Source organism: Capricornis sumatraensis, chromosome 2 (assembly GCF_032405125.1).
Source record: "Capricornis sumatraensis isolate serow.1 chromosome 2, serow.2, whole genome shotgun sequence".
In the NCBI taxonomy this organism is placed as follows: Eukaryota; Metazoa; Chordata; class Mammalia; order Artiodactyla; family Bovidae; genus Capricornis; species Capricornis sumatraensis.
Genome location: NC_091070.1, coordinates 144,136,048 through 144,381,444, shown reverse-complemented (window position 1 = coordinate 144,381,444; position 245,397 = coordinate 144,136,048). Strand labels below are relative to the sequence as shown.

At 38.2% G+C, this 245,397-nt stretch overlaps 5 protein-coding genes, 1 non-coding gene and 1 pseudogene across 12 annotated transcripts; 4 read left to right on the top strand and 3 right to left on the bottom strand.

Annotated features, from left to right (window-relative positions):
- The first annotated feature begins 44,625 nt into the window (after nucleotides 1–44,625).
- Nucleotides 44,626–86,578, top strand: SLC35A3 (solute carrier family 35 member A3). 2 transcript variants are annotated; one of them, XM_068963604.1, is made up of 8 exons: nucleotides 44,626–44,687; nucleotides 69,614–69,818; nucleotides 71,915–72,069; nucleotides 72,143–72,265; nucleotides 74,570–74,741; nucleotides 75,684–75,802; nucleotides 77,453–77,586; nucleotides 82,931–86,578. In XM_068963604.1, exons 2-8 carry the CDS (start codon nucleotides 69,632–69,634, stop codon nucleotides 83,019–83,021), a joined length of 981 nt encoding a protein of 326 aa, XP_068819705.1. In that variant the 5' UTR covers nucleotides 44,626–44,687; nucleotides 69,614–69,631; the 3' UTR covers nucleotides 83,022–86,578. The 2 variants fall into 2 exon arrangements, with proteins under 2 accessions (XP_068819705.1, XP_068819706.1); XM_068963605.1 differs by lacking the exon at nucleotides 77,453–77,586.
- Nucleotides 60,632–60,742, bottom strand: LOC138074621 (U5 spliceosomal RNA). The gene has a single exon (XR_011144454.1). It is a non-coding gene; the product is annotated as a U5 spliceosomal RNA (small nuclear RNA).
- Nucleotides 86,579–99,166: 12,588 nt separating the features above from the next.
- On the top strand, nucleotides 99,167–146,118 carry MFSD14A (major facilitator superfamily domain containing 14A). The gene is made up of 12 exons (XM_068964258.1): nucleotides 99,167–99,358; nucleotides 115,285–115,380; nucleotides 125,471–125,533; nucleotides 126,257–126,384; nucleotides 128,237–128,351; nucleotides 130,992–131,210; nucleotides 131,479–131,592; nucleotides 132,314–132,385; nucleotides 140,736–140,848; nucleotides 142,033–142,130; nucleotides 143,624–143,787; nucleotides 144,863–146,118. The coding sequence occupies exons 1-12, from the start codon at nucleotides 99,275–99,277 to the stop codon at nucleotides 145,067–145,069; spliced, it is 1,473 nt and encodes a 490-aa protein (XP_068820359.1). The 5' UTR covers nucleotides 99,167–99,274; the 3' UTR covers nucleotides 145,070–146,118.
- Nucleotides 146,119–147,634: 1,516 nt separating this feature from the next.
- SASS6 (SAS-6 centriolar assembly protein) lies at nucleotides 147,635–187,483 on the bottom strand. Its single transcript, XM_068965657.1, has 17 exons — nucleotides 187,419–187,483; nucleotides 182,302–182,362; nucleotides 180,327–180,406; nucleotides 179,803–179,907; nucleotides 175,448–175,619; nucleotides 174,725–174,790; nucleotides 173,542–173,661; nucleotides 163,577–163,768; nucleotides 160,332–160,526; nucleotides 160,133–160,222; nucleotides 159,853–160,032; nucleotides 159,402–159,483; nucleotides 155,582–155,718; nucleotides 153,798–153,926; nucleotides 150,458–150,555; nucleotides 148,375–148,469; nucleotides 147,635–148,266 (listed from the first exon to the last, which is right to left on the bottom strand). The coding sequence occupies exons 1-17, from the start codon at nucleotides 187,481–187,483 to the stop codon at nucleotides 148,160–148,162; spliced, it is 1,974 nt and encodes a 657-aa protein (XP_068821758.1). The 3' UTR covers nucleotides 147,635–148,159.
- A 355-nt stretch (nucleotides 187,484–187,838) lies between these two features.
- Nucleotides 187,839–207,211, top strand: TRMT13 (tRNA methyltransferase 13 homolog). 6 transcript variants are annotated; one of them, XM_068964010.1, is made up of 11 exons: nucleotides 187,839–187,985; nucleotides 192,350–192,396; nucleotides 192,484–192,550; nucleotides 195,634–195,696; nucleotides 195,876–195,945; nucleotides 196,235–196,299; nucleotides 196,652–196,819; nucleotides 199,162–199,234; nucleotides 203,353–203,427; nucleotides 204,700–205,132; nucleotides 205,444–207,211. In XM_068964010.1, the coding sequence occupies exons 1-11, from the start codon at nucleotides 187,839–187,841 to the stop codon at nucleotides 205,637–205,639; spliced, it is 1,404 nt and encodes a 467-aa protein (XP_068820111.1). In that variant the 3' UTR covers nucleotides 205,640–207,211. The 6 variants fall into 6 exon arrangements, with proteins under 6 accessions (XP_068820111.1, XP_068820110.1, XP_068820116.1 ...); XM_068964009.1 differs by having other exon boundaries at nucleotides 196,193–196,299; XM_068964015.1 differs by lacking the exon at nucleotides 204,700–205,132 and having other exon boundaries at nucleotides 205,444–205,584.
- Nucleotides 205,774–223,225, bottom strand: LRRC39 (leucine rich repeat containing 39). Its single transcript, XM_068964016.1, has 8 exons — nucleotides 223,113–223,225; nucleotides 216,020–216,125; nucleotides 214,488–214,644; nucleotides 213,776–213,912; nucleotides 210,988–211,133; nucleotides 209,853–210,005; nucleotides 208,814–208,950; nucleotides 205,774–205,924 (listed from the first exon to the last, which is right to left on the bottom strand). Exons 1-8 carry the CDS (start codon nucleotides 223,223–223,225, stop codon nucleotides 205,869–205,871), a joined length of 1,005 nt encoding a protein of 334 aa, XP_068820117.1. The 3' UTR covers nucleotides 205,774–205,868.
- Nucleotides 223,226–235,367: 12,142 nt separating this feature from the next.
- LOC138069543 (AT-rich interactive domain-containing protein 3A pseudogene) lies at nucleotides 235,368–236,829 on the top strand (annotated as a pseudogene).
- Nucleotides 236,830–245,397: the final 8,568 nt, after the last annotated feature.

Here is a 245,397-nt window from a genome sequence, read left to right as displayed (position 1 = left end):
ATGGGGTCACAATGAGTCAGATACAACTGAGCAACTTTCACTTTCAGATATACCCCCTTATTCTAGTTAGGTGATACATTTGACGCCCTGGTCAAAATGTGTTTGCAACAGTTTGCACTGATAGGATAACTAATATGTTAGTGTCGGGACCAGCCCAACAACGAACCCACCTGAGGGAGCGGTGCCACAGAAGAATAAAGAAGAGGAAGACTCAGAAACAAAGTGAGGATCAGGGGGCTGATGCCATTCGCAGGCAAAAGCCCAGACCCTAATCCTTGCATACGTTTTATTGTTAACTTCTACTTCCTTATTCCTGCTCTCAGTTCAGTTCAGTTCAGTCGCTCAGTCGTGTCCGACTCTTTGTGACCCCATGAATCGCAGCATGCCAGGCCTCCCTGTCCATCACCAACTCCCGGAGTTCACCCAAACCCATGTCCATTGAGTCAGTGATAAAAAATGATTTGGTTGGCTCAATTTTCTACCCTTGCTTTCTTTTAGCAGTTAGTATAGTTCTTGACCTATTGTTGATTCATCTTCCAGTAAATGGTTGCTCCTAATGATGATTATCTGAGAAATAATATGAGATATTCTCTTGTACACAAAGGCTTTTAAGAAAGAAGGTAATGATGAGCTTTAACGAGTGAGAGGGTAGGTGGGTAAGTGACCTTTGAGTTACTTAAGTGAAGCAAATTGAGGTAAGCTGTTCTACATGGTTCTATTTTTCAGGTCCTAATGAATACCCAACAAACAGGTAAAACATTTCTCTCACCAGTATTTATCATCATGCAGTTGTCAAAGATCATGTCATCTATTTCAGTAAAAACTGAAAATTTCCAAGTCAATGTCAGATATTAACTGGTCATATTTTAACTGGTTATTTGAAAATTTTAACTGCTATAAAGGAGCAGAAACCAAGTTCTGTGCTATTTATAAAAAGAAAGGTGCTTTGAAAACCACTAATTCATTTTATATGCTAGTTACAAGTTCAGACTCTGCTTTAAAAACTCATAGCCTCATTTAATACAACAGGTATGTACTTTAGTTTTTTTTTTTATTATTATTATTCTGTATTCTTTTTCAGTATTAAATGGGCCTTCCTTGATCCTATAGACCAGATTTCCTTACTATACTCTCCCATGGGACTCTGTGAAATTTCTTTGCACCATTTAAATAATTATAATTCTACACTGCTGCTGCTGCTGCTAAGTCTCTTCAGTCGTGTCCAACTCTGTGCGACCCCATAGACGGCAGCCTACCAGGCTCCACTGTTCCTGGGATTCTCCAGGCAAGAGTACTGGAGTGGGGTGCCGTTGCCTTCTCCGAATAGTCATTGTTTAATTAAAGTAGGTCCCCTGCTAGATTGACATTTCTGCCTGAAAACAGGATGGAGCATGGAGTCCAGTGCCTAGAACATTGTAATGGGGTTCAGGACAAGCTACCCCAAAATATGGCACCTTAACATATTGGATATTTTTAATTTTTTGTTTCTAAATGTATAGCCTTTATTTCATAAAAACCTTTCGAGAATTATTGTGGGGATTTTGAGGTTTCCCCTACAAGAAGAAAGTTCCATGAGCCTTGTTCACCCATGTATATTCCAGCCTTAAACACACTGTGTACTCAGTAAATTAATGACTATATTTCATTTTCTCTGGACTGACAAATGAAGAGCACAGTAACAGAAATATCCACAACTGAACTGAAATGTGATTTCACAGCTAAACAAATTTTTTTCTCTTTTCTAAGATGTATACCTCGCAATCTGATATACGTATGTGTGAAGCAGGTAAGCTTTTTAGCTCACATTGACCTTGTAGGAGTTCTTTATTGAAAAGGTGCACTAAAAATTGAGATTTGGAAAACCGTGGGGCCTAGACAAGCTTAGAAAGGCTTCTATACCAAGCAGAGGGAGGGAGGTAAGAGTGAATGTGAGGTGCCTGTGGAATGTGAGCAACATGATTTGTATTAAGTTAAATTATGATAAGTCACAGGATAAAGCCTTGAAAATCAAACTAGAATAAATACAAATTAGCTGCACCCATAAAAATGGCTAAAACAAAAAGAGAAAATACTAAATACTGGCATGAACACGGATTGATAAGAACTCTCATACACTGCCTGCTGTTACTGCTGCTGCTAAGTCGCTTCAGTCATGTCCGACTCTGTGCGACCCCGTAGACAGCAGTCCACCAGGCTCCCCCATGCCTGGGATTCTCAAGGCAAGAATACTGGAGTGGGTTGCCTTTTCCTTCTCCAATGCATGAAAGTGAAGTCGCTCAAGTCATGTCCAACTCTTAGCGACCCCATGGACGGCAGCCCCCCAGGCTCCTGCGTCCATGGGATTTTCCAGGCAAGACTACATACACTGCCTATAGGAGTACTCGTAAATTGGCCTGACTACTTTGGAAAACTATTTGGCAGCACCTAATAAGCTTAAGGGGCTTCCTAGGTAACACTAGAGGTAAAGAACCCACCTGCCATTGCAGGAGGCATATGAGACTTGAGTTCAGTCCCTGGGTCAAGAAGATTCCCTGGAGGAGGGCATGGCAACCCACTCCAGTATTCTTTCCTGCAGAATTCCATGGACAGAGGAGCCTGGCAGGCTACAGTCCATAGGGTCGCACAGAGTCAGACACAATGGAAGCAATTTATCATGCATGTTGCAATAAGCCTAAACATACCCAAGTTCCATTTGGGATATATATATCTAAGAGAAACATGTTCATATGTTCAACAGGATACATACACAAGAATGTTCAAAGAAACATAATTTATGGTAGACCAAACTTGAAACTTCTCAAATGCTCATCAACAGAAAAATAGATAAATTCTGGTATGTTTGCACAGTGGGGTACATAGCAATGAGAAGTATCAAATACATCTAGAGCAACTATGAAGATAAATCTCACAGGTTCACAAGTAGTGTTGAGTCAGATGCAATAGAGTAATACTAGATAATTATATTTACATAAAAAATACAAATGAACAAAAATAATCTTTGCTATGGAAAGTCAGGACAGTGAATATGTGCAGAGCTTAAAGAAAGACATGAGAAAGGCTTCTGGGCACTGTGTCCTGATGGCTGTCATTTTATTTATTTACTTATTTTGGCTGCATAGCATGCCTTGCAAGACCTCTGCTCCCCAACCAAGCATCAAACCCGGGCCTGTGGAAGCATGGAGTCCTAACCACTGGACCATTAGGGAATGCCCACTAATCAGTTGCTATTTATATGTAGAAGCCAAGTTTAAGCTACACACTTATAATTTGTGCACTATTCTGTCTGTAGGTTTGAGTACAATAAAATGGCCCCCTTGTCCCACCATTAAAACCTGTTATAGAGCCCTTGTACTATTTCAATAGTAATTAAACTAGGTTTTATGATTTATCACTTCAGATTTTAAAAGTTCACTATCTGCTAGTGAAGTAGTCCATTTTTCAAAAAGTTAGCTAAGTATGAAAGTGAAGTGCTAGTCACTCAATCGTGTCCAACTCTTTGCAACCCCATGGAATTCTCCAGGCAAGAATACTGGAGTGGGTTGTCACTTCCTTCTCAACCCAGGGATCGAGCCTTCGTCTCCTATGTTGCAGGTGGCAATTCTTTACTGTCTGAGCCATCAGGGATCCTTTCAGAATTTTTACTCAGCTTGTTCAGTAAACCTGTGTTTATCCTAATTAGATATCTATAATGGGCTTGATTATTTTATAGGCTTCTAGCATATCTCACCGGAGAAGGCAATGGCACCCCACTCCAGTACTCTTGCCTGGAAAATCCTATGGACAGAGGAGCCTGGTAGGCTGCAGTCCATGGGGTCGCTAAGAGTCAGATACCACTGAGTGACTTCACTTTCACTTTTCACTTTCATGCACTGGGGAAGGAAATGGCAACCCACTCCAGTGTTCTTGCCTGGAGAATCCCAGGGACGGGGGAGCCTAGTGGGCTGCTGTCTATGTGGTTGCACAGAATCAGACACGACTGAAGTGACTTAGCAGCAGCATATCTCACAGAGAAGATAATGGCACCCCACTCCAGTACTCTTGCCTGGAAAATCCCATGAATGGAGGAGCCTGGTAGGCTGCAGTCCATGGGGTTGCAAAGAGTCAGACACGACTGAGCGACTTCACTTTCACTTTTCGCTTTCATGCATTGGAGAAGGAAATGGCAACCCACTCCAGTGTACTTGCCCGGAGAATCCCAGGGACGGGGGAGCCTAGTGGGCTGCTGTCTGTGGGGTCGCATAGAGTAGGACACGACTGAAGCGACTTAGCAGCAGCAGCATATCTCAAATCTTTTCATCTATAATCACTTCTCTTTTCTGTCTCTCTCTCACATCATTTTACTTAAAAATTTAGAGCCCAAGTGTTACATAAATTTTTAGATGCAGGTATCCTGATGCTCTGCTCAGCAATCTTCTTCCTGTGTCTCCATGGTGTAAGATGAGACCTTGGGGCCTCGGGGGAGCATCCCTGATCTCAGTGCCACTGTTGCTGGCTTGTGACAACACAGGCTCCCCAGCCATTTGAACCTAGGTATAAAGTTGACCCTATTTTGGAGAGGTCAGGGAATTCAAGAAAATTAGAATTCACATCAAAATGATATCAACATTTAGTTAAAGTATTTGACTTCTAGGGAACATGGTCATTCTTTTTGTATTCTAATGAGAATTCTTCAATTAAAATAGATGGGGAAACAGTGGGAACAGTGTCAGACTTTACTTTTTTGGGATCCCAAATCACTGCAGATGGTGACTGCAGCCATGAAATTAAAAGACGTTTACTCCTTGGAAGAAAGTGTATGACCAACCTAGATAGCATATTCAAAAGCAGAGACGTTACTTTGCCAACAAAGGTCCGTCTAGTCAAGGTATGGTTTTTCCAGTGGTCATGTATGGATATGAGAGCTGGACTGTGAAGAAAGCTGAGCGCCTAAGAATTGATGCTTTTGAACTGTGGTGTTGGAGAAGACTCTTGAGAGTTCCTTGGACTGCAAGGAGATCCAACCAGTCCATTCTGAAGGAGATCAGCCCTGGGATTTCTTTGGAAGGAATGATGCTAAAGCTGAAACCAGTACTTTGGCCACCTCATGCGAAGAGTTGACTCATTGGAAAAGACTCTGATGCTGGGAGGGATTGAGGGCAAGAGGAAAAGGGGACGACAGAGGATGAGATGGCTGGATGGCATCACTGACTCAATGGATGTGTGAGTGAACTCCAGGAGATGGTGATGGACAGGGAGGCCTGGCGTGCAGTGATTCATGGGGTGGCAAAGAGTCGGACACGACTGAACGACTGAACTGAACTGAATCATTATTTCTAGAATGGGACGAAAAGCTATCTTTGAAAGCTTAGATACAATTAAGCTTTTTTTTTAATTCTTGAAAGAAGGTCCTCCAAGAGCCATTCCGCAGACTCTCTGAAATCCGCAGTAGAACTAGTTCAGGAGTACACCCTGTCAAGAGCCTGCTTAGCTGCCAGCCCAGGCTCCTCTTGGAAGCTGACCGAGTTCAAGCAAGCGCCACCAGAGGGCAGTGTGTGCTCAGCGCACCTCTCTTAACTCACCCTTTTGAATAGCTGACTCCAGATGGGGAAACCAACAGTTTTAGCTAACTAGGGACTTTGCCAGCTGAAATCAGGGCATGTATGTTTGCTTTAAATTTCATAATAAATTTAACTTGAGAGTAAGTTTAACCCTGATATAAATCATACTATAAGATAGGGGCTTTATTTTAAACTCTCATAAATGAAACTTTGCCTTTCTTTTGGATCAATATTAACCATAATTATATACACTCTGCCTTGTTACCCTTTACATGGCCTTATCAAATATTCCCAAACTACCCAATAACCTGGTGGGATTGGTTACTTCCCATTGAGTAGAATTAACCAATTCTAAATGAAATGAGTTGATTTTTTTTTTTTTTGGAAGAGACGCAGACTTATGTATTCATTTATTTATTTTTATTGCAACAGAGTTGATTTGTAATGCTATGTTAGTTTCAGGTGTAAAGCAAAGTGAATCAGTTACATGTTGTTGCTATTTAGTCACTAAGTCGCATCCGACTCTTTCTTGACCCCATGGATTGTAGCCCTCCAGGCTCCTCTGTAGAAAAGAAATCCCATATTGTGGTATGTATAGCATATCATCATATTGTTCACCTTAAACTTAAATATATCAATTACATCTGAATAAAGATAGGGAAAAAAAGAAAAGGAATTAAGACCAAAACTCTAAATTAAATACATATTATTTCAACAATTGATAAGTCTGAAGTTTTAAACAGCGAGAAAATTAAAATCTTTTTTTTCCCAACCAGTAAAGAGTTTTTCATTTCAGTTTACTGATAGTATAAGAGGATGAAAAACACTTTTGCATAAAGCCTCTTTGGATAACAATGCCTACTATTCAGAGATGTGGTGCTTCTATTATTAAAAAGAAACAACACGCCTGAAATGAAGTCATTTGTGTTAAGCCCACGTCAGTGTCACCAAAACAAATTTATTCCCAAAAGTAATTGCAGTCTCACCTTCCCAGAAATGAAACCTCCCCTAGTCAGCGTTAGGGAAGATAATCTCTGTAGGCCCTCCCCTTACCTTTAGGAGGTTGCATGCTCAGTCGTTCTGTCATGTCCAACTCTTTGTGACCCCATGCACTGTAGCCTGTCAGGCTCCTCTGTCCATAGAGTTTTCTAGGCAAGAACCCTGGAGTGGCTTGCTATTTCCTTCCTAGGGGGTCATTTTGACCCAGGGATCGAACCCACGTCTCCTGCATCAGCAGGTGAAGTCTTTACCACTGCACCACTTGGGAAGCCCTTTCTACTCCTGAAAAATGCAAAAGAGGAAAAATTAGGCCAGGTGCTTTATTATGTTATATCCCATGAATCCAAACAGACCAGTTAGGTAAACATTAACCACGCTATTACAAAAAATTTAGGAAAAGTGAAGTAACTTACCCAAGATTACATGAATAATACATAGCAAGGATCTGAAAACCTGTATCTACCCGATTCTAAGACTATATACCATAGCTGCACTAACAATACCAAGTCTGCTACTAGAAACCAGACAGCAAGAAGCCTTAAAATAAATCGACCCTTCTCTGGTCATTAGAAATAGCACGGTTATCAATAGCAAAGGGAGGGAAATGAGGAAACAGATGAACAGCAAATTCATGTGGGGCACTAACACACAGGCTTTCTCTGGTGACAAAAATCCCTATTTGTTCCCTGCTTCTGCTAAGTCGCTTCAGTCGTGTGTGACTCTGTGCGACACCATAGACGGCAGCCTATCAGGCTCCCCCATCCCTGGGATTCTCTAGGCAAGAATACTGGAGTGGGTTGCCATTTCCTTCTCCAATGCATGAAAGTGAAAAGTGAAAGTGAAGTCGCTCAGTCTTGTCTGACTCTTAGCGACCCCATGGACTGCAGCCTACCAGGCTCCTCCATCCATAGGATTTTCCAGGCAAGAGTACTGGAGTGGGGTGCCATTGCCTTCTCCTAACAGAACCTAAACAAATAGACGGAATCAATAATAAAGACCTCTTTAAGGGAGACATGTAACAAAAAGGAAAATGTAAGTGTGAACCATAAAGATAGAAAAAGATAATGAAAGGAAGAGACCTCAGGTAAAAGGTCAAAACTATTGATACTTGAAAAAAAAAAAGTACTACTGATAACCCAGTGTCCTCGGCCGAATGAAAGTGAAAGTGTAGTCTGACTGACTCTGCGAGTCCATGGACTCTAACCCGCCAGGCTTCTCTGTCTGTGGAACTCTCTAGGAAAGAGAACTGGAGTGGATTGCTATGCCTTTCTCCAGGGGATCTTCCCGAGCCAGGGACTGGACCTGGGTCTCCTGCATTGCAGGCAGATTCTTTACCATCTGAGCCACCAGGGAAAACAAGACTGAATACACAAGTGAACCCTAAAATCAATCCTCATAAATGCTAGGCAATTCATAGGTGCAGAAAGGGCCCCGTCTTAACATGCCCAAAGCAATATCAAATTTATTTTGCTTTAAACAAACCAAATTATAAAAATTGTCTAGTGTTAGGACTGGAAAAGGTCAGTTTTCATTCCAATCCCAAAGAAAGGCACTGCCAAAGAATGCTCAAACTACCACACAATTGCACTCATCTCACTCACTAGTAATGTAATGCTCAAAATTCTCCAAGCCAGGCTTCAGCAGTACGTGAAACATGAACTTCCAGATGTTCAAGCTGGATTTAGAAAAGACAGAGGAACCAGAGATCATATTGCCAACATCCGCTGGATCATGGAAAAAGCAAGAGAGTTCCAGGAAAACATTTATTTCTGCTTTATTGACTATGCCAAAGCCTTTGACTGTGTGGATCACAACAAACTGTGGAAAATTCTAAAAGAGATGGGAATACCAGACCACCTAACCTGCCTCCTGAGAAATCTGTATGCAGGTCAGGAAGCAACAGTTAGAACTGGACATGGAACAACAGACTGGTTCCAAATAGGAAAAGGAGTACGTCAAGGCTGTATATTGTCACGCTGCTTATTTAACTTGTATGCAGAGTCCATCATGAGAAACGTGGGACTGGAAGAAACACAAGCTGGAATCAAGATTGCAGGGAGAAATATCAATAAGCTCAGATATGCAAATGACACCACCCTTATGGCAGAAAGTGAAGAAGATCTAAAGAGCCTCTTGATGAAAGTGAAAGAGGAGAGTGAAAAAGTTGGCTTAAAGCTCAACATTCGGAAAACTAAGATCATAGCATCTGGTCCCGTCACTTCATGGCAAATAGATGGGGAAACAGTGGAAACAGTGACAGACTTTGTTTTGGGGGGCTCCAAAATCACTGCAGATGGTGACTACAGCCATGAAGTTAAAAGACCCTTGCTCCTTGGAAGGAAAGTTATGACCAACCTAGACACCATATTAAAAAGCAGACATGTTACTGTGCCAACAAAGGTCCTTCTGGTTAAGGCTAAGGTTTTTCCAGTGGTCATGTATGGATGTGAGAGTTGGACTATAAAGAAAGCTGAGTGCCAAAGAATTGATGCTTTTGAACTATGGTGTTGGAGAAGACTCTTGAGAGTCCCTTGCACTGCAAGGAGATCCAACCAGTCCATCCTAAAGGAAATCAGCCCTGAATATTCATTGGAAGGACTGATGCTGAAGCTGAAACTCCAATACTTTGCCTACCTGATGCGAAGAACTGACTTATTTGAAAAAACCCTGATGCTGGGAAAGATTGAAGGCGGGAGGAGAAGGGGATGACAGAGGATGAGATGGTTGGATGGCATCACTGACTCAATGGAAATGAGTTTAAGTAAACTCTGGGAGTTGGTGATGGACAGGGAGGCCTGGCATGCTGCAGTCTTCACAAGTCACTCAGTAGTGTCCGACTCTTTGTGACCACATGGACTGTATAGTCCATGGAATTCTCCTGGCCAGAATACTGGAGTGGCTAGCCTTTCCCTTCTCCAGGGGATCTTCCCACGCCAGGGATCAAACCCAGGTCTCCCACATTTCAGGCAGATTCTTTACAGCTGAACCACAATGGAAGCCTAGAAAGAACTATGTTATATGCATATATGTATTTACCTGTCTACATAAAACAAATGGTCCAGGAAAACTTTTGCTTTTTCAGTAAATTTTTGTTATTACTTAGTCTGTATCTGGAAATAAAATGTAAGTACACCTCAGGATCCAAATCCATCTTGTATAAACTCAGTAACCAAATAGATTCTGTTAAATTTTTAAGATTCTATTGTCTGACAGAAACTGTATCCATCATTACCTGAACTCTCACTCTTCCTATTCAGGAAGGAATAGCAAGGAATTGCAAGGAATACCTGTGAATCTTTTATAATATGTAGTATCACAGGATTTATAAAATTAGCATTTTATAGCAACATGCAAGTTCCCTACTAAAAATTATATAAACACTAGCTGCAAAACAGATCTGAGAAAACATTTTTTAACACCATATTTCCTAGTAGTTTGCTGGAACAAGTTATTAAGTTGTTGGCCCTCAGTTCCAAACCCACATTGCTTATTCCCAATCTGCCTTAATGATGCTGGAATTTGGACTCTGCAAACCACATTTCCACTTTGCCAGCTGCCTTCCTATAAGGCTCTGCCAAGAGGGAGCACTGAAGATGGACTACAAGCCTTAATGAAGCTACCAATGGACAAGCTTGTCCATACAAACTCATCTGGCCACAGGGAGAATCTCAGGCTGCATAGGCTGGATGAGTCTCCTCCATCCGCCCCCACCCCCTCAAACTAGTCAACAGCTCCTGGTGCAAGCAGTTGAGGCCCCAAGCATTTCCAAAGGAGGGTGAGCTTAGCTAATAATTTCCTTTTCTCACTCCCTTTTCGCCTTTAAAACATCTTTCCTTTTCTACAGCTTAGGGGATGCCTTTTGTATTTTTTAAACGGGATGCTGCCTGATTCATGAATTGTTTAGTAAAGCCAATTTGATTCTTGAAGTTAGTTGAATTTTTGTTGTTTAATACTATGCATCCAATTGGGTCAGTTCAGTTCAGTTCAGTCGCTCAGTCGTGTCCAGCTCTTTGCGACCCCATGAATCGCAGCACGCCAGGCCTACCTGTCCATTACCAACTACCGGAGTTCACTCAGACTCACGTCCATCGAGTCAGTGATGCCATCCAGCCATCTCATCCTCGGTCGTCCCCTTCTCCTCCTGCCCCCAATCCCTCCCAGCATCAGAGTCTTTTCCAATGAGTCAACTCTTCGCATGAGGTGGCCAAAGTACTGGAGTTTCAGCTCCAGCGTCATTCCTCCCAAAGAAATCCCAGGGCTGATCTCCTTTAGAATGGACTGATTGGATCTCCTTGCAGTCCAAGGGACTCTCAAGAGTCTTCTCCAACACCACAGTTCAAAAGCATCAATTCTTCAGTGCTCAGCTTTCTTCACAGTCCAACTTTCACATCCATACAAGACCACAGGAAAAACCATAGCCTTGACTATTCGGACCTTAGTTGGCAGAGTAATGTCTCTGCTTTTGAATATGCTGTCTAGGTTGGTCATAACTTTTCTTCCAAGGAGTAAGCATCTTTTAATTTCATGGCTGCAAACATAATATTCCCACTGCCTCAAATACTTTCCCGTAGTTAAGGGTGGGTAGGTAATTAAGTAAGATTGGAGATACTTCCTTATTGCAAAATACCAGAAACTGAAGAGGTTTAAAGTTTTGCATACTCAGGATTCTTTAAAATGTCTCAGTATTTTGATGACCCCTACCAGTTTCATCTTTTACTTTAGCAAAGTGACTTGATCATTTCATATTTTGTTCATAGCCAATTTTGGAAGAGACTCCTACTCAGAGTCTTTTAGGGCATATGTGTCTGGAGAATTTTTTAGAAACATGAGACATGATTGTTCTTAAAATATGATAGCTTACTGTTAAGAAGATAGAATCATAATCCTGGTGCTTTTTCTTCCTGGATGAAGTCTTAAGACAGGTGTTTTGAACCTTATCAAACAAGGTATAAATGGTGAATTAGGTTACCATAAATTTCTATTTGGTATTGGGAGAAAAGAAAAAGATCCTAGATGTTTGAAGGGATTTTGCCTGTTTGTTTTCAGCTCAAAATGGTCAAAAATTGTTCTTGCAAGTCATGTCTAGTCAACGTTAGTGTTTTTAATAATAAATGTGAAGAGAATTGAGGTCCAGCATGAGTTTCCCATGTATGACACAGAGATTTATATGTAAAAGAAAACAGTGGTAAATATAACTTACCATGAAGATAGGAGGCAGAGCTTTCCCTCTAACCCTCTTGAGTTCTTATGGCTGACCTAATAATGTTGACACAAGACAAATTAACAGGAGAAAAAGAAAAATCATAATTCATGAGCATGGAGGCCTCAAAAAATGAGAACTAAGAAGTGGCCAGAGCAGACAGCTTTTATACTTTTTAGACAAAAAACAGCAACAACAAATTTATGAAGGATTGATAAGACAAAAAGAAACTTAAGTTTTGGGTGCCCAATGAGTGAAGAATCTAGATAGAGTTTGGGTTGAGATAGTGAATTAAGTAGCAAGGTTTTTATACAAGCTTCTTGACCTCAAAATTTTGTATCTGGCAACAAGGGTGTTCATGCAGGGAGTGCACCTTTGCACAAGAGCTTATTTCCTTCTTTTAGGAAGACACAAGGGCTTCCCAGGTGGAGCAGTGGTAAACAACCCACTTACCAATGCAGGAGACGCAAGTTTGATCCCTGAGTCAGGAAGATCCCTTGGAGGAGGAAATGGCAACCCACTCCAGTATTATTGTTTGGAAAATTCCACAGACAGAGGAGCCTGGTGGGCTACAGTCCCTGGGGTCACAAAGAGTTGGACACAGCTGAGCACACACGTACCCTGGACTCCCATCATTCCCTTGGCTGAAATGTCCCTGGAAGTCTCACAAATTAAAGCTGAGCTGCTGACTGCAGAGAGGGAGAAAGTGTTAGTAGAGTCCTCCATTGCACTGATTAAGTGTCTAAGTTCTGAGAATAGTCAGTTCAGTTAAAAAATTGCATCTCCTTTCAAGAGGCGGTGATCCAGAAGGGAGTACCAAAGTTGTGCAATGGTATAAACAATGAGCTTTTAATAAGAGGCATCTCTATGGAAACAAAAGGAAAAACAAAGGCTAATGATGAAGCAGATTATAAGCCAGTTTCTGAGCCCGCGGGCAGTCAGTCAAAAAGATTTCTAGATGTCGGGGTCAAAGCATCTTTGCAGTTTGAAATGTCCCTGATGATGTCATTGGTTATTCAGATAAACTTTCTAAGTTACTCACACAGAAACAGGCACAGGGACTGTTTAAATGTGAGCTGTTGTGATAATTTCTCTGAAGTTTATATAAAACTGTCTAACTTCAACTTGCAGGATTTCAGGAAAAGGGCAGTTTTACTTCCCAATGATTCCAAATCAAAAGGCTGGGAAAAAATTGGAAATTTTAGGGAGTTACAGACAGTTTTTGGAGGAAACTTGAAAACTTCAGGACCCAATCCAATTTTCAGGAATTAACAAAACCTTAAGGAATATTAATAGCACTATATCCATAAGTATGTATTCTATTTTCTATTAAAACTTTTCTCTCTAAAATCACCCTCATTTCTATCAAAGATAGACGAATTAAGACTACTTTGTTTGCAAAGTAAGTTTAATTCAATAAGCTTGGCCTGATTATCTATATAAGTCCAGCAAGAATAGTGGTTGGCCATAGAGGCGCTTTTAAACCTACTCTGCTGGAATTTTTCTTAGTGAATCTCCAGACTTAACTTCTCTCAAGGCCTGGAAACCACACCAAAGACTTATCACCAGGCTCACCTGTAATACCTATGGGTTTGGTGAATTTCTCTCTTCTTGAGGTCCTCAAAATATCCTGAGGTTCCTGTACCTGACAGAAAGTGACCTTCCTTACTCGCCTTGTAAGGCTGCTGTGAATACCGTAAGTAAGGTACCAGGCTGATTTTCTAAGGGGTTTCATTGGCTTTAAGTCAAAAGTTCCTTCCAACTGTCTGGTCATATCTGAGTCTACATGTCTATTTGAGTTTCATATGACATTCTAGTCAAAGCACTGATAATGTGACCAGGGTGTCCAATTGTGTCCTGTTATAAGGAGAACAGATTCTTATTGAACTTTTGAAATAACTCTAGTGCCAAGAAACAAGAATACTCGCTGAGAGTTTCTGTATTCCAGAGGGATCAGGTAAAAATAAAAAGCTAAATGCTTCAATTTGGATGATAAAGGTATAATTTATCAAGTTGCTCTAAATATTTTTTTAAGTCTTTGTATCTGGAAAACAAAAGATTTAAATTAGCAGTAATATTTGAGACAAAAAGTCATAAAATTATAAAATACATTCATCAGTTCATTCAATCCCATGTAATTAATCCTTGCTCTGCTTGAATCCAGTTTTTCCGTTAGTTCTGTCAACCTTGCCTGAAGACTAAAGGTGAGGGGAACAGTGATAATTCCAAGAAGTTTGCAAGGTTTTTGTTAAGGCTCATATGACTTGCCCAGTGAAGCACATGTCTTCATCACTGTAGACTGCGGCTGGCATACCCCGAGCGGGAAACATGTATTTTCCATTTTCTTTCCCATTGTGAGGGCACTGACTTGTAGCACGGGAAGATTTGGACACATCTGGAAAATGTACACACCATAACAGGAATATTGTTGATAACCAATACTGTCCGTTGAATGAAGCCTAGTTGCAGGTGGCCAAAGGGTCCAGAGGGAAGAGGACAAAAATAGTGGATTTTTTTCTCCAGGGTTATGGACTTGACAGGTCAGACATTGCTGGTAGACTTTTTGCAGTTTTTTGTGGAAATCTTGCCACCAATATCTGTTTACAGTCTGAGTCATCTTAAATGCACTATGTTGGGTGAAGGAACGCAAACCAAAAACAAAAAATGAGGTTTGTCAGGAAGATGGAAGAACCAAGCAGCCATCTTGGGTTTCTTATAGTCCTGGCTGTTGTTTAAGTTACAGCTATTATTTGCCCATCTTAATTTCTCTGATTTAGGAGCAGACTGCTGCTATATTGTAAGGACATCAGGATGGCAAAAGTCTGGCAATAAGGAGTCAATTTTTAATTTTTTTTGTAGAAGCAGAATAGACTTCATTTACATGTGCCTTAACCGTTACAGACTCTGTTGTTGCTGCCTTTGTGTGAAAGTCAAAGCATTTCTATCATAATTCAGTCTTTTTAATGGGAACCTCGATTTTGGTGACAGACAATATTTCATGCCAAGACGCAGAAGACTTCCAGAAATTTCAGTTTCCAGAATACCCATATTACATACCTATACAAATTCAACATAAAAAAGGCTTAACATTACTTCTTGATAATGTTTCCTACTTAATTTAACATATCAAAATAAGCCTAATTAGCTTAATATCTTTTTAAAAAGAAAGAGAACAAATCTGAGATATTTCTGGAACTCTAAAATATATTATATCTCAAAGTTAGCTCTAAGTTTAAAGTCTCATTTAGAATTTGATTTTCGGGAATTTTGTCAAAAGTATTAAAAAATCTTAAAACAGTCAAATAGATCACTGTGATACAATGCTTAGTCATACATATATTTAACCAAATAAGAAAGACTTCATAGGCAAATATAGAAAGTTAGATAGTTTGGAGCAAAGCTTATCTCTTTTAATATTGAGAGGACTTGGTTTGCTTAAGTAATCAAAGAACTGATAAAGACAAAATAGAACATAAGTGATTATTTTGACAAGGCATAAGATCTTTTTTTTTCTCCCCCTAGGCAGACTACTTAAAGGTAAAGAAAATTTTTTTGTAATCTCTTGTTATCAAGAGCAGACCAGCAGAGAACAATAACAACAAAAAACCATCTCTGACTAGGAAACCCAAGTAGAACAAAAGTTATTTGTATGCATTATATTTTATGCTAACTCTGAAGACACACTTATATTAATTCAGCAAACAAGCTTAAAATTAGCTTTTATTTAACTAAAGATCCAGACCACCTGACCTGCCTCTTGAGAAATCTGTACGCAGGTCAGGAAGCAACAGTTAGAACTGGACATGGAACAACAGACTGGTTCCAAATAGGAAAAGGAGTACGTCAAGGCTGTGTATTCTCACCCTGCTTATTTAACTTATATGCAGAGTACATCATGAGAAACACTGGACTGGAAGAAACATAAGCTGGAATCAAGATTGCCGGGAGAAATATCAATAACCTCAGATATGCAGATGACACCACCCTTATGGCAGAAAGTGAAGAGGAACTCAAAAGCCTCTTGATGAAAGTGAAAGAGGAGAGTGAAAAAGTTGGCTTAAAGCTCAAGATTCAGAAAACGAAGATCATGGCATCCGGTCCCATCACTTCATGGGAAATAGATGGGGAAACAGTGGAAACAGTGTCAGACTTTATTTTTTGGGACTCCAAAATCACTGCAGATGGTAACTGCAGCCATGAAATTAAAAGACACTTACTCCTTGGAAGAAAAGTTATGACCAACCTAGATAGTATATTCAAAAGCAGAGACATTACTTTGCCGACTAAGGTCCATCTAGTCAAGGCTATGGTTTTTCCTGTGGTCATGTATGGATGTGAGAGTTGGACTGTGAAGAAGGCTGAAGGCCAAAGAATTGATGCTTTTGAAGTATGGTGTTGGAGAAGACTCTTGAGAGTCCCTTGGACTGCAAGGAGATCCAACCAGTCCATTCTGAAGGAGATCAGCCCTGGGTGTTCTTTGGAAGGAATGATGCTAAAGCTGAAACTCCAGTACTCTGGCCACCTCATGCGAAGAGTTGACTCATTGGAAAAGACTCTGATGCTGGGAGGGATTGGGGGCAGGAGGAGAAGGGGACGACAGGGGATGAGATGGCTGGATGGCATCACAGACTCGATGGATGTGAGTCTGAGTGAACTCCGGGAGTTGGTGATGGACAGGGAGGCCTGGCGTGCTGCGATTCATGGGGTCGCAAAGAGTCAGACACGACTGAGCGACTGAAATGAACTGAACTGAACTAAAGATCATCCTAGACTACATAAATTTGAAAAATATTTGTTAGTTTTTAATATACTTTGAATATTTACTTTTGTTTGTTTGTTTGTTTGTTTAAGCCAATAAAATAGAACCCTTATAAATTAATTTTGACAATGCCATACAGAGGTGGGATACCATATTTATAACATACACATATAGACACATAGACAGACTGAAGTGATCTTATAGTTTTCATTTTAAAACTTTAGGCACGAAAATCAGGTACATTACAAAACTCACTAGTTTATAAATAATAATTGGAATAACTAGGATTATTCCTTTAGATAGCTAAAGTCTTTTATTATTTGTGGAGAAGACTTTTAAGATCTGTTTTTGCTGTTAACAAGCAATTTTAAGGAGATAGGGGAGTTCTTTTAACAGTTTGTATTTTAAAAGGCCTCTTTCCTTTTTCTTTCCTTTAGTTTCAGGTTCTACCAATTTAGCTAATCTGTGCTTAGTCTCAGAGGATGTGGGCTGTGTTTATGTTGCAAAGACAATATAAGATTTATAACTTAAGAAGCAGAGAAAGAAAATGTAAGTTTTCTCTTAGTGGTTTTGTGGTATATTTATTTGTCTCTTATCATATGTCTTAAATAAATTTTTTTTTTCTTAACAGGACAATTTTGCTCCAGTGTCTTGATCTTTTTATATCTACAAGTGTTTCGACAGAAATAGGCAAGGCCTTGGGAACTGTAAAGTTAAATGGGCCTTGACTTGTTTCTCGTATTATACTTCTGGTTGTGTAGAGGTTTGCAGGAAAAAGACAGTTGTTTCTATTTGCTCCTGAATATTGGAGTCCAGCTGATTTATTTCCCGATTATTTATAGAAGGGCCTGGGAACTGCTAAGGAGACAGGGCAGTTTTTAAGAAGGGGAACTTTGCACTTTTAAGTCTGATTTTCATTCTTTCATCTTAATAAAGTATTCCTTACAGCCAGTCATTATCCTTTTCTTTTTCTCCTTTCCATGTGATCCTCCAGTGAGTACCAGTATGACAGCTGTTCATGATAAGAGCTCTCACAAAAAAAGTTTCCTTTTGAATATAGCCAATTTAAAGGATCCATTGTCTGGCTATTGACAAGGAGGAGCTTATATTAATTTCAAATAGCAACTCAAACCAGTTAGCCCTTTTTCTTTTATGGTTTAGCCAAATTTACAAAAGCCATCTCACAAGAAAATATGTAGCCCTCACAAGATCCAGAAAGTTAATTCTCAGTCTAAGAAAGTAAAAACCCTTCATTGCTCTAGGCAGTAAGAATGGTGTAGTGAAAACAGAGCCCCACAAAAATGTAGAGTTCCTCATAGTCGTAGACCCGCTAATTTATGTCACTAGGCAGGTGCCTTTGGAATGTTCCTGCATTAAGAAGCAATAAAAGTTGAGATGACAAAAGCCCCTTATGAACAAATTTCCTGAGACCCAGCACAGCTGAACAAAGAGAATGCTGGTGGCGACTTTGTGTCTGAGAACCCGTCTATTTAATGAAACAACAGTAAGTACCCCTTCCAGGTGGTGGAAACTAGAGAGAACGTTCTTACTGGATACAAAGCCAACTCTCCAGACATAGAACAGATAGAGGGAAAAACCTCATCTGTGTTTTATATAGAGGACCCACAGCAGAGTCTATCCAAATAGACACCAGTCTGGTGAGAACCATGAACTCACCAGTCTGTATACCGGCTTGAAAGCGGGTTTATAGGGCTCATGCCTGCGGTCTGCCCTGAGTTTCTTCCTCATTATGAAAAGGAGCACAGTAGACAGAGACAAAGAAAAAGTGACCATCTCTGAGAGGAAAAGAATCCCCCAGAGTCACTAAGTCCAAGGAACTAGTCCAAAGAACAGGAGAAAAAGAGAGAAAAGGAACTCTCACCACTTTCCCTTCCAGCACACCTTGCAGGCAGAGATCTGGGAGGCTGACATGGTAAGAAATCGTACCTTCTACCGGCCTTTGTTAAATGTCCTAGGATTTTTCAGCTGCAGCAGCTTCAGGGCAAAAAGTAAGGTCCAGCCAGCCTCCTGCCTGACACATCGACTGTCAAAGAGAGGGAACTTGCCACCTCTACTCATCTTGTGTTCTTTTAGCTGAGCTAATAATAACATTGAGACAAAACAGATTAACAGGAGAAAAAAGCAAATTTAATTCATGAGCACAGAGGTCTCAGAAATGGGAACTAAGAAGTGGCCGAAGTTGGCAGCTTTTATACTTTTAGACAAAGAAACAACACATTTGTAAGGAACTGATAGGACAAAAAAAAACTTAGGTTTTTAAGTGCCCCGTGAGTGAGTACTCCAAATAGAGTTTGGGATTGGGGTAGTAAGTTAAAGTACAAGTGCAGTCAAAGAAAAGGAGGGAATAAAGAGGTTTTCAGACATGCAAAAGTTTTGCTTTCATAGTTTCTCAAGAGGCTATTGAAAGATGTGGTATATCAAAAGGAGAAAACATATCAAGAGAGGAATAATTTCAATACAGGAAACAAAAGCACACAACACAGAGGAGAGGCAAAAGGATATTGAGGAATAGGTGTCCCAAGCAGAAGGCACCTAGCCTAGACTGGAATTCCAAATTTTTGTGGCCAAAGACAGCATAGGTCTCCATATTCATAGTACCGTTCCCAGGTAGACATAATGAAAATCAGTGGGTTGTTGAGATCTACAATATTAGACAATGAAGTGTATTTCTAATATAAAAGTTTTGCTTTTCTTTTTTTTTTTCTCCAAAGAAGTACAATTATGGTCTTCTTGGCCCTGAATTCTCTGGTGCTAAGGGTGTCCTTCTACCTCCAGATGCAGGAAGTGTACCATTCACATAAAAGATTTACTTCCTGCCGTCAGGGAGACAGAGAGGAGGGCCAGAGTATCCCTCATGCATTGGTTACCTCTTAAGTAACTTTAATTCAAAATAATCACTATGCCACCAAGGCACACTTTAGGATGTACTACCCTGGTCCAATATTTTCACCTGATGCAAAGAGCCAACTCATTGGAAAAGACCCTGGATGCTGAGAAAGGTTGAAGGCAAGAGGAGAAGGGGGCCACAGAGGCACAGAGGATAAGATAGTTGGATGGCATCACCGATTCAGTGGACATGAGTTTGAGCAAATACCAGGAGATAGTGATGGACAGGGAAGCCTGGCAAGCTGCAGATCATGAGATCACAAAGAGCTGGACACAACTTAGCATCTGAACAACAACCCTGGTCCCCAACTTTCTGATTCAGGTCATTATGATTCTAAATCCAGAGCCTGGAAAAAAGAGAGGCTTTTGAGGTTAAGTTGATCTACACAATAAAGAGCTAGGAAAAAACTGGGAAAGGAAAGAGAACTGTTGGAGAGTTAGATGAAAACAGTGACGTAACAGTTCAATCCTCTCCCTGCATCCAACACCTGAGTGGATGAATATTTCTGTATTTCCTCAACCCTGAATCTCCCTGTGAAGGAAGATGCTTCAGATCAAGTGTAGAGTACTTTTCTGAAGTAAAATGAACTTCACAGATAGCATTCAAACATCTATGTAACTCTAAGCTTTAGCAAGAGAGTTCAGTTCAGTTGTGTCAGTTCAATCACTCAGTCGTGTCCAACGCTTTGCGACCCCATGAATCCCAGCACGCCAGGCCTCCCTGTCCATCACCAACTCCCGGAGTTCACTCAGACTCACGTCCATTGAGTCCGTGATGCCATCCAGCCATCTCATCCTCGGTCGTCCCCTTCTCCTTCTGCCCTCAATCCCTCCCAGCATCAGAGTCTTCCAATGAGTCAATTCTTCGCATGAGGTGGCCAAAGTACTAGAGCTTCAGCTTCAGCATCATTCCTTCCAAAGAAATCCCAGGGTTGATCTCCTTCAGAATGGACTGGTTGGACCTCCTTGGAGTCCAAGGGACTCTCAAGAGTCTTCTCCAACACCACAGTTCAAAAGCATCAATTCTTCAGCGCTCAGCCTTCTTCACAGTCCAACTCTCACATCCATACATGACCACAGGAAAAACCATAGCCTTGACTAGACAGACCTTAGTCGGCAAAGTAATGTCTCTGCTTTTGAATATACTATCTAGGTTGGTCATAACTTTTCTTCCAAGGAGTAAGTGTCTTTTAATTTCATGGCTGCAGTCACCATCTGCAGTGATTTTGGAACCCCCCAAAATAAAGTCTGACACTGTTTCCACTGTTTCCCCATCTATTTCCCATGAAGTGATGGGACCAGATGCCATGATCTTCGTTTTCTGAATGTTGAGCTTTAAGCCAAGTTTTTTGCTCTCCTCTTTCACTTTCATCAAGAGGCTTTTGAGTTCCTCTTCACTTTCTGCCATAAGGGTGGTGTCATCTGCATATCTGAGGTTATTGATATTTCTCCCAGCAATCTTGATTCCAGCTTATGTTTCTTCCAGTCCAGCGTTTCTCATGATGTACTCTGCATGTAAGTTAAATAAGCTGGGTGACAATATACAGCCTTGACGTACTCCTTTTCCTATTTGGAACCAGTCTGTTGTTCCATGTCCAGTTCTAACTGTTGCTTCCTGACCTGCATACAGATTTCTCAAGAGGCAGGTCAGGTGGTCTGGTATTCCCATCTCTTTCGGAATTTTCCACAGTTTATTGTGATCCACACAGTCAAAGGCTTTGACATAGTCAATAAAGCAGAAATAGATGTTTTTCTGGAACTCTCTTCCTTTTTCCATGATCCAGGGGATGTTGGCAATTTGATCTCTGGTTCCTCTGCCTTTTCTAAAACCAGCTTGAACATCAGGGAGTTCATGGTTCACGTATTGCTGAAGCCTGGCTTGGAGAATTTTGAGCATTACTTTATTAGCATGTGAGATGAATGCAATTGTGCGGTAGTTTGAGCATTCTTTGGCAGTGCCTTTCTTTGGGATTGGAATGAAAACGGACCTTTTCCAGTCCTGTGGCCACTGCTGAGTTTTCCAAATATGCTGGCATATTGAGTGCAGCACTTTCACAGCATCATCTTTCAAGATTTGAAATAGCTCAACTGGAATTCCATCACCTCCACTAGCTTTGTTCATAGTGATGCTTTCTAAGGCCCACTTGACTTCACATTCCAGGATATCTGGCTCTAGATTAGTGATCACATCATCATGATTATCTGGGTTTGAAGATCTTTTTTGTACAGTTCTTCTGTGTATTCTTGCTACCTCTTCTTAATATCTTCTGCTTCTGTTAGGTCCATACCATTTCTGTCCTTTATCGAGCCCATCTTTGCATGAAATGTTCCCTTGGTATCTCTAATTTTCTTGAAGAGATGCTACCCAAAAACTTCCCTGGTGGTCCAGTGATAAAGAATCTGCCTGCCAATGCAGGGGACACAGGTTCAATCCCCAGGAAGATTCCACATGCCTTGGATCAACTAAGCCAGTGCACCACAGCTACAGAGCCCATGCTCTTCTCGAACAAGAAAAGCCACTGCAATGGGAAGCCTGCTCCCCGCAACAAAGAGTAGCCCCTTCTCGAGGCAACTAGAGAAAGCCCACGCACAGCAACGGAGAACCATCTACAGTGTTGTGCCAATCTCTGCTGCACAGCAGAGTGACTCCATTATACACATATAGATATTCTTTTTTATATTCTTTTCCATTATGGTTTATCTCAGGATATTGAATTTAGTTTCCTGTGCTATATAGAAGGACCTTGTTGTTTATCCATTTTATATGTAATAGTTTACATCTGCTAATCCCACCTTGAGTCGGATGCCTTAGACCATTCGGTCATCCTGATACGCTTCCCTGGTGGCTCAGACAGTAAAGAATCCACCTGGAATGCGAGAGTTGTGGCTCCAATCCCTGGATTGGAAAGATTCCCTGGAGAAGAGCATGGAAACCCACTCCTGTATTCTTGCCTGGAGAATCCCCCTGGACAGAGGAGCCTGGAGGGTTGCACCGCATGGGGTCGCAAAGAGTCAGACACAACTGAGCAACTAAGCACAGCACACACAGTACCCAAACCCACACTCCCAGTCCTTCCCTCTCCCACCCTCCACCAACCCCCACCCTCTTGGCAACCAGAAGTCTGTTCTCCATGACAATTCAGTTTGATTCCCTGCAAAATACCTCTCATACTCTCTGTTGGAGATGTTAACGTTCTCAAAGAGCAATAAACTAAAGAGAGAGGAGACATAGGGAAATGTTTATGATTTAAAATATTCAGAAAGTAGAAAATTTGGCACCAACAAATTAAGAACTAAGAGTTCAAATGAAGGAAAAATGGTCATCATCTATGCAGTTCTCCAGAAGCTGGAAGAAAAAATAAATCCTGAAAAATAGTAACTAGGACACAGTTTAAGATGACAGGCAGAACATTTGGGACTTGGCTTGCCTTCACAGGACAGACCAGTTCTACTCAGAATGTTCTGCAGGCCAGTGCAGGGCAATGAACTGTTTGTTATAGGTCTGCAAATAGAGAAAGACAGACATTGACAGTAAGCGTTTGGAAAATTTATGGCAGTCTGACATTGTCTTATCAGTTTGGTTTTTATTTCATTTTTATTTCATTTTTCTGGTAGTTCCTTTCATTGAATTTTACAGAGATCTCAATCCAAAATGAATTGAGGGGAAAAGAATTGGCCTTTCACTAGGATAAATGAGCAGCTCTCCCCTAGTCACCACTGATAAGAGATTCAAATGTGTCAAGGCTTATCTGATGTATCAATAATAGTAGGAGAGGCCCAACAGCCATCTGTCTCCATGGTCTCAGGAGCTTCACAGGAACAAACTCTTCCTAAAATTGAAGGACTAGTTAATGAACTCAACTCAGTAAGAATACCTTAGCCATAGAGGGTAACAGCCTTTTGAGAATACTTAAATGGTTGTTAATCAACTCTATTTCCATTTCTCCCCATGGATATGTAGGTCTGAGTTTCAGAGGGAGAAGAAACTGTAAGAAATGCAGAAAACTTTTCCCGTAAAAGTTTTCAGCACTAGCTATAGACTTCCTCCAACTGCAGATAAAAAAAGAAGGAAAGAGAGGGACTTCCCTGGCATCCCAGTTGTTAAGACTTTGCCTTCCAAAGCAGGGGGTAGAGTTTGGTTCCTGGTTGGAAAGCTAAGATCCCACATGCTTTGCAGCCAAAAAACCAAAACAGAAAACAGAAAAAATATTGTAATAAATTATTGTTTATAATACAATAATTATTATTAATAAAGACTTTTTAAATGATCCACATCAAAGAAAAAAATCTTTTTTTGAAAAAGGGAAACGGGTGTCAAATCCCTCATAGCAGACGCTCAGTATGCTCAGTTCGCTCCTGGCAATGGCCCAGTTTGAATAGGGAGCCCTAGAGGGGCTGGAACTCCTGGATGCTATTTCTATCTGTAGCACATTGGAAGTGGCTGTGTGTTTGGTAGAACAGGGAGCCACCGCTGAGAGGCTGTGACGGGAAAGAGAAGTGATGGGAAAGAGATCACACAGCAGAGAAACTGCAGCAACCAGTGATGTGAACTTGTTTACAAAAGTGAATCCCAGTAAAACCTGGGGCATGTGTGTATGTGTGTGTCTGTGTGTGCACACATGCACACACATGTCTCTTTTAAATTTATAGGTGTCTGCAAACCTTGAAAAACCCCTAGAAACTTGAGTATTAAGTTACTAATATATGGAGTAGGTAGAGAAAGAGGACCCCCCCATAAAGACTAAGAAGGAGAAGGAGCAAAGAACTAATCAAAGAAATAAGGGGGGAATAAAACAAAGAGAATGGAGTCTAAGAATTAATCCTTTAAGATCTTTTGGGCATTGTTTCTTTAAAATCAGTTGAACCATTTATGGAGAAGTGATAGAAAAGGTCAGTTGTTTCAGAGTCCTAGACATCAGATATCTTAAAAAGGAATGCCTGAAGTAAAAACAAGAAGCAGCAATGTGAAAGTTTGTGCTAAAGTAAATAGCCTCAAGAGCTGAACCTGAGAGTAACCAGTCCAGTGAATTCCACGAAGTTGGTGGCGCACCACTCATTGAGTTCCTTGAAGCTAAGATATTGATGCCATTAGTGATACTGCCCACCGCCTTGGTTACTTCTCACGTAAGGGCATGCATAACTCAGTATCTTGTCAAACTCTTTAAAGGTCCAGACAGTGGTTTGTCCAAGGAAAAATCCAATGTATACATAGTCTGCTATGGTGATGAGTCCTTGAGTCCTTCAAGGTTTCTATGAAGTGATTGGGCCCTGGCTCACAGGGCTTCTCTCAATCCCGGGTGGAAGGCAAGTGCAGCACACACAAAAAAAGTCTGGGTTGTGTGGTTATATTTTAGTTTCTGAAAATGGAAGGGATAGAATTTGGAAAACTTAGTTTAGAGGGTTGTAGACAGACATTGAAGGAATATGGAAGAACTGAACATTTGATAAGTTATAATGATTTGTGTAAGGTAACAGGGTCCAGTTCAAATCATAGGTAGCTTCCTCAACTGTTTTTTCCACAAGGAAGGGAGGAAGTCACTTAAATCTCTACCAGAGAAGATGGAGTTTGCTTATCCATCAATTGCCTGTAATTTATTAAGTGTGCAAAGAACACAAAGAATGAGCAAGGCTGGAATCTGATGATTCCAACTATTACTAACTTAGGATTAGAGTCAGAAGGGTGTGCTATTGTTTTCCATTGAAAAATGAAAATTTTCTCTATAGTCACTCCCTCATTAATCCAAGATAATCTCAAAGAAAGATTATTTTTGATCATAAAGTAAAGCTCGTCTCATCAGATTTATCCTGAGTATTTTCACAGAGGCAGCAAAAATGGTATTTATCATACAGTACTTAAGTTTGCTTTGCTGGCAGTTTAATAAGAAATGTCAGGTTGGATTTTCAAAAGCCTCTTGAGTCAAGAACTCACTGTCAGATTTCACTTATAATATCTGTAAATTTGGGTAAATTCCTCTCTTCTCAAATTTCCTGAAATATCCTAAGTTTAATAGGGCTAACAGAAAAGGACCTTTGTTACTCTGTAAACCAGATAACAGTCCAGTTTTCCTAAGCATGCTTTGTAAGCATTAGTGCCATAAAGTTAACTGTAGTTCCTTAAAAATGTCCAGTAATATCTGATTAAATTCAGCATTATTCCCAATTATTCATTTCAAGCAAGGCCTTGGTTGTATAACCAATGTTTTCATATATTTTGTTAACAAGGAGGACAGACTCATTGAAATTATGAAAATAATTACATTGCCATGAAAATAAGAATACTTAACAAGAGTTTTCGAATTCTGGAGGGTCAAGAAGAGAGAAAAAGATAAATGTTTCAGTTTTTGTTTACAAAAGCAGAGTTTACTAAATTCTTATGAATTATAGCTTGCTTAGGGGCTTTCCTGATGGCTCAGTGGTAAAGAACACCATGCCAATATGGGACATGCAAATTCAATCCCTGGGTCATGAAGATTCCCTGGAGAAAGAAATGGCAACCCATTCCAGTACTCTTGGCTGAGAAATCCCATAGACAGCGGATCCTGGCAGGCTACAGTCCATGGGGTCACAAATGTGTCAGACATAACTCAGTGACTAAAGAACAATAATAATAGCCTCCAGATCTGTGAGAAATACACTTGTTATTTGTAAAAAAAGAAAAAAAAAGAATTAATTACACAGGACTGAATAATAAGGGATGATCATAGATTTTATTTGGAATATAGTTGATGTTGATGCTATATTTCCTAGATATAAGGAATCCCTCTGTCTCTTTGCTCTTAAACTATCTATGTTGTTATTTGGTCACTAAGTCGCTTTTCTAGACTAGAGTTCTGGAATGCTTGACTCAGTCTACTGGTATGGACTCAAAGTTGCTGCAGTGATGCCACCAGAAGCCTGTGCCCCAGAGTACCCAGGCACAGGGCTCTGAGAAAATCCATTTTTGTTGACACACTTTGGCCTGTGGCCAATTGCAGGTCCTTTCAGGGAAGCATCTGCTGCTGCTGCTGCTGCTGCTAAGTCGCTTCAGTCGTGTCCGACTCTGTATGACCCCATAGACGGCAGCCCACCAGGCTCCCCCGTCCCTGGGATTCTCCAGGCAAGAACACTGGAGAGGGTTGCCATTTCCTTCTCCACTACATGAAAGTGAAAAGTGAAAGTGAAGTCGCTCAGTCGTGTCCGACTCTTAGCGACCCCATGGACTGTAGCCTACCAGGCTCCTCCATCCATGGGATCTTCCAGGCATCAGGGTAAAATAAAAAATTATCTGTAAATGACAAAAGACTTAAAATGGCTGCAGTTAACATATTACAGATAATTTTCAAAAGTGAAAGGTCTGATGAGAGTTTCTTATCAGAATAACGAAACTGGTAAAGAAGACTGTTTCTGTGGCATGCAAAACAAAGTCAATCCAAATGACGTTTTAGACAAAGTATCTATAAATATAACAGTCAAAGACCAAGACCAGTGTATTACATTTACATTATGAAGATGCATTAATACAATCTTCACAGAGAAAAAACCTTTAGATTTAACATAAAATAATCCTGAGATACAATATACCTTGGATATTCCAAATATATAGTTGGAATATTTGAGGATATATCAATTTTATCAAGTAAAGAGACTCAGTAGAATGGAGTAAGACCTTAACATTTGTGTATTCATAAAACTCCATAGGTAAGTAATATGAACTCCCAGTTTAAAACCGTTGGACTAGAAGAAGCTAGGGCCAAATTAAAGAAAGCAGAGACAAACTTAGCATTTTTAAGAATTACTGAAATTATTATTATACTCATTATACTTTTGTTGTCTAATATCAGGTAAAGCAGCACCCAATTCTGATAAATATAAACATATCACAGACAGAATACTGACAGGTCTTTAGAAACTTATCAAATAACATACAATTTCTAAAATATTTATATTAATAATATGTTACCTATACAAAATTAGCCTAGGGGAAGTTAAGCATATTTTCTGATTTGACAACTCTTCCTATCATATAAACTTAATTATTTCTAGAACTTCTCTTTTTGTAAGTTAAAAGACAAATTCTTTGTGATTTTTCAAGAACATTCTGAGAAATCAGTTTTAAATGCAAAATGTATCATTTGGGATTTGATATTTGGAATGTAAAATATCAAAATTTGTTAGGTGTGAATACTTGCTTAAATAGGGTCATGGGTTATGAAACAATACTTGACCATGAAACAATACTTGACCACCTATATATCCAAAATGACAATAAAATACTTTTAAAGTGTACATAGGGAATGATATGATTGTAAAGAACCTAGCACTTTCAAAAGTAGGAAGACTTTGTACTCTTAAATAATCAAGAACATGATAAAGTCAACATAAAGCACAGGAAGTAATTCTGATAAGACACAGAATCCTTGTTATGTAGGCAAATTACTCAGAAGGTAAAGAAAAATCTCTTACAACTCTTACTAAATAAAGTAGACAAGTAATCCAAGAATAGAGAGAAAACTAAAGCCTAGGTTTTCGTCAGTATATTTGTTACTAAAAGACTTTTTGACAATCTCGTAAATAAATCCATTACATGTTAGCCAACTTGGACCACCAAAATTAAAATTTCCTTTCTAAGAAACTGCTACAACTTTCTATATCCACTCTAATTTTTTCTTACACCTTCCTCCTTCTCATTCTAGAACAGTTGTTACTTTAGCAGAAAACTACTCTTTTGCCTAACAAAAACACATTCTGCATACCTGGTATACAAAGTTCCTCTCTCCCACTCTTGCTCTGAGTAAAGACTCATTTACAGATATTGCTTATAACAGACACTTCTATTTCACAGAGAAAAGTGAGGTTAAACAATTACGACTGTCTGTAATACATTAGCATTTTTAGCAGATCAGCAGAGTGTATGAATATATATCTCGTAACTTTTTACAGCCATGCACTTTCCAAAACTGCAAAAATGAACACATTCATTAACAGATCCAAACATATAGCCTCTGTGTATCAATAAAAAGGAGAGGAAAAAGTACATAAAAACTACATAAACTAGAAATTATACTTTGCAATTAATATTTCAGTATCCTACTTAGAAATGAGCTAGGTATCTATGAATATCCATTAACTAACTCAGTTTAACATTTGTCGAAGAGTTTAAATCACCTAGATATCTTGGAAGTTATTTCTAAGAGGACATAATACAAAACACAATTACTATTGAAATAAAATTTGCCAGAATAACAATTCAATTTTGATTAAACACCAATTTACTTTTTTCATGATCTTAAACATCTAGTTGATATATGCTAGCTTATTTTATCAGGAAATGTAAAAGTTTAGGTAAAAATATACCCAACTAGAATAAATACAAATCAAGCATATGATTCTATGCTTAATGCTAACGCTCAGAAAATATAGCTAGTCTCATTTGCCAAGTGAAAGTCACTCAGTCGTATCCGACTCTTTGTGACCCCATGGGCTCTATAGTCCATGGAATCCTCTAGGCAAGAATACTGGAGTAGGTAGCTTTTCCCTTCTCCAGGGATCTTCCCAACCCAGGAATTGAATGGGGGTCTCCTGCATTACAGGCAGATTCTTTACCAACTGAGCTAAAGGTTTACCTCAATAGTGTGAACTCAAACTCCTAAGTCATTTGCATTAACATATATATATATATAAAATAAAATTATTAGAATACTAATGTCCTTAATTTCTGGGAATTTTAGAATTAGATAAGTCTTATTTATCTCTAAATCACTCCAAGTTGCACTCTTTCAAGAGATTTTATAATCCTCTAATACCATGAAGGAAAGAAAATGTTACATACAGATGCATAAACATATTAATACAGACAGACCCAAACAGAGCTAATAGCCTCAATTTTTAAATCTCGGTCAATTTTTTATTTCTGCCACGTAGGAAATAAGGGGATTTGCTCTCATTAGGTACAAACTTTTAATTGACTTTGAGTTTCAAACAAAGAGTAATAAACCAAATTCTCTACTATCCTTCACCTATAGAGGCAAGATTTCTATAAACCATTTAAGACATTTACAGAGGTCATTAAAAGTTCAGCCCATAAAAAGAATAAAAATCAAGCCCTTACTGTGCCACTAATGAACAGGAGTCTAGAACACAGCATCAAAAGTTGGATTTACTGTTAAATCTCTGGATTCCCAGTTGAGTGGAGCACAAAGGGCTGGAGGAGTTCTCCTTGCCTGATTCATGACACCACACTGTCAAAGACAAAGACCAGACAAGTCAGGATACTGATTTTATTCAGGCTGTTAGGGAAAGCAGACTAGAGTATCTCAGCATGTGTTTTGCCTTAGAGTTTCATAGAGAAATGCTATGGTCGGAATGTTTGTGCCCTCGAAAAGTTATGTTGAAATCTTAATGTCCAATATGATGGCTTTGAGGTGGGGCCATTGGAGGTGCCTAGGTCATGATTATGGAGCCCTCAGAAATGAGGTTAGTGTTCTTGTAGAAGAGACTCCACAGAGCTCCCTAGCCCCTTCTGCCTACCATGTGAGGATAGAGCTAGAAGGTTCTGTCTATGAATCAAAAAGCAGGCTCTTACCAAACACCTAATCTGCCAGCACCTTGGTCTTAGACTTCCCAGCCTCCAAAACTGTGAGAAATACATTTCTGTTGTTTATCAGCCACCCAGTCTGATATTTTGTCATAGCAATAGGAACTAAAAAAGAAGGATCAGCAAGTTACAGACGGAGTGATTTACGGTTGGAATTGTTTTGCAAGCAGGGCAAATCTCAGTTAGCTGAACAGGAAATGTTATTACCTGTGAATAGCTAGTTTGGGGTGGACCAAACAGTTCTAAACTCAGCTAATTGATCATGGACGTTTTGAGTCTCCCCACGTCAGAGGATTCATGTAAAATGAACTTGTTAGGTAAACTGTGGAGTCATCTTTGAGTCTTATGGGAACTATGAGAAAGTTGGATAGTAAATCTTATTTAAGTTTTATTGGGAGAAGCGGTTCTTTACACAGTAAGCTATTTCTCAACATTAGCAAGGGTGGGGTAATTTTGGCAAACAAAGTGTTGACGGGGATTTCTTAAACACCGCCAGGCTCAAGTGAAGCCTAACATGGACACTATATACGACAATCTAACCATGGGTGTGACACCGGGGACAGAGATCATGAGAGCGATTTTAGAATTCTGCTTACCACCAGGCTAGTTCAAGAAACTGAGAAAGTGGTCAAGGCATTTGCCTAATAACATCAATTTTCTCTTTGAGGTATGTGTGAGGGTTGACATAATGAGGAGGCTGTCTAGAGATTTGTGAAGGTTTGAAATGACTATTGTGAAACACAGAGTGACTCAGTTGAAGATACTGAAGATCAACATGAGTAGACATGTTTATTAATATCAAAGTCTAAAATCTGTAATGGTGCTAATCCATTAAGTTATGTGGTTGTGTAGTTTTCCCCCGAATCTCTAAGCAGATTTGTCAGCCAAGTGTATGAACAGAAAAGGAGATCTATGGACTGAGCCAAGTTCAGCAATTCTGGGTGAATGGAATAGAAGTACAAAAGGCCATGGCTAGACTTCCTTGGTGGTCCAGTGGTTAGGACTCCATCCTTCCGCTGCAGGGAGCATGTGTTCGATCCCTGGTGGGGGAAGTTTTGTATGCTGCCGTGGTAAGGCCAAAAAAAAAAGAACATGGCAATGGATGGTAACAGGAAGAGGTTATGGACACTGAAAGTCAACGCTCAGAGAGAGACAGAAAGTGGGAACAGATAGAATAAGGCAAATGAGGGGGGAAAAAAGTGACTAAAATTCCCAAACAGTTCAAATTAGTAGGTATAGTGGGTGTAAAGAAATGACACAGCTGAAATGAAAGGAAGTTCTGGATAAGTACTGGACTATTGGGGTTTATTATTTCAGAGATAGAGAGTTGTGGTGATAAAGTCCAAAATGTAGCCATGGGCATAGGTGGCTAAAGTATAGTAAATAAACAGACTGTAAATCACGTGGTAATCCTCCTAAGTGTGAAAATGTGGCTAGCAGATGTCAGGGACAAAGAAGGACATGAGGTGGGACAGCGAAAATGTCAAAGGAGAATCCGTTTCCTTTGTCAGTGAGGGAATAATGTTTTTATTCACTTATTTATTTTAGTTGGAGGCTAATTACTTTACAATATTGTAGTGCTTTTGCCATACGCTGACATGAATCAGCCATGGGTGTATATGTGTTCCCTATCCTGACCCTCCCTCTCACCTCTCTCCCCATCCCATCCCTTAGGGTCATCCCAGTGCACTGGCCCTGAGCACCCTGTCTTGTGGATCGAACCTGGACTGGCAATCTATTTCACATATGGTGATATACATGTTTCAATGCTAAACGTAGTAGTGAGGAGCTAGAAAAATGACAACAGAATCTTCTAGATCTGGAGGAGCTGTTTAATTGAGTGAGCAGCCTTCCTAGCATAAGATTTAAAGGAGAAGAATGTTGACACCTTGTTGACTTGCATATTTCCCAACTACCTGGTACCTCCCTAATAAAAAAAAAAAAGGTAGCAATGTACTTATATTCTGTCGAATGCTGAAAATACCATCAAAACAACCTACTGCCAAGACAAAGTTGAATTTTTAACATACTGTTGTATGTTGGTAAAGATACCTACATATATATATATGTAGAGAGAGAGAGATTATAATTTACTTTTTTTTTTAAGTTTCCAGTTCTATTAGATTTAACACATGTATAGATTTATGCAACCACTGCTGAAATCAGAACACAGAACAGCTCCATCACCCCCCAAATTTCCTTATGCTGTTTCTCTGTAGTCAAAAATTCTCCCCACCTCAAGTCCCTGACAACTACCAATCCCTCCTCACAGGTCCCTATAATCCCTGGATGTCATGTAATAGAATTGTACATTGTACTGAGTTACCCATTCAAAAACATCTGGGGCATTTGCATGTTTGGGCAACTATCAGTAATGTTGCTATAGACATTCATGTATAGGATTTTGTGTGAACATAGGTTTTTAATTATCTTCATTAAATAAACACATAGGAGCAGGATTGCTGAGTCATATAAGTTTATACCTAACTTTTTAAGTAACTGCAAAACTGTTTTCTAGGATAGTTACATGATATCGTATTACCACCAAAAATGTATGATAGTTTCTTGCTTCACATCCTTGTCAGCCTTGTCAACTTTTTGTTTGTTTCCTTAGCCATTCTAATAGATATGCAAGAGTATCTTACTGTGATTTTAATTTGCATTTCCAGGATGAGATGGTTAGATAGCATCACCAACTCAATGGACATGAAACTGGCCAAACCCTGATCGTGGAGGACAGAGGAGTACGGCAGGCCACAGTCTATGGGGTCATAAAGAGTCAGACACGACTTAGCGACTCAACAACAATGATGGCTAATGATAATGACCATCTATTCCTGTGCTTACTTGTCATCTGTGTATCTTCTCTGAGAAAGTGTCCTTTCAAATCCTTTGCCCATTTTTAAAATTGGGCTTTTTCTTATTGTTAAATTTTAAGAATTCTTTATAAATTCTGCATAAAAGTCCTTTGACAGGAGATTTTAAATATTGTCTAACAGTCCCTAGAATTTAATTCTCTTAACAGTGTCTTTTGCAAAAAAAATTTTTGAAGTTTTGATGAAGTCCAATTTATAATTTTTTCTTTTATGGATTGTACTTTTGGTATCATAACTAAAAACAATTTGTCTAACTCAAGATCACAGAAATTTGCTTCTATGTTTGTGTGTGCTCATTCTTGTCCAACTCTTTGCAGCCTAATGGACTGTAGCCCACCAGGCTCCTCTGTCCGTGGAATTTTCCAGGCAAGAGTACTGGAGTGGGTTGCCATTTCCACCTCCAGGGGATCTTCCCTACCCAGGGATCAAACGGAGTCTCATATCTCCTGCATTGGCAGGGAGGTTCTTTACCACTGGCCCCACCTGGAAAGTCCTACATTTTTTTTCTACATATTTCATAGTTTGGGGGGTTTAGGGGGGTAATGTAGAGATTTTTTTTTTTTTTGCATATGTGTATGCAGTTGTTTTTACCTATCATTTGGTAAAAAGAGCATCATTTATCCATTAAATTGACTTTGTACAATTGTCAAAAAACAATTGACTATATTTGTGTCTATCTCTGGACTCTCGTCTGTTGAATTGATCATGTGTGTACATGTTTACCAGTATCACACTGTGTCGATTACTATAGCGTTAAAATTGGGTAGCATGAATCTTCTAATTTTGTTCTTCAAGTATTTTTTGCTGCACTAATTTCATTCTTCTTTCTCTTGCCTGTCAAATATGTGTTAAACTATTTGGTATCATCCTACAGTTTCCTGAGGCTCTGTTCAATTTTTTTTTTTTTCAGTATTTTCTCTTTGTGGATAAGATTGGATAATTTCTATTGATCTTCAAGTTCACAGACAGTTTCCTCTTTTCCATTCTGCTATTGAGCTATTGAGTCTTGTTCTGGTAATTCTGCGAGCTGAGTCATCTTAAACTGGGATTTGTGTTTTCTCTTGTGCAGTGCTACAATTTTCTTGGTTCTGCTTCTGTTTTATTTATTTTTTAACATTGAGTAATTTGGCATTTTATCCGGGATGTTTTAATTTCTATGTTATGAGATTTTAAGATATGTTAAAATCCTCTGTAGAATTTTGAGTTTTTCTTTGTTTTGTTTTAGCAGCTAGTTGTCTCAGTTAGAACTTCACTAGAGGCTAAGATGGTAAAGAGTCTGCCTGCAGTGTGGGAGACCCGGGTTTAATCTCTGGGTTGGGAAGATCCCCTGGAGAAGGAAATGGCAACCCACTCCAGTATTCTTGCCTGGAAAATCCCATGGATGGAGGAGCCTGGCAAAGAGTCAGACACGACTGAGCAACTAACACTACACTACTGTCCCAGTTAGTTTCAGGCCAAATGTCTTAGCCTGCTTTATGCTGTTTCTTTGTAGTCAAAAGTTCTACCCCACTCAAATCCCTGACAACTACCAATCCCTCCTCATTGGTCCCTATAATCCCTGGATATCATATAATAGAATTGTACATTGTATTGAAGTACTCATTCAAAACCATTTGGGGCATTTGCAGGTTTGGACAACTTTCAATAATGTTGCTATAGACATTCGTACATTGTGTGTGTAATTTCAGTTTTCAAACATTTGCAGTATTATATGAATCTATTCTATGTGGGTCTCCCCCAGCGGCTAAGTGGACCTGAGTAGTGACCTATGCTGTAGACCAGTGTTCAAAGCCTTTAGTCTTCTGTATCAGATTAGTTTCACACATGAGCTCCTAGGGGTGATCCTAAAACTTTAAAATGTATATCTATAGGATTCCCTTTTTGAGCTGTCTCCTTTCCAAAATCTTCAAACATTCTCTGGCTCTCAGTTTCTTCCCCTGGTCCTCTGGCCAGAATGCCTGGCTTTCTGTCTCTTGGGCTGTCAGGCAAACGCCTCCCAGAACTGGATCTACCTTCAAAGCAGATCAGCAAGCTCACCTGCTGATGCCCTTGCTGCCTTCAGCCACTGCCCAGGGAGAGCGCGGTTTTGGCCCTGGAGCTCTCCAGAGTCAATAGAGGAAAACAAAGCCAGGATATTTCCCCATTCTTTCCCTTCTTCAGGGGCCCCTTTTCCCATTCCTCTTACCCGAGAGACTGATTTTCTCTTGTCTGGTGCCTATTGCAGTGTTCCAGAATTTGGGTTGCATTGAGACTAAACCAGGAAATAATAGAGGGTAAAAACTGAGAATTCACAATTTGTTGGTCTTGAATTTTTATTTCCTCCCTAAATTGTCTGCTATTATTTACTTTTTGGAGTCCTTAGTTTCTTTATGTATTCTGTTCAGGATTTTTATTATAGTCATTGGGAGAAATAGAATAGAATATGTTTATGCGATTTAACTAGAGCTGGAACCTATACTTTTCATAATAATTCAAGAAATTTTGCTATGTGGGTTTGACCTATTGAAATGTACTTTCACCAGTTTTATGTTAGGTAGGCTGTGTTGCTTCCCAGGTGGCTCAGCAGTGAAGAATCTACCTGTAATACAGGACTCACAGGAGACAATGGTTTGATTCCTGGGTCAGGAAGATTTCCTGGAGGAGGGCATGGCAACCCACTCCAGTATTCTTGCCTGCAAAATTCCACGGACAGAAGAGCCTGGTGGGCTACAGTCCATGGAGTCACAAAGAACTGGACATGACTGAGCAACTGAGCAGGCACGCACACACAACAAAGAGGCTTGACTTGATCCTTGCCTAACTACCTAGTTCTAGTAGCCTTTATTTTTTTTTTTTGGTTTAAAAAATCTGCCCAGTTTTATAGTTTACCAGTTGAGGACAAAAAGCATATGCAATTTTGTAAGGTACCAACTGAGGTGGAAAGCATCTGCCACTCCCAACTTTAAAAGCTCTTGGACGTCCCTGTCCTCTTCATTCCTTTCCATTTCTGCTTATAAGAAAGTCAATTATTTTTGGAGTGCTTCTCTTTCATGAAGCATATTGTTAAATGTAGCTAACACTAACCAACATATACAGTTAACATTTGTTTTCTAGCTTCTTCTGCCAGAGCTACAAGTATATAAGGCTTATTATTTACCTTTTGGTTTATTGTAGATGACATTTTATCAAATATTCCAGCGCATAACATAATCATTCTTTTAGCTTATAAATCAGGTTACATGAAAAGACCCTGAAGCTGGGAAAGATTGAAAGCAGGAGGAGAAGGGGACAACAGAGGATGAGATGGTTGGATGGCATCACCGACTCAATGGACATGAGTTTGAGTAAACTCGGGGAGTTGGTGATGGACAGGGAGGCCTGGCGTGTTGCAGTCCATGGGGGTCACAGAGTCGGACACAACTGAGCAACTGAACTGAACTGAAGCCAATTCTACAAAAGAAAGATTTTTATTAAAACACACCCCATTTCTGAATCAATATATGCCAAGTTTAGTAAAAATTTTAATGATCTATAATACCAAAGATTTATTTATTCTTCATATGAAATGTCTATTGCTGGTTGCCAAAGACTTCACTTTAGAGCTCCTCACTCTAGGTGGCAGGCTCATGAGTCTACCTAGACATGATCATGAACATTACCAGACTCAAAACAGAGAGTTCCAGATGATCACAAAACAGCAATTCAGCACTATGGCCTTTATGTGATCATGACACACATAATCTGCTTATCCGCTTACAATGGATTGGCCATGTCAGGGAGGGAGGAATTTTCCTCTACTCTTCCAGTTCTTCTGTCTGGTCTAAGAATTAAAGTTGACATGAGACAGATTAAAAGAAGAAAATCAAACAAAATTTAATAACATGTATACATGGGAGAAAACCAGGAAAATTAATTAACTCACCAAAATGGCTGAAATTCTCACATTAAATATCATCTTCATTTAAAAACAAAAGAGGGTCTTAAGAGTAGTGATTTGGGGCTTCAAACATGAGGAAAGTAATTGCCAGGAAGACAGAGAAGCAAATGTTTGGTAAGCAGTTTTTGCTGGAACATGCAGAGACAATAGGACACAGAGAAGAATTTTAACAAACAAACTTTGCTAGGTTCCTCCTTGTCTCACACCTAGTTCATACTACAGTTATCTTTGGAGCTGGCTCCTGTCTTGAAAAAGCCTCTTATCTACATTCCTCTAGGCTGATAGTGGGTAGGTCAAAGTTTCTTCCTGAGTCTTTTGGGCTGTGATTGTTGTCAACTCGAAATAATCCACATACCAAAGAAAAATTTGGGGGTGGTTAATTTTGTTTCCCTACAGTTAGAACTTTCCCTACAGTTAGAAACTACTGCTGCACAACTGCATTCATCTCACATGCTAGCAAAGTAATGATCAAAATTCTCCAAGACAGGCTCCAACAGTACATGAAACGTGAACTTCCAGATGTTCAAGCTGGTGTTAGAAAAGGCAGAGGAACCAGAGATCAAATTGCCAACATCCACTGGATCATGGAAAAAGCAAGAGAGTTCCAGAAAAACATCTATTTCTGCTTTATTGACTATGCCAAAGCCTTTGACTGTGTGGATCACAATAAACTGTGGAAAATTCTGAAAGAGATGGGAATACCAGACCACCTGATCTGCCTCCTGAGAAATCTATATGCAGGTCAAGAAGCAACAGTTAGAACTGGACATGGAACAACTGACTGGTTCCAAATAGGAAAAGGAGTACATCAAGGCTGTATATTGTCACCCTGCTTATTTAACTTATATGCAGAGTACATCATGAGAAACTCTGGGGTGGATGAAGCACAAGCTGGAATCAAGATTGCCGGGAGAAATATCAATAACCTCAGATATGCAGATGACACCACCCTTATGGCAGAAAGTGAAGAGGAACTAAAGAGCCTCTTGATGAAAGTGAAAGAGGAGAGTGAAAAAGTTGGCTTAAAGCTCAACATTCAGAAAACTAAGATCATGGCATCCGGTCCCAACACTTCATGGCAAATAGATGGGGAAACAGTGGAAACAGTGACAGACTTGGTTTTGGGGGGCTCCAAAATCACTGCAGATGGTGACTGCAGCCATGCAATTAAAAGAAACTCCTTGGAAGGAAAGTTATGACCAACCTCGACAGCATATTAAAAAGCAGAGACATTACTTTGCCAACAAAGGTCCATCTAATCAAGGCTATGGTTTTTCCAGTAGTCATGTATGGATGTGAGAGTTGGACTATAAAGATACTTGAGTGCTGAAGAATTGATGCTTTTGAACTGTGGTGTTGGAGAAGACTCTTGAGAGTCCCTTAGACAGCAAGGAGATCCAATCAGTCCATCCTAAAGGAAATCAGTCCTGAATATTCATTGGGAAGACTGATGCTGAAGCTGAAACCCCAAAACTTTGGCCACCTGATAAGGAGAGCTGACTCATTTGAGAAGACCCTGATGCTGGGAAGGTTTGAAGGAGGGAGGAGAAGGGGACAACAGAGGATGAGATGGTTGGATAGCATCACCAACTCAATAGGCATGAGTGAGTAAACTCCTGGAGTTGGTGATGGACAGGGAGGCCTGGAGTGCTGCAGTCCATGGGGTTGCAAAGAGTCGGACACAACTGAGTGACTGAACTGAACTGAACTGAGCTGAACAGTTAGAACTAGTCATGTGGTCCCATTCAGCTATAAGAGTCAGAAATTACAAGCTACCATGTGTCCTGAAGGTAGAGAACAGGAAGTATTCTGAACAGCATAATCCAACTACATGTGAACTATATAATCAAATGAACTCTGGGACTGTATAGATGACCAGCTTCACTAAATTGCAACCCCTCATCCATTTTCAGACTTAAGGGGCCCCTGACTGGCTTTAACAGCACAATTTCACCTATGTACCTTTTTCCTAGGTCTCCACAAAAGGATCTGTGGTGATTTTGTCAGGTAACTATGCCAGGTAAAAGGGAATCACTTGACTCTGAGATAAAACCAATTCCTTAATATCCAGACCACCAAGTTCATCTACCAATCAGAGACTTAAAAGAATATCAAGTGATGACTGATTCTTTAACCAGAATCAACAAACTCCATGGGGCAGCAATCATCCAGGGTAATTCCCCCAGTTTCTGAGCACACACAGCAAACAGCATCACTTCTGTTAAACAGCCTCCTACTGCTGCTGCTGTTGCTGCTAAGTCACTTCGGTTGTGTCCCACTCTTTGCAACCAAATGGACTGCAGCCCACCAGGTTCCTCTGTCCTTGGGATTCTCCAGGCAAGGATGCTGGAGTGGGGTTGCCATGCCCTCCTTCAGGAGATCTTCCCAACCCAGGGATTGAACCCACATCTCTTATGTCTCCTGCATTGGCAGGCAGATTCTTTACCACTAGCACCACCTGGGAAGCCCAAACAACCTCCTGCTGCTGCTGTTGCTAAGTCGCTTCAGTTGTGTTCGACTCTCAGCGACGCGATGGACTGCAGCCTACCAGTCTCCTCTGTCCATGGGATTTTCCAGGCAAGAGTACTGGAGTGGGGTGCCATTGCTTTCTCCGAACAACCTAATCCCCCCCCCAAAAGTAAGTCTGTTATAATAGGAAAAGCCAGAACCTGGAAATAGAAAGTAATTTCCTTTCAAACCTGTCAAATAGCTGTTCTATAGAGTATTAAAGAGATCTGCGGATCTATTAGAAAGCAAAAGAGGCACATGACTACTGAGCTACTGATGATATGGAAGTAACCTCATTCAATTTCTTTTAGAGGTAAATGATGCTCAAGTAAATAAACTTGGGCTATTCTTTCTATGCAGGTGCTTTGCCTTAAAGAACGAACAAGAACATGCCAGATTCAGTAGCTTGAGAAGCAAGGAAAGACTGGTTTTTCCTGTTCATGAGCTTCACCTTCAATTCCATAGTTTTAAGAACTATAATAGTATAGGAACAAAGTATAAGTGATACCTGGAAACCTGAGGTTTAATTCCCCAGGAAATTGTTTTGTATTTTAACTGTTTTAGAAAGAAATTTAAAAAAAAATTTTTTTAGTATATAAATCTCCATAGTCCCTGCTCATTTTCTTTCTTGTCTTTTTTATCCTATGAAGTCTTAAGCCATTAAAGCTCATAAAGTACCAGCCTTGACTCTGCCTGAAGATACTGACGGGGGGAATGTCACTTTTTGTGCTTAAGGCTTGCAGTGTCATCTGCACCAAACATAATTTAATTTGGTCTTAATTTCTCTGGAGCACCCTTGGAAACTGCAGTTATTGTGCAATATCATAATAGTCATGCTTTCGATAGGGTTGCCAGATTTAGAAAATAAAAATATAAGATACCACGTTAAATTTGAATTTCTGATAAAACAAATTTTTTTAAGCACTGTCAAATGAAGAAAAACACACAACCAAAAAGTTGCAAGTTAAGTTTTATTTGGAGATCTTATTGAGGTCTGTAGCCTGGGAAACATACTCTCAGATAGCTCTGGGGAACTGCTTCAAAGAATTAAGGGAGAAGCCAAGACACATAGGAGGTTTCTGCTGAAAACAAAACAAAACATGCAGTCTAACATCAAAAGCTTAGTACTAATCACAAAAAACAGATATCAAAGTTAAAGATGTTAGTGTTTTTAGGTGTATGGACTGATGCATTGAAATTATTCCTTAGATATACAGCTCAACTATTTAGGGCCAGTAGCCAGAAGTATAGACTGACTACTTCTTATCTTTCTCCATCCTGAATTCCCCTTGGGGTGCACGGGGGTGGGGTATGCTTCATTGGCTGGTGGCTTGATCCTTGTAGAACCAGAATGATGGGCAACACTCTGTTTCTGGAATGGCAGGCAACATTCCATTTCCACAGTATACACCACATATTGAATGCATGCTCAGTCGCTCAGTCATGTCCAGACTCTTTGCAACACCATGGACTGCAGCCTGCCAGACTCCTCTGTCCATGGAATTTTTCCAGGCAAGAATACTGGAATACAAGAATTCCTCCTCCAGGGGATCTTTCCGACCCAAAGATTGAATCCAGATCTCCGGTGTTTCCTGCATTGGCAAACTGATTCTTTACCACTGAGCCACTTGCGAAGCCCCACGTATTGCATATATTAATACTAAACAATTATTCACTGTTTATTTGGAATTCAAGTTTAACTAGATGTGTATTTTATCTGGCAACCCTAATCAAGCACCAGTGAGAAACACAGTCCTGTTTCACTCTGGCTGCCCTTGGACTAATATGTTATTCTCATTTGTCTGTCTTTTAAGGTGTGTCAAAATTTTGCCTTTCAGATCTGTTATCATAGAAAACCCAAAGCTGGTCCTCTGCCCCAGTACCCCCAGGTTGCTGTTTTTCTCTCTTCCTTCATGGTCATCTCTGTTTTTCACTGATACTCCTACCCCTATTGCTACTTTTGCTGACAGACACCTCTTTTCCTATACGGTGTTCATTCCTTTTCTGTTCTACTACAGCTAAATGTAGAGTTTTAATGCATGGACTTAAAGGCAGACAAATTAGGATTTGAATCCCAGTTTACTTTTCAGTAGATATGGGAGCTTCAGTAAGTTACTTAGTCTAAGTCTCATGTTCTCCTTCAGTAAAATACAGGTATTAATGCCTACTTTATAGGGCTATTGTGAAGGTTAAATGAGATTGATACAGCAAACTACTCAAAGGTAAAAACCTTATCGGGTTATTATTATTAAAAGAGCTTCAGACCTTAGGTGCTGACTTGAATTCTTTGTGTTGGATGCCTAGACTTGCAGTTTAGGCTATGCTGGCCATTCTTCCCTGGTGAGGTTTTATACTGTCTGGCTTGTCTTCACCATCATTACCAACCAGTTCAGTTCCTTTCAGGAAATATGTGTTGAGTTTCTACTACATGCTAAGCACTGTGCCAAGTGCTGGAGATCTGGAGATAAATAGGATAGCGCTTACCTCATGGAGAGTGTTGGGCAGAAAGGAGAAATATAGATCAGATCACAATCCAGTGAAGTAAAATTATTTAGAAGTGTACAAGATGTCTCAAGATGTTCTGGAACCACAGAGCAGGAGTTCAGATCCCTGGAAGGAAGGAGGTAAGAAAAAGCTTCAAGTTTGTGATAATACCTGAACAGAGAGCTGAAAAAATGAGTGGAACTAGCCATAAAAAATGTAAGCAGGAGCAGTGGAAACATATTCAACATTCAACTAAGAGTATGAGGAATGGGAATAGGTGCTGCTGCTGCTGCTGCCGCTAAGTCGCTTCAGTCGTGTCCGACTCTGTGCAACCCCACAGATGGCAGCCCACCAGGCTCTCCCATCCCTGGGATTCTCCAGGCAAGAACACTGGAGTGGGTTGCTATTTCCTTCTCCAATGTATGAAAGCAAAAAGTGAAAGTGAAGTCGCTCAATCGTGTCCGACTCTCAGCGACCCCGTGGACCGCAGCCTACCAGGTTCCTCCGTCCATGGGGTTTTCCAGGCAAGAGTACTGGAGTGGTTTGCCATTGCCTTCTCTGGAATAGGTGCTATAAGGGGTATATACAGGGAAGCAAAAGCAGTTCAGTGTTATTACTCACCAACACCAAGTAAAAATACAGAGACAGTGCTTTGGAGAAAGCAGTAGCTTTATTACTTTGCCAGGAGCAGTGGGGCTTGAGAGCATAAAAAGCTTGAAAGTTAATGCTCTCAAGACTGTGCTCTCCTTCCCTGGGGAAGCTGGAAGAGGTCTTAGAGTTTTTAGGTGGTAAATGGGGCTGAAGATGAGGATCGGGGCTGATGTGTTCTTGCATTCTTCTCCTCCTCCTGGGGATATTGAGATGTTAGGGCTGGCATTAGGTGATTAACAGGTTCTGGTGGTCAGCCATGACATTCTTTCTGGAATGAAGAATGCTCCCAATGGAAAGCAGTGATAGGGAGTGTCCTCTTGGAGGGTTAAACATTAGGTGGATGGTACAGCCTTAGCTAGAGGGCAATCATTTTCACAGTGCTATTAAGCAAGAAAGAGAGGGAAAACTTTATAAACATCTCTATGTTGGGCTTCCCAGGTGGGGCTAGTATAAAGAATCTGCCAGCCAATACAGGAGACTCCAGAGACTCGTCAGGTTTGATCCCCTGGAGGAGGAAATGGCAACCCACTCCAGTATTCTTGCCTGGGAAATTCCATGGACAGAAGAGCCTGGCGAGCTACAGTCCATGGGGCTATAGTCCATGATGTCACAGTCAGTCAGATAGGACTAAGGTGCAACCATGCGCTGTATAGGTTGAATGGGTAGAGAGAATAAGGGCTAACATAATGGGGTACCTAAACTAGTTTCTGCTACATTAGCATCTAAGTACAAATTGTAAAGCTAGGAGAGGTCAATGAAAGCATTACTTCCTTTTGGTCATCAGTTTGGCAACCCATATCTTTACATCAGTTGTGGGTGTCATAAATATATTGAACCCTCTGTTTACATTGTTGTTTTTGTCTGTTTAGAGCTTTCGTCCTCTTCCAAGAGGCCAAAGCACCATGTTACTGTTTCCTAATGAATAATTGCCTCCACTTCTCTCCTTTTCATTTTAAAACTTTTTGAACAGACTAAAAAGTCTTTTTCTCTTAAAAAAAACTGTATTTATGTCATAAGGTATATTTTTTCCTGCTGAAGTATTTCTAAAATATTTTAAATCTTTTCCCTCTTACAAAAGGAGGAAGAGATTCATTATATATTCTCTCTGTATCTTAATCTTAGAATAGTGCCTAGCTATTATTATTATTATGCATCAGGCACATTTTACTTCCAAAATATTTAGAACAAACATGAAAATCTAAGATATATTCCACCATCCAGGAAATTTCTCAAGATCATGAGTGTTAGTCGCTCAAGTCGTGTCAGACTCTGCAACTCCCATGCACTGTAGGCCCTCCAGGCTCTTCTGTCCGTGGGATTTCCCAGGCAAGAATACTGACATTTCCTTCTCCATGGGATCTTCCCAACCCAGGTATCCAACCTGGGTCTCCTGCGTTGCAGGCAGATTCGTTTCCATCTGAGCCAAAATTTTAAAGCCAGTCATTCTACTGTAATACAGTTATTTAATTTTGTTTTTCTGCTCGCTTTCTCCGTTTGTCTTTCTCAGACGTAGTTTTAATCATATAGAAACGGGCTTAATTCATAGCGGCGTGGTGTTAAGAGGAAAGGAATAATCCTACCCTACTAATTTGGTGGCGCTGCTCTAGGCTCTGTTCAGCCTCAGGGTCTAAACCAGGGTGGGAGAAGCGGTTATTTCCAACCGAACAAGGCTTCCAGAAAAATGAGTGGCAGCCTGCGCCAGAGCGAATCTCGTTAGTTTTCACTGTCACTGACATTTCTAGAACCCAGTTTGTTTGCTTCTTGGATCCACCTCCTCACTCCCTCTCAGGGTTCTTTGCCCCCAAAGGACTTTGACTTTACTTTCGCAGTCTCACACCCTGGCGCCCTTCGCCACCAGGCAGTCCGGCAGAGGCACGCCGCTCACTCCGTCCGCTATGTCCCTTTAGGAAACAAATAGCAGGAGGCACTGCCCCAGGCAAGGACACGACAGTGAAGCCGGCACCGGGGGTCGCCCGCGGAGCCTCTGAAGTCCTCGTCTTGGGGATGGAGTTGCCAAGTGCCAAGCTGGGACCAGCAGAGCCGAGCCGGGAACGGCGTTCACCCGGGCCGAGGCGGCAGCCGGAGCGATTGGGAGACGGGACCGCGGGAACCCGGAAACGCCTGGGCCGCACCGGGCCGGCGGCAGCGACGGCGGCGGTAGCGAGTGGCGCTGCGCTTCGAGGGTCGCGGGGGACCCGGCGGGCGCCGCAGCCCGGGGCGCCGGGCCGAGCTGAGCCGCCGCCCCCAGTACGCGCAGCCGGCCGAGCTGCGCGGAAGGTGAGCCTGGTGCGCTCCTGGGTGGCGGCGGGCACGGACAGGCCGGTGGCCTCAGCTTTGGCCGGGGCAGCTCCGGGAGGGTGCAGCGGGCGCGGGGCTGATACGAAGTCTGTCTGAGTGAAGGGAACGGTGTGGAATACCTTAAGTACTAGCTGAGTGCGGGGTGGGAGTGGACGAAGTGACACGTTGTAAGTACGAGGGACGACGTGAGGAATGTGCTGGGTGTAGGAAGGAACAGGGCTCCAGGAAAGGGGTGTGTCAACCGAATGAAAACGGCAGTGTGTGCTTTAGAGTCTGGGGCGTGCAGAACCGAGTGGCCGGAGGGCCAGGCTGGCGGTCATTCCATTTGCGAACTGCCCTGGAGCTCCCGCTCGGTATACGGCCCTGTGGCTGATGCCGAGCCAGGAGACCGGGACCCTGCGCTGAAGAACCCTCAGGGACTTCAAGAAATGGAAAGGTTGTCCTTGGTAAGGCTAGTACGCAGGCAAAGGCTGTCTGAGGCCAGGTGGGATTCCTATCAGAAAAGGTGTGCTTGTTGGGTTCTGAGTGTTTAGGAAGGGAAGATTTTAATTAACTTTTATTAAAAGCAGCTAAACTACAGGGGACGCTGGTTCAAATGAATTAAAAGGTAATATTAAATGTAGTACTGGGGCCATGCTTGGTAAAACACGTTTCATTACTTTATGGTACAAGACTGAATCTTTTATTAAGTTCTGTTACATGCAGTAATTGAAAATGGAACCGCAGTTTTTTTGTTTTCGATCAGCATTCAACTTTGGTAGTTAAAAATGAAATTCGGTAGTTTCTCACTTGGTTCACTTACTCATTTTCGCTGGTAAACTCAGATTGTTTCCTTTAAAAGCATGACTTCTAAATTTACATTCCTAGTCCTAACTTTCCTCCCAAGTATTGATTCTACTTTTTCAGCATCCCAGTTTGCTTGTTCTCTTTTTCATTTCTGTGCTAAACGTGACTTCTCTTGCTTCTTCTTACTTGCTCTGTGGCAGTGGCTGGGTTTGCTGCCCTCAGCCTATCTCCCTTCCAGTAACTCCCCTTGAAACCTCTTTTCAAAACCAGAGGTCTTATGTATTCCTTGGTTTCTCTTTCCTCAGACATACTCAACTGACTTTCTATTGAATCCGGATTAAATTTAAAATTATTTAGGTTACCAACCAAAGCTCTTCAAAAATGTGTAGCTGTCCTTGACTTCAATCAAATCAACACGTCCCTTTCATTCTTTTTTAAAAAAATTATTTTATCCCATGAGTTCTGTTTTTTAGCTCAATCATAATAGTTACTTTGAAGTTAATTTCTGAGCATGTTCTATGCCTACATGCCTTCTCTGCTTACATCCTTTCTTCCTACAAGGAAGGCCTTTTTTCCCATCTTTGTAGAAATCATTCTGTCCATCTTTGCAAAAGGTATTCTTTAATGCCATCTCCTTTACTTTTTTTAAAAAATTGAGATTAATTGACATACAATTCTGTATTAGTTTCCAGTGTACATCATAATGATTTGATATTTGTATGTATTGCAAAATTATCACCACAAATCTAGTTAACATTCATCACCACACATAGATACAAAATTTTTCTTGTAATGACAGCTTTTAAGATTTTAAGTTTACTCTTTCTGCAACTTTCAAATATACAATATGGTATTATTAACTATAGTTACCATCCTGTGCAGTATTCCCAGGACTTCTTTTCCAACTGGAAATTGCTACTTCCTTCTTATAAAGCTCTCTAAAGTCTATCTTCAGTCCAAAACATTCTTCTCTTGTGTGCCGCACTTTATAAGTATTTTATAATATTTGTTAAATTAGCATTTTGCTATCATTTTTTGAGAAAGTTATCTATACTACCTCAAAGATTTATTACTTTGAGGATCAAGTAAAGTACTAAAACATAGAACAGAAAAGCATTTTCAAATATAAGATTAATAAAAAGCTGAAATAAGATTATACTACAACACAAAAGTGATCATTCTAAACAGAAATAGAATCATAAACTCAGAGAACAAGCAGGTGGTTACCTGAGGATACAGGGATGGAGGGAGGGGAGAAATAGGTGGAAGAGATAAAAAGGTACAACTTTCAGTAACAAATGGTCACAAGTAGGAAATGTACAGTGTGGGAAATATAGTCAATACATATGTAAATCTTAGGTGGCAGATGGTGACTATATGTATCACAGTGATCACTTTAGAAATGTCTAGAAATAGCAAATCACATGATGCATACCAGGAACTAGCATAGTGTTGTATGTCAGCTGTACTTCAAAAACAAACTCAGAAAAAAGACATCAGATTTGTGCTTACCAGAGGGTGGCAGGGTGGAAGGTAGGGTGGAATTGGAAGAAGGTAGTCAAAAGGCAAAAACTTTCCGTCATAAGATGAATAAGTACTAGGGCTATAATGTACAACGTGATAAAGGTATTACTTCTGTACTTTATATATCAAAGTTGAGAGTAAATCGTAAACATTCTCATCATAAGGCAAAAAACATAAATATATGTTTTCTATTTAATTTACATGAGAAGATTGATATTCACTAAATTTACTGTGGTAATCATTTCACGATGTATGTAAGTCAAATCATTATGCAGTACAACATAAAATTATGTGGTGCTGAATGTCAATTATAGCTCAATAAAACTGGAAGAAATAATAAGTTATCCAGGTTGTCTAGCTTCAACTTGCAGGGCTTTGGGGAAAGGACAGTGTTTAGTTTTTGTGATTCCAAGTCAGAGTAGAGAAAGTTGAAAATGTTAGTTTAGAGAGTCATAACTAGATATTGGAGGAAACTAGAATAATTCAGGGATCCAGTCCAGTGTACATGAAGATTACAAAACCTCAAAGACAGTGGACTACAGTAGAATTTGATATCCACAAAAGTGTGCTACTGAAACATAAATGTTCTCTCTATAGTCCTCTCTACTTCTACCAAAGATAGTCACAGTAAGACTAATTTGTTTGCAAAATAAGTCTAGTCTCATTAAACTTGGCCTGATTATTTATGTAAATGCAGTAAGAATAGTAATTGACCATAAAGACTCTTTTAAAAATCTGCCTTGCTATAACTTTTCAGAAGGAATCTCAGACGTTTGAAAGTATCTCAAGCCCAGAAAGCCAAGCCAAGGACTGACCATCAGATTTCTGCTGTAATACTTAGATTTGAGTGAATTTCTCTCTTCTTTTTCCTTGAGGTCCCTAAGAAATCCTGAGTTCTTGGATCCACCAGAAAATGACCTTCCTTACTCACCTGATATGGCTGGGAACTATGAAAGCAAGATACCAGGGGTTTTGTGTGTGTGTGTGTGTGTTTTAGTTTGTTTTTGTTTTTCTGGAAGGGGCTTCATTGACCTTGTAAAGTGAAAGTTGGAATTGTGTCCCAGTGGACTATACAGTCCATGGAATTCTCCAGGCCAGAATACTGGAGTGGGAACCCTTTCCCTTCTCCAGGTGATCTTCCCAACCCAGGTATTGAACCCAGGTCTCCCACATTGCAGGCGGATTCTTTACCAAAAGAATGGTGGACTTTATACAAAGTCTACTTTAATTCCTTAAAGTTGATATTATCCTCAAATATGACATCTCAGTCAAAACTTTGGCAGTATAGCCAGTGTTTCCAATTGTATCCTATCACAAGGAAAACAGATTCTTATTGAACATAGGCAAGTAACTATAGTGTCATGAAATTAAGAACACTCACTATTAATTTCTGATTTCTTGAAGAATCACGTAGGGAGAAACAGATAAATAAATGATTCAGTTCTGTTTACAAAGATATAATTTACCAAATTGCTTTCTAGTTTAAGAAAAAAGGTTTCCTTCAGTCTGTTAAGGTGTTAAAGAGCTAGCAATGTTTTCAACAAAAAGTCATAAAATTAAAAATCATTCTCATCATTTTCTCAGTCCCATGTAATTATTCCTGTTTTGCTTGATCTAAAGTTAGTAGTTTCACGAATCCATTAATTTTTTCCATTAGACTTGTAGAATTTATTACCTAGTTCAATGGTATGATCTTAAAGTTATTACAAATCTGTAATGTAGAGTACTTATCAGTGTTATTTTCTTGAATCTTTTTGAAGACAAATGTTTTGGACAAACTTCAGGAAGGCATAAGAGTAAAACAGTAACCATTTGTAAATGACAGAAGACTTAAAAATGGTCATAGTTAAGGATCTAGTGAGAATTCATTCTAATGCAGTGGAGAAGGAAATTTGATTATTTCTGGGTACACAAAATTTTAAGATGATAACATCTCACCCCCACCCCCAAGCTGGCAGTTTTCAGTAGGACACCAGCTGCAGATGAGATGTAACCCACATTTCTGTCTGGTCATATTTTTTTGGCCCCCAACCTTACAGTTGAGTTGCTTGCATACACAAGAATCATAACCTGCATGCCTGAGCAGGCAGAAAACCAACCCCAGTTTTTCAGGACACAAAATGAGACAAACCAGAAAGCAATAGCTGTCCCTGGGAAGGCAAGAATCAAACCATGAGTGGGCTTCCCTGGTGGCTCAGTGGTAAAGAATCTGCCTGTCAGCAAATTTGGAAAACTCAGCTGTGGCCACAGGACTGGAAAAGGTCAGTTTTCATTCCAGTTCCTAAGAAGGGCAATGCCAGTGAATGTTCAGACTACTATACAGTTGCACTAATTTCACATGCTAGCAAGGTAATGCTCAAAATCCTTCAAGCTAGGCTTCAGCAATTCATGAACTAGGCTTCAGCAGTACAGATGACAAGCTGGATTTAGAAAAGACAGAGGAACCAGAAATCAAGTTGCCAGCATCCTTTGGATTATGGAAGATGCAAGCAAATTCCAGAAAAACATCTTTATTGACTGTGCTAAAGCTTTTGGCTCTGTGGAACACAACAAACTATGGACGATTCTTAAAGAGATGGGAATACCAGACCACCTTACCTGTCTCCTGAGAAACCTGTATGCAGGTCAAGAACCAACAGTTAGAACCAGATATGGAACAATGGACTGGTTCAAAATTGAGAAAGGAATATATCAAGTCTGTATATTGTCACCCTGCTTATTTAACTTATATGCAGAGTACATCATGCAAAATGCCAGGCTGGATGAATCACAACCTAGAATCAGGATTGCAAGGGGAAGTATCAACAACCTCAGATACGCAGATGATAACCACCCTAATGGCAGAAAGTGAAGAGGAACTAAAGAGCCTCTTGATAAAAGTAAGAGGAGAGTGAAAAAGCTGGCTTAAAACTCAGCATTCAAAAACCTAAGATCATGACATCCAGTCCCATCACTTCACAGCAAATAGAAGGGGAAAAAGTAGAAGCAGTGACAGATTTTATTTTCTTGGGCTCCCAAATCACTGGACAGTGACTGCAGTCATCAAATTAAAAGATGCTTGCTCCTTGGAAGAAAAGCTATGGCCAACCTAGACAGCATGTTACAAAGCAGAGACATCACTTTGCCATCAGAGGTCCATATAGTCAAAGCCATGGTTTTTCCACGACTGAACGACTGAACTGAACTGAACTGATGGTTTTTCCAGTAGTCATGTGCAGATGTGAGAATTGGGCCATAAAGAAGTCTGAGTCCCCAAAAGTTGATGCTTTTGAGTTGTGGTGATGGAGAAAACTCTTGAGAGTCCCTTGGACAGCAAGGAGATCAAACCTGTCAATCCTAAATATTCATTGGAAGGACTGATGCTGAAGCTGAAGCTCCAATACTATGGCTACTTAATGTGAAGAGCTGACTCATTAGAAAAGACCCTGATAAAGGGAAAGACTGATATAAGAAGGAGAGGAGGGCATCACTGACTTCGTGGATGTGAATTTGAGCAAACTCTGGGGGATGGTGAAGAACAGGGAAGCCTGGCATGCTGCAGTCCGTGGGGTCATAAAGAGTCAGATGACTTAGCAACTGAACAGCAACAACAATGCAGTATTGCTTGGTCCCTGGACCTGGAGGATCACACACGCCGCAGAGCTAAACCCATGGGTCACAGCTGCTGAGCCTATGCTCTACAGCCCAGAAACTGCAACTACTGAGCCCGTGTGCCCTAGAACCTGTGCTCCGCAATAAGGAAGCTACTGCAATGAGAAACCCTTGCACCACAGCTAGAGAGTAGCTCCTGCTCACTGCAACCAGAGAAAAGCCCATGAAGCAACAAAGACCCAGCACAGCCAAAAATAAATAGAATAATAAACAATGGATACACCAAAACCATTTTATATACAAAGTTGCAATTCAGAGTGAATTTTTACAAATGTTCTCTCCTGCTAATCTGAATTTGTAAAGGACAATGTGAGAATTTACCTTCCTCTCTTAGTCTCCTCTCCTGTGATTCATAGTCAGTCTTCCTTGGTTGATGAAGCTCCTTTGGGGAGTGGATTTATGACAGTTGACTTCCTTTTAGAGGATTTATGTTTAAGCAGATAAGGGAAATTCAGAGAGGTTTCCCTGCATTTTAATACCTACTACTCAATATGTCAAAGTAGCATATTTGGGGAATGACATATTTTGTTTCCCATCACCACCTTTTAAATGAGAATATTCAGGGTCAGACAGATCAAACCCTGTGTCCTACATACGCTCTCTGGGCTGCCTCAGTTATATTTGAAATGGATATAATTTGTATCAAACTCAGTTGAAAGTATGTAGGATGAATGACTGGACAAATAATTAGAATCCACTGAAATATTCTCTCCCTTAAAGCCTAATCCTTCAGTAGCTATGAAGTATAACTTTTGAGTTTATCTCCCTTTATTAGAGAAGGAAGTTTCTATTTGATAACAATCTGCTGTGGATTTGTGTGTGTCTGTGAAATTATAAAAAACTGGAGTAAATTGTAGACCTGTCTGGGTTACTGAGGTAGCTTGAACATCATCAACTAGTAGTTGATAATAATGTGTGTATGAATTTATTAAAGTTCAGATCAATATGAATTGGTAGCTTAACATTAGCTTTCACCTGTCTGAAAGACAGGTGTATCCTAAGTACATTAAACTTAATTGTTTCCTTTAATGAAGGAGTATAGTGCTGTGATTATATATGGTTTTTTTAATATGCATTTTAATGATTGGTTTTTGAGTGTCTTCTGCTATATAAATTTGAAAGTGTTTGGTATATAAATATGAGTGTTTATTTTATAAGCTAAAGTGTAACTCAGATGCTCAATCCAGATTGCCTACCCAAAACTCTTACTAGTTTATCATTCATGTCAGAGATACCATCCCATATGGAACCAAAGAATCAGTTGCTGCCTGGAGATAAGCACTTTAATTGAAAAGCTCTGGTAAGTCAGGTAATATAGTAGAAAACAGAGTTAAAATAAAGTTGGAATTTTAGATCATGTCAGATAAATGCTAAAAAAGAAAATTATTCCAGTAAGGAAATGTCCGCACATGACTTTATACATACTCTGCCTAGTTTTTCTATAAAAGGTAGATAAGGTTTTTCTAAATTCATATGTATAAAAAGCCAGTTTTAAATGTTACTAGTGGCATTTTGTTGGAGAATGCAGTGGCAACCCACTTCAGTACTCTGGCCTGGAAAATCCCATGGATGGAGGAGCCTGGTGGGCTGTAGTTGGTGGGGTTGTAAAGAGTTGGACACGACTGAGCAACTTCACTTTCAGTTTTCACTTTCATGCATTGGAGAAGGAAATGGCAACCCACTCTGGTGTTGTTGCCTGGAGAATCTCAGGGATGGGGGAGCCTGGTGGGCTGCCGTCTATGGGGTCGCACAGAGTCGGACATGACTGAAGCGACTTAGCAGCAGCAGCAGCAGTGGCATTTTGTAACATATGTCTTATTCAGTTCAGTTCAATTCAGTTGCTCAGTCATGTCCGACTCCTTGCGACCCCATGAACTGCAGTACGCCAGGCCTCCCTGTCCATCACCAACTCCTGGAGTCCACCTAAACCCATGTCTATTGTGTCGGTGATGCCATCCAACCATCTCATCCTCTGTCGTCCCCTTCTCCTCCCGCCTTCAATCTTTCCCAGCATTAGGGTCTTTTCAAATGCAAAAAGTGGCCAAAGTATTGGAGTTTCAGCTTCAACATCAGTCCCTCCAATGAACACCCAGGACTGATCTCCTTTAGGATGGACTGGTTGGATCTCCTCACAGTCTAAGGGACTCTGAAGAGTCTTCTCCAACACCACAGTTCAAAGACATCAATTCTTCTGTGTTCAGCTTTCTTTATAGTCCAACTCTCACATCCATACATGACTACTAGAAAAACCATAGCCTTGACTAAATGGACCTTTGTTGGCAAAGTATTGTCTCTGCTTTTGAATATACTGTCCAGGTTGGTCATAACTTTCCTTCCAAGGAGCAAACGTCTTTTAATTTCATGGCTGCAGGTACCATCTGCAGTGATTTTGGAGCCCCCAAAAATAAAGTCAGCCACTGTTTGCACTGTTTCCCCATCTGTTTGCCATGAAGTGATGGGACCAGATGCCATGATCTTTGTTTTCTGAATGTTGAGCTTTAAGCCAAAATTTTCACTCTTCTTTCACTCTCATCAAGAGGCTCTTTAGTTTCCTCTTCACTTTCTGCCATAAGGGTGGTGTCATCTGCATATCTGAGGGTATTGATATTTCTCCCAGCAATCTTGATTCCAGCTTGTGCTTTCTCCGGCCCAGCATTTCTCATGATGTACTCTGCATGTAAGTTAAATAAGCAGGGTGACAATATACAACCTTGACATACTCCTTTTCCTATTTGGAACCAATCTGTTGTTCCATGTCCAGTTCTAACTGTTCCTTCCTGACCTGTATACAGGTTTCTCAAAAGGCAGGTCAGGTGGTCTAGGATTCCCATCTCTTTCAGAATTTTCCACAGTTTATTGTGATCCACACAGTCAAAGGCTTTGGCATAGTCAATAAAGCAGAAATAGATGTTTTTCTGGAACTCTCTTGCTTTTTCAATGATCCAGCATATGTTGGCAATTTGATCTCTGGTTCCTCTACCTTTTCTAAAACCAGCTTGAACATCTGGAAGTTCATAGTTCACGTATTGCTGAAGCCTGGCTTGGAGAATTTTGAGCATTACTTTACTAGCGTGTGAGATGAGTGCAATTGTGCGGTAGTTTGAGCATTCTTTGGCATTACCTTTCTTTGGGATTGGAATGAAAACTGACCTTTTCCAGTCCTGTGGCCACTGCTGAGTTTTCCCAATTTGCTGGTATCTTGAGTGCAGCACTTTCACAGCATCATCTTTCAGAATTTGAAACAGCTCCACTGGAATTCCATCACCTCCACTAGCTTTGTTCATAGTGATGCTTCCTAAGGCCCACCTGACTTCACATTCCAGGATGTCCGGCTCTAGGTGAGTGGGAGTGATCACACCTTCGTGATTATCTGCGTCATGAAGATCTGTTTTGTACAGTTCTTCTGTGTATTCTTGCCACCTCTTCTTAATATCTTCTGCTTCTGTTAGGTCCATACCATTTCTGTCCTTTATTGAGCCCATCTTTGCATGAAATGTTCCCTTGGTATCTCTAATTTTCTTGAAGAGATCTCTAGTCTTTCCCATTCTGTTGTTTTCCTCTATTTCTTTGCATTGATCGCTGAGGAAGGCTTTCTTATCTCTCCTTGCTGTTCTTTGGAACTCTGCATTCAGATGCTTATATGTTTCCTTTTCTCCTTTGCTTTTCACTTCTCTTCTTTTCACAGCTATCTGTAAGGCCTCCCCAGACAGCCATTTTGCTTTTTTGCATTTCTTTTTCTTGGGGATGGTCTTGTTGCCTGTCTCCTGTACAGTGTCACGGACCTCCGTCCATAGTTCATCAGGCACTCTGTCTATCAGATCTAGTCCCATAAATCTATTTCTCAACTTCCACTGTATAATTATAAGGGATTTGATTTAGGTCATACCTGAATGGTCTAGTGGTTTTCTCCACTTTGTTCAATTTAAGTCTGAATTTGGCAATAAGGAGTTCATAATCTGAGCCACAGTCCACTCCCGGTCTTGTTTTTGCTGACTGTTTTATCCAGTGCATACTGAGATGAGGCAATGTAGAATTATAATGACTGTTTTGTGATTTATATCCTTTAAACCATCCTATGAAGTACATACTATTGTTTATTCCTATTTTACAGGTAAGAGAAAGGAGGAACAGAGGTTAAGTGTTTTGCCTTGGATATGGTTATGTGGAGACAGAATGTGAAGTTATACAGTCTGGTGGAGACATACTCTAATGTTATGGTGACTGACTGTCTAAAACTTAGACATGTTTCAACACTTAGGCATTATTGCAAAGACCATGCAGTAGACTCCTTGCAAAAATTCATGGGCCATGAATTGTAGCTTTGACTGAGAGAAATCATGCTTCGTATCTGAATTGTGGCATATTATGCAAAGGAAGTTATAGACTTAATATCTCAGAACTTCAGTTTTTAATCTGTCAAATGAGTGGTATCTCCTTTACAGATTAAATGAGTTTTAAGTGAGATGATGCCTATAAAGTATTTAGCACAATGTCTGATTGGTTGCAGGTGCTCAGTAAATAGTTATTTCATTAATTTAACTTCTCTTGTGAAGTTGCAACTGTTAGAAAATATTTAATGAAAACCAGTTCCATTTGTTTTTTATGTATATACAGAGAGACTTAATTCACAGGGTCATTTTTCTCTTCTGAGAATTTACATATTACAGAGTTTATTTGTTCTTTTATAAATCTAGCATAGAGTAAATGACTAATATGTGACCGGCACTGTATTTCAGTTAAACTTTACAAATAGGAAAGCCGTGTGATTAGATCCACATTTTATTAAGACATTGCTATATGGACGGTAGATTTAGAGCTGTGAAACCCTGAAGGCTCTCCCCGTCAGAAATGAAGCAGAGCATGAGATAGATTCATATTGTATTCAGAAATAGAAACAGAAACTCACAGACATAGAAAACAAACTTATGATTACCAAAGGGGAAAAGCAGGAGGGGTAAATTAGGAGTTTGAGATTAGCAGATAGAAACTACTATGTATAAAATAGATAAACAAGATCCTACCATTTGGCACAGGCACCTATATTCAATATCTTATAATGACCTATAATGAAAAATAATTATGCATGTATAACTGAATCACTTTGCTATATACCAGAAACCATTGTAAATCAACTATACAGTAGTTCAATAAAAATTTTTTTGTTTTGGAAACAAAAAAGCATAAAACAAAATATTTTTATATCCTATGTAGTTAATACAACCATAGCAAATAGAAACTACTAAGACTATTATAGGTTTACTTGGGAGTGGTTGCGTTGTCAGATTTAGAATGGATTTGAATTTTAATACTGGAATTTTGTCCTTATAGGAGTGCGGTAATCTTTTATTAGTTACCCAAGCACAAATTAACAGCTTAGGATTTTTAAAAATTTTAAAATCTTTGACAGTTTGCCAGGCCATAAACTATCAGTAACAATTCATGTGAAGTTTCAGTTAAATTATTTTCACTGATAAACATATTTTTCTAAAACTATAACCATTTGTGAAGGCTGCAAAGAAAAATATTTTAAGGCCCCTTATCTTAAAGATTTATCCTCAGGCTGAATTAAATAACGAGCTAGACATTATTCTTGATTACCCTAGTACAGTTTAATACTTAAACATTTTTAAAATGTTAGAAAATATTAGAACCCTATTATTAATGTTAGTGCTTGAAAATCAAAGCTATTTTATAGGACTGTGTTTGACTTTCTACATATATATAGATAAATTTCAGATGGTATGTTTTGACAAATGTAGTATACCCGAAATTGGGTAGTAAATCATGTTAAAGGAGTCAGTTTGAGGGTAATTGAATATCGACAGAAAACTTAAAATTGGGAAAACAATTTTCCAAAATTGTTTTCAAAATTGTTTTCTAGCTTGTACATTTATCTCTGATTATCTACTATTAATATTTCTGGTTATAAAAACAGAGACTAATAAACATGTAATCTTACTTTCTTTTGCCTTTATTTTCTTTAAAATAGCAAAGAAATGGATGTTTTATAAAATTAGCTGTAGTAGAATTACTTTGTAATGTTTGTCAAGTCTTTACCTTCCCTGTAGAAGTGTTATTATTAATCATTTAGTTTTATCAACCAAGTGGATAGGCTTCAGATTTTCCATAATGGATGATCACTAGACTGATATCTCATTTTTTGGTATCCTTGATTTGTTACTGATTTTGGCATTTATTTTTAAAAATATATTTATTGAGCACATACTATGTGCCAGGAACTGTTCTATGCACTTTTCAGTATTACCCAGTTTTCCTGTTAACTTATTAATAACTCTTTTGAGTACTGAAAGCTTAATTTTAACCAGTCTTCTTCCAGCACATAGTAAATGCATTCTTCCCGACTACACAAGGACTGGAGAACAATTACATTTTTTCATTATAGACTCAGATGCTTGGTTTGGTTTCCTGGGGCTGCTGTAACAAATTACCACATGTTCGATTGCTTAAAATAAGAGTAATGTATTCTCCCACAGTTTTGCAGGCAAGAAATCCAAAATCAGTATCATTGGGCTAATATCGAAGTGTCAGAGGGATTATGTTCCCTCCGGAGGCTTTAGGGCATAATCCACTCCAGTTTTTCTTCCAGCTTCTGGTGGGCGCCAACATTATTTGGTTTGTGGCATCACTCCAGTCTGGAATATCACTCCAGATGCTCAAGGCCAGCATCTTCAGATTTCTTTTTCCTCCATCTTTACAGTGCTGTCTTCTCTTTCGTGCATGAATGTTCAGTCATGGCCGACTCTTTGCAGCCCTTTGGACTGTAGCCCTCCAGGGTGTTTTTAGGCAAGAATAGCAGAGTGAGTTGCCATTTCCTCTTCCAGGGTATCTTCCTAGCTTAGGGATCAAACCTGTGCCTTATTTTCTCACCTGACTGCAGGTGGATTCTTTACCCGCTGAGCCATAGGAAAAGCCTTCTTTTAAGTATTTGTATTTTCCTCTTTTGTCTTTTATGAGGACACTTGCATTGGCATTTAGGATTTACTTAGCTAATTCAGAATAATTTTCCCATCTGAAGATCCTTAACTTCATTTCATCTGCAAAATTCCCTTTTCCAAATAAGGTAACATTTACAGGTTCTAGGGATTAGGAACTGTTGCTTAGTAGGGTCAGCAGTTGGGAAGAGTTGACTTAGAGCAGGGAAGAGAGGATGAATGGAACCTGCTAGCACCTTTGTTTGTGTTTCATCACATTTAACTCTTGAGAATCTTCTGGAGTAATGGCTCTTGCTTCATTCACTCTGCCTTCCAAATTTTGTGCAGGTTTTATGTTTAATTGATTCTGACCCAGCACCATATAGAGAAGGGGATTTGGGGAAATGTGTTTCAGTTTAACCATTACTGTATACAGTAATAATACAAGGACTGTAATTTCCCTGTGATACTTTCCTATCATACACTGTGTCATAGCAGTTTACACCTTTATATTGTTGTTGTTTAGTCTCTAAGTCGTGTCTGACCCTTTTGCGACGCTATGGACTGTAGCCTGCCAGGCTTCTCTGTCCATGGGTTTTCCCAGGCAAGAATACTGGAGTGGGTTACCATTTCCTTCTCTGACCCAGGGATCAAGCCCCCATCTCCTGCCTTGGCAGGCCGATTCTTTGCCACTGAGCCACCTGGGAAGCCCTTGCATCCTTATACTATTTCTTAAATTATTTGAATAATCTGTTGTCTTCCAAGCTAGAGGATAAGCCCTCCAAAGAAAAAGATTATATTTGTTTTGTTCATCATTGTATATCCAGTGCTCATCATAGTGCCTGACCATGGTATGTATGTATTTAAACATGGTGGGTGAATTGTGTCATACCTTTATTTTCTACTTCTGACCCCAATCTCCTGAGTCTTGAAACTATCCTAATGGTTAGTGCCTGTGACCCTGTCATGGAGGAGGAATTTTTCCTGTAATTTTTCTAGGTTCTTCTGACTGGTCTCAGAATTGAATTGACATGAGATAGATTGAGAAAAGAAAAAGCACACAAAAGTTTAATAACACATGTACATACAGAGACCCAGGAAAACTGAGTAACTTGTCAAAATGGCTGAAACCCTCATCTTAAATACCCTCTGCAGCTAAAGACAAAAGAGGATGTTGGAGGTAGTGGTTTGTTTCTTCAAAGAGGAGGAAAGCAATTGACATGAAGATGGAAAAGCAAAAGTTTGCTAAGTAAATATTTGCCGGGCCATGCAGTGACAGTGGTTCAGAGTGGACTATGATCTCTAGGCTCTGCCTAGAGTTTCCACCACACATAGCCCATATTCCTTGCAGATATCTCTGGTGATATTCTGGGAACAGGCCCTCTGTCTAAATTCCCTTTTTTTTTTTTTTTCCAGTCAGTTAGGGGAAAGGTCAAAGTTTCTTGCTGAGTCTTTAGGGCTTTCACTGTTTTCAGCTTGAAATAATCTGCATGTTGAAGAGATACTTTGGGGTGGCAACTTTTGCCACCCTACAGACCCTACCTGGATTGTACACTAGCCTCTGTTCTTTGTAGAATGCCTTGTAACTTCAGCCTTTAGCTGTCAGTGGCAGGATGTGACCACAGCAGAAAGTGGTAGAATAGCAAAGGGGTAGGGAGATGGATGAGTGAGAAAGGAGTACCTTTTCACGTGGCACCTACCTCACAGTAGAAGGGAATCTTAGCGCTGTATTTTTTAGGTCATTATGTTTCCCCAATCATTAACATGCGTAAAGAGTACGATAATACTGGACAATTTTTAATCTAAAAACTAGAATGCAAAGAGGTTTTATATTTGTGAAGTTGAAGGAATATTTGAGTACTATTGATTTTATCTGAATGTAGAAGTGAAAAATCTGCAGTCTATAAAGAAAAAAACAAGTTAAAAATTGACAGTACTCTAACTTACATACAGGTGATATTGTCTTATGTACACAGAAACCTGGCACCTTGAAGAAGAAAAGGGAGGAGAAACAATGAAAAGTTGTTTAACTTAGAATGTAATAGGAACCACAAACTATAGAGTCAGTTGCTAAGTGTTACTGAACAGGATTTTGCTTTTCTTAAGCACTCAAGAGTGAACTTAAGCTCACTAGTTTAGTGGAAGTTATTATTTCTACTGTAGAAACAAAATTGACTATATTGATAATATAAAGTACCTTTAACTTATGTGTCTTTTCACTTTTATAAAAAAATAAGACTTTCGAATTTTCCACAGGAATATTATGAACTTCAAGTACAACTTGGAAGTTGCAACTTTGGGGGGAATATTATCTCTACTGAGATAGTTTGGAAAGAAGACATATACATGCCAGGTGTGATGAATTTTGTTCATCATTATTTAGCATACAGTTATAGGTTGCGGTTTTAAAGTTTTGGCATCATGGAAGATAATGGACAAAAAATTGCAGCTGAAGTCAGCATTTCTGTATGTATTTGCTTTTTCTGTTCATTTACTTAGAAAATACTTGGAAGGTTTGTTTTTATACTAATAGCTGTTTCTGACTACTCTGAATTTATATTTGCATACCACTTTATAATGTGTGTTTTTATATGTTCTCTATTATGCATCAATAATGTGTGATATATAAGACTTAGGAAGTGTATTTCAGAACTAGTGTTTAGCAAATGTAAAAATAGCTCACTCTAAGAAATCTTAAGTTAGAAATTTAGCCTTTTGTTTTTATAATGAAAGGAAAATTAATTTTCAGAATTCCTTAGGTACTTAATAGTCTTTAAAAATCCACATAAATTGTACTACAATTTAAAAACATTAATTAAACATTTAGTTTTGCAGGACTTTTAGTGGCTGGAGACATAACAGCAAAATACAGATATTGTCTCAGTGAATAATGGGCTTCATACACAGACCTAAAGATTAGACATATAAGTTATTGGAAATAACTTTGTAGCCAGGCTGATTTTCAGATTTTTCTACAAGTAAAAAATAAATAGAAAATTTTAGTATATAGTGTTTTTTTCTTTTTTTTTCAGTCTTATCTTACAAGGCCTCAAACAATTGAAGTAACACTCATACTAATCCCCCCCAACAAGAATCTTTAGTAAAAGGCAAAAGATTCAATTTGAAGAGAAACATGAGTATAGAGTTGAATGTTTCAGAATTTGGTTAATGCCTACCTAGTGCAATAATAATGGTATAAACAAACAAGTAATTTCTCACTCACCCTGATTAACATAAGGGTGAAAGTAGTAGTAGTGATTAATGATAAATATACTTTATGTAATGTATATTTTTTAAAATGTTTAAAGCCTTTAAGTAACTCAGAATTGGTTGACAAAGCATTATAAAGGCAAAGATCTTAGGGAGCTACTTTAATGAAAATAAGGGATATGTAATTAGCATATCAAATATGCTTAATTAAACCTTCTAGTATTTTTGAAAAACCTTTTTTTTCCCCTGAAGATTATTAATTACTGAGAATTTTTTGAACTCTTAATAAGTTCACTAATATTTTTTACACACAATTCTAACCAAGTCATCATACAAACTCGTCAAATACGAATGAATGGGGGTTATTAGGTGAATGAAGTTTTTGTTGTACATTTTTCTTTTAAGAAGTGAGAAGGGATTTAAAAATAATAAAACTCAACTTTGTAAATATCAAACTTCTCTGGCACTTCAGAAGAAAAATAGTGATCAGAAAGCAAATACAAGATCTTTTCTAGTGACTAAGCAAATCCTGAAATATTCCTGTGCAAAGGACTTTTAGAAGGACTTGCAGTGTGACTGTATCAGATTAGTATGTTTATAGTATACACACACCAGGATTACAGTTATACATTATTATTGTTATACACTAATAACTTTATAATAGTTAATATATGTTATGTATTGCTATATGTATACTCACAGTATACAATGTAATTTTTTTTTGCTGCACTGGGTCTTTGTTGCTTTTGTGCAGTCTTTCTTTAATTGCAGAGAGCGGAGTCTATTCTTCGTTGAAGTGCTTCGGGCTTCTCATTGCAGTGGCTTTTCTTGTTGCAGAGCACGGGCTATGTGGGCTTCAGTAGTTCAGCATGTGGGCTCAGTAGTTGTTGAACAACTACTTAGTTGCTCCACAGCATGTGGAATCTTCCCAGACCAGGGATTAAACCTGTGTCCCTGCATTGGCAGGCAGATTCTTATCTACTGTGCCACCAGGGAAGTCCTCAAAGTTTACAATTTAAATATTGAGATAATACTTCTGGATGAAAAAATTGAAATAAATTGTGTATAGTTGGAACTAGAAGAGACCTGAGAAGTCATATAAAATATTAAATTTTAGAAAAATAGCTTGAAACAAATTAGCTTATATAATATTTAGGAGCTACTTGTTGAAAAATGTTAAGAAAATTTTTAAATTTAAATCTTTAAAAGGAGAAAAAAGGATCTTAAATGTTCATCAGTAGGAGAATGGGTAAATAGAAGGCCTGCTTATTTGATGCAACATTATAGAGTTATTAAAAGCAATGAACTAGGTCTGTATGTCAACACAGAAGCCAAAACAATGCTGACTACAGTAAGGAAGATGCTAAATAATGTATACCATGTTTGTATAGGTATGTATAGTAAATATAAAACATTAAATATATTTAATATAATTATATTAATATACTGTATATTATGTTATTACATGTTCTATATAGATATAATTCTATTAATGTTTAAAATATTGAAATATTTTATATTAAAAGTTTGATGCCATGTGTATATATTAAAATATTTAGGCTTACACATATTTCTGTGTAGGTATATAAAATTTTAAAAGTGCACAGAAGTACATACTCCAAACACATGTTAATAGGGGCACAGTGAGGGATAAGACTTAGAGTTGTGGCTTAGAGAGAATTTTAACTGTAATGTTTTATTCCTTTAAAAAAGGAAAGATAAGCAAATGTGACAAGATTGATACTTGTTAGTTCTAGGTGGTGGAATTGTGGACATTTGTTACATTCTTGGTATTTTATTATATTTTTAAAATCCATTCTTTTCCCTCAAGAAAGATCTACTGTTTTAGGAGAATTTAGAACTTTTTGATTACAAGACTTTATTTCCTATGTAACTAAGAATCTCCAAAAATTGTTGAAGTCCTTTCAGTGGGAATATGAAATGGCCTAGGTACTTTTTATCTTTGCTGCTAATGTCCTCAGGTTTAGAGATTTCCCAAAAACTTAAGAAAAAATGACAGAATCTATATCAAAATATTTTCATATATCTTTGAGTAGTGGGATTGGGTTCAATATAATTTTTGTTTCTACATTTTTCTCACTAACAGTAACTACTTTTTAAAGTAAATAAAATAATAAATGCTTTTTTAGAAAAACCATAACAAACCGAACCAAAGAAAGTCATCAGAATGAAATAGTACTGTTTATTGATCAGGAACAATACATTTTTCATGTCTTAGCTTTAAAGTGAAAGTGGAGCATCTAAGCATCCTGACCCTTCTAATACTGCTCTAAATCTGAGAGCCTCACTGAACTCCAGGTGGGTTCAGGGAGCTTAGTAATTGGGGTCTTTAAAGGAACATGGGTGTTAATTTGTTGAATGGTACATGAGGGTTTTGACAGTAAACTGAATGTGGCTACATTTGGGAAAGAACAGTTTCTTATTGATTATTGATATGTAAGTTTCTTGGGTAGGAAATTTCTGTGAAACAAAGAATAACCTGGAAACTAGATGATTGGTATCACCTGAAAGGATAAAATAAGGGGGATTAGGCAATGAGAAAACAATGTAGGAGAGACTGAAATTAAATATTAAACATGAAAATGTTAGAAGTTTGTTTTCAGTTATAATGGGAAAATATTGTAGATTCTGAAATGAAGAAACAGTCTTATAGAGGTAGAACATAATCTTTGTTTTCATCTATTTTGTTTTTATATATTTGCTTTGCATATAGGAGTTGTATTAAATGAAAGTACGTACTTCTACCTATATTGTACTCTAAAATCAAACTAAGTGTTTGTTTGTCTTAGAATTACACTTCTTGACAGAGGATGAGATGGTTGGATGGCATCACTGACTCAGTGAACATAAGTTTGAGCAAACTCTGGGAGATAATGAAGAACAGGGGAGCCTGGCATGCTGCAGTCTGTGGGGTTGCAAAGGGTGATTGATGTTAATTTATTTGATAAAAAATTAATAATACATGAAAGTCATGTTGTACTGCTTAAACTGATACAGTACTAGATATCTTATCTCAGTTAAACTGGAAAAAAAAAGAAATAGGAAAAAAAAAAGAAATACTTGATTTTTTTCATTTTGAATTTTTTTTCTTCCTTTAGGCAGAATTGTAAATTCAACTGTAATTCTTTACAGGTGCTCTAGTGCACATAATCATGTGTTTGCATATATTTTACTTCTTAACTTCATATTAGAAAAACAACATCCCTCTTTCCTCCTGCATGTTTCCTCTACTTCTCATACAGAATGTTTCACTTCTGACACTTCCGGTCATCAAATCTGTGTCGGGGTTTTCCCCACACCAAGGCAAATTCTCTGCAGCGCCAGCTAGATGTCCTTCGGCAGTTCCGATACTACCGATCTGGAGATGGTGTTGGATCCCATTCTCACAAGGGCTCAGTCTCACAAGACTGCTCCCGCCCTACTTCATATCCTGATCACAACCTGGGTCCCCAGTTACCAACTGACTTGGCCTTAGCTACAAATCAGAGGTCCTCAGGCTTGATTAAATTGCTAGAGTGGCTCATAGAACTCAGGGAAACATTTATGTTCACCAGTTCATTAAAGGATATGATAAAGGATACAGATGAACAATCAGATGAAGATTAGGGCAGGGTCTGGGAGGGTTCCCAGCACAGGAACTTCTGTACCCATGGACTTGGGGTGCTTCACCTTCCCTGTACGGATGTGTTCACCAACCTGGAGGCACTCCGCACCCTATACTGTTGGGATTTTATGGAGGCTTCATCATGTAGGCATGATAGATCGTTAACTCCATATTCAGCCCTTCTGCCTTCTTAAGACAATGGGGGAGTAGGGGAGCTCAGAGATGGGGCTGAAAATTCCAAGCTTCTAATCATGGCTTGTTTTTTCTGCTGAGCAGCTCTCATTCAGGACTCATCCAGAAGCCCACCCAAATTTGCCTTATTAAAACAAAAGACACATCTATCGCTCAGAAAATTATGAGGATTTCAGGAGCAATGTGTCAGGAACTGGGGTCAAAGACCAAATATTAGAACAAAAGATGCTCCTAGTGGCCTTATCACTTAGGGAAATACCAGGGTTTCAGGAGCCAGGGGCAGAAACCAGTGTATATTTTTTTCTATTCTCTCACAGACTTAGAAAAATAAAAAATAACATTGTGAGAGACTAAGAATATCAAGAACTGCATTATCACAGTGAATGTTTATATTGATGTTGTATATACTTGAAAGTGGAAAAGCCAAATTGTAGAAGTAATATATCCTGGCTTAGAATCTGACCTTTACATTTTCATTTGAAAAGAAATCAGAGTATTCCCGTTATAATATGTACATTATGGTCTTCAGTTCAGTTCACTCTGTTAGTCATGTCTGACTCTTTGTGACCCCATGGACCACAGCACGCCAGGCCTCCCTATCTATCACCAACTCCCGGAGTTTACCCAAACTCATATCCACCGAGTTGGTGATGCCATCCATCCATCTCATCCTCTGTTGTCCCTTTCTCCTCCTGCCCTCAATCTTTCCCAGTATCAGGGTCTTATCAAATGAGTCGGCTCTCCTCATCAGGTGGCCAAAGTATTGGAGTTTCAGCTTCAACATCAGTCCTTCAAATGAACACTCAGGACTGATCTCCTTTAGGATGGACTGGTTGGATCTCCTTGCAGTCCAAGGGACTCTCAAGAGTCTTCTCCAACACCACAGTTCAAAAGCATCAGTTCTTCAGTGCTCAGCTTTCTTCACAGTCCAACTCTCACATCCATACATGACTACTGGAAAAACCGTAGCCTTGACTAGATGGACCTTTCTTGGCAAAGTAATCTCTCTGCTTTTTAAAATGCTATCTAGGTTGGTCATAACTTTCCTTTTTTTCAGTATGCATCTTTTAATTTCATGGCTGCAGTCACCATCTGCAGTGATTTTGGAGCCCCAAGAAATAAAGTCTGACACTGTTTCCACTGTTTCCCCATCTATCTGCCATGAAGTGATGGGACCGGATGCCATGATCTTCGTTTTCTGAATATTGAGCTTTTAGCCAACCCTTTCACTCTCCTCTTTCACTTTCATCAAGAGGCTTTTTAGTTCCTCTTCACTTTCTGCCATAGAGGTGGTGTCATCTGCATATCTGAGGTTATTAATATTTCTCCCGGCAATCTTGATTCCAGCTTGTGCTTCCTCCAGCCCAGTGTTTCTGATGATGTACTCTGCATAGAAGTTTAAAAGCAGGGTGACAATATACAGCTTTGATGTACTCCTTTCCCTATTTGGAACCAGTCTGTTGTTTCATGTCCAGTTCTAACTGTTGCTTCTTGCCTGCATACGGATTTCTCAAGAGTCAGGTCAAGTGGTCTGGTATTCCCTTCTCTTTCAGAATTTTCCACAGTTTATTGTGATCCACACAGTCAAAGGCTTTGGCTTAGTCAATAAGGCAGAAGTAGATGTTTTCCTGGAACTCTCTTGGTTTTTTGATAATGCAGCAAATGTTGGCAATTTGATCTCTGTTTCCTCTGCCTTTTCTAAAACCAGCTTGAACATCTGAAGTTCACAGTTCATGTCCTGCTGAAGCCTGGCTTGGAGAATTTTGAGCATTACATTACTAGCGTGTGCTGCTGCTGCTGCTGCTAAGTCGCTTCAGTTGTGTCCAACTCTGTGCGACCCCGTAGATGGCAGCCCACCAGGCTCCGCTGTCCCTGGGATTCTCCAGGCAAGAATACTGAAGTGGGTTGCCATTTCCTTCTCCGAGGCATGAAAGTAAAAAGTGAAAGTGAAGTCGCTCAGTCGTGTCCAACTCTTAGCGACCCTGTGGACTGCAGCCTACCAGGCTCCTCCGTCCATGGGATTTTCCAGGCAGGAGTACTGGAGTGGGGTGCCATTGCCTTCGTACTAGCGTGTGAGATGAGTGCAATTGTGCAATAGTTTGAGCATTCTTTGGCATTGCCTTTCTTTAGGATTGGAATGAAAACTGACCTTTTCCAGTCCTGTGGCCACTGCAGAGTTTTAGTTGTACAGAATAAACAAAAGACTTTGTTGAACTGATTTGAAATAATTTTGTAACATTTTCCAGGAAAATCAAATACCTTTGCCAAATGTAGATTGCTGGCAACTTACTCTCCTTTTATACAGAGATAAAAGGCCACCAGGAAATCTTTGAAATTTTACAGTGGCATGTAATGTGATCTAGAGAACCTGATATTTGACTTTATAACTGCTATTTCCAATTAGTAGTTACAAGGCCTTGAAGAAGTCATCTAACTTCTCTGTTCACTGTTTTCTTTATTGTACGATGAACAGATTGTACTAGATGATTTATAACACATTTTCCACCTCTAAAATGCTACCGTTTTATTTCACATTAGGATTCTTTTGCTCACACAGATTTATAAGAATGGGATAGATGGGTGATAAAGTGGTTGTGCCACTTTACATTCCCACTAGCAAAATTGAGAGTTCTTTTCACTTTAAACCCTCTTCAACACTTGGTAGCATCAGTTTTTAAGACTTCATCTATTCTCGTAGGTATATATTTATCTCATTGTGGCTTTAATTTGTATTTCTCTAATGACTGTGATATTGAACATTTTTTCATGGGCATATTAGCCATTTTATCTTTTGTTGGTGAAATGTTAATCAAATCTTTTGTCCATTTTCATTTGGATAATTTTTTTCTACTCATTGTGTTATAAGAGTTCTGTATACATTCTAGATACAAGGCCATGGTCAGATTTTTGTATTGAGAATATTTTCCTCCATGATGTGGTTTGCCTTTCATTATTTTTACAGTATCTTCAGAAGAGCAGATTTAAACTTTGATGATGTCCAATTTTTCCACATTTCTCTTTTGTGGTTTGTGCGTTTTGTAAGAAATGTGGATATTATTTTCTCCTATGTTTTCCCCTTGAATATTTATATATTTAGCTTTTATAACAGCTCTATTTCTAGTTAATATTTGGCACAATGCAGATAAATAGTGGTTCATTTAAAAACTACAGATAGCTCATTGTTTCAGAATTATTTGTTAAAAAGACTATGCTTTCTTTTTGGTACCTTTGTCAAAATTATTTGACCAAATATGTATGGATCTTGTTCTGGAGTTCATTCTGTTCCATTGATCTATTCTTCTGTCCTTATGTTAACACCAGTCTATTTCTAGAGCTTTATAGTAAGTCTGGAATTTCAGTAGTCTAACCCCTTCCACTTTATTTTTCCTTTTCAAATTTGTTTTGGTTGTCCAGGTCCTTTGTATTTTCCTGTAAATTTTCAAATCAGTTTGTCAGTTTCTACCAAAAAAAAAAACCCTTCAGGGATTCTTTTTTTTTTTTTTTTAGATTGAATCTTTAGATGAATTTGAAGCAAAGATGTGGCTTGGGGCAGAGAGGCAGTTCACTGACCATGCACACTACATTAAGTCCTTCCTTGAAGGAGGATCTTAGTGGATCATCTCCAGGTCTACAGAGTTTTAGTGACTGATGGTGTTATTCAGATCTTTTGTATTCTTCCTGGATTGTGTGTGTGTGTGTGTGTATTCTATCAGTTACTGAGAAAGGTGGATTAAAGTCCCATATTCTGACTGTAGATTTACATGTTCTTCCTTTTAGTTCTGTCAGCTTTATGTATTTAAAGCTATGTTAGCACATGTACATTTATAATATCTTCCTGATGTGTTGACTTTTATCATTATGAAGTATCCTTTAATTCTAAAAATAATTCTTATATAGTCTGTTTTGCCTGATACTAATCTAACTCCTCCAACTTTCTCATAGCTATTTTTATCATGGCTTGTCTTTTTCCAGTCCTTTTAGTTTTTAACATATTTGTATGTTCATATTAAAGTGAGTCTCTTAGAGCTAATATTAAATTACTTTCGGAAAAATATTGGAGCTTTGCTTCTTTTATTTTGGGGGGATGCTGGATGAAGTGTACATGAGAACTTCTACTTTTTCTTTCAATGATGTAGATATAAAATTATTTCAAGAATGTTTATAATTGCTTGTTGGTGGCGCATTTTTGTAGTGACCTCTTTAAAATTCTTGACTGATAACTCCAACACCTGTACTAACTATGTGTTGTTGCCTGTTGATTGTTCTTATTTATCCTAGTTGAGATTTTTTTGTCTTTTAGTGTGATGAGTACACTCATTTTGGATTGTATCCTGGGCATTTAGAGCGTTATGAGACCTCAGTTCCTTAAATAGAACTTAAATAGACAGCCACTGGAGAGGGAGGAATGGTGCTGTGTCTTCAATGACATTCACCTTGTATAGGGCAGGAGTGGCTGCCCCCATGATCTGTTTGGCTACAGTGTCTGGTGGGGGCTGGGAGGGCCACCAACTCTGTGGTCATTTGGGCAAGTTAGGGATGGTCAGCAAGGCTGGGCCCACAGATTACACAGCACTCAGTTAGGAAGGTCGCATCCTGTAGGACTGCTGTCTTCCCAGTCCTTGGTTGGAGACGGTGAGTTTTTTCTTACGGCTTTTTTATTATTGACCTATATCTGCTGGTGGTTCCAGTTTGTGAACTGCTATAGCACCCAGGGTGAGATACATGATTGGCAAAAATCTCAGGGAATTCGCTGCTACATCACTCAAGATCTGCAGTCTCTAGCCAGTTTGTCTTATTTTTTCACGTTTTCAGAGTCGTCTTATAATTGCTTTGTCTTTGGTCCAAGATTTATAGTTGTAACTAGCAGGAAAAATAGGGTGGAATGCACTTTATCTTCTTTGGAATGAGACATCTCTTACTGTTTTTTAATGTTTCTAATTTCTATGTTTTCTAACTTTATTTGCCCTGTATATTTTGTTTTTCAGGCAAATGAAGATAAAACAATGTCAGCCAACCTAAAATACCTTTCTTTAGGAATTTTGGTCTTTCAGACTACCAGTTTGGTTCTAACGATGCGTTATTCTAGGACATTAAAAGAAGAGGGGCCTCGTTATCTATCATCTACAGCTGTGGTTGTTGCTGAAATTTTGAAGATAATGGCCTGCATTTTATTAGTCTACAAAGATAGCAGTAGGTATCTAGGGGTTTTTGTGTGTTTTTTGTGTCACTGAAGTTTATTTAATTGTTTTGGAGTTATTCATCTATATATGAATAACCTATAAATATATAGGTTATTCATATATAGACCCACACACATACATATGTGTATAAGACTTCCCTGTTGGCTCAGCAGTAAAGAATCCACCTGCAATGCAGGACCCACAAAACACTCCGGTCCTATCCTTGGTTGGGAAGATCCCCTGGAGTAGGAAATGGCAACCCACTCCAGGAGAATCCCATGGAATTAGAGGAGCCTGGTGGGCTGCCGTCTATGGGGTCGCACAGAATCGGACAGGACTGAAGTGACTTAGCAGCAGCAGCAGCAGAGAAATGTCTGCTTAAGTCTGTTGCCCATTTTTGAATTGGGTTGTTTGTAAATTTTGTATACTTTTGAAACTGTCATGTTGGCCATTGTAGCTGGAGTGTATTGATCTGGGAGAAACAAAAAGAGATTGCATTTGTATTCAGAAAATAATAAATGTTTAAAAAGATGCTCTAGCAATGAGAAAAATCAAATTAAAGCCACAACACTCAATTTTATACCCTCAGACTGCTAATAAGAAAAATGTGATAACATTAATTATTTAAAAATTTAATTTTAAGAATGAGCTAATATTTTAGATTTTTTTCTGCCAAAACTAAGAAAAAATATTAGTAATTTTTAATTACTTACATAATTTTTTGACTATCTCAGAGTCAGGAAAGGATGAATATCTAGCAGCATTTTTAAAAGTTATTTTCATTTTAAAACAGTTTTCATAATCAAAGTTTTCAGATTTTGTGTTGAGAGAGACAGTCATCTATAAAGTGTCATTGTTGGTAGAGTGGTAGGTTAGACTTTCTCCTTTCTTTGGGAGATTATGTATCTCTTAAAGTTCTTTGGACTTTTTTTGTGATTGATACTGTGGTTTGGCTAGCTCAGAGTCCAGTGTTAACTCCTTTCCCCCTTTCTTATTTCTAAAGTGGAGAATATAAAAGAAAAGGGTTGATTTTCCTGCTCCCTTGCAGCATGGGCTAGTTAGGCAACACACAGTCCTGATCAGTGAGAGGGAAGAAGATGCCTGCTAGGCCACTGTTCTCTCCTCTTTTTTTTGGTTGCCAAAAGGAAGAACCAGAGGTGCTCAGTCATTTGGTAACCTGTTGCAAAAATCACGTAGACAATAAATGAAAAGCATGAAATTAAAAACCTTGTATATAGAGAGAGAGAAAGAGAGAGAGAGAAAACTTAGGTCGCTGATGTCATTACTGAGCTGCTGTAGCAGCTTTGGACCTGGACTCATGATAATGTGAGACAAATCCCTGTGGGTTTGAGCCAGTGTTGGTTGAGTTTTCTGCTGTTTGAGCCAAACCCGCTTCCTAACTAATACCATTTTATGATTAAAGTCTTCATAATTATTAATTGGCATGAGTGACTGATGATAGAATATGCTATAAAATACAAGGTATTATAATGTTGCTATGATAAAGAATACTTGGTTGACAATACTGTGAGATTTTTATTATCATAAATATATATGTGTGCATATCAATTTGATTTATTTCCCAATGAAAGATATATATTATTATAAAGATAAGGCATTTCTCAATACACTATCTTCTAAGACTTAACATTTGAAATATTAGCATCATTAAAGGTATAGATATACCTTATATTTTCCAGATATTGTGTTTTTTACAAATTGAAGATTTGTGGCAACCCAGCATTATCAAATATTAATGAGCACTTTTTAGCAATAAAGTATTTTTTAATTAAGTATGTACATTTTCTTAGACATAATCCCATTGCACAGTTAACAGACTATCATACAGTGTGCACATAACTTTTATTTGCACTGAGAAACCAAAAAAGTTCTGTGACATACTTTATTGTGATACTCACTTTATGGCTGTGGTCTAGAACCGAACCTGCAATCTCTCTGAGGTATGTCTGTAGACATCAAAGTATCTTAATAGGTAGCTGAATTTCCATTTTTTACAGGTGAGAAAAACAAGGATTTGAGAGAGAATATGGAATGGATTCAGAGTTACTTAATTACTGATTTTGTCCATTTCGTGTTTTTTCCTAGAATGTAGTCTAAGAGCACTGAATCGAATACTACATGATGAAATTCTAAATAAACCTATGGAAACGCTTAAACTTGCTATTCCATCAGGGATATATACTCTTCAGAATAATTTACTCTATGTGGCACTGTCAAATCTCGATGCAGCTACTTATCAGGTATCTAAAATACATTTCTAGTAGTCCTTCTAAGAAACAGACAAACAATAATATTAGCTGTTTTCTTTTTCAGGTCACATATCAGTTGAAAATTCTTACAACTGCACTATTTTCTGTGTCAATGCTTAGTAAAAAATTAGGTGTGTACCAGTGGCTCTCCCTAGTAATTTTGATGACAGGAGTTGCTTTTGTACAGGTAACTATTCAAGATAAGTATAACTTTCATTATTATCACAGTTTCAAAATCTCATTTTGGAGAGTATGGTTGTCATTTGTTGATGCAAATTAATGCTATTCTCACATCTGTTTTTGAGGGCTTCCCCATGAGGAAGATACCACATTGGGACTATAAATGATACAAAGAAATAAAATCAAATAATCTGAGTCAAAGAAGTGAATAGTCTATTTAGGGAAATAAGACACTTTGTAAAACAAAGCTGATTTTTACTTAGTATCGGATCATTTGAGATCAGTCACTCCCTTCCTATTGTCTGTCAGCTTCCCTGATACACTCCTTCTTGGTTCTTTTCATATCTTTCTAATGATTCCTTAGTGGTTTCCTTCCTGGGGTCCTCTTCCCTCATATACACATTAGAGATTGGGGTTGTTGATAGGCTTATTGTTTCTCTTAAATTATGTCCTTATTTTTGGAGATTTCATTCTTTCTGGATGTTTTTATTAATAGATATGCTGATAGTTTCTTGATCTGTGTCATCAACTCTGGTTATCACCTCTAGTTTCAGATTTGAATATCTGAAAGCCCATTGGACATCTTTGGTTGGTTGTGGGCTTCCCTGGTGGCTCAGACAATAAAGAATCCACCTGAAATGCGGGAAACCTGGGTTGGATCCCTGGGTCAGGAAGATTCCCTGGAGAAGGGACTGGCTACCCACTCCAATACTCTTGCCCTGAGAATTCCATGGACAGAGGAGCCTAACAGGCTACAGTCCATGGGGTCGCAAAGAGTTGGACACTACTGAGCGACTAACAGGTTCACTTTTCACTTCAGTAGGCCTTATAAACCAAGTGTATCCAAAACTAAACTTTACCTTTCCCCCACCAAACCTGTCCTTTATTTCTATTTTTTTCCAGTCATTATTTACCTAGCCTGAGAGTTGTCCTAGAGGCTTCCTTCAGCCTACACATCTAATCACTAAGACTTTGTGACTGTTTTCTTTTTTTTTTTTAATTTTTACTTTATTTTACTTTACAATACTGTGTTGGTTTTGCCATACATTGACATGAATCTGCCACGGGTGTACATGAGTTCCCAATCCTGAACCCCCCTCCCACCTCCCACCCCATATCATCTCTCTGGATCATCCCTGTGTACCAGCCCCAAGCATCCTGTATCCTGTATCGAACATAGACTGGCGATTCATTTCTTACATGATAGTATACATGTTTCAATGCCATTCTCCCACATCATCCCACCCTCTCCCTCTCCCTCAGAGTCCAAAAGTCCGTTCAATACATCTGTGTCTCTTTTGCTGTGTGACTGTTTTCTAATACTTCCTGATTCTGTCCTTGTCTGTCTCTACTAACATTTCCCCATTTCATGACTTCTTTGTTTCTCAAGTAATCTTTTGCCTCCTAATTGATGGTTTTGTTTTGTTTTTTACCATCACCCAAAATTCAGCCTCCACTTATTCACCACTGTGGGCTATCTTAAAATAAATCTAATCATGTCAATTTCCTGCCATCCAAAGTCCTCCTTCCCTCTCCCTGCATTCACTTTCCTTAGAGTGTGGTATGTATTGTATATTTTCAATAAATATTTCTAATCGTTATTTATTTAAATGAGTGTTACTGAAATATAATTGGCATATCAAACCCGTATTTTCATAGGTCTTGCTTAAGGTAAAGTAGTTGGTATTCAATTTTTAAAAGTGAGGTATTTAAAAAAATCAAGTAACTAATAGTTCAGGTAGGCAAAAATGATGAGGATAGAGAAATAAGTGAAGTTTTAGGAACACTGATCTATAGAATAAAGCTCAGAATGATTAGCTTGATATGGACCTTCCATAATACAGCAACCACTTTGGACTTATTTTTGCTGCTCCAACACTTCACACTCTGAATTTCTACAACTGATCTGCTTGTAGAGGCTATTTTGTGCATCTGTGCATTTATTCATTCTCTTTCTCTCTTTATGGAGAATGAAATGGCAACTCACTCCAGTACTCTTGCCTGGAAAATCCCATGGACAGAGCAGCCTGGTGGGCTGCAGTCCATGGGGTTGCAAAGAGTCGAACACAACTTAGTGACTAAACTGTAGCAACGGCAGCTCTTTTTTTAGGGTATTTTTGAAATTATAGATTGTAAAGGCAATATCACTATGGGAAAAAAAATGATTCTAAGGTTTTTTCAAAAGCTTTCCTCTGTAATCCCCGGGAATAGAAATGGTTGCACTTTTACCTTAAGGTCTAAGAGTGGGCTCTAAACATGTATTTTGTAAAATATTATAGGAATTAAACTTGTGTTGTTTCTTTTTGTTCAGTGGCCCTCAGATTCTCAAGAGCTTAATTCTAAGGAACTGTCAGCTGGCTCACAATTCGTAGGCCTCATGGCAGTTCTCACAGCATGCTTTTCAAGTGGCTTTGCTGGGGTTTACTTTGAGAAAATCTTAAAAGAAACGAAACAGTCAGTGTGGATAAGAAACATTCAACTTGGTAAGTTTGAAATGTTTTCTAACATTACTTTTAAAGTGATTATATTGTTATATTTAAAGATGTCTATGTATCTTTAATTAAATAAACCTTTTATAAAAACTGCTAGTTGCTGCCAATAAAATTTTAGAACATGTCACATCCCTTTTGGTTCCTTTTTCATCGTAGAATACTTTGATTAGTTATGACTTTATTTAGAAATTTGAGTTACCCTGAGCTCTTTGAGTATGTTACCAGAGAATTCCCCCTAAAGAGGTGGCTCCTATAGTATAACCATTTCTTTATTCATAGCTTAGGATTGCTCCAGGAAATCTTAGTTCCAGTAGTCACAAGGCATAAGTCTACCATAAGCTCTGTGGTAGAAGTAAGGGATTCAGCAGTGAACAACACACATTTCCTTCTCTCATTGAGCTGACTTTTCCATAACGGTGAGACTTCAGGAACAACCTTCTGATGTTGCCTGTGGCTGACTGTGTCTTTTCTAACTTTTTGGATATTACTTATCATACATTCAAAATTTCTAAATAAAGAAAAATGCCACACCACATACCTGAATTATTATATCTGCATATATGAATGTGAATATATGAAAATATAGATATAGCAATAGGAAGATACAATGAAATATACAAAAGTGCACATTTTACAAATATTTGAATGGGATATCCATACAGTCCTGTAATGTATACACTCTATTTTTTCAGTGCTCCAAAGCCAGTAATCTGTTCTGTTTTACATTCCCATGTATTTTTCTTAGTCATAATATAGTACTAAGTATATTTTTTCTAAGTTTATATAATTATACAACTGAAAAAACTTTTAATCAAATTTTATCAAAATGGAAAAGTTAAGTTTAAAATTATTTGTAATGTTAATGGAAAAATATCTCTCCTGACAAACCAAAGGACATATAACATAGACTTTACTTTTTTTTTTTTTTTTAAGGTTTCTTTGGGAGTATATTTGGATTAATGGGTGTATATGTTTATGATGGAGAACTGGTGTCAAAGAATGGGTTTTTTCAGGGATATAACCGACTGACCTGGATAGTTGTTGTTCTTCAGGTAAAGCATTTAAATTTTTGTATTTATGCTAATAAATTTTATTTTAACATAGAAAATCAAAATAGCTATGATGTACTGATAGGAGGAAAAAGGGCTTCTCCTGTTAGTACTCTTGTTATATCTAGTTTATTCAGGGAAGTTAAAATAGGACTAATCTAAATGCTGTAATGTGAACTTTATGGTATTTAAATTTAACATAATGAAACGCAAGATTAAGAATAATAGAGTTGAAGCTGAGAAAAAATATAACTTTTAATTTTTCTACAGTTCTAATCATTTCACAAGTCTAAAGTCAGTTCATTCAGGCTCAAGAAGCAGATCTAGATATTTAAATCTGTAACAGTTTAAAAGTTTAATATTCGTCACATATTGGAGTATCCCTATCAAATAACCTCAGTTTATAACTTGAAATTATTCAACGGTTGAATAATTTCATCTTCAAAAAATACTTATTAAGTACTCTGGAGGAAACAAAATGAAGATACAAGTCTCTGCCTTCACAAAGCCTTTCTCTAGAGGTATTTGAAGCTGAAAGTCCCTTAGGGAAGATGGGTGAGAAGGTAGCAAAGGATAACTGTGTTTTGAAAGGAGGAAGGTACTTCTATTTTTAAGATAAGAGAAAAGGAGATAAGGCTAAGTGAAAATTCAGAGAAAATTTGAGAAAGATTTTCTGATGGCTTTTATCCTGTTGAGGAGGAAAGCCCTCTTTCCTTAAGAAGAGACTACAGACTTGAGAAGAATTTAAAAGGTTTGGTACAGCTGGTATGAGGGAGAAAATAGAAGAATGAGAGCACTGCCAAGAAATAACAGGACTCAAACATCTATTTATAGTGAGCTCATTGGCATAATTTGTGACTTTCTCTCTTAAAGCTTTTACCATTTGAAGAGGTGCAATGATAGTGGGTAACTCAGATTTGGGAGTTGATACGTAGAGTTTGGTGAAATAAAGGGAAAGTCACTTAGTTGTGTCTGACTCTTTGTGACTCCATGGACTGTAGCCCACCAGACTCCTCTGTCCATGGAATTCTCCAGGAAAGAATACTAGAGTGGGTTGCCATTCCCTTCTCCAGGGTTTGGTAGAAAACAAAACTGTGAGATATGGTAAAACCATTATTTAAGTAGCTACAATTTGGAATTTGAGAGGGATTTGGCAGAAAGTTCTTTCTACACTCTTAAAGAGAGTGATTAAAGTGCTTCAGGAAGAGTACTCTGACAGCAATTTGAAAGGTAGATTAGAATTGGAAGAAACTCGAGGAAGAAAGCCAAGTTAGGCAATTAAAAGGCTAGTAAAATATCAAGTTACGTTTTATTTTTAATCAAAAATAAAAATGTTTCACTAATCTGAGTATTCAATCTTCCCATGTTTGTCTGAAGAAGTGATGTTTAATTACTAAATTGGATAAGGAGAGATATTTTATTCATAATATGGTCAAACTCTATTATAACAAACTGCAGATTCTGCTGGTAGTTATTTTATCCAATACCTTTTGAAAGAGAGGGTCTATTAAACAAAACCTAGATGCTCATATGTTATGAAATTTTAATAAAAATCACTTATTTAATGGAATTAGATTATAGGACAAAAAAGTATTTTGAAAAGCAGTTTTATATGTGTCTATTTTTTAAAATAATCTTTTAAAACTTCTGCAGGCACTGGGAGGCCTTGTAATAGCTGCTGTTATTAAGTATGCGGATAACATTTTGAAAGGATTTGCAACCTCTTTGTCCATAATATTATCAACACTAATATCTTATTTTTGGCTACAAGATTTTGTACCAACCAGGTAGTGTATTCTTTTCTATTTCTCTAGATCTTATTTAGAAAAGTGAGTCCTTCATATGATCTGATCTGAAAAACTTTGTTCTATTACAGCTTTTAAAGAAATATAGTAAGATTCATTTAACTATCTTTTTAAAAGGGTTTCAAACTAAATGCATGAAAGAAAGTCTAACACTAGACAGTTTTTTATACAGTTTGGCTGGCCAGAATTTCCCCAGTAGATCTGAATAGGGGTCTTTCCCCCAAAGTTAAAAGTCATATTTTAAAAAATGATTAAGTCATATAAAGTCATTTTAAGAATTTATATAGCTTAAGCCAGGAAAGGAGGTGACATTCTTGAAGAAGATAATTTGTTTATAAGATAATTTGAGTCATCTTTGAAAGGTGGCTCATGAGAAAGTTCTTTAGGGAGAAAAATAGTCTAGAGAATTGCAGAAAGAATGATGGGTGAAGCAGGAGACCCAGGACTGTGTCGTGTCACAGATACCAAGAGAGCGACAGAGAGAGAATAGTAAAGTATAACAGAAAGCGCTGTTTGATCTACAATTGTTAACTTGTAATCCCAGGGTAATGAGATTATATTTTAATGGATTCCAGGATACCATCCTTAGTTTCCTGTAATTTCACTCCCTCTTCATCTTCTCATTTTCTAAACTTTGGGATACTCTCTTCATTCATCTTTGGGCTTATATCTGCTCTCACTTCCTTGGTGATCTTTATTCTCATGCCTTTAAATACTGTTTATACGCAAATAACTTCAAATTTAAATTTGAACTCCAGGCCTTTATATATAATTGTCTATTTGTCTATTTTCTCTTCAGTGTCTACTAGATAACTCATTCCCCATCTCTGTCAGGGTTCTCAGTTTGTTGTACATACCTTCACTCTTTCAATTGCTTAGGCCTTTTAACTTTAGGAACACAATTTATCCTTCTTTGAAGGCAGAGTCTATAGATATGGACATAGTTTTATAAGAGAAAGTTAAAATGTATGAAAATTTTTTCTTTTCTCAGTGAAGTAAAGTCATCCTTCTCTTTACTGTCCTCTCACATGTCATTCTAATGCAGAGACAAATCCTATTAACTCTTCCTTTTTAATATTGCCAGAGTGTGACTGTTTCTCACAACCTGTAATGCTATCACCATGATCCAAGTCACCCTCATTTGTCATCTAGATTAAGGAAATAGGCTCCTGACTTTCCTCCTTGCTTCTTCACCTGTGTCTCTGAATTTTCCCCATTCAGTAACCAGAATGATTATTTTCAAAATCAGTGTACTCAGGAACCTTCTGATTGCTTCCCTTGTCACTCAAAAGTTGTCACCATCAATGGCCTATTTGGTTTGGCTTTTAGCTATCTTTCTATCCTCATCTGACATTACTTACCTCTCGTTTACCTTTTTTTTTTCTTTTAACCTTTTTGCTATGGGCTCTGATTTGACCTTTATTCAGACGGTAAAGCGTCTGTCTACAGTGCGGGAGACCTGGGTTCCATCCCTGGGTCGGGAAGATTCACTGGAGAAGGAAATGGCAACCCACTCCAGTGTTCTTGCCTGGAGAATCCCATGGACGGCGGAGCTTGGTGCAGGCCACTGTCCATGGGTTCGCAAAGAGTCGGGCATGACTTCACTTTCACTTTCACTTTGACATATTCACATGGCATACTCCCTCATGTCTTCAGATCTTAGCTCCAATATCCCTTTTTCAAGAGATCTCTCTGAAAAAGAGCAACCCCTCTTTAAACATTCTTTCCTTTTGTCTTCCAAAGTCTTATCACCATCTGATAAGTAAGCAAGGCAAGAACTTGGCATATAATAGATACTCTGATTGTTGAATGAATGTTTAAGATATTAAAATTTTAAGAGTTAGTAAAATTCGTTTGTGTTAGTGAGAGTAAGATAGGATTGTGGGTGGAATATGGTAGTAGAAAAATGTAATATGCTTGTTATATTTCTATGTTAAACATTTGTCATTTGGTTCTTCTCTAGAAACTTGAACAGTAGGACTGGGACATGCGTGTTGAAATCTGTAATTTTTCTGAGACATGAATTTCTGTTACTGTTTTTAGCTTGGTTTGGGAATGAATTACTTACTAGTGAGACTAATAATTAGCACCTCTATCTTAATGATGCTTTATTCCCTACCTAAACTACCTGAGGGCTTCCCAGGTGGCTCAGCAATAAAGAATCTGCCTGCAGTGTAGGAGACATGGATTCAGTCCCTGGGTCGGAAGATCCCATAGAGAAGGAAATGGCAGCTCTCTCCAGTATTCTTGCCTGGGAAATCCCTTAGATAGAGGACCCTGGTGGGCTACAGTCCATGGGGTCTCAAAAGAGACAGACACGACTTAGTGACTAAATACAACATTAAATTCCCTACCTATTAAATGGGGGAAATTACATGCTTTAATATTATTTGAGAATGTTTAGTACTTGTAGATTTTAAGAGTAACTTAAAAAGGCATACCTTAAAAAAATAAAGCCTCATATAAGGCCAAGGTGATAACTTTAAATCTTTGAATCATGCAGGGAATAAAACAAGTAAATGAACAAGTAAACAAGGAGAGGAACAAAAGAGTAGGAGTTTTTTTCAGTAAGGTACATACTTACATGTGTAAATCCATGTTTCTGAGGGAGCATGTGGGGTATGGTGGGATGAAGATAAAAGGAGAAAAGACAATGATACTGTTACTGTTGAATGAATGAATGTTTTGAGAATATGCATAGGACACCAAGTTAGATGGAGGAGACAGGTTATTTTTCCTAAAATAGATAGCTAAACCCTCCATCTTTATGTATTTTTACTTTCGTGGACAACTTCCATTATCCAATAAATGCAAAGATCTGTATTCTGAATGTAATAATATATTTTCCTTTGTTGTCCCCATTTCACCTACTGAAACAGTTTTTTGGTTTCTCAGTACTACCCTTAACCCCTGTACCTGCCTTTCTGGTTGTTCCTTTGGTAACCTGTCAGTTCTCACTCACTTTCTTATCCATCTTATCTACTGTCATGTCTTAACCTGTCTTCTCTATGAAGAAGTCCCAGCTTCACCTTAACTCTAATTTCCTATTTTTACCTGGGTGCTGGACATCTCTACTGATATATCACCAGTATTCTCTTTCCTGTTTTTAGGTGCTCATTATTTTGCTTGTTGGTGTTACCATCCTTATATTTAGACTTGCTTATTCTTTTATCAAAAATTTATTGTTTCCACTATGTGTCTGTCAGTGTACTAGAAGATCCTAGAGAAATAGGAATGCATGAATAAGATATGATTTTCTATCTTCAAGGAGGTCTCAGTGATTGGAGAAACAGACATGAGAATAAATTATAACTATGATCAATACAGCAATGGAAGTATATACACAATCCATTAGAAAGAGGGGGTGCAAATCCTTTAAGTATTAAATTCTGGTAGCTTCTTCCTTAAAATTTTTTTCTCTCAGAACCATCTAAAAATAGCTGGATTGGGAAAGCAGGGGTTTCCTGATAGTAATAGATATTCTAGTAGATCCTGTTAGAGATATCATAGAATGGATTCCTAGAAAGTTGGATCAGACAACTTTCCAACTGAGCATGTGATTTTAGACAATTCCAGGTTTATGGAAAGCTAGGAAAAGCTCATTATGATTGACCAAGAAAGTGCTCGGTCAGAGTCTAAGTAGTTGACCAAATATTCCTGTGGTAGTAATTTTCTTCAGGATACATTGTAGGAAGTATTATGTTCTCTTAATTGTATACATATACCTGTATTCAAGGCTTTTGAAAAGTTGCCCATCTGCAGCAAGTCAACACTAGACGTATCATAACAGGTAGTGACTAAGCTCCCTATATATGCTAGGTTCTTAGGAATATAATGATGCGTGAGGAACACATGGTTGAACAGAGGAACAGAATGTAAATATCATATTATTTACTATAGTGTGATAAAGTATTACCATAGAGTAACTTTGCTTAGGGGAGTTAGTCTTAGAGACTTTAGACCTGAGTTGTTATCAATAAGCAGTTTTCTTGGGAGGGATATTGCAGGCAGAGGAATAACATCTACAAAGACAGTGTCCTGAAAGGCATGTTGTGTTCCCTAAATGGAGTGGCTGACATAGATGGGGTTGGGTGGAGTGTGGGAGATAAGACTGCAAGGACTAGAAAACAACAACAACAAGAAAAAAGACTGCAAGGACTATATTATGAAGGGCCTTTAAATCATAACTGTTAATAAAACTTTAAAAACAAGACTAATTCATATCCCTGTAACAACACTTCAAAGAATATACATGTTAAAAGTTGATTGATATTCTAGTTTATATTCAGTTTAAGTTCCAGTACCAGTTTCTATTCATTTCTAGTTTATAGTAAGGTATATTATATATGTATGGATAGATAAAGAAGAAACCAAGTCTTCTTGCAGTTAATCTAATTTCCTTTTTTAAAGCATCCTATAAAAACTGATCTTCCCTGTTGCTCAGATGGTAAAGAATCTGCTTGCAATGCAGGAGACCCGGGTTCAATCCCTGAGTTGGGAAGATCCTCCGGAGAAGGGAATGGCAGTCCACTCCAGTATTCTTGCCTGGAGAATCCCATAGACAGAGGAGCCTGGTGGGCTTCAGTCTGTGGGGTTGCAAATGGTCAGACATGAATGAGCAACTAACACTACTACTATAAAAATTAGTCCTGAGTTTTATTTATTAATACCTTCGATTTTAAACTGAACTTTACTTTGGTTTGAAAAGAGTGCAGTTTTCCCTGTATATTTTCAAATTTTGTTAAAAAAATCGAAATCTGTTAGTCTTCAATGTATTATAGGTAAAAGGCATACTAAAATGAAATACTTTATATACATATACATGTCTAACTGAATAACTTTGCTGTATACCCAAAACTAACAAAACATTATAAATTAACTACTGTTTTTAAAAATGGTTTTAAAAAAAGATGAAACATAACATTTTATACATACTTATTTTGGGAGACTACAGTATATATAGCACAGTGGATGGAAGTGCAGGTTTGGCTCTAGAGTCAGACATACCCAAGTTTGAATCCCATTTTCTGCTTCAAGCTGTGGGACTTTAAGACAATTATTTAGATTCTCTAAACCTGTTTCTTCATATATTAACAAATGAGGGCAATGCTAGTCCCTCTTCATAAGGTTGTTTTGAGAACTAAATGAGATAATGCATATAAAACACCTAGCTGAATATCTGGAACCTAGTAACCACTTAGTATTTGTTAGCCATGTTACTGGAACATTTTTTCCCAAATTATATTTGTATTTTATAGTAAAGAAATACAATTTGTGTTGTGTTTAATCTGATTTTCTCTTTTTCGTTTTTTCTTCATCTATTTAGTGTCTTTTTCCTTGGAGCCATCCTTGTAATAACAGCTACTTTCCTATATGGTTATGATCCCAAACCTGCAGGAAATCCCACTAAAGCATAGTGGTAATTTATCTGGTTTTTCACAGTGGTGCACTGGGAATCTCAACATTAATGCTGCACAGAGGACTTCTACAGATTCTAAGAGAAAATTATCATGCTGAATCTGATGATAATGTTCAAATGGTTTGAAAATACAAAAGTTTAAGGATAAAATATACATATATGTAACAAAATATCTATTGCTTCTAAAAATCAAAACTTGAAAGTATTTCCAGGGATTAGAATAATTACTAGAGGAAATTTAAAATCTGAGTTTTTTAAAAGATACTATGTTTTTGATTGCTACAGAAATATCCTATGCACTCTTTGAAATAGCACACAGCAAGTGTCAAACATCAATTTTGCAAATTATATATATTTAATTTTATTAAATGTTTTTTATCTTATTCTTTCTGTACAGATATATCAAATAACATGGATATTCAAAGTTTGAACATTATAATTATCTATAAAGCTGTGAAGAAATAGTATGATTTGAAAACCATTTTCACATATCTCAGATTTTTATATTTATACAGGAGATTACTAAACAAAGGATTGCTATATGTTGGAAATGTTCAAATGCATAAAAGTTGATAAAGTAACTTTCTGGGTCTGATTTGTCAGAGAATAAAATTCATATTTAAATTTAATATAAAGAAATATACACATGTTTCCCCATCTAAACTTTAAGATCTTTTTAGTGCTTTGAAACTGCTGAATGCAATCCATTTGTTCCTGTGCTAGATAGTAGCCAGTGAGTTTTACATTAATGGAGTTTTGTCCTTTGTCTCTTAATTGTATTTTTTTCTGTAAATTGGATAAATCCTTACTATTACTTTAAAATAAATTTCTCTCTGTGTTAATTTCCATTAAAGTTTTAAAATGTAATTTAAAGGGGTTAAATACTCATTTAATAATTTAAAATAATAATTATTGTCTAATGTCTCCATTTGGAGAATTTTAAACTATCACAACATATACTGTACACAACTAGAGAGTTTTTTAGATGATGATTTTATTCACTGATCTATAACTGATGACAAAACAACCAAATATATAATAGTATAGACATGAATAAATTGAGACCAGAATGACTTAAACATTCCAGATTGCCATGATGTATTTTAAATGGCACTATAACTATAAATTCAAAGTGTTCAGAAGAACTTTCTAGGCCTCTCATAAACCCACCATTCCTAGGAATATTCTGATCAAATGTCTGAGAGAGGCAGCCAAATTCTGAACTCCCTTTTTGTGACCTTACAAAAGCTGCCAAGAAAGAGCCACAACTTTGCTTTACAGTAGTGGTTTATTTTCCATTTCTTTTGCATTTGATTAGCACTGGAGTTGAGATTGCAAATTACATGAGTTATGGTTCAGGGAGAGAAAATATAGCAGAAATGATCAAATGAATTGGTGGGCACAGTTACTTTCTAAAATTGAAATAGGGGTTTAATTTATTGTTGTCTAGAGACAGAATTACCTATTGTGTATAGAAGTACTTTATTTTTTCCTTCATGCATTATGTATTTTTAAAAAGTCTCCTGTTCTAATTGTATAAAAACTGTAAAAAAATAAATATTTTTATATAATTCTAATGGATTTTGTTAAAATTTGACTGAAAATACTGTTAAAATCTGTTGGCTAATCTCGACTAATTAGGACTGGCTGTGTTACTTTGCTGAGGCAAACCTAGTCTCAACAAGACACAGGCCTAATATATTCCATTCAGAGTTTTTTAAAATGCTTAAAGTTACAAAATATTTTTACATTAATTTGCTGGTAATTCCAAATTGGTACCAAGCAAACTTTCTGGAACTCTGACTTACATTTTTCAGTGACTACTTTTTAGAGTATTTATTAAATAACTTTACTACAATTTGAGAATGGTGTTTTTAGACTATAACAACATTGAGATTTACATTTACTACTTAATGCTAAGAGAAATCTAAAACCTCAAGACTAAATATAAAGATTTATGCTCAGCTTACACTGAAGTGTTGGGTACTTATGTATTAACCTGGTATGCATTCATCATTAATTGTGAATTCAAGTTTAGTTTCTCCCAATTTTAACAAGCAAATTATTGGACATCAAGCATGTTAGTTATAGTAGTAATATATTTTCAGGTGCCCCAAAATAACACAATTTTCAAGATTGCTTCCAACTTTTATAAAATGTAGTCAAGAGTTTGGACAATGGGCAAAATAGTCTAAAGTATATTCTCAAAGCAAACTTTTATTAGACAAACATAATTTATATTTTGCTTTTCTAGTAGGTTGGAATAGAGAATTGGTTGTATAGTCTATAGCTTTTGATTCATAAAGAAAGAACCATATTTGAAACAGTGGACCCATGTCCTAGACCACGTCATAGGTACACGTAATGCCATTTTCTTCTGTGTGTGGTGTGTGCTTTGATGACCTCCAAAAGCCTTATTATATCAACCTTCTATAATGATGATTCCTTGATTATTTAAATTCTTATACTTTTTAAAGTTTACATTTATCTCTCAACAACTTTGTTCCTTTCAAAGAAACGTGCTAACGCATGGGAGAAGAGTGCCAGTTGATAGTTCTACAAGTATTTTGGAAGAAAAGCTTGAAATGCAACATATAGATGTAATCAACACAGTAATATTACCAATTCTTTAATAAGTGATTTTTAGAGAAGTCGTAGACTACTTTTACAGTGGAAAATGTAGTTTAGACATGCAAAACTTGAATGTTTACATCAGTTTATATTGAATGTCACAGTTTCATAGAAGGAAAGGTGATTTGAGATTTAAACTAGATTCCAAGGAGACAGAATCTGAGTGGAAACTAATTGACTTTGTGCTTAGTAGACCTAGTGTAATAAGACTATTCCTAAGAACTGATAAACTTTTCCTACATATCAGATTATTAAACTTTAATATGTCATTGTATAGTCACTCATCTGAGTTTTGTATTTAAAAACGGTTTAGCATCATTCATTTTATTTACATATTCATTGTTAGAATATTTAATTACATGTGAATGTATACTGTACATGATAAAAAGGTTATAAAAGTTATTTATGCTGTATTGAAAGTCATCTGAAGAATCTCCCAGATATGTAGCATATTTAAAGTACTTATAAGACCAAAGAAAAAGCACCGTTATCAAAATCTGGTCCTGTGTGCCTTGCTTTACCAAATACCTGGCTTTTCTTGAGGATATTACTGTAATTCACAATTTTGGACACATAGGCAAAATTAGGATGTTTTAAGAATAACTATAATTCAGTGTTTTCATTGTTTCAACATTTGCTATTTAAATTCATTATCTAACAATATTGAAATAGGTATATTGTACAAATGTTAGTAAATAGAATTTATTTAAAGAAATTATGGTACCATTGCTCCATCATTGAACTTTTGAAATTTTAACAATTGTATATAACTCTCATTTTGATTTTTTTATTTCTTATTATAAGATAGAATTTACTGTGATTTTAAAAATATTTTTAAATGATTTGGATTCTGAATTTGTCATTATATGTATTTCATTTGTTTAAAAAGATTCTTTTGGGTTTGGGGTTGTGATTTGTATATTTAAATTTTTTATGGACATAATTCAAAGGAATGTATAAGTTGGTCTTTTGTTTAAATGGCTTTTTAATTGATAAATTTCTCTTTGTCATTTTTTGGTATCCAGTTATTTTCTGTTCTCTAGATTTCTGAAAATAGATTATTTTCATAACTATGTAAATTTTTCCCTATATTTTCTTGTTTTCCTGTTCACCTGTGTCTGACTTAACCATGAATTAGTCTTTCCATATATCAAGAGTGACTCCCTGAGCCGTTTCCTACCTCTCTGGTTCCCTTCCTTTTTACTATGTTCTTCCTTTTCACTTTGCTCTAGTGTGAAAGACTGGGTCTTATTTAAACTAGTTAGAATTTCTCTACCTGTATGATTATAACAGTCTAAAACTTTTTGCTTTAATCAAATTATCTCTTGATAGCATCAAAGGTAAGAGATTACAGTAAGTGGTATATGTTTTCTTCATAATTTATTTTTTTGGCTGTGTTGCATGGCTTGCAGGATCTTAGTTTCCCAACCAGGGATCAAACCTATGCCCCCTGCAGTGGAAGTGTGGAGTCCTAACTACATGAGAAGCACCAACTGAAAATCTTTATATTTGTATTGGAATACTTCTGTTGAAAGTATTTCAAAATTCTTGAATCCTGTGCTATGTAAATATGCTTCATAATCTAAATCTTATAGATACCACTGTTATTTGGCAGATTCAGATAGGGACCAGTATTAGTAATCATAATTGTCTTTCTTACTGTTCTTAAAGAGAATTTTTCCCAAAGCAGGACTGATTACCTACACATTCTAGAAGAGAAAATATCAGAGGAAATAAACTGACCTCAAATCCCAAAGATTTGAAATTCTACTATTGTAGAGCATCTTGGTGACTATAAATTCAGAGGTTTCCCAAATTCACCTAGGTTCAATAATTCACTGGAAAGACAGAACTCACTGAAAGCTATTATATTCACAATCATAGTTATTCCAGAGGAAGGATACAAATTAGGACCAGACAAAGGAAGAGAACATTGGACAGAGGTAAGGAGGGGTCTAAATTCCAGTCATCCTTTCCAATTGTCCACTCCTGGTGAAGCCTTGGACAATGTTGTATATATACGCCTAGCTAAAATCTATGATACTTCATGCAGAGTACTGCCAACTGGGAAAATTCACCTATGCTTTGGTTTTCATATTTTTACCAAAGTTTCATTATTTGGAATGCTTGATTGATTCTTTGATCACATAGTTTAACTCACTCTCCAGCCCTGATCCTCCCTGGAGAACTAGTAGACCTCAGATGCCAGGGTCTCATGTTAGCATAAATTAGCTCATGTAATTTGAGGAGCCCAATGTGAATAACAAAGACACTTCTCCTACTGGGACCTCCTGAGGATGTAGGCCAGAACTGTTTTTGGGTAAGACCAGATTCCTTACCATTCATCACTAATACACATGTTTCTGAATTGATGAGGATGACGCAAGCAATGACAATTGTTTATGGAGACTGTGCATGCTGCACGCTCAGGCTCTTCAGCCGTGTCCGACTCTTGCAACCCTGTGCACTGTAGCCTACCAGGCTCCTCTGTTCGTGGGATTCTCCAGGCAAGAATACTGGAGTGGGTGGCCATGCCCTCCTCCAAGGGTTCCTCCCAACCTGGCGATCGAACCTGCGTCTCTTACGTCTCCTGCAGTGGTAGGTGGGTTCTTTACCGTGAGCTCCACCTGCGAAGCCCATAAAGACTTATATACATTGTCATTTTTAATTTCAGAAATTTTGTCAGATGCTTCTGAACATATGACTGAAGGTTAGAAAAACAATCAGATACAGTACTAAGTAGCACTTGTATTATTTATTTAGTTTTCAGTTCTGATATTTAATGACAATTTTATTAAATGTTGGGATAATTAAAAGAAAAAATTCATAAATTTAACGTATGCTGTATATTTATGTACAATTTTGAGCTAATTTTATTTATGTATTTATTTTGAAGATCTAATTGGCATTTTTGGCAATTCATGAATTAAACAGCATCCCATCTAGCAACTAGAAGGGTGTTTCCTGAGCTAATTTTAAATTACCATTAGCCATCACTACTCTGAGGAGGAGTTCATAGAATAAAATTGATATCAATTGCCAGGATGGCTCATAATAGACCTTCACTGTTAACTGATAGCTCCACATTTCCAGTCATCCTTTATTGGTGTTAAGTATCAAACCTCCATTAGATCTAACCAGGTTTTTTCATTTTGGCATTTATTTATGTTTACTTATTTAGGGTCTCTGGTATGTTAAAATAACTTCTTTAAAATAAACAGTAATGATATTCCTTTGAAAATAGTTTACCTGAGATATACACTTTCATCCTTTTTGAAATTAAACTCACTAAGGATTTCAAAGAATAATGAATGCTGTTACAGTGTTTTGGGGTAATCATCTGAAAATGCACTCTTGTTAAGATGTACTTTAAACATAGAGTATTTAAAAGGTTTAATTAAATGTGTTAAATCAGACTTCACTTATATATTTTAAACAAAATCTGTAGATGTGGGTTTATGTGGTTGCTGTTTCTTAAAAGACACTGTATATACAAAAACACAATTTCTAATAATTGGGGATTTAAGTTTTCTCCTTAGGCTGAAGTTTCATTATGTTTCATTTTATTCTGCTTGGATAGTAAATAGAGCCATTAAAAATTACACTAAGTGCTTTTTTCTAATATATGCGAGGTGCTTCAATACATTTTAAATATTATAACAACAGTAGATTAATATTTCTTGGGTGATGATAGGATTACAGAAAATCAGGTGAGTTTATGCTTCATTTTATGACTTTTAAAATACTGCTATGAATTCTAAAATTTTAAAGTCTCAAGCTTACTTTGGATGTTTGATATATACATATGGGTGTGTGTGTGTGTGTGTGTGTGTGTGTGTGTGTGTGTGTGTGTATATATATATATATAGGCTTCCCTAATAGTCAAGGCTATGGTTTTTCCTGTGGTCATGTATGGATGTGAGAGTTGGACTGTGAAGAAGGCGGAGCGCCGAAGAATTGATGCTTTTGACCTGTGGTGTTGGAGAAGACTCTTGAGAGTCCCTTGGACTATAGGGAGATCCAACCAGTCCATTCTGAAGGAGATCAGCCCTGGGATTTCTTTGGAAGGAATGATGCTAAAGCTGAAGCTCCAGTACTTTGGCCACCTCATGCGAAGAGTTGACTCATTGGAAAAGACTCTGATGCTGGGAGGGATTGGGGGCAGGAGGAGAAGGGGACAACAGAGGATGAGATGGCTGGATGGCATCACGGACTCGATGGACGTGAGTCTGAGTGAACTCCGGGAGATGGTGATGGACAGGGAGGCCTGGCGTGCTGCGATTCATGGGGTCGCAAAGAGTTGGACACGACTGAGCGACTGAACTGAACTGAAGAATCTGCCTGCCAATGCAAGAGAAGCAGATGTGATCCCTGGGTTGGGAAAATCTGGAGAGAGAAATGGCAACCCACTCCAGTATACTTGCCTGAAGAATCCCATGGACAGAAGAGTCTGGTAGGCTGCAGTCCATGGGGTCACAAAAGAGTCGGACATAACTTATTGACTAAACAACTCTCTATATATATATACATATACACACACACAATGCCCCAAATTTCCATTACTTTGTATCTTTTACCTTTTTATTGTTCATCAGTCACTACTAAGTCATGTCCAACTCTGCAACCTGGTGGACTACAGCGCACCAGGCTTCCCTGTCCTTCACCATCTCCTGGAGTTTGCTCAAATTCATGTCCATTGAGTCAGTGATGCTGATGCTATCTACCCATCTCATCCTCTGCCGCTCTCTTCTCCTTTTGCCTTCAATCTTTCCCAGCATTGGGTCACAAAGAGTCAGACATGACTGAGCGACTTCACTTTTCCCAGCATCAAGGTCTTTTCCAATGCGTTGGCTCTTCGTATCAGGTGGCCAAAGTATAGAAAGTTTCAGCATCAGTCCTTCCAGTGAATATTCATGGTTGATTTCCTTTAGAATTGACTAATTTGATCTCCTTTCTGTCCAAGGGACTCTCAAGAGTCTTCTCCAGCACCACAGTTCAAAAGTATCAATTCTTCAGCACTCAGCCTTCTTTATGGTCCAACTCTCACATCCATACATGACCACTGGAAAAACCATAGCTTTGACTATACAGGCTTTTGTCAGAAAAGTGATGTCTCGGCTTTTTAATATGCTGTCTAGGTTTGTCATAGCTTTTCTTCAAAAGAGCAAGCAAATTTTAATTTCATGGCTGCATCACCAGCCGCAGTGATTTTGGAGCCCAGGAAAATAAAATCTGTCACTGCTTCCACTTTTTCACCTTTTATTTGCTGTGAAGTGATGAGACCAAATGCCATGATCTTAGTTTTTTGAATGTTGAGTTTTAAGCCAGCTTTTTCACTCTCCTCTTTGACTTTCATCAAGAGGCTCTTTAGTTTCTCTTTGCTTTCTGACATTAGAGTGGTATCAACTGTATATCTGAGGTTGTTATTTCTCTGAGCAATCTTGATTCCAGTTTGTGATTCACCCAGCATAGCATTTCGCATGATGTACTCTGCATACAAGTTAAATAAGTAGGGTGACAATATACAGCCTTGTCTTACTGCTTTCCCAATTTTGAACCAGTCTGTTGTTCCATATAAGGTTCTAACTTGCTTCTTAGCTAGCATACAGTTTTCTCAGGAGGCAGATAAGGTGGTCTGGTATTCCCATCTCTATAGGAATTTTCCACAATTTGTTGTGACCCACAGTCAAAGGCTTTCAGGCTTTCACTAGTCAGTGAAGCAGAAGTTTTTGTGGAATTTCCTTCCTTTCTCTGATCCAGTGGATGTTGGCAAATTGATATCTCATTTCCCTGCCTTTTCTAAAGCTAACTTGTACACCTGAAAGTTCTTACTTCACATACTGCTGAATCCTAGCTTGAAGGATTTTGAGTACAGCCTTTTAGCATGTGAAATGAGTGCAAATGTACGGTAGTCAAGCATTCTTTGGCATTGTGTTTCTTTGGGATTGGCATGAAAACTGACCTTTTCTAGTCCTGTGGCCACTGCTATTTTCCAAATTTGCTGACATATTGAGTGCAGCACTTTCACAGCATCATGTTTTAGGATTTTAAATAGCTCAACTGGAATTCCATCACCTCCACTAGGCTTTGAACCCTGGGTATCCTGCATTGCAGGCAAATTCTTTACCATCTGAGCCACCAGTGAAGCCTGGGTTATCTTTAGGCACTCACAAAGTAAGCATTGTTAAAGACTTTTTTTTTTTCTATTTAAATTTTTGTCAGCTTCTCATTAAAAAAAATGTTTAAGTATATAAAAATTGAAATAATGGTATACCCATTTGCCTTCCACCTGAACTCAACAATTATTAACATTTTGCATACTAGCATTATCAGGACACTTTACTCCTAAAATAAGGACATTTTTTTCTAATTAAATTGAATCCCATTGTCATACTTAAGAAAATTTAAATTGATTGTACCATCTATATTCATATTCAGATATTTCCAATTGTCTCAAAAATGAACTTTTATAGGGTTTTTCTTGTTGTGATCTATTCAATTAAGGTTCATACTTTCTATCTGATTGTCTCTTTTAGCCTGGAAGAGACTTCCTCATACCCTGATGGCTTTTTTTCCCTGTTGTGACTTTTTGAAGAATCTGTTACTTGACATTATCCTTGATCTGTCTATATACTTGATTTGTTTTCTTTATTTGCATTTCCTTTGAACTGGAAGTCTATAGATTTGATTAAATTCAGGTTAAATGTTTTTTGAAAGAGCATTTCATGGATTATCTTATAGGTTTTATATTGTATCAGAAGACACACAATTCTAGATTGTCTCATTATTGATGATAATTGTTCAGTTAAGATTATGACTAATAGATCTCTAACAGCCTTTTATTTAATGTCTCTAGCATCAACTGATGATCTTAATTGAATCATTTATCACATTGAGGTGCAAAATGATGGTTTAAAATTTTTAATTCTCTAATTTTCTTTTACGTTTATTAGTTCTCTATTTTAAAAAGACTATTTTCCCTCCTTCCTTTTTCCCAAAGTCCTCTCTTTTTCAAGAATCAATGTTTTTGTTCTTCAATGTATTATATAGTCAGTTACATCATAGTTCTTTTTGAGTTCCTGTTGTGAACCAGTAGCCAGTGTAAGTCACTGCAAACTAGCTTCTGTATTTTTTAGACATGACCGCATTAGTCTTTGAATTCTTCCTTTCTTCAGGTATAACAACATGTCCCAGATGTGCCTCGTACTCATCATGTTCCAAACCTGGGGAATATTAGCTATTTCTTCAAGAAGCCCTATCTATTCCTTTTCGGGGGAAATGAAATTTTAACTCCCATTTGTTTCTGGGTCATATAGGCATAGCTAAGAAATGACATTTTTAAGAATTCATAAATTCAAATTGATGTTTACAATTAAAATTAAGCATTACAGGCTTTTTTATTATTTTATATTTTCCTCTCTTTTCTCTTGCAGTGAAAATATTGCTTTTGAGTAAAAATGTATTTGCTTGTGCTGTATGCTGTGCTTAGTTACTCGGTTGTGTCCGACTCTTTGTGACCCCATGGATTGTAGACGTCCAGGTTCCTCTGTCCATGGGATTCTCCAGGCAAGAATACTGGAATGGGTAGCCATTCCCTTTACCAGGGGAATTTTCCCGACCCAGGAATTGAACCAGGGTCCCCTGCATTGCAGACAGATTCTTTACCAGCTGAGCTACCAGGGAAGTCTATAATTGCTTATATGTTTTACTTATAGCTTATGTTTCAGCACTACGATCAGTTCAGTTCAGTTCATTCGCTTAGTCACATCGGACTCTTTGCGACCCCATGAATTACAGCACGCCAGGCCTCCCTGTCCATCACCAACTCCCGGAGTTCACTCAAAATTCACATCCGTCGAGTCACTGATGCCATCCAGCCATGTCATCCTCGTCGTCCCCTTCTCCTCCTGCCCCCAATCTCTCCCAGCATCAGAGTCTTTTCCAGTGAGTCAACTCTTTGCATGAGGTGGCCAAAGTACTAAAGTTTCAGCTTTAGCATCATTCCTGCCCAGGAACACCCAGGGCTGATCTCCTTTAGAATGGAGTGGTTGGATCTCCCTGCAGTCCAAGGGACTCTCAAGAGTCTTCTCCAACACCACAGTTCGTATTACTAATTGGTAAACATACAAAATAAAATTTAAGATCTCTGCAATTCTCTGTCCTTAGAATAACAGCCCACTAAGAAAATGTAGCCAGAGTACAGTGTTCAAAAGTTAATGGAAATTACTCTTTTCTCTACATAGTTATGTTATCAATGTGATATAACTAATTTCATTTGTTTTTGTTTGTATTCAATTTTGTATTTGTTTAAAATTTTTATGGTTTTTGAATGTGAAGCATTTACATGGCTCAAAGTTAAACTATGTAAAAAGTACACTCAGAGTAACCTAGCTGTCATGCCTATGCTTCTACTCCATTCCTAACAGCTCTTATAGGTAATTACTTTCATTAGTTGCTAGTTTATCTTTCCTATGTTTCTTTTTAGAAAATAAATGAGTGTATATATTGCTGTATTTACTGTGTTTCTTTCACTATGTGGAGTGTTCCTTGCTTTTAAAATTTCTTTTTATCTTTAGAACATAAAAGGTTTTCATGTTCTAATGGTTTACATTTATACTGATAACATTTTATGTAATGCTGTAAAAGACCCCTTTTTGCTTTTCCAAGCTTCTACTATTGTTTGTCATCCTATGTATTTATTTTTTTGGCCACACCACAGAACATGTGAGATCTTTGTTCCCCAACCAGGGATGGAACTTAAGCCCCTGCAATGGAAAGGAGTTAACCGCCAGACCACCAGGGCAGACCCTTTGCTGTTTTAGATGATATACTTGGTCTTCCATCTAATTGCCTTTGTGACAACCAACAAACTTATTCTACTCCTTTCTCCCATCTTCCCATATTTATTTAGTTGCCTTATTTCTATTTGAAATTTTTAGAACATAAAACATTTACACACTATTTTCTCATCCTAGTTTGTGTATGTTATAAAATTCAATATAGTATTCTAATATACTTTATAAATATATTTAATGTACTTAAACATATTTAAGTACATTTAATACTCTTCAATACTTTAGCCGAAGGCTTCCCAATCAACTCTTTGAAACTGGATGAAGCTTTTCTAGTTAAGTACTCAAGGAGGGCTTGTAAGTACAATATTCCTCAAGTTCTAGCATGTTTAAACTTTCTAGAGCCTAGACACTTTAAGTACCGCTTGACATACTATAAAATCTTTGGCTCACACTATGTTTCCTTGAGTTTTTTTTTTAAATGTTGCTCCATTGTTGAGTTGCTTGGTGTTATTTTCAAGAAGTCTGGCACCACTTGATTTTTTTTCCCCTTTGGAAGAAATGCTTTTGTTTGTTGTTGTTTTCCTGGAGGCCTAGGTAGTTTTTTCCATGTCATTTTCTGATCCTTATTTTCTCTATTTTTCTTAATAGCTGATTTTATTCCTCTCTTCTGTGTTTCTTACTTTCATGTTTTTAGAAACCCTGTAGTTTAGGATGATTTTATTTTTTCAGTATATTGCCTGAGTTTGCTCAAGTCGCATCTTCCTATTGAATTTTTAACTCAATTCTTTCACATCTGCAATGTGAAAGATTCTCTACTTAATGATATTTAATTCATATTGGAGTGATATACATACTTTTCCTCTGTTTCATATTTTCTAGAGGGTAGTATTTTTTATTAACTGAAAAGTTGTCATTTTCTGTGTGTGTGTGTGTTTTAATAGGCTTTTATGCGGTGGCGCTTTGGTGGCTTTTTCTGTTCTTGATGAAATAGGATTTTCTTAAGTCAGCAAGAACAGGTAGTTCTACAGAAGCAAGGTGACTGTTTCATAGTTAAGGAGGCCCTCTTCTGTTCACATGGCAAAATGCAATTTCTTTAATACAGGACACATTTAGGGGGTTGGAGAAGGAAATTGCAACCCACTCCAGTATTCTTGGCTAGATAATAGCATGGACAGAGGAGCCTGGTACTCTACAGTCCATGGGGTCGTAAAGAGTCTGAGCGACTTCACTTTCACTTCACTTTTTTGACTTCACTTTCACTTTAGGGGTTGGATTCTGTAACACAATCTTGTTTCTTGCTGTTCTTTACCAGGGATTTCTCTCATGAAAGGTTCTAAGGAACTTTCCAAACATAGGTTTTTGTTTTCAAGTCTGATTCTTGACTTTCTCCTTAATTTTGGGAACTTTAATATCCTTTCAAATCATTCCTTTTTGCATATGTTAGCTAATGCTAGTTTCTGTTGACTATCACCAGAGAACCCTAACTGACATGTCAACCTCTCAATGTAAAGTCTGAATCTTCATGACCCAAATCACATATAAAGCCACAAGAATTATATATTCACAATAAGTCTGGTAGAACAAGACTCATCTCTCATGTTTACCATTGCAGCTCTTCTAGCACAATGCCTGGGACATTCTGGACATTCAGTGTGTGTTAAATTTTTATTACCTTTTTTTTAACAACAGCACTTACTACAATTTGCGATTATTTTCCTTTTGTGTTTGTTTTATAGCCTGTCCCCCAGTATAATTAAGCTCTATGCAGATAAATGCCATATCATTCATCGATGTATCTCCATTGTCTAGTAAAACAGTGACAAACAGAGGTACTCAAATATTTTTTGAATGACTGAATCAGTTCTTTGCATGATAAAACTGGTACAGCTGGATGAAGGATGATTTTAATAAAGAGTAACCACACAAAATATGGCCTTACCAGGCTTCTTCATTCATCCAAAACAAGCTCCTGGGTATTTAAGTTATAAAATCTATCTCATCTTTCTTTCTCTAAAGTTTAAAGTCAATTTCCATAAGAGAACATTTTAAAACAAATGTTGAGTTTACTTATTGTAGTAACACATAACTTGAAGTATCAGGCTAAAATGCCTTTCTTCTTTCCATGGAAATTGATCTGTTTTCCATTTCTGGTCTGTTATTAAAATAGAAAGGAAAATTCAATCAAATTTACTTTTTAACATTTTAAAATAATTTTAAGCTTACAGAAAAGTTGCAATAATAGTACCAAGAACACACATTCCCTTTACCCTATATATTAGTTATCTATAGCGGTGTACCAAATTACCCCAAGGTTTAGTGGCTTATAACAAGCACTTTTTTATCTTACAGTTTCTGAGAGTCAGGAAACGGAGTGGCTAAGCTGGGTGGTCCTAGCTCAGGGTTTCCTGGAGTCACAGTCAGGATGCTGGCAGGGGTTCTTATTGTTCTGTCACTCAGTTGTGTCTGACTCTTTGTGACCCCCATGGACTGCTACATGCCAGGCTTCCCTGTCCTTCACAGTCTCCTGGAGTTTGCTCAAACTCATGTCCGTTGAGTCAGTGATGCCATCCAGCCATCTCATCTTCTGCCACCCCGTTCTCCTGTCCTCAGTCTTTCCCGGTATCAGGGTCTTTTCCAGTGAGTCGGCTCTTCACATCAGGTGGCTAAGGTATTGCAGCTGCAGCTTCAGCTTGAGCATCAGTCCTTTTAATGGATATTTAGGGTTGATTTCCTTTCGGACTGACTGGCAGGGGCTGCTGTCAGCCAAAGCCTTGATCAGGACTGGAGGACGGGCTCCTAGATGACTCACTCACGTATCTGTTGAGAGGGGGCCTCAGTTCCTGGGCACCAGGATGTCCCTACAGGCTGCTTAAGTTCTTCAGGACATGGCAGCTGGTTTCCCCTAAACTTGTGTTCTGAGTGAATGAAAAAGAGAGCTAGCAGGAAGATGCAGAGCCTTTTACGACCTAAGTCATTACTTTGCAGAGAAAGGTCTGTCTAGTCAAAGCTATGGTTTTTCCAGTAGTCATGTATGGATATGAGAATTGAACCATAAAGTTGAGCACAGAAGAACTGATGCTTTTGGAACTGTGGTGTTGGAGAAGACTCTTGAGATTCCCTTGGACTGCAAGGAGATCTAGCCAGTTGATGGTAAAAGAAACTCCGACGCATATCTCCTTATATATACATACATGTTAGTTCCTAACTAAGAGTACAATAGCACCCCACTCCAGCACTCTTGCCTGGAAAATCCCATGAACGGAGGAGCCTGGTGGGCCGCAGTCCATGGGGTCGCTAAAAGTTGGACACGACTGAGCGACTTCACTTTCACTTTTCACTTTCATGCATTGGAGAAGGAAATGGCAACCCACTCCAGTGTTCTTGCCTGGAGAATCCCAGGGACGGGGGAGCCTCATGGGCTCCCATCTATGGGGTCACACAGAGTCGGACACGACTGAAACGACTTAGCAGCAGCATCAGTATGCATCACCAGGCTTCCCAGGTGGCACTAGTGGTAAAGAACCGCCTGCCAGTGCAGAAGACATAAGAGACCCAGGATCGATCAATGGATCCAGAAGATTCCCTGGAGGCATGACAGCCCACCTCAGTATTCTTGCCTGTAGAATCCCATGGACAGAGGAGCCTGGAGGACTGCAGTTCATAGGGTCTCAAAGAGCCACACACGACTAAAGCGACTTAACACGCACACACGCAGCATAGCATGCATCACATTCCTTCACTCCTTAAGACTCCGGTGTATATTTCTTAAGTTAAAGGATATTCTTTTATATAACAGTACAGTCATCACAATCAAATTTAACATCGTGATACTTTAATCTGAAGTCCATAGTCCACTTGTGACAGCTGTTCTTTTTCGCAATTCCCCCATTAAATTGATTTTTAAACAACCGGGTAAAACAAGTAGTGGGCTACAAAGGGTGCCCTCAGTTCAGTTCAGTCGCTCAGTCGTGTCCGACTCTTTGCGACCCCATGGACTGCAGCACGCCAGGCTTCCCTGTTCATCACAAACTCCCGGAGTTTACTCAAACTCATGTCCATTGGGTCGGTGATGCCATCCAACCATCCCATCCTCTGTCGTCCGTCCCCTTCTCCTCCCTAAGTTCTATCAGTTTTTACTGGCAGGGAATAAAGAAAAGGTCCCATCTGGGGCCAGGGTGCTGCTGGAAACAAGCTTGCTTCAGTAGAGCTCCCGGTATTCCTCAGCCGCCGCCCGTGCCACGCAAATGAAAACTCATTTTATCTCCACTCTTTCAGCTACCCACGATTTATGGAAAACGATTTCAACGTCTCCTTCGGTTCCTGTGTTGGTCAGAACACAGCGGGAGTCAGCCCTGATAGCTGAGGACGCCTGGTTGAAATTCCAGCATAACTGTGTATCAGCTGTATTTCCTCGAGCATGTAACATTCAGAAACTTACAATTCTTCCTCGGTTAAGGGCTCTATCACGGCCCCCAGCGCCCAGGGTTGCGGTGAGGCCTGAACGAGTGAAGGGCATAGGGGCTCCCTTCACCGGCAGCCCGCCCGCAGGTGGCCCTTCCGCGCGCCGCCCGCTTCCCTCCCAGCCTCCCCCCCAGCGCCGACCGCCCGGCGGCCGAGCAGGCGGGGCGCGTCACGTGGGCGGGGCGGAGCGCACTCGTCGGCCGATCGCACGATGTGACGCGCCGCCGGAGGCAGGCCGGGCCCTCAAGATGGCGGCCGGTGCCCCGAGCGGCTCGGCCCGGCAGTAGTAGCGGGACGGCACTCGCCGCTGGGGCCGGCCGCCCCGGGAGTGGCTGCAGCAGCGCCAGGAATCGAGGATGGTAAAATGACCCAGGGGAAGAAGAAGAAAAGGGCCGCGAACCGCAGTATCATGCTGGCCAAAAAGATCATCATTAAGGACGGAGGCACGGTGAGCTGGGGTACCGAGCCGGGGAGTGCCGGGCCGGATCTCTTTCTGCTCCTGACCCGGCCGCCTGCGGTCGCCCCTGACTGCCCCCACCCCTCCCGCGGGGCCGGTGTCTCGGGCTCCCGGCTCTTTCCTCTCTCGCCCCGGCCTGCGGCCTCCGGGGCACATCCTCCCGGATGGAGAAGGCTCCCGCCTCTCCCGCACCTGCCGCCCTGCCCTCCGGCCGCCGCTGGAGGCCCTGCGGCCTCGAGCCTACGCGCGCCGCCGCCGCGGGCAGGAATCGACGCCGGGCTCCGCCGCCCGCCGCGCCCCTCGCCTTCGCAGCCTCGTCGGCGCCGTCCAGGCCCCGCGAGGCGGCGGCCGCTCTCTGGAAGCGGCCGGCAGCGACCCCTGCCCTCCCGTATGCTGCTCCCGGGGTGGCATCTGGCGCGGCGACCCCACTGGGCCCCCGTAGTGCGCTCGCACCCTTTCTCCACGCCGTTCGGGGTCAGTGCTCCTGCTCTCGGCTGTGTCTGGTGCGGTAAACACTGTCCGAAGGTGGGCTCTGCTCCTCGCCTTCCGCCGTCGGGACTGTGACGGAGGACACCCGGGGCCTAGACTTCAGTGTGTAGTTTTGAAAGAAGAGTTACCACCCTCTTGTTTTAAAATCACCTGGTGTATTTTAAAACAGGAATACTCGGTAGAGTTGATCATGGCCTGAGGGTTAGAAGATCTTAGAAAGGAAGATAGATTGAAGACGAGAAAATTTTTCTTTTTGCTTTTTAGAAATAGTGTCATCAAAATCAACTTTAGGCATTGTGCTGTTGTTAACCGACAGGGGAGGTAGGCCTTTTAATTGAAAATAACTCACCTTTTTTTTTTTTTTTTTTTAAATGGTGAAAATTCCTCGTTGCTCCTCTCTGGTCTTTGCTGCATTCTTTAATGTCAAGTTCTGAAGTAGAATAGTTTCACTTTTTCGAGAAATGTGCAGGAATGGTTCCTTTTTTCCATGTTTGTTAAGAGCCCTCCATTGCTAGCACAGTGCTAAATGTGTAATTAGGCCACCATTGAGGATTTGCTAAATTAATTTGAAATCAGTGACAACTTGGTTTGGACATTTCAGAATATGGCCCAGTCAGTATGCTAAAATTTAGAAAGCCTGAGACATATGTAGCAATTTCATTATATACCTTTGAAAGTGAAAGTGAAGTTGCTCAGTCGTTTCCGACTCTTTGTGACCCTATGGCTGTAGCCTACTAGGCTCCTTCGTCCATGGGATTTTCCAGGCAAGAGTACTGGAGTGGGTTGCCAGGGAATCTTCCCGACTCAGGGATCGAACCCGGGTGTCCTGCATTGTTGTCAAGACACTTCACCGCTGAGCCACGAGGGAAGTCTGTATACCTTTAGTAACTGTCAAATCTATAGATGTCGTAGCTTGGACATTTGGTGAAAAAAGAACCTTTGAAATTCAAGTCCTCAGATCTCATGTTTTAATTAAACATTAAAAACATTTGATTACGTCAGTTATGAATTGTCAAACTTGGTTAGAACTTCATTGATGGGAGAGAAATGGCTTGAAAAAACACTCGTGCCTTTACCAGTCATAAGGACTTAATATTTTAATTTCTTCATACAAAAATCAACAAAATAGAAGCAGCAAATTGTATTTTGTAAAATCAATTAATATTTGAGATTAATATTCTTTCTAAAAGATAAAGAAGCTGTGTTCAGGAAGCACACTTCCTTTTTCCTTGTAAAGTTCCATTTTGTTACCTCTCAAGTTTTTTTTTAACTCACTTTATAGCAATTACATCTTGTGAGATTTGGAACAGGTTTTTGTTTTTTTTAATCTTGGTATTTATTAAAGTTGTGAATTTATAGTTTGCTTTTGGACACGAAACACAATTTTTACCCCAGCAGTAGGTTTTCAAGAGGGCATAGAGAATAAATGAATGCTTCTTTTGAGGGATGTGCGCATGGGGGTGTTATCATTCATCATTTTTGTACCCTTATGCTGCCCTTTCATTCTCAGAGCACCGGATACCTCTTTAGAATAGGGACTTTGTTTATGCATCGTTTAATCCCACAGGGCCTACTGTGTGAATTTAAAGTGATAAAAACACATTTAGAGTGATTTTTAAAAATAAGTAGCAGATTCTAAAGATCATTTTTTAGTGTAATTTTATTCATTCCTATATATAATCAGGGGATATTTCTGTTTCTTGATGTGCCAGGGTAATTTTTTTACACTGTTTGTATTTTAATCTACTCTAGCCATAAGTGAAAATACATATAATTATTATAGTCATAAAAATTGTTTTAAAATCACATTTGTTTTTCTTCTGTACTTAAAATTGATCAGATTACTGTTATGAACACCTTGGTGTCTGAGGCTGTATGGTCGTACATGACAGGCTCTGAACAGTGTTTCACATCCCTGGCCAATGGTACTGACCTGATCCCCTTCCATTTTCTTCCTAGTGTTCAACAATGTTAAGATTATTTTGTTTCGTCCCCTGCAAATGGCATCTTTTTAAGCTTGATCAGCCAGTTGTAATGTTTGTAAAGCAAAATTAGTAATGAGTTGTTAATGATTTATCAAAAACCTAGCACATATTTGTTGTAGTTTTTAACAGTTGAAGAAGTGAACCTTTCTAAACAATCCAGGTTAATCATAAGTTACTAAATGTTTTTCTTTTCTTGAAATTGTATTTCAGTTGGCTCTGAAGCCTAGGTAAGACTAATACGTTGTCTATTTGAGTAGTACGCAATTAAGGTACATTATATGAGTGTGTGATTCTATATCAGGAGTTCTTAACTTGGGTTTATTCACCCTGAAGTTATTTGTAAAATTTTCTTTGTACATCTTTCTAGGGAAATTCCATACAGGCTTCATACTTCCTGAAAGTTTAAGAACAGTTGTTTTGTATGAAAACAACGTAAGTAACTAAAGAATAGTTTCACAGGTTAAATCAAATAAATATTTACTGGGCTTCCCTGGTGGCTCAGTTGGTAAAGAATCCCCCAGCAATGTGGGAGACATAGGCTTGCTCCTGGATTGGGAAGATCCCCTGGAGGAGGGCATGGCAACCCACTCCAGTATCTTTACCTGGAGAATCGCCATGGACAGGGGAGCCTGGGGCGGGGCTACAGTCCATGGGGTCACAAAGAGTCGGCTATGACTGAGTGACTCTAACTGTCGGTCATCTAGTGTATACCATTTTACTGATGAAAGTAACTGTGATGTTATCGGTGAATTTGCTTTTGGAAGCATTTACACGTAGAATTGGGCTTTCCCAGGTGGTTCAGTGGGTAAGGAATCTGCCTGCTATGCAGGAGATTCAGGAGACATGGGTTCGATTCCTGGGTTGGGAGGATCCCTTGGAGGAGGGCATGGCAACCCACTCCAGTATTCTTGCTAGACTGTGCCACGGACACGAGGAGCCTGGTGGGCTCCATGAGGTCGAAAGAGTCCGACACTACTGAAGCCACTGAGCAGGCACATGTAGGATTACTGTGTTTAGTTATGTTTTAATGTATGTAACATTTTGCCACATCTCTTATTCATTGCAGACCATTGAGGAAAGTTAAATTAAAACTGCATTCTGACGTTTTAGAATGCTTCTGGTTTTGTTGTTAATTCATTACTATGTTTTGTTGTTAGTTTAGTCACTAAGTTGTGTCAGGCTCTTTGCAACCCCATGGACTGTACACCACCCCACCCCACCCCCAAACTCCTCTGTCCGTGGGATTCCCCGGGAATGGAACCTGCGTCTCCTGCGTTGGCAGGCAGACTCTTTGCCACTGAGCCTCCAGGTTGTTTATAAGTGTTCTTGGTAGAGCCTAAGAGCCTCAGAGTTATTTACATGAGTTATTTGTATTATCAAAGATAGAATTTTCCTTATGATTTTTGAAGTTTGCTTGTTTTGTATTCTGATTTTTATTGTCTTGTGAATACAGAGACTACATCTCTGATAAAGCGAGAAAATGTAGATTTTTTTCACAAGTGAATTGGTACAGTGACTTTAAAGATCAGATAGAAAGTAAAGAACATGTGAATTAATTTATTCGAAGTACCTGACGAAAGTAGAATTGACATTTCAAGTATGCCCAGAGATGCAGAGTACCAGATTTTTATTCCTGATTTCTCTGATTTTATTCACAATAAATAGGAGTCAAAAACCATTTCAGAACTCTGGCCCTAAGCTCTGATCCTTTGCACTCTTCACCTGCTAGGGTGACTGAAGGAGTTGCAGAATAGCTCTCTGAACCCCCAGAGAGCGGCCACTGGTTCCTAGAGTGCAAGTAAGCCAGGAAGGGGGCCATGGTGCCTTTCAGAAAGCAGTTCTTTGATATCACTAGCCTTTGCCTAGAAACATCAGGATGTACACATGTCCGTGGCAAGCTTGTGGCAGGCAGAACCATGAGTGATTTACCTGTCTACCTCTGTGAGTCAACACATGCTTTGGGGTTTGGGGGTAAATGAGTAAGCAGTTTTCTCCATTTATATTTCCAGTTTGTGTTACTATAGTTTGAAAACCTGCTTCCCATCATCATCTGTGGAAATTCACTTATAGTGAAGTGTTGAAGTTTAGGAAAAAGAATAGCTTTTCTCAAAAATCATTCTGACAAGTATATATGATTTAAATTTTCAGTTATTTTAAAACTGAAGTTGTCTTTTAGCATTATTTTGAATTGGAAGTGTCAGTTAAAGTAACAGTTGACCGTTTCAGCCAGGGTACATGTATCATGATCCCTAAAATAGGTTCGTCTCTTTCAATACCAGGTCGCAGTAGCTTATTCTTAATAATAGCTCTGTTTTCTCAATAGTGTATAAATACAGTTATGAATTATACCACGGGAAATACTTCTTAGGGAGTCTTTTTAGCAAGAGGTGGTCGATATTTCATCACTTAGCTATATAAATTGAGTAATCAGAGATCATGCTAGGACCATTCTTGAGCTTCAGCTCTATCCTAGACATTGGTGACAGTTTGAGTTTTGTGTTAATGGTTTTGTGTTTTGTTGTTGTTTTTTTTTAACTTTTAATTTTATTTTACCTTTTTAGTGAACTTAGTTTGTAGTTATTGCAACTGTGTAACCCATTCAGTGTTCATGAGGATTAGCATTTAATGTAATGATGATTTAACTTGATTTAACAGCCAGCCACATATTTTCCTCTTAAGAATAGAAAGTGCTGCAATAGACTGTCATCTTACTTATCTTTTCAAAATTTATCTCAAAACAGTACAATCATGGGACTTCCTCTGATGGTCTAGTTGTTAAGATTCCATGCTTCCAATACAGAAGCTGTGGATTGGGTCCTTAATGGGAGAACTAAAATCCATGTGCTGTGTGGTGTGGCCAAAAAAATAAAAATCATATGTAGCAATAACAATCTTAAGCTGTAGATCTTTTTAAATTTTTTTAAGTTAAAACTTGATCTCACTATATTCTTGTTGAATATTTATGTGTATTTCATTCTATTTAGGAGCAGTCTAACCCATACCTCTTCACTTCTCTGACAATATACAAATATTGACTAGCTCTTTAAAATTGATCCATAACATGTCAGTAAGTAATTTAAAGGCTCACTGCAGATTAAGCCAAAGTGACTTAATTAGTATGCATGCTTGCCAAGTCACTTCAGTCGTGTCCGATTCTTTGCAACCCTATAAACTGTAGCCTGCCAGGCTTCTCTGTGCATGGGATTCTCCAGACAAGAAAACTGGAGTGGGTTGCCAGGCCTCCTCCAGGGGATCTTCCTGACCCAATGATTGACCAAACCCACGTCTTTTCTGTCTCCTGCATTGGCAAAAGGGTTCTTTACCACTAGCGCCACCCGAGAAGGCCCTTAATTAGTATAGTAGTGTCTTTGCATGTTTACAATGATTCATACCTTGAAGAAATTAAGGAACAGTTTTCTTTCTGTGACAAATGTAGTGAAACTTACCTTGCCTGATTAAAGTCACAGAAAATAAGAAAACACACTGCATGATACCAAATTTTAGCAGTAAAGTCTTATTTCCTCCAGTTATTCCATAATGTGTCAGGATCCTATGAGAGCAGCTTACAGTTACAGCATACTCTTTAGGAATTGTTTTTTTTTAGTATTCTTCCACGAAAAGTTCCAGGTCTTAGATGTGTGTGATTAAGCATTTTTGTGTGTATGTGTACACACAAGACTTTTACATTAAATTATTTTAGTCAACTTAGTTATGTTTTGTTCAGAGAAGATTCAGCATTTCTTTCTGAAGATTTGTTTTATCCTCATTATTTGTTTTTGTTTGTTTGTTGTTGTGGCCACACTGCAAGGCATGCAGAATCTTAGTTCCCCAACCAGGGATCAAACCCATGCCCTCTGCAGTGGAAGCATGGTGTTGTAACTGCTGGTCCTCCAGGGAATTCCCATCTTTCTCATTCTTGATTAGTAGCTTCTCAATATTAAATTTTAAGTTCAAAATTGTTATTCTTTATACTTTATTTTGGTTTTTGTTATTTTTTCCCCAACTTTTATTTTGAGAATTTTCAAAACTACAAAAAGTTGCAAAAATAACATAATGAATATTTATTTGGCTATCCCATAGATTCATGATTCAACAGTTGTTCACATCTTGCTGCATTTGTTTTTCCTTTCTCTGTGCATGCTTTTTTCTTTTTCTTTTTTTTTCTGAACCATTTGAATTAGTGGTAGACATCATGATACTTTATCCCTAAAAGTATCACCTAAGAATAAGGATATTTTTCCAGTAGTCATGTATGGATGTGAGAGTTGGACTTAAAGAAAGCTGAGTGCCGAAGAATTGATGCCTTTGAACTGTGGTGTTGGAGAAGACTCTTGAGAGTCCCATGGACTGCAAGGAGATCCAACCAGTCCATCCTAAAGGAAACCAATCCTGAATATTCATTGGAAGGACTGATGCTGAAGCTGAAACCCCAATACTTTGCCACCTGATGCGAAGAACTGACTCATTTGAAAAGACCCTGATGATGGGAAAGATTGAAGGCGGGAGAAGAAGGGGATGACAGAGGATGAGATGGCTGGATGGCATCACCAACTCAGTGGACATGAGTTGAGTAAACTCTGGGAGTTGGTGATGGACAGGGAGGCCTGTTGTGCTGTAGTCCATGGGGTCACAAAGAGTCAGACACGACTGAGTAACTGAACTGAACTGAGTTGAACCACATAACTACAATATAATCACCATGTTCAGAAATTTAACATTGATAAAATACACTTGGGTAGTAAACACTCTTGGGTAGTTCATAGTCACATTTCCCCAATAATCCTAATAACTACTTTATAGTCTTTTTTGGATGTAGAATTATTATGTTTAGTTGCCATGTATCTTCTGTCTAGAATAGCTTTTTGTTTGGTTTTTAAGCTTAAAAAATATCAGTTGATTTTTTTTAATAGTCTAGGCCGTTGTTTTGAAAAAAGAGCCTCAGTTTCGCTTATTCTTATGCTTTTCTCACATGGTAACATCCATTTAACAAGTAGGATTATAATGCCCAGTTACTAGTGGACTTCTTTCTCCTGGCCAAAAATCTGTATAAGTCCCCGATTCGTTGATAGGACTGTAACGTAAGTTATTACAGTCAGTATTCTCCATAACAACTGCTGGATTCATAAACTCATATTTATTGGGCAATTATAGACTTGGAATTGGAGAATTAGATGAGGATTTAGGTAGGAAATTAATAGTTTACCCCCCAATTGCTAAGAGAGGTAAAGTGACTTACTTAAGTCATCTGATAGCTTAATGTCTCTCTTGATAAGGGTTATCTAATCCATGAGCATGAAATACCCTTTCCATCTTAGGCATTGAGCTATGCAGAGAGATACTAACATGGTTAAGGTTGAATCCCTACTCCTAGGTGAATAACAGTCTGTGATGATAATACATGCAGTGCATAACCACTGAAACTAGCGTAGCTCCAGACTTGAGCTCTGCAGTTGCCTGAATTGACTGCTCCATCTCTTACTAGCTATAGTGGACTCTAAAGTGGAGATAGTAATATGTAACTTGAAAGGTTAGGAGGGGTAAATAAGACTATGAATGTAAATCATTATAAGTCTTCAGTGATTTTTATTGTTTTAATCTCATGTGTATGTACAGTAAACCCATGTGAGAGATGATACAGTATTGAACAGTGGGATATCAGAGGGTGTGTGTGTGTGTGTGCTCAGTCACTCAGTCGTATCTGACTTTGTGACCCCATGGGCTGTAGCCTGCCAGGCTCCTCTGTTCATGGGATTCTCCAGGCGAGAATACTGGAGTGGGTTGCCATGCCCTCCTTCGGGGGATCTTCCTATCCCAGGGATCCAACCCATGTCTCAGGCATCTCCTGCGTTAGCAAGCAGCTTCTTCACCTCCACGCCACTTGGAAGCCCCATCAGAGGATAGAGGATGGGGAGAAGTTGCAAATTTCATTCATGGATGTATTGCCCTTGTAACATGTTTTAAATGCAGTAACCATATACTGAATACCTGAAGTGATAGGTAGAGGAGACTTGCAGAGTAATTCATTTCATTTCTACAGACACTTACTAAGCACTTCCGTGCCGTGCATGTGTCGCATGCTCTAGACTGTAGACGAATAAAGCATAGGGCCTGCCTCAGAGAGCATGAGCACGAGAAAGGTAAAGTTTAGCCTAAATAAAATGAAACAGCTACTTTACAAAGCAGAATGCAACTGTAAAAGTTATCAAGTGTTAAAGGATAGAAGAATAAGCAGATTTTTAAAAGGCTTAGCCAAAAGTGTATGTGATGAACCATGTCTCATGCCTCCATAAGAAAGAAGTTACTCAGCTGAATGGACTTTTTATACAATAATTATTGTGTTTTTAGGTGGAATATCTTGGCATTTGGGGTTGGGTATGTGTTCGTTTATCCAGAATTTTTCACATTGTACCTCTTTAATTCTTTCAAGAATCCTCAAATCTCATCCGTTGATATGGTCTCATTATGCTGAACCTTGTAGTCTTGATGCTATAAACATTGGTCAGATATTTTCCGCCTAACCTGTCTGTTAACCCTCTTTCCCTGGTCTTTCTCCTCAGGCCATGACCCTTGTATTCTTTCCAAATTGTCCTGGAATTTTGATTTTGGATTGCTGTTCCATTAAACCTACCGCCTTATGTCAAAAGTCCTACCTCGAACTTTTTGTAATTACAGACTAGCAAAATATTTTTAAAATTTGTTAATTTTATTAAGATCTTATATTACTTTTGAATTTATTTAAAACAGGATAGAGAGATATGTATATAATAATAGCTCTCAAAATTACCAGTCCCTTGGGGCAAGGAACTCTCTCTCCCTCTGCCCTGCTTTAAAGTATTGGATTAATCAAGAAGTTTCTACAGTTTTTTCCATGCCATCTTACACAGACACCCACACACACTTTTTTCTCCCACCCCTGGGGACGTATGAGAGAATGGCTTAGGAGGGCCAAGCATATACAACTACCTATCTTTTTCCATTCTAGTTTTACACAGTAGTTTTTCTCTTAGATAAATAAAACGTTTTCCTCTTATGTAAAGTACAATCATGCCTATTAGAAAAGGTTTAGAAAACTCAGAACAATATAATAAATAATTTTATGTCACTTAAAATCACTACCTAGTATAAACACTATTAACGTTGAGATTTTTATTTTGTTTTTCACAGTTGAAATTATTCTACATATACAGTTTTATATCCTGCTTTGATTTTTTTTTAATATAACATTGTCATAAACATGTTTACATGTCATTATAGATTCTCCATAAACAGTTTTTGACTGCATATTATTCTATGATTTATATACCATGATTTGATTATAGGATATATAATTAGGTTGAACGTTTAGATTTATGTATTTCCTACTAAAAGTGATTCTGCTATGAACATCTTTATGGTGAAACTTTTTCTGAGTGGTTATTTCTGTGATAGAATTTTATGAGCTGTTTTGTAAATTGTTTCTATTCTTTATAGTGTCTTAAGTGCTTTTGTATTGGTTTTCATGAATGCTTTACCTAGGTAAGATATTAATCTTCTGCTGTTTCTCGCATCTTACTTCGTTTTCTTTAAATTCAGCGAATGCTCTCCATGTTTTTCTCAGATCAATATGCCTAAAACGAATTGATCTTTTATTCTTTCTGCTTTCCTCACTGTCCAACTGACTAGGCAGAAGCTGAAATCTTTTCATCTTCGATCTTCTCTGCCCTCCTCTGCTACATCTAGTCGTCCCCAAACTGAGGGCTTACACTGTCTCTGAAAGATGTTTTGTATCTATACAGTTTGCTCCATCCCCACTACCTGTCGTATTTCTCTGTGAAGTTTTCCCAGCTCTGTCCTTGGGTGATTAAGATTGCTTCACTGAAGCAGCCACTTTTAACACGCTTATTTTCTTCTAGGCTTTTGGCTCTATGTGTATATTTATACACATTGTCATGTAATTATCATCTTACTGTTCATTAGCATTTCCCAGACAGTTCTCTAAGAAACTCAGGTGTTCTTGACATACCGTCTTTTGTATGACAGAAGGATTTCATGGTCACATTTGGAAACCAGTGCATACTGTAGCTTTCTGGAGATTCGTAATATGCATTAGTGTGTTAAAGGCCCTGAGAAGTTCTACGTATTCTAATAGGTATTAAATATATGTGATGATGAACAAAACTAGTTTGGAGCTTACTAAATCCTACGGACTTTTTCCCTAACCTTGTCTTACTATACTTGCTCTGTTTGGTACTGGGCGTTATTGTTTCCTCTCTAAAACTGCTCCTTTGTCACCTGTGACACTGTATTCTCTTGATTCTCCTGATATTTCTCTGCTGGCTCCTTCTTTATTTTCATGAGTTCCTTTTCGTCTGCCCAATACAGTAGACCCATGAATGTGGGTTTGAACTGCATGGGTCCACTTATATATGGATTTTTTTTTTCCCCCCAATAATGCATACTACATGGTCTGCAGTTGGTTGAATCTGCAGATGGGAGAGCCTGGATACAGAGGGCTGGCTGTGAATTTATACATGGATTTCTGACTGTATGCCTGATGCCCCTAACCCCTGTACTTGGTGATTCTTGACTAAGCTGGTCCCCCTGTCTTTTTACACTCTATCTCACCTACTCTGGTGGTTTCAAACATCATATTTGCTAATGTCTAATTGTTTTAGTCAGCCCTCAAAGGACAGTAGAAATGTTTTAAGTGCAAGGGCTATCTCTTATATAGAATCTGAAGTAATTTTGAGCCTTCTAGGGGAAGACAAGCTAGGAAGCTACCAGCCTCCACTAGTAGAAAACCAGACTAAAAAACTGGAAAGTCGCCTTGACTCTCCTTCTCACGTTTGTCAAATTCTCTGTTTCAAATCCTGAATTCTCATGTCCATTTCCTCCCCTCCATCGTCCATGCCACACCCCTATTTCATGCCTTCATCATCTCGTGTGTGAACTGATTCAAATAGCTTGCTTCTGTGTGCAGTTTGCTGTTCAGTTACATCCTTTAGAAAATCACCACAACGTATTGACAAATGCAGGTCTCATCACTCAGTTCTCTTGCTTAAAACCCTTAAGTGGTTTTCCTGTATCTCTAGAGTGAAGACAAGAACCTCCTTAACAAAGGATAGAGCCATCTCTTCTCTCTTCCCTTAACCTTTAACTGTCATGGCTGTTGTTTACTTCATCTGGTTTTTTTTCTCTAATGTAATTGTCCACACTACTTCATTGTCTTGCAATAACGTTTTCTTGGTTCCTAACTTGTATGGATTAATATCGCTTTTATTGCAGTTTTCTATAAGCAGATGATTATAGTGAGACTTCTTCCTCTCTAGACTGAGCTCCTGAGATCAAGGAGTGTGTTTTACTTCTAGCACCTCTGGTGCTCTGTGTTTGTTGAATGAGTCTTGTACAAACTCATTCCTCATCATGGACCTTCAACTCTTATGTCTCCCAAATCCCACCCCATCTCTGTTGAATCTAATTCCTCAGCTGCAGGTTCTACTAAGGGGGTTTCCAGGTACCTAAATTCTGCAGGTTGGGAGAGACATCTACTTTTTTCAAATGATGTAGCACCATTTTTAGTGTACAGAGAAATCCAAACAGTGTTAATATTTTGCACATAAGACTGAGTATGTTGAATATGTTGCAGGAAGAGGAACCCCTTCAGGGTCCAAGAGTGTATGTTCTTGTCTGACACTGGAAATGAATTGTCTGAGGAGACACACGTGATGACAAAGTAGGAGACTTTATTGGGAAGGGGTGCCTAGGCAGAGACCAGCAGGGTCCGAGAGCCCAAGAAGGTTGCTTTGCCACCTGGCTCTCAGTCTTGGGTAGTTATGGTGATGGGGTTTGTTTTCGGGTCATCAGGACTTCCCTGGTGGCTCAGACGGTAAAGCGTCTGTCTACAATGCGGGACACCTGGGTTGGATCCCTGGGTCGGGAAGATTCCCTGGAGAAAGAAAAGGCAACCCACTCCAGTACTCTTGCCTGGAAAATCCCATGGACAGAGAAGCTTGGTGCAGGCCACTGTCATGGGGTTGCAAAGAGTCGGGCACAACTGAGCGACTTCACTTTCACTGGCCAGTCATTCTGACTCAGGGTCTGTCCTGGTGGTTCATGCATCGCTCAGCCAAGGTGGATTCTAGTGAGAAGGACTCGCAGGTTGGTAGGACACAGGGGCTGGTGTCTCTGCTCTTCTTTTGACTTCTTGCAAATTCTTTTGACTGGTGATAACTTGTTAGTTTGCATTCCTTACCAGGACCTCTTTGTTAAGACAGCTTATGCAAGTGACTGCTATCTTGCCTGGCCACGGTGGCTGGTGTCAGTCAGTGTTTCCTCTAACAAATGTATTTTTAAAACCTAACTATGAGATTGTTATGTGTATTGATTAAACTTGTTTTTCTGTTACACAAACTTGTCAATGGAGACAGAGTTAATGTTACAGGTCGTTTGCTTTTCTATCAATTTAGTATTGTCTTTAGAAACACAAAGTCCAACAATTGAAGTAATTTTTTAAATATGATTTTATTTACTTATTTTTGGCTGTGCTGAGTCTTAGTTGCTGTGCAAGTTTTTCTCTAGTTGCTATGACAGGGGCTACTCTCTAGTTGCAGTTGACAGGTTTCTCGTTGCAGTAGCTTTTCTTGCTGTGGAGCATGGGCTTTAGGGCATGCAGGCTTCAGCAGTTGTGGCTCCTGGGCTCCGGAGAACACACTCGGTATTTGAGAGACATGGGCTTAGCCGCTTCACAGCATGTGGGATCTTCACAGATCAGGGATCAAACTGTTTTCTTCTGCATTGACAGGCAGATTCTTTACCACTGAGCCACTAGGGAAGCCCTGAAGTAATCCTTAAGATACCTGTAAGCAGCAGTGTAAGATACTGCTAGCAGAAGCAACAGGCAAAGAAGAAAAGGAAAGATACACTCATCTGAATGCAGAACTCCAAAGAATAACAAGGAGAGAGAAGAAAGCCTTCATCAGTGATCAGTGCAAAGAAATAGAGGAAAACAATAGAATGGGAAAGACTAGAGATTCTTCAAGAAAATTAGAGATACCAAGGGAACATTTCATGCAAAGATGGACACAATAAAGGACAGAAACTGTATGGACGTAACAGAAGCAGAAGATAGTAAGAAGAGGTGGCAAGAATAAACAGAAGAACTATATAAAAAATATCTTAATGACCCAGATAACCATGATGGTGTGATCACTCACCTAGAGCTGGACATCCTGGAGTGCGAAGTCAAGTGGACCTTAGGAAGCATCACTATGAAGAAAGCTAGTGGGGGTGCTGGAATTCCAACTGATATATGTCAAATCCTAAAAGATGATGCTGTGAAAGTGCTGCATTGAATATGCCAACAAATTTGGAAAACTCAGCAGTGGCCACAGGACTGGAAAAAGTCAGTTTTCATTCCAATCCCAAAGAAAGGCAATGCCAAAGAATGTTCAAACTACCACACAGTTGCACTCATCTCACACACTAGTAAAGTAATGCTCAAAATGCTCCAAGCGAGGCTTCAACAGTACGTGAACCAAGAACTTCAGATGTTCAAGCTGGATTTAGAAAAGCCAGAGAAACCGGAAGTCAAATTGCCAACATCGATTGGATCATCGAAAAAGCAAGAGAATTCCAGGAAAACATCTACTTCTGCTTTATTGACTACGCCAAGCCTTTGACTGTGGGGATCACAACAAACTGTGGAAAATTCTGAAAGAGATGGGAGTACCAGACCACCTGACTTGCCTCCTGAGAACTCTGTATGCAGGTCAGGAAGCAACAGTTAGAACTGGACATGGAACAGCAGACTGGTTCCAAATTGGGAAAGGAGTACATCAAGGCTGTATACCATCAACCTACTTGTTTAACTTTATATGCAGAGTACATCATGCAAAATGCTGAACTGGATGAAGCACAAGCTGGAATCAAGATTGCCGGAAGAAATATCAATGACCTCAGATATGCAGATGATACCACCCTTATGGCAGAAAGTGAAGAGGAACGAAAGAGCCTCTTGATGAAAGTAAAGGAGGAGAGTGAAAAAGCTGGACTGAAACTGAACATTCAAAAAGCTAAGATAATGGCATCCAGTCCCATCACTTCATGGCAAATAGATAGGGAAACAATGAAAACAGTGACAGACTTATTTTCTCCAAGATCACTGCGGATGGTGACTGCAGCCATGAACTTAAAAGACGCTTGCTCCTTGGAAGGAAAGCTATGACCATCTAGACAGCATATTGAAAAGCAGAGACATTACTTTGCCAACAAAGGTCCATGTAGTCCAAGCTCTGGTTTATCCAGTAGGCAGGTATGGATGTGAGAGCTGAACCATTAAGAAAGCTGAGCACTGAAGAATTGATGCTTTTGAACTGTGGTGTTGGAGAATAGTCCCTTGGACTGCAAGGAGATCAAACCAGTCCATCCTGAAGGAAATCAATCCTGAATATTCATTGGAAGGACTGATGCTAAAGCTGAAGCTCCAATACTTTAGGCATCTGATGCAAAGAACTGACCCATTGGAAAAGCCCCTGATGCTGGGAAAGATTGAAGGCTGGAAAAGAAGGGGACGACAGAGGATGAGATGGTTGGGTGGTATCACGAACTCGATGGACATGAGTTTGAGCAAGCTCCAGGAGTTTGTGATGGACAGGGAAGCCTGGTGTGCTGCAGTCCATGTGATCGAAGAGTTGGACATGACTGAGCAACTGAACTAAAGTGTAAAGTTGATTTTATATTGTCTTTCTTGTGTGTATCAAACCCCAGATCTCACATACTGCTCAGAACTTTTCTGCTTTTGAATCATGTTGGTATCTGTTAAGATTCTTGCAACATAATTCATTTATGTTTTGCAATCAGTGCAGTAGTCTCATAACTTTCCTTTGTTTTTCCCCCTTTTAATCTATCTGTTATACCTTTGCCAGGATGATATTTTCTTAAAACTTTCATCTGATCATGAGCCTTACTTAACATCTTTTAGTGGCTCCCCGTTGCCTTCAGAACTGAGCAGACTCCTTAGCCTGGAAGTTAGCCCTGTGTGCCTCTAGCTCGTCTCTCAGTACTCTGAGCACGCAGCCCGTGCTCTGGGTGTAGAGTCCTGTGATTCCTGCTCTCAGCCATTACCACCACTGCACAAGAAGCTTCCCTGACTACTGCTGTCCTCCTGCCCTCTCCTACTCCTCACCTACCTCCTTTCCATTCTTCCAGCCTTCCTCCTGGTGTTCTGACATCCCCCCCACCCCCACCCCGGACTTCCTGTTCCCATTGCAGATGGTGTTTACATAATGTATTTATTTGTTTCTTTGTATGCCTCCATCATCTTGAGGACAGGGACAGTGAACTGTCCTGATGTTTGGCAGAGTATCTATTGCATGTATGTTCTCCGTGGATATTTGTCGACTGTTGTCATTACTGTTGGTAATTCTGGAGTACACTGTTAACTTTTCAAACTCTTTGTTTTTGTAGCCTCAAGGAATAGGTTCTCCTAGTGTTTATCATGCAGTTATCGTCATCTTTTTGGAGTTTTTCGCTTGGGGATTATTGACAGCACCCACCTTGGTGGTAAGTAATCCTTTAACTTATTTTTCACTGGCTTTAAAATCTTTTCTCTTCAACTTGGTGGGTGGGGAATGGCTTTTTTACCTTTCCGAGGTTAATTCTCCCACCAGTGTCGTCAGCCCTTTAGTGTACTGAGTTTTACTGCTTTAGTTGTCTTTTCCAGCTTCCACTTCTCCCTTACTTTTTGATAGGGCTTAGGTGGGTGTGATTGTTCTGATGAATACTGGACAAATTTAAGCGGGGGCTCAGTCACCACTCTGCGTAGAGTGGAAACGATTCTTAGACAGGCTTAGGAAATGATGTCTAGCCCTGAATCAATCAGCATTATCATTTTGAAATTCATTTCTCTAGTTACATTTTCGAAATATTAGTTTTTCAGTTTAGGCCAGGTATCTAGAGGTGACCATCTAGGGAGGTCATTCTTTCTATATCCCTAAGCTGATTTTGCTCAAATATTCCCAGGTTCAGAATCTTAGAAAAGACCTCTCTGTAAGATTGAACATCTTAGGTAATAGCTAGTTTTCTCCTATCAGTATAGAGGAGGGGAATGGAATGAAGGAAGAAGTAGTTACAGTAGAACTCTGTACATCTTGAAAAGTGTAATCACAGCTTGCCAAATCCCAGAAGAACAGATTTTTAAGATACTTTAAAGAGATACTTTCTTATATTTTCATGAGCTTGTGTGTTGATATCCAAAAAAGACTTTGATAAAGAGTTTATTATAAATAAATTGAATGATCATATATATAGATAGTTTAAACTAGTCTAAGAAAATTTATGTTCCATATTTCTTGACATATTTATTATATGGTTACATAATCATTACTGTATCTACATAAAACACTGATGTCTAATAGTCATTTTGAATATACAAGGCATATTTACAAATACTGCTAAAATAAGTTTCAAAAGAAAATGAAATCTCAAATATAATTCCTTTTGTAATAAACCATGCTTTGCAAGTTACGACAGTTCCCTGAATGAATGACAGTTCCCTGGCATATAATTTTAAGAATTCTGATTTGATTATGTTTTGAAATCCTTTCTTTTTTTAAAAAGGAAACAACTCATTTACCTGTAATGGGTGATCAGTTTTACATAAGTGAATTTTCAAAATAATTGATATGTGACATTTAAATGTCTGACTTTTTTAAAATTTAATAATTTCTGATGGGAATTTTTCAAATAATTTACACATTTCCTGCTGTCATAATCCATGAACACTGATTTGAAGCTTCATCATATGATGCAGGTTCATTATGACATTTGTATCTGCATTATACTGTAATAACCTGATGTCAAGTGCTACTGGGGTGCTATAATGACTGTTCTCTCACGGTGTTTAAATGTTTATTTATTTGGTTGCACTGGGTCTTTGTTGCTATGCGCGGGCTTTCTCTGGTTGTGGCGAGCAGGGGCTACTCTTGGTTGTGGTGCCTGGGCTTCCCATTTTGGTGGCTTCTCTTGCTACAGAGCGCAGGCTCTAGATATATAGACTTAAGTAGTTGCTGTTCGAGGGCTCTAGAGCAGGGGATCGTAGTTGTGGCACACAGGCTTGGTTGCTCCACGGCCTGTGGAATCTTCCCAGGCTACAGATCGAACCCATGTCCCCTGCATTGGCAATTAGATTCTCATCCACTATACTATATTAGCTTTCTAATATTTCAGTGTGCTTATTTATAATCTACCAATTCAACATATCAATCTCTCTGGCTGGTGTTTAGTCTCACAGTGTAAAGGACTTGAGCTTTGCAATAGCAAACAGTTTGTATATATTTATATTATGATGAGTCCAGGCACAGTCTTAAGCACTATAAATACATTATTATTATTAATCCTTAAAGGATTTCTTTGCAGCTGAAGATGGCGAAGCTCTACACAGTCAGCAAAAACAAGACCAGGAGCTGCCTGTAGCTCAGATCATGAACCTCCTCATTGCAAAATTCAGACTTAGATTGAAGAAAATAGGGAAAACCACTAGGCCATTCAGGTATGACCTAAACCAAATCCCTTACAATTATACCATGTAAGTGAGAAATAGATTCAAGGGATTAAATCTGATAGGCAGACTGCCTGAAGAACTGTGGATGGAGGTTTGTGAAATTGTACAGGAGGCAGTGATCAAGACCATCCCCAAGAAAAAGAAATGCAAAAAGGCAAAATGGTTGTCTAAGGAGGCCTTACAAATAGCCATCAAAAGAAGAGAAGTGAAAGGCAAAGGAGAAAAGGAAAGATATACCCATCTGAGTGCTGAGTTCCAAAGGATAGCAAGAAAAGATAAAGCCTTCATCAGTGATCAATGCAGAGAAATAGAGGAAAACAATAGAATGGGGAAGACTAGAGATTTCTTCAAGAAAATTAGAGATACCAAGGGAAGAAATTTCATGTTGAGATGGGAACAATAAAGGACAGAAACAGTATGGACCTAACAGAAGCAGAAGATATTAAGAAGAGGTGGCAAGAATACACAGAAAAACTATACAAAAAAGATCTTAATGACCCAGATAACCATGATGGTGTGATCACTCACCTAGAGCTAGACATCCTGGAATGTGAAGTCAAGTGGACCTTAGGAAGCCTCACTACGAACAAACCTAGTGGGGGTGCTGGAATTCCAACTGATTTATTTCAAATCCTAAAAGATGATGCTGTGAAAGTGCTGCATTGAATATGCCAACAAATTTGGAAAACTCACCAATGGCCACAGGACTGGAAAAGGTCAGTTTTCATTCCAATCCTAAAGAAAGGCAATGCCAAAGAATGTTCAAACTACCACACAGTTGCACTCATCTCACACACTAGTAAAGTAATGCTCAAAATTCTCCAAGTGAGGCTTCAACAGTACGTGAACCGAGAACTTCAGATGTTCAAGCTGGATTTAGAAAAGCCAGAGAAACCAGAAATCAAATTGCCAACATCGATTGGATCATCGAAAAAGCAAGAGAATTCCAGGAAAACATCTACTTCTGCTTTATCGACTATGCCAAGCCTTTGACTGTGAGGATCGCAATAAACTGTGGAAAATTCTGAAAGAGAGAATGGGAGTACCAGACCACCTGACCTGCCTCCTTAGAAATCTATATGCAGGTCAAGAAGCAACAGTTAGAACTAGACATGGAACAGCGGACTGGTTCCAAATTGGGAAAGGAGTACATCAAGGCTGTATACTGTCAACCTACTTGTTTAACTTTATATGCAGAGTACATCATGCAAAATGCTGAACTGGATGAAGCACAAGCTGGAATCAAGACTGCCAGGAGAAATATCAATAACCTCAGATACACAGATGACACTACCCTTATGGCAGAAAGTGAAGAGGAACGAAAGAGCCTCTTGATGAAAGTAAAGGAGGAGAGTGAAAAAGCTGGACTGAAACTGAACATTCAAAAAGCTAAGATAATGGCATCCAGTCCCATCACTTCATGGCAAATAGGGAAACAGTGAAAACAGTGACAGACTTATTTTCTTGGGCTCCAAAATCACTGTACTTGGTGACTGCAGCCATGAAATTAAAAGATGCTTGCTCCTTGGAAGGAAAGCTATGACCATCTAGACAGTATATTAAAAAGCAGAGATACTGCTTTGCCAACAAAGGTTCATCTAGTCAAAGCTCTGGTTTTTCCAGTAGGCAGGTATGGATATGACAGTTGGACCATTAAGAAAGCTGAGCACTGAAGAATTGATGCTTTTGAACTGTGGTGTTGGAAAAGAGTCCCTTGGACTGCAAGGAGATCAAACCAGTCCATCCTAAAGGAAATCAGTCCTGAATATACATTAGGACTGATGCTAAAGCTGAAGCTCCAATACTTTAGACATCTGATGCAAAGAACTGACCCATTGGAAAAGACCCTGATGCTGGGAAAGATTGAAGGCAGAAAAAGAAGGGGATGACAGAGGATGAGGTGGTTGGGTGGTATCACGAACTCGATGGACATGAGTTTGAGCAAGCTCCAGGAGTTTGTGATGGACAGGGAAGCCTGGTGTGCTGTAGTCCATGGGGTCGCAGAGAGTTGGACTTACAGAGGACTGAACTGACCTGAATCATTAAAACTACTTCATCAATGAGGAATTAGCCTCATATTGATGCCAAAAACTCAGCCTTCTTACATGCCAAATCAAATCTCAGAGAGAGGGTTTTGATTGAATTAGAAAAGAAAAGCTTCATTTCTTTGCCAGGCAGAGAGGGACACAGTGGGCTTCTGGCCTCAAAAACTGTGTAATTCCAGCCAAGGAGGATTTAAGGAGGATTTAATGAAGAGTTAGGCAGCAATAGCTCAAGGGTGGGGTTGCTGATAACATTAGGACCTGTACTCCTTTAATCTCATCCAGGGTAAGTTTCTTGATGAGTTTATCGGGTTCCTTTTGTCTGGCCTCAGGTGGTCTGTGCTATGGAGAATGCTGACATCTTCCATTTGTTTGGTTTTAAATCTATAAAATGACTTCCCTGGTGGCTCAGACAGTAAAGCGTCTGCTACAATGAGGGAGACCCGGGTTCAGTCCCTGGGGTCAGGAAGATCTGGAGAAGGAAATGGCAACCCACTCCAGTATTCTTTCCTGGAAAATCTCATGGACGGAGGAGCTTGGTAGACTACAGTGCATGCTCTCGCAAAAAGTCAGACACACTGAGCAACTTCATTTCAAATCTATAAAAGAGCTTAAAGATATTAATTTGTGTATCTATAAAAGAGCTTAAAGATGTCATTACTGATTTGGAACCAGAACCCTGCTCCAAGGCTTACTGTTGTTTTCTGGTTTTTGGTCCCTTAACGCTGCATCCCTTCCCTTCCTGGATTGGCAACTGTTTGAATTCGCCCTTTGGAACTCAGGAAAGGTCATGAAGACTGAACAGAAAAGCTCCCCAGGTCCAGGAGCCTGTACAGTGTCCTGCTTGGTTTCAGTAATACAAATGAGGAAATTAAGGATTACGAGAGTTAAGCAGCTTGTTTTGTTCCAGTTCTCAGTCTTGGAGAACACTAGCAGTAAGTGGTTCACACCCATGTTTTAGGTAGTTGAGGTTATTGGCAGCCCAACCACTAGCTAAGTAGAGAGATTTAAATATTGGCTAAACTATGCAAGCCACTGAAAAAAAGTTTCTTGCAATGATCCCATAATTTATGTAGCTATTTTTAAAATTCATTTCTGGTTTATATTTTTTTCAATATCTCAACTTTTTGTCCAGTTTTGATATCATTTCTTTTCTAATTAGAAAGAGATTGTCTTCTTTAAGAACAAGGAAGAAAAGAAGTCCAGTTATTTAATATAAATAACTTGTTTTTTTGTAGCTATGGGAAAACTTTGTGCTTAGTATATTCTTAACTATTTTTGCTAATTAAAACATGGAAAGTACCTTTGATTTTGATTTTCCTGTTGCTTTCTCTTTCTTTCACTTTTTTGAATTCCGGTCAGGCAAATGAAAAGTGCTATTTTGAGACTTAATGAATTATTTTTTTCCTTTGCCAGCATAAATATACTTCTCAGAATTATTGCTCTAACATTGGTGCCAGTTATTTCATCAAAAGACTTCTCCCCACCCCCATCATTATTGTAATAGTTACTGGTTTTTCATATTTGACTTTTTTAAGATGGTGAAATGATGAGTTGTGGTTTCGTGGGACAGTTGTCCATATTATCATAGTCATAATTCTTTACCTTTTTCAATTTTTTACTTTATTTTTTTAAATCAACCATTCTCTCAGAAAAAATAAGTTTCAAATATTATTGACTGTTAAGTTCAGAGTTTTATCTTTCTAATTCTTCTTTCATCTTTAATGTATATACATTTTTTAAATAGGCGGTTTTTATGCTCTTTGTTTTTTAGTTGTTTGATGGGGAAAACCTTGGCTGAAGAGATTTAGGCAAACCAGAGATTGAGTTGTAGAGACTGAGTGAGTGAATGAAGTCGCTCAGTCATGTCCAACTCTTTGCAACCCTGGGGACTGTAGCCTGCCAGGCTCCTCCGTCCATGGTATTTTCCAGGCAAGAGTGCTGGAGTGGATTGCCATTTCCTTCTCCACGGGATCTTCCTGACCCAGGAATCGAACCCGGCTCTCCCACATTGCAGGCAGACGCTTTACCGTCTGAGCCACCATTGGCAGAGATTGTTAAACTCCAGGTATTGAATCTTTCCTGGTGTTTTGGCCTTTGGGCCTTGGAACTCCAAGAATCTTTGAAATATCGCTGAAGAAATTGTACACGAGAAATCTATATATACACAAACCTCTATATATTATATCAATGTATGTTACTTTTTTTTTTGCCATGACACAGCTTGAGGGATCCTATCTGTGCTCCCTGCAATGGAAAACGCAGAATTCCAACCAATAGACCACCAGGGAATTAACTATATGTTACTTTTTTAATAATCAGTAACATAATATGTGCCTGTTGTAACCCTTAAGCAATATATAAGCATGACAGGACAGGCAAGTTCTCCTGAAGTCCTGTTTATCCCTCCAGGCACCCTTCAGTTAGGCAATTTTAGCTTCAGGTTATGCTTTACCAGCCTCAGTGAGACAGATTGGCCAATTGGAGGTAAAAGATTTCAGCTTTTACAATGTTGTTCAGTCGCTCAGTCAAGACCCCATGGACTGCAGCATGCCAGGCTTCCCTGTCCTTCACCGTCTCCTGGGCTTGCTACTTATGACCAGGGGTAGGCTCAGACATATGTATTTTTTAGAAGTGATTCTCATATATCTAGTATACATCACTAATTAAGAACCAATATAGTAATTCAGTGTGGGCTTTTAAAAAAGATTTTGCTCATTTTGAGACTTTCTTTGCAATTTTTTGTTGTTGACTTCATTAGCAGTCCTCTTTTCTCTGTTCTGGACTCCTACTCTCCCCAGTGTTGGGGTGTGGGGAGAAGTGAGTTCTGGGGTAGAAGGCACCAAGCTGTAGCACTTTGTTCTTTTTCCCAAAAATCTGTTAACCTTTAAACATCGTTTACTTCCGCCTCACGAGTTTTGAAACTGATCATAAATGGTGCCTGCTGGAACAGCTCTTATGTACATCTTAAAAGGGAAGATGAGAGTGAAGATATAAGTGAGTTTATTTGTATTTTATGTTCATCTCTCTTCCCATACACAACTCTCAAAAATTACAGAGCTTAAGTATTTCAGTTTTCAAAGATACTCTTTGAATTAACTCATTTAACCAAACTTAAGATGTATTAGTTATAATAAATATTTGGTTTTGGATTTATAATAGCCTTTGTTTTAAAAAGCAAGTTGAAGTTAAAAGAATTTTAAAAATATTTTCATGTGTTTGCAGTTACCTTTGAGTTTGAAGCTCATAGAGCTTATAGAGCATTGTTCTAGAATACAGTCGAAGAACACAGAATACAGTCAAAGAACGAAAGCTATGTTCTATGTGGCAGGCCTCTGCAGGAGAGGATGGTGAAGTCTCCATGAAGGGGATGTATGTTAATTACATAGGAGAATTTTATACTGGCAAATACTTTTAAGAACTGTAATCTTAACACTTTGAGAGGTTATGACTATATGGTTGGTTCATAATGGTGTTCAAATAGTGATTGTTGGTTGACTGAATAATATACATTTAGGTTAAAAGAATTAACGACAGTAGGATCTATAATGCTAAGAAGTGGCTTCACTTTTTCAGTGGATTGATGGTTCTAGAAATATTTGATGTTCCAAACTGCTAGATGCACAATCTGTGTTAAGGAGCAAGACCCTGGACTCCAGACCTCCTACATCTCTTCTGTATAAATGTCTTAGTATTTTTTTCTGAGAGATAGTTTCTGTTTTTTAAATTGGTTAAGTCAGTTTGCATGTTATATTAAGTCATTTTGAAGGCAGAATTTTTAACCTGTTAATTATGAATGTTTAGTGAACAGTTACTATATAAAGGCACTATCTTTGAGGTACCAAAAGAGATAAAAATATATTAGATGCAAGGCATATATAGTAGATATAGTGCCTGTCTGTCCTGAATAAGTTTGAAATATAATTGAAAAGAAATATTTATTAAATACCTTAAGACAGAAAAAGTATAAGAACGAGCTAACACAGAAGTGTTAGTCATCAGTCGTGTCCAACTCTTTGCTACCTCATGGACTGAAGCCCGCTAGGCTCGTCTGTCCATGGGATTCTCCAGGCAAGAATACTGGAGTAGGTGGCCATTTCCTTCTCCAAGGGATCTTCCTGACCCAGGAATCCAAACTTTATCTCCTGTATCTCCTGCATTGGCAGATGGATTCTTTACCTCTAGTGCCACCTGCGAAACCCCTTACAAAGCTGTATGTGAGAGTGTTGTAATTGCCTATTATATGGTCCTAAAGGAGAAATAGATTGTTTTGGATAGGAAAGTTTGGTAGCAATGTGGAAGATTTGGAGGAAGACTCATTGGAAAAGACCCTGATGCTGGGAAAAATTGAGGGCAAGAGAAGGGGGTGACAGAAGATGAGATGGTTGGATGGTGTCACTGACTCAATGGACATGAGTTTGAGCAAACTCAGGGAGATAGTGCTGGACAGAGAAGCCTGGCCTGCTGTAATTCATGGGGTTCCAAAGAGTCGGACATGACTTAGTGACGGAACTACGACGACAGAGGGGAACAAACATTTAAGATGGACAGGATATCATGTGTAAAAGTATGAATATTGGAAAGCACAGGAACATTCTAAAAACAGTAAAGAGACCAGATTGATTAGAATGAAAGATAGCCTTGCAAAGTGAACTGTTATCAATAGGATTTAACATATTATAAAATTTCTTGTAGGTATTCATTATGTCCTTCAGTCTTTCTAATACCAAACCCATTCTTGTCCCTAAAGAAAACTGGCCATTAGTAGTAACTGGAAGAAAAGCAGATTTGAGTTATGAAAGGTTTGGGGAAGCTATGGCCAGAGCAAATACTGCTAGCCTGGTTTTTTGTAAATAAAGTTTGATTGGAACAACCATGCCTATTCATTTACATATAGTCTGTGGCTGCTTTGATTGAGTTGAGCATCTATGACAGAGGCTGTGTGGCCTGCAGAGTTAGAATAAACTGAAAATATTTACTCTCTGGTCCTTCACAGAAAAAGTTTGCAGACGCCTTCTTCAGATCCATGAGTCTTTACTATAAATAACAAATAATAGGATTTCTAAACTACTAAGATTTCGGGCCATATGATTATTTGTCGTGGAGGGTGGGACAAGGGGAGCTGACTTGTGTGTTGTAGGATGTTTAGCAGCCTTCCTAACCTCTACCTAATAGATGCCGGTAACACCTTTCCTCTCCCTCTCCACTGCCACCCTCCTCCATCCCTCAGGTTGTGACAGAAATGTTTCTGACATTGCCAGGTGTCCTTTGGGGATCAAAATCACCCTCGGTTGAGAATCACAAAATATATGAATACCATAAACGTGATGTTTTGCATGTTAGTGATTTTGAGTAATAAATATTTCTTAATTTTATTGTTGTGTGCTTTGTTGCTCAGTCATGTCTGACTCTTTGTGATCCCACGGACTGTAGCCCCCCAGGCTCCTCTTGTCCATGAGATTGTCTAGGCAAGAAGACTGGAGTGGGTTGCCATTTCCTTCTCAGGGGATCTTCCTGACCCAGGGATTGAACCCAGGTCTCCTGCATTACAGGCCGATTATTTACTTTCTGAGCCACCTGGGAAGCCCAGTTTTATCTCTAGGTCTGCTTTTGGCAATTAAAATTTCTCTATTTATTCTCCTAATCTTCTATCTTAGATAATACACCTATCTGTAAAGGGAGTTGTAAGTCAGTCAGTTATATGTAGGAAGCAGGATAGCATAGTGAATAAAGCATGGACCTTCAAGCTTGACTTTCTGCCTTACTGTGATGTTGGATAAGATATTTAACCTCTGAATGTATCAGTTTTCCTATAGGGCTGCTATGAAGAATTAAAGGAGATAATGTGCTACAATGTGCAGTTTAATGCCTTGTGATATAGTAAATGCCATGTGAATGTTTAGTATTATTAGTATTTACTCATACTCATAGTGTCATACAAACCTAAAAATTACATGAAATAAAATTTGATTGTATTATGAAGGGGCAGTTCAACTTTTACTAGGACTAAAATGTAGCATGAGCTTTTTATTTTGTTTTTATTTTTTAGGTATTACATGAAACCTTCCCTAAACATACATTTCTGATGAATGGCCTAATTCAAGGAGTAAAGGTAAGATCAGTCCTGTATATATACATATGTATATGCATGTACACAAACATGTACGCATACACTTACATATATGTAATTCTGCCAGTCCATTATGCTATTAGATCAATCTGCTAAGTGTTAATTTTTACAATTGGAGTATATACCTCAGGGGATTGCGTAACACTTTTTGAATGAATTGAGTTCTAAATCGATTTGGCTCAGGTATAGCCAACTATGTATAATAATGATAAGCCACATCATAACATATTCCCCTGTGTTTTGTATGTTGGCATTTTCATTATGGAGATCTGAGCACTTTTGTAAACTAGCAACAAGAATATATATTGAAGAGAAAAGAACTATTTAGAAAATATACGAATATGAAATATATCATTATGGTATTGATTATTCTACATTTTCTTTACTGTTGATTCCCTGTGATCAACAGGTTTATAAACAGAAAATAAGCATATAATATTCCTTCTAGAATTGCTAGTATAGAGTTGTAGTCAAAAATTCATTAGAACATTTAGTATTTAATGTGCTACCAAAGCCCTGCTGATGATTCTGGACAGTCTTGGGAATTTTCAGTTATGTACAGACAAGAAATAAGCTCCTTATCTAAAATTTGGTGATGTACTAATTTTAGAAATAGACTTGTTTAAAATTCTTCTTTAAAATGATTTATTTTTGTCTCATCAATGTACATAGTATATGTATTTTCTTCATTTAACTTTTTTTTAGGGTTTGTTGTCATTCCTCAGTGCCCCTCTTATTGGTGCTCTTTCTGATGTTTGGGGCCGAAAATCCTTCTTGCTGCTAACAGTATTTTTCACGTGTGCCCCAATTCCTCTAATGAAAATCAGCCCATGGTATGTACATATTCAGATTATAGCAATTAAATATTAACTGTTAATTATTTTCTGAATTTTCCCTCATTTCTTTCACTTTTTTCCATCTTATGTAGGTTTTGAATATATATTTCTAATACATTTATTCTTTGATACAGATAAAATATAGTAGATGAATAATACAGCTAATTAAAAATATAGTAATAAGTAATAAAATGTTTTGAACTTGTTGCCACTGTAGAAAGCATGTAGACTACTAGCTCACCTGCTTTTGGATTTCATAGCCCAAATTTCAAAACAATATTTTAGGGATTGGATAGAGTTGCTAACTTTTAATTTTCTTAAGTAGAATGTTTAAAAAAAACAACAAAACACAGTTTATCATCATTAACTGCATTAATTAGGAAGAGACCTAGTTATATATCAGTTAAGTCCCAAATAGTAGTTTCTCAAAACCAGGGAAACTCATTGCTAATTGCTCTCTCCATGTGAAAGAAGTCTGGAGCTGAGCAGTTCAGAGCTGATATGGCAGGTCCTAGAAACCAGACTATTTTCATCTTCATGCTCTGCCATCTTCTGCTGTCACCTTGCTGTCCAGGATGGTTCCAGCTTGTCACCTTCAGGCAGCAAGGTGGAAAGAGTGGCTTAAGAAGAGCACATCGCCTTCTTTTAGGGAAACTTTAGAATTTTCACCCAACCACTGCTTGTGTCTTTTTGGTCAGATTTCAGGCACATCCTAGTTAAGAGAGACTGGGCTCTTGGCCACCTTGATTAGAATCAAAAGTCTCACTGGGGAAGAAGGGAGAGAAAACTCACAATGAGAATGATTTTCCCAAGATAATAGAGCCCAGTTTAGTTGTAGATAACTGTATTAATTCTTTGACTAACGTCTTCGCCACTTGAGTGTTAATGTTAGTTACTTCTATGTCATAGATGGGCTGTATTTCCATGGAGTATCTAGAACCAGGGGTATTTATGGGGCAGGATCTTCCTTTCTCATAGGTGAGATGTTACCCTAAAGGCCAAACCCCTGACGAATGCTGATCATGTAAATGAAATCTTACTAACAAATCTAGCATATGAACAAATTATTTGCTGTGAAAAGCAGCATGTTAGAAAAAAATCTAGTAAGCAGTAAAGTACTGGTGGCATGATATTTTGAAAGTGAAGTGTAATTATACTTGACTTAAAAAACTGAAAGTCATCATTACAACAGAAACTTCTTATTCTCAGCAAGGTATGTTTGAATCATGAATAGCAAAATGTAGTTTGCTTTTTAAAATGGCTTTTGTTCATTTTATAGTATTTATATTGGACACTGCCATACAGATTTCTTCTATATATATGGAAACTGAATTCTTCGTTTTGGCAACATTTGAAGAGCTAAAGATAACTTATGGAAAAACATCTAGTTTTTCATATATAAACTTAAGGTGATAGAAACTGAGGAACTAACTTGGCCCCTCAGTTTTATTTACTAAATTTTGTTTTTTTGTGTAGTACTGTGATGGGAAATAAGATGAATTACAGTAAACTCTAGTTTATTGCTATTTTTAGTAGAAACAACAACAAAGCCACTTAATAAAAGAACAAAGCCACTTACCAACAGTTGGGTAAAAAATTGACCTGAAAACATTATCTAATTTTAAATATTCCTGCACAGTAGCTGAGCTGCTATTGAAGGCCCACTTCTAGCCCAATGTTTTTGTAATATCTGGAGCTTATGATTTATAGAAGAATTAATCTATGAATTGTCTACTAGCTGTTGACTGAAATGAGCTGTTCTTACATTAGTTCACTTATAGAAATGAAGGTAGATCAAGGTAACGGTAATTGTTCTAACCTTTTCTTGTCAATTGTCTTTTAATCCTAGGTGGTACTTTGCTGTTATCTCTGTTTCTGGGGTTTTTGCAGTGACTTTCTCCGTGGTATTTGCATATGTAGCAGATATAACCCAAGAACATGAAAGAAGTATGGCGTATGGCCTGGTATGTTAGTCTAATACCTTTATCTGCTGGAAAACACCCCATATTGTCTCTTATTACAAGGAGTACAGCCTTTGCATTACAAGATTATTTTTACATAAATGCATTTTATAAAAATCACCCATTAGATTATATTAAAAAATTTTTTCAGTACAAAAGCCATGTAAGTTCTGCTCTTTTCATTCAGTATTTGTCAGACACGGCAGATTTGAAACTATAGTGAAATATTTTTACCTTATAAAAGTTCTTTTTAATAGACTACTAAAGGAACTATTTAATATGTAATAAGACTAAAATAGCCGGGGTGTTTTTAAACAGCTTCCCGGGTGCCACAGTTGATAAAGAATCTGCCTGCTCAATACAGGAGGCAGAAGAGATGCCAGTTTAGTCCCTCGGTGGGGAAGATCCCCTGGAGGAGGAAATGGCAACCCACTCTGGTATTCTTGCCTAGAAAATCCCATGGACAGAGGAGCCTAGTGGCTACAGTCCATGGGGTCACAAAGAGTCAGACGTGACTGAGCATGCACACATACATACTCTAAAATTATCCATTTTGTGTGGATAGATAAATCAGTTTTGTGGCCATAGTCCAGATTGTTTGTGTTTTTGCTAAAGTGATTTATTTTGTCTTAGCTAAATCCTTGAAATTAATAATTTTCAGCCTGGAAGCTTCATGTTTTAAAGGCACAACTAGTAAATGACAACTTCAGTCTTCTCAAAGTTATATGGATGCAGATAAAAGAGGTGAAGGTGATCTTTGTGGCCCTCCTGTTCGGTCAGGAACAAACAGCCACCAGGTGGGGAGAACTGAGAAGGGAAGTGACATGAAATAACCTACACTCTGATTAGGCCTTTCACTCTGCCTTTGCACTGTGATCCTGAGAATATTCCCAGATACCTCATTGACTTTCACAGTGAGAACCATTGCCCCTTTCCCAGCTCAGTGCCAGAGCTCTGCCTATGCCCAGGTCCCTACCAGAATCCAGTTTTAAAGCCTCTCTATCATCCTGAAAAGTTCCCTTGGGCACATCTGGCATCCATCCCCACTTCACCCCTGACCTCAGGCAGCTACTTTCTGTCTCTGTAGTTTTGCTTTCAATAGAGATTTCATATAAAGAAATAACGTAAAATGTAGTCTTTTGTGTCTACACGCAGCATAATCTTAGGAGGTTTTCCTATGCTGATACATATGTCAGCAGTTCTTTTTGATTGTCGTGTGGTATGCCACTGTGTGGGACATACCACATCTTGTTTAGCCATTTACTAGTTGATGAATGTTTGGGTTGATAGCTAGATGTTGATAGTTATTAGCATTTTATATATTTGTCAGATAGTTGACCACTGACAATTGAATTGCTTATCCTGAATGTGTATTATTAATAAACAGCTATAGGAACTTCCCCAGGTGGTCCAGTGCCCAAGACCCCTTTAAAGATAAACTTTAAAGTCTTTCAGCTGTATTTTAGCCAGTAAAAATTCATTTAATTTTAGTATTGGGGGAGAAGTCCCAGTGGCATTGAATTTCCATAGAGTATCGTTTTAGACTCTTTCCAGACTGGATCCCTGGTGAGGGAACTCTAAATCCTGTATGCCACAACTAAGTTTGCATGCTACAACTAAAAATCCCGCATGCTGCAGCTAAGACCGGTGCAGCCAAATAAATATTAAAGAAATAATAAGCAGCTATAAATAAGCACTCCTGTGCAGGTTAAATGCTCCATGCAAAAGTCAGAAAGAGCATAGAAACGATAAAGTGCAGAGTAGTGAGCAGGAGCTCCTGGACCTTCAACATTAATTTCTAACTGCCCTCTGAAGAGTGTGTCTCTATCTACTGTTGTCTCTACCGTGCTGTCTCATCTACTGTTGGTTTGCAAAACACTTTGCCCAGTAGGCCAGATATGTCTGGGATTAGCAGTTTTTCTCCACCTGTGTCTTCTCTACTTTGATCTGCATCTTCAACCAGACGTGTATGGACTTCCTCAGAATTTGAGAGAGACATGGTTAGAGATGTGCTCAGCGTCAAGGATCGAAGCTCTCGTTCTTCCTAACCCTACCACCTAATGATGACCAAGCTCAGTTTTGTGCTGTGGCTTAACACTGTTACTGCTGAAGAGATAAACTTTAAAGTCTTTCAGCTGTATTTTAGCCAGTAAAAATTCGTTTAATTTTAGTACTGGGGGAGAAGTCCCAGTGGCATTGAATTTCCATAGAGTATCATTTTAGACTCTTTCCACAGAGCACCATGGGACTGTGGAGGCACCCTGGGGACCAGCATGCCTGGCAGCTGGGGTAAGGGTGGGTATTTGGACAGTAATCCAGGCTCCCAACCCTTCTTCAACTAAAACAATTTTGATTTATTTTTAAATTTATTTTTACTTATAACTTTGTCAGCAGGATTTATTTAAACAGAGGGCGCCAAGGCTCAAAAGAAAGTTTGAAGCCACTCTCTTAGAGGTTATGACATATTTCTAGTTAAGAATCTAATTCTTTGCTCCTCCTGCAAAAGAAGAATGTGTGAGAAAACCAGCACAGGGAGGAGGAAAGGGAGCAGTAGGAGGACTGACGTCAGTCAGCGTCGCCCTGGTGTGCAAGGAGCCAGGGCGTCCTTACTGGTCTCTTTCTATTGATATCGATTTGCTGCAGGTTTCGGCAACGTTCGCTGCAAGTCTGGTAACCAGCCCTGCAATTGGGGCTTATCTTGGACGAGTGTATGGGGACAGCTTGGTGGTGGTCCTGGCGACAGCGATAGCTTTGCTAGATATTTGTTTTATCCTGGTTGCTGTGCCGGAGTCATTACCTGAGAAGATGCGGCCTGCGTCGTGGGGAGCACCCATTTCCTGGGAACAGGCTGACCCCTTTGCGGTAACTTTATACATTTTGGCAAAAACATGAATGTGTGATTCAATGCAGCATTAATGTTTTGTTACGGATGTTTCTTTGGGGAAAACATCGTGATGGATTTTTAAAACTACTTTGGAAACTTCAGAATAGTTTTGGGGAGGATGAGAATAAACTGGGGGAAAAAAATGACAACTAGGTGTCTGTATGTACACTGCCAGATGACACATGTTCTTAAGCATAGTTCAGTGTTTTGATATAAAACCTTATACTGGTCTTTTTCTTGTTCTAGTCGTTAAAAAAGGTGGGCCAAGACTCCATCGTGCTGCTCATCTGCATTACCGTGTTTCTCTCCTACTTACCAGAGGCAGGCCAATATTCCAGCTTTTTTTTATACCTCAGACAGGTAAAATTCTTTTCTATTAAAGTGGACTTTTCCTTCATTGTTTAGTGCCTTAATAAAAAAATTTAATCTTGAGAGAGCTATAAGAATAGAGACTTTTTAAAATGACTATCATTTTAGAAATAATGGTTCGCTAGAATTAACTTCCTAGTTAGTGTGACTGATGCATTTCTATTAAGACTCTTGGCTTAGGCAAAAAGAGATAATCTTCTGTCAACGTGTGTGGTTTGAGTTTATGTGTTCCTTACAGAGGTGACGGAATGCTTTAATCCATTTACCTGCCCTGTACAGTCTCTTTGTGATTTAGAGCATATACTAATAAAGCAGCTAGCCAGAATGAGAGCATTAGTTTTTTTCTCCTTGACACTAATCAAGTAAGATTAAGCCTTTATCAATATGCATGAAAATTACAAAGTGGTACAATATTTATTTGTAAAATAGATTTTAAATGCTTGATAGCAGTCTCCAATTTAGGAAATCAAAATTAAGGGATCAGGATTTAAATTTAACTTAATCTGAGTTAAGTAGCTGTTTCTTTCATCGTCTTGTTATAATTTTGGTTCTCAGTGAATGCCAGATTCTTCCTTTGAGTAGTTCTCTGATTATGAATGAATTGCATTTTCTTTTCTTGGCCTATTTAATGTTAATATACAGGTAGTTATGTTAGTATGGTATTTGTTGTGCTTTTATATTTATTAACATTACTTTTTTGGAAATCCTCTAGATAATGAAATTTTCACCAGAAAGTGTTGCAGCATTTATAGCAGTCCTTGGCATTCTTTCTATTATTGCACAGGTGAGTTTCTTTCTCATTAGAGGGAGAGATGTTTGAAGGTTCAGAGATAACAATTCTGTTAGTGTAGGTAGTATTGATTGACACATACTAATCAACATATGATGTGTAAACAAGAAAGACAGTGTATCGATTTATACTAGAATATAGTCACCTGCATAAAATCAGAAATTTTATGTTAGTCTTGTTCTACCGTTCAATGATTAATTCAGTAAATGTTTATTGAATCATGAGTCACACTCTTGTGATATTACAGTGAACTTAACTAAATCCCTGCTGTTGTAAAGTTAGCATTCTTGTGGGATAAGATGAATAAAGGTGTCGGTGTAAACATACCTGGTGTAATGAAAACTAGAGAAAGGGGTGCAGCACGTGGCCAGGGGCAGGGTGGTATTTTATCTGGGAGAGTGGGAAGGCTTTGCTGATACAAGCGACATTTGAGCCGAGACCCAAAGGAATGAGGAGCAATCCACTAGAATACCTGGAGGAGGAGAATTCTGAGCCACCAGCACAGCACTGCACCTCTGAGAGACCATTCCTAGATGTGTAAAAAGCAGCCAGGGGACAGGATGGCCCTGGTGGAGTGAACAAGGGAGCGTGTCATGGAATTAAACCCAAGAGGTGGAGAGGGACCAGATGTGTGTGGGGTCTTCCAGGCCTCCATAAGGCTTGATAAGAAGCTAGGAAGCCATGGGAGCGTTTTGAACAGAGAAGTGACATGAAGGTATTTTTATCTTGGAAACCCAGTTGGGAGCCAGTGGTTGTTTGAAAAATAAGATATTAATTAACACAGGAATCTGGATTTCCTTAGGAGATATTTCATCCTGACCTTTGTATTATCTCTGTTCCATACTTTCCCCAAGGTGGAAAAGACTCTCCCCTTTCTTCCTGTTTGGCTTTGATTTTCACACACACACACACACACACACACACTCTTGACTTTTTCTCACACATACACACACACTCTTGGCTTTGATTTTCTCACACACACTCACTCTCTCTCTCTCTCTCTCTCTCTCTCTCACTCTCACTCACACTCACTCTATCCTAACACACTTTCCCATCTGGAATCCAGGCTCCTGGGTTGCGCTTTGTCTTACTGTACTCTTAAAGTGGTAGGTAAACTCTATTTGATGGTATTCGTGGATGGTTCACCATCTCCTCGGTAGGATTGCTTCTGCAGATCTCATCATTTATGAATTTCTGGTAGGTTTAGTTAAAAACTTTAAATTCTGTAATATCCTTCCCCCATGACTTTACACACGCATACATGTGGCACTAATTATTAGTCCTATTTTTAACCTCAGTTTTATCCTAAGAATCCTTGATCTGGAAAAACACTGCATTTAAATATTCATTCCTTGCTGCCAGAAATGTGTTCTTTATCTTTGGAGGAAAATATAGTATTGCCGGTATATACAAATAGCTTTTAAAAAAAACACCTTTCTGAACATGAAGTAAAGTGTACTAAGACTAAAGCTTGATGAGTTACCAAATGTTAGCTGACCTTGAATCCTGAGGTAAATCTAGCCTGATAGTTACATCTTATCTTTTTCATATATTGCTGTGATTAGATTTGCTACTATTTTATTTGATTTGGATCTTAAAGAGAACAGGCTAACAGTTCCTATAATGACACTTAAGAGGTCAGTAGCTATACGGTCCTAAGTTCTGTTTCATACTTAACTGAGTCTGGAAGCTGTAGGTGGGCACCTGGTAAATTTGAGCACACTGGACTGCTTGAATGAGTAATTGAAGGTGCTTTAGAGGAAATTTTCCCTTTGCTCAGTAGATGGCATCAGGTACAAAGGATACAAAATGGAAAACAACCCTAAGAAGAGCTCAGAATCAGGGCAGGCAGACATGTGAACCCAGGAGGGAGCATGGTTGGGTTAGCCTTAGAAAGCGTCCTGCAGTAGCAGGTTCATGAGGGCTGTGAATCTGGGAAGGAGCACGCCTCGGCCTAGCTGGCGTTGATAGCACAACAGATACTGTATAGAGAAACATGGTCCACAAAGAATGCAGTACTTAATTGACCAGTTAGCTTTGGGGGCCTACATAGGGATGTCGTTTTTGAGATGTAAAATCACATTTCTGAAAGTGAGAAAATTAATTAAATTTCAAAAACAGGTGAATAGGAGTAAATAGATCAGTCCTGGGTGTTCATTGGAGGGACTGATGTTGAAGCTGAAACTCCAATACTTTGGCCACTTGATGCGAAGAGCTAACTCACTTGAAAAGACCCTGATGCTGGGAAAGATTGAGGGCAGGAGAAGGGGACGACAGAGGATGAGATGGCTGGATGGCATCACCGACTCGATGGACATGGGTTTGGGTGGACTCCAGGAGTTGGTGATGGACAGGGAGGCCTAGTGTGCAGCAGTTCATTGGGTCGCAAAGAGTCGGACACGACTGAGCGACTGAACTGAACTGAGCCTGCATGTAAATATTGATAATTATAGTTTGTCATTATGTGAATTAAAATGTCAAGTATAGTTTACAACCCTAAAGGTAGAACCATTATGTTATGTTTTCATTTCTGGCAGATATACAATTGAGAATGACTTCTCCCCTGTTGACCTCTCAAGTGAAAAACTAGTGTCTTTCTGTCTCTCCAGCAGCACAGAGCTGCTTGCAGGTCCCCATTGGTGCCTCTCTCTGTTTGTTTTCTTGCTTGCCCTTGTGCCTTTGTTCCTGCCGTGCCTCCTGCCTCCCCGTTTTACCCCTTGAGTATTCCTTCCTTCTCTGAGTTCTCATATTACCTTGCCTATATCTCTATCATAGTACAAAATGCACTGTATTATGAATTTCACCTATTTATTTCTGATTATTTTTGCCTCAGTAGATCATGAACTCTAGTAGAGCTCTTGGAAGATGTGAGGTCAGAATTATATCATAATTTGTTTTTGTCACTCTAGCACCTTAAACTCCACCTGCAGTCCCACAGGTGGTAAATTAGAGGTCACTTTTTTTCCCATAGTAACTATAGAAATGTAGCTTCTCACCCAAAATTATGAGATCTAATAACATGGTACAGTCTTCCAGTAGAAGCCACATGGTTGCCGTCCCCTTGGGGGCCTTTACTCTCTGGTTCGCCGTAGGCCCATCACTTCCATGGCACCAGTAGGCATGAGTTCATTATATTTGCACTAAATATTTACATGAGTGCATGAATACGGTTAGTTCTGCCCATTTCTCTTCCTTGGTGCTGTCATCTGGTCACCTGTGTTCTGGTGACATCCAAATTTATACCAAGCCAGTGCTGTCAGACACATCTGCTGGACATCTCAAACCTGATATGGCCATGACTGCAACCTGGCTTCCTTCCACCCATGCTGCTCATCTCGTTCAGTGCCATCACCGCTCTCCCAATTGTTGAGGCCAGGAACCTTGGCACCATTCTTGATTCCTTTCTTTCTCCTTCTCCTACATCCAGCCCATCAGATGGCATCTCCCTTCACCTCTCTCTCCAAAACATATTTGGGTATTTTTGTTTGTGTGTTTGTTTTGTTTTTGTTTTTGAACTTTTAATTTTTGTTTTTGCTTTTAAACTTTTACTTGTATATTGGAATATAGCTGTTTAATGATGCTGTAGTTTCAGGTGCACAGCAAAGTGATTCAGCCGTACATATCCATGTATCCCTTCTCCCCCAAGCTCCTTTCCCATCCAGGCTGCCACATAGTATTTCACAGAGCTCCCTGTGCTACACAGTGAAGCTCACTTGCATAATTTCTTTTTAGGTTCTTCATAGAAGCAATATCATAAATATCATACGGTATTTCTCTTTCTCTGACTTACTTCACTAAGTATGATAATCTCCAGGTCCATCCATGTTGCTGCAAATGACATTATTTCATTCTTTCAATGGCAGAGTAATACTCCACTGTATATATGTACCCCATCATCTTTATTCATTCACCTGTCGGTGGACTTTTTAGGTTGCTTCCATGTCTCGACTATTGTAAACAGTGTTGCAGTGAGTTCAAGGGCATGTATCCTTTCAGACCTCGTTTTCCTCCAGATATATGCCCAGGAGTGGGATTGCAGGGTCATATGGTAGCTGTTTTTAATTTTGAGGAACCTCCATACTGTTCTCTGTAAAGGCTGTACCAATTTACATTTTCATCAATAGTGTAGGAAGGTTCCTTTCTCCCCTCACCCTCTCCAGCATTTATTGTTTAGATTTTTTTTGATGATAGCCATTTTGACTGGTGTAAGGTGATACCTCGTTGTAGTTTTGATTTGCATTTCTCTAGTAATTTGTGATGTTGAACATCTTTTCATGGGCCTCTTGGCCATCTGAGGTGGATTTCTTGTAGACATCATATATATATAGATATAGATATGGGTCTTGTTTTTGTATCCATTCAGCCACTCTATATGTCTTTTGGTAGTGCATTTAATCCATTTGTTTACATTTAAGGTTAAGTATTGATGTAAACATCCTTATACATTTAAGGATAAGTATTGTGTTCCTATTGCTGTTTTCTTAATTGTTTTCAGTTTGTTTTTATAGTTTTCTTCCCTTCTCTTTCATTCTCTTCTTTTGTGGTTTGATGACTATCTTTAGTGTTGGGTTTGGTTGCTTTTTCTCTTTTGTGTGTTTATCTATTGTAGTTTTTGGGTTTGCTGTTCCCCTGAGGTGTCAATATAGCAGTTTGTATATGTACAGGGTTGTTTTAAGTTGCTTCTTTCTCTAGAGCAGTTTCTTTAGCATTGTTGCAAAGCTGGTCTGGTAGTGCTGAATTATGTTAGCTTTTACTTGTCTGTAAAACTTGATTTCTCTGTCAAATCTGAATGAGAGCCTCACTGGACAGATATTCTTGGTTGTAGGTTCTTCCCTTTCATCATTTTAAATATATCATGCCATTCCCTTTTGGCTTGCAGAATTTCTGCTGAGAAATCAGCTGAAAACCTTATAGGAGTTCCCTTGTATGTTATTTATAGTTTTTGCCTTGTTGCTGTTAATATTTTTTTCTTTGTCTTTAATTTTTGTCAGTTTGATTACCATGTGTCTCAGTGTGTTCATCCTCGGGTTTTTCCTGTCTGGGACTCTGCGCTTCCTGGCCTTGGTTGACTGTTTCCTTTGCCATGTTAGGGAATTTTTCACCTGTTCTCTCTCCAAATATTTTCTTGGGTCCTTTTTCTCTCTTCTTTGGGACCCATATAATGCAAAGGTTGGTGCATTTAATGTTGTCCCAGAGGTCTCTTAGGCTCTCTTCATTTTTTTCTTTATTCTGTTTGTCAGCAGTGATTTCCATCATTCTGTCTTCCAGGCCACTTATCCATTCTTCTGCCTTAGTTATTCTGCTATTGATTCCTTCTCGTGTATTTTTCATTTCAGTTATCGTATTGTTTATCTCTGTCTGTTCTTTAGTTTTTCTAGGTCTTTGTTAAACATTTCTTGCATCTTTTTGATCCTTCCCTCCATTCTTTTTCCAAGATCCTGGATCATCTTCACTATCATTATTCTGAATTCTTTTTCAGGAAGGCTGCCTGCCTCCACATTTAGTTGTGTTTCTAGGGTTTTATCTTGTCCTGGTATGCAGGACATAACCCTCTTCCTTTTCATTTCATCTGACTTTTTGTGATTGTGGTTTTCATTCTGCAGGCTGCAGGATTTTAGCTCTTCTTGCTTCTGCTGTCTGCCCTCTGGTGGATGATGCAAGAGGCTTGTGCAAGCTTCCTGATGGGAGGGATTGATGGTGGGTATAGCTGGGTCTTGCTCAGCTAAACTCTGTCTGCTAATGGGTGGGGCTTCTGTTGGTTGGTTGGCCTGAGGTGAGCCAGCACTGGAGCTTACATTCTTTGGTGGGGCTGACGATGGCCTCTTTAGGCCTCACACCTCTGAGCACTTCCAAGAGCTGCTGCTCCTCGTCCCTGTGGTGAGCCACAGCCGCCACCACCGCCCCTTAGCACCACCTCTGCAAGAGACCTCCCAACACTAGCAGGTAGGTCTGGTTCAGTCTCCTGTGGGGTTACTGCTCCTTTTCCCTAGGTCCTGGTGTGCACAAGACCCTGTGTGTGCCCTCCAGGAGTGGTGTCTCTGTTTGCCCCAGTCCTGTGGAAGTCCTGCAATCAAATCCTGCTGGCCCTAAAAGGCAGTTTCTCTGGGGATTCCTCCTTCTGTTGCTGGATAGCGAGGTTGGGAAGGTTGATGTGTGGCTCAGAACCTTCACCCCAGTGGGAGAACTTCTGTGGTATAATTGCTCTCTAGTTTGTGAGTCACCCACCCAACAGTTAGAGAATTTTATTTCATCATGACTGCATCCCTCTGAACATCTCACTGTGGCTTCTGCTTTGTCTTTAGATGCGGGTTTGGTCTGTTTCCATACCTGTCTCCCTACTGTTTGCCACCTGACAGAGGGATTTTTGTAAAGTTGAAATTGAGTCTTTCTTGTTCAATATTCTCTTTCTGTCACAATCAGAATAACATCTAGGCTCTTGACAAAACCTCATTTTCCTCTTTTCTCCACGTACACTTGAGTTGGAGTGCCCTTTTCCCCTGGGTACTCATATGATTACCCCCTCCTCTTCATTCACCTGTCACCTCAGAAAGGCCTTTCCTGCACATCCTGGTTCGAGCAGCACCTCTATCACACTGCCTTATTTTATTTTCTTCATAGCAGCTACAACCTCAAATTTGACTATTTTCTCTTTACTTGGAGGTGATCTAGTGGGTTGGCCAAAAAGTCCGCTTGGGTTTTTCCATCTCATGGAACAAGTATTTCCATCTATGGAACAAGTATTTTGACTAACCAAATATTTTCTGAACAGTACTTTGATCTATTCACTGTTCCCAAGTCAGTGCCCTCAGACCTAAAATAGCCATTGCATATTGTAGGAACTGGGCAAATATTTGTTGACTGACAAGTTGATGTCAGTTAACTGTTAATTAGCTGTGTCATCTTGGTTAAGTCATAAGTCATTTTAACTTTTGGGACTTGGTTCTTTTGGTTCTCTTGAAAATGAGACTTATATTGAATTAAGGGATACTAATTTTTTTTCCCGCCTAGCTCAGCCTAGATAATATAAGAAATTTCTTCCTTTATATTATTAAGAATATTGTAACATTTAAAATCATGCATGCTTTCTAAAACACTTACTAAGAACTTATACTTGGTGCTGGGGATAGAGAGAAAAAAATCCTTGCCCTTGGGAGAAAATGTTAAAGTATCATATACAAAGGAAGTTTTTCTTTTCTAACTGCTTACTCTGAGTGAGTTCCTTTTTGTGGCTGTGGTTTTTGAAGAATGTAATCCAACAAGGTTTTGTGCTTTGTGGAATTCAACTTTACGTTCAGTTGATTTAAGGGAGAATATCAGAGAAGAAAGCTGTGAGTGTTTATTGTTCAAGAATCATGAAAAGAATCTACATTTATTACCCACTGGCTTATTTGAATCTGATTAAACTCTTAAATGATTGTCTCAATTTAATGAATTTTAAACTTAGACTTGATAATTTTGAGTTGACAGTGATTTCCTGAATTATTTTCACTTCTTCCTCTATGGACTTACAGCTATCTAAAGGGGTGTATTTAACATTAATGTACCCAAATCACTGCTGAATTTTTCTTTGAAAGAAAAGCAAGAAAATCTATAATATTGTTTATTAAATGTGCACAATGGGCATAATGCTAAGTTTATCATTTCATCTAACTCATATGACAAAGTTTTGAAGTGGATACTATTTTATTGATCTTGTGAGAGACAAGACTGAGTTTCAGAGTGAAGTGACTTGCCCAGGGTCACATGATTAGAGCCAAGATTATGATTAAGGCTGTTCTTCCCAAAGCTCTATTATTTATTATCCTACACTACTCCTAAGTCATACTTGTTAAACTGATTTACTGTTCATAAAAGCATCATGGTTTCAACAATAGGTTAATTTAGTGAAGGATATATAAGTTACTGTTCCAGTTTTCTTTAGACAGGGGAATAATCATTTTGGATTAATTTGGACCTGTGAAAAAATTTTTTAAGCTATTATGTAAGAGGAAATCTCCAAACCATGAGTTAGAACCTTTCATTCCTACTATTTACAATTTCTGATTTTAATACTGAACACAAAGTTCACCTTTCTATTTTCAGTATTCTGACTTTTCCCCTGAATCTGGATCTGTCAGCAGAGGAACCTTTCATCTGCTTATTTCACCTGGTATAATTTCAGGTCTATTCAGGGTAATTGTTGCTGAAAAACAAAAATGTAGAAATAGTCTATATTTCTAAAACCAAAATGTGGTAATAGTCCTTTTATATTAGATATTGAAATGTTACCATGCATCTTTTTTTTTTCAGTGTTAAAAAGCTTATTCTATTCTAATAAACCATTTTGATTTTTCTTATTTTCCAGACCATAGTCTTGAGTTTACTTATGAGGTCAATTGGAAATAAGAACACCATTTTATTGGGTCTGGGATTTCAAATATTACAACTGGCATGGTATGGCTTTGGTTCAGAACCTTGGTATGTACAAATCTTTTAACTTTCTTAATTTTGGTAGTTTGCCTTGTTCTTATTTTTCACCTTTTTTGGGGTATAACTGACAAAATTTTTATATTTCTTAATTTACTTCTCAAATAAGGGTTAGACTTTAATCTGTCTTTTGGTATGCTTTTTTTTCCCCCTCAAAATGTATATAAACAGATTTCTCACTTGTGTATTCTTTACACAATACTTGAGGACACTGGAGTGACATTTTATATCTAAGCAACAGATTGGGTTTTTTTTAATGAGATTATTGAGTTTTTCAGTCCCCAATGAGCGTTTAGTCCAGTTTAGTTCGTTAGGAAATAACATGTAATCTCAGAGCAGCAAGGTTAGGAAAGAAAAAGTGGAGTAATACCACTTTTTTGATCATTACTGATGGCAAACCAGAAATCCAGTTCTGGTTCTGGCTTCATGCTTGGAAGGCTCTCTGCTTTCCTTGCCAGTTTGGTTTCCTGTAGGGAGCTGATGGTCACGGTGCTGCTGCTGTCAGGCTGCCCATGCGCACTTCTGTGCTCAGACACTACAGGACTGAATTCCATAGTGTTCGCAATAGTGTTTCATTCAACTGAACACATCATCTGTTTGGGCGTGGATATGAGTAAGCACCCAAGAGTGTGTTCTGATGGACATTGTAGTTTTCAGTCTAGCTTGTAAAAGAGATGCTCACAACTTAGTGAAAACATTTCTTTTTTAAACATCAAGCCAGAAGCACATTTAGATCAAATTAGTGCCTTTTTTTTTTCACACTGAATCACAAATCTCTGGGAACCTTGCCATAAGTTACAAGCAAACATTTGGAAACATTTAATGTTTCATTCTGTGTATTACACATGATTCCAACATTCTCCACCCACCCCAGTCCTGCAGAAACAATACCCAACACACTTTACAGTTTAGATGTGATAAGTGATATCCCAATTCTACATTAATACCCACAGCATTCTTGTGAATAAGCAACTGTATTTCTGCTTCCTAGAAGAGTAAATAGGGTTAGACTTTTAAATGACTTGTCCAGTCATAGAGGAAAGAAGAGCTAGATCTCCTTTCTCCTGTACCACAGCTTTTCTCAGTAAGAGTTACTTGACTTTAAATACGTATCTAAACACAGGTACGATGGAGACTAACAATGTCCTGCTCTGTTTTGCTGCTGTTGACTGCAGGATGATGTGGGCTGCTGGGGCAGTGGCAGCCATGTCTAGCATTACCTTTCCAGCTGTCAGCGCACTGGTTTCACGAACCGCTGATGCTGATCAACAAGGTAGGTTGATAGGAACCAATGATAATGACTTAAAAATACAGGATATTCTAATTTTCTCTTCTCTTTCCTAAGTACTGAAGCATATGCATATCTTAAGAGTAGAGAATTTTAAATTGCTTCATTGTACTAAGTACTCTACAGTGGTCTATATGGGAAAATCCAAAAAAAAGGGTGGATATATGTATATGTATAACGGACTCACTTTGCGGTACAACTGAAACTAACACTGTAAAGCAACTGTAAGGTGAAGTCGTTCAGTCGTGTCCGACTCTTTGTGACCCCATGGACTGTAGCCCACCAGGTTCCTCAGTCCAAAATAAGTTGCTTTCATTGTAAAGAGGAAAAGCAGATTCTAGGACATAATCCTTAGGTGGATATCCTTGTCTCTCAATGTGAATATGTGGCCCTATCTGTTCTTTTGCTAAAAAATTTAGTGATGAAGATTGACAACCTTATATTCACTTAACCATTTAGTTTTTACACATTTGCTGTGATGTGTTAGAGATCTCAGGGATACATAAACTGATAAAGTGAAGGGAAATCTCTCTGTTGTGTCACTCTTTGTAACCCCATGGACTGTAGCCTGCAAGGCTCCTCCATCCATAGGATTCTCCAGGCAAGAATCCTGGAGTGGGTTGCCATCTCCTTATTCATACCCTTTCATTAATATTGTATGTTTGTTATCTAAAGAACATAAAGAACTTATTTTTATTGTCTTATGTTTTTGTGGCAGGAACTCTTAATTCTTAAAATTCTAATAGATGAGGAATAATTCTTTGAAAAGCTTGTTTATGTCAAAAGGGAGAAAGGGGGGCATTACAAAAGAGTAGCAGAAGTCACTTGGCTGATAAATAAGGAAAGGACCCTGGCCAAATCAAGTTGCTTTTTAAATTTGGGAGAAGATCCCAGAGATAAAACAAAAATCAGACTATAAAAGGGGGCTTAGGGACTTATCTGGTGGTCCAGTGGTTAAGAATTCACCTTGCAGTGTAGGGGATGCAGGTTAGATCCCCGGTCAGGGAACTAAGATCCCACATGCCACAGAGCAACTAAGCTTGCATGCCACACCTAGGACCCAAGGGAACCAAATAAATAAGTATTTTTTTGAAAGGAGAGGGAGTGCTACACTTGACCAAGTGAGATCTTAAGGAGCTGCTTGAGGACAGGTTTTTTAGTCTGTGCTTAAAGCATCTGTGCTTATGATGCTTATGAACCCATGCCTGATTTTGAGCCAGATTTTTAAGGAAGTAAATTATTCTGCTCACTTGTTTCTAAATTAGACCTATATTTCAGTATACCTGAGCTTACATTTGCATCAAGACAGCTCACTGTACTTTGTAGAGCTTATAGCATCAAAGTAATCTTGATGCCATTGCAGTAAGTTGCCAGTGTCTGATAAAAGCTTTGGCTTTAGAATAAGTGATTTCAGGTCTTAGTTACACTTATACAGTAGGAAAAACTAAGTGGTACACTAATTTGTTTAAATAATTCAGGTGTCGTTCAAGGAATGATAACAGGAATTCGAGGATTATGCAATGGTCTGGGACCAGCTCTTTATGGATTTATTTTCTACATATTCCATGTGGAACTTAAAGAACTGCCAATGACAGGAACAGACTTGGGAACAAACACAAGCCCACAGCACCACTTTGAACAGGTAATTATAAGAAGTCCATTCGTTTGGCTGGACTGAAAGATGATATTTTTTTGGTCATTTTATAAAAGCATTTGAGATTCTTAGATTGAATAAAAACACTTAAAACCAAAGCCCAAGGGACCATATCCTTCTATACACACATTTCTTTATAAAACTGGCTGTGTATTCGTTTCTTCCCTGGATAATTTTTTTTTAATTATATATTAATTTCTAGTTTGTCCTACTGTACCTAGTGGCATAGGTGATGAACGTTTGTGTAAACTATTTGTCTTTCATGCAAGGCTTCTGGAATGCCTGTATCAGAGATCTGCCTTTCTACAGAAGTCAGTTAGGTGTTGGTAAACATCTTTGTTCACTAAAGTCCCCTCCTTAAAACTGAAAATATTACCTGTGAAACACATCATCATTTTAGCCAATACAAACAACTCCCTAGTTTCTTTGTATTTAGCAGAATTCTACATTCATCTTCTAACCAGCTAAGACTGCTTTTAAATAAAAAAGAATGAATGTTTGTGGGCTCTGCACAAGCCCACAGGTAAAACTGGCAGTGCAAGTTTTTGCTAAGGATGAATGTAATTTGGGACTAAAACACAAGTCTGTTTGATTCTTCTCATAGTAACAACATTATCTGTTTTTCTCACTTTCAGTCACTAAAGAATATAACCACCTTTTAAAGAAAATGGTCAGTCATTCTGCTACTGCAGTTAATATTATGTATTACTTGATTTCACTTTTGAGATCTCCCTGTTTTCTTCTTAAACTAACAATAAAGTGAGTTCATAGAATGTGTTCATATTTTATGCTCTAAGTGACAATATATTTTTGCATGTGTTGTTTTAAAAAAAATTGGGGCTATTTCTTGGGTCAGCTGTTATCCCAGAATTTTATATTGAGAATATGATAGTGTTTCTTTTCCCTTTGAAAAGGAAAACTTTTTTTTTCTAACTGTGGCTTTAATGAAGAAATGGGAATCATTGGCTTATAATTCACAGCCATCAGTTATTCTAAAAGATAAGCAATTTCTTATGAGCGAAGAAGTCTGTGCAAAAATCTTAATTATTTTTTTCTTCCTCAGAATTCCATCATCCCTGGCCCCCCGTTCCTCTTTGGAGCCTGTTCAGTACTGCTGGCTCTGCTTGTTGCCTTGTTTATTCCGGAACATACCAACTTAAGCTTACGGTCCAGCAGTTGGAGAAAGCACTGTGGTAGTCACAGCCATCCTCACAGTACACAAGCGCCAGGAGAGGCCAAAGAACCTTTACTCCAGGACACAAACGTGTGACAACCGAAATCAGGAAGACTTTTCTGTCAGTACCCAGGTCTTAGTTTTCACCTGTAGTTCTGGATGTACATTCCATTTCCATCTACAATGTACTTTAATAAGGCTGTCTTAAGAAATGTATCTGCATGAACTGCGTGGGAACTAAAGAAGGAACCGGACAGTTTTCCAAAGATGTTACAATTTCTTTTGAAAAGAAATCGTTTATTAGCACCAGTTTCTTGCCACTAAGCTGTTTATTATACATCCTTTAATTAAAATTTAAAACTATATATGTAACTTCTTTAGATACTAGCAATGTCTCTGCTACCATTTCCTTCAGGTGTTGAGCTTTAACTCTATTAAATAGAGTAGGTAGTATAGTGTGGACCTGTTCATTTTAACATGGTAAAATCCTGAGTCAGATTTTAATATTGTAAAATCTTGGGTCAAATAATTCAAAGCCTTAATGCAGATGCACTAAAGAAATGCTAAATGTTTGCATTTAAAAAACAAAATTCTTAAGAAAACTATACTAAATCTGAATCATGTTTCAAGCTTGTTTTTAGTAATTTTATTTTAAACATTATTCACTACTGTTTTTGAAATGAGATAAGATCAGCCATTTAGAATTTAAATTGGGGTGTCTGGAGCCTGTAAATCTAAATGCTGGCTCGAATTTGTTTCCCAGCTACTTATACCACTATCTTTTAATGTTTGCATAATCATAAGAACCTCAACACTTGAATACATAATCTAAAAATTATATAGTAAAGCTGGTAGCCTTGAAAATGTCAATGTGATATCTATATGTAGATAAATATATATAGTGGCCTTTCAGGACTGTCACAGTAACACTTTATTTACAGAGCTAATGTTTGTCCTAAATTTTCAGGACCCTAGAAGAGAGCTTTATACAATTACTGATGTGAATTTCTCTATAGTGTATATTTTTGTGTCCAGTTATATTATTTAAAAAAGTGTTACTTTGTAAAAATTGTACATAAAGTACTGTATAGTTTACACTGTTTTCATCTTGTGTGTGGTTATTGCTTAATGCTTTTTAAACTTGGAACATTCACTATGGTTAAATAAGGTCTTAAAAGAAATGTAAATATTCTGTTAATAAAATTAAATATTTTAATGATTTTTTTTTAAAGAAAGTCTTGATCTGTGATTCCCTTATAAGGCCTGTTTTGGCTTTGTTACTGTACTTTTATAGTAACAATACCTTCTCCCTTTGAATCCATTTCATTTCCCTCAATATTCTTACAGGAAGCAAAGAAATGAAAACTTAGTCCATAAATTAACTGAAAATAATTTTCTAAGCACAGGTGTTTTAGGTCGCTCCTATTTCTGTTTTTATACACATGTAAATATGTCATATTCCCAAAATATTAATACTTTATTAAAACAAAGCTCAGTTTACAGAAATACATTAAATGCAATATTTTGATTATTAACACATGTACAACTGTACACAGCAGAACAATTTCAAATAAAAGTTTAAGAGGTAGAGAAAATAATTAGCACACTCAGAAGTCTGTATTTAATATCAAAAAGTCTTTAGGAAGTTGACATCAAAATGATCTCTATCCTAGCTGTTGTATCCTTATGTCGTATATCCTATGCAAACCCTTGTCACAATGTTTTATGTTACACAGTATTTACAAGGAAGAGTCCAATATTGCTTTCCAGATTAGTGTTTTCAAGTTATTGTAACTGAGTATTCTTACTAATGTAGTATATCTAAATGACACACACACAAAAACTGTATAAAAACTAATAATGGTTACTAAGCTTTTTTTTTTAACAATAGATCCCTATTTTAAGACAGTCTGCTATTCCCAGCAGAGTTTCAAAGTGTGAAAAGACTCAATATTGTGGCTTCACAAAAGAATTAGCGAAGATTCTCTGTTTTACTATGGAGGCTAATAACATTGGTAGGTTGTCAATATCCTGAAATGTCTCTTTTCCTCATCTGTGTAATAATAACATCCTTGAAAATATTTTTTTAAAGTATCACAAGAGCATTAACAATCTATAAACAAAACACGCTTTAGAGGTTTCTTAAGAGAATGCTACTGGATGGCTGTCAAGAAAACAAAATGGAGCCCTTTCTAAGTTTTTTTTTACATCACCTCATTTTTTCCAAGGAACAAATTCTTACTTGAAACTTTTAATCATAGGGAAGAAAAGAAAGCTGTCACTTTGAAAATTATTCACTTTGCCTACTTTACTAAGTGAACATGAAAATGAACCTATTTTGATATTATAAAAATTAATATTCATTATGCTCTCATAGTAAATATTTTGTGTAAGTACTAATTTTTAAAACAATATTCCACTAATACAGATTTAAGTGAATAACAAAACTTCAAATGAAAGAGAACTAGATGACTACAGACTTCCAGGAAGCATTAAAGTCCTATTAACTGGCTCAAATGACTAAAGCACTTTGTACCTAATCTGGTCATGTAATTAGACTGTCCAAAATTTTCTGTAAAATTTATTAAAATTACAGACTTACTCAAAAGATAATTTAAAGGGTTCAAGGAAAATATTTACTTGCTATGAAGAATTTCATTCATTTAAGGTAATTTCAGGATTTTTCCCTTTAAATATCAATAATATATCTCAAGAGATAATCATTTTCCCTCATAATTCTCAGGTGGCAAATTTAAAATTTTATTTTACTAATGAAAATGATAAAATGAACTGATAGCATTCTTTGGCTTCATTAAAATATTAATATATCTGAGCAGGTTTTAATGAACCAAGATACTCAATGATCAGGCTCTCCCTTACAAGGATCAGTTCTTTCCTTAGAACTGGGAATTTCTAAGGATTAGTTTAATAAAATTCACATTATTCTATAAAACACCACATTCCAAACTAAAAAGTGTCACTTGTTCAGAATCTTCACCACTTCCCAAGTACAGATTTGCTCCTCTAAACTGCATAAATGACAGCAGTCAAGGATCCACTCTAATAGAGCAGTAACTCAAGTAAACCCTGAAACCTGCATGTTCAGAATTTGAGCTATATGCTGTTACCTTTTTTTAAGCCATGTCAATTTCTAAAAATTTCCAAAAACAAGATGACACTAAAAGATTAACTGTTCGGTAGCTGCCCAGGAAAATAAGCTGAAGATGTAGAAGGGAGCACTGTGGGTTTTGAAGATGTCTGTAATGCTCCTAAAGTGCCATCTTTCTGATGGTCTGCAAATGAGGACAAAAAAAATTATCTGTATTTATGTTAGTCCTTATATAATACATTTAATTAAACCACAGTATACAATCTACACTACTTCAGAAATGTCTTCTCACCTGGATTATTAAATAGATTTTGGCTGAGTCCACGCAAAGGAATGCTATCTTCCCTTTTCTTCAGATATTTGGATTCCAGTCCTAAATTTTCACCACTTGAAAAGAAAAAGTAATTATGAACTTAATTTAACAAAGTCTTATTTTCTCTATGGTAAGGTCTGAATGTTTATATACATATAAATATATATGACAATTTATAGCTTTGTTCAAACCAAATCATGCTTTGTTCAAACTAAAATTTATAGCTTTGTTCAAACCAAATCATGCTTTTCAGTAGATTCTTAAGCAAATAATTTACCAATAAGCCAAAGTATGCTGCTGCTGCTGCTAAGTCGCTTCAGTCGTATCCAACTCTGTGCGACCCCACAGACGGCAGTCCACCAGAATCCCCATCCCTGGGATTCTCCAGGCAAGAACACTGGAGTGGGTTGCCATTTCCTTCTCCAATGCATGAAAGTGAAAAGTGAAAGTGAAGTCGCTCAGTCGTGTCCGACTCAGGGACCCCATGGACTGCAGCCTACCAGGCTCCTCCATCCATGGGATTTTCCAGGCAAGAGTACTGGAGTGGGGTGCCATCGCCTTCTCCAAGCCAAAGTATACATCTCAGTAAAAAAATAAGATTTTCCTTTGACCAAAAGCCCCTCAAAATTTTGTGGTGCTTCAAAGTGGTCTTCATTAACTGTTAATACTCACTACACTAATAAATTCTGGTCACATGAATAAAAACATGAAATCTCGAAAAAAACGAGGGCGTATTCTGTAGTTGTACTTTCCCTCTCATCCACCATATTCCTTCCTTTTAAATCTGTCCACTGTTAACAGTCTCTCTAATAGTACACTTGTAAGAAATTAAAAGATCTTGTAAAGCAATGCCATTTTATCTTTAAAATTAAATGATGGTCTTTTCTTAATTTTCAGAAAAAATGGGTGAATAGGTGTTTTTTCAATTTTAGTATTTTTCTTTAACCTTTGCCACTTATTACTAGCTGACTACAAATAAACAAATTCTAAACAACTTAAAACAGCACAGCAGTCCTAATTTTATAGACGCATGATTATGTTGACTTTGTACCACAAATATCACTCTTTTCTGTTAAGTAAAATTGTTCTTGGTGTATATGATAAACATAAACATCATGGTGTTCTATTAACTCCAGGTGTTCTGACACTTTAGCAGCTCTGAGCTTCAATATAGCAAAGATGAACATTGCAGGACCTGAAAGAATTCTCACCTTTTTAAAAAATGGAGGCTCACAAACATTAACTATTCTAATACTCATCTTGTGCTAATTTTAGAGGAGCCAATGAATAAAGGCCAGAGACTTGGAATAAGAAGCCTCTTGGAGCCATGTCCGTAATTTAGTTTGCAACATACTGGGGATGGTGACGGCTCATGATAATGAGTACTAGCAGACAAACCTTAAAGCAATTAAATTTTAAGTAAACATAATGGTAAGAAAACAGTATTACAAACATAAATTCTAATCAGACAGACAAATTTGCATCTATAAATTGTTTACTTTAGCCACAATTCACTGATTCAACAAACTTCACTATGCAAAACCACCTTAAGAACTAAAAAATAGGCAAGGAATCTGATTCCATAGGCAAAATTGGCATTAAAGCTTATTTATGTTAGCTTGGCTAGGGAGCAACCTCACAAGCCTTTTCACTCTTATTTACCATAGAATTTTAATTCTCAGAGTACACTGGAAGCAATTACTTGGAAAAACAAAGAGCTTCCAAAGGTAGACATAGCCATATAAGAAAATAAAAACAAAACCGCCAACTTTGATGAATTAAAGATTTCTATCTAATTGCCCAAGAATATCTGAAAGGGTATTCTTCAGTTATGTAGGGAAATCCCTTTTAAAAAATTAAATTTTACTATATGTCTTTAAAAGCTATAGTTTTTAAAAAATGAGAAACCACTTTCTTACAGATGAAAGTGACTAACTTAATCCCACTCCTCAGCAACTTAACACATCACATAAATAAGTGGTCATCACAGCTTTCAAACACTGTTAAAAACTTAAGATGACTTTCAGAATTACAAATATTAAATTTTATGTCAAGAACTTACTTTTCCTTGTCAGTTGAGCAGGGCATACTAACAGTTGTTCCTGACTGAACATCTCCTAGTGATGGATTTGGTTTTGTAAACTGCAAGTTAAACTGAACCTGTGAAGAGGGAAAACATCATATAACTGATTAGTGAGAACTGAGACAGTTCTAAACAGGAGTAGTTCTATACAGAGATATGTGGCTAAATTTTTTCTCTGATAAATCCAGACCACAGAAGTTCAACCTATATTTTATAACACAAGCACATTTTATTGAGAAGATTTAATTTTAAAATCCTATTTCTCCTTACCAAAAAGTTCCCATCATATAAGCAAGAGTAATAGCACAAATTATTTTAATATTATTTTGAAATGAAAACATGAACATTATACATTTAAGTAATTAAGCATAATACATTATACACTGCTTTAATGTTAAAAGTAACCAAGAACCACAATGATGAATTTATTTACCACATGCATTCTGAAAATTCCCTTTCAAGAATTTAAACTCTTATTATATTGAAGAATTCTAAATGAGTGCTAGGAATCTAAACTTTGAAATAATCAAAAACAATCCAAGAATCTATACAAAAGTCCAAAATAAAATATCAAGCATATGCGACGTAGTAGCTTATTTAAAATAATAATGACTATGACTGAGGGGGTTTCATACCAAAAATATACATATGGGCTTTATGGTATGGAAATCCATAAACGTAAGTCACCATACTAATAAGTCAAAGAAAAAAGTTATGATGACTTGAATCCAAAAAAAGGCATAAGGAGATAAGAAACACCTATTTTTTGTTAAAAATCATAATAAAATATAGATACTAGCTTAATAGGAAAAAATTATAAATCAGAAAGGTATATGCTGCTTTCCTCAGCTATCAAGGCTTAACATTCTAAAGATAACCATTCTCCCTATATTAACATTTAACAAGTTCACAAAAAATACAAGTACAGGACTTTTAAAAAGTGAAGTAAGCTGATTTGCACAGTCCTTATAGAAAACATGTAAGAGGGAAGAAAATTTTAAAAGAGCCTAACATATCTATACATAATATAGTTTCCAGACACCAATGATAAATAATTAGAAAACTGGACAAAATAAACAAAAAGAATGGTCCCCAAAACTAACCAACAGGTAGTGCAGGACTGTGATCTCTGAGAGAAGCTGTGATCCATACAACTGACCCAGCTTTCTAATTAAAGGCACTTCCTGACTGACTACAGTACAAAGAAGGTACTGCTAAATGGAGAAGATAATCAATTTAGGGAGGGTGAAGTACCTGGAAGCTGCAAGGCAGAATTCCGATGAAAAGTGAGGTATAAAGAGAACAAGTGCCAGAAATCAACACATGAATCCCCCTGAGTTTTTTCTGAGTACTAGGCACATGCATGGGGCTTCCCATGTGGTTTAGTGGTAAAGGCGGTTTGCCTGCCAATGCGGGAAATGGAAGAGACCCGGCTTCAATCCCTGGGTCAGGAAGAACTCCTGGAGGAGTAAATGGGAACTCACTCCAGGATTCTTGTGTGGAAAACCCCATGGACAGAGGAGCTAGTGGGCTACAGGCCATGGGGTCACAAGGAGTTGACCATGACGGAGCACATATGCACAGCACAGGTACGTGATATGTAAAGCCCCACAGTGCTGCACAAACACACACTGGGGAGCTGTTAGCCTCCAAGATTCATAATCATGAAGACAAGGTGGACAGTCTTGGTGATCATTTAGGACATTCAGTGGGGAGCTTTTGTAAGAGGGCTGAACTATCCCTTGAGTAAAAGCTACTGCAAATGCATCCGAGGCACAATTCTAAGCAAATGCATCAACTCAAGGTTCAGTAAGATAAAATTATTGCTCCACTTTACAAATGGAGAAACTGAAGCAGGACAACTAGATATTTTTGTTTGTTACTGGCTTGCCCAACTTCATACTGATAAAAGGCAAGATTTAAACTCCAAAATCTGATTCCACATTTTAACCATTATAATTGAGCAGTATATGCATTCAATTCACAAATAGATATTCAAATATTGGAGATTCAAGTTCAAAGTGCACTGTTAGTATTAGGGCTGTTTGGTTGCTTTCGTGAGGGATGCATACCCAAAGAATACGGAGGCCAGTAATATAGGAAACACTAGAAGTCTGGCTTTGATATTTAAGAACAGGATTGTTATCATAATTCCTCCGATTCCAGAAGAGCTATAAGAAAGGTAATCTCTTATAAGTCATATTTAGTCCTACCAACTAAACAATTATCTGCAGTAGTTCTCATCTTCATTTTGAATATTATATATATTGCTGGAAAGCTGTTTAAAAGCAATTTTAAATTTAATTATAATCCTCAAGAAAAAACTGATACCAATATATAAGCACACCTGAGCATACGGATATTTATGAAAAAAAAAAAAAAACAGTATTCATTTGATTACACATATCTAATCTTCAATAAGCAATACAAGAAAAGCCAATTAAATGCATCTAAATACTCTTTACATAATACTCTAAATGTAAAAACTTAGGCTTAATTCTCAATTCACTGAGAATTCTCAATAGTTCCAAACAATAATTAAGAAGGCTATTTAATAAGGCTATTGTAAGAAAAGAAGTATATGCCTAAACAACATAGCCAACTTATTTTTAGGGCAGACCCAAACTAATTTGATAAAGAGTTTATAATAGCAGTTTCAAAGTCCTCAATTCTACCTTTCATAAAACAGTCTTCTCAAAAATGACAACAGAATCAGTGGCTCATCTGGGTGGAAAATTACTGTGAAAACAATTATAATACATGTGAAAACAATGTATAAATCTAAGATATTAGTAATAATGATGATGAAAAACTCAAGCGGGCAGAAAAAAGCAAATAAATCAAGGTTTGGAGAGATTGCTAAGTATATGCTATTCAAGATAATGTTGCCAGAACTACATTTTATAATTTATTATAACCCTGCCAATCAGACCCTTAAATCCTAACAATGGAATCCAAAAATTCACTACCGCTAATATACCAGCAGCATGGAACTGGTAATCCTAGGTAAGTTTGAGAGTTGTAGGAGATACAGGTAGAAGAATGAACAAAAAATGGAGAGATAAAGAGGAATAAAAATAAGTTTAAACATACTGGTATCTAGGTTATTATAAATTATAGTGACAAAAAAATCATACAGTGCATTTAATATTTCCTGTTAGCATAACACACTAGATATTCATAAATATATTAAGAATTATATTCATCTAATACATCATCTAATACTTAGCAACTGATCAAAAAATAGATGTTTTAAATAAAAGTAAATAAATTGCTATTTTCTTTTTTTTTTTTAAAAGGTGTTAGTTATTTCGCCTACCTTTGGTCCTGAAACTGGGTGGATGGTATTTTTGGCAGATATAGGATGAGAAAAGGTATTCTGGAATGCAAACGCAGAGGAGACAGGATAACCAATCCCACAAGCTGGGTAAGTCAGTCTACCCTCAACCTAAAAATAAAAGCATAAAAAAGGTCGAGGACAAGAAATCTGTTCTAAACAGTATTTGGCGATGCGGGGGGCATTAGCATCTGTCGTAATAACTAAGAGTTGAGAGCACTCTCTCAGAGGCCACTCTTGTCTACCATGACACCAAGCTCTGCTTCATTATATATCATGAAACTGAAAGATCTTTGGCCCAGAGGGCTTTTCAGAGTGGCTCTGTAAGCTTAGACCAGAAAAACAAAACAAAAGAAAAACCCACTGGACCTGACTTTGAACTGAAGTAAAACAAAGACCTCTGAATCATCTTGGTTCCCTCGAGGCCTTAAATTCCTAAAAATGGAGTTTGGGGGTAGTCCTACACCAAAAAGCCAATAAGGGATAAAATAAAAATAATCGATCAATACCTTTCACACAGCTATTTATCATCTGTCGATAAGATTAAGCCTGTAGTTTTTTCACGTTTTTAATTCAGTACCAGTAAGTACCACTTAAAAATATAAGTACCACTTAACTCTGTACTTTTTGCCAAGTTAGCAGAAATCCTTACCCTTCTTTAAACATCAAGTACTATCTCATTTACTAGAGTAGATTAAAAATTCTACTATGGATTTGCACTTTAAATCCTCTGCCAATGCCCTCTAGTCAAAGACTCGGACCAGAAATACATCTATAGGTGTACACACTCTTTGCAACAAGGAAAACTGAAGACCACGTGGAACCTAGAAAGAGACGTGTCTCTGTAAGACAACGATAAAAGGGAGTATTTATTGGACTTTGTCATGTGTTAGATGAATCAAGGAACAGTTTAAGAATGTGGGGCTATACTGTGGACTGGATGCTATCAAGAAATGGGGATAACTCTATGACTAGGTATATGAATAGAGTCTATCCAGTAAGGTAGGATGAAAGCACTAAGACCAGAGTTATAACTGGTAATGAGCAGCAATCACTTCAGCCGGATCTGAGGATACTTGCCCATTTTTATGGTTTGGCAATTGCCTTTTTTGTCTCTGTTCAAACATGACTATGAAGTGGTCTTGTTTTTGTCTTGATCCATCAGTCAGAGAAGGGCCTTACCTGATATTGAATATTCTGTGAATTTGATTATGTTCAACAGGAGAGCCTCAAAACCTAGCTGTGAGTGCAAGGCCAATTCCTAGCCAGACCTAGGCCTAGCTGATAGTACCAAGCCAGATCCAGGTACTCAAAGCTAAAAAGTTTAACACTTGTAAATCATTTCTTCCAGAATCTAGAGCTTGGTACTAGGGTTTCTCTTTCTCTCTTTTTTTCCCAATAGAATTCAGATTAGGCTCCTCCAGTATAGTGCCAAAGCTGAGCCCATAGCCTGTTCTCCTTTACTGAGGCCTCCTAAATACTTTCTGTGTTTGTTAACAGTTTTCAGCACACTGGGCCTTACTTCAGTCAATACTGAGTGATTTCTGTATCCATTAAAACGTTACAAAGTAGTGTACCCTTAATAGAGCCTCTTTGTTAAGAATAAGTGTACCTTTATCTCCCTCTTCCAAAGGTAAAACTACTTCAGTGCTAAAAATCGTAATAGGACTCTAGTCATATTAGGTACCAGCACATAACAATCTGAGAATATTTTTGTTTTAGAAAATTTACCAAGACCATTCACAACATCTTAATTTAAATCTTACCACATTAGAGGTAGGAGAAATTCCACTTCTGATGGTGTTGCTACTGGAATGTACAGGTGGAGTTGTAGAAGGTCCCAATATATCGTGCTTTCTCACTAGCTGATTTTCATTTAATTCTTTATTTAACCACGTGATTACTTAAATAAAAGAACAAGAAGAAACTTAATACTTCAATTTTGCTAATAATTTTAAGTATTTTAAAATTATATTATTTTTTAAATTTTACATTTTTAAAACTATGTTATAAGAGAACATAAGTTCATCTAAATATTTGTCACTAAATATTTTTATTTAACAACTGCCACAAAGGGCTCTTTATTCTTTCACTGTCTATCAGAAGCACATATTTCTGCAAGTTAAGGATCTATCTGAAATCTCTTTGATTTCATTTCTAGCATATCTTGCAGTATATTTAAATTCAAACCCTACAAACTGAGAAAAATGTAGAAGACTTAATCTCATATTTTTCTTTCAGTTCAGTTCAGTCACTCAGTCGTGTCCGACTCTTGGCAACCCCATGAATCATAGCACGCCAGGCCTCCCTGTCCATCATCAACTCCCGGAGTTCACTCAGACTCACGTCTATCGAGTCAGTGATGCCATCCAGCCATCTCATCCTCTGTCGTCCCCTCTTCCTCCTGCCCCCAATCCCTCCCAGCATCAGAGTCTTTTCCAATGAGCCAACTCTTCACATGAGGTCGCCAAAGTACTGAGGCTTCAGCTTTAGCATCATTCCTTCCAAAAAACACCCAGGGCTAATCTCCTTTAGAATGGACTGGTTGGATCTCCTTGCAGTCCAAGGGACTCTCAAGAGTCTTCTCCAACACCACAGGTCAAAAGCATCAATTATTTGGCGCTCAGCCTTCTTCACAGTCCAACTCTCACATCCATACATGACCACTGGAAAAACCATAGCCTTGACTAGACGGACCTTTGTTGGCAAGGTAATGTCTCTACTTTTGAATATACTATCTAGGTTGGTCATAGCTTTTCTTCCAAGGAGTAAGCGTCTTTTAATTTCATGGCTGCAGTCACCATCTGCAGTGATTCTGGAGCCCAAAAAATAAAGTCTGACACTGTTTCCACTGTTGCCCCATCTATTTCCCATGAAGTGATGGGACCAGATGCCATGATCTTTGTTTTCTGAATGTTGAGCTTTAAGCCAACTTTTTGCTCTCCTCTTTCACTTTCATCAAGAGGCTTTTTAGTTCCTCTTCACTTTCTGCCATAAGGGTGGTGTCACCTGGATATCTGAGGTTATTGATATTTTTCCTAGCAATCTTGATTCCAGCTTGTGCTTGCTTCTTCCAGCCCAGCGTTTCTCATGATGTACTCCGCATAGAAGTTAAATAAACAGGGTGACAATATACAGCCTTGACATACTCCTTTTCCTATTTGGAACCAGTCTATTGTTCCATGTCCAGTTCTAACTGTTGCTTCCTGACGTGCATATAGGTTTCTCAAGAGGCAGGTCAGGTGGTCTGGTATTCCCATCTCTTTCAGAATTTTCCACAGTTTATTTTGATCCACACAGTCAAAGGCTTTGGCATAGTCAATAAAGCAGAAATAGATGTTTTTCTGGAACTCTCTTGCTTTTTCCATGATCCAGCGGATGTTGGCAATTTGATCTCTGGTTCCTCTGCCTTTTCTGAAACCAGCTGGAACACCTGGAAGTTCATGGTTCACATATTGCTGAAGCCTGGCTTGGACAATTTTGAGCATTACTTTGCTAGCATGTGAGATGAGTGCAATTTTGTGGTATTTTGAGCATTCTTTGGCATTGCCTTTCTTTGGAATTGGAATGAAACCTGACCTTTTCCAGTCCTGTGGCCACTGCTGAGTTTTCCCAATTTGCTGGCATATTGAGTGCAGCACTTTCACAGCATCATCTTTCAGAATTTGAAACAGCTCCACTGGAATTCCATCACCTCCACTAGCTTTGTTCGTAGTGATGCTTTCTAAGGCCCACTTGACTTCACATTCCAGGATGTCTGGCTCTAGGTGAGTGATCATACCATCGTGATTATCTGGGTTTGAAGATCTTTTTTGTACAGTTCTTCTGTGTATTCTTGCCACCTCTTCTTAATATCTTCTGCTTCTGTTAGGTCCATACCATTTCTGTCCTTTATTGAGCCCATCTTCATGAAATGTTCCCTCGGTATCTCTAGTTTTCTTGTCTTTCCCATTCTGTTGTTTTCTTCTATTTCTTTGCATGGATTGCGAAGGAAGGCTTTCTTATCTCTTCTTGCTATTCTTTGGAACTCTGCATTCAGATGCTTATATCTTTCCTTTTCTCCTTTGCTTTACACAGCTATTTGTAAGGCCTCCCCAGACAGCCATTTGCTTTTTTTGCATTTCTTTTCCATGGGGATGGTCTTGATCCCTGACTCCTGTACAATGTCACGAACCTCATTCCATAGTTCATCAGGCACTCTATCTATCAGATCTAGGCCCTTAAATCTGTTTCTCACTTCCACTGTATAATCATAAGGGATGTGATTTAGGTCATACCTGAATGGTGTAATGGTTTTCCCTACTTTTTTCAATTTAAGTCTGAATTTGGCAATAAGGAGCTCATGATCTGAGCCACAGTCAGCTTCTGGTCTTATTTTTGCTGACTGTAAAAACAAAAACAGTACCCAGTTGTGGATGTGACTGGTGATAGAAGCAAGGTCCAATGCTGTAAAGAGTAATATTGCATAGGAACCTGGAATGGTAGGTCCATGAATCAAGGCAAATTGGAAGTGGTCAAACAGGAGATGGCAAGAGTGAACATTGACATTCTAGGAATCAATGAACTAAAATGGACTGGAATGGGTGAATTTAACTCAGATGACCATTACATCTACTACTGCGGGCAGGAATTCCTTAGAAGAAAGGAGTAGCCATCATGGTCAACAAAAGAGTCCAAAATCCAGTACTTGGATGGAATCTGAAAAACGAGAGAATGATCTCTGTTCGTTTCCAAGGCATACCAGTCAGTATCACAGTAATCCAAGTCTATGCCCCAATCAGTCTATGCCCCAATCACTGAAGAAGCTGAAGTTGAACGGTTCTATGAAGACCTACAAGAACTTTTAGAACTAACACCCAAAAAAGATGTCCTTTTTATTACAGGAAACTGGAATGCAAAAGTAGGAAGTCAAGAAACACCTGAAATAACAGGCAAATTTGGCCTTGGAATACAGAATGAAGCAGGGCCAAGGCTAATAGAGTTTGCCAAGAGAACGCACTGGTCATAGCAAACACCCTCTTCCAACAACACAAGAGAAGACGCTACACATGGACTTCACCAGATGGTCAACACCAAAATCAGACTGATTATATTCTTGCAGCCAAAGATGGAGAAGCTCTACACAGTCAGCAAAAATAAGACTGGGAGCTAACTGTGGCTCAGATCATGAGCTCCTTATTGCCAAATTCAGACTTAAATTGAAAAAGTAGGGAAAACCACTAGACCATTCAGGTATGACCTAAATCAAATTTTTGTTTTAAATATTTGCATTATTATCAGTAGGTAAATACAACAATTATAGCAAGTAGTAGAAAAAAATGTAATAGTAAATTACAGTCAATATTGTCAACATTTACTTTTGGGTTACTGACACATGGGATAGGGTTTCTTTTAATAATGATGGTAACTGTTTTACAGGATAGTTGATTTTAATTTACTACAGCAAAGACATTAAGATGGTATATTTAAAGCAGATTATATGTATACAGCCATATATTAATTTAACTAGACTTATGAATTCAGTAAAAACTGCAGGTTTAAGAATAAAACTAAAACCTCATTTAAATGAAAAGGTAAAATACTTACACTTTTCATTATTTTTTAGAAGTTGTTTGCTTTCTTCAAGTTTTTGAACTGTAGCTTCTAATTGTTCTTGTAATTTGCATACCTAAAATACATTAATCCTTATAGTAAGTATAATAAATGCTAAAATAAAAACTGAAGTGATATATCACTATTCATTAAATAATTACTATTAAATATGAAAGGAATTAGCTCAGCTGTGTAATAAAATATATGTGCACATAATTATATATACACACATATATATATGAACACTCAATGTATTTGAGACATAATAACTAATTTTTCAAACTGAAATAGTTTATTAAAGTTCTGTTGATTGCAGTCATGTTTTCTTGGGGAAAAAAGCCAAAACTTTCTCTAATGTAACAAAGTTGAAATGTTTAAAACACAAGAGGAAATACATTAAACTTTGCAAATAGTCAACACACACTAAATATAAAATATTAACTACCTCTTGTTCTTTAATTCGGAGAGACTGTCCAACATCTTGTAATTCTTTTTGTTCCTTTTGTAATTTTTCTTCCTTTTCAGCCAAGAGTTTCTCCTGCTGAATAGTTACTGTATTCTTCAATTTCAACTTACCCATTAAAGTCTTCAGATCCCCTTGCAGTTTTTTGATAATTTCATTTGCCTGTAGAACAGTTTCACATGAATGTCTCTACATAATCCAATGAAACATCTCTACATAATCCAATGAAATATCAATATTCTATTGTTTTAAAAAAACAAACCTTAAGAAGTTCAGCTGATAATGATTTTATTGTAGCTTCAAGTTTTCCTAGTTGTACCTGATTTTTCTCACCATTTTCTTCCAGAGCCACCTGATATATATTTTTTAAAACATGAACAATTAGGAAGTCTGTGTTTATCCAGGAAAAACATCATATATGTATGTAATCATCAATTTGTTTAGAAAATTTTAAAATAGACCTTTTGTTCCTGGATTGTATCAAACGCTTCTTTTGTTCTTAAAACAAGCTGGTCCTTATCCTTGATTTCCTGTTCTAAAACAGCCACTTTTGTTTGTAGCTGATTAATATGCTTTTCTTTTTCATGGCATTCAGCATCAAGAGTAGAATTTTCTCTTCTCAAAGAGAGGACTTCTTGCTTAGCCCGCTGGAGCTCCTAGAGGAGGGGGAAAAGAAAGTTGCATTATGAAAAAGGAAAGCTGGCTGGTCTGATAATTTATAATTAAGATATTTAAAATAGGGAAAAGTCTTTCATAACTTTAAAGTTCCAGTACTAATGCTCTTTTAAAGAAACGACGGTCTCTCTAAAGGTATATGTAACTCAGATTTGAAACATAACTGTAAAATACACTAATATCTAATTCAATCACAGTAAGGGGAAATTAAACAATCCTTATGAATTACTACAACTTTTAAAACCTAGTAACAATTTTCTGCTGTCTTGAAATGTACAAATTCAAAAAATTACTTAGGTAATAAATGCTCAGGTGTAACAGAATTTCAAAATATATACAATACATAAATAAAAAGAAAGTCCTATCATTCTACCACCAAAGTGGTGATCCTCTATCTAGTCTGCAAAATGAAATCACCTGGAAAGCTTTAACAACTACTGATGCCTAGTATCCTGCCCAAGAGATTTTGATTTTATTTGTATGAGGTATCACCTGAGCTCTTCAACCTGTTTCTCAAGGTAGCCAAGAAATCATGAGATATTGTTAATTAACAATAAGTCAGAAAGGCAAATACTATATAATATCACTTAGATGTGGAATCCAAAATATGATAAAAATGAACATATTTACAAAACAGAAACAGACTCATATAGAAAACAAACTTATAGCTACCAAAGGGGAAAAAGGGGGATATAAATGAGGAGTCTGAGATTAGTAGATACAAACCACTATATAAAATACATAACAAGGTCCTACTGCAGAGTACAGAGAACTATATTCAATATAACAAACCATAATGAAAACACGAAAAAATATTTACAATCATTTTTTTAATAGATCTGCCTTTCAGTGCAGGAGACACCAAGAGATACAGGTTCGATCCCTGGGTCAGGAAAATCCTCTGGAGTACGAAATGGCAATCCACTCCAGTACTCCTGCCTGGGAAATCCCATCAACAGAGAAGCCTGGTGGACTACAGTCCATGGGGGTCACAAAGAGTCAGACATGACTAAGCACACACACATACTAAATACCATCTCAATCATCTAGCATCAGTCCAAATGCTGCCAGTGCACTAACGTATAGTATGTAACAGTATTCCTAGTTTTCAATTTTAACAATAACTATATAAAATAATTTTATAGTATATACCCTAGTGGTTTTAGAAGCACAGACTCTGCTATCAAGTAGTGCTTGAGTGCATGCTAACTTGTTTCAGTCATGTCTGATTCTTTACGACCCTATGGACTTTAGCCAGCCAGACTCTTCTGTCCATGGGAGTCTCCAGGCAAGAATACTGGAATGCGTTGCCATACCCTCCTCCAGGGGATCTTCCCAACCCAGGGCTCAAACCTGCTGTCTCTTATGTCTCCTGCATTGGCAGGCAGGTTATTTACCACTAAAGCCACCTGGGAAGTCTACTATGTCACCTCGAATATTCCTTAACCTCAGTAAATTTCAGTTCCCTCATTTGTAAAAGAGAAACAATACCATAAATTATTTCACCTTTGCAAAAACCCTTATATAAACTCTGTTTTATGTGTTAGATGCTCAGTCATCTCTGACTCTCTGTGACCCCATGGATTGTAGCCTGCCAGGCTCCTCTGTCCATGGGATTCTCCAAGCAAGAATACTAGAGCGGGTTGCCATTCCCTTCTTCAGGGGTCCTTCCTGACCCAGGGATGGAACCCAGGTCTCCTGCATTGCAGGCAAATTCTTTACTGTCTAAACCACCAGGGAAGTCCAAATACTTAATAAATGGTAGTAACTATTTATTTTAGGGTACTAATCTCTAAAAGATATAATTTAACATAATTAGGTAACAATACTGAAGTTGAAAAAAAGTTTTCAGGACTCAAAATGTCCAAGTTACTTTCTATGGTACCCCACTCCAGTATTCTCGCCTGGGAAATCCTAGGGACAAAGGAGGCTATTTAGTCCATGCAGTCACAAAGAGTTGGACACAACTGAGTGACTGATCATACACACACACATACACACATGAAAATCAACATAACAAAGCATAGTTTATACACTGGCCAGTGTCAGCGCTAAAGCAAAAGAAACCACACAGGATTATAATGGAGTACTCATCCAATGTGCAGGGTGAAATGTTTCACCAACCGGTGTGAAAGGTGAAGAGGGTAGCAAGAAGGACTGAAGCATCTAATAGGGCAGAACGCGATGAGGATCTGAACATAAAATCAGTCAGGCTTTTTTCAGAATTGGAGGTCTTGTGAGCTAGAATAACACTGTTTATTTGAACATGATAGGTTTAACAAAATCTACATATGTTTTCTAATAACTCATATGACAATAATGTATAATAGTTATCATTAGGAAGGAGTTTATCATCACTGCCAAAGTATCAACAAAAGTACAACTATAGCAATATTTTTTAAATGTCTCTGTTGCCTGAAAGAACAAGACAGTATTAGAGACAGGCCAATAATAGAGAATTTCAATGGCCAGGCTTACTTGGGTAAATTACCTAAGCTCTCAGTGCCTTAGTTTCATCATCTTTAAATGGGGTAATAATAATACCTTCTTTAAAATAACTGCTATAAGAATTAAATGAGTTAATATAGGCAAAGCACTTAAAATAGTGTTACAGTTATTATCATTACTTTTATTATTAGTAGTAGTAGTAGACACTAAACTTCATACAGTTGTTTACCATGCTGAGTAGACTGAAACAATCAGCCTGTCAATACCCTGAGCCATAACACTGGGATGATATTAAAAGCACACTGACAAATCTGAGAGCTATGCCAAAGAGCTGCTCAAGACCCTAACTAAAAATAACCAAGTTTACTTTAGCTCTGTTCTGAATCAGCCCATTTTATTAGATTTTGGTTTCTCAATTATTTTGGGTATTCTCTGAGCTGATTATCCAAAGAGATCCTTGCAAAGCATCCAGAAGAATACTACCCATAGAAGTAATAAAGTAACCAAATTCAAATCAAGTTCCCAAATTAGACCTTGCTTTTAAACTGGGGCGGGGAGGGGGGCCCACTCCAACATTTGATACCTCTTCGACACCAGACAGCTTTGCTTTAAGTTCCCTGATGGTGGAGTCTCCTTTATATTTCCTTTCAGTGAGGTCTTTATTAGCCGTTTCTAACTCAGACAATCTGTTCTGTAGCTGCTGGATGTTCCGTTGATGAAGGATTTCTAAATCTTTTTTCTGTTGTTCATGTTGCTGTTGGTATTGAAGCTGGGCCTATTATATAATAAAATACAGAACCAAAATTCAAAGAAAAAAATACAAATATGAGAAGATTTGAGTAAAAAAAAAATCTTAATTATTCTTCTTTGTAAGATTTTCCTGCTAAGAGATTCTATTTTTAATTATGAATTTTATGAAAAAGAAAGGTCAACAAAACAGGCAAATTTACCACTATGATCTTGTTCATAATTTCTTCTTCTCCTAAACCCACCTGTTTAGAAGTAATGGCCTTCAATTTAAGGGAAGAATGATATGTGTTAAGGGGGGAAAAAAGCAAACTGTAAAACACTATGTATAGTGTCAAACTATCCCCATGAAAAGAAAAAATAAGCAGGTACATAAGGAACTTCCAGTATTTGCTTTACACCACATTATTCTGTTTCCGTTTTTGTCAACTAGTATAAATGTTTTCTAATTAAAAAAAAAAATCTAAACTTACAGTAAAATTGACAAGGTACTGCTCACTCTTACATTTAGTTGTTAAATTTCACTATCAACAATAAAATCTGAACATGGCTGTAACTCTGAAATCTTCGTTTACCTGTTCGTATCATACCAAAAATCTATCTTAATGATTTCTGTCATGAGATGTAGATGGCATTATGTTAAGTGAAATGAGTTACAGTAAGACAAATACTGTATGATATCACTTATATGTGTAATCTAAAAACTACAATGAACCGGCAAATAAAACAAAAAAGAAGCAGACTCACAAACAGAACAAACTAGTGGCTGTCAGTTCAGAGAGAGGGAAAGTCTAGGGGCTACACAACATTACAGGATTAAAAACAGGATTATTATGGGATTATATGAAATTGTGTGTGTGAAAAGTTGCAAAATTATAAAGCACAATAGAATTTAAAGACTTTTATTCAATAAAAAAATTTTTAAATAATTTCTGTTGATGAACACTAACAAATCCTAAATACATTTTAAAAATAAAAAATATTTTTCTAATTATGCAAGCTATACATTCTTTTAAAGGCATAAAGAAAGAATCACAAATAACTGATAACCTCCATCCAAGGAGTCATTATAAGTATTTAGGAATATTCCTTTCCAGCTATTTATATACTTAAAACTGACATCACACAAATATACATAACACATAGCTAAATTTAACAAATTGAGACCAAGCACTTTACACAATTATGCTTTTTAATCCTTTAGCACTTGCACTTCCTCATATCGATAAAAACTCTTTGTAAATACTTTCAATATCCACACAGTATCCCAATCCATGGCTATATCATAATGCAATTAACCCCTGCCCTACTATGGATACTGAGTTTCCAATTTTTCACAATTACAAATAAAACCATGGTTAAAATTTTTCTTCATAAGCATACATCCAAATTCAGATTATTTCCTTATGATCAATTATGGCTTGAAAATATGTAAACAAATATAAAGCTTGGTACTAGTTACAAAACCACATTCCAGAAAAGTTGTATCCATTCAAAAATTCCTAACACAAAAGCAGGGGAGTGCCTCTCATAAAATACTTAGGATATTTTCCATGACTATTTTAGGAATTTCCTCATTTTTGGGAAACTGAAATGGAGAGAAGAAAGAAGCAACAAGAAATAAAATAGGAAAGAGTCCATATAAAACTGGAAATGCAGCCATGGAAGAAAGCACTGAAGGAGCAATCAAGGGAGAAAAGCAACAATGAACAAACTAGTTTACGATGCTAACTGTAACTGTCTAAGAGGGTGACCAAACACACTGCAGGCAACAAGAGGCCAAAGGCTGCAAAAATAAAGAACTGGCTTTATCCCCGTGATGATCAGAATTTCAGAACTTTTGTTTAAAAAAAAAAAAAAAGTGTAATGGATAGAATTACAACATTTACATTTTCTGCTCTGTTTATTTCAAGTGATTCTGATGCACACTAAAGTCTTAAAATCCCTGCCCTACAGAGTATCTATCAGCAGGAAGAGAGGAGCAGCTTGCTTGGTTTTAAAGTCTCAAAGCACCGCTTCACAAGCCTATTAGAAAAATGCAGTAAGGAATGCAAACAAATCCTTCAGTCGTTTCCATGTTATACACAAATATACTTAATGATGAGACTTTCAGAACCTAACCTGCTTGAAAACAGAGCCAAAATATATTTAGTAGACAATAGAAATTAATGAAATCAGATGGGAGCATAGAGACAGTGCAGAACTAATTAATGAAACAACTGGTTCTTTAAAAATACTAAAGAAAACAAACTATCAACTCTCATTAAAAAAAGACAATTAAGAACACAGGACAAATGGTATGGAGATTTTAAAAATTGTAAGACTGCTTATAAGATATTTTACTAATTAAACACAAACATGAAATACATGGCTTTTTAATGAAATATAAACTAACATAACTCAAGGGAAAACAGAAAATCCAACAGGACCAATAGGGACTTCCCTGGTGATCCAGCTTGACTCCAAGCTCCCAAAGCAGCAAGCTCGAGGTCAATGCCTGATTGGAGAACTATGATCCCTCACGTCAAAACTACTGAGCCCACACGTTCTAGAGCCCATGTGCTGCAAGCACAGACCTGCACCTACAACAAAAACCCACCAATGCCCCCAAAAATACACACAAAGAAACAAAACAGAAAAGAAAAGAATAAAAAATCACGACGGAAACGGGAAAGACTCTAAAGAAAAATGCCTTAAGAAGGCATCATACCCAAATGGTAAAAGGCTAATTCTATCAGGCCTTCCAAGGAACAGATAATTCTTCATTATTTGACTGTTTCAAAGCATAAAGAAAACTAGAAAATGTTTTCATACCTTTCATGACACTAGCATAATTCTAATATCACAGTGCAAAACCTATCACTGTAATTAGCAGACTAAGATAGGAAAAGAGTAATCTCAAACCAATCTCATCTATGAATATATACACAAATGTTCTAAATTAAATATTAGTAAATTGATTCAACAGGATATTAAAAATCTCTGAATACATATTATTCAATGAATTCAAAGATGGTTCCACTTTTAGAAATCTATCATTATCATTAATATATTAGAAAAGTGAAAAAAATGATATTATTTGGTTAAATCTCCAAAAGTCACTTCATCTGACCTAGCTAGCATTCTTTGGATGCCAGACAGAAGAAAATTTCTCAAACACAGAGTAAATATCACATATAATGGGAAGATAATTAAGTTATTTACCAAAAAACATTAATTACCAAAGTTAATATACACAAATCTCTCACATTTCTATATAGTAACAATGAAAGTACTCTTGCCTGGAAAATCCCATGGATGGAGGAGCCTGGTAGGCTGCAGTCCACGGGGTCACTAAGAGTCGGACACGACCAAGCGACTTCCCTTTCACTTTTCACTTTCATGCATTGGAGAAGGAAATGGCAACCCACTCCACTGTTCTTGCCTGGAGAATCCCAGGGACGGGGGAGCCTGGTGGGCTGCCGTCTATGGGGTCACACAGAGTTGGATACGACTGAAGTGACTTAGCAGCAGCAGCAACAATGAAAGATCAGAAAGAGAAATTTAAGAAACAATCTCACTTACTATCTCATCAAGAAAAATAATTATTCTATACAAGGAGGAAAAAGATCTATACTCTGAAAACTATAAGATGCTGATGAAAGAATCGAAGATGACACAAACAGATAAAGAGATATACCATGTTCTTGGAGTGGAAGAGTCAATACTGTCAAAAATGACTAGCCAAGGCAATCTACAGTTTCAATATCATACCTATAAAATTACAAATAGCATCTTTCACAGAATTAGAACACATTTGTTTTAGTTTGTATGGAAACATAAAAGACCCTGAGTAGCCAAAGCAATCCTGAAAAAGAAAAATAGAGCTGGAGGGATCAGGCTTCCTGACTTCAGACTATACAGCAAAGCTACAGTCATCAAAACCATATGGTACTGGCACAAAAACAGAAATATCTACCAATGGAACAAGATAGAAAGCCCCAAATACACCCATGCACCTATGGTCAATTAAACTACAACAAAGGAGGCAATAATATACAAATAGAGAAATAAAAGGCAGTCTCTTTAATGTGGAGCTGGGAAAAACTAAACAGTTACATATAAAAGAATGAAACCAGAACATTCTCTAACACCATACACAAAAATGAACTTAAAATGGATTAGACCTAAATGTAAGACCACAAACTATAAAGCTCTTAGAGGTAAACATAAGCAGAGCACTCACTGACAGAAATTGAAGCAATATCTTTTTGGATCCACCTCCCAAATTAATGAAAGCAAAAACCAAAGTAAACAAATGGACCTAATTAAAGATTTTGCATAGCAAAGAAAACCATAAACAAAATGAAAAAAAAAAAACCACGTGAGAGAAAATATTTGCAAATGAAGCAAACTGTTAAGGAATTTATCTCCAAATGACATGAACAGTTTATACAGCTCAACACATTAAAAACAAAAAAAATCAAAAAATGACAGAAGATCTAAGTAGACATTTCTTCAAAGAAGACACACAGGTGGCCAAAAAGCACACGAAAAGATGTTCAACATTGCTAATTATCAGAGAAAGGCAAATCAAAACTATAATGAGGTATCACCCACACCAGTAAGAATGGCCATCATCAAAAAGTCTACAAACAATAAACGCTGGAGAGGGCATGGAGAAAAGGAAACACTGTTGCTAAGAATGTAAACTGGTATAACTGCTATGGAGAACAGTATGAGCTTCTTTAAAAAACTAAAAGTAGAGAACTACCGTATGACTCACCAATCCCACTCCTTGGACGTATATCTAGGGAAAACCATAATTTGAAAACAAACATGTACCCCAATATTCACTGTAACACTATTTACAATAGCCAGGACACGGAAGCAACCTAAATGTCCATCACAGAGAAATGGATAAAGAAGATATGGTACACATATACAACGGAATCTCATTTAACCATTAAAAAGAATGAATGCCATTTGCAACAACATGGATGGATCTAGAAATTATCATACTAAATGAAATGAGTCAAATATCATATAACACCTATATGTAGAATCTAAAAAAATGATACAAAAGAACTTACAAAACAGAAAGAGAAGTGACTCTGAAAACAAACTTATGGTTACTAAAGAAGAAAGGTGGAGGAGAGATAAATCAGGAGTTTAGGATTAACAGATACGCACTATTACATATAAACAGATATTAAACAAGGATCTACTGTACCGCTCAGAGACCTGTACTTAATGTTCTGTAATAACCTATATGGGAAAAGACTCTGAAAAAGAATGGATACACATAAATGTCTAACTGAGATCCTTAGTGGCTCAGATGGTAAAGAATCTACCAGCAACACAGGAGCCTGGGGTTCGATTCCTGGGTTGGGAGGATTCCCTGGAGAAGGGAATGGCAACTCACTCCAGTATGCTTGCCTGGGAAGTCCATGGACAGGGGAGCCTGGTGGGCTGCAGTCCATGGGGTCACAAAGAGATGGACACGACTGAGCAACTAACACTTTCGTTTTTTTCATAATTGAAATCACCTTGCTATACACCTGAAACTAACACTAACATTAAATCAACTGTACTCCAATATAAAATAAAAAAATTTTAAAAGACTAGATCAAGATAAGGATTCCATCATTATCACTTTCTGTATAAGGGGAAAAGACAAACCTTCAGAAGAAACAAATTATCATTTTTTATAGTTTATCTATTTGAAAAATCTGAGAATCAACGCCAAAACTACTAGGTTGGCCAAAAAGTTCCTCCGATTTTTAAGTAACAATAAAAGAAACATTTTTCGTTTTCACCAAGAATATTATAGAACAATGTATTCACCGTTTTGTTGCACTACCTTCTGCCATTTTTCAGGCAACTTCATAATTTCATCTTCCCAAAACCTTTTATCTTTTTGAGTAAAGAACTGATCAAGGTATCTTTTACAATCTCCCAGGGAATGGAAAATTTCTTCCATTAAGATAATTTTATAAAGACCAAAATATCATGTTGATGTTTGGTAGAAACTAATGCAATACTGTAAAGCAATTATCCTCCAATTAAAAATAAATAAAGACCAAAATAAATGGAAATCCGAAGTTGCAACGTCTGGTGAATACAGCAAATGAGTCAGAACTTTCCAGCCAAACTGCAAGTTTTTGCCTGGTAATCAAAGAAACATGCAGTCTTGTGGTATCCTGATGGTAGATTATGTGTTTTCCATTGACTGACTCTGGACAGTTTTGTCAAGTGCTGCTTTCAGTTGGTCTGAGAACAGTACTTGTTGGAATTAATCCAACAAGTGTGGTTTCTGAGAAGGAACTCATAATAGATAACTCCCTTCCAATTCCATCATATTCACAACATCACCTTCTTTGGATGAAGATCAGCCTTCAGCGTGGTTGGTGGTGGTTCCTTTACATTGCCCCACGATCTCTTCCATTTCACATTATTGCACAATATCCACTTTTCACTGCCTATCACAACTGGCTTTAAAAAGAACTTTCTCACTATGCTTAGAATTCCATGTGGAAATATGGTCAAAAAGGGTTTTTTTCACTTAACCCAAACAAAGTGATTAATATAACCAAGCTGATGCAAATGATTTTCAACACTTGATTTGAATATTTTGAATATGTCAGCTGTCTCCCCGTGGTATAATGCTGACTGATCTCAAATAATGTCTTGATTTGATTGCTATAAATTTCAAGTGGAACCTGAATGAGGGCATGGCAACCCACTCCAGTATTCTTACCTGGAGAATCCCCATGGACCGAGGAGCCCGGTGGCCTACAGTCCACAGGGTCACAAAGAATTGGACATGACTGAGCAACTTAAGCACATAATATCCTTATTTTACAACAGAAATGGAAAGGCAAGCCGTAGACAAAAAATATTCACAATGCATGTATCTGACAAAGGATTCATGTTCAGAATATACAAAGAACTCATATAAATCAATAAGGAAAACCACTAACTGCCCAATTAAAAATGGGCTAAAGGACTTCCCCAGAGGTCCAGTGGTTAAGAATCCACCTGCCAATGCAGAGGACATGGGTAAGATCACTAGGACAGGGACTGCACATGCCACAGGGCAACGAAGCACATGAACCACAGCTATTGAGTCTTCACTCGAGCCCACAGGCTCCAACCACTGAAGCCCACATACCCTAGAGCCCGTGCTCCGCAACAAGAGATGCCACCAACCACAGCGAGAAGACCAGCACTGTAACTAGAGCAGCCCCCGCTCGCCGCGACTAAAGAGAGCCGGCACAGAGCAACAATGACCCAGCACAGCCAAAAGTAAACAGATGAGAATGTTTAGATGGGCTAAAGACACGAATGGGTACTTCACAAGAAAACGTCCAAGAGGTCAATATACATACAAAAAAAAGTTCATTATTATGAGGTACCACTATACACCCACTGAATGGCAGTGTGACCTGAATATCCACTTTGGAAAATTGTGACAGTTTCTACTAAAGCTAAACATATGCCTACACTAGAACCTAGCCATCCTAGTCCTAAATATTGTACATACCCAAGTAAAATGAGTACATGCGTTCACAAAGACACTACAAGAAAGTTTGTAACAGCTTAATTTATAATAGCAGAATGTCAGAAACAATTCAAATGTCTACCAAGAGGAAAATAGACAAATTATGGCACATTCATTTAACAGAATCCTACACAACAAAAAGAAACAACACAAGAACATAACAATCTCAGAGACACTATGTTACTGACTAAAGTAAGCCACACACAAATTAGGACATACAGCATGTGTCCATTTATCTAAAGTTAAAGAACAAGCAGAACTAATCAATGATAATGAAAGTGATAAGCCTCTGTGAGAGTAAAATGGATTGGGAAGGCACACAAGGGACCTGAGAGGGGTAATATAATCCTCTGAATCTTAATTTGGGTGAAAAGTACACATAAACTGTTATCAAGTTGTACCCTTAAAAGCAAACATTAAGTAAAGTGCATAAAATCAAATTTAATATTAAATAACAATTTAACATTAAAGAAGTTAATGATATAAAAGGTATAAAATAAACCCACACTACAAAGCAGTGAAAAAAGTCACACAGAAAAAGCAAAAGACATAAAATATAATCACAGAAGACATACAAGTGGCTAAAGTCATATTAAAAGATACTTATCTTCACTAAAAAAATCTAAGAAATATAAATTAAAACTAACACTACTACAATACCTATCATGTAGCAGATATTGAGAAGGCTGACAGCAAAAGGAATATGTGAAAAGTATGGTCATACGCTATCTTTGGGGTTCTATTTGGTACAGCCTTTTGGGTGGCAAATTTGCAATATCCATTAATATTTTATATGGATATATTATAATCTCACTTCTAGGAATAAAAATGTTCACTGCAGTACTATTTGCAATAACCAAAATTTAAAGCATTTCAATCTCTACCAGTTAGGTAAGTACTTAAATAATTTCCTCTTATATCCAAATGATGAATATTATTGAGCCATTTCCAAACTGATAAAAAATGGTATCTATGATATTGTAAGGAGAAAAAAAATTTCAATCACCATATTCAGTAGACCTCATTGTTGCTGTTTAGCTGCTAAGTCTACCTGACCCTGTGACCCCATGAACTGCAGCAAGCCAGGTTTTCCTGTCCTTCACTATCTCCCTGAGTTTGCTCAAACTCATCTCCATTGAGTCAGTGATGCCATCCAACCATCTCATCCTCTGTTGCCCCCTTCTCCTCTTGCCCTCAATCTTTCCAAGGTTCAGGGTCTTTTTCAATGAGTCAGCTCTTCACTTCAGGTGGCTAAAGTATTGGAGCTTCAGCTTCAGCACCAGTCCTTCCAATGAATCTTCAGGGTTGATTTCCTTTAGGATTGACTGGTTTGATCTCCCTGCTGTCCAAGGAACTCTCAAGAGTCTTCTCCAGCACCACAGTTCAAAAGCAAAAATTCTTCAGTGCTTAGCCTTCTTTATGGTTAAACTCTCACATACATGGGCTTCCCTTGTAGCTCAGCTGGTAAAGAATCTGCCTGCAATGCAGGAGACCCCGGTTCAATTCCTGGGTCAGGAAGATCCCCTGGAGAAGAGATAGGCTACCCCACTCCAGTATTCTTGGGCTTCCCTCTTGGCTCAGCTGGTAAAGAATCTGCCTGCAACATGGGAGACCTGGGTTCAATCCCTGGGTTGGGAAGATCTCCTGGAAAAGGGAATGGCTACCCACTCCAGTACTCTGGCCTGAAGAATTTCATGGACTGTATTATATATAGCCTATGGGGTTGCAAAGAGCTGGACATGACTGAATGACTTTCACTTTTCACTTTTGACTATATGGACCTTTTTGTCTGCAAAGTGATGTCTCTGCTTTTTAATACACTGTCTAGGTTTGTCATAGCTTTTCTTCCAAGGAGCAAGCGTCTTTTAATTTAGTGGTTGCAGTCACCGTCTACAGTTATTTTGGAGCCCAAGAAAATGATATCTGACACTGTTTCCGCTTTTTCATCTATTTGCCATGAAGTGGTGGGAACCCCGTTAGCTTAGAACAAAACCAAAACTCAGATATGTATGTACATATCTCCCAATTTACATATTTCTAAATTTATAAATATAAATGAGTATTTATAAACTATATATTATTTACATATATAGAGAAAAATTTGGGAAAACAAACATCAGAATGTTTAGAAGTTATCTCTGGGTAATTAAGATTTTTAAGGAGAGACAATTTTTACATAGTTTTATACTGTTTGAAAATTATTAACAAAATGACTAACAACAATAACAAAATATTTTTCCATTTTTTAATATTCATACCTGCAAAGCTTTTTCCTTCTCATTCGTCAGTTCCTGAGAATGCTTATTTGACAATGTTGCTGTGTGCGATGCCCATTCATTCCGTAACTTATCTAATTCTTGGATCTTTTCTGATAATGTCTGTAGTAGAGTTCAGCACAAAATATTAAAATTCTTGAATATGTTATTAGATTGGAACATGATCATATTTGCAAAGGATATAAAAGAAAATGACATCACATCTTTTCTTACATTCAAAGGCTTTTCTTACACAGATTTCTCTGTATTTAAAGAAATTAAGATTAGAATAAAAGCAATTTTAGAGTTAACATGGCCCACAGTATAACTATCACTAACCTTTTAGTTAAATCTGGCTCTTCACCACTCAATCCTCTCCTCTGGCATTAAGAAATAAAGCAACCCAGGGTAGAGCAAGTCAGTCATCAGTAGTACAGATGACCCTTAAACAACACACAGGTTTGAAATGTACAGGTACATTTATACTCAGTTTTTTTCCAGTAAATACATACTACAGTACTACACAGTACAAACACATCCTAAGGCTGAACCTGAGGATGTGGAAACACAGGTAGGGAGGACTGACTACAGACTTATACAAGGATTTTCAACTGTGTGAAGGGCTGATGTCCCTAACCCCTGCGTTGTTCAAAGGTCAACTGTAGTTTACTTATACACCTAAAAACCAGTAACACAGGTTCCCAAGATGGGCCATATGGTGCAGAAAAATTTTCTATCTGAAGCCATGCAGCTAATCAGATACTTTTATCCTCAATTTCAAAGAGAAGCTATTATTGAAATGATGATTAATCTATCAGAAGAATTAATTCTAAACAGAAGGAAGGAAAGATTTAGAAGACAGGAACTGAAATGCCATTTAGACAAGAAGAATGAGGTGAAAAAAAGAGGAGCAGAACTAACATGTGACAAATACTATACATTATTTAATGAAGACTTGGAGAGAATGTGTCATATATTGGGGATAACAGAAATGTTTGGATAGAATAAGAAGAAAAAGCACAGATTAAGACAATTAACTGGTAGGCAAAGGGTGACAAAAAGGAGGATGAATTCAACAGTAGCATGCTTTGAAAACAAAAATACATAAAAGCCTAGACTTGATTTAAGAAGCAATTCAGAGCCCATGTTTGGATGACTTACAAAGAAAAAATGAAACTTGAATTACCTTTTGGGTGAAATTCAGTTGCCTGGTAACATCATCCAATGATTGCGTTAATGATAATTTTTCTTCCTATTTACAAAAATAATAAAATTATGCAGCTTACAATTTAATCATTTGTAGCTGTGCTACACAAAGTGCAATGAAGTATATAGCATCAGCACCAGCCTGGGCATTTGTTAGAAACAAAGAATCTCAGGCTCCACCTCAGACCTTCTGAGTCAGAATCTGCACTGCCAAGACCCCTGGATTTGCCTAACCTTAAATCCAGAGATGTGCTGATTCATAGTATTTGACTTTCTGAAAACGCTCAAGAGGCATCCCAATGTTGTTTCCTTGAGCATATATTTTATATAGTTATAGAGCACTCTGTAATCTTCAAGATACTTTCATATATTTTGTCTCGTTTAACATAGCTCAGAGGGTAAATATTTCCATACATATCCATGAGCTAATGAAATCACGATGCCACGAGCTTAAGTGACCGACTCAAGGTCACAGAAAATTAGTAACAACCCTAGGACCTAAGTTTCTTAATTCCTGGTCTGTTTTATCTTCTAGAACTGTGCCTAAAACAAAATAAAGTCTGTGTGTGTTATAAAAATTTCCTGGATACCTTTTAAAAGATTTTATTCAGAAAATAAAATCTAGTAGCAATATAGCTTTTCAGTGGATTACCGGAGACTTTTGGGACTTACTTTAAAAAAATAATTTAAATTTAAATCTTACCTTACTGCATTTCAAACAGTCTGCTAGAAATTTCTTTATTTCCACATCATTTCCAGGTAAAAGTTTTAGCGAGAGGTGTGTCAGATGCTTAAAAGGATTTGTCTCTACCACATTTAAAAGAGCAGGTGAGTTATCCAAAATAGCTTCTGTTGAAACTAACTGCAGCAAAAACCTTTGAAGAGAAAGTGTCACATAACACATTTATGAGACAGTGACAACTCCCATTGAATCATGAGCCCCACTGGATTATCAATGATTAAAAGGATCAGAAAAGGGAGCATGCTGGAATCATAGGAAAGGACTCCCAACAGTAAAACTGGATTAATGTAAATAGCAAAATGGATACTTATTCACTGATTAAAAACAGTGAATATATAAATGTCCATGAGTTCATAATGAGAAACAGATAAGGAAAGAAAGCAAAAGACTAAACATAAAAACAAATCAAAAACCCACTGAAACCACAAAACTAACTAGAGTAACAATCCTTACTCTGAAAACTGACAATTTAAAAATAAGAACTGAGCATTTTATCCCTTTCTGTATGAATTTTCAGAGTAATCAAATAGCTCTTACTGATGAAGGAAGTTATTTTTCATAGAAGAATTACACCTGACAAATACAGAAAGAAAGACAGAATTGGAAAAACATAATTTTGTACTTACTAATGAAATAATTCATTCAAACAGAATCACCAACTGATGAAACATAGATAAAAGGTTGGAAAGCTTTACAAAGAAAGGATCAGTGTTAGTACTAAACAAATATGGATACACTTGGACCCAAAATCTTATTCTTCCCTTTGTCCGAGTTCATCAGAAAAACATACACTTGAACACTAATAACAAACTATCAAAAAGAGAAACTAAGGAAACATTCCCACTTACAACTGCACCAGAGAGAATAATATTTCTAGGAATAAACCTACCTAAAGAAGAAGCAGACCTGCAATCAGCAAACTGTAACACAAGACACTGATGAAAGAAATCAAAGACAATAGAGATGGAAAGATATACCATGGATTAATTAGTGTAAATACTGAAACAGATTGAAAGAATTAATATTGTTAAAATAACCACATTACCCAAGGCAACGGACAGATTCAGTGCAATCCCCATCCATTCTCCAAGGCTATTTTTCACAAAACTAGAGCAAAAAATTTTTTAATTTGTATGGAGATGGAAATGGCAACCCACTCCAGTGTTCTTGCCTAGAGAATCCTATGGACAGAGGTGCCTGGTGGGCTGCCATCTATGGGGTTGCACAGAGTCGGACACGACTGAAGCTCCATAGCACGCATGCATGCATTGGACAAGGAAACAGCAACCCACTCCAGTGTTCTTGCCTAGAGAATCCCAGGGATGGAGGAGCCTGATGGGCTGCAGTCTATGGGCTTGCACAGAGTCGGACACGACTGAAGTGACTTAGCAGCAGCAGCAAAGCAACATAGAAACACAAAAGACCTAGGCAAAACAATCTCGAGAAAGAACAGACTACTTAGACGAATCATGCTTCCTATCTTCAGACCTTACTAAAACCTATGAAGTCAAAACAGTCTGGTTTGGCAGACTGGCACAAAAACAGACACTGATCAATAGAACAGAACAGAGCCCAGAAATAAACCCACACACTTATAATTAACTAACCTACTACAGAGAAGGCAAAAATACACAATGGGGAAAGACGGTCTCTTCAGTAAGTCGTGCTAGAAAACTGAACAGCTACATGTAAAAGAACAATAAACAATTCTCTAACATCATATCTAAAAATAAAACTCGGATTTCCCCAGTGGTCTCTGTAGCTCAAACAGTAAAGAATTTGCCTGCGATGCAGACCAGGGTTCAATTCCTGGGTTGGGAAGTTCCTCAGGAGAAGTGAAAGGCAATCCACTCCAGTATTCTTGCCTGAAAAATATCATGGACAGAGAAGCCTGGGGGCTACAGTACGTGGAGTCACAAAAAGTTGGACACAACTGAACAACTAACACACACACACCAATGGTTAAGAATCTCCCTGCCAATGCAGCAGACATGGGTTCAATCTCTGCTCTGGGAAGACTACACATGCTGTGAGCAACTAAGGCCCTGCACCACAACTACTGATTCTGCGCTCTAGAGCTCACACACCTCAACTACTGAAGACTGTGCCCTAGAGCCCATGCTCACTAAGAGAAGCCACATCAATGAGAAGCCCACACACTGCAACTAGAGAAAGTGCAGCAACGAAGACCCAGTGCAGCCAAATATAAATAAATAGAGCTTTTAAAAAAATAAACTCAAAATGGATTAAAGACCAAAAGGTAAGACCAGAAATCATAATACTCCTAGAAGAAAACACAGGTGGAACACTCTGTAACATAAATTGTAGCATTTTTTTAAATTTGTTTCCTAAAACAAAAGTAAATAAAAGCAAACAAATGGGACCTAATCAAACTTAAAAAGCTTTTGCACAGCAAAGGAAAACACCAACAAAACAAAGGGACAATCTACTGAATGGGAGAAGATACTTGCAAATGATATAACCAATAAGGGGTTAATATCCAAACTATATAAACAGCTTACACAACTCAATATGAAAAAAATAAACAAACTGACTAAAAAATGGGCAGAAGACCTGAAAAGACATTTTCAAAGACATACAGATAGCCAACAGGTACCTGAAAAGATACTCAACATAGCTAATCATCAAGGAAATGCAAATCAAAACCACAATGAGATATTACATCTGTCAGAATGGCTATCATCAAAAAGAACACAAATAATGAATGCTGACAAGCATGTAGAAAAGGGGAACTTTCCAACACTGCTGGACTGTGAAAAACAGTAGGGAAGTGTCTCAAAAAACTGAAAATAGAACTGTCATATGACCTAGCAATTCCATTCCTGGGTTCATATTTGAAATAAAAACACTAATTCAAAAAGATAGATGAACCTCAATATTCATAGCAGTATTATGAAGCTTGGCTTAAAACTCAACAATCAGAAAACTAAGATCATGGCATCCGGTCCCATCACTTCATGGCAAATTCATGGGGAAACAATGACAGACTTTATTTTGGAGGGCTCCAAAAATCACTACAGATGGTGACTACAGCCATGAAATTAAAAAACACTTGCTCCTTGGAAGAAAAGTTATGACCAACCTAGACAGCAAATTAGAAAGCAGAGACACTTTGCCAACAAAGGTCCATCTAGTCAAAGCTATGGTTTTTCCAGTAGTCATGTATGGATGTGAGAGTTGGACTATAAAGAAAGCTGAGAGACAAAGAATTGATGCTTTTGAACTGTGGTGTTGAAGAAGACTCCTGAGAGTCCCTGGGACTGCAAGGAGATCCAATCAGTCCATCCTAAAGCAAAGCAGTCCTGAATATTCATTGGAAGGACTGATGCTGAAGCTGAAACCCCAATACTTTGGCCACCTGATAAGGAGAGCTGACTCATTTGAAAAGACCCTGATGCTGGGAAGGTTTGAAGGTGGAGGAGGGGACGACAGAGGATGAGATGGATGGATGGCATCCCCAACTGAATGGACATGACTTTGGGTAAACTCCAGGAGCTGGTGATGGATAGGGAGGCCTGGCGTGCTGCAGTCCATGAGGTCGCAAAAGTCGGACACAACTGAGCGACTGAACTAAACTGAACTGAAGATATGAAGGCAACCCAAGTGTCCATCAACAGATGAATGAATCAAGAAGATGTGGTATACACATATTCCTCAAGTGTGTGTGTATGTGTATATACACACAGCAGAATACTACTCAGCTATTAAAAAAGAATGAAATTTTGCCATTTACAACAACATGAATAGACCTAGAGGGTATTATGCTAAAGTGAAATAAGTCAGGAAAGACAAATACTACATATCGCTTATATGAGAAATCTAAAAAATACAGCAAACTAGTAAATGTAACAAAAAGAAACAGAGATAGAGAACTAGTGGTTACCAGCAGGCAGAGGGAACGCGGAGGCAATTCAGGGATTGAGAATTAAGAGGTACAAACTGCTATGTATAAAATAAATAAGCTACTAGGATATATTGTAAAACACAGGAAATATGGCAATATTTTATAATAACTATAAACAGAATATAACCTTGGGAAAAAACATATACTTGATGCTATTAAATACTTCAGGTAACTTTAATGGCTTTGTCAAGATATGAAAATTAGGAGGTAAATATTTCTGGTTTTATAAATTTGAGATTTATGAAGCTCTTAGCACAGCTTTGAAAAGAGACACAGATACTCAAAATACATAGAATATTTTGCCAGCAACTTGTCTTACAAAGAAGAGTGTGTCTTGAGAGAAGTTTAATGATAATAATGCTCTCCTGGAATTATTACCTTGGAGACTTACCTTGGAATTTCTTTCGCATATTCTTGAGTACACTGCTGAAGGAGATCTATGAATTTTTGTGGGAAAGCTAAGAAGTCTACCAGAAGACCTTGCTGGAATTTTAAACTATACAGAAGACAGGAAAAGAAATTTTTTTTTTAGAATTTTAATTACTGTATGCAATTAACTATAAATAACATCCTGAAAGGTTATTTTTTTATTTACTGAACACCCATCATAGTCAAGAACTAAGCTAGAAAACTTTGATATTTATAGAGCTTATTCAATGGGAGGGAAAAGGTCAATAAATCTAGATGAAGCTCCAAATTTCTGAGCTGTTTTAAACAGAATGCTAATAATCTATGAAACATGTATTTTCAAAAACAGCCTGAAAAATTACAGTATAAATAGTTCAGTGATCCCTAAATACTTAATTGTTCCTAATGAGTATGTGTTTCAAAGGAACAGCACTGATACACAGATAAAACTTAAAAACTTACTTATTCTTAGATTAAATGTAAGATCAGAAAAATAAATTTAGTTACCTCTGAAAATCTTCCTCTGAAATAACAAGGTTATACAGAAAAAATGGATCCGCATCATCAGTCAGACGGATAACTAAATCCTAAAAGAAAGATTGTTATTTTTAATGTCTTCAGTAGATCTGGCTTTCAGAGTAATTTCTTCCTCCATGGAAGTGAAATCATAATAGCATCAATGTATCTCTGTTATAGCTCAGACGGCTCTGTTTTCTGGTGCTGCTAGGTTTTTAATGTCTTTGGAGATTTTAGCATCTTAAACAGGGATGGATACTCTGCTCCTTGAGAGCCACATGGGGTGCAAGGTGAGAAGTGATGGAGTCTATAATAGTTAATTAAATGCTGGGAGCTGAAAGTTGACGAATATCATTCTATCAGAGGCTTAGGAAAGTTCAGACCTACCTCTTGCTCCACTAAGATAATACGACAGAAATATTCTTTACCACTGATGTCACATTCAAGTATATTTTTAGTTTTCCTCAAGTTAATTGTCTGCTATTTCCAAAATGGCAAATACATCAGCAGAAATAACAGTCATCTACCCTAGATAAGAAAGGAGCATTTGTTTCTCAGGCAGAGGACAGTGGTATCAGGTGACAGGTTGCCAGGCTTTCTTCCTAAAAGCCTGTTCTCTACCACTCCAGGTGGCCACTGATATGGAACCCCCATCTGTTTAGTTTCAAATGAAGTGAATATCTTTCACAAAGACCACTTTTCAGGTATTAAATTTACTGTATGGCAGATCATCACAGCATCTAAAGCCAACAGAAGAGTGCTGTACTTCAGAAAACACTGGCAGAAGGAAAACAGGACTAGTAAGATGTCAGAGCACTAACAAAGCACAAGCATTCAGGTTAAGTTTCTGCCTTGAAATAAAATATACTTGTGGCTACTGAGGAATCGCTAAGGTCCTAGAAAAATCTAAACCACTTATGAACAGAGCTAGAAAATAAAGAGGTACAGCAGGCATAAGGAACAAATATAAGAATATATAATCTCTTCCCCAGAAAATTTGTGGCTGAGCTAGTAAAGAATCCATCTGCAATGCAGGAGACCTGGGTTCAATCCCTGGGTTGGGAAGATCCCCTGGAAAAGGGAAAGGCTACCCACTCCAATATTCTGGCCTGGAGAATTACATGGATTGTATAATCCACGGGGTCAGTCCATGGGGTCTCAAAGAGTCGGACATGACTGAGCGACTTTCACTCTCAGTTTTTCACCCTGGAAAATTAGCAATCTAGGTATTTGCTCTGTCTCAGAAGGCCCTGTTCTTAAAGCAGCTTTATTTAAATATTTTTTTAAACCCACCCCAAGATGCTATTAAAAAAAAAAAACCTGAAGCTGATACTAATACTATTAGATCCTTGAATATGTTAAGGGAAAGCTATAACACAGAGAAAACAGATGTATTTCTTCACCCTTCTTTCTATATCACATCTCTGTTAATGATTCACACTTTTAAATCAGATAAGACTGATGTCTTAACAACTATTGTCAAGAGGCAAAAAGATTCAAGAATATCTCCCTACAGTGCTTCAATTCATTCTATACTCACATTTATATGAAATGCCAGTTCTACAGGATAGCAATATATATTCAAGTAACTTTAAAAAGTGAATGAAGGAATTCCTAAGCAGTTAGGACTCCAAACTTCCATGGAAGGGACATGGGTTTGATCCCTGAACTGGGAACTAAGATCTCTCAAGCTATGTGATTTAGCCAAAAATCTGAAATGGGGAAAACCTAAGGAGACTGTGGTCCCAATCTCCAACTCTTGCATGCTTTAGAAATACATGGTACAATATCTCTCGGTTGTTGTCTTAGATGTCACCATCCCAGATCTGCAAGTTATTAAATGGCCCAAAATTAAAAAGCAAGATGATATTAACAAAAGATATCACATTCTTAAAGAATGAAAACTATAATGTACAAAATTACCATATTTCAGAAAAATATTTATTTAAAAATATGTAATACCAACCTTTCTGTGAACAGGGTTAGAAACTGATTGTAGTTCAATGCTCAGTCTAATACTCACTCTCCTGTATGAAAAGATATGCCCAACTATCAGAAACATTCACATGCAGTAAATTATCACTACCATTTGCATAGCTAACATTTTCCATTTTAAGCCACAAGATCCTCCACAGGTTGTCCCTAACTTATGAATACATGTTTGGAAAACACGATGGATTTGAAATTTAACTTCCTGTTTTTCCACAAGTAATCAGGTTTTTAACCTGATGCTAAATTTTTTCTCTCCTGTAAAAAGAGGCTGTTGTGAGGATTAAATGAAATAAATGATATGGAATGCCTATTATTAGCTTGGTATACAACCTCACTGGACTGATTTTCAAATAGCATCTACTGAAAAGCAAACCATCAGGTTTACAACGATTTTTTACATAAAAATATGAGCTGAAAATAAATAAAAAATAAAAAACTGAAATCACCAAATTAATTTGAGACATATCATTTGAAAATTAGAATACTCTGAATGTCTACAAACAAGGAAATAAGATAACATATTCACTTTCCTTATTATACACACACACACACAAATTTTTCAGATCCACAAACTACACTGCTCAACGGACTCTCCATACGATATAAGTACTATCAACAAGTTAATTATCTATCTAATCCTAGAGTAACTCTAAACCCTAAAAGAAAAAAAACAAAAAACACAGCTTTTTGCACATTCTATACCTCATCTTAGAAAATTCAGTATCAAACAGAGGAATATAAATAAAGGTGTTCAAACTGAGCAAAAATGTTAAAAAAAAAAAACCTCAGGAAATAAAGGGGTAATGGTGAAAAAACATCTCTGCACACATGGTTCTCAAACTATTCTGCTAGAATTAAATAATGGTCTTTTCCTGATGTGCAGGGAAAATAAACCGAATTTGTTCGATATTATTTTTTTAAAGATGTGTTTTAAACTTTTTCCACATTCTACCACAGAAGTACAGACATAACAACTGAGCGTTGATGGAAAAACCTGGTAATAGTTGACTCAGGCCAGATTCAATAGTTTAGTCTTTTATGCTGACTTGCAGTTTGCATTGATTCAATGTATGTCATTTTAGTTAAATTTCTTATTGAACATATGATTAGATGTTAAATTTTAGTTCACATGATGAGATTACCATAATTTGCATATTAATATCTAAAAAAGAACAGTACCTGTAATAGCACAAAGACAGGAAGAATTATCTTTAAATAAGAGAATATTTCATTTCGATTTTTCTAGTACCTAAAGCAATATATGTGAAAATATTAAATTCCTACTCCAATTCCATTTACATATTCTTAGGCAGTGGTGGGCGGGAGAGGAACACGATGACTTTCAATTTCCTAACTTATAAGAAAAGTGAACTGAGTCAGGTTTGTGAGGGCCATTCAGCTCTACAATGTCATTATGTTTGGTTTTCACCTTCTGAAGCTTTTCCTAGTACATACTGCCATAGTGATATGACACTGTGGTTGATAACTTTACACTTTTTAAAATGTGTGGGTTTCTCAGGTAGCTCGGTGGTAAAGAATCCACCTGCCAATGCACGAGATGCAGGAAGATCCCCTGGAGTAGGAAATGGAAACCCACTCCAGTATTCTTGCCTACAGAATTCCATGGACAGAGGAGCCTGGCAGGCTACAGTCCATGGGGTCACAAAAAGTAGGACATGACTGAGCGAGCATCACACACATTTCAAAAGCCTATATGCATTAGATGATGGGAGGAAAAAGAGGAGAACCCCATAAATTAAAACTATTCCCCACATTCAGTTCAAAAACCTCCAGAGCAATAACTTGTAGGAAAATGTGAGCTTTCAGAGGATCTGAAATCAGAAATCTTTTCTCCACTGTAATGGTGAACATCATGGGAACAGTATTAAACAAGTTTAAAAAACAATTTTTAAAATGCTGTTTCTCAAAATAAATGTCATAAATCTGTATAACATCCTTCCTGTCAGTTAGATTTGGCATTAGCAGAACTGGATTCTAGCCACCTCTGCCACCTAATAGTTCTGACCTTAAACTCTCAATTCAAACAAAAGCTGCTCTACGCCAGGTACTATGCTGGGTGCCAGGGATACAAACAGAAATAAACACGGTTCATGACCTCATATTGAGATGATATTAAATGACTTTATCCTAGATTTGCTTCTGATGGTATTCTACGGCTTTAATACATACACTATTAAGTGTCTGCCAGGCACCCTGCTTATATCAACTTATTTAACAACAATCTTGTTAAGTAAATATTATCTCCGTCATTCAAAGAAAGAACCTGAGATGCATAGAGTTGCAAATTTGGGTAAGATCACACTACAGAGCCCAAATCTGAACTCAAATCTTTCACTTATACCATGCTATCTAACAAACAAATAAGGACAATTAATTTCAACTTAGGCAACTTTGAAAACGTCCTTATACAGAAGGAATTTAAGACAGACATAGAAGTCATGGGGAAAAAAGCATCTGAGGTAGAAGGGAGAGCTGGAGTAAAGGTACAGTATTAGGAGAGTATCAGGTGCACTCAGGATACCACATAGCCCTGCATGACTGCTATACTGGGAAGACGAGCTTAGGGGAAAAAGGAAATGGAAAAGCAGGTTGGTGTCAAACCATGGGCTTCAAAATTCTGTACCACTTTTCTCCAGACAGTTCTCTGAGCACTATCACTGTCTTCACCTGAAGTTCCTTTTTCTCGATGACTTTAGTTCCTTTACATCACTTCATGCATTAATCACTCTTCAATAATAGCCAGTGAGTGGGTTAGTGAATGCTCTTAAGTTCCAGGCACTGTTCTAACTACTTTATATGTATTATTTTATGCTTATAATAATCCCACAAAGCAGATACTTTATTTTTATCAATTATAAGGATGAGGCACAGAGAAGTAAGAAAAACTGTATAGAATCAAGCAGTAACTGGTAAAGTGGAATCTAAACAGTGTGGCTCCATAGCCTATTTTTTTTAATGTAGAAAACAGAGGGATTATAAGTCCTTTTTTTAAAAATTTAAGTACAGTTGATTTACAGTGTTGTATTAATTTCTACTATACAGCCAAGCGACTCAGTCATACATACACATTTTTGCTCCATTATGGTTTATCACAGGATATTAAATATAGTCCCGGACCTTGTTGTTTATCAACGCCTGAACTCCTAACCTGTGCTATACTACCTCTAAATGGAAGAACTTTTTGTTTCCCCTATTAAAGTGAGTTCCTTGAGAGCTAGAATGAAAACAGTTTTGTTGCTGCTGCTGTCATTGGAGGAAGGTGGTAAGGAGAAGAGCTTTATATTCTCAGCACCTAGGACAATGCCTGGTACATAGCAGGCTTTCATAAATATTTGTTGAGCTGAACTGGCCTTGACTACTTAAGTCTGGACTATTTTTCCCATAAGAGGTTGGCAAACTTTATCTGTAAGGGGTCAGAAAGTAAATATTTTCGGCTTTGCCAGCCATAAGGTCTCTGTCACATTTATTCATTTCTCCTCCTATACCACAAAAGCAGCAACAGACAATTCTTGAACAAATAAGAATGGCTGAATTTAATAAAACTTTGTTTACAAAAAAAGGCAATGGGCTAAGGAGCTTCAATACTGGAATTAGAAATTATACCCCCCACCTTTCTTTCTTCTTTCTATAATCATTCTAGAACAGGGCTATCCAATAGAGATACAATGGAGCCAAAAATATAAGGCACATATGTAATTTTTAATTTTCTGGAGGTCACATTAAAAAAAACATAAAAGAAACAGATAAATTTGTTATATATTTAATTAACCCTACATATCAAAATATTGTCATCTTAACACATAATATAAAAATTGAAATGTTTTACATTCCTTTGTTTCTCATAGTAACTCTTCAGTCTAGTGTGCATTTTACTCTTTTGTACCTTAGTTCACTTTAGATCCATTTCAAATGTCAACTACAGTTGCTCCATATACTGGCTCCCATATTGGGCAGCACCAATCGCTCAGTCGGGTCCGACTCTTAGCAACCTCATGGACTGTAGCCTACCAGGCTCCTCCATCCGTGGGATTTTCCAGGCAAGAGTACTGGAGAAAGAACCACCAACTAACCTATAAATCTCCACTTAACAGCTGCTGGTCTTGGTGCCATCTCCTTGCCTGGCCTGCCAGTTGATTTTGAACCTAATTCTGAACTATACACCAGTTTCACATTATTGGTAGCTCAATATACCAATGTCTTCATTTTTAGTCACATTTCCACACCTGATCCTCCTAACAAACAACCATAGGTAGGCATGTTATATCAGTTTTACAAATAAGAAAAATCAGTTTTACAAACGAGACAGCTGCCAATCTGGTGGAATTGAGACAAAATTGAAGTCTCCTGACTTCTCGCCAAGATCTCTCTACTTAAGCCTCAACAGCACCACCTCATTTGTCAAAGTTGTAGTTTTGCATTTATCTGTGAAACTATTTCCTACCCCACTAGAATGTGAACTCCACGAACGCAAGGACTTTTTCCTGACCATTGCATCCCAGTGCCCAGCAGGTGTTTTGCAAATATGCAATATTTGTTTAATGGATAAATGAATTTACGGTTTTCCCCAATCATCTTTAGTCTATTAAAAGTAATTTATTTTATTTCTAGTAACTAATGTGGAAAAAAAAGCAATATACCATCTAGTTGAGTAAATCGAAGCTTAATTTACTTCCAATATAATTCAAAAAAGAATGGAAAAATGGCTGGGAACCAAGGCCTGAGTTCTAGTGCCCGCCCTGCGTTGAATTCGTAAGCCCTCGAGTAAATTAATTTTCTGAGCAGCAGTTCTTATCTGTCAAAGAGCAAAGGGCTATAATGTCCACGATAACGCTCAGAGCTAAGTTTTTCTTTAAATTAATTTGATGCAAGTCAGCGTCCCATTCCTCACACACTTCTCGTCTCGGCGACGGAGAACTTGCTTAGACAGAGCCAGGTCCCAGATAGGTCTCTCTCCGGGGACTCCGGCTGGATATCCTGCCGCAGGCCGCTGCGCACTGGCGGGGGCCGCCATCTTTCCCCTTGGCCCGACCCCAACCGCCACCCACGGGCACGGGGTAACGCGAACCTCACCTCTCCTCGCAGTCTCTGCATTTCACCTGCAACGGGACGAGCTGCTGGAACAAAATCTGGCTCATGCTGAACCGCTGCCCTGGCAGGTGTGCGAAAAAATACAACACAGCAGGCCCGGCCCGCGATATTAGGCTTAAAGACTTCCGGGTCCTGTAAAGTTTGAGTTTGCCGCTCTGCTTCCGCGGAGGAGGCGGGGAAAGAGAAACAGAGGGAATACGGAGGAGGTTTGGACCTCGCCGGCCACCATCAACTTCTTCCGGTTTTACGAAGCTGAGGTGGTAAAGTTCCGGGCATGGTATTATCCTGCGTGGCGGGACTTGACGCAGCCGTATTTGTTACGCGAAGGGGACCAGCGTGAATCTGAGAACTTTTCGTCTCTTCAGCCGATCAATGCTTGCCACCCGGAGTGAGCCCTGAATTATGGCGGCCTCTGCGCTGACGCCGCATGGAACTGCCTTTCCAGAAGAAGGGCGATGCGGTTATTTTGTGGAAAAGAAGAAGCGGTTCTGCAGGATGGTGGTGGCAGCCGGAAAAAGGTTCTGTGGTGAACACGCTGGAGCCTCGGAGGTCTGGTATCGCCTTACCCTCTCGAGGGTCGGAAATAAGTTTCCTGGTCCGGCACCTCCCCTCTGACAGATTTCTGCTTCAGTCCCCTGGATTTGGCAGCTTTTCCTGTGATAAACGCAGTACTGGCCTCCCTAGGGAGAGATGATGAGCCGTAGTGAAGTGCAGTGTTTTCTTTTATTTAAGTAAAGCGCCAGCAGTGACCCGTTTATCATGATACCAGCTCATGGTAATGCTAGATTTTAGTTTTACTGCAGACTGCCGCTTCTTGCGCTCGGCCCACTCTCCGCCTTCCTGATGGGAAATGGTGGTTTAGAAAGAAGAGTGATCAAAGAAAGAATCCAAGGTTTCAGTAATTGTGTTTTCATGGTTTCGTGAACGATAATCACGTCTTGTGAATGCGGTTGAGAGAAACTTCTCAAAATTTTTTATTTAGACGTACAATCTTTTGAAAGCAACTAGTAACTACTTTGCTGAAAAGGGGAAGGAAAGATTTAAAAAACACGTAAGAATGAATTCTTTTAAAATTGAGAACAGAAAGTGTACAGTTTTGCTCGATTGTACATATGATTGTATTGTCAAGCAGCATATATTTTTATGTTTGTGTATTTAGGGTATATATGACAGGGCATTTTAAAAGATCAGCATAATGCTTATAGAAAAAGAGCATGTTTCATAGGTTTTAGAAAGATTAAGCTATAGAGAAAAGCATTTGATTTCCTGCCTTGGGAATATCCAGTATTATTTACATTATTTTTGTTTGTTAGATGGTTTATCCTAGGCAATATCCACTACAGATGCCACGGTAGAACCCCTTCATCTGCTACTGATCCCTCATAGCTATAGCTCTAATTCATGTTTTGATTCAACTTATATTTGGCTGGAATGAAGTGTACTGAAACAAGCTTATTCTTCTTTTGACCTGTGACTGTGACCTGTGACTTACAGGAACTCTCTGAAGTACACTTTCTGTTGTATTTTGAGAGGACCAGCAAACATCCCCTGACTGAAAAATTAATTTTATGATTGCAGGAGGATTTTGTTCTCCCTCTTATAAGGCCTGGTATTTCACCTTAACCAGACGTCCAGAAGATGACAGCAGATGGAAACAGTAGTAGAGTATGACTAGATCCTTACAGGGTAATCCATATTCCTGGAGAGAAACGACATCATGTTATTAATCTCTTGAAAAAAAAACTGAAAAGCACCAAGTGGAAACACTTTCGATGACTATGGTTTGGTTTTCAATTTGGGTTATCCTGGGCTTGCCTGGTGGTTGAGACAGTAGAGTTTGCTTGCAATGCGGGAGACCCAGCTTCAGTCCATGGGTTGGAAAGTTCCCTTGGAGAAAGGCATGGCCATCCACTCTAGTATTCTTGCCTGAAAAATTCCATGGACAGAGGAGCCTGGTGGGTTACACAGTGGGACACACTGAGCAACTAACACTTCGACTGAATCTTTAATTTTTGTTATGATTGAGTATATTGTTTCCATCTCTTTTTTCTTAAGTGTCATGTGGCTGAGACAACTTGTACTTATTTTTATCCAGTGTTTCTAATATGGGGGTGATTTAGCCTCCCCAGACAATGTTTGAAGACATTCTGGTCATCACAGCTGAAGGTTGTTTCTTGTGTCTAGTGGCTAGAGGCCAGAGATGCTGCTAAACATGCTACAGTGGGCAGAACAGCCCCCACAAAAAAGAACTATCCAGCCCCAAATATCAGTAGTGCCAAGGTTGAAAAGCCTTGTTTCTAACAAACAAATTCTAAAAGTACTTTCTTCCCCTACTTATCATTAGAGTTTGGGAAGTTAACATAGAGTCTTCTTCATGGAGTTTAGACTTTAAAGCCAGCAAATAGGGAAGAATATGTGCTATATCTTCAAAAGATATTGAAAAGTCTCTTAACTTGGTCATGATATTCAGTGAACATAGTTTTGTGGATACACTGGGAGGCAGAACAGAACTGAAATAAACTGAAAAAGAAATTGTTAATACTAGTAATGAACACAGCATTTGCTGTATGAACAGCACTGTGTTAACATTTCTTTTGAAACCTATTAGCTCAATTTTTACAACCCTTGAGAGGTAAGATACCTTATTCTTAGCTTTCAGATGAGGCAGGAAGACTTCAGATCGTAGAGTTAGGAGCTGATAGTTAGAAACTGAGAAAAATTAGGAATCTAAGCAGGCTGACTGACCTTTGGTTTTTAACTGTTAGACTATACAGACTTGCCAACACTATTAATTATTAACTCCATTATTTTTTTGAGTACTTGTAGTTAAATCAATGTAACTTAGAAATGAATAGGATGTTATTATTCTGTACCAAAAGCTGCAAAGCCAGTAGAGTATGATCACGTATCAAGTGGTTAAAAGACCGTATAGACGTCCCCAACTGACTGTGGTTCAACTTACGATTTTTTGGCTTTATGATACTGCAAAAGCAGTGGGCGTTCAGTAGAGAGCATACTTTGAATTTTTAATTTTTCATCTTTTCTGGGGCTAGTGATATGCAGTACTGGGCAGTGTCAGGAGTCAGGGCTCCACGTCAGCCACACTATCACAAGGGTAAACAACTAATATGCTAACTATCATTCTGTACCCATACAACCCTCTGTTTTTCACTTTCAGTACAGTAGTCAATAAAATACATATAAGATAAGATATGAATACATAAGATATTCAACACTTTATTAAGAAATAGGCTTTTAGATGATTTTGCCCAACTGTAGACTTTTGTTAAGTGTTCTGATCACATTTGAGATAGACTAGGATATGTTATAACGCTCGGTAGGTTAGGTGTATTATGCGCATTTTTGACTGAGAACATGTCAACTTAATGATGGGTTTATCAGGATGTAATTCCATCATAAGTTGAGGAATATCTGTCTTTAGTTGTGTCTGCGATACACTTTTCCCCCCCACACATTTTAATATCTCTAAAATCAGAATATTTCTCAATATCAACACTATGTCATAATTTAAACCGGCAGCATTTTTTTTCCTTAGTGGTCCCTAGAATAATAGTGTGTGTGTAGTCAGTGCTGTCATAAATTGAAAATTACATATGTAGACTTTCTCTATAACCTGTTGGAAGCTGTAGATCAATGTCATCCAAAGCAGTATTTGGTCATATATACCTAAACCAGCTACACGAGAGGTTATTTTTAATTGAAGCATAGATGATGTGAAAGTGAAAGTTTAGTCGCTCAGTCGTGTCTGACTTTTTGCAACCCCATGGACTGTAGCCTACCAGGCTCCTCAGTCCATGGGATTTTCCAGGCAAGAGTACTGGAGTGGGTTGCCATTTCCTTCTTCAGAGAAACTTCCCGACACAGGGATCAAACCTGGGTGTCCTACATTGTAGGCAGACATTTTACCATCTGAGCCACCAGGGTACAGATGTACAATACAGTGATTCACAATTTTAAAGGTTATACTCCATTTATAGTGGTTATAAAATACTGGCTATATTCCATGTGTTGTACAATATATCTTTGTAGTTTATTTTATACATAATAGTTTGTACCTCTTAATCCTCTGCCCCTATAATGCTCCTCTCCCCTTTCCTCTCTTCACTAGTTTGTTCTGTATATTTATTTGTGAGTCTGTTGCTTTTTTTCTTATTTTTGCTAGGAGCATCGTTTTTTTAGAGTCTACATATAAGTGATATCATACAGTATTTGTCTTTCCCTGTCTGACTTATTTCTCTGACCATATCCTCCAAGTCTGTCCATTTTGTTGGAAATTGCAGAATTCCAGCCTTTTTAAAGGCTGAATAGTATTCCATAGGGGTGTGTGTGTGTGTGTGTGTGTGTGTGTGTGTGTGTACCACATCATCTTAATCCATTCATCTGTTGATGAATATTTATGTTGCTTCTATATCTTAGCAATCTATAAATAATGCTACTGTGAACATTGGGGTACACATACCTTTTTGAATTAGTGTTTTTATGGATATATACCCAGAAATCGAATTGCTGGGTCATATAGTAGTTGTATTTTTTGTTTTTTGAGAACCCTCCTTACTGTTTTCCACAGTGACTGTACCAGTTTACATTCCTACCAACAGTGAATGAGGATTTCCTTTTTTCCACATGACTGTCAGTATTTGTTATTCATGTTCTTTTTAATGATAGCCAGTATGACAGGTATGAGGTGATATCTCATTACACTAGAGATTTGTGTTTTAAACTCGATGATCTGATTTTGGGAGTGTTTTGTTAATGTGCCTTTAAGGTTTCCTTAGTCTTGTTTTGGGATAGCATAAGCTTATCATTATACTGAAGTTATATCTAGTATCTGTAAGCAATAAACTTGATATATTGTTAGAATAAATATATTCTTTTTTGGTTGTTGTTTTTAGGAAGAAAATGCTCGAAAAAGAATTCTGTGTCCTTTAGATCCAAAACAGTAAGTATGGGTTGGAGAAGGGTTTTTCTGTGCTAGAAACAGTGATTATCACAGTCTTATTTTAAATAATTTTTTCTTTAAATTTAGCACAGTATATGAAGATCAACTAGCAAAGCATTTGAAAAAGTGTAACTCAAGAGAGAAACCGAAACCTGTAAGTGTTTGGTCAGTAAAATCGAATGGTAAAATAGATGCTATGTAATATTTATATATACTTAGTAGATTACAAATATGAACTTTTAACAAAGCTCTTGCTTCAGGAGACCGAAATACGGTAAATACATCTGAGTGTATGTAGGACATTAGACTGTGAATCCACTAAGAGTCCTAATTCAGGTAACAGATGTTTTTGCAACAAAAATAGTATTCAGAGAGTAATTCCACAGTTTATCTATTCAAAAATACTTACTTAGTGCCAGCGCTAGTGGTAAAGAAACCACCTGCCAGTGCAGGAGACCTGAGAGACACAGGTTCATTCCCTGGGTCGGGAAGATCCCCTGAAGGAGGGCATGGCAGCCCACTCCAGCATTCTTGCCTGGAGAATCCCATGGACAGAGGAGCCTGGGGGGCTACAGTCCATAGGGTAAAAAAGAGTCAGACACAACTGAAGCAGCTTAGCACATTAGCATACAAGTTTATTTCAATAAAATATGATCCCAGTCTTCAGTGAACTTTTAAGTTCAATGAAAGAACTAAGTGTACATGTGATAAGAGCACATACTTGAATTAAAATTAAATCTAAGGGATCAAGAAATACTTTCCAGAGAAACACTTGAACTAAGTCTTTTTTTTAAATATATAATTCTATTTTTTTTTCTTTTTTGGCTTTGCTGGGTCTTCATTGCTGTGTGGGGGTTTTTTCTAATTGTGGAGAGCAGACCCTGCTCTCCAGTTGCGGTATGCCAGCTTCTCATTGCGGTGGCTTCTCTTGTTGCAGAGCACGGGCTTTACGGTGCGCAGGCTTCAATAGTTGCTGCTCCCAGGCTCTAGAGCACAGGTCCAGTAGTTATGGCACATAACTGTGCCTGGATGATAATCTTCCTGGATCAGGGATCAAATCTGTCTCCTGCATTGGCAGACAGATTCTCAACCACTGGACTACCAGGGAAGTCCCAGCACCACTGTCATTTTGACAATCAGTTATCCCCATACATTTCCAAATGCCTCCTAATTGAGAACCAGTAGGCCAGATGGCATATGTTTAGTTTAAAAAGAAAAAATTTTTACATTAAGATGTGTAGTAGAAAAGTGATGACTATCCCTGGTTCGCCTCTCAGTAAAAAGAATGTTGCCTTTTCTTTCAAGTATGCATGGAGATTATCTGGCTTCCCTGGTGGCTCAGACAGGTTCTTTAGAACCTGCCTGCAATGCAGGAGTATTAGTGCTAGCCACTCAGTAGTGCCTGACTCTTTGCTACCCCATGGACTACATGTAGCCATCAGGCTCCTCTGTCCTTGGAATTCTCCAGGCAAGCATACTTGAGTGGGTTGCCATTTCCTTCTCCAAGCGATCTTCCCAACCCAGGGATTGAACCTAGGTCTTCTGCATTACAGGCAGATTCTTTACCATCTGAGCTACGAAGGAACCCGGGTTCAGTCCCTAGATTGGGAAGATCGCCTGGAGAAGGGAATGGCTACCCACTCCAGCATTCTATCCTGGAGAATTCAATGGACAGATTCTGGCAGGCTACATTCCATGGGGTTGCAAAGAGTCGGACACAACTGAGCAACTAACATTTTCACTTTCACAGGCATGGAGGTTCTCTTCCTTACCTAACTGTTCAGTTCAGTTGCTCAGTCGTGTCCGATTCTTTGCGACCCTATGAATTAGGCTTTAGTTAAAGCAAGCAGATTGAATATGTGTTCTGAGAACAGTTTGAGAGAAAACGTGAATTTATTAAAACTGGAATACCCCTGTGAATTTCCTGATGATCCAGTGATTGCGACTCCGTGATTTCACTGCTGAAGAACTAGGTTCCGTCCCTGGGAACTAAGATCCCGCAGGCTGAGTGGCACTGGGCCCCCCAAAAAATGGAATACTCATGCACAGATTTCATTGCATGCTGGGGACACAGTGAAAAGGAAAGGGAGAAAAGCAATGGGATGACGAGATAGAGAAAAGAAATGCAGAACAGTTTTTGTCTAGTACACTATGTATAACATGAAACCCAGGTTTTGCTTTACTAATAGTTGTAGCTATTAATAATTTTCTGTTATAGTTTTGTCAGTTATCCAACAAAACATTCTAATACCCACTTTCTAACATGTTCCACTTAATCACTAGTTTCTATTATTACCCATATAAGTAAAAGTAGCAACCCACAATCCGCACATTACTTTTCTGCCATTTGTATAATTAAAGCCTGTGCATTAATGTCCAATGTCTAATGCATAACTAAATTACTGTAGATAATGTCTCAGGAGTTGTTTTCACTTTCAAAAGAGAATTTGTAAAAAAATTACACTATTTCATTCATTTATGTCTACATGGTCTAATATGTAGCCACTAGCCATGTGAAACTATTTAAATTTGAGTTAATTAAAATTAAGCCAAATGAAAGTCCGATTCCTCAGTCACACTAGCCGTATTTCAAGGCTGTAGCTACCATGTTAGCTAGGGCAGATATAGAACATTTTCATTATTGAACATGTTGAACTAGATCCTTACGTAGAGTCTTTCTGTCTCTGAAAATGGACTAGAAATATCTCACTATGTTAATTTACACAACATAGTATCACAGGACATTTCTATATTCTGTTTTAATTAGTATTTTAAAATAGAAGAAATCAAACCTAAATCATTGTAATATTTTTTCATATCTGTTTGTGGTCATCCTAAACAGTCATTTGTAGTTGGGCCTTTGTTTTTGCTCTAACAATTAGCAAAAGTAACATCTCAGTCTATGCTAGAGATAGGTAAAAATGTTACTAGAAATTACTAATGAATTTCTTTTAGACTATAAATGTTTATTCAGATATCCACCTCACTAGAATGTAAGATCCAGCAACACAGAGGTTTTTGTCTGTTCTGTTCACTCTGGTGAATCCTCAGCAACTAAAGCAAGTTAAGGACCAGACTAGTCACTCAGTAATTATATATGAATAATTTTTTCATGAATAAATGAAGAAAGAGAAGGTGGCAGGTGCAGAGTATTAGAAGGGATGAATCAGTTTTTCACCTTAATTTTTGTGGACTCTTCACATTAATAACTTTTGTTATCATTTTGTTTTTGTTAAGGACTTCTTTATTCAAGATATTAATGCAGGTTTAAAAGATGAAACCGAAATACCAGATCAATTAGTAAGTACTTGACTTTTTAATTTTATGAGGTGTTCTAGAGCATCTCCACACTGTAAATAAGCTTACAATTTTTGTTCCAATTTTTGAAATAATTTAACTATTTTGACGTAAAATGCGTTTTCTTATAGAATCAATGTTATCAGTTCCCAGACCAGCTCATGTCCCATTTTTGTATATAGGTTCCAATTTCGTCTCTCTCTGAAGAGCAGCTGGAAAACTTAATTAAGAAGTTGAGGAAAGCATGTGAAGGTAAGTCTGCCTAAATTTACAAGTTAAATTTTATTAGAATAATGAGGTGGTATATGAGTTGAACTTCCATGGTAGCTCAGACGGTCAAGAGTCTGCCTGCAATGCAGGAGACCCAGATTCGATCCCTGGGTTGGGAAGATCCCCTGGAGAAGGGAAATTCCTCTGTGGTTTAATATTACTACCATTGCTTAGAACCCTACAGTTTCACACTTGGTTGTTTAGGCTTGTGTGCTTTTATTTGGCACAGGTTTGAACTGCACACTTAAAGATCAAATTATGTCCCATCCAGCATTGCATGATGCCCTTAATGACCCTAAAAATGGTGATTCTGCAGCCAAACATCTGAAACAGCAGGTATGTTTAAGCCATAGTAACTCTACTAAAAATGGCCTTTTTGTTCATTTGTCAGAAGCTAACATTCTATTTTTTCTAAATATAGTATTAATGAAATTTTGTTTAGATTATCTTTCATGGTACAGAATATCCATTTTAAACAATGTTGTTCAAACATATATAGAAAGTCCTTGGCATGGATAGGGTTCTGAGTACTGCATGTTAAGTACTTAAAAGCAGGAAAAAAACTTTAAAGCTAAACAAAAATTACCATTGTGAACATGGGGCCCTGTATAGAAATTGTCTTGCTGTTTTTCCATTTGAGCCAGATGTTTTTGTTCTAGTTTATAAAATAATCTTGTGAAGTTTGCAGGCTTCTATTTTAGGTAACATTGAAAATTTAAAGTTACTTGGTCCAAGAAGATGCTTTGTTGAATTTGGAGCAGGAAAGGGAAAATTATCTCATTGGGTTGATATTGCCTTAAAAGATGCTGAAAAAGTTCACTTCATCCTAGTAGAAAAGGTGACCACAAGATTCAAGGTAAGTGAAATTCACATTGTGGTATATTTGTAGCCAGATTTTGTTTGCACTTAAAAAAAGAAGCCTCTAAAAGAAAATGAGTTTTTTGTGTTTATTTGACTGTAGTTTTTTATTCTAATTATATTGGTGACTTAAAGGTAATTTTTTAATTTAAATTTCTGAGTTCTTAAAATAATAAAGATAAGGAGATAATGTGGAAAGAGCCAAGCTCAAGCTAGCAGTTAAAAGTCTTGAGTCCTTAACCTACCTCTGAAACTTACTGTTTGTTCAGTAAACATTTATTGAGCATACCACCAGAACCATGACAAATATTGAGTAGATACAGTCAAATAATACAAGAGTCCCTATGTTCTATTATGTTTAGAGTAAAAGTGAAAGTCGCTCAGTCGTGTTTGACTCTTTGCGACCCCATGGACTATACAGTCCATGGAATTCTCTAGGCCAGAATACTGGAGTGAGTAGCCTTTTCCTTCTCCAGGGGATCTTCCCAACCCAGGAATCAAACCCAGGTCTCCTGCATTGCAGGCAGAGTCTACAAGCTGAGCCACAAAGGAAGCCCACTTATATTTAGAAAGAAGAGGCAAATAGATAAATGATTATTTTTTAAAAGTTGTTAAAATATGAAGAAAAAAAAAGATGCTGCACAGAATACAGTGTGGGTTCAAAGGAGGGAGTGGCAAGTTTTACTGCAGGGAAAGGATGATAAATGTGAAAAAGTGATGTTTGAGGTGTGTCTTGAAAAGTGAGTATTTGCTAGATACGGGGTTTGAGAAGCATTCTAGGGAGTAAGACCAGTGTAGCCAAATGCATGAAAGGACAGGGGAGTACAGAAACATTTCTATGTGATGGAAGTACATGGTGTGAAGTAGAGTTCAACAGTGAGATGGGAGAGGTGGGACGGACTCTGGAAGGGGTCATATTTTATGCTGTGGAAGGAGTTTGACTTTATCCTGTTACATGCTGGGGATACAGTGGAAACGATTTAATTCTTGTCTTCAAGAAGCTTACATCTAATGGGACAGTTTTATAAGCGTATTGGTTTAGTACGCTAAGTGATAAGTACCAGATGATGGCAAGAGTTTTACCAGAAGGTGAAACCTCAGGTTTCCTGAGAAGGAAGCAGCAAAGAAGAGATTTAAGGAGTATATAGAGATTGGTGAAGTAAATAGAGTTTCCTCAGGTTTCCTGAGAAGGAAGCAGCAAAGAAGAGATTTAAGGAGTATATAAGGATTGGTGAAGTAAATAGAGTTTTAAAAGATCATCTTAGCAGTACCATTAAAGCTGTATCAGAAGAGAATGAAACTTGAACTAGGGAGATTAATAATAAGATGCTATCCTATGATTCAGGTAAGAAATGAGCCAGAGCTAAGGATGTTGCAGTGAGACAGAGAGGAGGGAAAGAGTATGAGAAATGTAATGATAGTGGGAGCCATGAGACTTTATTAAGTAAGAGGGAGGAGTTAATTCAGGTGACCTTTTGTGCCTTAAATGACTAAGTGGTGTTCTTCCCTCAGACAGGGAATGTGCCAGGATAAAGGGGAGGAATAGTTCAGAGGGAGAAATATTGAGTTCAGTTTTGGGTGAGTTTGCTGTTGAAGTAGAACTTTCTGTTTGACAATTGGATTTGTGTATGCTCATGAGAACGGTCTGGGCCACAGTGTAGATTTATCAATCATAGGTATATGGATATAGATGAGAATGGTTGTGATCTTTCGGGGAGAGTAAGAAAAGAAGCAAGCCACAAATAGTGTATTAGGGCCTGATAAAGGAACTGGCAAATAATCTTAGGTAAGTCAGTTAACATCTATGAACATTAATGCCTTCATCAGTGAATTGGGGATTTTTAGAATTAAAGGAAATAATGTGTACATTATAATTTATGAAATATTCAAGGCTTATAAAAATGTGAGGGCTTCCCTGGTAGCTCAGCTGGTAAAGAATTCACCTGCAATGCAGGAGACCCCTGTTCAATTCCTGGGTTGGGAAGATCCGCTGGAGAAGGGATAGCATACCCACTCCAGTATTCTTGGGCTTCTCTGGTGGCTCCGTTGGTAAAGAATAACCTGCAACGCAGGAGACCTGGGTTCGATCCCTGGGTTAGGAGGATCCCTTGGAGAAGGGAAAGGCTACCCACTACAGTATTCTGGCCTGGAGAATCCCATGGACTTGCTATTTTCTGTCACAGAATATACAATTAACAATTCTACTTTTTAAATACTAAAAAATAAAATGGAAAATTGTTAGCTCTGACTTTTGAAAATAAATAGAAATCTTTTTATTTTCATAAAGCTTTTTTTCCCTTACATGAAACCCATTGTTTTAATAATGTTCTATTTGTACAGGTAGATGGCAAACACAGAAAGAAAAATTCAGTGTTTGAAAGACTTCAAATTGATATTCAACATCTGTGTTTGAGTAAGTTGCATAACTTTCAGTTGCTCTTCCATAAATCAAAGAACTTTCAAACTCTTGAGGGTTGCTTAGAAGTCCAATCAGGCAGAACAGTGCTTCAGGAAAAACAAAGATTAATCCATTTTTAATATAGAATTTTATATCTAACATTTAGATACATTTAAATGGGATGAGGGTTGACAACTCTAAGAAATTGTTTTTCAGGATCAGCTAGACATGAAATGTCATACTAGAGAATAGTTTAAAAATATTGATAATATGCCCTTATCTTGCTTATTTGTGCTGTTTAATTACTGAGTTGGTTCATGCCATACATTAGCCTTCTGCCCATTGTTAACATGACTTTAACAAAACTGTTACGGAAATGAGCTAGTTCTCTGCCTAACTAATTTGTGAAAGATACTCCCACAATTTTAAATTGTACCAAAGAAAATAACCTATCTCTATGGAACTTATTTCATACACACACACACATACCCATGAATCATACTTTTTAATGCCCTTTTTATACCTTTTTTAGAATGAAAATAATACATTCATATGCCAGCAACCTCTTCTGCTAATTTTAATTCAGCCCTGTAATGCAACCCACCATTGGCCCATATAGTAAATAAAATTTGTTCATTAATTAGTAGATAATTTATAATTTTTTTTACTTGGTCTTCTAAAAATGTATTTAAGGTCCTATATATAGCACATGGAACTATATTCAGTGTCCCCTGACAAACCATATTGGAAAAGAATATGAAGAAGAATATATATATATGTTTATATAGCTGACACTTTGCTGTACAGTAGAAATTAACACATCATTGTAAATCTGCTATACTTAAATTTTTTTAAAGAGGTATAGCTTTAAAAATTGCACTTTAATTGTCTTAAATTGTTCTAATACATTTATCAAGTATTCTGTTAGTTGCCATCTTCCTGAAAAAGTCTCTTCTGGATCCTTCAGACCTGTTCCAGTCTAGACTGGGCGTGCTGTCTTCTGTTCCTGGGGCACAACTGTCAACCTTAAAACTTTTCATTCTCATCCCGGGGATTCCCTTCACTCTTGTAGGTTGAAATTTATTTTTCCACATTTTTTTTTTCTCTTTTGGCCATCCTGGGCAGCTTTTGTGATCTTAGTTCCCCAACCAGGGATTGAACCCTCAGCATTGAAAGTGCGAAGTCCTAACCACTTGACCTCCAAGGAATTCCCTATTTATCTACATTTTATCCCACATCTTCCTCTGTTAATTTACTCTTCTTGGGCAAAGACCTCCTCTGTAGCTTCCTGAGAAACACTTGCATTAGAGAGAAATTTGATGCCTTGCATTGTCTGAAAATATCTTTAACTTTACCCTTACACTTGATTTGGCTGAGTGTTTTCTGTTTCTGGGGTTTCCCTTGTGGCTCAGCTGGTAAAGAATCTGCCTGCAATGGAAGAAACCTGGGTTTGATCCCTGGGTTGGAAACATCCCCTGGAGAAGGGAAAGGTTACCTCCTCCATTATTGCTGGCCTGGAGAATTCCATGGACTGTATAGTCCATGGGTTCACAGAGTTGGACACGACTGAGTGACTTTCACTTTCAAAGAATTTTGAAACTATTACTCCATTAGTGTTGTCGTTCAAAAGTTCAGCGCTGTTCTGAGTCCTGATCCCTTGTCTATCATCTCCTTTTTTATTTTCTAGAAATGTATAGGCTCTTTCCTTTGTCCTCAGAGTTCTACCTTTTCACAGTGATGTGTCTTGCTGTGTCATAGTGTATCTGTTGTGCTGGGCACTTGATGTGCTCTTCTGTTTATAGCAGCGGTTCTCAGCTAAAGACAGTTTTGGCCCTCAGGGAGAACTGACAATGTCTGAGATATTTTTTGTTGTCAAAAAAGTAGACATGTTGCTAGCTAAATGGATACAGACCTGAGCCCTGCTAAATATCCTATAAGGTACAGTACAGTTCTCCACAACAATGAATTATTGGAGCCAAAAGTTAATAATGCCAAGGGTGAGAAATCCTGATTTAGAGATTCCAGTATTCTCAGCTTTCTGGGAAATTTTCTTGCATTCTGGGTAATTTCTTTGCATTCTTTCTTTCTTAACTTTCTCTGCTTCAATTTTTCTTTTCTCCCTTAATGGGAGAACTTTTATGATTTAGTTATTAGACCTCCTGGAATAGTTCTCTACTTTTCTTGACTTTACTTCTCTGTTCTATATCTTTTATCTTTTTTTTATATACTTTTGCAAATTTCTTCAACTTAATTTCTTCTATCATAGTTTTAATTTCTAAGATCTTTTTCTCTGAATTTATCTTTGTTATTTTAATTGTTCTTTTTTTCATAATTGCAATATCTTTGTGAGGATATTAACAATACATTTTTAAAGAAGTATTCTCCCTTTAGAGTCTATATGCACTCAGTTGCCCTTTTCCATTTGTTTTGGTCTGTTTCAACTTAGAGGCTCTGCTCAAACATCTGTGCTTTTTGATGGTGTGTTCATAGTGAGGATTGAGGGACTATGAACTCTTGAGTCTTCAAGTGGAATTGTTGGCTTCAATCTCCAGTTGAAGTAACTTGTCTAAAACATGATCTTTCCTCTTGGGCTGGTCAGGTTCCCCAAATAACACTTTTTTGATCACCTGCCTTGAGGGTGAGAGTCTAGTTACTAATGTTGTAGGACCCAGTGAGGAGTAAGAGCTTTATCCATATGCATACTCACTTAATCCTGCTATTTTACCACACATCAACTTCCCACTTCGGGCTTCCGTCATGGCTCAGACAGTAAAGAATCTGCCTGCAATGCAGGAGGCCCAGGTTCGATCCCTGGGTTGGGAAGATCCCCTGGAGTAGGGAATGGCAACTCACTCCAGTATTCTTGCCTGGAGAATTCCATGGACAGATGAACTTGTCAAGCTGTAATCCATGGGGTCATAGAGTCAGACATGACTGAGCGACTAACACACACACACACACACACAGCTTTCCACTTACCGTCCTTCAGTCCAGTGACCTCCTGTCTTAATTGCTTCAGAGAATTATCTAGTTTTCCACCAGTTGGTAAAGAGGTAATCATCAAGTGGCTATGAGATGCAGATCTGACTACTTCTTAAATAGACTTTCTGCCAGTGTACTATTATTCATAACATAACTGTCTCAGCTCTTCTTCCAAAATTCCTGATGCCCCCAGTTCCATAAGGGCTTGCTTAGACAACCTTTCTCTTCACTCTGATATATAAGTTTCTTTAATCACTTTTCATGGACAAACTGTTCTACTTGTTAGCAGTTTCTTCTAGCATGTGATACCATCTGAAAGCAAGCAACAGAAAATTTGAAATATTTACTAAGGACCTCCATTGGACAAATAACTGTGCTGGGTGCTATAGCTGAATTTGTAGGGAGAAACATACTTTTCATTTCAGAAACTTAGAAAAAGGAAAATGAATTGGATGGTGGGGGGGTGGGGGTGTTGGAAACGGAAGCCATAACTGTGATGTTCTGCATTTTGCTACATTACCTTGTAGATGTTTTTTTTTTTTACTTTTATACCACTGTTATGACTATTTTATTCAGAACAGTGTGAAAAGCTAAAATAATGTCTTATTCTTACATAAGATTATATCTTATTCAAGATACAATAAAAGCTATATTTTTAGCTTGATGATAATACTGAGTATATGATATTGTGTAATGTAAAATGTTGGTTGTATTATTCATGTGTATTTGTCATATATATTAGTTATGAAAAATAAACCTGTTAGGGAAATTTTTGAGTCCTTTTATCAATGGGTAATAATATTTAGCTAAATAAGGTATCAACAGGGTAAAGTCCTGAGTCAGTATGGAATAGCACTGGCCTAAAAAATCAAGAAGCTTTAAATTAGGAGGAAAGGCCCTACTGGGGATGAGGTGGGAAGAAAAAGAAAACAAAAAACTTTTTAACTAATTCTCTCCATATCAGTAGTCATCTGTGTTACTTACCAAGTCACTACATCTTTGAGCCCCTTATTTCTAAGCTATAAAGCGAGAATTTTTTTGTTTGTGCCTCTTTTGGCCCTAAAATTCAAAGATTCTAGTTAGTTCTCTTTGGAAGCCCACTTAATGCTTTATCTCACAAGAGAACTAACTTAGTTCTTATTTCATTTCAGACAAGATTCCTTTGCTAAGCAAAGAAAAACTACCTGTTGTAGGAATTGGAAAGCATCTGTGTGGTGTGGCAACAGGTATGTAAACATACAAATAATGTTGAGATGAATGCATTAAGTTTTAGCATGAATGAGTCTCTTCAGTAGTTTTAAATCCTTGTTTGTAATTCATTAATCTTCTTAGTAGCACTCACCCTGTATTATATCCAGTTTTAGAGCTTTCCTATTTAGTTGCTCATTTTGGCCACTTCATAGGATGAATTAAGAGTTTTATGTGTAAATGCTGTATTATAAGGGCTTCCCTGGTGGCTCAGATGGTAAAGTGTCTGCCTGCAGTGCAGGAGACCCGGGTTCAATCCCTGGGTCGGGAAGATCCCCCGGAGAAGGAAATGGCAACCCACTCAAGTACTCTTGCCTGGAAAATCCCATGGACAGAGGAGAGGAGCCTGGTAGGCTACAGACCATGGGGTCGCTAAGAGTCAGACACGACTGAGCGATGTTAAAAAAGGGTGGGGGGGAAACCTTAAAGTTCTTTGGGTTATATTTCATCCAAAAGGAAATCAGTCATCAGTCATTTACAGAAGCTATTATGGTTCTTTTCCTGAAGCTACTCATTTTTTTTAGAATTGCTTAGGAAGGACTCTCCTACTAGAAGATGATTATTTATCAAAATTGTAGGGGAAACAAACAAAGAAATGTTAAGATGTGTTGTCTTAAGCTTGGACCCATCAGATGTAGTATGATAAAGTAGACAGAACATGGGCTTTGAAATCAAACAGTGCAGGGTTCAGCTTTGTTGTGTAACTCTGGCAGATTAAACTGTGAGCCTCCGGTGAGGCCTACTTTCCACATTCTGACCCTCTTCTTAACTCTTCACTGTTTGCTATGACTATCTTACATTTCAAGACTGACCCTGAACATCAGCTTCAGTAGATGCTTAGCTGATGACTTTCTTCTCTATTTCTTTGGGTTCTTTAAGTTCAAAACTTCCCTGGAATATATATGTAGAAAACACAAATTTTTTCTTTGCAAGTCATTTCCTCAACAAGGGTAAGAAAAATGAGAGCCAGTTTGAGTAGTTGGACTAAAAGTTTTTCAAATTTTAGATCTTCAGCTTCACATAGTTTTTTGGGGATGGGGGAAGTTGACTTTATGCAGAATAAATCATTAGAGAAAATTATTCAGTAATGAGAAAAGAGCAAATATGAACAAAGTTGATATTAACACAAGTATAAAGCTAAGTAGGTTTTTGTTGTTGGGCTTTTAAAAACCATACTGCCTAATAAATTTAAAAATTACTTATTTTTAAAGATGATGTGGTTTGGGGGGGCCACATAATTGTGTTTGCAGATCTTGCATTACGATGTTTGGTTGAAACCTATGCTGCCAGTTGTGAGGAAAGAAATGAAGAACCTTTAGCCAAACGCATAAAGAATGATAAAACAGAAAAAGAAATTAACACTTTGGCCAAGGAAGGAAATGAAAAAAATATCCCAGAGAAGTGGACCCCTGTGGCTGGCATTGTTATTGCACTCTGTTGTCACCACAGGTGTGATTGGAGACATTATGTGGGCAAAGAATATTTCAGGGCTCTGGGCCTTGGAGCAGTGGATTTCCACTATTTCCAGCGAATGAGTAGTTGGGCGACTTGTGGGATGCGAAAAACGACTTTGGAAGCTTCAAATATTTCCACAAAAAGAAGAGATGAACAGATTGATGGCAGTGAAGAGCATGATGATGGAGGATACAGAATCACTGATGACAGCGCTGAGAGTTTGCCTGGGTGAGTGGCTACTTTGAAGTGCACCACACTAAGGCAGAAATACGTTATTATTGCTGTACTTTATTTTTAGATGAGTATTGCCAAAGATTCATTCATGAAAATATATTTTACCATCTAATTTTAGAATAAGTTAAAATACACACACTTTTATTATGGCATTAACAAAACGTATCTTTGAAGCATAGAACATAGCACCTAGAACATACTGTGCATTATTTTATCAGTTTGTCAATAAATAGGAATAGCTAAAATAATTTTTATAAGGTTTTACAGAATTTTAATAATGTGTTATGTGTGTTTATTCAATTTAGGTTTCTTACTGTTGAAGAAAAGAAGAAAATAGGGCATCTTTGTAAATTGCTGATTGACCAAGGCCGAATCAAGTATTTACAGCAGAAAGGCTTCAGTCCTGCTTTACAGTACTATATAGAACCTCTGGTATCTTTGGAAAATGTATTGTTAACTGCTTTACCAAATCATTCTTCACCACCAGAAACAAGTGCTTAATAGGAAAGAAATTTTGAACAACATCTGTCTTCCACCAAAAAAAATTTTTTTAATTGTATTTTTATATTCATGGAAATATCATTTAAATAGCAGATAATGTGAACTTTAAAAATGTTGTGGCCTCATTGAACTTAGGTAATGGCTTTGTTTTTTACTTTAGAAATCCAGACATTAGAGAATTCACCAAATTCCCAAAGCAATCCTCTTCAGCAGGGCATCTTGAATTATACTATCCATCAGCATCTATGGAGTTTGGGGAAGTAGTTGAGCAGTTGACTTGGTTACCTGAAGTACATAACATGCCAACATGTAACAGGTACATTCACTTTCTATTTGCATTAATTTTAGAAACTTATTTTCCTTTGGTTTTATTTAATACTTTTTATTTTTCAAGTTCAAGATGTAATGATCAATTATCAGTTTACAACAAGGACCAATCTGAGAATTTGGCTTATGTATGGATTTTTTGTCCAGGCAGATCTGGAAAGAATAATTAATTGTGATTATTTCTTTCTATTACAAATAAATACAGAATTGTTCTCAGTCAATTAATGAATTTATCTTCAGATTTCAAGAGCCATACCTGTATTTATATATTATCAAAATTTATTCATGACAGACACTAAAACTAAAGAGGTAATTGGATAATTACCTCTTGGATAATAACTAATTGGATGATTATCTAGTTAAAACTTCCAAAAGGATACTTATAAGCCTAATTCACAAATTAAATTGAAATTTGTAAATAACTTCTGAAGTTAATTAGGCATCAGTATCTTTTAATGGGTCATTTTTACATATATAAGGACAATTACAAGTATATTCTCTCCTGCTTGGGAAGATAATTTGGAATAAAGTAGAAATTAGATAGTGATACCAAAAACCTCACATTTGGGCCTCAGCTCATAAGCAGTTTCTATGCACAAGTAAACATTAAACCAAACATATGGTAGGACTGTTAGTCTTTTCCTCATCTCATCCTTGGTTTATTTCTGCTTTATTTGTAAAAATTGTCTTAATCATTGTACATTTGCCAAGATAAAGATCCACAATTACTAATTTAGATACTATAATGATATTCTTAAATAACTAGTATTTGTAGGTCTATGAGTATGTTAAATATAAAGTCTAGCACATTTTTACTTTCTGACCTTTCTACTTAAGTCTTACATATCTCATGAGACTGCCTAGGTTCAAATCCTTACTACTTGATATCTTTGTGCCTCAGTTCCCCTCTTGAAATGGGGATGATGAAGATAATAATACCTCACAGGGTTGTCATATGAGCATTAAGTGATATAACATATTAAAATGCTTAGAACAGTTGTAAGTACAGAGTAAGTACTTAATAAATACTATGTTTTTAATAGTACTAATTCATAAAAATATTTTTAATGACAGACTTGGTTTTATTATCTCTGTTTAAGTTGTAACCTTTTTTCTCTTGTTGTAAGTTCTATGTCAAATATTATTAAAACAAAGTAGTTGGATTATTTTTAAAATTAGCTATTCATGCCTGCAAATTGAGACCATAAAGGAAGATAATAATACATTGTAATAAATTACAGTGTATTTTTGCTGAGTTAGACCAATTTTGCTGAATTAGGCAATGCTAATTTGTGTTATGCAGTCTATTTTACTTTATTCAACAATTTTTGCCTGGAAATAAAAAGATACTCTACAACAGACATTATCTTTGTTATGCTTCATAAAACATACATACGCACACAAGAATTATACTGATGAAGTCCTGTGGACCATTTAGCTTAATGAATGTTTCTGACAATAATACCAGTTACTCTATGGGAAGATGAGCCATAGAATACTTGCTGTAGATCAACATGCCAGCTGTAGGTAAAGATTATTGTTTTCCCCAACCTTGCTTATTTCCTTCCCTCAAGATAACATGAGACAGTGAATATGTGGGATATACATAGGCGCTATTTCTTGACCGGCAAAATTTGCAGGTTCAGTAAACTTAAACTTTAGATTGATCTACACAACTGCCTCTTCCTTCATGTCCCACAGGCACATCACATATACTGTGTTGAAACTTAAGTTCATGTTCCGCTTCTACCACCAGACCAGCTTCATTTCCCTATCTCAGCATCACCAGTCATCTAGTTGTTCCAGCCAAAACCAGATTCATCCTGGACAACTCCTTTTTCTCATCTTCATTCAGTCATCAATTCTGTCTCCTACCTGTCTTTTATATATTTATACTCTGCTATCCAAACCTAGGCCCCAAACTATTACAAATTTTTTACATATCTTCCTCCAATCTGTCCTCAATGTTACTGTTTCTGCAGCCTTGCTACAACAGATCTAATGACCTTCCTTGGGTGTCGGTAAAAATATTTTTTCCAGCTGAAAATACTCTTTACCTTTTGCTTGGATTATACCTGCTCTTCAAAATAACTGAAGATGTAACTAAATTCTGTGTTTTAACTGAAAAATCTTCACATTTTAGTGAATTATAAAATTTTTCTATTACTAGCAATGTAGCAATGTTTTCTACTATCCTGTTGCTTATTTTTTATTAACAGAAAATTATGCCCTTTGTCCTCTTCCCCTTGGGTTAAGTCATTCTGTCCATAATTTTAAAAAGCAACAAAAAGGTTTTAATTCTAAATTATCAGTGATCAAAATCTACACATCAAAAACTCACATTGTAACTATTAGCTAAAATCTATGTTCTCTTGATAACATTTCACTCCTAGGCACAGTAGCAAAATGTTTTTTCTTTTTCCTAGTCAATTTTTTCTATTTGTGGATTATTGCAGAAAAAGAGGAAACAGTAGGGAAGGTAGTGTTTAATGAGTAACTGGCATAACAAACTGATAGAATGAGGCAGTGAAGCTTTAAGAATTACATCTTCATTCACTTGGTCGTGCTTCAAGTTCTTGACCAAAGAAATTTATTTCCTGACTACTTGAAAAGGCTTCTTAACATTTTTACAACCTTTCTCTCCAAGGCTTTATCAAACTTGTGAACACATTTGAATTTCACTTTTTTTTTTCCTTCAACAATATTGAGTAAGAGACTAGGATTTGACAGAAAAGGTAAGATGGAATGAAAAGTCTATAAAGGAATTCATATATATATCTATATATATATACACATACATGCATTACTAAAAAAATTTTTAACCTGTGTTCTATACAAATCTCATACCTGCTCTCCGTGACTCCTCTATGTATGTGTGCATGAACTGAAGGCCGAATAATTCCCGTTCCTCTTCCTCATCTGTGTTTTCACTGGGAGGAAGTGTTACTTCCAATTTCAATGGGTTGTCTCGGAAGTTGACAAACCTAGCAGTTCATCAAAAAACAGTATTTTTATAGGTGCCATAGAAGTGTACATTTATTTTCCTGGAGAAAGATCAAATGATAATGTACTAAATTACTCTTTTTTAACTGGTTTCAATAACTGAACATCTTGGTGAGATGTGATATATCCCAAGAATCTTTAAGTTTCTTTCCTAGAAGAAAAAAATATTAGCTTTAGACAACTTATTTTTCAAGCTTGTAAAAGCAATTATTAGTCCATAGCATATGTTTAATGTGGTATAATTTAACTTGCAAGAGCAGTCTCAATGCATCTCAAAAGTACAATTAATGCTATGAACTTAAATTTTCTGCATATTTTTAAAAGTATGTCTTATCTATCATTATATTTTCACCATTGGGTACAGGGCTCAATAGTTGCTAAATAAATGAATGATTCTGTTGAAAGTTGCGGGATTTGTTATGAATTCCAATGGCTTATGCTCACTGTCAGGAAATTAACTTTTGGAAGATACTTGAGGAAGATCTGTTAGTAATTAACTTAGTAAAAAGTTGTATTTAACATTGCCTGTGTCAATTTGTAGTTATTTAGAAGGAAAATAATCACTATTCTTAACGGTTTTGGTGTTTGTATCATGGATAAAGTTTGTTAGCAATTACAAAGATGATTTTCAGGAAGAGGTCACCAACAGATGACATTCCTTAAAGCTGATAAATCCCACTACTGTTTTAGTTTCAAGGATTCTTGAGTAATTTAGGCCAGTATTATATGAACCCTATTTATAAATTATAGCACTTCAAAGTTGGAAGAGATTTTTTAATGTATTTATTTATTTGAATGAGAAATCTATTCATAACAATTTTTTCATATTACTTTGTTCTGCAGCTAGAAAGGAACATGTGGGTTCTGTGTCTACAAGTTTTACCTTAGATTGGTCATCTCTTCCATACGCACTGGAATATCTTGCAGTTTATTGTTGCTGAGAACAAGAGTACTCAGATTTTTCATACTGCTGATTGTTTCTGGCAAACATGTTATTTCATTCCGTTGCAACCATAATGTATGTAGATTTTGCATTCTGAAGAATTAAAAGAGGTTTCTGTGATTAATCACATATAATATGAAAACCCTGGTTCTTATTAAAAAATTTTTAATGTCATACTATATAATATCTTGTTTAACCAGTCTACCTGAGTTAACTGACTTAACATTACCTGATTTTAGGGAAACTAGATCAGGGAGCTAATCTCCGTTTACAGTACAACTCCCATGTAGTAGTAGAAATGAAATCAAGGTAATTAATTCTTCACTATTTCATAGATTTCTTGCAGAAGAACTGCTAAAATGTTATATAATCTTAATTAGAATCTTAAAAGCAAACTCAGAAATTATTAATATGCCCATTTAGAGCAAGGCAAGTATGCATATTGTTTAACAGCGTGGACTCAGGCCAGGGTGCAGGTGTTGATTAGTCACTAAGTCATATCTGATGCTTTTGAGACCCCAGGGGACTATAGCCCACCAGGCTCCTCTGTCCATGAGATTTCCCAGGCAAGAATACTGGGGTCGGTTGCCATTTCCTTCCCCAGGGGATCTTCCAGACCCAGGGATCAAACCCCACATCACTTGCATTGCAAGTGGATTTTTTACAGCTGAGCCACTGGAGGGCGTGGATGCCTGGGTTCAAATCGTAGCTGTCACACTTACTGTGATCTTCAGCAATTCACTAACATCTCTACATCAGTTTCCTCAATCAGTTTTTAAACTGCACAGAGCAAGCACTAAGCAATGTTGTTATTGTGGCATATTCTTGTCAATTTGTTGATTTCAGAAAGTCCATTTTTCTGTCCCAAACCTCATGCCCCCTCCTTTTTTTTGTCTGCACCACATGGCTTGTGGGATTTTAGTTCCCTGGACCAGAGATGGAATCCGAAGTAGCACTAAACAGATCTATTGTGAGTGATTATCTCTGGGGTCTCGTTTGCTTTGTTTGTTGTTTCTTATTTGTCATAGATGGCGTCAATACATCTCTTGGTAGTTAAAAAAAAAAGTTATTTTACCTTTCTATAGTATCAGGAAGTTGTTTGAGTCTGTTGCTTCCCATATCAAGCCACTCAAGAGCAGGCATGTTCAACACAGCAGGAGGGATTGTAGTAAAGAGGTTCATACTCAAATCAAGGTGAGTAAGCTTTAACAAATTGCTGAGCTGAAAAGGAAGGCAAAGTGTTTCAAAATGTCCACAATGTACGCTACTGCAACACTCACATTGGTAAAGGAGATATTTCACGTCGAGTGTTTACGTCATGCTTGGGCTTTATTTAGTCGTAGAAATCCATAGCAAATTTGAGAGAACAATAAAGCTAAATAACCTCCAGATAAATGAAAAGTTCTCATAGAAAGTTCATCTATTCAGAGAAAACATATCTTCCAAAATCACCAAGCTCCGGGGTTTAGAGCACCCACCTGGCAGAAGCTTTTGTTTTTCTTTCTGTGAGTATGTTTTCCTTTTCTCTAGTAGTGGAGATTTTCTTGGGAAAACCCGAAGTTCAGAATAATGGTTATCTTTGTTAAACCCTCTTTTTTTGTGCCTGATGCTTTACACATGTTATCTCAGTCAATAGTATTTACTGTTTGGTAAATTCTGTTTTTTAAAACCAGTAAAAAGTTGATTAAGACTAACGGCACCAGTGTGCTCAGCTTAAGAAAGCAAATATATTGATATCACTGTAGCCTGGTAGGCTGCAGTCCATGGGGTCGCTAGGAGTCGGATACAACTGAGCGACTTCACTTTCACTTTTCACTTCATGCATTGGAGAAGGAAATGGCAACCCACTCCAGTGTTCTTGCCTGGAGAATCCCAGGGATGGGGGAGCCTGGTGGGCTGCCGTCTCTGGGGTCACAGAGTCAGACACAACTGAAGTGACTTAGCAGCAGCAGCAGCCCTCTATATCTATCTCCCTTCTTCCTCTTGAAAGATAACTCTATCCTGAATTTGGTATCTATTATTCCCATGCATTTTCAAATGTTTTTATTACTATACATAAATATATGTCTTCTATGTTTTTCTCTCTATATATTACTATTATGTGTATTTTTTCAGAAACAAAATTATCTTTTTATATGTTTCAAAGATGATACTATACTTAACCTTTCTTTAACTTGCTTTTTTCTCTGTGTCAATCTTTATATGAATTCATGTTGATGCGTACAGCTCTAGTTTAGTCATTAACTTTACAAAGTTAGTACCTTTTTTCCCTTTTACGGACAAAATGGTTTAGAGAGACCATGTGACTAGAAATGATGGAGCTATGATGTGCACTCAAGTTTTCATGGACCTAAAGTCACAAAATTTCTAAATTTCTCTTTCTTCTGTAGAGAACGTAAGAATTTAGTTAAGTTTTACAAAAGATTCTCCATTTAGTTAGGCAATTCTATGTTTTTTTTCTCTCAGGGCACATCCAGATTCATTCCACAGCTAACTAAAACTTGAAAAAATGCAGAGATACAGTGATTATGGGTAATGCAAAAAGGCAGTTTTCCATTTAGTAGGTGATATTTCTCCAACTTTGGAATTCAAGTGATGAAAAAAAACACTTTTTCAAAACTTGTCATCAGATTTAAAATTTTTCAGATGGTTCAGAATTGTATATAAAACGATTATTTTTACATTAGCATAATTGTTTTTGTGTTACAGTGTTGCATCTTAATGGCTTAGAGGTACATCTCCTGTAACAGGATTTCTCAATGGTGCTAAGATCCTTTGGTTCTAGAAGAATGAAGAAAAATATTAAAACCATTATAATCTAAATCTTCATTTTGCCTATGTGAAAACTGAGACCTAGGTTAGGTAAAGTGGTATGTTCAAGGCCACACAGCTACCTTTAAGCCACACTTGGAAATAATTCCAGGCTCATGATCTCAGTTCAGTATCTGTTCCTATAAAAGCTTTAAGTAAAGACATTAAGGTTAAGATAGGTTATTAGACACACCCAAATTCACTTTTTACTGACAGAACCAAAACTAAAAACAAAATCACAATAATTAGGAATTAGAAATGAAATATTTATTGGCCCTCTCTTAGATAAAAAGAAATTGTCCCTATGATCATGATTTTCATCATAATCAAGTATGATAACCAAGACAAGGTGGGAAAGGGGAATAGTCTCTTGAGTTTTATTCTTTTACATAACTCTTATCCCGCAAAATCATTGTTTTCTAGGCAAAGCACCATGGAAATCTCCTTTGCTGATTCATAAGAGCCTTAAATATGCTTGAAAAATAATATAAAAGTCTGTATCTCTATGATCAGTTTTACCAATAACAAGATATACCAATAAAAGTTTGAAGCCTTCACAAGCCCATTGCCTTGGCTTTTCCTTGATAGAGCCTGGGAAGCTAGCAAATATACTTCCTAATCTGAAGAATTCATGTCTTTTCACTTCACCTGTATCTCAAAAGCTGATCACCTATAAAAACCAACAGATAAAAAAGAGTTTTTCTATCACCATGCTGCCTGTTCTTTATGATAAGGACATTCATTTAGTATTATGTAATTACTTCATACTGAGCTGAGCCTTCAGTTCTGGGAATAGAAATGATTCTCTCTCTGGCCTTCAAAGAGATCACAGTCTAGTCAACAAATAACGTTGGTACTGTGCCAATAATAGAAATATCTTTTATGCTAAATAGGTCTCTAATTAAAAACATGCATTATAATAATAAATTGTTTTCTCTATATTTTCTGAAATTTATAGCATTTTTTTATTAGTGTTATTTTTAGTGATCATACAGGGGAGAAGTAAGTCACTAGTAGATGGAAAATATCATAGGCATTTACATCATTCTGACCTCTTGTGGAAGATCACTTATGTCTCTGTTAACAGCAAGTTCAAGTTTCTCCAAGCTGGCACAGTAACTTAGTTCCATGGGGACAGTTTTGATTCTATTGTAGCTAAGAATCAGTTCCTGAAGTCTAGTGAGCAGTCCTATGGAAAAATAATATACAATAAATAGCAGAGGGATATAAAATACTGTTTCCAGTTATTAAGTATTACAGCATAACTTACTTTCCAGGTTCAAATTGGGAAATTCACATTTAGGCTCTTCCCTTTTCCTGGTATGTGTCCTGCCCCTTTTTCAGAAAAGCAGCAGATGATTTATCATACATGCAAAAAAATTTTTTTGTTCTGGTTTATCTGTACTGTATCCTGACCAGTTTTCCATTTGGGGATTTTTTTTCCTCCATTTAAAGAATTTTATCTAATTTTTCTTTCTTGTCTTCAATCAGTTCCCTTGTAGAAGGAATAACTGAACTAACAATATTGTTTCCAGAATCAATACAATATTTCCAATACAATATTATTTCCAAAGAGACTTTTCTTGCATTTAACCTCATCTTGAATCACCTCAGTAAACCCAGAAGCTTGGATCCCCTGGAAGCTTCAATTCAGATGTTTAGAGTTTTCTCAAGATGTAGGACTATATAAAGATGAGATCTTTATTCCATGAATCAAAAAAAATTCTCAATAAAAAACACAGGAATAGAAGCCATCTTCCTTACCAATTCCTCGAGGTATCTCAGAAATTGTGTTTCGAGATAAATCTAACACAATAAGGTTCTGGAACCTTCCAATGAATTCAGGAATTTTCAGCAAGCCAATTCTATGAAGTTGCCATTCCTGTAGCTGGTTCAGTTTTAGTAGAGAAGAAGGGAGAGTCTAAACTCAAGTAAAAGAAATGACAGAGTTACTATATTACTTAAATTATTTCAGTATCATACCACATTGAAATGTGATTGTAGAGATATTACTTGATTTGTAAAAGAAATGAGGCATATTTTTTCTTTAATGAATTACATTTCCAAGTGCTTTGTGCTACTTCTAAGTTTGAAGAACTTTACTTTCCAAGGGGGATGCTAAACCTTCAAACCCCAGTCAGAATAACATAAACAAAAATAAGGTATTTTAGTCAATATTGCTCACACATAGAGCTGTGTTCTAAAGACTCTATTAGGCTTAATGAGAGTACATATGTTATTGAAAATGAGAATATGGTGGTTAATTGAAATTATAGAAAAAGATCATTTTAATCAATAATTCAAACTTCTCTTCCCTTTCTCTTTTTAAAATTCTTTGCTTAGTTTTGGCTGCTTGGGTCTTTATTGCTGCGTGCAGGCTTTCTCCAGTTGCGGTGAGTGGGGGCTAGTCTCTAGTTGCTGTGGCCTCTCTTGTCAAGAAGCACAGGCTCTAAGCAGGCAGGCTTCAGTAGTCGCAGCACACAGACTCAGGTGCCCCATGGCATATGGGATCTTCCAGGACGAGGGATAGAACACATGTCCCCTACATTAGCAGGGGGATTCTTAACCACTGGACCACCAGGAATGTCCCTTTCCTTTCTGTTTCAAAATAGTATCATGTTTTAGAGATGATTTTCTTTTAAATTAAGAGTTTTAAAATTTCAACTATTCTGAACTCTATGCCTTTTCTCTATTAGCCTAAAGTAACCAAAAGACAAAATAAAGGCGGTAACCACCTTGTTAAATACACCAATGTGTATGAAGACAAACACTGAATTAAGGGATAAAGTTAGCCCTTGTTAAAATTAGACTAGGCCTAACACAGAATAATTAAACAGATACCTGTTTGTATATGTGTATGTGAATGTGTGAAAGAGAAAAAGGGAGGGAAGGAGAGAAAGAAGATAATATGAATCCGATTGTGGACCTAAGAAAAATTAATATACATTTCCATTTTGTGAACTTTTAGCTGAGCATTAGCTTTGGAAAGCAATATGATTTTTGTTAAGCAGTCTTTATGAAAAATGAGAAAATGCTTATTAGAAGGATTAGTGGAGAAAATATTACAAATGACTTAAATTTAGGCAGCATTAAAGCACACTGGTTGAATTTTTGAACAAAAAAGTTGGGAAGTTACGTTCATTTTCAGTTCCTATTGCCCAAATTCATTTGGTATTACACACTATTAAAATCAGAATTCCTAACTATTTCAGACTTAAGCACATAGTCTAAGAATCATTCTCTCAACTCTCCCACACCATGCAAAATATAAAAAATATTGCTTCTATAAAGCTTACCTTCCATTCCTCTTTTTCTATCTTTAAAATGACTCTCCCATCTTCCTTGGTGACCTTTTCTCTTAGCTTGGTTAAGCATACTCGTTCTTCCCAGATTCGCACCAGCCTAGGAGACCAGGAAATCATTTTAGGTCACAGGTAGTAACATAGGTAGCATTCACTTTTGTATGAAAAAGTAACCCATCAAAAACAAACATTTGATTGACAGTATCTGGAAATCAGACAAGAATTATTTTGTAAGACATTTAATTTGATTAATATGATAAATGCCCTCTTTTTAATGTTTTGAAAAGTATTATACCTCTCGTTAGATTTTTTGCAACAGATTTGTTAAGATATAATTCACATACCATAAAAATCTGACACAATTTGGTGTTTTCTGGTATAACTGCAGAGCTGTGCAACCATTACCACTCTCTGATCTGAAACATTTTCAGCACTTAAGAAAGAAACCCCATGCCTGGGCAGTCACTCCCCATTCCTCCCTCCCTCAGCCCCTGGCAGCCAATAACCTCCTTTCTATATCTGTGTATTTGCCTCTTGTAGATATTTCATATAAAACGTATTCTATAATATGTGGTCTTTTGTGTAGCAGGATTTTCTCCAAAATTTGTGCATGTGTGTATCAGTACTTATTTCCTTTTTATAGAAGAATAATATTCTACTCCATCAGTTCAGTTCAGTTCAGTTCAGTTGCTCAGTTGTGTCCAGCTCTTTGCGACCCCAAGGACTGCAGCATGCCAGGCCCCCCTGTCCATCACCAACACCCAGAGCCTACCCAAACTCATGTCCATTGAGTCAGTGATGCCATCCAACCATCTCATCCTCTGTCGTCCCCTTCTCCTCCTACCTTCAATCAGACCCAGCATCAGGTCTTTTTAAATGAGTCAGCCCTTCACATCAGTACTAGAGTTTCAGCTTCAACATCAGTCCTTCCAATGAACACTCAGGACTGATCTCCTTAAGGATGGACTGGTTGGATCTCCTTGCAGGCCAAGATACTCTCAAGAGTCTTCTCCAACACCACAGTTCGAAAGCATCAATTCTACAGTGCTCAGCTTTCTTTATAGTCCAACTCTCACACCCATACATGACAACTGGAAAAACCATAGCCTTGATTAGATAGACCTTTGTTGGCAAAGTAATCTCTCTGCTTTTTAATATGCTGTCTAGGTTGGTCTTAACTTTCCTTCCAAGGAGTAAGCGTCTTTTAATTTCATGGCTGCAGTCACCATCTGCAGTGATTTTGGAACCCCAAAAAATAAAGTCAGCCACTGTTTCCCCATCTATTTGCCATGAAGTGATGGGACTGGATGCTATAATCTTAGTTTTCTGAACGTTGAGTTTTAAGCCAACTTCTTCACTCTCCTCTTTCACTTTCATCAAGAGGCTCTTCAGTTCTTCTTCACTTTCTGCCGTAAGGGTGGTGTCATCTGCATATCTGAGGTTATTGGTATTTTTTCCAGCAATCTTGATTCCAGCTTGTGGTTCATCTATCCCAGTGTTTCTCATGATGTACTCTGCATAAGTTAAATAAGCAGGGTGACAGTATACAGCTTTGATGTACTCCTTTCCCAGTTTGGAACAAGTCTGATGTTCCATTTCCAGTTCTAACTGTTGCTTCCTGACCTGCATACAGATTTCTCAAGAGGCAGGTCAGGTGGTCTGGTATTCCCATCTCTTTGAGAATTTTCCACAGTTTATTGTGATCCACACAGTCAAAGGCTTTGGCATAGTCAATAAGGCAGAAATAGATGTTTTACTGAAACTCTCTTGCTTTTTCCATGATCCAGCAGATGTTGGCACTTTGATCTCTGGTTGCTCTGCCTTTCCTAAAACCAGCTTGAACAGCTGGAAGTTCACAGTTCATGTATTGCTGAAGCCTGGCTTGAAGAATTTTGAGCATTACTTTACTAGCGTGTGAGATGAGTGCAATTGTGCGGTAGTTTGAGCATTCTTTGGCATTTCCTTTCTTAGGAATTGGGATGAAAACGGACCTTTTCCAGTCCTGTGGCCACTGCTGAGTTTTCCAAATTTGCTGGCATATTGAGTGCAGCACTTTCACAGCATCATCTTTTAGGATTGAAATAGGTCAACTGGAATTCCGTCACCTCCACAAGCTTTGTTCTTAGTGATGCTTTCTAAGGCCCACTTGACCTCACATTCCAGGATGTCTGGCTCTAGGTTGGAGATCACACCATTGTGATTATCTGGGTCATGAAGATCTTTTTTGTACAGTTCTTCTGTGTATTCTTGCTACCTCTTCTTAATATCTTCTGCTTCTGATAGGTCCATACCATTTCTGTCCTTTATTGAGCCCATCTTTACATGAAATGTTCCCTTTGTATCTCTAATTTTCATGAAGAGATCTCTAGTCTTTCCCATTCTGTTCTTTTCCTCTATTTCTTTGCATTGATTGCTGAGGAAGGCTTTCTTATCTCTCCTTGCTATTCTTTGGAACTCTGCATTCAGATGCTTATATCTTTCCTTTTCTCCTTTGCTTTTTGCTTCTCTTCTTTTCACAGCTATTTGTAAGGCCTCCCCAGACAGCCATTTTGCTTTTTTGCATTTCTTTTCCATGGAGATGGTCTTGATCCCTGTCTCCTGTATAGTCACAAACCTCCGTCCATAGTTCATCAGGCACTCTGTCTATCAGATCTAATCCCTTAAATTCTACTGCATGGATATACCAAATTTGTTGACCCATTCATCAGTTGATGGACGTTTTTAACTATTATAAATAGTGCTGCTATGAATATTCATGTAAAAATTTCAGGTAGATCTATGTTTTCATTTCTCTTGCGTGTGTATATTCCTAGGAGTGGAATTGCTGGATCACTTCATAAATCTACATTTAACTTTTTTAAACCAAACTGTGTCCAAATTGCTTGCATCATTTTCCCTTCCCACCAGCAGTGTATGAGGGCTCTAGTTGCTCCATAGCTTTGCCTACAGTTGTTAGTGTCCATCTTCTTGATCATAGCTATCCTAGTGGGTGGGAAGTGGTACCTCATTGTTGTTTTGATTTGCATTTATTAAATATCTAATCTATAGATACCTAGTTTAAAAGTTTTTAAAAGGCTTGCAAATGATATAGTTCAACTTCAGAGTTAAATTGTATATTACTATATTCCATTTTATCCAGATTTAGTTTTCCAGATATAAAAATGCGCAAAATTCTGGAATACATCCTATTGAATTTTGGTTCATAGCAAAAATACATAATATCAAGCTATAGAAATGAGTAACAAAAGGTTGCAGAAGGTTACCTATTCCTATACTAGAAATTTTTCACATATGAAAAATAATGAGTTTAGAATTGAAAGTTTTACACTTTTAGCCTATTAGAATGATACAGAATAAACAAAATATAAGCAATCATCAAAGAACATAGATTTAATCAATTTGAATATTTATTTACCAAAATTCTCTTGACATCTGAGAGTTAATTTATATTCTTAGCAATTTTACATACTAACTGACCTTCAGGGAGGGTTTTATTTTAATGAACAGAAAACCAAATATCTCTAAAAATGTAATATTTGCTATCTTTATATGTTTGTGTTTGCAAAATATTTCTATGGAGCCTACATATTTTCATCCACTACTTTTCTGAAAATTAATTTGCTAACAGTTGCACTGTGGCAACGGCTGTGTGTGGCCTTCCAGACTGAACAGTCGCTCAGTCATGCCCAACTCTTTGCGACCCCATGGACTGTAGCCCACCAGGATCCTCTGTCCATGGAATTTTCCAGGCAAGGATACTGGGGTGGGTTGCCATTTCCTTCTCCAGGGGATCTTCCCAATCCAGGGACTGAACCCAGGTCTCCTGCATTGCAAGTGGATGCTTTACCACCTGAGCTACTAGGGAAGCCCTAGTAGGGAAGCTTCCAATGAATGTGATTAAAGGAGACAAAATATATAATGCCTTCTATTCAATTATACCATGTTTTATAAAAATAGGACTATTCAAACGGTAGACATAATGATTATTAATTACTTACTGCTCACTGAGATATACATATTCCAGAGTAAGATATAATGTTGAACAATGAGGTATCTTACTCCCTACACTCTAACTTCAATTGAAGATCTCCATCAAGCACCTATTATATGCCAAATATTATGTTAGACATTGTGGATACAAAAACCTCTGTCCTTAATGAGTTTATAGTGAGGATAACTATTACCAGATAAGTTTATTTCCATCTCTTTAATGATTCACTTATTCTTTCTGGCTCTGTGTGATCTAAATCCAGAATGTATTACTTAATTCAGAGACCATGGACAAGACATCTCACTTCCAAGGATTTTGCCAATAATATATGGGGTTTGGATTAAATAATATCTAGTGTTTCTTCTAGATTTAATATTCTGTAATTCCTACACTGCTTATTTTAAGCTTGAGGCTCTTTCAAGTTTTGAATAGAAATTTTCTACCTCCTCTAAAACCCTTTTATTATACTCTAAAGCCTTTCTCAAATGTCATTATATCAGCTCAAACCCAAGTGCTTAATTTTTTTCCAGGCAACCTTGTATCAAAAGACAGAACAATTTCTGTTTACACCTAAGGCTTGGGGGACTTCCCTGGTGGTGCAGTGCTTAAAACTTCATGCTTCCACTACAGGAAGCATGGCTTGGATTCCTAGTGGGGGAACTTAAGATCCCATGGTGCAACCAAAAAAAAAAAAGTTAAATTTAAGGGTTTTTAGTTAAATCTCTAGCCAGTTTTAGCTGAGTAAAGAGCATTAGATTACATTCTTACCTTTTCTTGTCCCTTGCCTGTTTTGTGCAGAGAAAATTGAAGCTGCTGAAATTAAATGATTCTTAGCCATACATGTTTAATATTGATAGGTGAAAGTCAGGAGTAAAGAAATAACTCATGATTTCTGACCATGTTTTTTAAAAAATTGGATAGGATTTATTAAGAGTACTTGAGTTAACAGAGAACAGTCTTATGGTTGCCAAGGATGGCAGTGTTGGAGGGGGGAGGATTGGGAGTTTGGGATTAGCAGATATAAAGTAGTATATATAGGATGGATAAACGACAAGGAACTATATTCAATAGCCTGTGATAAGCCATAATGGAAAAGAATATGAAAAAGGATATATATGTGTGTGTGTATAAGTGAGTCACTTTGCTATATGGCAGAAATTAATACGACATTGTAAATCAACTATATTCCAGTAAAATTTTTAAAAAAGAGTACTCAAGTTTGTCATAATTGTATAATATAAATATAATAGGTTTTGTAAGAGTAGTTTTACTGTAAAGAGTCAATCTAGGGAAATTTAAGACCTGAGGTTAATAGAATGCTTACTGAGTCAGATTGCTTAGGTATGAATACTAGTGGATACCAGTTCCACATTTATTAGCAGTATGATCTTTGACAAGTTACCTAGGCCTATCCTTCAGGTTTTCCATCTTTAAAATGGAGAAAATAACATCACCCATGTGTCACAGAGATTGCTTATCATTCTCCAATATGTTATTCCTCTTCTTCCTCATAATAGATCCTCTAAATATAACTGGGCACGAGACTTCATTTAGCCATCCTCCCTTGCAGTTAGGAATGGGTCATATGAAGCTTTGGCTAGTGAGACGTTAGCAGAAATAGTAATGTGTGCAACTTCCGGCTAGCCGGAATCAAGTACGTTGGCCACAGTTGGTCTATCTATGTATTTCGGGCCATGAAGTAACTAAAGTCCGTTCCTAAAGGAATGGAAACCATGCCCAGTTGAGCAACAGATAAAAAGCCTGAATGTCTGACGCAATGGAGTGCTATGCCAGTCCTCTTCTTTGCTGGGAGAATACCAGTGATTCCAAGTTTTTACACTCCTTCCAAGTTACCAAAGTATAAATCTTAATTTGTCTAAACAAGTCATACAATCTCATTCCCCTAAAAGGTTACTAGATTAGGGGTATAAAAATGACCTGATTCTGGCCAATGAGAGGTAAAGGAGAGGCTAGCTAGGGGACCTCAGAAAGGTACTTTCATTCTTAAATAAGAAACAGAAATAAATATGATTGTTCCCACTCTTCCGATGACATAACGATATCTGGCTGCGATGCCTGAAAGTGTACCAGCCACCCTGCAACACTGAGAGAAGCTACCCTGAGGACCAAACTGGCATACCAAGATTAGCTGTGGAAGGTGGAAGAAGCAGAGTCCAGAAAATTGTGGAAGCTTTGGAACTGCCTAAACTCAGGACTTCCCTATTGTTTAAGCCATTTTTAGTCGTGTTTTCTTTTATTAGCTGACACAAGACCATTTTTTAAAATGAGATATAATTGGCATATAACATTATATTAAGTCTAAGTGTACAACATAATGGCTTGATATTTGTACATATTGCAAAACACTAAACATTGCCATTCAATATTTAGAAAAAGATCTAACAAGTGATATAATGGGAGCTATATGGAATCTATGAGGACAGGGGCTAGCCTTGTAAAAGTAATGTGATACTTTGGAAACATCCAGTGAGGAAAGTAGGTGTGTATCAATAAGGCAGAGGAAATGAGAGTCAAACTATAACCCAAATAGAGGACTCAGGTGATCCACAGTAGCCCTGGCTGGAACTCACAGCTATTTAGTTAGGTGAGAATCGACTGAACTTTCTAATGCAAGATGTTGTTTTAGCTCCTAGGGAATCTAATGTTGAATAAACAATAGCTGAAAGTAGACTGTTGCTGCTGCTGCTGCTAAGTCACTTCAGTCATGTCCGACTCTGTGCGACCCCATAGACGGCAGCCCACCAGGCTCCGCCGTCCCTGGGATTCAGAAGGCAAGAACACTGGAGTGGGTTGCATTTCCTTCTCCAGTGAAAAGTAGACTAAATGATACTAATTGAACTTTGATGAATGTTGAACAGACTCCTAGGATAATTACTAAATTCATTTGTATTTTCTGTGGCCCGCACCATATGGCCACACTTCATTGTCAGGTGCTTCCTTTAGTTATATGTTGAGTTTTCTGTAAATAAAAACCTCTATAAAATTCAATAATAAGGCAATTAATAAATACTATTTTAATAATGAAGATGTTATAAATTTTTGTTAATTCAAAATAATAAACATGTTTTAGCATACTTTTGTTGGAATTCCTTCTCTCGCTTCAGGTCTTCATTGAGTTTCTTTATTCTTTTTTCCCAAACTTCCTTTACAGCATTGACAGCCCCAGTACTAACCACATTTTCTGACATGATTTCTCCACATTGTCACAGGGTCACCAACTTCATTAAATTTTGAATAACTGAATCACAGATGCCATCTCAGAAAGGACCTGATTGAACCAGAGAGGGGGGGAAATGTGTTTCAGAATGTTTATTGAGTGCCATAATGAACATAATAACTTACATTTATTGAATACACTCTACGTTTCCAAGACTATTTAATGTACTTTACATGCCATATTTCACTTAATAATTCTCATAAAAATGTCTTGACATGGGTACTTTTATTGTCTTTGTATAAAGAGAATAAAATTGAGCCCTAGAAAAGGTAGCTAAGTGGTTTACATCCTGTCTCTAGTAAGTGACAGAGGGTGGAACTGACGCCAAGTCTACTTCCTTTGTTACTATTAATTCACAGTAATGAAAAACTGCAGCTACTTTACATGCCCAATTATAGGGAAATATGCAGTAATGGATATACAACATGAGCAGGCATCTTGACAGAGCTACTTAATCTAGATCCTATATACACAAGCTGGAATTCAGTTAAGTGGTAATATAGTGGGATGGTTTGCCCTTGTGGAAAATAAATTGCAAATGGACTCATCTAACACTGAGGATTGTGACCTGAATCTCGGAAAAGAGAGGCAAACAATAATAGGGGAATTGTTATGTAAGTCACAGTAAGTCTATTTGATGAGATGTTCTTTGCCTCTCATATAGTGGTATTGATTTTTCACCAAATTAACTAACAATAATGAAAGAGTTTGATTCACAATTAATTATTTCTTCAAAACTCATGAAGTAAAAGATGTCCACAATTACCACTTCTATTCAACATTATATTGAAATGCAATGAAGCAATATTGTGACTGAAATAGACAGGTATACAGTTTGGAAAAGAAGTAAGATTTGCAACAGCATAGGGACAAAGGTGCCCTCATACACTAAATGTGACCGTGCACATTGTTACAGTCTCTATGGAGAGAATTTTGGTAACATCTATCAAACTTAAAAGTCACACCAACACTTGTAGGAATTTACACTGAAAATATTTTCCATTTTAAAATGACACATTACAAAATTATTCACTGTAGGGTTTTTCATGACAGCAAAAGGTTGGAAACAACAATAACTTTCTACCAGTAAATTACAGTAGATGTATATTATGAGGAATTATATAGCTCCATAAAGAAGGAAAAGCATGTTATACACTGATAAAGCATGATATCCAAAATGTATGACTATGACACAATTTATCCATTCTAATTAATGTGGATATTTAGATCCCAAATTTTTGCTCTAATGAGCAAAACTGTTTCTGAAATTCCTGTTCTTATCTTCTTGATGCTCAAGTGGTATTATTTCTATTGAGTATACCCAGAATTAGAATTGTTAGGTCACTATGTTCAAATTGATAAGATAGAGGCCAATTGTTTTCCTTGTACAGTTGTATTAAGTAATTTCCAATGGAAAACAAGTGGCCTCTACCTTAATTACAGAAACAGTTTCCATTGGAAATTGTTTCCCCATCGATGTATCCTCACCCCATATTACTGCATAAAATGATATCTCATCATGATCATAATTTATATTTTTCAGATTATTAACTGCTCCAGGCTAATAAAGATTGTCCAACTAAATAAAAGACAAAATCCTGTGTATTATTTACAAGGGCATACCTAAAACATGAAAATAGAAAAAATGGAAGGCACAAAATAGAAAAAGATCAGTCTAGGTTTATACCCAAGAGAAGTTAAAATATATGTTCACACAAAAACTTGTACAGGAATGTTGATAGTAGCATTATTCACAATGGCCCCAAAGTGGAAAACAAGTAGCTGAGAAGTGGAAACAAATGGCCATTAACTAACAAATGGCTATTAATGAACAAAATGTGACATATCCATACAATGGAATGTTATTCTGGCATGAAAAGGAACCTAAGCACTGCTACATCATGGGGAAACTTTGAGTAAAATGATGCTGATAGAAGACACAAAACACCAAAAATTGTATTCACCCATTTATATGAAATGTCCAGAATAGGCAAATCCATGAAGAAAGAATGTAGATTAACGATAACCATGGGGCTTTGCCGAGGGTACAAAGTTTCTTTCCTGAGTGATGAAAATCAACTTTTGAAATAAATCAACTTATGAAAAAGCAAAGATTATTTATGGCTAAAAAGACAGAATGTAATACATCTTCAAAACATAAAAATAAAAGTCCTTTTAATAGGGTGTAGAAGAAGGATATGAGAAAATAGAGGGTGAGGGAAGTAAGATATAGTCTATACTTTATGGAATGAGAGAAATTTAAGTATTAAAGCTATAAGGCAACAAAAAAAGAAAAGAGATATAACTATGGGAGTGCAGGTGAATTTAAGCATCATCTTTCATAATGAAACAATAGATAATGTCTAAAGCTGAGAAGGCACAGCATACTGCCTTTGAAAAAGAAAAAAGGTATTAAGGAGGTAACGACTGAAAACCAAATACTGAAATAGTTAAAATGGTTACTTTTAGGGTGATAAAAATGGGGTACATAATATTGCTTTTTCACTATTAATCTCCTCTAAATTACTGATTTCTTTAAACTAAAACTATGTAATTTGTGTGTGAGAGACAGAAAGGCAGAGACAGAGAAGAAGAAAAATGTATTAAAAAAGGGAAAAGTTTAACATTTGAGGATGAATATATAATTACTGATATGCAGGAAATTATTAGGAGGAGGTCCTTACTTAAAGCAATAAATGCAGCATTCAAATGGGGACAGATTTGCAAGATCTTTCTCCCAACAAGAAACTAGTATTTATGCTGACAATCCAACCCTCTGGGTATTAAATCACTGTCCAGTTATAATTTGTCTCAGATGTAAATAGGTTTGAAGCATGCATTTATCAGATAATAAAGCATTAAAATCTCAAGTACCTACATGTAAATGTGTATTTTACTAGACATGTATAATTTCATGTGCCAATTCATTTCCCCATTTCCCATTAAACTTTGATCAACCATCAATTTTCCTATAATAGTAACCAATGTCCCCTTGAGGAAAACAAGTCAGTAGTGATATATGCATTTCTGCCTCCAATGTGGGATTGTGTTCTCTACCTTGGTTATCGCAGCAGAAAAACAGAAACCACGGCAGTAAAGTGAGCATGGCTGTGACATGACTGAGGAGTCAACTCCCCAGAGTCAAAAGAAAACAAAAGAAATACAATCTCTGAAGAAACACTTCTTGATTTCTGGGGAAGTCAGTCTTCCAGAGGAGGGCAACTAGATGAATGACTATGAACCTCCAAAGTGACTTTTAAATTCAGTTCCAACTTTAGTTGTACCTTCCAGCAAACACAGACACAGTAAAAACATCAGCAGCTATCTATTTATAAGTCAAGAGTAGGAAAAAAAAAAATGTTTTTGAAAAATACGTACCGCGGTCAGTGCATACAGGAGCTGACATGTCCAAAGTTAGTGTATCAACTAGGAGTGGACTGAAGGCAGAATTGTTTTCAGTGTGGCTCCCAGTGATGAAAATCCTCAGACTGTAGCTGGGTGAAATGTAATGTCAGCCTAGTTCTAATTTTAGTTCATGGACAAAGCTGAGAATAGCAAAAATCACATGGAACTTCTGTGCAAAGGACCAACTGATAACATACGTGAGTGCATCCCATGTGCTGCAAAATGCTGTGCTGCGGGTATTATAAAACTATCATGCATGCACGCATGCTAAGTTGCTTCAGTCATGTCCAACTCTTTGCAAGCCTATGGACTGTAGCCCACCAGGCTCCTCTGTCCATGGAATTTTCCAGACAAAAATACTTGAGTGAGTTGCCATTTCCTACTTCAGAGGATCTTCTTGACCTGGGGGTTGAACATGCATCTCCTGCGTCTCCTGCATTGGTTGGCAGATTCTTTATCACTAGCAACACCTGGGAAGCCCCAATTATTCCATAGAAATTCTCTAATGCTTCTATAGTGAATAAGTTCAGAGAGTTGTGAGGTTTCTCACGATCACAGAAACAGTAAAGGAGATCACAGAACCTAAACTCTATAATCTCCCTGTCCAGAGAGCTGGCACCATTCCACACACAGCTGCCTTGAATACATTCATAAGTCAACACTGAAGTTCAGGGAGGAGCTTTCTTTCTGTTAAAAAGAAGACTAAATTGTCCCCTTGGAAACAATTTAGAAATTTAGATTTATTTCTGCATTTGGCACTGTCTACAATTAAATTTTAATTTGACCATATTTATAGAAAATCCACAAATTTCAAAGTTTCTCTCTTCTCTTGCTAAGCTGCTAAGTCACTTCAGTCATGTCGGACTCTGTGCAACCCCATAGACAGCAGCCCACCAGGCTCCCCCGTCCCTGGGATTGTCCAGGCAAGAACACTGGAGTGGGTTGCCATTTCCTTCTCCAATGCATGAAAGTGAAAGGTGAAAGTGAAGTCGCTCAGTCGTGTCTGACCCTTAGCGACCCCATGGACTGCAGCCTACCAGGCTCCTCCATCCATGGGATTTTCCAGGCAAGAGTACTGGAGTGGGGTGCCATTGCCTTCTCTGCTCTCTTCTCTTATCTAGCCTCTTATTTTCCATAATGCAGATCTAAGAGGCAACACTGCAGGGAGTGAGACAAGTTGAGAAATTGTTAAAGTGAACTACACTAGAGAAATGGCAGGGAGAGCAGGGAAAAGTGAACAGATTTGTGAGCTATTTATGAGGAGATTAGACAATTTTGGTTATTTGAGGACAATAAGGGATTAGAAAGGGTTTCCCCAGTAGCTCAGCTGGAAAAGAATCTGCCCGCAATGCAGGAGACCCCAGTTCGATTCCTGGTTGGGAAGATCCCCTGGTGAAGGGAAAGGGTAACTGCTCGGGCTCCCCCGGTGGCTCAGACTGTAAAGAATCTGCCTGCAATACAGGAAACCTGGGTTTGATCCCTGGGTTGGGAAGATCCCCTGGAGGTGGCATAGCAACCCACTCTATATTCTTGCCTGGAGAATCCCATGGACAGAGGAGCTTGGCGGCCTACAGTCCATGGAGTTGCAGACAGTCAGACACGACTGAGCGACCAGGCACACACACGGGATCAGACAGAAGAGATGAGGCATGTATAGTGACTATCTGTCACTCATGGCTGCCCGTATCTTCCAAACACCCTCTCCATAGCTTGATAACCGCCCCCCCCCCCCACACACACACACATCGTGAACCTACTCTACCAAGATAGAATTAGGGGGAAATGTCCCAGTCTCCCTTGCTACTGGATTTGGGATGTGACTAAGATTTTGCTGACCGTCTACTTTGATTTAGAGGCAAAGAAGGTGAGGACACAGGCTGAGTGACCAGAGTCCATTTTTGCTGGTGTGGGTACAGCAGAGAAAATATATTCAGGAGTTAGTTTGGGCAGCAAGAGTTTCCAGAACACAGTAGATGAAGCTGGTTCTGGGGACAGCCTCAACAGCCCCCTCCCCAGGCCAGTTCCGTAATGTAGTTCCAGGAGTTGTTTTGTGAACTCACATTGCTTCCTTAAATCTGCTTGGGAGAATTTTGTTATCTGCATCTGAAAAACTGACACAAGTATTGTAACTGTGTCTTGTTAGATTTCCAAAAATATTCTTATTCTGCTATTTATTCATCTCAGATTCAATTTCAGAATCACTTATTGACTTTGCACCATGAAAGACGAGTATTCTCTTGTCTTAAACCACCCACTGATTATCCCACAGTTCCCCTTCTCCTGTCCTTTACTAGGTCTACTATGTTTCGTGTTAAATCAGTAGTGATCACTATTAGTATGAAAATACTATTCATAGATGAACTAAATAGTAGATATGATTACATTTCTTTGCTTTGGTACTTTCTATGTTTTCTGGAGTTAAGTGTACTTTTTAAACTTTTAAAATCTCCTGTGTATGTTTACTATATCTTTATACACTTGAATATCCCAATTCCCACTGTATGTAGCTCAGACAAGTTATTTAATCTCCCTGTGCCTCAGCTCCTTATTGGTAAAATGTGGACTGTAGCCCACCAGGCTCCTCCGTCCATGGGATTCTCTAGGCAAGAATACTGGAGTTGGTTGCCATTTCCTTCTCCAGGGGATCTTCCCAACCCAGGGATCGAACCCGGGTCTCCCGCATTGTGGGCAGACACTTTAACCTTTGAACTACCAGGGAAGCCCAGATAAAAATAAAAGCTGCTCATGACTTTTCATGAGGATTAAGTGAGTTAAGATATGAAAGAACTTGGACAATGCCTGCAGATAATAAGTCTTCAATGAGGGTTTGTTATTTTTTCCACCCTCCAACAGTGGAGCCAACAGAAGAGCTGGATATGGATATCAGTGCTGAAGACTGTCTAAGTTTAAAAGAATTTTCCTCTGAGTCTGAGATAAAACAAATTTTTTATTCCTTGATTGAATTTGTTATAACATTGCTTTGGTTTTTGGCGGCACAGCATGTGGGATCTTAGTTTCTCAACTAGGAATTAAACCTGTACCCCCTGCATTGGAAGGTGAAATCTCAGCCCGTGGACCACCAGGGAAACCCCAAACTGAGATAAAATTAAGAAGACAGCTTCACCGTGGAGGGGAGATAAATGAGCTCATCTAGCTTAGCTGGTAAGGAATACGCCTGCAAGACAGGAGACCCCAGTTTAATTCCTGGGTCAGGAAGATCCCTGGAGAAGGGATAGGCTACCCACTCCAGTATTCTTGGTGGCTCAGATGGTAAAGAATCTGCCTGCATTGTGGGAGACCTGGGTTCAATCCTTGGGTTGGGAAGATCCCCTGGAGGAGGGCATGGCAACCCACTCCAGGATTCTTGCCTGGAGAATCCCCATGGACAGAGGACCCAGGTGGGTTACAGTCCATGGGGTCACAAAGAGTTGGACATGACTGAGCTGTGCTTAGTTGCTAAATGGCTCCACTCTTCACACATAGTATCTCATTTTAATGTTAAACACATTGGTCTATCCTCTCCTCTCATTGTGTGTTTCCAGCTGCTTGTTACCCAAGTTTGCATTCTGAGGTCCCTCAGGGATATATTTCATCAGGATCCATGGTCCTGACTGCGTTCAACTGTGATGCTTGTGTTAGAAAAAGATAACAAATCTAGAAGAGGGACAAGTGGGATGGCCAGGTGAGGGAGGGAACAAAGACACGTTAAAAATATAGCTTCTTGGAAGGAAAGTTATGACCAACCTAGGTAGCATATTCAAAAGCAGAGATTACTTTGCCAACAAAGGTCTGTCTAATCAAGGCTGTGGTTTTTTCCAGTGGTCATGTATGGATGTGAGAGTTGGACTATAAAGCTGAGCAATGAAGAATTGATGCTTTTGAACTGTGGTGTTAGAGAAGACTCTTGAGAGTCCCTTGGACTGCAAGGAGATCCAACCAGTCCATTCTGAAGGAGATCAGTCCTGGGTGTTCAATGGAAGGACTGATGTTGAAGCTGAAACTCCAATACTTTGGCCACCTGATGCGAAGAGCTGACTCATTTGAAAAGACCCTGATGCTGGCAAAGATTGAGGGCAAGAGGAGAAGGGAACGACAGAGGATGAGATGGTTGGATGGCATCACTGACTCAATGGACATGAGTTTGTGTAGGTTCCGGGAGTTGGTGATGGACAGGGAAGCCTGTTGCACTGCAGTCCTTGGGGTCGGAAAGAGCTGGACACGACTGAGCTCCTGAACTGAACTGAAAAATATAGCATCATCCAAAAGAACTCAAAGCAAGATCATGAAGAGATATTCATACAGTCCATGTTCATCATAGCGTTATTCATAATATCCAGAGGTAGAAGCAACCCAAGTATCCAGACAGATGACCGGATGAAGACATCGTGGTATATGCCTGCAACAGAATATCGCATACTACAACACGGATGGAACTTGAGAACATGGTGCTAAATGGAAAACCAAAGTCACAAAAGAACAAATCATCTATCATGCTACTCCCATGAAGCATCTAAAGTAGTCAAAATACCAAAAGCAGAAAGTAGAAAGGTAGTTAAGAATATGAGGAAATGTTCATGATACTAGTTACAAGGAAGAAAGTTAGACATTTTGTTCAATTCAGGTCTTCACCTGATTAGATGAGGTCCACCACACTAAGAATTACAATCTGCTTTACTCTGTCTACAGATTCAAACGTTAACATCATCAGAAACACCCTCACAGACATACCCAGAATAATGTTTGACAAGTGTCTGGGCATCCATTGGCTGAGCCAAGTTAAAACATAAATTAGCCATCAGAGTAGGCATCCTTATTGTATGTACAAAGAAACCAAGATTAAAGAGAGTAAAGGACTTGTCAAAGACAAAGCTGGCAAACAGCTGAGCTAAATTCCAACTCAAATGGACCTGGCCCCTAAACTTTGACCATTGGGCTATTCTACTTCCTTTTAAAGACAAGTTTATGGAAGTTACACAGAATTGTATTTGTAGGTAAATACCCATAACATCAAAACAATGTTTGAATCACTGCTTAATTTGTCTATTGAGAAGCAGTGAAAATGAAGATGGGGGAACAAATAAATGTAAAAGCAACAAGGGGGCTGAGAATAGTTCATGATACATAGTTCCATTATTTTTCACTCTATGCCATCATAACCTGTATTAATAAATAGGTAGAAATTTAGAGAAAGACTATAATGTTTTTAAACATAAAACACTAAAATAGCTATTACCTTGTTTTTCTTAAATTGGTTTTATGAAACCTAGAGTGTTTTCCTTTAAAAAATTGTAATAAAACAAAAGGATTAACAGTCATTAGTCAAATTTCTTTCCACAAATTCTGACAAGACTACAGTACTGTAAGTAGTCATATCAAGCATGTGCTGCTGCTGCTGCTAAATCTCTTCAGTCGTGTCCAGCTCTGTGCAGCCCACCAGGCTCCTCCGTCCATGGGGTTTTCCAGGCAAGGGTACTGGAGTGGGCTGCCATTACCTTCTCCTTATGCTGTCCTTAGTCGCTCAGTTGTGTTCGACTCTCTGCATCCCATGGACTGTAGCCTGCCAGGATCCTCTGTCCATGGGGATTCTCAAGGCAAGAACAAAGGAGTGGGTTGCCATGCCCTCCTCCGGATCTTCCCAACCCATGGATCGAACCGGGTCTCCTGCATTGCAGGTGGATTCTCTACCATCTGAACCACCAGCATACAAGCATATATTTCATGCGTGACCCATTCTTTCAAATAAGAGCAAGAGAAAATAATGGAACACAGGGAAAAATGGAAAAAAATAAGTATATTATCTAGGGATTTTGGACTATATCACTCTTTTTATGACGTTAATAAAACAAGTAAACTAGCAATTTGTCAGAATTTGGGACTTCCCTGGTGGCTCAGATGGTAAACTGTCTGCCTGCAATGCGAGAGACCCGGGTTTGATGCCTGGGTCAGGGAGATCCCCTGGAGAAGGAAATGGCAACCCACTCCAGTACGCTTGCCTGGAAAATTCCACGGACAGAGGAGGCTATAGTCCATGGGGTCGCAAAGAGTCAGACGTGACTGAGCGACTTCACTTCACTTCAGGGCTTCGAAGAAGAAACACAATATAACTCTAGAGGACTGAGAAAAATAAATATATTAGACTTGCTCTCATTGATCAGCTCAATAATTCTGCAATGCTAAGAATTCTGTCTTACAAAGATAGAATTTGAAGACTCTATAATTGCACTTCAAATATCTGAAAGAAAAACAAGAATACTTTTAAAGCTTTTGTTCAGCTCTAGAACTTTCAAAAATACTGATATCCTTTTATTTATTTATTTTTTTTGGCTGCACTACATGGAATATGGAACCTCCCTGCCCAAGGATCAAACCCATGCCTCCTATGTTGGAAGCATGAAGTCTTAACTTCTGGACCAAGGAAGTCCAACACTGGTATTCTTTAATGTGGAAATGTTCCAGGGTAAAAAAGGCTGGGTGAATGTGTGTGTATATGTGTACCCAAAGTCCTAGATAACAGATCACATACTTGCCAAATATTAAAGAGTTATCTCTTCTCCACATTTTGATACTTATATTAGAAAGTTATAACTACATACTAACTCATTTCACTTTATTTAACAAAACAGAGCTATTTCCTGAGGAGATGGTAGGAAATTTATTCGGCCCCAAACGTCTCTCCTCTGGAGCTCGAGCTCCTGGGTTCCGGTCAGTCTCACGTGACTTCTGTTGCATAACTCCACAGAGTCGCAGTCATTAATACTGAAGTTATTAAAATGGCTGGGAAAAGCATTTCATTATAAACGTTAATTATTCCTTTTTTCTCCTATCATTAAATATGTGTTTTATAATAAAAGCCAGGAATGTACTTAAAATGTAGGTGGCTTAGTTGTAAGGAACTGGCCTGCCAATCCGGGAGACACAGGGGATGCGGGTTCAGTCCCTGGGTTGGGAAGATCCCCTGGAGGAGGAAATGGCAACGCACACCTGTATTCTTGCCTGGAGAATCCCATGGATAGAGGAGCCTCGAGGGCTGAGTCCACGGGGTTGTGAAGAGCTGGACATGACTTAGTGACTGAACACACATGCACATGCTTAAAATGTACTTGTGACCTTGGATTTTTGTGCTGGCTGTCATTTTTGATAGATATACACATACAGACACAAACACATCATTTCCCTAAATCAATCAATAGTGGAGACACAAGAAAATTATTATGTGAAAATAATTTATTTATGGAAACAGTGAGAGACTTTATTTTTGGGGCTCCAAAATCATTGCTGATGGTAACTGCCGTCATGAAATTAAAAGACGCTTGCTCCATGGAAGAAAAGGTATGACCAACCTAGACAGTATATTAAAAAGCAGAGACATTATTTTGCCAACAAAGGTCCATCTAGTTAAAGCTATGGTTTTTCCAGCAGTCATGTATGGATGTGAGAGTTGGAATATAAAGAAAGCTGAGCACTGAAGAACTGATGCTTTTGAACTGTTGTATTGGAAAAGACTCTTGAGAGTCCTTTGGACTGCAAGGAGATCCAACCAGTCCATCCTAAAGGAGACCAGTCCTGAATATTCATTGGAAGACTGATGCTGAAGCTGAAACGCCAACATTTTGGCTACCTGATATGAAGAACTGACTCAGAAAAGACCGTGATGCGTGAGAAGATTGAAGGCAGGAGGAGAAGGGGACGACAGAGGATGAGATGGTTGCATGACATCACCGACTCAATGGACATGAGTTTGAGTAAACTCCGGGAGTTGGTGATGGACAGGAGGCCTGGCGTGCTGCAGTCCATGGGGTTGCAAAGTATCAGACATGACTGAGTCACTGAACTGAACTGGAAATGGGTCAAAAATTAGAAAGTCATGGAAACGATTCAATCCTCATTTGTGATAAGTATGCTGTGAGTCTCCGTAACCAATATGTTATTCAGCAAACAAAATACAAGTGAACAAAACATAATTTCTCTTATGGATGAAGTGGTATGCCACGGTCTTTCCCTTAAACTATCTTTCTTATGCAAGGATAATTCTCATATGAAATATAGAACCTAAGCAGTAATAATCAATATTATTCAACTTCCTTGGGCAATTTAAACCTAACATCAGATGAACACAGAATAAAAACCATTATAGTCTTTTTTCAAAGAAACAAAAAAAAAGAAGAAACAATACCCCTCCCATATCTGCCAAATATTGACCCCCAAATTACACTAGTTTCCTATATGTTAAGGTATTTTTAACCTCATAATACTGAAAAGATATGTTCCTTCTGCTTTTATTTTTATGCACTACTCTTCATTTCTATAGAGATGTTAAACTTTCACTGGATAATTTTATATGAATTACATAATACTTTGTTTCTAGGATATTGATCCAACTTTTGAAACGTGGTATACATTTCAATGGGCAACCACGAAAATGATTTTTTCATATGTCCACAAATACTATGCAGAACATTTAACAGCTTGTAAAGATGGAAGCTATAAGAATTTTTGTTGTGTTTAGAAAGTATTACAAACTGAAAAGAAACATCTTATGGAAATAACAGTATTTTATTGAAACTGGAAAGCACACACAAACCCGGCAGTGGTCAGGACCCAGCAGCGCGCAGCTCGCGGCCCGGGCCAGAGGCCAGGCGTGGGGTATGTGCCCCCCGAGCGGGCCCTCTGCGGTGAGGCTGTGGGAGTAGGTTTCTGTACACACGTGAATGAGCCACCCCACCCACCCCACCCCCCTCGACAAAGACGACAAGGAGGATGAGGTCTATGAGGACGAGGAGGGGCTTGGGCCGCCGGGCGTCGCCAGCCTGGGCGCCGCAGCCCTGTTCCCCCGCAAGGCTCAGCCACACCAGGCCTTCTACTGTGACAGTGGACCCCAGCACTGGGTGGCCAGGAGCGCCTGGGGACCGGCCCAGCTGTCCCCGGGTTGCCCATCCTGCACCTCAGCTGCAGCCACCAGACCACTGGGACTGGACGTATGAGGAGCAGGTCAAGCAGCTGTATGAACTGGACGCAGACCCCAAGGGGAAGGAGTTCCTGGATGACTTGTTCAGTTTCATGCAGAAGCGAGGGACACCTGTGAACCGCATCCCCATCGTGGAAAGCAGGTGCTCAACCTGTTCATGTTATATGTGCTAGTGACGGAGAAGGGAGGCCTGGTGGAGGTCATCAACAAGAAGCCGTGGTGGGAGATCACCAAGGGACTGAACCTGCCCATGTCCATCACCAGCGGTGCCTTCACGCTGCGCACCCAGTATGTGAAGTACCTGTACCCCTAGGAGTGTGACAAGCATGGCCTCAGCAACCCCAGCAAGCTCCAGGCAGCCATCGACAGCAATTGGAGGGAGGGCTGGCACCAGAGCTTTGGGGGCTCCCTCTTTGCCTGCTCGCCGGCCAGGGCCCACAGCATGCTGTCCTCGCCCAAGCTGCCTGTGTCCTCCCTGGGCCTGGCCACCGGCATCAACAGCAGCTCCATCACCCCAGCCCCCAAGGTCAAGAAAGAGGAGGATGCGGCCATCCCCATCACAGTCCCCGGCCGCCTTCCAGTCTCCCTGGTCACCCAGTGGTGGGGGCCCAGGTAGCAGCAGCCCAAGCGGCCGTAGCAGCACAGGCAGCTGCCCTGGAGCGGCTCCGGGAGAAACTGGAGTCTGGGGAGCCTCCCGAGAAGAAAACGGCCCTGGTGGCAGAGGAGCAGCAGCGGCTGAAGCAGCGGGCGCTTCAGCAGAACGTCCTGGCCGTGACGGCACAGCTGCCCATGAGCATCCGGATCAACAGCCAAGCCTCCGAGAGCCGCCAGGACTCGGCTGTGAACCTGACCAGCACCAACGGCAGCAAGAGTATTGGCATGTCAGTAGAGATGAACGGAACCATGTACACAGGAGTGCTGTTCGCCCAGCCGCCGGCCTCCACGCCATGCTCCGCTCCAGCAGAGGTGGAGGCGGCGGCAGCCGGGGAGGAAACAGCGGGACCAACAGCAGCAGCAGCAGCAGCACTGCAGGCAGCCAGGCAGGGCCGGCAGGGATGTCTGCACCCCCCACATCTACCTCGAATACTCCCCACCCTGGGAACCTGCCAGCCTGCGCAGGGGGGTCCAGGGGGGCCAAGCAGGGGCTGGGATGGTGGAAGATACGGGTGGGGAGGGGAGGTATCCACAGAGGAGAGACAGCTTAACACCAAAAGGAAAAGAAAAATATATATACATACACATAACGAAAATTTAATAAAATGGGAAAACCACGGAACACTTGAATTACTCACGTTTCGGACATTCAGAGATGAATTGTGAGAGTATCAAAGGAAATTAGAAACGAGAGAGGCAAATGTCTACTGGGGCCTACAGCCCTGGTGGAGCCACGTGGACTGGTATCTGGTTTCAACAGGTCAGTCCTGTTTACCTCGTGCATCCCTGCACTGTGTGTTTTCATTTTTATCTGGTTTTTTTCTTTGCTTTTTTTTTTTTTTTGGTCCATTTGCCACACACTCACCACACCCAGCTCCTTGTGTTGAATGAAACCCCTGAGCCAAGATCAGTTGAATTTTTTTGTTGTTGTTGCTTTCGAGAACTTTGTTGTTGTTTTTTTAAAAGAAATAGTGAAATTCAAACTCTATAGGGTTTTTAAGAGGTTTTCAGGGTTTTTAAGAGGTTTTCGGGGTTTTGTTTTGTAAATATTCTATTTTATTCTTGGGGGAGGAATCAAACCTAGGAAAAGGATATATGTATCTATATATTTGTGTTCATTCACGGAAACTGACTTGAAAAAGAAAAAAAAAAGGCAAAAAAAACAAGCTAAAAAAAAAAGAAATTGGAAACCATTGCGTTTATATATCAATATTTTTAATATCCACAAACTTATTTGAGAAAGTGCAGGCAGTGACAGTGGTGGTTTTAAAACAGTATACCAACTCTCTGACAGTTTGTCCTGCTCTGTCCATGGAACACTTGAACCAACAAGGCCCTTCTCATCTTATGCCAGAAACAAAATAGGACTAAGGCCAGGTTCTGGTACAATCTGTGAGGCCCTTGGTTTGCAGAGTTGTTGGTGTGCTGGCTTAGCCTGTGGACCCCTCTCTGTCATATCAGAACATTTATTATGTTTCAAACTGTCAGTCATGTTTAGATTTATATTCATGCCTGCAGTTTCCAATTACTTAATTACACCTGCCATCAACCTAGTTAATCTGCCTTGGTTACTGCAGTCTGAACTCTGGTTGCATTTTTCAAGGAAATTAAATTGCTAGGTTGTTCCAGATAATTACACTTCTGTGCTGGCTTATAACTTTTGTTTTTTACTTTCCATTCTTACCATGCTTTTAGAACTATCTACATATTCTGGGCTTCCTTTGTGGCTCAGCTGGTAAAGAATCCGCCTGCAATGCAGTTTGATCCCGGGGTTGGGAGGATCCCCTGGAGAAGGGAAAGGTTACCCACTCCAGGATTCTAGCCTAGAGAATTTCATGGACTGTATGGATTTGCAGAGTCGGACATGACTGAGCAACTGTCTAGTCAGTGGGGTCAGAAAGAGTTGTACATGACTGAGCAACTTTCACTTGGCACCACATATTTAGAAGCTTCTTGCAGCAAACTTCAAGTTACATAGTTAACTGGAAGTTTAACCCTGTCAGATGGCTCCCCGGGAATGTGGGTAGGCAGGAGCCCTGTGCTACCTGTGGGGGGAGGTTGCCCCCTCCTCAGCTGAGATGAAGGTAACCCTATCTTTAACCGCCCTGACTTTCCCCCTAACTCAGACTTAATTCTTGATCTCCCACCTGTTCTCATTTCTTCTGCCGTCTCTTGTTAGGATCCACAGCAGCTGTCCCCCATGCTTTGCCTTGTAACATTCCACATGGTACTCAGTAAAAGCCTGATATAGATGGCCTCTTTCTAATAGGACTGCAATTATACTTGTCATGCTTTGGCTGTTTCTGAGGCTCTCCTCTGGACTGTCTCCAAATTCTTTTGCTCAGTTTTAGCAAGCTGGCAGAGAGTTCTCTCACAGGACTCTGACTTGAATACAAATTAGCTCGTGGTTAGAGCCCTTCTGCTCAGTACTGGGACTGCCTCCTAATGAATTTATTTTTCTTTAATTCTGAGCTTGAGCACAAAGATTCATGTTACCTTCAATATTTGCCTACATAGGAATGCCTTCTGTCACATGAAAAAGCCTGCGGTTATTTTGATGGGACAGCAATGGTAACATGACTGATCTCAGGTTCGGCATAAATAGTTCAGAGGTGACCTGGTCTGTCTGGTGAGATGTTGCTGAAACGTGTGGTGACCTTGAGTTGCTAAAGAGTGAAAATGAGCTTAGGAGAAAAGTGGATCCAGAGAGAACTATTTAGTAGACACTGGGAGAGAGATGTGGCTGGACCTCTTGCCAAGCACACCATGATTAAAGGCAAGTAGTGGGGAAGAAAGTCAGACTGCAAGGAGTTCAAGTTCACTGGTTCATCCTAATTAACTGAACTCAAGTGAGGCAAAGGCAGGAAGGAGCAGGACGGGAAGCTTGTCCCTGCAATGGCAGGTAGAGGTAACCATGCAAGAAAGAAGTGTTTCAAATCTACTTTTTCTGGGATTTTAGTTCCCCAACCAGGGATTAAACCCAGACCCTTGGCAGTAAGAGTCACAGTCCTAACCATAGGGATCACTAGGGAATTCTCTGAGTCTTCTTTTAGACAGAGGGAAAATTAGCTATTCAAGAGGTAGAGAGGTTTTCTGTTTGTTTTTGTTTTGGTTGGGAGGGGAGTTTATTTTAAAAATAAGTTTTCTCGATGTTTGCTTTATTAATTAGAGCAGCCCTACCCAACAGAATTTTCTGTGATGATGGACATATTCTGTACCTACAATGTCCAATATGGTAGCCACTAGCCACAGGTGGCTCTTTAAATTTATTAAAAGTCAAATAAAATTAAAATCAGCTTCTCAGTTATACTCAGTTCAGTTCAGTTCAGTAGACACTAGGGAGAGCCCAGTCATGTCCGACTCTTTGCGACCCCATGAATCGCAGCACGCCAGGCCTCCCTGTCCATCACCGTCTCCCGGAGTTCATTCAGACTCACATCCATCGAGTCAGTGATGCCATCCAGCCATCTCATCCTCTGTCATCCCCTTCTCCTCCTGCCCCCAATTCCTCCCAGCATCAAAGTTTTTTCCAATGAGTCAACTCTTCACATGAGGTGGCCAAAGTACTGGACTTTCAGCTTTAGCATCATTCCTTCCAAAGAAATCCCAAGGCTGATCTCCTTCAGAATGGACTGGTTGGATCTCCTTACAGTCCAAGGGTCTCGCAAGAGTCTTCTCCAACACCACAGTTCAAAAGCATCAATTCTTCAGCACTCAGCTTTCTTCACAGTCCAACTCTCACATCCATACATGACTACTGGAACAACCATAGCCTTGACTAGATGGACCTTAATCGGCAAAGTAATGTCTCTGCTTTTGAATATGCTATCTAGGTTGGTCATAACTTTTCTTCCAAGGAGTAAGCATCTTTTAATTTCATGGCTGCAGTCACCATCTGCGGTGATTTTGGAGCCCCCAAAAATAAAGTCCGATACTAGTCACATCTCAATTGCACAATAGCCATAATAATTAAAACTTAAATTTAAATAGTCATATTTGGCTGGTGGGTATTGCACTGGACAGCTTAGAGTATTGTTTTGAGATTAGTCTCAAAATAAGGGTTTTCAAACAATACGAGTTTATTTTCAACCAGTCCATCCTAAAGGAAATCAGTCTAGAATATTCATTGGAAGGACTAATGTTGGGGCTGAAGCTCCAATACTTTGGCCACCTGACGTGAAGAGCTGACTCATTTGAAAAGACCCTGAGGCAGGCAAAGATTGAAGGCAGGAGAAAAAGGGGACAACAGAGGACAAGATGGTTGGATGGCATCAAGGGCCCAATGGACTTGAGTTTGAGCAAGCTCCGGGAATTGGTGATGGACAGGGAAAACTGGTGTGCTGCAGTCCATGGGGTCACAAAGAGTCAGACACAACTGAGCGACTGAACTGAACATGTAAACCAATTAGTGCCAGAATATGGGGTGATGGGGGTTTCTCCACCTGTTCTGTGCTTAGTCATGTTACCCTGTGAACTGTAGGCTATCAGGCTCCTCTGTCCATGGGGATTCTCCAGCAAGAATCCTGAAGTGGGTTGCCATGCCCTCCTCCAGGGGATCTTCCCAACCCCAGGATCGAACCCAGGTCTCCTACATTACAGGCAGATATTTTACCATCTTGAGCAACCAGGGAAGCTCAAGAATACTAAGTGGGTGGCCTGTCCTTTCTCCAGGGGATCTTCCTGACCCAGGAATTGAGCTGGGATCTCCTGCATTGCAGGCAGATTCTTTACCAGCTGAGCTACGAGGGAAGCCCTTGCTCCACCTAGTCATTTGGAAATATTGGTGCTTCCCACCTTGTATGTCCGTCATTTCCAACATGCAGGCTTCAGGGCTATAGAAAGGAATGAAAGAGAGTATGGAGGAGCTCTTGGGAGGTTCAATGGGCCACATCTGGAAATGGTCTACATCATCTCTACCCATATTCTAATGGCTAGAAATAATCACATGGCCCTATCTGTCTGCACGCTAAGCTGTAAATATATAACTGTGTGCCCAGAAGGAAAAGGAAATGGTTCTATGGACATTCAACACTGAACTTCCACATTCATCAACAATACAATTTTTTTTAATTTAGAGAGTTCTGAGTTTTCAATAATTTCACCACGAAGAACTGGAAATTAATCTTAACTAGTGTGCCAAAGGACGGTAAAGCGTCTCCCTGTGATGCAGGAGACCCGGGTTCGATCCCTGGGTTGGCAAGATCCCCTGCAGAAGGAAACGGCAACTCACTCCAGGACTCTTGCCTGGAAAATCCCATGGACAAAGGAGCCTGGTAGACTAGAGTCCATGGGGTCGCAAAGAGTCAGACATGACTGAACGACTTCACTTCAGTGTGCCAAGGGAATGTTAACTAGTTCTGGATACAAGGAAGGCACTGATTGATCAAAATGGAATTAAATGTGGAGCAAAGGTCAGGAGAAAGAGCATTTCATCTGATAATGTTTCAGCCCACCTGTTAATCTCTGTTGTTGATTAACCTAAGCCAGAGCACTTGTGCTGTTTAAGAGAATGCAATGCAGCAGCAAGCACTTACCTGGGCTGAGCACCAGCTTGCACTTTAGTGGCTATGTGACATCACTTTATGATTTGTAGTCTTCTCTAACCTGAAATGAAGAAAATATCTTCTATGACACAATCTGGCAATTGTCCCCTAATATCCATTTTCTTCACCTGTAGTAACATAGTACTTAGCTAAGTGTAAAGCCACTTATTTCCCAGCCTCCCTTGCAGCTAGGTGTGGCCCTATGGCTAAAAGTTGATAGTCAGTGGGATGTAAGGGTGGTGTCCAGAGCTGTTTCTAGGAATCTTCCCTAAGAGATAACTTCTCTTTTTCCTCCGTCCTGCTGTGTGGAATGTAGATGTGATGGCCGAAGGACTGTTCTGGACAGTTGAAGACCAGTATGACAAAGGAATGGCAGGCCAGAAAACTGGAAGAAGTCTGCATCTATAAGGACTTAATAGTGAAGAGACACCATTCCAGCTAAGGGCCTTAGAGAGAGAGAGGAATTTTCCTGTTGCTTAAGCCATCATTTCTGGGGTCCCTCTTAAGTACAGCCAAACCGACTTCTGATATACTTTCTGTGAAGTGCTATTATGAAGACTGAGACACAGACAGAGTTGAGCATGGCTCCTGGTGCACAGGAAACATCACATGGGTTTCCTCCCTCCCCTTTTCTATCTGAAGAGGAAACATGGCTGAGTGACTAACGCACACTCTGGAGACAGAAACCTATTCTGGTGTCAGATTTGCTCTATACCATCAATGTTAAAGTAAAATTACAGGAAATATTTTTTTTCTAGGATAATTGAGACCCGTAGATTTTCTTCCATTTTCCCTTGTCCTGGGCAGCTCAGAAAACAGCCAATTTAATGGAATGACTTTGCTTAAATACAAATTTAGGGAACCGGGAGAGTATACTCCATAGCATTAATCATACTGGGTTGGGCAGAAGTATGATGAAGTACTTAAGAGACTGACTTTGCTTTATGAAATGATGGACGCTCACTAAACTTACTGTGGTAATCATTTCATGGTGTATGTAAGTCCAATCATAAAATAAAACAGGAGAAAAAAAAAAAGAGGTTGGTTTTGAAGACAGGTTTGCTTGTGTTCCCCCTCTCCGCCACTTACTATTGGGACATGGGCAAGTTATCCTTTCTGAGACTTTGCTTCCTCATCATTAAAGTGAAAGGATGACATTATGTAAGGTTGTTGTTAGGAATAAATAAAATAATGTATTAAGATGCTTAATTTAAAATGTTTCATAAAGGTAGCTATAAATGACAATACCACAATGACAATCATAATATTCTCAAATGTGGTGATTATGACTATGGACACAGTTATTTTCTTAAATTTTTTTCTGAAAGTGGCAGGGCATAAATCAGTAAATCAGTAATTCCCATATAAAAAATGTTGGGAAACTTGGCTGTGTTATTTCCTGCTTGACATTAGAGAAATCATTGCTTTGTATAGTGACATATGATTAAACAAAGCAATGATTTCTCTAATGTCAAGCAGGAAATAACACAGCCAAGTTTCCCAACATTATTTATATGGGAAAACATTACCTACACTATAGATGCATTTACTATGTCAAAAAGGAGAAACTACCTAGTTTATTGACTTACTGATTTACTGATTTAATCACATAGTATAGTGACATACAGGCTTCCTTTTGTGGCTCAGCTGGTAAAGAATCTGCCTCCAATGTGGGAGACCTGGGTTCATTCCCTGGGTTGGGAAGATCCCCTGGAGAAGGGAAAGGCTACACACTCCAGTATTCTAGCCTGGAGAATTCCAAGGACTGTATAGTCCATAGGATCGCAAAGAGTTGGACATGACTGAGCAACTTTCACTTCACTTCATAGTGGCATACATGAATTATTTGTAAAAAGGCATTTTAAATAGCAAAATGCTGATCCGAGTTTTATAAAATTTAAAATGAGCTTGAAAGCACTAAACTTCCTGATTAAATGAGGAATTGCAATGAACTATGAAATAAACATACAACACAAAAATTTTAAACAAATGCCTCCGTACCAATTATAAGATTGGAACAGATTCATTTTCCTCTAGATACTTCTCCTTGTAGCAAGACATTCAGAGCCATTCCATAGATACAAGAGGCACTTTGTAGCCATGGTTGCTTCACATTATACTTTTCTGGTGATCTTTATGCTACATTAGGACTTCATAAAGAAACATAATCTCATCCAGGACACAGATTTCTCTTTAAGTCAACCAGCATATACTGAGCCATTGAGAGGGTTCACAGTTCAGCAGTGAACACAGACGAACTCATCCAGCCATGTCACTGCATGAGTCCTGCTGGAGTTGTGAGGAGAGAGAGAAGAAAAGAGATATCGATTCAGACCTAGGGAGGCACAGTCAAAGGAGGTCTAAAAGAGGAAGTCACTTTTGTTCTGGATTTTCTTTTTGTGGAGAAATAAGCTGAGCCAAGGCATGGAAAATAAATTGTATGTTGTTTTCAGGGAACGGGACTTATTCATTGTGATGGGAGCTTAAGACCATAAAAGGCCAAAGTGTGTGTGCTCAGTTACTCAGTCATATCCGGCTCTTTGCAATCCCATGGGCTGTAGCCCTGCCAGGCCCCTCTAATAAACTACTGCTACAGAGAATTCCTAATGCCCCAAACCCCTTCCTTTCAGTACCAGAAGCACATAAGGCCTCTGGGCAGCATTTCAAACTGCTAAGACCCCTAAGACAAACTTTCTTCCTTTTAGCCCAATAATACCAATTGCTCAGTGAAGTGAAGTTGCTCAGTTGTGTCCAACTCTTTGCGACCCCATGGACTGTAGCCTAACAGGCTTCTCTGTCCATGGGATTTTCCAGGCAAGAGTACTGGAGGCGGTTGCCATTTCCTTCTCCAGGGGATCTTCCCGACCCAGGGATCAAACTCGGGTCTCCCGCATTGCAGGCGGATGCTTTACTCTCTGAGCCACCAGGGAAGCCCACAATTGCTCAAACAGCATAAAATCATGGACCGTCCTGGCATTCGGAACATGAAGTGGCATACACTCATTAGCTTGTTACACTTTTAGAGTATGTTAATCCACGCACATCTAAGTACTAAAACTCTGTTTCCTCATCTTTCAAACAGGGGAAATCATTGTACTTACCTGATGCTTCCCTAGTGGCTCAGTGGTAAAGAATCCGCCTGCAGTGCAGGGGCCACAGGAAACTTGGGTTTGATCCTTAGATCAGGAAGATCCCCGGGAGGAGGGCATGGCAACACACTCCAGTATTCTTGCCTGGAGAATCCTATGGACAGAGAAGCCTGGGGCTAAGGCCTGTAGGGTCACAAAGAGTCAGACATGACTGAAGTGACTTAGCACGCACATAGTATTGCTGGAGGGATGAAATTAATTAATATATGTAAAGCATTAATGATGCCTGACACTATCATAATTATTGTCTTGAATTTTACTCAATTTTCCCCTCTCTATCAATATGAGGTGAGTACAGAGGCTAGATGACTCACTGATGGTACTTTAATCAGAAGCTATTTTATGTGCTCTGAAAATACAATGCTCAGATGGTACAACTCTCACATATTGCTCCTAAGTGAATGTCTAGGGTCATGTAGGTGTCCCC

Coding starts and splice junctions, on each gene's coding strand:
- SASS6 (XM_068965657.1), bottom strand. CDS start 187,483: ATGAGCCAGATTTTGTTCCAGCAGCTCGTCCCGTTGCAGGTGAAATGC. Junction 160,033..160,132: donor TATCAGCTGAACTTCTTAAG/GTTTGTTTTTTT, acceptor ACTGTTCTACAG/GCAAATGAAATTATCAAAAA. Junction 150,556..153,797: donor ACCCAGTTTCAGGACCAAAG/GTAGGCGAAATA, acceptor CCCTCTTCACAG/GTTCAGTTTAACTTGCAGTT.
- SLC35A3 (XM_068963604.1), top strand. CDS start 69,632: ATGTCAGCCAACCTAAAATACCTTTCTTTAGGAATTTTGGTCTTTCAG. Junction 69,819..71,914: donor ATTAGTCTACAAAGATAGCA/GTAGGTATCTAG, acceptor GTTTTTTCCTAG/AATGTAGTCTAAGAGCACTG. Junction 74,742..75,683: donor GATAAGAAACATTCAACTTG/GTAAGTTTGAAA, acceptor TTTTTTTTTAAG/GTTTCTTTGGGAGTATATTT.
- LRRC39 (XM_068964016.1), bottom strand. CDS start 223,225: ATGTCAGAAAATGTGGTTAGTACTGGGGCTGTCAATGCTGTAAAGGAA. Junction 213,913..214,487: donor TGAGATACCTCGAGGAATTG/GTAAGGAAGATG, acceptor ATTTTTCCATAG/GACTGCTCACTAGACTTCAG. Junction 208,951..209,852: donor GAAGAGATGACCAATCTAAG/GTAAAACTTGTA, acceptor ATGAACTGCTAG/GTTTGTCAACTTCCGAGACA.
- TRMT13 (XM_068964009.1), top strand. CDS start 187,839: ATGGCGGCCTCTGCGCTGACGCCGCATGGAACTGCCTTTCCAGAAGAA. Junction 195,697..195,875: donor CCGAAATACCAGATCAATTA/GTAAGTACTTGA, acceptor TTTTGTATATAG/GTTCCAATTTCGTCTCTCTC. Junction 195,946..196,192: donor GTTGAGGAAAGCATGTGAAG/GTAAGTCTGCCT, acceptor TATTTGGCACAG/GTTTGAACTGCACACTTAAA.
- MFSD14A (XM_068964258.1), top strand. CDS start 99,275: ATGACCCAGGGGAAGAAGAAGAAAAGGGCCGCGAACCGCAGTATCATG. Junction 126,385..128,236: donor CTAATGAAAATCAGCCCATG/GTATGTACATAT, acceptor TTTTAATCCTAG/GTGGTACTTTGCTGTTATCT. Junction 142,131..143,623: donor CGCTGATGCTGATCAACAAG/GTAGGTTGATAG, acceptor TAAATAATTCAG/GTGTCGTTCAAGGAATGATA.